Source organism: Phycodurus eques, chromosome 7 (genome assembly GCF_024500275.1).
Source record: "Phycodurus eques isolate BA_2022a chromosome 7, UOR_Pequ_1.1, whole genome shotgun sequence".
NCBI lineage: Eukaryota > Metazoa > Chordata > Actinopteri > Syngnathiformes > Syngnathidae > Phycodurus > Phycodurus eques.
In genome coordinates, this window is record NC_084531.1 from 31,114,705 (window position 1) to 31,371,207 (window position 256,503).

The following is a 256,503-nucleotide window of genomic DNA, read 5'->3' on the forward strand; positions in this document are numbered from 1 at the left end:
AACATACAAAATGGGAAGAAGTCAACCATTTAAGCACCTGTCCTGTGAAACCAGAATAATTATCGACAATGTCCAAGAGTATGCGGTGAGCTGTGGCAGTGTTTCTCAACTATGGGTCCGTGGACCACTAGTGGTCTGTGGTGTAATTGCAAGGGGTCGTGGTATCTTTTTAAAAAGATCCAATGACCTTCATAAAAATGGATTATTTTAATCAAATGTGACCGAGACCTTTATCTACCGAAACTACAGAGGGTAACAGGACTTTTTCTTTCTGGAATTCCATCTGTTTCACGAGAGAACCTCCGCATGCAGGTACATCCGCTTTCATTGTATTTTAATAAGAGCTCTCGCTCCCATACGCATTGTTAAAGTTCCTGCATGATGCTGTGAATACAAACTTCACATGATCTGCATTCTTTTCAACTTCTGAACCCCCCTGGTGTTTCAGTGGGCACGCACCATTCATTTCTTAATAAGAAACCAAATTGGACTGTGAAACATCTGCAGGAACGTGTTGTGGGAAAACCCATTAACTTGCAAGGTTCAGGTTAGCATTTGAGAAGAAGCTGAAGCAGCGTGCCCTGCGTTCGACGAAGCAGACACAGGAAAAGAAAAACAAGCGACACTAAAAATATTTTTTTACAAAAGGCAACGTTTCGATTGACAGCAACTGATTAGGAGCGTCAGCGGCCTCCGCGTCTCCTGCGTGAAGTGGAGCAACTCTCAAACCACGGCGTGAAAGCGACACACGTGCAGCGGCATCTGAGCGCCAGCCACCGATTGTCAGCGGACAAGCACGCCGACTTCTCCACACGAAAACTGTCCGAGTTCAGGGGAGCACAAAATCATGTGCGACTTCAGCGATTTGCCTCCATGCTTCTAACAAACAAGCTTTGCTTGTCCCCAAAGCCGTAAGCCATTATCCAATTGAAGTTTCTGCCGTTTCTATCAAATTGGGCGTCCTCGGGGTCGATCAAAAATTTGCGAGGGGTCCAGGTTCCGAAAGAGGTTGAGAACCACTGCTCTATGGTGCCAAAAGCAGCGCTCAGATCCAATAATGGACGAACGACGGTCGCTCGCAAATACTCACTTCTGTCCTGAGTCTCGCCTCCGCTACTCTTTCCCACAACTTCATTGTGTGGCTCGTCCACTTTTTTCCTCTATAGTTCCCACAACTCTGCACATCGCCCTTGTTCTTAAAAATGGGCACCAGCAGTACACTTTTCCTCCATTCCTCAGGCATCTTCTCACCCGCTAGACTTCTATTGAACAAGCTGGTCCAAAACTCCACCGCCACCTCTCCTAGATGCTTCCATACCTCCCCAGGAATGTCATCAGGACCAACTGCCTTTCCATTTTTCATCCTCTTTAACGCCTTTCTAACTTCCCCCTTTACTAATCATTGCCACTTCCTGGTCCACCACACTTGCCTCTTCTCTCTCATTTTCCTCATTCTCAACTCCTCGAATATTCTTTCCATCTATCTAGAACCCTACTGGATGTGTACACTGTTCTGTACTGGTTTTTGTTGACAGATTTGGTTTTTTAAAGGTCCTGTATTTTGCCACACAAACTTTTTTTTTTTTTTTTTTAAATAGCATTTGGGATGTAATATTCAGGCCTGAGAATTTTCTGGGGATTTCACAGTTTTTCCAATTGCAAAATATCATTGTTGTGCGTAGCGTAAATGGGTTGAGAAAACTTCGGGGGGCTTTGGGTCGATCTGCCGTCGTGGCTCGCGCTAACGGTCCTACGCCTGCGGACGGCTGCTCGCTTAGCGGCGCAAGGTATGCATCTCGCTCGTTTATCAGAAGCCGCTCCGCCTGCTTAGCTAAAGACTCTCAGCCCCCTCCGTGTTATAAATAGCTTCGTTATAATCTCACTTCTGTTCATTTAAAACTACATATGGGGCTCGCATTTCAAGTTTGTATTTACGACTTTAAGACCGACATAATTGTACGACGTTGTCCAAGGCACGTGTTGACAGTAACACTGAAAAATCGTTCTGCAAGTGGCGGCAAAACGTAAACGTCGTCTTCGCTGTGAGACTTTGTTTGATTTATGAAGAATCGCAACCACAGAAATGTGAGGAGAAATCGATAAAGAAGGTGGTTTCAAATGGGCTCGGATGGAGAGAAACGTAACTAAGACGTCGCCAGGATTGCAGAGCATTCTGTCATGACAACTCAAGGGGAACACGCTGGCAAGGTAAGTTTTCAGTTTCAAATTTATGTTGATCTTTAATATTCACTATCTTTTGACTTCAGTAGATGTGATATACTGCATATTTATTGTGTGTCTCTAGAGCTAATGAAAATGAAATCAATATTTTGTTTGATTTTAACAGATTGACATACCCGGTAAAGTGCTCTGTCAGTTGTGTTCTGAGACCTTCAATTAAACTAGCAGAGGTGTCCAGACCCCTCCCGGAAGCCGTCACCTTACGGCGGTGGAGGGGTTTGCGTGTCCCGACGATCCTAGGAGCTAAGTTGTGTGGGGCTTCACGCCCCTGGCGGGGTCACCCGTGGCAAACGGGTCCTAAGCGAGGGACCAGACAAAGCACGGCTCCAAAAACCACTATAAAGGCGCGGCCGAGGCGTAGAGGGGGTCCGGTTTGGTGGCGCCAGTGTTGCGTCTCTGCGCGGTTCTGTCGGCTCCATCGAGCCGTGATCTCCGACTCTCACCGGAGCGGTTCGCGGCCGAGTGCGAAGCGGCCGGGACGAGAATCGGCAACTCCGAGTCCGAGACCGTGGTCCTCGGTCGGAAAAGGGCGACGTGCCCTCTCCGGGTCGGGGATGAGATCCTGCCCCGAGTGGAGGAGTTCGAGTATCTTGTACACGAGCGAGGGAAGAACGGAACGGGAGATCGACAGGCGGATCGGCGCGGCGTCTGCAGCGGTGCGGACTTTGTATCGGTCCGTCGCGGTGAAGAAGGAGCTCGGCCGAAAGGCGAAGCTCTCGATTTACCGGTCCGTCTCCGTTCCTACCCTCACCTGTGGTCACGAGCTGCGGGTCGTGACCCAAAGAACGAGACCCCGGATGCGAGCGGCCGAAATGAGTTTCCTCCGCAGGGCGCTCGGGCTCTCCCTAAGGGAGAGGGCGAGAAGTGGCTGGGGAGAGGCGTCCCCGCTAAAGCTACTGGCCCGACGAGCCCGACCTCGGATAAGCGGTAGAAAATGGATGGATGGAGGTGTCCAGACGATAGAAGAACACTTAGTTGATTCCGTTTTGAAATGCGTATGACAAATTTAGCATTCATCTTCATGTCATTTTTGGATGCAAATCGGCCCCCAAAATTCCACGCCAAAAGGAGGAAGGCACTGCGTGCGCGTAGCAATCGAGATTTTCCTCCTTCCCCGTTCTCAGGCTTGAATATTGTCTCTATGGTGTCTCAGTAAACGTGATTTCTCAAGCTTATCTACGTCACCAGCGAAGGTCCCCGCCCACCTCACCGCTCCCGAGCCGGCGTTGTCGACGTAACAAACGCGTGCTCTCACGACAGGGAGGCAACCGGTCAGGAAAGGGGGCGGTCTTAGCCAAATATGGACAAAGCGGATACACAACAGGGTCAAACAGAAGTAGCTGTCCTTTCCTGGACACGCTTATGACAAAACCAAGGTTTTGCTTGAAATGAAATTGACACTTGCACTTGAATACTACGTCCGTGTTAGAGAGTCAGTCTATGGCGGTCGAAATACCCAAGATAAGGACCCCTTTAAAGTCAAACGTGACCCTCAAGTGTCTTCGCGTAGGCTGCTGCTTGAAATGGAATAATATAACATGTAACGTATCTCATTTCCATTGCGCACGGTGGCATCGAGCGTTTTTCGAATTTGAACAACCCGTCCGACGCGCACTTCCGGGTCATCTCGCTCGGATAGGATAGGAAAAGCAACAACGAGAATCCGAAGGCCCTCGGTGCGTCGTCATTCGGTATATGCGCAACCCGCTTCCGCGTTCGGCAAAACGGGTAAAAGTCCTTCCGCCTCGCTCGGCTGAACGGGGAAGGGGACGTTTCAAAGCGCCCGAGGTAACTTTGAGCGTCTTTTTCGACGAGACGTAACCACGGAGGGTGTTTGGGCTTCATCGATGTTTGCGTCTCATCGTATTTGTATCAATAAATCATATACATCCGAAACATCTTTATTTGCCAGGTCAAAAACGCAAGGAATTTTGTCTCATGGAAACGATTTCACTTTTGTCTGCAGGCCGCAGCCATAAATAAAAGCCGTTTTTCGCAAGTTGGTCTTCAAACAATCATGTTGTCCACCCTCGTTATGCTCATACACGGGAAGTCAGCGATTCCGTCTTCCGGCTTGGTCACGTGACATCCGGCGAATTGCAAGGGAGCGACATCATGATGTCGGAGTGGGAAAGTGCTACATTTACTCAAGTAACATCTTGGATGAATTGGACTCGTCAGAGTCGTTATACTCCAGCATACGTTGACTCGAGTATTTTTATGAAGAAGAAACGGCATTTTTACTCCGCTAGAATAATCTACATGTCGCTCGCCGCTTCCATTTATCAATAATTGCACGTTTAATACTTAAAAGGAGCGCAAATGGAATGTTATTGGCAATCGGTCCCATATGTCAGCAATCGATTATTTTTGCGTGAATTGATTTGTGACGGAGGATTTTGCGCCTTCCGTGTGCCTTCGAAGATTCCACAAAGACCGCGGCCGCTTGTCACCTTGCTAATGCAATCCCGTCAAGTGCTTTTCTTTGCCTTCTTGAAAGAACACGTCGCGCGTTTTGCGGGGCTGGAACGGGTTCGTGCCGTCGGCAATCGTTTCAACGAGGGGCGTCGATCGCAGTCACGAGCGTGGTCATGAAACCAATCGAGCGCACAAGTCAAGCTACGACTTACTTGCATTGTCGATTGATTTTTGAACTTTTATTGGTCCTCTGCGCGCTATTGTACGTTTAGAACTGTCACGATCTGTGTGAGCTTTTTCTTTGTTTTGAATAGAAATTGGTTCTCGTTCTTTTCAACTCGTTAGGTTTTCGTCCCCACCTGTCCTCGTCAGCCGCGTTCCTCGTGTCGACCGATCGGCTCCCTCCAGCCGCTTGTGTCCGATCCAGGCGTGCCTCGTTGTCTTGTCGACTTGTTTGTATTTCCTTTCCCGCTTTGCTTTCAGCCATGTTTCCGGTCTACCGTCTTTCATGTTTTGTGACTGTTTTGTTTCTTTGTCACTTTGAATCTTGATTTTGGACTTTGTTCGTTTTGTATTTCGATTTTCCAGGTGCCTTGGTTTCCTTTTTTGTTTTGTTTTTTTAGAATATAAATCTCGACATACATATGCAGGGGCTGAAATACGTATTTAACAGATCACCCTTTTTCTCACTCAATATATTTCCAAAGTTTCTACTGACATGTAATCTTCACCAGATGTCGGGAACAACCCAATCCAGACGTCCAAAGGAAAGAACAAATAAGATCATAAATGAAGTTATGTGTCCTAATGTGAAATGACACGGGGGAGAAGTATTAAACGCGCCAACTGGTATTCCACCGTGCCGCCTTCCATACATACAAAGAAAGTAAAACAAATGAGCTCAGAAATTAAGTTAGGCGAAATGACACCGGGAAAAAGTATTGAACACGCCAATTGGTATTTATTGAATACTTTGTACAAAAGCCTTTGTTTGCAATGGCAGCTTCAAGACACCTCCTCTATGGAGAAACTAGTCGCACGCATTGCTCTGGGGTGATTTTGGCCCATTCCTAAACACCAGCGGTCTTCAAATCTTGACGTTTCCGTGGGCTTCTTTTATGGACCTTGAGTTTCAGTTCTTCCCATAGATTTCCGATTGGATTCGAGTCAGGTGATCGGCTGGGTCATTCTAACGGCTTTATTTTTTTTTCTTTGAAACCAATTGAGTTTCCTTGGCAGTATGTTTTGGATCATTATCCTGCTGTCATGCCCATCCTCGTTTCAGTTTCATCATCCTCGTAGATGGCAGCAGTTTTTTGTCGAGAATGTCTCTGCACCTTTGTTCCTTCGTCCTTCCTTCAATAACGTGAAGTTTACCAGTACCATTTGCTGAAAAGCAGCCCCACACCATCATGTTCCCACCTCCGAACTTCACTGTCGGTATGATGTTTTTAGGGTGATGTGCAAAGTCATTTCTCCTCCAAACGTGGTGCGCATTATGGCATCCAAACAGTTCAATTTTGCTCTTATCCGACCAGACTATATTCTCCCAGTATTTAACTGGCTTGTCCAAAGGTTGTTCAGCAAACTTTTAACATGCTTTTTTTTAAAATTTTCAGCAATGGGTTCTTGTGTCGTGAAGCCGTGGAAGCGGACCCCCTCGCTGTTTTCCTTGTGACAACAGTACCTGCTAATTCCAGGTCTTTTTGAAGCTTTTCACAGGTGCTCCTTGGCTCTTGGACAACTCTTCTGATTATTCTTCGCCCTCCTCTGTCAGAAATCTTGCGAGGAGCACCTGATGGAGGCAAATTCATGCTGGTCCAATTGACTTTCCACTTGCGTATTATGGCCATTCAGAAGCTTAGATATGCTCCTGTAACCATTGCCATCGTTATGTTTTGCAACAATTAGTTGGCCGTGGTCTTGAGACCGCTCTCTGCTCTTAGCCATCGTGAGATGTGTCTCGACTCCCTACCTTGCCTATGAGACCTTTTTGTAGTCCACCAATTGGGACCGAACCAGCTGATATTCTTTTGCACTGACAAGGGGCTGGATTGCTGTTTGATTGTTGATAGATTTCAGGTGCTTTCCATGCCTTTTTGCACCACCCTTCAAGTGTTCAATACTTTTTCCCTGTCATTTCACATTTTGAAACACAACTTAACTTCTGAGCTTATTTGTTCTACTTTCTCTGCTGTATGGCTTGCTTGGGTTGTTCCCAACATCTGGTGACATTTTCAGGGTAATAGCACCTTTGGATGTATAGTGAGAAAAATGGTGACGGAAGTTATGTTCAAATGACGCCCCCCGGCTGTAATGGGGAGGAGTCAAGTGACTGCCGATGCCGTCAGGTTGTCATGGTTTCAGCCTTCCTCGGGCGCCTCACTCGGCCGCTAGAGACGAGCCGATTTGAACGTGCCGGTCTTTGCCGAACGATCGCCGAACCCGATTGAGGACTTGCCGACCGAAGGAGACGCGAGGAGGGATGGACGTGAGGAAGGAGACGTAGAAGGAGATAAGGTGGCGTAGGAAGGAGTGCAGGGGACACGGAAGGACACAAAGCGCGCAAGGAGTCAAGGAGGCGTAGAAGGATTTACAGAAGGAGACACTGAAGGAAGGAAAGATGGAGAGAGTGTGAGTCTTGCGGTAAGCATCTTGAATGTTTTGTCACGTGAGGATTTTGCATTTTAATCTTTGCGTAAGAAGACAGGAAAGGAGAGAGGAAGTGGATTCGTCCTGCATGACGACAAGTCTCAGCCTTAAATAAATCAAGTGAACGTGACCTAACTCGAAGCACGTTCCCGTTTCCTCTCGTCCCTCTCGTTCGGAAGCATGACATCATGCTCCCCTGAGAGATGCTGCTGTTGCTAGGTTACGGCTGGCTGGCTGGCTGACTTCCTGTTCCATTTTGGGAGAGATGCTGAGAGGCGGCGGCGGTGTGGGGGAGGGGACGCGGTGATGTCGCCACGGTCAGGGTACGAACGTGATGACGAACGCTGTGGAATTCGTAAATGGCGAGGAGGTGCAGGGGAGAAGAATTGGATTTCATCCACAAAACGATTGTATTGCATTCGCCTTATTTAGCGCTTTTCGCAGGGGGCCGTCTGACGGATGCGTGGCTGCCATTCTGCGCCCGCAGCCCCTCCGACCGCGATCGTTCGTGGGCAAATGTGGGTTAAACCGTGACGACGGGTGGGGATACAAACCAGCGATCCTCCGGTTTCAGGGCGTACTCTTACACCCATTTCAATGAATGGAAAACAGTTTTGTTTTGTTTTTTTGCCACCATTTTTGCTTGAATTCAGTGGACATTGTGCTGCTCCTTTTGGTGTGTGCCTTGGCCACCTGGGGGCAGTATAACACAGACACAAGGTTATACTGTACTCGGCGACGGTCACGACTTCTCAGTAATTCGCAGTGAGATTAGTCATTCTTCACAGATGAATAGAATATATGTGCTTGAGTATTGTTCTGTTCTCAGGGCGTTGACTGGTTTGCAAATGGACTGTTCTGGTTCTCTTAGGTCTGCTGCACACTGCGCAATGTGATCGAACCCGATCGGACCAGTTCATCGTAAAAAAAAAAAAAAAAGGACAGTTGGCAACTGGCCTCCTGTAACGTTTCGGGTCAGCGTGGTGAAAGCAAAAACTCGCATCCACACCGACGCTGCTGATCTGAAGAAGGCTCGTCGTCGATTCACAATAAACACGGAAAGCCCGGTGGCACGAGGGCCACTCGGTCACGCGTGAACCGCCGAAACTTCGCCTGGCTTTACGCATGAGTCGAATCGTCCCGAAAAAAGAGGAGCGATAGCCAAACGTCCGCCTCCGAACGAGGCCGTCGTCGACTGGCGGGAAGCGCGGGCGGCGACGTCGCTCGTGAGCCACGCGCACAAATGCTGTCGAATGCTTTTGCCGCATTGAGCAACGGACCGTATTGGCGTTTAACGCTACATATACAGCGGGTCGTACTTTATCACGTTTTAAACCATACAAAGCGGGTTGGATATTTGAAAAGAGGCTCGCTGGATCCCCTTCAAGATGTACGCAGGTGTTTTGTACTGCGTGCGTACATTTTTGCCACAAGCTTCACTTTTTCATCCACAGGCACATTAGAAATTGTGACTATAGTTAAGTATTGATGTAAAACAGTATTTGATGCTCGATATCGCGCGCTGTTCTGTCTCGCTCGCTTAAAAGCCGGAAATCTGTTTTTAGCGTGAGCGGTAGCTGATGCGCGTTTCGATTGGCTGTAATCGGCGATTCCAATTTTGAATGGGGGCAACACCACGAAAACCGCCGCCGGAGGGCGCACGCGACGCGAGACTCGACGCGAGACGCGACGCGACAGCTCCGTAAGGTGCGGCCGCCTTCAGAAAACGTTTGGCCTCTGGTCCGAGCGAGCGGGCGGGCGTCATCAGTTCGTGCCACGAGCCTTAGTTGGACAAAACCGGGGCCGGTTTTGTCAGGTCGTGGTGTGCGAACTCAACTACTGATGCAACCTCGAACGGTATCACGGTTTGGGAAAGCAAAACGACAGTCGTTAAGATGCCCGGCAACAGACGTCGCTGCCGTCCCGTCAAGACGAGCCGCTGGGCGGAAACTGCCTCGTTCGAGCTGGGATTTGCAGTTTTTGCAAAAAACCTGACCTGACATTCAAATATTATTTAAATGATGTTTTGAAAAATCAGCCCTCTCTGGCCCCATGTAATGTTTCTCATCTAATTTGAATTATTATTTTCAAACTGACTCGAGGAGTGCGGGGAGAACTAGCCAATCAGCGGGTGTTGAGACAGGAGGCGTGCCAAAGAGATGTCAATCGTTTGTTCACGCTCTTATGCCCCGTCGAGGGGCTGTCCAAGCCGTCACGTGAAGTGGAGGTCCCCGACTCCCTCAAGTCACGTACAATCATTTGGAAATATAAGAGGGGAGATCAACTTACCCGACGACTCTGTGAGAATGGTGATGTGATGTACGCGGTGGTTTTACAAGCTACGGCCACGCAGCCTTCTGCCGATAGCACAGCGCCCACCATTATAGTTCGTTTACCCTTGATTTGAAGTCGACAGCGGCCCGATTCCTTCTTTTTAACTTATAACCGGAGTTAAGTGATCCGGCCAGGAAACTACAGCAGTGGTCTTTCGCGCGAGGCTCGTGAGCACGAGGTGCTTGCGACTCGCGTGGTATGTTTTGAATTAGACTAAATGTACTCTAGTTTAGAGATGTTCCTGTAAAAAGTAGACATTTGAATCACACCGACTCAGACTAGCGCCGTCTTGTCGCATGAACCGCCGAAGCCGGCTCGCTCGGATGGGGGGCCGAACGTCTTCTAAGACAAAAACAGAACAATTCGATGCCCTGAGAATGAAATGACCTGGATGAATGAGAAGTTTCGCAGGCACTCAAAGGGACCGGAACCCTCGGTCTTCTAACCCTTATCCGTTCGGTCGTTGTGAACTTATTTGGATTCTAATTCCGTTTCCCGACAATGTTCCTCTGTGCTCAGGTCCTCCAGGAATGATGGCATCTCAAGAGGAGGGTTCAACCTTGCGCCGGTTCTTCCAATACGTGGAGGACCGCTGCCTTCAGGCGTACGACGACCTCGTCATCCAGAACGCCTCGGACATTTCCCGAGAGAGCGACCGCGTCCGGAACAATGCCAACTGGACCTACTTGCAGGAAAAAAAGCAGAAGAAGAAACGTCAAGGAGAGGCAATAAAAAGGTGAGCCGCACAGCGTACGTGCCGCTGAAGTCTCTTTCGTCGATCAGCCATCCGTCTGCCCGACGTAGTCCCTCAGGGCTCAGGGCTCGGTCCTCCTGTGATTGTTTGGTTGCTATGTTTTAGTTGTTTTCCGCTTCTGCATTACCGTCAGTCAGGTTTGCAAGTGCCGGCGAGATGGGAGTTAGTTGCCAGAATATTGTCGACTTTTATTTCGAACAACATGAACAGGCATTTATCTTCTGCCTTATGCAACTGGCACCCCAGCCTCTAAATAAAGACCTCTTCGTCTTCAGTCCCACAGCAAAGCGAAACACCGAGAGAGGAGGAGACGGGAACAAGGTGACCTGTTTTGTCCTCACACTGGAGCAGAATTCGTACGACGTTACAATTAGCATAATAAAATACATCCATTTTCGAAGTGCCCGTCCAATCGGTCACTTTTTGCCTGTCGTGAATAGCGACTAAATGAGGAGGTATGTGCGCTGAAGACTTTGAATCACGCACTCCGAACGAGACGTGCTGGAGAATCTCCGCGTTGAAACATTTCACAAGATGAAGCGCGTATTGATGACGGACATGGCCGACTGGCACGCAGTTCGTGCGATTGGTCGTAGCGGGAGACGGTGTTGGAAAAAGGCTTTGTCGCACTTCTAAAATGTACGGATGATGAATGATACCGTCGTGTCAATTGACGAATAAGCTGACCTTGCTCCTGTCCCTTTCGCTCCGCGACATTTTGTGATCACTTTGCTGTGAGACGAAACGGGATGTCTGTATTTGGCTCGTGGGTTGCCAGTTGCGCAACGCCGAAGATACCGCAACTGCGTGTTCACATTTCTAGATATGAGCTCGCTTGAGGAGGAAGCGTTAGGAACCTGTTAGCAGCCGCCAATCAGGTTGTATTCCGATGAAATTGTTCTCAGCGTCGCTCGTCTTTTCATCGCGTCGCCATTTTTCCCGTGACAGACTCCGAGGGCGCCGTCGCGGTCGGCACTCGAGGCTTTCGATCGGTCGTCCGAGCGCTTTCACGATGCATTTCTCTAGGACCGACGACGAGGCGGCCGGCGCGACGGACGTGGCGTATTGCGGAAAACATTTCCGGATGGGCTTCGTGACCGTGCCGCCGCCGCAGGACCGCCTGCCCGCTCCCGGCCAGGCCTTCGGCGTCCGCTCTCAGTCCCTCACCTCGGTGGGCGCCGACGCCGCCGACGAGCGAAAACAACCGCCGCCCAAACCCAAGAGGGATCCCAACACCAAACTCAGCGGCAGCTCGGAGGCGCTTCATACGCAAACTCAGGAGCAAGATGAAGGTGAGCGCCGTTACGCCACCGTTTACGTCGTCGCCGTGTTCGCCTCAGGACAACGAGCATCGCAGACGAGCCGCAACAAACAGCTCGACGGTTGTAGCGCTGCGTGCTCGCCTCTCACTTCTGATCTCCGCCCCGGCGATGTTTCAAACCTCTCCCGGCAATCGTAGGTGCCCGTGTTCCCAGGCGGGCAGCCAAAAAACCCCCCCCCCTCTCTCTCTCTCTCTCTCTCTCTCTCTCCCTCTCCCTCTCCCTCCTCTTCTTCTACCTTATAACCCAACGGGTTAGGGGGAGACGGCCACCCCGCGCCGAGTCTCGGGTCTGCTCCGGGTTTCTTCCCAAGTCGGACTTTGTCGCCTCGTGCTTGCTCGTACGGGCTTGAGTTGCTCTTGTAATCAAGCGCGCTTTTAGACCTGCTCCGTGTAGAAAACGCCCTGAGAGAACTTCTCTTGTGATATGGCACTACATCAATTGAAATTGAAATGATTCAATGTTTCAAAAGGCAAATCACCCTGTAAAAGTGATTCAATTGCCGTTTCTGACCCGCCTGACCGCGCCCACCTCGGCATTGCTGTTTTAGAACCGCTGAGACGTTTGTGTGCTTGCAGTTCACTTCCGCGCGTTCGGCGAGGACTCGAAGAAGGCGCCTCCGCCCAAACCCAAACGCAACCCAAACACGCAGCTCAGCTCGTCCTTTGACGAATCCCACGTGTGTAACCACGGCAACCACCAGACGGACACGCCGTCTTCGCAAAGTCGCTTTTGGGCTTCCCGAGACGATTCCGAGTCCGTTTACATCGAAATGGCGGGAAACGTCCCCGCCAAGAGTCCGGACGATCAGAACGAGTCGGTGTACGAGGAAATGAAATACTCGGACTCCTGCTTGTCTCTGTGCCACATCCCTCAACCTTTTCCCAACCTGCTGACGCACCGGCCGCCGTTGCTCGTCTTCCCGCCGTTCCCCCCTCAGCGGTCCCCCAATTCGGACGAGTCTCCGCTGACCCCCGTCGACGTCGCTCAGCTGTCTATGCTGGGGAAGAAGGCGGGGCTCGCGGAACACTCCAGAAGCTCCGCAAGGAGCACAGACGAAGAAGAGTGGCCGTCCGCGTCCACCGTCACGTCTTCGGGTCGCTCGTCTGCGCCGCCTCTTCCGTCCGGCCCGTACGCGTCGTCTAGCTCCGCCCGCAACGGGAACGCGTACCCGCGCAGCCGATCGGCGTGCCCCTCCCCCGTGAGCGCGGGCCACTCCCGGACGCCTTTGAGCCCGAAGAGACCGCCCCCCTACGACGCCTTGATGGCCGGCCGGCCCCCGGAGGGCGCGGGGACGAAGTACGGCGACTCGGCCGCGTCGCTGGACGACCTCACGGCGCCGCAAACGTCCGCCGACAAAGACTGGAGGAGCAGGCACAGCGCTGAAGGTACAACACAGTCGGATGAGTACCACCGCACCTCCTGAGTACCGTGCGACTCGCCCATAATTAGACGGATAGATTTGCCGACGCGACGAGGTCGTTCTTTATCGCACGAAAAAGAATTGTTTACTATTTGCCTGTTGTAAAGTGAGATGAACTGAGTTCGCTCCCTCCATACGTCGCTCCTATTTGCTCGAAAGTCAAAGCAGAAAACAAAATGACTGCTCGTGTGTAGATTTGAGTGTTAATGATGAGTCGTCGTTTGGTTCATCCGTCTTGTCTGACAAATGTTTATCCGTAGGCCCTCGCTACCCGTTGCACGAGCTCATCTTCAATCCGCTCGCTGGGGGCGCAGGGCCGAAGGCAGCGTTCACGTTTCCGTGCCGCCGGCCGACGTCCGTCAAAACGTCTGGCTGATTGACGGGGAGTCGCGAGAGTCGGAGACGATCGGGTAGAGATGCAAAACGGAGGGAAAGAAATCCACCCATTCGGTGAAGTGGCTTCACCTATCGAGAGGAAAAAGCTCCGAGCCGATCGGTCCGTCGCCGCAATTAGTCAGCGGTGCAAAGACTTTTCCGGGAGCCGCTTCCGCAACGGCTCGGCGAATGGCGCATTCACGCAAATTCGCACTCTTGAAAAGACCTCAAAAAATAGCAGCCCCCACGAGTGCTTACGCTTATTTTTTAGAAGACAGACTTTGTAGACTTCAGTAAACAGCAGCCCATGAAGAAGAATATAACAGACCGTTACGCTTTAGTTCCCCTTGATAATGGAGAGGATCATAAAGCATCAACGCCACGCTTCTAGCATGTACGCAGTCATGAAGCCATATTCCATAAACGACGGATTTTTGGATGATTCCTGATCCTGCTTTGCAGTCCGGAACCTCGGTTGACCGACACTTCAGTTTGGGAACGGAATATTTTGGAGCTCACCAACAGTCTTCAAGTGTAATGAATACTTTAGATGGAAAGTAGCTTGACATAACTGGGATTGCGAATTGCGAATCAACGACTTGTGTTTGTTTTTGTTTGGTTTTGTTTTTCGGGGACAGAATTAAAGTGTTTGCGACAACTCGGTCGCTCGTCATCAACGTCGGGGGTGCCTTCGATGCCTTCAGCGCCGCGAGACCATCCCGCCCTCAGCCAGGTAACACGAACCAATGGGGAAAAAAAAATCTCCATTTTTCACAGCTCCTGTTCATTATCTCGTACTCTTTATCGACAAGAAGACAATGGACTGTTCGCCGTTAGCCCTAGCGGCTAGCCAAGGAAAGAAACGTCACGTCAGTTCAATTTCTATAGCGCCAGTTCCCAACAGAACGCATCTTTTATCTGTCGGAACCCAATTGCATATTAAAATAAAGAAATAAATGATTATTATTGTCTCCATCCACACCAATCTTAAAGTCATCCACTATATTTTCTTTCTTGCCACACTAGTTACTGAACGTAAATTCGATGGAAGAGAATGGCTTTTATTGTCACGGTACACTTACGATTACATACCCCAATTCCGACGTCGTGAAAATGAAAACCGAATGCAACGATTTGCAAATCCTTTTGGGAGGACGACCCGGGACACGCCGGAGAGACTACGTCCTTTTGTTTGAAGCCACCCACGTTTCAAGTGCAACGGACATGATTGAATGACCTTCGAGCGAATAACATTTCATATTTGGAGGCAACACCTTTACTTGGAATAAGTACATCGAGCCTGGGACACATTGACTTCACTGCAGCCTCTTTCAGTTTGTGTTTGTTGACCCAAAACACAATGTCAACACAACAAAAAAGAACTTCATCAGGGGGGGGAAAGTGGAAGGTCTTCGAGTGGCCGGGTCAGTGAACCCAATAGAGCATGCATTTTACCTCCTGAAGAGGAGACTGAAGGGAGAAACCCACAGAAACAAACAAGCACTGAAAGAGGCTGCAGTCAAGGCCTGGAAAAGTGAGGAATGCGACATTCTGGTGAAGTCAGTGGGTCACACGCAAGTAAGGGTTATGCCAACAAATAATGAATGTTGTTCATTTAATAATGTCTGTTCCAATACTTTTGCTCACTTGAAAAGTGGGCGGCTTCAAACAAAAGCTGCTCCGTCGTTCGTCGTTTAACACATCGAGATGTCAATACCAGGAAAGAAAAGCTGCAATTCCGAACTTTTGTCCCATAGCCATCTTTTGATCTGAAACCCAAATGTCTTCAGTATACAACAAAAACAAAGCCCTTCCGGTACTTTTGGAGGGGATCGTATGTAAAACATACAAAAATAAAATAAGATGTAAAATATGCACAGTGCAAGAAAAGGAAAAACAGAATTGCAGGTATAAGTTGTAGTATTGCATAGTATGTACATGGATGATTGCACAATGTTCCAGTCACTTTCTATATTACACAGTAGGTGGATAAAGCCAAGGTCAGGGGTCAGACTGCGGAGTCAGTGTGGGCTCTGAAAAGCTCCGAGAATTGACTTAAAAACTCAACGTAAAGACCTGGAGGGCGGTAGACCGGAACAACTCGTGGATGCTTTTACACCCTACGAGCTGGAAGTGAGGACCTTAGAACCGACGGCTTTGGAATGATTGAAAAGGAGGTTTTGCTTTTGCATGTGCCAATAAAGCGAAGTTGACTTACGCCGTCTGCCAAATGTGCGGCGTTCGAGTGACCGGTGACCTTTGCTCCGCCCCTTAGATGCCGTGGCTGTGCGGAGACGCCACCATGATGGAGACGATCGAGAAGAAAAGAGTTTTGTGTCGCCAAATCAAAAGCCGCCAGCGAGCTGAAAAGAATCTCGGCAAACGGGACAACCTGCCCGTCGTGCCCAACTGGAGGAGGAAACAACCGCCGCCGTATTCCGCTGCGCCCGCGGCGGCCCTCTTGTGGGACACTCCCATCTAAGGAGCACCGCGCTCGCCGCGATGTCTTCTGTCTTGCCGACTTGTCTCGTGGCCGGGCCGCGCAAAATGGGACCTCAATCAAGTGCTCGCCGAGCACCCATTCTGAGCAGCAGGGGGCGCCGCGAAGCTGCTGCCCGTTGCTTCAGATATGATTGCGGAGCACGTGCAGTGAACCGCCGCCCTTTGCGGGGATCGGGCCCGAGCCCTGCCCCGAATAATCGAAATTGGCAAATGATTGACCCCTCCAAAAGAGCTTTGTAATGGAGTACAGATGCCACAAGGTGGCAGCAAAGCACTTCAAGGGGAACTAAAGCCCCCAAAACTAATGAAGCGGGAATACATTGTGTGCGCCAGCACTAGTCGAAACATGGCACTCGGTTTAATATTGTGTTGGTGAAATAACAATTAAACATAATAATTCATCAAGGTAAGTGAGGCGCCATGTTGGACTGTTCCTTCTCCACATTCTGAACCGATTGAAAGTGTTGCAAATGGCTTGAGAACGACTCGTGAACGCTCTGGAGTCTGAGAAGCCGTGTCAAACGGCGCCTCTTCCCGAAATGGATCGCGCAGCCGCCACCGAGGTGCGTGCGTGCGTGCACATTCGTATCCGACGTTTCGTGTCTCGCTTCGCTCGCGGCTCGAAGACGTTTGAAAAAGAGTTTGGCGAGATGATGTCACCGAAGTCAGGGTCGCGCGAGCGCAGAGCGACGTGGACGACTACCGCCAGCGTCGTATTCATTATACCTTTTTTTATATAACGCCAACGTGTGTGCGTTTTAGCAATTGAACCCGATTTTGGGGTTGTGCCGCAAAGCTATATGCTAGCAAGAAAAGGTAGAGCACCAACTTGAACGATGCCAGATGGCATTTTGGAGGCGCGAGGATTCTGCCCGATAGCGATGACGTGAATAACTTTGTATGCGTTTCTTCGTAAATAAAGCTGCAAAATAAGCTGGAAGTGGCCAATACTTCACGCAAATTTGCTTTCTCTTGAGAGGAAGTGAGTCGATGCGAAGTAGCTTCAAGTCAACAGCAGCTGATGAGGGAGATATACATATTTTGACATCTTTGGTTTAGTTCCCCTTTAAAATGGGGAGGATCATAAAGCATCAACACTATGCTTCTAGCGTGTACACAATCATGAACCCACGGTACATAAACGACTGCGTTCAGCAGTAAAATGGCACGAAAAACAAACCACCGTCACGTGATTCTCGTCAATGGTCGTAGTTAGCGTGCTAGCCTGAACAATAGGCTAGCACGAACTGGCGGGACGAACACGCGGTGTATTATTATCTCATCGAACTCACCGTTGTGCATTTACGCACAAGAGTAAATGACGGGGAACAGTCGACAAAGTCGACGACACGGCAAAGAAGCCAAAAGTAACTTTCACTTTGTGCACGAGGAGCGCCAACAAAACGGGACGTTTCCCATGCGGATGCAACACACATTGTTGCTTTGGCCAGAACCCCAAATCAGCAAATAAGAGGATGTGTCCCCCACCCCAAAAATAAAGATATATATATATATATATATATATATATATACAATAATCCATTTGTATAGCTGGAAATCCGATTTTCTTACGCAGATGGTCAGGAAACGCCGACGGCGATGGAGAGAAATCCAAGCGTGTTTGCTTAGCATTGCTAACAGCAAGTGTTTGCTAACGTAGGTCAACAAAGTTCACTTGAGTGTAAGGCTGCACCTAACGATGATCTGAATAATCGATTAAACGCTCGATTATTTTTGGATTAATTTAATAAAGACTTAATTTGATTGAAGAACAGGACATTCTTTCAAAGTTACCGTGCAGAAAATTGATTCCGATTCCGTTCCTGGTTGCGTCTGTAACAGCCGTCACAAAATATTGAGCAGTTTTCCCAAGTAAAAGCAGATGTTTGCAAATGTCTTATTTAGAAAAAACACCGACAACGGCAAAGATGATCACCCTGCTTTCTTGGAGGTTGACAGAAATCGGAGAAGATTTACTGTTCAGAGACTGAAATCCCGAGATTTGGACAATTTGACATGCAACGAGGTCTCCGTATGATTAACGTGATCGACGATTAGCTGTCGATGAATCGATTAATAATTGCGCCTCTGCTTCAGTGTTCGTCTTATTTGTATTTCGAGTTATTGCGATTGATTGTCTTTGTTTACATACGCTGCAACTTTAGGCTGCAACCGTTACAGCCCGTCGTAGGATCGAATCTGAATTGGAAATGGACAAGGGCACAAACACGCCGACATGCGCCGTTCACACTTGCGCGCAAAAGCTTTTTGGCGTCCCGAAAGCACCACGCGTGCGTGCACGTGAGCATCAGCGGCGCATCGGTGGTTCGCTCGGGAAACCATCAGCAAGTCCACGGAATGAAAACACTCCGTATGTGTTGCAAACACCTCGTGTGCGAAATTTCACGGTGTGTTCTTTGAAATCTCATTTGGGTTGCTTAGCGTTCATCACGAATAAAGTGTCGGACTAATAGCTAAAAGTGCTTCGTGATGGTCTTTCGACGTGCGAGATGACGCCTCTTGACTGAATGCAAGTTCGGGGAAACGAGGACGAAGAAAGCAGAGCGGCGGATCCGCGTTTTCCTTTTTGTACGACGTCACGGCGCACTTTTACGGGAGTTCAGAACAAGAAAGAAAAGAAAAAGCCGCTCGCTGACAAGTTCAAGCTGAGCCGTCGCCACGTGCGGATCTCTCAAAACAAACATTTCATTTTGACTTGGACTGTATCTCATTTGATCGTGGTATCTATGTTTGTCTTAGGAAATGCTAAAAAAAAAAAAATGTTGATTCCTTTATCACTAAGATTTGAAAAGTATAAAGAAACGTTGGCGTGAAAATCTTTGATTGACGGGAACCGAATCTTTAACAGCCTATCACGGCCTTGCTGGGAAAAAACAAAAGTCGTATGCCGGGGCGTCATTCGGAGGCCGGCGTAACGTGACGTATTACGTTATCGTGGCGTGACGGTCTGCACAATTGTCAAAGTGAATCTGCAAGTATTTTGGATCATTTTTCATTCCGGATACACGCAAGTGGTTGAAAATGCTATCAATAGTGTCGTCCGCAACAATTGGATAGGAAAGCGCCGCCGGACAGATGGGGGCGCGTTTCGGAGAGCGCGGTATGGCGCTCGTTGGCGCACTTGCTACAATTTGGACCCGCGTCAGTGACGCCCAAGAGGATTTCCTGGGTAAGGTAACCGCTCGACTTGTCCTGATGTGCTTGAATTGGAATTTTGATGAAAGTGCACCGTAACTAACATATTTGAAAAAATCTAATATCTGTTAAGTCGACTTCTAAAACAGGTTGGCGCAAAATTTCTGCCCGGAACCACGTTTGCGCCACCGTCCGGACATTTGTTGCAGACGCACGTAATGTTGGGCCACTGATAAAACTTTGCCAAAAACGACAGAGGAGCATCTGTAAGTGATTTGTAAGTCACTGTTAGATGTGCAATCTACATAAAACATAATGCATGAGAGAGCTGAGTGGTGCTTAGTGTTTTGTTTTGTTTTGTTTTTCTAAGCAAAAATGCTAATCCCGATTGCTAACTCTTTAGCATCCGCTGATTTTGTCTCAAGTTCTGTCCGCTGAATTGAGACCGTAAACTCAGTACCAATAAATGCAGTTTAAGGATCGATGGATGGGGGGGGGGGGGGGCGATTACTCTTACTCAATGGAATCGTCGATAGACTAATTGATCGTAAAAAGATTGGCTGTCGATGCTAACCTTTAGCTTGTCAACGGCATTCTCCAGTATATGTTAGCATTAAGCTAGCGGCGACTGTTCTTGAGGCAACATCGTTTGGTCGTTTGAAATACACGGGGTGTGATTGTATTTGTTTTGCTTAACACTTACACGGAATCAGAATCCGAATCATCTTTGGCCAGGATTAATCAACAGCAGAGTGGCGAGACGGACTGCAGTGAGGGCACGACTAATGTGTAAGTGGCCCGACAGGGATGTGACTACAATCTCAAGGTCAAATTACCAGCATGTAACAATGGGATTGTAAGTTAGCTGGTTACGACGTTAATCAACAAGAGGGAAGAAGCCGTCGGAATGTCTGCTCGTTCTAGTTTGCGTTGATCGGTAGCGCCTACCTGAGGGACGGAGCCGGAAGAGCCGGTGACCGGGGTGCGGAGGGTCCGAGAGGATTTGGCACGCTCTTGTCTTAGTTCTGGCAGCGTGCGAGTCCTCAACGCTGCGTCGCTGACTACCGACAAGCTTGTCGGCAGTTTTGATTGTCCGTCGCAGTCGGAGTTTGATGGAGGAACGCGGTTCCGATTCGATGACCGCTGCGTAGAACCGCCTCAGCAGCTCCCGTGGCAGGCCGTGCTTCCTCAGAAGCCGCGGGAAGTACGAGTGCAGGGGGTCCAGCGGGGGACCCGTGACGCTCTTTAGGTGGTCCAGCACGAGGCGTTCAAAGGCCTCCATCCGAATCTTTATTTGCCAAGTACGTCCAAAAAACACACAAGGAACTTGTCTCCGGTCATCGGAGCCGCTCTCGTAGGACAACAGACGGTCAATTGACAGAGAACACTTCGGAGACGTAAAGACATTTTCTTTTTGACAATTGTGCAAACCCGTGACCACAGATGTCAGGGCGACAGGCCAGTAGTCATTCGGACCCGAGATTGCAGGTTTCTTGGGGACTGGGATGATACTTCGCGCAGTTCCAGAGCTCTAGTGAAGATCTGAGTGAAGACATGGTCGCGAGCTGGTCCGCGCAGACTTTGAGCCAGGATGGGGGACTCAAGGTCTGGGGCGTGAACGTGTCCTTTTCAAATCTGCAGTAGAAGGTCTTCAAGCCGTCAGCTAGTCCTTTATTGTTCTCCGCTTGGCGGGACGGTCACCTGTAGTTGGCCAGCGACAGACGGACTTCGAGTCCGTCAGCGGTAAACCGAATTTCTCTCTGCCCGTCAGCTGATTTGTCGCGTGATTGCGCGGGGGCTCGAACCCCACTTTGACAGGCGGCCTCTTTAGCCTGGCGAAGTTGCTGAAGTTTGGCGGCGAACCGCAGCTTGTTGTTATCGAACGGGCGACACGTCTTTGTTGGTACACGCACCTCGCGACGGAAACTGCTATAGGATGCGACGGTGTCCGTATATTGGCCCGGGCTGCCAGTTGAGGTTTCGAAGACACTCCAAGAGTCATTGAGTGGTGAATGTGTCCTGGAGTGTGGAATTGACATTTTGTTTTCATACTGGCCGTTTGTTGTGATACTAGAGTGGCTTCAACTCCCGGGGACCTTGACCCATAAAACCGATTCCGATTTCCTGAACTTTACTTTTGATCACCACTCTTTGACCTTTAATTCCTGCGTTTGAAACCAGATATGTCTACTTCCTACTCCTTACCTTGTCAAAATATTTTGATGTGAGGCTAAAAACTGCAAACGTTCCCTTGAAATCTCCTGGTTGCCTGGACGGGTGTCGTTGCAACATTCAACCGAAAGAGGGCGCCGTTGTAGCACAAGCAGATTCGAGGGTGTGTCCCCAAAAGTAGACAAGCTGCATGGGCAAGGATGTGCAGTTGTGCTCAAAACTATTGGCACCCCTGAGGTGCACGACGGTATAAACAGACACATTATGCTTTTTTTCTTGACCCTCCGACATGTAAACAGATTCAACTTGACCTGTTTTAGGTCCGTCAAGATGGCCAAAATTAGCTCAATTTGCCAAATGCCAGAATAGTGAGAGAAGGAGACAAATCTATATATAATACAGTCATGCTCAAAAATATTGGCACCGCAGGGGCGCAAAAGCTCCGACAGTTTGGCCGTTTCCACCTCCACAGACATAGTGTGACTCTCTCACACGGGCGTTGTATAAAAGCGGCGGCACCTCCGAATCCGAGACCGTGGTCCTCGGTCGGAAAAGGGCGGCGTGGCCAAAATGCTGCCCCGAGCGGAGGAGTTGGTTCACGAGCGAGATCGACAGGCGGATCGGCGCGGCGTCTGCAGCGATGCGGACTTTGTATCGGTCCGTCGCGGTGAAGAAGGAGCTCGGCCGAAAGGCGGAGCTCTCGATTTCCCGGTCCGTCTCCGTTCCTCCCCTCACCCGTGGTCACGGGCTGCGGTTTCCTCCGCGGAAGCTCGGTGATCCGGGAGGGGCTCAGAGTAGAGCCGCCGCTCCTCCGCATCGAGAGGAGCCGGATGAGGCGGCCGGGGCGTCTGCTTCGGACGCCTCCCCGGCGAGGCGTTCCGGGCGCGTCCCGCCGGGACGAGACCCCGGGGACGCCTCGGAGGAGCTGGAGGAAAGCGGCTGGGGAGAGTCCCCGCTGAGGCCGCTGCCCCCGCGACCCGACCTCGGATAGTCCATTCATATGTTGTCATATTTTTCACATTTGTGTGGGTGTGTCTGCTGCACGATGAAAGGAGCACGTCTATTCTACCAAACCGACGACTTCGGAAGAACTCGAGGGGCGAATACGAGAAGTCGGGTCTTCCGTCGCACAAGAGTTCCTCGTGAAATCAGTCGACGCGGTTCCCGGCGGCTTGAGAAACCTGTGGCCATATCGAATTTTACATCAAACTCATGTTCATTTCTTGTCCGAATTAAAGTTCTTCAAAATAGGGAGTTACTTTTCCTTCACCCGCTATATGATTGATTGATACAAATATGCTGAAAGATCAATTTGAACACGAATGAAGCCAAAACACGGCGGCTCTGCGGAGACGTCGCCGTACACGGTCGATGTTTAGCTGTCTGCTGCAATTGCGGGAGCCGCAAGGAAGAGCGTTCGGCGTTCTTATCAAGGCGCGTCAAGATGTTGATCGAGATTGGAGTGCTGGTTCCGATTCTGCTCTCGGTTTTGGTCAGAATGGTGATTCTGGTTGGTTTTCTCAAACGTGACAGTGACGAATCTGCGTGACCGATGAGGACCAGGAGGTTCTTTGTCAATGCGTGTGCGTGGTAGGCGGTGGCGGGTAGAGTGCTCATCGTCGTGATCAGAGGGTCCTGAGACCCCGGGGGGGGGGGGGGGGGGTGACCGTAAATAGACGCTTGTCACGATTCACCCGCTTTTCTCTTTTTCACCCCGATTCACATTCACATTCATTTTGGCGCGCGTTATTCAAAAGCAGACTATTCACCGAAGATGACATTTGGACAAAATGCTGCAAAATGCTGATTTTGTTGATGCCTCGATTGGAATGTCCCTCGAGTGTCTAAGATGCAAACATTTGTAAAATTGGGATGTAGCGTGTTGGTCGTGAAAATCTCCAAAACAGTCTTCATCTTTTTGAGTGCGCGCCTGTCGTAGGGGTTGAACTAATTAGTCGACGAATCGACTCACATGGTCTTTGCCGTTGCGCGATGACGCTTTTAGCTTGCGCTCGGGTGTTTTGGACGCGCTGAAATCAGCTGGTTCGCGTAGCAAACCGGTGGCCTCGAGTGCGTGGCCATATTGAACTCCAAATGAGACCGATCAGTAGCGCTGGGGGATATGTCGAGAAGCTCGATATGGAAAACGGCGGTCATCGATTTCGATTTTTTTTTCTCGTGGCCCCGTGACAGCTGTTGTTGCGTGGCGACAACATGGAGGATAGGCTCGATGTTGCCACGAAAACTCGCATATCCGTGTGAAATCGCCTGAAGTTGAAGCACAAAAATAAATATGAATGTGGAAATGATTTTGAAAAGTTGTATCTTGTCGTTCAATCAAAAGCCATCATATAAGCCAAACGTCGTGACAGTCGGGTTGACTTTAAAAGTCGCAACTGCCCTTCGTTGCTCAGTCAGGCCCAAGAATATTCATCGTAATGATATTCCTCATTTTGTACAGATTGCCTAAGTTGGTTTACCTTCCTTTCACGTTATACAAATAAATACCCCAAATGATTTTAAAAATAATAAGAATAATTTATTTCTTGATAAGTGTGCAGATTGTCAGTCGTTCAAGTGTGTTTTGATTTTTTCTTCCCTAAACCCGCGCCGTTCCGCCGCACGGCCTTGCGCAACGGCGGGCCTGTGCGCCTTTTGTGCCGGAACGGTTCTGCTGCGCAACGGGGGACTTTGGAATACTCCCGCTGCTTATTTTTCGATCCTTTAATTATTCCCATGTTTATTGCTTATGCGGCCGAAACAGAAAAGGCTTTTCGGGGACGGACAGAGGGACAGAGCGGGATGCGAACCACGGCAGAACAACACTTCGACAGTCTGTAGATATTTCAGCACAAGTCACGTGATAGCAGCCAAATCGTGTTCTTATTTATGGATGGTGGGGGTGGGGGGGGGGGGGGCGGGGGGCAACCGGGGGGGACATGCAACCACTCACCGCGAGGACAGGAAAGGGCACGACAGGATGCGGGAAATGAGCAAAAGGGAGCTCGACTGACGAGGGGCGCCGAGGGATTCGGAGCACCTGGAACAACCTGGGAGTCGATATCGCAATATAACCTGGCTCCTTATTAAAGGTCCCAGCATGCGTCGTTAAAGCCGAGAGTGTGCCTATTGAACTTATTATTGAATGAACACCATCTACGCATATATATATATATATATATATATATGCGTGTTAGTCAGCCGCTGTACGGAGTTGCTGAGCTGGCACATCGAGGGGGGGCCCAGGTGAAAGGAATTTGTTGTCCTTTTTTCTTGTTTTCCAAAAATGTCAATTGTGCTATGAGGCCAACTGTACTGCATTGTTTGATTATTTGCCTACATGTGTTGCGCCACCATTTGTGTTCCAATATGCCTTGCTTAAAGGGTGATAGCGCTGCAACTGTCCAGGCTAATTGTTAGCTTGTCTATGGCGTTTTGTATCATTTGTTAGCATGAAGCGAAATGGACTTTTTGAGTTGCAAGCTTTTGTTTTGCTCTGCGGATTTTGCCCGCTTTGTGTGTCCTCTCTGTGAAAAGCGCCGCTTACCGACGCACACACAAATGCAGCTAACCACATCCACCAGTGCTGTTGTACTCTGCTCGCGCCAACTGATGGCAGCTGCGTTCGTTAACCCGTCGCCGCTCGCACGTTGCCACACACTAACCGCACGCGCGCGCGCGCGCACACACACACGCGTACAGTGAGCAGTTATATGTCGTTAACTGCTGAGATGATTAAGGTGAGGACATCGATGCCGTTAAAGCCGCTCACTTATCAACGCACACACACACGCGTGCACACACACACGCACACACACACACACGCGTACAGAGTCATGATGACAATGAGGTGTGTATTGCAGAATAATCCATAATTCCCCAAATAATAATGTGGGGATTATGTTGAAAGAAGGAATGTCTTCTTAACAGCCGGAAACGCACGCTTGAATATTGCATCATCATACAAGCAGCTGTGTGTGTGTGTGTGTGTGTGTGTGTGTCTTTTCGTCATGATGTACTTTTGTGCGTGTGCTTGATCATGAATTTGTGCGTGTCACCAGATTCCAGAAAACAGAAAAGCGTTTGGCGGGAAAATTGTCGCTGGGGAGGTTGGTTCTTTTGTCAAAACCTAATCCAGTGCAGGCCCGTTTGGCCGACCTCGCGACCTCGCGCCCTCGCGCCCTCGCGCCCTCGCGCGCGCGCAGTTCGGCCTGTGTCGTCGTGGGGGAAGTGGGCCCGCCTGCTGGCGCTCTTCCGGGGGAGGAGTGACGTGAGGAGGGGAAGTGTGCGTGAAGCTCACAACGACACGCACACACATGCGCAATATTAGACAGAAGCGCTAAAGATAGTCCTCAGCGCGCACTTCATTAACTACAGTGCCTAATGTAGTATATAATATTAGCGTGTATAGATTTAGGGGCATTTTAATCCGATCGAATCAATATCGGTGAAGACACGGCCCGAGCCGAAGCGCCGGGGTGAGGCAGCCGTTTTGCATTCACGCAAAATGACGAGGAGGGTCGCTTTTTGGCGGATTTTTGCTATTGGCGGTCGAACTCGGTCGGCGTCTACTGCAGCAATCAATACAAAATCAATATACGGTCAGTACTTGACCGGCGTTTGTGGATCGCGGGGTTACGTTCTGCCCACCTACTGTAGTAGTGGTTAATAGTTTAGTTGAGTCGTACAAAGACGAGTCCTAATAGGAGTGGTGGTAGTAGACAATAAAAGCCGGGACTAGTAGTTGTAGTAGTGGATGAAACGAGGAGTACAAATCATCGTAATAGTCGTAGCAATACAAACAGCAGTAGTATTTAAGGTGATGCTAGTACTAGTTCTGTACTATAAATTGTGCTATTATTATTAGCAGTGCACTAGTATTTGTAGAAGTCTCGTAGTGTTTCATATGAAGTTGTGGTTAGTACAGTTGTAAGTAGTACAAGTAGTAGAAGTTGTGGTACTGTCACACAAATAGTAGTCAGATTGTTGTTTGTCGTCGTAATAGTAGTTCAGCAGTACTTGTGGTGTCGCAGTATTTGTATAATGTGTAGTAGTGTTGGTAAACTATGCGGTTGTCATGAGGTGCGCGACAGAAGAAGAATCACATCAACACAGTGTGGAGTTCCTCAGGGCTCCTTCGTAGGACCTCACAGTTCACACCAGCACGTACAATGCTGCACGCACGCGCGCGCACTGTGTACGAGCGATAACGAGTGTCAGTTGCGTTTTGCTGTTTTGGATCCACGTTGCCTTCAAATGTTGCCGTCGTTTCTGGCAGCGAGCGGGAAGGAGCCGTCAGACGGGTCGTCGGTGTGACTCCATCACACGCGCGGTGTTTGCCGACTGGGAAAGCGCTGAGATCGGCCCGTTCCTCCCTGGCTAAACAGCGACTGCAAAATGCCGCGGTATCGCGAATCGTCCGCGATCGAAAATTTGCGAGGCGACGCGCGATACAGCGGCGTCAGGAGAGGAGCTTCCTCACGTCCGCGTCGAATCGGACGCCGATCCGAACGGCGGGAAGCCGCCCGAGACCTGACGTGAAAGTCACAAGAAAACACATTGAAACGAGAAGAAAAGCCCTTGTGTGAGTCAATCCAATGAAGAAGAAGGAATTCAAAACGGACTTTTCGCAGATTTCACTTGATGTGAACAAAAACAACAACACGTTTTCGCTTGGGAGACGGGAGAAGATTTGCTGTTGAGGGGCTGAAATTTGGAGGATCTGGACAGGATAAACGAGGTCTCGAAACGATGAATTCAGCATCAAAATATGAATTTCATCATCAACGAGTTGTCAGTCGTCGCACCGCCAATTGATTTCGTCCAAGAGTTGAAGTTGGAAAGGACCGGGTCGGCCCAAAATCCAAAATCCACCCTTGGGAATTTTACCGGTTGGGCGCGGAGCCCGCCCCCGGGGGTGCCGGGTGGGCGGGGGCTCGCGTTTCATGTCCCACCCGCCAACTATTTAAGCAGATGGTGGAGGAACTCCGCTCCCGGAGACGCGCCGCCCCACGCGGGACCCCGCGCCATCGAAGAGAAGGAACCCCGACCGTCCGGCGTGGACCCCAAACATGCCCTCCGACTTCCTCGCGGCCTTCTCGGAAGTGGACCCGGACTTGTGCGAGGTGAGCGGCGGCGGCAAATCCTTTTCTCCTTTTTCGCCCGGCGGCCGACTTTGAAACGTCGCAAATGTTTCCGAGGACCGTCGTCGTGGAACGGAGCGGCGGCGCGTTGCTGGAACGATTCAAACGTTGAGGAGTTGGTGAGGAAGAAAGTCGGAATCGAGTTGTGTTTCCTTCAAGAAGAAAAAAGTCTTACAAGAAGAAAGTCGTCAGATAACGAACAATGAATTGATTATCAAATTAATCGGCAACTATTTTGATAATCAATTCATCATTTGTCAACTTTGTGCATTTTCTGCACTGTCAATTTCAAATCATGTCCTGTTTGGGAATGAAGGGATGGAAATGCGATTGATCAAAAAATAATCAACATATCAGTCAGTTATTAAAGGTATTGTTAATTGCAGCCCGAAAGGTAACAGATTCATACTTTGGATAAAAATACATTTGTAATGTGAGGAGAATCAAGTTGTGTATTTGCAACATTTTGGGGGGGTATTAATATTGACAAGAAGAAAAACGTATTTTGTTGGAGGGGAAAGGTTTTACGTAAAGTTGTCATTTTATGATATTGATGACACTCTGAATTGCCCGTAGGTGTGACTGGGAGTGCGAAGGCTTGTTTGTTTGTATGTGCCCTGCGACTGGCCGGCGACCCCGCCTCCTGCCCGAAGATAGCCGGGATGGGCTCCGGCACGCCCGCGACCCGCCTGATGAATGAATGAATGAATGAAAGTCTCGACTCGAACATCCAAACAGTTTTCCAATGAATTTGATCATCGATGAGTCGTTGATGAATGTATTGATCCTGTTGCGCGTCCCAATCAGTTGCTATCAGCAGCGTACGAGAGGCCTCACGCCGTCTCGTTCTTCTTTGGTTTTTCAGAACTTCGTCGGTCCGGGCCCGTCGGAGGCGTCGGCCGGCGGCGGCGGCCTCCGGCGCCACCGCTCCCTTTGCCCCGTCGCCCCGCCCGACTCCAAGTTCGACGACATCTGGCCGCGATGGCGGCGGGAGGGTCGGCTTCCGCGCTCGCTGCTCAGCCGCATCCCCTTTAGGACGGACCGCTCGCTCAGCGTCCCCGCGGACGACGAGGCGCCGCCGTCCGCCCGGCCGCGGCCCCCGCCGGGACCGCACGTCGCCGAGCCGGCGCCCCCCTCGCCCCGGATCTCGGCGCGCTACAAGACGGAACTGTGCCGCACCTTCGAGGAAAGCGGCGCCTGCAAGTACGGCGCCAAGTGCCAGTTTGCGCACGGGGCGGACGAGCTGCGAGGTCTGAGCCGCCACCCCAAGTACAAGACGGAGCCGTGCCGCACCTTCCACACCGGTCGGCTTCTGCCCGTACGGCGCCCGCTGCCACTTTGTCCACAACGCCGAGGAGCTGCTCGAGGCGAGGGCCGGGCCGCCGCCGCCGCCGCCGCCGCCGCCTCTGCGCCACAGCCTCAGCTTCGCGGGTTTCTCGTCCGTAGACGATGCGCGGCCTTCGCCCAGGCGGGCGCCGCCGCTCTTGGCCCGGGCGTCCTCGGCCTCACCTTCGGGGGGGAGCCCGGAGCTCCTCTCGCCCCCCTTCCCGAAGCCGGGGCTTCTCCGCCCTCTCCCCTACGCCTTCTCCGCCGCCACCGAGCTGGCCGGAGAAAAGGACTTCGCCAACGACGCCGACTTCGTTCTCCGTTTCTTCGCCGCCGACGACCGAGCGGACGCCGGGCGCCGCGCTCCGCCCCCCCCCGAGACGCCGGCCGCCCTCCTCGGGCCCCCCGGCCTCCGGCGCTGCTCCTCGACCGACTCGCTCTCCGAGGAGGGCTACGCCTCGTCCTGCTCCCTGAGCTCCGGCTGCGGCGGCGCCGAGTCCCCGGGTTGCGAGGGGCGCCGCCTGCCCATCTTCAGCCGCCTGTCCGTCACCGACGAGTAGACCCGGCCGGAACCTGTCAAAGCGCACGGTCGCAACAGCTGTAGCGCTGCTCGCCCTCTTGCTCTCTTGCTCTCTTGCTCTCGTCCTCGTGTCTGCTGCCGTATACCGGGCTCTCGCCCCCTGCTGGAGCTTCTGCAGAACTTCCTGCCGTCAGCTTTAAGAAAGACGGGACAGGCTCACTCGAGTGCTGCTAACTAGCATGAGTGGACCCGCACTCGTGCAAAAAAAAAAAAAGGCTCTTTTTATATCAAGTGTGTTCGGAATGCGAAGAAAAGCTTGAATTTTCTTCGGTTGAAGAATTTTGCTGCTTCCTAACTGCTAACAGGTTAGCACGCTAACTTTGTGATTGGCAGGTCAACGTTGAAATAAAACCATTTTTGTTTTCTTTACCAGGAAGCCATCTGTCTTACATTCTACTTAAATTAAAAGGCTTATTTATTTCTTTGTGTCCCTTCAAAGTAAAGGCTATATTATTTTGTGGTTTGATGATGATGAGCTCGTGTAATTTAAGCGCAGTTGTTTACACATTTTTGAGTTCTTTATTTTGATATATTGCTGTTCATGTTACTTTAAAAATAAAAGTTCTTAAGAAAAAAACACGTGACTCACTTTTGTGTTTTATTTTGGAAAGTGTTGAGAATTAATAAAGACTGTCAAGGACTGTCATTGATAAATGATTAAAAGTCACTTTTTAAAACACTATATTATTATATAACACTTGAACTGTTTTCCCTTTTGTGTTTTATTTTGGAGGATACCAAGAATACAAAAAAAGACTCCACATTTATTGAAACATTAAATGTCACTTTTACTTTGCAAAATCAATATTACAAAATTACAACTTTGAAAACTCAGTTACCCAACCCTCAAAATGCAACCCCAATTCCAATGAAGTTGGGACGTTGTGTTAATCATAAATCAAAACAAAATACAATGATTTGCAAATCATCTTCAACCTATATTTTGTTGCATACATTACAAAGACAAGATATTTCATGTTCAAACTGATCAACTGGATTGTTTTTACCAAATAATCATGAACTTCGAATTTGATGGCTGCAACACGTTGGGACGGGTGGCAAAAAAGAGTGAGAAAGTTGACGAATGCTCATCCAACACGTGTTTGGAACATCGCGCAGGCGAACAGGCGGGTGCCGTGATTGGCTAGAAAAGGAGATGGCTGGGCCGGGCTCAGGCCCGCCCGCGACTCGCGTGAGGAGAAGCGCTACGGGTGGACGTTATCCATCAGTTGTGCCGACTGGTTAGAGCGTCTGCCTCACAGTTCTGAGGACCGGGGTTCAATCCCGTGGAGTTTGCACGTTCTCCCCGTGCCTGCGTGGGTTTTCTCCGGGCACTCCGCTTTCCTCCCACATCCCAAAAACATGCATGCTAGGTTGATTGACAACTCAAAATTGCCCGTAGGTGCGAATTGTTGTTTGTTTGTATGTGCCCTGCGATTGGCTGGCGACCAGTTCAGGGCGTACCCCGCCTCCTGCCCGATGACGGCTGGGATAGGCTCCGGCACGCCCGCGGCCCGCGTGAGGAGAAGCGGCTCGGAAAATGGATGGATGGATATTGATGAATACATTTTTAAAAAAGGCCACTTTTTTCACCCCGTGCAAACGAGCAGGTGCTTGATCACCACCTGGGGTCAATGCGCGCACGTTCCTGCTTGAAAGGCTCGACTCCACTCTGTCAGTAGGAATATCGTCGTATTTGCATCGACTGCTAGCCACGAGGGCACATGCGGTGTTTGGGACAAAAAAAATCAACACCCAAAAAAAGTCTTTTTGTGGATTCATACTTTTGAAAAATGTTTTTTCGTCCCTCGCGGGTGGGTCTGGCTCGTATTTGCCACTCGCTTGTTTTTTTTGCTTTGTTTTGAAATGGGATTTTAACTCAATGGAGGCTATTTTAAAATGCTGCTGAGTGGCGATACAATATTATTATAAACGATCTTAAATAAAGCACGTATTTAATATGATTACTGGCAAGTCATCGTTTTAAATTTGAAGTCACATTTTCTTGCGTGTTCGTCTTTCTTTCCCACGAGGACTGACGAATAACAACTCCAAGCACCAGGCGTCTCGTGCGTGTGACGTCGCCGGAAGTGGTCACATTTGGTATAAATGCATTTCCGCATCGAACGGGCGCCCTTTCCTGTCTACGGCCTGTAAGAAGATGGCGGTGCAGATTTCAAAGAAGCGGAAAGTAGGTGTCGTTTCATCGCTCAGCGGGAGCTTCGGGCGCCCAAATGGGGGTGCGAGAAGACGGGCTCGAACGCGTGCGTGTCCGCTGTTCCATTTCGGCGCGTTGTCGGCGTCCGCTCGGCCGGGATGGTCGGGGATGCTGCCGGCGTTGCGCTGCAGGCGAGCGGCGAGCGAACATGGCGGCGCCGTGGTGCTAACGTGACGAGAGGGACACTTGACCTGTTCGACGCCTTTGCGTTGCTTCGAGACGCTCGTGTCGTTGACGTAGTTCGCATTAGCTTGCGACAATGCTAATTCCCGACGTACTACGCGTACAGGCCAAAACAAGACCAAATGAAGACGCCCTTTGTCTGCCGGGGCGAGTTTCAGGGGTTCAGTTCCCACGTTTTAAGAAAGAGCAACACGTCACACGGGCTCAAACAGAATAAAGTAAGTAAGTCAAAACTTCCTCTTAAATGAATCGCTCCAAAATAAGTCGTGTGAATGCTGGAGGGCCTTCAGTCAAATGATTCTGCCTCCATTATTTTAGTTTAGTTTTTACTCTTCCGGCAATTCACCAGTTCTGCTCCTTCCACGTATCTTCATTTCAATTCATTCTAAATTCACGATACTCGCCTCATTCATAAAGTATACACGGCGAACAAACATAGCAGCGGTAACGGGACGCAAATCGCATCGATCCGTCATCGCCGGCAGGTAAGAGAGGCTGAAATCAGACAATTTCAAGTTCAACGCCAACTAGTAATGGATCACTTCAATCCGTTCCACAGCGGTCTCAAGCATTCCCGCGCAATTTCTGTACTAATGCGAATTTCCAGCATAGGCGAAACCTCTCGTGCTTGAAAAAGCGAAGCAAATACCGTCGCAGAACACGTATCATACCGTAAAGGATTGAAAACTGATGAAGACGCGACTCCTCGAAACGGTCTTTCGGCTTCATCCCGTCGGCTCCCAGCTCCGTCGAAGCGGTGGTCGCATTTTACGGTTTGGCTCGATCCAGAGGGAAAAACACGACCCGACGCTGGAATCTTTTGAGTTCTGCGGCGTTCGGAGGGATTCGTTTCGGTAGAAGCGAAGTCGCGGGCGTCGCCGTTCGCGCTCACCGCTGTTTGTTGTCGTCGCCAGTTCGTCTCGGACGGAATCTTCAAGGCCGAGCTGAACGAGTTTCTGACTCGCGAGCTGGCCGAGGACGGCTACTCGGGCGTGGAGGTGCGCGTCACCCCGACCAGGACCGAGATCATCATCCTCGCCACCAGGTGAGCGCTCGGAAGGACTCGCGACGGAAAGCCGTCGTCGTTTGGCGCCGATACGACCCAACTGCCGCGCGGCTCCAAGTTTGTTTGCATTTGCGTTACCGCATCTCGTAAGAGAGAGAAATTTCCCGGTCGACCGAGCCGCTAACTGGAAAACTCGACTATTCGCTGCTCCTGTGCGAAGGCAAAGCAATAAGAGGAAGTACGAAACAAAACCAAGATTTGTCCCTCGGTGAAGAAACGATGACGAGTCGGATGGCGACTTTGTTTGCTGCGCGCACGGCGGCCGCTTCAGATCGCGTTCTGCGATTCTGCTTCGGCTTCCTGCGCCGACGCAAAAGTCGTTTTCCCGCTGAAGACGCTGAGGCATTTGTCTGAGAGGGACAATGGCTACTTCACCGAAACCCAGCAAAGCTATTCAGTTCGGTCTTGATATTCAAGCTCGGGTTGCACGATATTGGAAAAAAATGCGTTTTTCTTTTACCTGCGAGATATATTGCGACGTGAAATAATACAGGATAAGTGTTGGGAAAGTTGATTTTCTACGCAAACTAGTTCAAAGTTCAGTTCACCGTTCCAAAAATGAACTAGTTCAGTTCAGCTAATGAGCTAATCTAACTCGTTGATAGTTTTGTTTTTCAATATGCTGCCGATATGCCATTACCCTCCAAATACTGACATTTCATTTCCCCAATGTTGCCGCCCAGTCGGTCCACAGTCGTCGCCAGCTGCAGCTTTGAAAAGGAGGAAAAAACTTTTTTAATTCTTATTATTAAATGAGGAATCAAAACTAAAACAGGACTTTGGTCCTTAATGTGCAAACAAAAACACGCAACACAGTATGAGAGGAACGATTGGGAAAGGACATTGATAACTTTGCATTCCTCACAGCTCTGGCGGATTATATTAAAATATATCTATTGTTGTATTACAAAACCATAAATTCCATATCACTGTGCTCGTACAGTGTTTTAACAAAAGCATTCTGATACAAATAATTTTCCTAGTCAACAATTTTCTTTCCAAAAGAACACATTTACCGCAGTTTACGCAGTGTCCCCGAACGCACTTCGCACACTCACGCAGCATTCCGAAGAGCGAAATAGGAAAGGCAGCAGGTGTACATTCTATTGGTCACTTTTAATATTACACTCCATTGACCAACATCGAAGCTGACCCAGCGATGTGACTATTGCGCACACGTACATCGTGAAGACGATGCCCGAACAAAAAAGCGTGCAGCTCTAATTCAAGCTGTTTTTCTATGTCACAATTGTTAAAGCCTCCCTCTAGCGCAGAAGCTGGCGTATGCAACTTCTCTTGAATGGTGCGGCGTAACCGTTTCGACTTTTTGATTAGCTCCAGAAGGTCGACCTTCTCCTTCTGCGTCGCGACCTTCTTCGGTGCTCAGAAGGAGCAGCGCTGTGCAGAAACGCCGGAAAAATACATTTGTCAGCTAATCTTGGATGTTGTACTGCAAAATTCACCAGTAGGCAAATGGTGGGCGCGGGTTGACGGTTTGCGGGAAGTCGTACACTTTGTGAAAAAAGTAAGAGAGACACTTTCTGAAATCAATGTGTATACTTCTGCTTTAAATGCTTTTAATTCTTGAAAAAGTTTCCTGAAAATGTCTCAACCTGGAAGTATTTTTTTGCAGTGTATTTGTGAAAAGTATTGGTTGAAAAAGCGTAACGTTTATTATCCTGCATGAACACAAGCTTGTACGGGCTTCTTCATTGCCGTTAAACAAAGAGCACAAAACCTTTTTTGCTGCAAAAGTTTGTCGTCCAACTGACCGCATGCGCCGACGCACGTTTCGTCTCCAGGACCCAAAATGTTCTGGGAGAGAAAGGCCGCCGCATCCGAGAGCTGACGGCCGTGGTCCAGAAGAGGTTCGGCTTCCCTGAGGGCAGCGTGGAGGTCAGTCAGACACCGAGGTCGCGCGCGCGCGAGCGAGCGAAGTCCCTTCGGTGATGACACGATGACGAGACCGACGAGACGGGTGCGAGTCAGAAGTGTTTCCGGTCGAGATCCGCGTTCTGCGCTTCTCTTCCGGCGCCGCTGACCGGCCCGTCTTTGCTCTTGATGACCTTGAGGCATTTGTCTGAGGGGGATCTCGCGCGCGCGCTAGCATGCGAATGTGTGTTGCGGAGGGCTAATGTTGCATTTGTTTTTCAGTTGTACGCTGAAAAGGTGGCCACCCGCGGCCTGTGCGCCATCGCGCAGGCGGAATCTCTGCGCTACAAGCTGCTGGGAGGTTTGGCCGTGCGAAGGTGAGCCACACGACGACGACACCACGCTAACTTAATGGACGCATTAACACAGTTCATTAGTGTCTTATACTGCCCCCCTGTGGCCGAGGCGCGCACATCAGAATGAGCAGCACAATCGAAGAAACTTTTTAATTCCAGGAAAGGTTTTAATGAAGAAAGTATTGTAGATTTTTTTTTTTCCTTAAAGAGCACAGAATTCGAAAAAATTTTTGGGAGGCAGCAATTTCCTTTTAATAAGGAAATACGATTTGAGATAGGAGCGTGGACGCAGATCAAATTCAACTCTTATCTCGCGGCGCCACAGCACAACATCCGCTGTTCAAAAAAATTTTTTTCGCTTGCTTCACATTGTCAGGATACCCGTGGACATTCATCCAAAATGGAGTGCGTTATTTTTTTCCTCTCTAAATTCCCAAATGAGCCCATTGAAAAGATACTTTTTTAAAATTATTATTATGGGGGGGGGGGAAAACCTTTAAATCCACGAAGTATGGTGTCATATATAAATGTTAGCATTTTATGGTGGGTCCTCAATATATGTGCAACATTTCCGAGCGGTCACAAAAACGAGTAGACATGAAAGGTTTCCTGCCGATCGACTGGCGTTTGACGGAACGCGCGCATACTTCCAGGGCGTGCTACGGCGTGCTGAGGTTCATCATGGAGAGCGGCGCCAAGGGCTGCGAGGTGGTGGTGTCGGGCAAGCTGAGGGGGCAGCGAGCCAAGTCCATGAAGTTCGTGGACGGCCTGATGATCCACAGCGGCGACCCCGTCAACTACTACGTGGACACGGCCGTCCGCCACGTTCTGCTCAGGCAGGGTGAGTACGCTTTTGCCCATGCGACGGCGTCAAACGGTACAATAAAGTGGGCTCGCCACCCATCGGAGGGGCCATAGGGCTCGGGTGCAGTGCGAGCCGGGCGGTGGCCGAAGGCAGAAACCTTGGCGATCCGATCCCCGGCTCTAAGGACGTGGAATGTCGCCTCTGGCTGGCAAGGAGCCCGAGCCGGTGTGTGAGGTCGAGAAGTTCCGACGAGATATAGTCGGACTCGCCTCCACGCACGGCTCGGGCCCTGGTACCGGTCCTCTCGAGAGGGGTTGAACTCTCGTCCACTCTGGAGTCGCCCACGGTGAGAGGCGCCGAGCAGGTGCGGGTATACTTATTGCCCCCCGGCTCGGCGCCCGTACGTTGGGGTTCACCCCGGTGGACGAGAGGGTAGCCTCCCTACGCCTTCGGAGGGGGGGGACAGGTCCTGACTGTTGTTTGTGCCTATGCACCAAACAGCAGTTCAGAGGACCCACCCTTTTTGGAGTCCTTGGAGGGGGTGCTGGAGAGCGCTCCCGCTGGGGACGCCATCGTTCTGCTGGGGGGCTTCAGTGCTCACGTGGGCAATGACAGTGAGATTGGGAGGAACACCCCCCCCCCCAATGCCCCCGATCAGAACCAGAGCGGTGTTCTGTTATTGGACTTCTGTGCTCACCACGGATTGTCCATAACGAATGTTCAAGCATAAGGGTTCCCACATGTGCACTTTGCACCATGATACCTGAGATCGCAGTTCGATGATCGACTGTCCGGTCGTGTCATCGGACTTGCGGCCGCATGTGTTGGACACTCGGGGGAAGAGAGGGGCGGAGCTGTCAACCGATCACCACCTGGTGGTGAGTTGGCTCCGATGGTGGGGGAAGATGCCGGTCCGCTCAAACGTATTGTGAGGGTCTGCTGCAAATGTCTGGCAGAATCCCCTGCCAGAAGGAGTTTCAACTCCCACCTACGGCAGAACTCAGAATCTCAGATTCAGGAGGAGCAGTGTGGTTTTCGTCCTGGCCGTGAAACAGTGGACCGGCTCTACACCCTCGGCGGGGTCCTCCAGGGTGCATGGGAGTTCGCCCAACCAGTCTACATGTATTTTGTGGACTCTGAGAAGGCGTTCGACCGTGTCCCCCGGGGAGTCCTGTGGAGGGTGCTTTGGGACTATCCGATACCGAACCCCCTGATATGGGCTGTTCGGTCCCATGTACGACCGATGCCAGAGTTTGGTCCGCAGTCTGAAGCGGCTGGGATGAGAATCGGCACCTCCGAATCTGAGACCGTGGTCCTCAGTCGGAAAAGGGTGGCGTGCCCGCTCCGGGATGAGATCCTGCCCCAAGTGAAGGAGTTAAAGCATATTGGGGTCTTGTTCACAAGTGAGGGAAGAATGGAAAGAGAGATCGACAGGCGGATCGGTGCGGCCTCTGCAGTGATGCGGACTTTGTATCGGTCCGTTGTGGTGCAGAAGGAGCTAAGCCGAAAGGCGAAGCTCTCGATCTACGTTCCTACCCTCACTTATGGTCACGAGCTGTGGCCTCCCTGGTGAGGTGTTCCGGGCACGTCCCACCGGGGAGAGACCCCAGGGAAACCCAGGACACGCGAGAGAGACGGTCTCCCAGCTGGCCTGGGAACGCCTCGGGATCCCCCCGGAAGACCTGGAGGAAGTGGCTGGGGAGAGGGAAGTCTGGGCGTCCCCGCTAAAGCTACTGCCCCCGCGACCCGACCTCTGATAAGCGCTAGAAAATGGGTGGATGGATGGATGGACATGCAGTAGTTGCTCCATTTTAATTCATGTTCATTCATGTCTAAGAAAATCCAGCATTTATTTTGCGGTCTGCTATTGTCATTGTCTCAGTGCAGAATGGCTGTCTCATCACAGATCCGTCTGGTTTATTGCAACATCATCATGTGGCATTAACAGTAAAGACAGCTGGAGTGACATTTGTAAAAGAAGCAAAAGCAAACAAAAAAACCTCTTTTGTTCGTTTTCGGGGAAAAGAGAAGAAAAATCCGATGGATCCAGAAATGTCATTTTAGTCTTTTTAAAAGACTAAACATTTTTTCGAATCTGCAAACTTCACATAACGGTAAAGACATTTTGGCATTCAGTTGGAAATTATTTTATCATAATTTGTTTGACCTTTTGGATAACTGCCAATAATTCCAATATTCATATCAGTCCAACTAATTTCCAAAAGTAAATTCAATGGGCCGTGTCTTTACCGTTATTGATCAAATGAGCCATAATATGGATACCGTGATTTGTCGGGGAATGTCGCGCAATGTAGAGCTGACGTGCGCCAAAGATGAGCTCGAGGCGGTCGGATGCCGACGAATGAATGTCTGCTCCCTCTAGTGGCCTCATGCGGGATTGCTGCCCGAGAGCGCTTCACTTGATTCAACTTACTTGAGGAGCAGAGTTCCGTTGGGTTTTTGAGGGTTTCCGTTTGCGAAGGAACGTGTCCGCCGTGAAGGTTGAAGTTGTTGTGCGTGTGCGCCAGGTGTGCTGGGCATCAAAGTGAAGATCATGCTGCCGTGGGACCCGAGCGGCAAGATCGGCCCCAAGAAGCCTCTGCCTGACCACGTGAGCATCGTGGAGCCCAAAGAGGAGCAGCTGCCCACCACGCCCATCTCCGAGCAAAAGGGGGCCAAGCTCGACGTGCCCGTCATGCCCCAGGGCGGCGCCCCCGTGCCTACCGCCTAACGCGGGTAAGCGGGTCGCATCGCGTGACGCGCACGGCGACCGTCTGTTTTCAAATCGAGTCGTCGGATAAAACGCGTTTAGCGTTCGTGGATTGCAAACTGACCGTTGTTGCATCGCAATTGTTTTTTGGGGCAACTGAATCGTATTAAGTCGCAATAACGGGCATTGTTTGTTGCTTTTCTCTTGCAGGTTTTCGTGGGACAGTCGGACGGCCATGTTTTGTGTACAAAAACAATAAAATCTACAAAAGATGCTTTTATTTGTCTGCTAGGGAAAATTATGATTCCAAAAACTTGATCCGGGGGAGCGCGTGTGGCACGCAAAGCAATCGCAGCCCAACCACAGTTCAGTTGTTTCACTTTATAGTTTTACATTACGTTTGTTTGTCAACTTGTTTTGGAGCCGTTGTATTTAATGTACATTTGAATTGAATGTAGCTTATTTCTTTCCAAGTGTGGTGTTAAGTTGGACTGCATAATTTTGGAGTGGCTTGCAATAGGCGCAAATACTTTTTGGGAATTCAACCTCTTGTTTTTGTGAACACCTGGGCCTAGTACATGACTGTTAAGTCAAGGCACAGCGCATTTGACAAAAAAATGTCACGAAAAATAAAGTAGGCGGCTCTGGAAAAAAATGACAGCAAAAAAAACGTTTTGGGTACTGTGATCCATTTTTCATTTTCTGCAACTGAAGGCTCTTAATGATGTGAAATTTGGGAATTATGCTATCGTTAGACCCAAACATATTTTATTGTAAAAAATAAATAAAAATTTCCAGAGCTGAAAAAATAAACTTGTCCCAGTTTACTGACGAATGTATTTCCTCAGTCAAATGAGGACTCGCGTTGGCAAAAACGAGCAACTTGCTCTGCTGTGTGAAATGCGTCCGCAGATGATAAACAAGGAGAGCTCATTCGTACCGGCAGTCACGAAATCATTTTCAACGCGATTAAGTGAGACGCAAAAGCAATCTCCCACGTGTGGCGGCACCGCCGCTGGATTGCACTGGAGTATTTTTAAATTGCTCAGGATGCTTGTACTCGCTCTGGAATGTTTGACAAGCTTTGAAATTGGAGCCAAAAGGAACGTTTTAAAAACAAAAAAATGTCCCTTCTCCTGTCTGAGCGAGATGACCCGGAAGTACTTGGAAGATACGTCCGCTTGAATGAGCCATTTGCATCCCTTTTGCAAAGTCGGCCGACTTCCTCCCCTGGATGCCAAATGTCCCCATCGCTTCATCCGCCCGATTTCCTTCACCAACATGTCCGTTACAATCTGCACCAATCGTGACTCTCTGTCTGGGATGCTCAGAACTACTGCCAGAATTTCCTGCCTGTGGGGCATAGCTGCTAATTACATTACACACGACACCCTCCATTTCAAGTGTCGGCCTCATCACTCCGTCTGGTACGCTTTTCACCTCCGAGACATTCTCGTCGTGGAAAATAATTTCGCACCTATTTCGCACCTCTGAGCCGCTTCTCCTAACACGGGTCGCGGGCGTGCCGGAGCCTATCCCAGGAGGCGGCGTACGCCCTGTGAACTGGTTGCCGGCCAATCGCGGGGCGCACGCGACCGACCGACCGACCATTGGCACTCGCGTTCACACCTACGGGCAATTTGGTCTTCAATTAACGTGGGGTGCGGGAGGAAAGCCTCGCGGGCACGGAGACGACTTGCAAACTCCACACAGGCGGGGCCGGGGATTGAACCCCGCTCCTCGGAACTGCGAGGCAGACGCTCTAACGCTCTAACCGGCGTCTGCACCATGGTCAAATAATATGCACCCCGCCCCTAAACTTGTCGCCTTATTGCCTTTCCACCTGCTCTCCTGGACACACAATATGTCAACCTTTCTCCTCCTCCTCATGCCGACCAACTCCCGAGCTTTTCCTGTCCGAGTCCCCACATTCACTTGCAGGCTCTCCGCTTTCCACCTTTTATGTCTCTGACCCACAGCGGCTGAAATTCCACCGCCGCCCTGCAGGATAACGGCGCCGGCGGCGGACGTCGTTAGCCCGGCCGCGACCGATCTCGTACAGAATTCCTCGGGTGGACGCCCATGTTTGTTTGGCAAAGTTGGAAGCCAAATGGCCACGCTGACGCAACGGTCTGCATTTATCCGGGCTTGGGACCGGCCTCCAGTTTGCGCTGGCCGTGCCACCCGTAGGGCCGGCTGCCTTGGTGGCCTCTCGAATTGAATTGGGCTTGTCGTGGGGCGTGCCACGTAGCTATTAGCTAATAAGCTAATTCGACACTTGGCGCTCTCCCCGTGCCTGCGTGGCTTTTCTTCGGGCGCTCCGCTTTCCTCCCACAATCCAAAAAACATGCGTAATAGGTGGATTGAAGACTCTAAACTGCCCGTAGGTGTGAATGTGAGCGCTAATGTTTTTTTTTTTGGTTTGTTTGTCGTGGCGACCAGTTGAGGGCGTACCCCGCCTCTCGCCCGAAGGTAGCTGGGTTGCGCTCCGGCACGCCCGCGACCCGCCTGAGGAGAAGCGCGACACAAAATGGATGGTTGTAAAATAGTTTATTTTACTTTTCACCAACAAATCAATTATCCGATTATTTAATGAGGAATTTGTTCGGAAAATCAATGAAACAAAGAAGTACATTTGATCAACCGATTTTACGGCCAAAACGTCCAAATGAATGCAAGAAATATTGAAGGACCCTCGATGATCACAATGATCATCATTTGAAGAAAAAAGTCTTCCTCAGTCCAGCTCTTTTCGCCTACAAATAATCGAACGTCTTTCCTCGTCGATCGTTCCCGGTGATTTTGTATTGTATGTTTTTTACGGAAATAATACGTCACGTGACTTCGCTTGCCGTAAACGGCGGCGCATCCGTGTTAAGCCACGCCCCCTCGCCTCACCCTGCCGGACTTCGTCGAGAGAAAGACAAGAAAACATGAGCCAAGCCGGCTACAAAACCGTCGAGGAACATTCTGGACGAACGTCGCCAGTAAGGACTTGCGAACATTGCGACTTCTTCCCGCTCGGTCTCCAAAAGAGGCGGAGTCAGTCAGCTGTTGCAAATGACGCGAAACTTTTTCTCGCCACTTTTGCGCCCGCGAAACAAACAAAAGCAACAAGTCGACGTCCAACTTGATTGCAGGCGGAAAAGACGGAAAAGTCAAAAGCGTTTGGAATTACTCAACTCACCTCAACTTTCAAGCGCTCCCACCAGGGGCGTAGCACCGCGTTCTGGGACGTCGAGGAGTCCGATATCTGTATATGAAATCGGTTGCATATACTTTTCAGATCGACTGAAATACTCCGCAAGAGTCACACAAAGATTCAGTAGATCAACTGATAATTGACACGATTGCGAAATATACTGAAATCCTATCGAGAGGCGCGATTGGCCTTTCTTTGGTCCTGTTCGGCCGTCAGGGCGAGCAGAAAGGAGGATCTCGATCCTTTGTATGCCGCGACAGTTTTGGGATTTCTTCGTATTCTGACGGATATCGATGGACTCAAACAGAACAACGTTTTTAAAGGGCGGTGACGGAAAACACAAAAAGGGAGACGCCGAAAAGGTAACTCGATCATATCGGAAAAGAAGTCGACGAAAGACAAAGCGGTAGCTGTAAATAAGACGAGGAAAGTCAAGCGTTACACAGCGAGCACGATGACGCGTTGGATTTGGGCGTCGTATGGGTCAGCGTTGCGACACCCTGTGAGGGAAGGACGGGACCGCGCAGGACGGGGGTCGTGAACCCGGCTGGACGACCGAAGCGTAGCGGGAGTGGCTACGCAAATTAGGACCGGCGTGTAAATCGGGGCATACCCGAGAAATGGTCGGTGGAATTGGTCGCGACGAGCGAGTGGCCCCGCGCCCGCCCGATAAGTCCCGGGGGCGTGCGCGGGTCCGTCGGCACCGCTTCGCAGGCGCAAAAACCCTCGCGAGTGTCCCGTAATTGCTGCGCCTGCACCGCTCGACGGCGAGGCGGGCCGGGCGCCGCTGCCCCCGCTCTCACTTTCGCACAAATAGTCCCCAAACGTTGCCCAAATAGTCTTCTGTTCTGTTCTGTTCGCGATGCGTTCGAGAGCCGCTCAGAAAAACGTGCTATGACTTGATGTCTTTTAAGCGCTGTAAAAGTGCGGAGGACAGAGGGGCCGGACGAAATGGAAAAAAAGTTCAACGTTCATCGTGCGGTTCCCCCGCCTCTGCCGGGCGACTTCGCGGCTCGGGCGGGCAATGACGGCGAGCGACCCGGCGACCCGATGAATTGAAATGCCATTCGATCGTTCCAGCCCCCCAAAAATCACCGCCGTTTCATCTCGAAAACCAGCTCCGTATTGTATCCAAATCCTAAAAGGATGGAAGGAAACGAAGAGGTCAAAGGTCACACGAACAATCTGCGTGCGTTACACCCATCGCGGTTGCTTTCTCCCGTTTGTTGACATCAGAAGAAGTGACGCGTGTCAATGTAGTCCAACAATACGGATGACAAAAAGTGGAAGCGGGGACACTGGCGGCGGTGGTCTCGCTTCCCCTCGCCACACGTCCGGATGTCGTTCTTTTTCTTCCTCTCGTTTCAGCGCCTGGGTGTGGTCCACTTGAACGTGGGCGGCGAAAGGTTCTGCACCAGCGTCGGCACGCTCACGAAGTTCCCCGAGTCCAAGCTGGCCGAGTGGTTCAGCGGACCCCCGAAACTCCCCAAGGACTCGCAGGGACATTACTTCCTGGACCGCGACGGCGAACACTTTGGGGCCGTCCTGGAGTTCCTCAGGTCCGAGCGAGTGCCCGTCTGCAATATTCCGCAGGTACCCCGATCGTCACGTGTCGCACGGCGCTTCGCTTTTTCCGCACTTTCTGACGTCGTAGCCCTTTCCCGGGGCGGGGACGGATGCCGGCTGAATCGGGGCGAGCGGCGTGGCGCGCCCTGAACCGGTCGCCGGCCAACGCCGACACAAACAGATAAACAACCGTCGGCTCAAACATTCACTCCGAAAAACGATTAGCGGTCAAACCCGATCGGACTGGACTCTCGCAAAAAACAAAAACAAAAAGGTCGGTGAGGCGACCCCGCACGTCGCGCGATCGGAAATGCGCGGAGGCCTTTGATGCCGCACGTGCAGCGGGTTGTACTCCGTCACATTGATTCGACCGGAAAGGCCGACGGAGGGCTGCCGCTTCGCATCCCCGCCCGGGCGCATGTTGCCGTTCTTTTCCCGGGGAGAGGCGCTTGTCGTCGCCGGCTCTGCTCCGCGTGACACGAAAATCGATACGTTCGCTCATTTAAAAAACAAAACACAAAATCACGTTCGGGGGCATTAGCTGTCACTCAAAAGCCCGCCTAGCCGAGAGGTTTGTGGCAACAAGTCACTTTGGAACGTGAGCGCAAAGTCGGGGAGCGCGCACGCCGACATCGTCGTCGCAAGCCCAAAATATTTTCGTTGAATTAGATAGTATCTCTGGATTTGCTTGCAATTCAAGAAGTTTTCGTTTCATAGTGTTGTCTTTTGTTTTCGATGTAAAAAGTTTTGTGCGATTCAATCCGATTCCATAGAGGAGCCGTAGGCGCAGAATGGCAGGCGCGCTTCCGTCGGAACGAAAGCATGACATTGAAATTGGCCTCGGCCTCGGAAGCGCTGTGCATTTCAAAGAGGGATTCATAGGAAAGTTCGGCAAGTTGCTTCGGAGCGTGGGCGAGAAGAAAAGAGGCTCGCTCTCGCCCGTCGGTTCCAACGTACCCTGCGCCGTAGCGTGCGTACGAGCGTCACTTCTTCACATGCAAAATGATTCGCATGGTTACGATGTGTTGTAAAAGAATATTTGACGCTTTATCCCCCGTATTTATACGCCGTCCGTTCGTCTCTCGCTCATTGAAAACGCGGAAATGGATTTTTAGCTGTAATCTGCGACTTTGTGAGGCTGCGCGTCGGCCGACCGATCGGCCGCCCTTGAAAACGGGTGCCGACGCCGCGAGACAGTCGAGTCGGGCCGCGTCGCTCGGCGCGCGGCAGCCTTAAGACGCGGGTTTCCGGAATGCGGGCGGAAGCCAGAGTACGCGCGGAGATGACGGGAAGGCCGGAGCCCGGATTCCGACCCCCGACCTCTGAACCGTGAGGCGGATGCGTCGAGCGCTCGGCCGTAGCATTGTCTCAAAAAGCGAAGCGCCGCCAATACTTGGCGGGTGCATTTTGCGAGCGTGAAGGTGGCACGCGTGTGACGTACGGCAGGTTCACAAGGAGTCGGTGCGCTACAACATCACGGCGCTGACCAAGCGTTTGGAGGAGAGTCCCGAGCTGTTTGGCGAGATGGTGGGCAGGCAGCAGTTCCTGGCCAGGGTTCCGCACTACAAGGAGAACATCGAGGTCGGTTGGCAGGTCACCGCGCCTTTCGCGCTCTTCAAAATCATCACATCTCTTCGTTCCTTTTCCAGGAAACGGATCCCTCGCTCGCTGCTGCAGAAAATAGATCCCTTCTTTCTGACTCTAGGAAGTGCTTCCCTTCTTCCGATGACTTCATCCCTTTTCCAGGGAACGGATCACTTCCTTCTACCTCCGGGAAACAGACCCTTCTTTTTTCCCTCCCAGGAAACAGATCACCTCCTTCTTAATCATGGAGAGAGATCAGTTCCTCCTTCCTTTCCAGGTTTTGCAAGTCGCAAGTAAGTCTCAAGTCTTTGCCCTCGAGTCCCGAGCAGTCTTGCCACCGTTGCCTTGAAAAGGTAACTTAGTGACTTTGCAGGTTACTGGAGTTTCAAAGTAACCCGGTGACTTCGCTGACTACTTGATTTCGTAGTAGTTCCCAAGTTAGGAAAAAGTCACTTTTTAGTTCCTTTCGGCAGCTGCCAAGTGGCAGGAATATCACTTAACCGTACCCAAAAAAAAAAAAGCATTAGCTTAAGCGTACCCATGACTTGGTAACGTACGGCGCACAAGTTACAGAATGATGTCATCGACATGACGCAAGAACTGAAATATTAGTGCGGTCGAAGGCACATTAAATCAGCATCTTCGTGCACACTCGACGTTCCGAAACGTAAACGAGCGCACCGCTCTCGGTACGCTGCCGATTGTGGTCCGTGAAAGCGACTGTGCGTGTGCGTAAACGTGAAGGTCAGTGACGCACACACGCACGCGCGTGACTCGAGTCTGCACGTCTTCTTCCTCTGGGAAGCCGATCCGTTCCTCCCTTCTTCCAGAAAAGACATCACTCCTGTTTTGGGAATTCCATCCGGAAACAAGCTTGTCTTTTGTGGCTTTTATATTGACGAGAGAGAGAGAGAGTCAAGGCCGCTCACAACGGCTCGGCGTCTCTGCCTATCTCCACGTCTGGGAAAGCGATGCCTAATTAGGCTGAAAATGGGTTAGCGGAATGAGGGAAAAAAAGAGAACTTTGTGAATCATCACCGGGACAGGATGACGGTAAGAACGAAGAAACGATGTAGCAAAATCAAAGTCCTCAAATCATCACACGCAAAACTATGAGATAATAGAAGACTACATTTTGTCAGAACACTGGCTCCTTCTCCAGGAAACGGATGACCTCATTTCTTGCGTCACTTCCTTCCTCTTCCAGAAAAGAGATCGGTTCCTTCTTCCCTCACTGGAAAGCAGGTCCTCGTCTTCCTTTTCCAGGCTAAACGGATCACTTGGTTCTTCCTCCAGGAAAAAGACCACTTTCTTGTTCTTCCCCGACGAGAGAGAATGGTCGCTTCTTCGTCCGGGAAACCGATCCCTTCTTTTGTTCCAACAGGAAAGCAGATGCGTTCCTCCCGGGGGAGGTGGGGGGGGGGGGTTGTGTGTTTGAAAGTCTTCAAAACGGCTGAGTTAGTTTTTGTCGTCGCGGTCTAGGTTCTGATCCGCATCGCCCGCGCTGAGGCGGTGGCTTCCCGGCGCTCTACCATCGTGATCTGCGTTCTGCGGACGGAGGAGGACTTGGGTTGCTACGACGGCGCCATGAGCAGCCTGCGGGCCGACAAGGACTCGGTGGTGACGTTCGGACCGTGGAACGCGGGGCCCACGGCCGCCGACTTGCTGGACTGCGTGCAGAAGGACATCCGGAGTCGGGGCTACACGGTCCACGTGCGACCTCACGTTGTGGAGAAGAACTTCCTGGCGCGGAGCTACGACTTTTTCCACACGCTCACCTTCACCTGGTGGTGACGACGAACATCACGGCCGCATTCATTCCGCAAATTGTGACACGTCGCCCGACTTGACTCTTCTGTTGATCTATGACGAATGTAAAAGCGTTTGGATCGACAGATGCTTTGGGAACAAGTAGAAAGCAGACAATAAAACACGTCCTGAGCGCTTTTTTGGTTGTCCCCGTTTCAGTGCATTCGTGTCACGCGGCCCTTCGGAACGCACTCTTTTCTTTACAAAATGTGAAAATGGACTGACTCTCCGGTCATTGCGCGGATGCAATCCGGACCCAAGTGAAAACCTGGGATTCGAAAGAGACCACATACGTTTTTTGAAAATAGCTTTACACCACTCACACGCTTGAAGATTTTAACTTATCAAAATATCCCGAAACATGTGAAAACACCTTTGAAAGTGTTCCTTTGGGCCGATTGTCGTTTTTGTTCACAGACAAGAAGTGGATCACGTAACATCACTGTGAGGAAATGACAAGAAGACCGGCTCGCATAGTTCTCAAAATAAGGCCTCGAGGTTGTTTGTTTTGACGTTTCGGGCCATGAAAGTCCGCCATCTTCGTGCAAAACGCCGGGCACGTGCACGGATGTTTTCAGGGCCAGGTGCTCAGGCCCAAAAAAAGTTCCAATAAAAAAAGCCAATAACCGAGACGGGCGTCTGCGCCAGAGCGCGTCCAATGGGAGCACATTCGCTCGGCGCGGGGGCGGGGGCGCATTTGACCGTTTGCACACGCGGCGCCGCGTTCTGAAGAGACCGACTTGGCGAGGCGCCGAATGCCCGTTTGAAATCAGTCGGCTCACCGATGATCCGCACGTGATTCGCTGCTCGGACGGGAAGTGAGGTGATCGCAAACTATACATTTCCCGTAGGTGCGAATGGTCGTTTGTTTCTATGTGCCTTGCGATTGGCTGGCGACCGGTTCAGGGTGTGCCCCGCCTCTCGCCCGCAGTCAGCTGGGAATGGCGACAGCACGCCCGCGACCCGCGTGAGGGGAAGCGCCACGGAAAATGGATGGACGGATCGACGTCTGCTCAGTTTTACATGAAATGTTATTTTGAGCCCCTCCCGGAAGCCGTCACTTTACGGCGGTGGAGGGCTTTGCGTGTCCCGACGATCCTAGGAGCTAAGTTGTGTGGGGCTTCACGCCCCTGGCGGGGTCACCCGTGGCAAACCGGTCCTAAGCGAGGGACCAGACAAAGCACGGCTCCAAAAACCACTATAAAGGCGTGGCCGAGGCGGAGAGGGGGTCCGGTTTGGTGGCCTCAGTGTTGCGTCTCTGCTTTTTGCAGACGACGCGGTTCCGTCGGCTCCGTCGAGCCGCGACCTCCGACTCTCACCGGAGCGGTTCGCGGCCGGGATGAGAATCGGCACCTCCGAATCCGAGACCGTGGTCCTCGGTCGGAAAAGGGCGGCGTGCCCTCTCCGGGTCGGGGATGAGATCCCGTCCCGAGTGGAGGAGTTCGAGCATCTCGGGGTCTCGTTCACGAGCGAGGGGAGAACGGAACGGGAGATCGACAGGCGGATCGGCGCGGCGTCTGCGGCGATGCGGACTTCGTATCGGTCCGTCGTGGTGAAGAAGGAGCTCGGCCGAAAGGCGAAGCTCTCGATTTACCTACCGGTGGATCTCCGTTCCTCCCCTCACCGGTGGTCACGAGCTGCGGGAAAGAACGACATCCCGGATACGAGCGGCCCAAATGAGTTTCCTCCGCAGGGCGTCCGGGAGGGGCTCAGAGTAGAGCCGCTGCTCCTCCGCGTCGAGAGGACTCAGGTGAGGTGGCCGGGGCACCTGATTCCGACGCCTTCCCGGCGAGGCGTTCCGGGCACGTCCCACCGGGAGGAGACCCCGGGGACGACCCGGGACACGCCGGAGAGACTATGTCTTTCGCCTGGCCCGTGAACGCCGAAGAGATGGATGAAGTGGCTGGGGAGAGGGAAGTCTGGGTGGGCGTCCCTGCTAAAGCTACCCGACCTCGGATAAGCGGTAGAAAACGGATGGATGGTTGGGTTATTTGGAGGTTGCCGATCTTGTAGTAGCACAGAGCGGTGAAAATAATGTGTCACAGTCGTAGCTATTTGCAAGTTGAAATAATATTTCCCAACCGCTTTGCGACAGCTGCACTCACTGTCCATTTCGTCTCAGCACAACGATCGTTTCCACCCAAACGTGCCGACTTCTCTCACTCTGGCCTCGGAAATGTCGTTGGCGGTGTACAGAAAATGTTGTCCATTTGTGGAATGTGCCACATTTGAACATGTTTTTGTGTTTGTGTGCGTGAGTTTGTGGCGTGTGTTTGTGATTGTGTCTTCGTGTTGTTTTGCTATGTGTGTGTGGCAAGTGTGTTTGATTTGTCTGTGTTGATTGTGTGTGTGCGTGTGTGTTTTTCTGTGTGGTTCGTTTTATCTTTGTGTGTAGGTCTCTTCGTGGACGTGATTTTGTGTGTTTGGTTTGTCTGTGTTGTGCGTGTTCACGTTGGCTTTTATTTTCTCTCCAATCGCGTTTCGGTTTTCTTGCCGTAGCTACGGCAAGCGCGACGGGACATGAGGCGTATGGCCCGAGCTAAGCTAAGCTAATCGCTAATCGTGTTTTTGCCGTAATGGCGGCGCACCTGAAAAAGCGAGTTTACGAGGAATTCTCCAGAGTTGTACAGGTGGGAATCACTTGCAGTCGCGATCACTTATCGGCGGAACGTTTGCGAGGTAATAATTGACAGCCGCGGTTTCGAACGAGCTCAATGAGCTACCGGCTAATTGGCGCAGCTAACTAACGCGCGCTGGCGCATCCACAAAGACAAAGAAGAGGAAAGAAAAGTGGTTTGAATGCAAGTTGATGGTCACGCGTACGTTAATGTGCAAAACCCCCGAGGCGGCAATGAGATGCGTTCGGAGAGAGGCTGACAAAAACAACAGCCACACAAAGACAACTTGTTTTGTATTTGGTTGCTTTTCTTAGCGTCCCAGCAAATACTGCAGTGTGTATGTTATAACATTGCAGCCTTTTTTCGCCGTTGCAACTGAAGCACAACAATAGCCACACGATATTCCCAAGAAGCGGATTTTCATTCGTTTATTGTGTATACTGTGTGCCGTCTTTTTCGCCAACGTGTTGCAGGCGTCACATTCAAAAGTTCATCAGTTTGAACATTCAGCGTCTTTCTCTGCATCCGTTTATGTTGTGTATTCAACGGAATACAAGTAGAAAGGCACTTGCGTGTCATTGGGTTCTGTTTGAGCTGTTACACCACGTCCCAACTTCATTGGAATCGGGGTTTGTATTTAGGGTTAGGCTTAATGCTCATTTCCATAATCGATTTATTTTTACCATTAATCGCGGAATCGGATTAAAAAAACATTCTGTTAATTTCCATCCCGTTGTTGGAAAACAGGACATTATTTCAAATGGACAGTGCAAAATGCACAAACATAAGTTTGCTATCATGTCAGAAAATCGGCAAAAATGTTGATCATCGTTTTCCAAAGTAGAAGTCGATGTCTTATTTGGATTCAACATAAACATAATCGGTCCGCTGGCACGGAGGACAACAGAAATCCGAAACATTCCGACGATTTGGACAATTTTAAGGAGGGGTTGACCGAAATGGATGCTGATTCCGATATTTGGCAGAGTAAAATTCCAATAACCGATGAGGTGGCCGATAAAAACAAACTGAAATTGTTGTTTGTTTTGAAATGATTGACATTTTGCGTCAACCTGTTATTCGGTTGGTCCCTAGTTTTAAGTTCAACAATAGATCTAAACGATTCATCAATTATCAAAATAGTTGTGGATTGATTTAATCAATTGTTGAATCAGTAATTGTTACACCTCGAATTGTATCTTATTGTGCCAATGTATTGTAGTTTGTGTATATGTTTTTATCAAGTATAATATTATACAGTGCTATTTATGGCTTTAGAAAACACCTTACAAGCATTTTTGGTGGCTCGCTGTCGCGCGCGCGCAGGTTCCTCCCGAAGAAGTTCCGTCCAAGAAGCTTCGTCTGTGTAAGCCCAGCAAGTCGGCGGCTCTCCACGTGGATCTGTGCAAGGCCGCCAACGCCACTGACGCTTTGCAGTACCTGCTGCAGTTCGCGCGCAAGCCCGTGGAGGCCGAGAGCGTCGAGGGCGTCGTCAGGATCCTCCTGGAGCACTACTACAAGGTTCCGCCGCCGTTTCCCAGCTCGTACAAACCCAGCGTAAAAAAACGTGAAAGCCGTCAGCGGGTCTCTTAACTCCACAACAAGTGGTGACAGCAAATATCGTAATGTGGCGTTGTACTGGATTGCAAGGATCACACGGCAAAGGCTGCGTTCAAAAGCCTGCGTGTGTTCCCGCAGGAGGCGGACAGCTGCGTGCGGCTGAAGATCGCGTCCCTGCTGGGCGTCCTCTCCACCACGCCGGGCTTCAGTCCCGACTGCATCGTGGAGGACGTCGTGACCGCCGTGGCCAACGAGAGTGAGACGTGCTCCCGGCCGGCTGCGCCTTCTCTTTCGTCTTCTCCTCACAAATCATCGACTGCTTTCCGCCGCAACGCCTGCGTGTGTGATGGTGTGATTGTGTGTTTGCGTGTTAGAGTCCCATCAGGTTCTGGCGCAGCTTCTGGACAGCCTCCTGACGGCGGGCACTCAGCTTCCGCAGAGCCCGGCCGTGGCGGCGCGCCTGGCGGACGTGGCGCGCCGGCATCTGTCGGATGCGTCCTTCGGCGTGAGGAACAAATGTCTGCGGCTGCTCGGACGTCTGGGCGCCGCGGACTCGCCGCCCGGCAAAGACGCCGACGTTCTCGGGACGTCCGCCGGTGGGTTTCTGCCGCCAAAGACAATTCAACATCGTATCTCCAACAACTTTGACTTGAGCGCCGCTAGCTTAATGCTAACAATGAACGGAAACCACCATTGACGGCCTAAAAAAACCCTTTAAGTAAGGCATATTTGAACACCAACGGTGGAGCAACGGGGGCACACAGAAAGTATAACAGGACTCACAGTCATATATTTTTTATCCCCCGCAACAAACGCCTAATATTGCAGCTTTTTGAGTCTCTGAGGATATTAGTGGCTCTTCTTTGCCTGTCCGTGTGACTGTATGATACTGCCCCCTGGTGGCCAAGGCGGGCACACCAGAAGGAGCAACACAATGAAATGAATTGAAGCATTAAATCAGGGCTTTACCAACATGGGGCACGCGGTAGCCCCTGAGGACCACGTGAGTAGCTCGTGGGCCTGTTCTAAAATGTAATATCTCACCAGTGATGGGACATTGTAATTTCCTAGGAATGTTCTGGGAGGGATTCTGTGAAAATTAAGTCATTGTACTTGAAAACACACTTTTTTGGGTCTGTTCAGGAGCCGCGAGAGACGTGCCGAGCGTCATCAGCGACTACTTTGGAGATCAGGACCCCCGAGTGCGCACGGCAGCCCTCAAAGCCATGGTAGCGCCTGAGTGGGAGATTACCCACAACGCATTGCAGGCATGACCCTTCTCGTGTGTGCGTGTGTGTGTGTGTGTGTGTGTGTGTGCGCTCCAGCTGCAGCTGCATGAGAGAGGAATAAAGATTCAGCAGATGATTTACGAGCAGGTAAGTAGAGCGAGTACTTCCTCGTGTGCTCTTTTCACCTGTGCGCCTACAAACGTTCTGAAAAGCTCCGCGTGAAACGATGACTTGTGACTTGTGATGTGTGCGCGCGCGCAGGCGTGCAGGCTGCTGGCGGACGACTACGAGCAGGTTCGCTCTGCTGCCGTGCAAATGGTTTGGGTGCTGAGCGACTTGTACCCGGAGAGGTCAGCGCGCCCGTCGCGTCGCCGCACGCCGCCTCGTTCATTCGTTCATCGCGTGTTCGTCGTAGCTGTGCACTCGTCCATAGTGATCATCAGTCCATACATTTATTTGTCAGTTCATCTATGAATCCATTCGTGCATTCATACGTTCATTTATCCGCATCATGAATACATTCATCATCCATTCTGAAATAAACGTATTCATACATTGACACAGCAATTCGTCCATCCTTTCTTTCATTCGTTCATTACTAATCCATTCATCCACGCATTCGTCAACACATGAATTCACCCATTCATCCCCTGAGACGTTTTTTTTTTTTTTTATAAATACACATGAACGTCACAATGGAATGATGATTCTGTTTTAAGTATGAAATCCAAGGATTCTTAGTTTTCGACTGTTGTCGTGCGCGCTCGCTCCTCAGCATCGTGCCCATCCCGTCGTCCAACGAGGAGATCCGCCTGGCGGACGACGCCTTCGGGAAGATCAGCCACATGGTGAGCGACGGCTCGTGGATGGTGCGCGCGCAGGCCGCCAAAACGCTGGTGAGGCACGACGCCGACTCGCGCGCCACGCCCGTCGGCGCCTTTCTGCCGTCCGCTTGACATGCGGCCGTTTGCGTTGCGTGCCAGGGTTCCATGTCGCAGGTCAGTCCGCACTTCCTGGAGCAGACGCTGGACAAGAAGCTGATGTCCGATCTGCGGGTGAGCGCCAGCGGCTCCGCCGGCCGTCGTCGTCCTCCTCGTCTTCCTCCCTCCCGTCTCGTGTGTTTTTAGAGGAAGCGCACGGCCCACGAGCGCGCCAAGGAGCTCTTTGCTTCGGGCGAGTTCTCGTCAGGCAGGAAGTGGGCCGACGACGCCCCCAAGGAGAAGGTGGACACCAACACGGTCAACCTGATCGCCTCGGGAGCCTGCGGGGCCTTCGTGCACGGCCTGGAGGACGAGATGTTCGGTACGTGGCGTCGCACAAAACGCAAAATCCTACCTCCTCAGTTGAGCCAGTGAAAAAAACATCTTCCTGTTCTTCTTTGATAGAAACAAGTCAAAACGCTCTTAGAAATTGTCAGCAAGACAAAAAAAGGTACAAGATCTTATCGAGTCAATTCGTACGAGTTCCACAAGCAGATTTTCCACTTAAAACAAGATATTTTGTCCCTCTAATAAGTGGAACTGGACCTAAGACAAATCGAAGAAAAGATTCTTAAAATAAGCTGTTGTCTCTTACAAAAGGTCTTTGCAGTGTGGTTCGCGTTGGGGTGAAACTTCACCATGACCCTCAAATGCACTATGACCTTTACAGCTTAACTGACACTTGTGGACCTCCAAGATAGTTCCTAAAATGTCCACTGAAAATCCCTTTTGGGCGATTCGGGAGTCGGCAATGAGTGAACGATCGCGAACGCTGAAAATTCCTTTGGAAGGAGTCGGGAATGAGTGAATGATTGCAAAATCATTCATCATTCCTTACTCCTGAATCGCTAGTGAAACAAGTTGACCATGTGTCAACTTGTGAAGAATGATTCCAGTCGGCTTTCTTGGAGGACGACACAAATTGAGCAAAATTTGCTGTTGAGAGGCTGAAATCAGAGGATTTGGACTAAATCAATAATTAACGATCATAATAGTTGTGGATTAATTTGATAATCCATTAGTTGTTGAGTCATCAATTAATTGTTGTGCCTTTTTTGGGGGGGATAATCAATTGGTGAGAGTTGGAGATCACGGTTTGACGAAGCCAACAGGACCGCATCATCTGCAAAAAGCAGAGATGCAATAGTGAGGCCACCAAACCGGACCCCCTCTTCGCCTCGGCTGCGCCTTGAAATTCTGGCCATAAACGTTACGAACAGAATCGGTGACAAAGGGCAGCCTTGGCGGACTCCGACCCTCACCGGAAACGAGTCCGACTTACTGCCGGCATTGCGGACCAAACTCTGGCACCGGTCGTACAAGGACTGAACAGCCCGCATTAGGGGATTCGGTACCCCGTACTCCCGAAGCACCCCCCACATGACTCCCCGAGGGACACGGTCGAACGCCTTCTCCAAGTCCACAAATCACACGTAGACTGGTTGGGCGAACTCCCACGCACCCTCGAGTATCCCGCCGAGGGTGTAGAGCTGGTCTACTGTTCCACGGCCAGGACCAAAACCACACCGCTCCTCCTGAATCTGAGGTTCGACTTCCCGACGGACCCTCCTCTCCGGCACCCCTGAATAGACCTTACCAGGGAGGCTGAGGAGTGTGATGCCCGTGTAGTTGGAACACGCCCTCCGGTCCCCCTTCTTAAAAAGGGGGACCACCACCCCAGTCTGCCAATCCAGAGGCACTGTCCCCGATGTCCACGCGATGTTGCAGAGGCGTGTCAACCGGGACAGCCCCACAACATCCAGAGGTTTTAGGAAGCCCGGGCGAATCTCCTCCACCCCTGGGGCCTTGTCACCGAGGAGCTTTTGAACCACCTCGGTCACCTCGACCCCAGAGATAGGAGAGCCCGCCTCAGAGAACCCAGACTCTGCTCCCTCACGGGAAGGCACGTCGGTGGAATTGAGGAGGTTTTCGAAGTATTCTCCCCACCGGCTCACAACGTCCCGAGTCTAAGTCAGCGGCACCCCATCCCCACTATACACAGTGTCGATGGTGCACTGCTTCCCCCTCCTGAGACGCCGGACGGTGGACCAGAATTTCCTCGAAGCCGTCCGGAAGTCTTTCTCCGTGGCCTCACCGAACTCCTCCCATACCCGGGTTTTTGCTTCAGCGACCACCAAAGTTGCATTCCGCTTGGCCAGCCGGTACCCATTGGCTGCCTCAGGAGTCACACAGGCCAAAAAGGCCCGATAGGACTCCTTCTTCAGCTTGACGGAATCCCTCAACGGGTTCGGGGATTGCCGCCCCGACAGGCACCGACCACCTTACGGCCACGGCTCCGGTCGGCCGCCCCGGGAATGGAGGCGCGGAACATGTTCCACTTGGACTCGATGTTGCCCGCTTGCCCCGGAACGTTACCAGCAGACCCTCACAATACGTTTGGGCCCGCCATGTCGGACCGGCATCTTCCCCCACCATCGGAGCCGACTCACCACCAGGTGGTGATCGGTTGACAGCTCCGCCCCTCTCTTCCCCCGAGTGTTCAATACATGCGGCCGCAAATCCGATGACACGACCGCAAAGTCGATCATCCAACTGCCACCTAGGGTGTCCCGGGGTCAAGTGCACGTGTGGACACCCTTATGCTTGAACATGGTGTTTGTTATGGACAATCCGTGATGAACACAGAAGTCCAATAACAGAACACCGCTTGGGTTCTGAATGGGGGGCCCGTTCCTCCCAATCACGCCCTTCCAGGTTTCACTGTCATTTCCCACGTGAGCGTTGAAGTCCCCCAGCAGAACGATGGCGTCTCCAGCGGGAGCGCTCTCCATGCACCCCCTCCAAGGACTCCAAAAAGGGTGGGTCCTCTGAACTGCTGTTTGGTGCATAGGTACAAACAATAGTCAGGACCCGTCCCCCCACCCGAAGGCGGAGGGAGGCTGCCCTCTCGTCCACCGGCGTGAACCCCGACATACAGGCGCCGAGCCGGGGGGCAATAAGTATACCCGCACCTGCCCGTGGGTGACTCCAGAGCGGAAGAGAGTCCAAACCCTCTCGAGAGGACCGGTACCAGAGCCCGAGGTGTGCGTGGAGGCGAGTCCGATTATATCTAGTCGGAACTTCTCGACCTCACACACCGGCTCGGGCTCCTTCCCTGCCAGAGAGGTGACATTCCACGTCCCTCGAGCCAGCTTCTGTAGCCGGGGATCGGATCGCCAAGGTCCCCGCCTTCGGCCGCCGCCCGGCTCGCACTGCACGCGACCCCTATGGCCCCTCCCACAGGTGGTGAGCCCATGGGAAGGGGGACCCACGTTAAAAAATTCAAAAATGTGAGTTGACATTAAACTACAAAAGTTCCCGTTTGCGTGAAAATAAATTGTTAAAAACTGTCAACCGTACCCGAATTGTGTATTTCTAATTCTGACTGAATCGACATCGAAGCATTTAAATCAACTTGAAAAACAACCTAAAGAATTATGACCGAATCGAATGATGCGGTTCTGAACGATACGCGGCAGCTCGAGCAAGTTGTGCAAAAAGTACTGCAATGTTCAACAGTTGGCCGTTCAAAAGTTGACGGAAGCTCCAATGAAGTTGACCTGTGAAGGTTTTAGTGCATTTGAAGCTTCATCCTGAAATGTCAGCCCAAAAGAGCCCTGACGTTTTGGGATTCGCGTACGAGCCGCTTCGACGAGTTTTGACGCCGGTGTCTGTGCCGCAGAGGTGCGCATCGCGGCGGTGGAGGCGCTGTGCCGGCTGGCCCGTTCGTCGCCCGGCTTCGCCGAGAAGTGTCTGGACTTCCTGGTGGACATGTTCAACGACGAGATCGAGGAGGTGCGGCTGCAGTCCATCCACGTGCTCCGAGAGATCTCCACGCACATCACGCTCAGGGAGGACCAGCTGGATACCGTGCTCGCCGTACTCGAGGTTTGGCAATCAAAAATCGAAACGTGACAAAGGGACTGACTACACTTTCCAAATTCTGATTTCAGACAATTTTGCTGTGCTGACTCCAAATATCGCATTGGTTTTGCCCCATCGGGTCAACATTTTGAACTATGGCCACATGTTTCTTTTTTTATGTTTTTGTAGACCTGCACAGGCATTTTCACTTTCGAGGTTCAAATAAACGGAGGCTCATGCGCTGAATTTTCAACAATAATGACAAAACATTCCATTTAACAGTGTCTACTATTCAATTTGCAATAAGACCAATTTGTAACATTTGATAAAGTGTGTTAGAAAATCTCAGATGAGACGTTAACAAAAATCAACTGATAAAGTCACAAAAATGTAATCGATTAAAAAAAATCTGATTTTTAAAACATTTTTTATTATTATATAGATATATTTTTTCAAGATCAACTTGGCATAAAAACCCGACCTGAACATGAGAAGCCGTCGTCACTTTCCCATTAGGCCACAGGTGTCCAACTCAAGGCCCGGGGGACAGATCCGGCCCGCCACATCACATTATGTGGCCCGCGAAAGCAAATCACGTGTGTCAACTTCCATGATTCTTGCTCAAATCTGTTCCAAATGTTTGTGTAATATTCATATGTAATAAACGGTAATGAACTATCGTAAGCATGTTTTGCCTCCAAACCCCTTTTACAGTTACTTGAACAATAGTTGAACAAACCATTATCCTTGACTTCTGATTTCAAAACTAGTCATCCATCAATTTGCTGTCGATGTGTAATAATATGAAGAGGCGATTTAAACATTGATATGGTTTTACAATCATAATGGCCCTCTGAGGAAAACCGTATCTACAATGTGGCCCGCGACAAAAAGGAGTTTGACACCCCTGTATTAGGCCATGCAAAATTGTCCTAAATCAGTTGGAAAAAACAACAACTTACAAGTAATAATAATATTTTGTTGTTGTTGTTGTTGTTGTTGGAACACAGTCTTTTTTTGTCTGTGTTGACGGAATAAAATGGAAAAAAATGCCAGATTTTTCATATTTAAATTTTAGGCTGAGACCAAAAAAATAAATAAATAAATACAATACACTGAACTGAATTTAGTTAAAAGGAACTAAACGCAAGATGTCAAAACTGTGTTCTCTTATCAGCTGCTGTTGACTTCAGTCTATGAAGTATTTATTTGAAAGAAATCATTTAAAATGTCGCATCTTCTCACGTTGGCCACCATTGTTTGGTCTTTTCACTCTTGCAAATTTGCACAAATGTGACATGGGAGGGGGGGGGGGGTGTCACACAGCGCACCACTAGGTACAAGGACCGCCACAGCACAACACCACCCCAGAATCGGGTTCACTTGCTCATTTAATGTCGATTTCTTACGCGGCGATAACTGGTTTGTGGCAGTTTAGCGTTCATAGCGACGCGGCTTTTTCGATCCTTGGATGGCGGCTCTCCGATCGTGGCGAAGCAGAATCGTTCATCCACGAATAGGGAACGTGAGCGATACAATAGTAGTAGTCATAGCAACAGACATGGAAAAATTGAGTTAGGAGAAGTCCATTTTGAGTCATATAGTTTTTGGTGCTCGATTAATAAGCAAAAAACAAGTGTCGTGTCGTGTGACTGTTCAGGACTCGTCTCGCGACATCCGAGAAGCTTTGCACGAGCTGCTGTGCTGCACCAACGTGTCCACTAAGGAGTGCATCCAGCTGGCGCTGCTGGAGCTGCTCAAGAACCTCAACAAGTATCCCGCCGACCGCAACTCTGTGTGGAAGTGAGATCGGCACGCACGCACGCACGCACGCACCTTGCGCGACATCTCATGACGTCATGTTAACCACACCCGCACAACCATATAATTGACGCGGGGAGATTTTATCCTTCTCCAAAAGTCCAAAAGAAATAAGTACCATTAGTACCCTCCTCAAAACCAAAAACTAAGTTTGGGTTTAAGCAGTCGTTTGGCAATAGGTGAACAATTCTTGAAAAAGGCTTCAAGCTGTTGAATGCCACTCCCAGCTGAAGTTTCCTCTAAAACTAAATATAAAACAGAATTGCAACTTGTGTATTTAGAACAACCAACCAATGTTGTCTTAAGAACAACATTATTAGCATAATGGAAAACACCATTGACATGTTAACTGCTAGCATCAATTGTGATGGTTTAGTACCCTTTAAGCAGCGGATATCCGAACACATGCAGACCGATAAAACAGCAATACTCACGGGCGTATTTTCTTTATCCTCTACGAAAAAAATACAAATATTACAGCATCTTACTGAGTCGCTTGCAGTACTTGTGAAACCATTCTTCTTCGTTTGTGTCAGCATGACTGTATTATATTCTACTTCCCCGGGTGGCCAAGGCGGGCACACCAGAAGGAGCAACACGCTGAATTGGAAGAGCAGCATGGGATCATGATGCGCAAATGTTTTCATTCTTTGCATTCTCATTCATTATTTTATCACTCTGTTTTTACAAAGCTCAATATCATATAGTGTTAGTTTTCCTTATTCATTTTTTTTATATCATTCCAATGAAGAGAGATGATTTGCGATACGAGTGTTTTGAGTAACAAGCGTGGTCAAGGAACAAATTCAACTGTTGTGTCATGGCACCCACCGCTGTACTTGTGTTTCAAAGAAGGCTTTGGAAGGAGGACACCACCGTAAAACTGACACACAAAACAAGAGAGACTTTAGCATTTATATATTGAAACCCTCAAGCGCCAATCTCCCCGCCTGGCCCTCTCCGGTTTGTCTCCTTGGATGCCTCCGTCCCAGTACACTGCGGTGTCCCTCAAGGCTCCGTGCTTGGACCCCCTCTTCACTGTCTACATGTTCCACTTGGGCAAATTATCCGCCACCACGGCCTCAATTTCCACTGCTATGCTGACGACACTTGGCTGTACCTCTCCTCCAAACCGGAGTCCTGTTCAGGCTACCCAGCCAAGCCCTGGACAGGCTCCAGTATATCCAAAACTCAGCTGCCTCACTCGCACCAAGCCCCAGTCGCACATCGCCTCCACACTCATCCATCTCCACTGGCTCCCTGTCAAGTCCCGCATCACCTACAAAATCCTGCTCCTCCTCTATAAATCCCTCCATGCGCTTGCCTCCCAGGACCTGTCGGACCCCCTCCACCCATACACCCTGAGGTCTTCCAACTCCGGCCTCCTCTCCATCCCTCGCAGCCGTCCGCGAACCTTCGGGGCCAGTGCCTTCAGCGTGGCAGCCCCCGCCCTCTAGAACGAGCTCCCCTCTGAGATCCGCAACGCCCCATCACTGGACCTTTTCAAACAAAAACTCCAAACTGAAAACCTATTCACAAAGCTCTGATGTTTCGTGTTTTTGTCCGGCCTTGGGCTCCATGAAAGGCGCTACTATTATTATTATTATTATAATTATTAGGATTACCAAAAACCGTTGTCTCACGGAAGTCGGCGAGCTTAATGCTCACGTATCATGCAAATCGCCCTAGATGGGCCGACGGAAATTAGCATGGATGTTGTAATTGTGGCGGCACGGTGGCCGACTGGTTAGAGCGTCAGCCTCACAGTTCTGAGGACCCGGGTTCAATCCCCGCCCCCGCCTGTGTGGAGTTTGCATGTTCTCCCCGTGCCTGCGTTCAGGGCGTACCCCGCCTCCCGCCCGAAGATAGCTGGGATAGGCTCCGGCACGCCCGCGACCCGCGTGAGGAGAAGCGGCTCAGAAAATGGATGGATGGATGTTGTAATTGTAAACCATGAAACGAAAATGACTTTTACACATGGAGCAGCAACACATACAAACAGAACATAGGACAATACTCTCAGGCATATATTCTACGCCGTACTCTCTTGTTCTTGCTGTTAATTACGCTGCGTGTCATCCAGTATAGGTCAGTGCTGCTCGGCATGTTGTGGCGCAATGTGGTACTACGCTGAAGGCATGCAACTATTGCAAAACTACATTTAAAAGAAAAACAAAAAAATAATAATCATCACTTAAAAATCAGCGATGTAACTGCGGCTCTCTGTGCGATCAGACGGGTGATTTCTGTTTGTTTGTTTTCTGCGGAGGTGTCTGAAGTTTTTGGGTTCGCGCCACCCGATGCTGGTGTTGCCGTTGGTTCCGGAACTCCTCAGCACGCACCCTTACTTTGACACCCCGGAACCCGACATGGACGACCCGGCCTGTATCCTCATCGTCGTCGTCGTCGTCGTCGTCATCCTTGTTGTCAGCTCGGTGTTGTTGTTCCTGAGCGCGATGCCAGACATCGCGGTTCTGGTGTTGGTGTTCAACGCGGCCAAGTCGTGTCCCACCATGCCGGCGCTCTTCTCGGACCACACCTTCAGACACTACGCCTACCTCAGGGACAGCCTGTCATACCTGGTACCGCCTCTACGGGTCAGGACGTACACACGCGCGCACACACACACACACACACACATACACACACACACAGGTGGTCTGCCATGATTACATTGATCTGACTTAAGGTTTGGCGACCTGCTGAAAGTGAGGGTCAGGCTGATTTTAGGGCCCAATACTCCAAAGCTGGTCGTGGTGGTTTTTGACCTTTTTTATTCAATTTTATTTTATTATCTCAGCTGCCGGGCAGGAAGCAGGTCCACGGTCTGGACTCTGCTGACTGTCAAGGCGTGGAGGCGGCTCAGCTCTTCCTGCAGCAAAGTCTGGACCGGGTAAGCACCATCCAGAACCTGGAAGCACCTGGAGCTCAGGACCTGCTCATCTTCATCATACGGTACACACACACAATTAAAGAATCAACGTGCCGTTTGGCCGCCATCTTTGTGAATTTTCTCAAAAACATGAAATCCTTAATAGTAAAAAAAATGAGCGATTCTGCTGCTCTTCTGACCAGTAATGTTCCGTTTGCGCTATTTAAGTGGAACGTTTGGGGCAAGCGACGCCGTTTGAGACGTCACGTCCTCCCTGGGGATTTCAGCCCGTACCGGCTTATTGGTGGATATTTTTAACTGCGACTTGTCAGCCAATCGGAGGAGGACTTTCCCGAGTAGCAGATGAAATGAAACGGTCGAGGTCCATTTCTACAGTTTAACTCTCATTTGAAGGTCATTCGGGGCCAGATTTCCGAAAGAAATTTCCTCGAATTTTTCTGGTTGCTTTTCAAAATGCTACTCGGGTTGTAGCGGCCTTTTTTACGTTGCTCATTGAAAGTGATCCGGCTGAAGGTGCTTTGCTTTTATTCAGGTGTTCTGACTCGTTTACGCTGATTAAATTGAATGATAAAGGATGAGGCTTACTGATGTTCATTGTTCCTGCGAAGTTTTATTCTCTTCTAAAGTGGTGCGTCTTCAGGTGGTCTGTCATGATGATGAAGGTGTTCGTGTGCGGATAGTCAAACTGAACGCGCGTGTGTTTCAGTGACTTACAGAGACTGGGCCAGCTGCAGACGGAACTTGCCGGAGCCGCCGACTTCTGTGCCACGTACCTGCGCTGCCAGCTTCTCCTCATCAAGGTCACAGCAGTCACGCGCCGCTTCTCACAAATGCGCGGCGGCCTGGTGCGGCGCGTGTGCGCGAGGGCTCACGCCGCCCCGATGAACTTGAGTGTCGTGCGCCCTTTCCCTCAGGCTCTGCAGGAGAAGCTGTGGAACGTGGCGGTGCCCCTCTGCCTCGAGCAGAACGTCACGGCCACGGCGGCCGCTCAGCAGGTCGCTAGCGCGCTGGCAAAACTACTGGACATTTTCCAGCCCTTTGCGACACGCCTCTCACACCCACGTGTGCGTGTCCTAGGTTCTGGAGGAGAGCTACAAGCTGGAGTTCATGTACAGCGGTCTCGAGAGCAGACAGGTGGCCGTCATCCATCACGTGCGGCTGCAGGCCAAAGCGCTGCAGCTGGTTCTGAGCGCTCGCACCACACACGGGTCAGTCGGACCGTCGTCCCCGGTCGCTCGCTCGGTCTGTCGGACGGGGTCCGTCGGTCGGTCGGTGGGTGGGTAATAATCGGTCAGGAGCATGCTTGTGAATGTTGTCGTTCCCGCGGGGCATCGAAAGGATGGCAACTGGACTGTTCTGACGTTCGGGCTTCATCAGTTCGTGCGACGAGACTTAGTTAGGACTCGCTAGCCTGATTTGGTGTGGAAAAACTCAAGCGTCTATTTTCCGAGTTGCTCCATCACTTAATAGAGGAGGTGCTTACGGCATCGCCCATCTCTTACTTCCCATGCCGTCCTTTGGTCCTTTCCTAAGAGCCTCCAACAAACAGCACGGCCTCCTTGACCGCTTTACAAGTGAGCGGAATATCAACGAGGCAGTTTCCGCGCCACGACCCTCGCGGACGGACAAGGGCCTCTCGGCCAGGCGGCTTGAGGGCTCTCCCGCCATTTTTGCATTCCAACCACACGGGATTTGGGGCGCGCCTCTAACTTGGAGCATAAATATTTGTGTTTTCCACACAAAGACCTTCTAACGTGTCCTAAGTAAGCCTCGTCGTGTGAACCGACGAAGCCCGCTCGCTCGCATGAGAGGCCGAACAGTCCATTCGCCATCCAGTCAATGCCCTGAGAATCAGTCAGTAGGTCGCTCGCTCATTGGGTCCGTCGGTTAATCTTTCGGTCAATGAGCCGGTCGGTTTGTCGTTCAGTCATCCGGTCAGTCCGCCGACCAGTCTCACCGTCACTTTGTCTTTGTCGTCTGCAGGCAGGATCCTCTCGTCGGCGCCTGTGAAAAGTTCCTGCAGGAGCTCGACTCTTTCCACAGGTGTGTTCTACCACCACCCACCTACCTGCCTCATCATCTTCATTATCGTCGGTCACTCGGATTGATCGCTGTAGAAGCGATCGCTTGCATTAATCCAGGAGCGTCAAACTGCTTTTCGTCGCGGTTTCCCTCAATCGTATCGACACTCGGGCCACACGGAGCCGGCTTTTTGGGAGACCGAAAACGAGATCTCAAAACGCCGCCCTCGCGTTTCCGTGTGGACGGCGCAGAAGTGTCTTTCCCGAGACGATGACGCTGTAGTCGCAGTTCTCGCGTGTTAATCGTTGTCGAAGTGATGACCGTTATTGACGGGCCCGTGGCCGTGCGACTCCGCAGGCTGTTCGCGGCCGAGCTCCCGCACCTCCAGGACGGTTTTGTGGACAAGCTGGCGGAGGCCACGCCGCGCCTGGCGCCCCGCAAGCCCTCCGAGCTGGTCAACATCCTCCAGACGTCGCTGAGGCACAGCGCCCTGCTGCCGCTCACGCTTCCGCCTCAGGTGCCGCAGCAACCCGCGAGTCGGCGCTCAGAAGAAGACGTGCAGTACACACTCCAAACACGCTTCTTATCAATCTCGCCTCGTCCCTTGAGCTTTATTCCAGTGAAAACATCTTGCCGTACTTATTTGCAATTTCGACTTTTTTTCTACATTTTCAGCAAAACAAAAAGATCGTATTTTAAGAATCTGAAATCAAGTCCGGCGGCACGGTGAGACCGGTTAGCACATCCGCCTCACAGTCCTCAGGACCGGGGTTCAAATCCCGGCCCCGCCTGTGTGGAGTTTGCACGTTGTCCCCGTGCCTGCGTGGCTTTTCTCCGGGCAACCTCGCTTTCCTCCCACGTCCCAAAAACATGCGTGCTGGGTTGACTGAAGACTCTAAATTGCCCGTAGGTGCGAATGTGAGTGCGAACGGTTGTTTGTTTCTATGTGCCCTGCGATGGGCTGGCGACCGGTTCAGGGTGTACCCCGCCTCTCGCCCGAAGATAGCTGGGATAGGCGCCAGCATGCCAGCACGCCCGCGACCCGCGTGAGGAGAAGCGGAACGGAAGATGAATGCGTGAATAAATCGAGTCCATTCATTTTAATACAAGTATTGCTTAGTGCCAAGGAGTTATGTTGAAGTGAATAGGAGTCATTTTCAGCAAAAAAGAAAAAGAAGCTCCAAATGCACAAATGGCAACCCACAAATTGCCATCTTCATAAATATGACTGAGAAGCGAGTCGCTTATGGGTTCCAACATATTTGCCGCTCCGCAGATCCACCGCGCCACGGCCAACATCATCGAGCCCACGGGCGAGTCGGACAACCCGCTCAAGTTCACGTCCGGCCTGGTGGTGGCGCTGGACGTCGACGCCACACTGGAGCACGTCCGGGACCCGCACAGCTCGGTCAAAGTGGAGGTAAAAAAAAAACAAACCGCACACTTTTTAGGGGGGTTGATTGAAGCTTTATTTTGCAGGTAAGGCGATCGAGAAGCCATTTTCATTTGCAATGCCGACCTGGCGGCGCACGGCACAGCACAGCAAAGCAAAGCAAATACATATTTACATAATATAACATTCATGATACTAGCGGTGCAACAATGAATTGAATTGCGAACAAAAAATAAAGTGGCAAAAATGGGCATATTCTAAAACATGTAGCACCACCGGTCCGAATGTTTAGAACACGCCAATTTTCTCCTGTGTATCTTTTCAAAGTCATTTTTGCTGATTTGGACAATATGAAGTTAGACAAGGTCTCTAAACAATTCAATTCTCAAAACCGTTATTGATTGATTGATTATTGAATTTATTGATTAGTCGTCGATGCTCCACGATAGAAACCGGATGAGCGAACGGAGTCTCGATAACACCAACGGCGGCCGCGGGCCCACCCGCGTTCGAGCACGTCACCGTGTTGCGCCTCCTTGTGCCTCCGTCTTCAGGTCGTCTATCCCGACGGCCAGAGTCACGTGATCCATCCCAAACCCGGAGACTTCCGCAACCCGGGACCGCGGCGGCACCGGCTCATCACGCAGGTCTACTTGTCGCACGGCGCTTGGACAGGTGAGACTCTGACTGCGGCATGCGTTTTAAACGGATGACGTAGTCACTAAGATTTCTGTATCCGCTTAAAACGTTTGCCTCCGTGAGTCGCATTTAAATCAGTTGGTCTATAAAAAATGGGTCTATCGGAGACGTCCCCATCAAAAAAACAAAACAAATCTGCTATCTGCTATGCACCGAATCCCCAATAAATGAACCGCGAACTAGCGAGGGATGACTGTACTCGACTCATCTTGCAGCCCAACCTCTCGCCACAGGGAGAGTTGAGTCCTGTGACTTGACTCCAGTCAGACATTTTTGGACTTGCTTGAGTAAAACAAGACTTAAGGCTTCAAAACTTCAAACCGCATTTAAGACTTATGCAACTCGACCTGTGTCTCTGTAGAAAGTTTGCGCACATGTGACTTCTCGCTCGCCGTCTCTCCTCTCAGAGCCTTGTCAGGTGGAGGTGCGCCTCCTGCTGGCCTACAGCTCCTCGTCGTCCTCGTCGCCCGACGACTCCAAGCTGGCGTGGAGCGACAGCCTGGATGACCTCCCGCCACCAGAGGGCGCCGTGGAGGGAACCATCGCCTTTAGCAAGCCCGTCAAAGTCTTCATCATGCCCAAGCCTTCCAGACGCTAATGCTAATGCTAACGACACCAAAGGACCCTCGGGCTGGAATCATCATATGTGACTTGATTCATTACAAAAAGCAGCTTTGCGGCGTTTTATTGCCACTCCCAAACTAAACATAAAACAAAGACAATTTCACCTTATGGATTGAAAACAACCGACCCCCAATGCTTAAGAACAGCCCGCTAGCTAAGTGCTAACATAGACTGAAAAATCCCATTGACATGCTAACGGTCAGCGCTGATAGCAACGGATATTTGAACATGAACGGTGGAGCAACACGTAACACACATGACAATAATCATAGCTTAAAGTTGCCCCCCGCATATTTGTGGATTCAACTATTGCCTCACCCCCATTTTGGGAAGAAATTTTTCCCACGATCACCCGCTTATTTGACTTCTTTGCATCATTTTTTTGGTGTAAATGTTTTGTTTTTATATGGCTATTATATGAGTTTCAATTATTTGTGGGTTTGCACTGTTCGCCGTTGGGCCTGGTCCCCATCTCTAGTTTATTTGATGTTTTTTTTTTTTGGGGGGGGGGGGGGATAACCCCTGTTTTTTTTTTATTACCTATTGGCACTGTATTCCCACTCATTCAATAACTTTGGGGGGGGGGGGTAAAAAAAAAAAAGTTTTTCCAATGGAATTATAATGGTTGTCAATTATTCGTGACTTTTCACTGTTTGCTGTCGGGCTTGGTCCGCATCCCCTCGCAAATAGCAAATTTCTGCGAGAACTGTTCAATATTACAGCAGCTTACTGAGTAGTAGTAGAAGTCGATTCTGGGTTGTTTGCTGGCCAAGGTGGGCACACCAGAAGGAGCAGCACAATGAATTGGATTGCGGCATGAAATTATGATGCACAAACTGTTTAATTCTTTCCCTTCTATTTAATTGAGTTATTACTATGTTTTTATGAAGTTCAATATAATAGAAGGCTGTTTTTCCTTATCACAAAGCGAAACTTTGTTTTTGGGGGGAGGCTAGAACAGATTAATGGCATTTTCATTCATTTCAACGGGGAAAGAAGAAAAGTTTCAATTTATTTATAAAACACATTCACAGGTACATCTCAATAATTGAGAATACATGAATTGTAATTTATTGAGATATATAAATAAATAAATATATTGTGCAACAGAAGCCCGCAGATGACCGGTTCTATTTGAAATCGGGTCGGCACGCCGGCGCGCGGGTCACGAGCGGCTTCGGGAGCCAATCGTCAAGTGAACGAGACCTCGGCGCTGTGGCCTACAAACAGGTGCTCGTTCTCGCGCGTGAGTATTGCTTTCAAATGGAGCTAGATGCACGACAAGTCATCGTTGTACTCATCTATCTGCCTCTTCCTCCAGGACTAAATTAGCGTCGCGCCACGGGGAGCCGCTTCTCCCACGAGGGAGAACGCTACCTTACGATACACACAGGTGTCAATCTCAAGTCCCGGGGGCCGCATCCGGCCCGCCGCCTCATTTCACGTGGCACGCAGAAGAAAATCATGCATGTCAACTTCCATTTTTGTGCTAAAATCTGTGTGAGAATTTCAGTGTCAGGTAATAATGTTGACATATTGCAATTCTTTTTTTTGAATGGTCGAACCCCTTTTTACAGTCATCTGAATAGTTCAACAAATGACCTTCAACAATCCTGATGTGGCAAATTTGACACCCCTTCGAGGTTGTAGGCTGCCTGAAGTTCGAATTAACAACACAAGCTTGCCGGGCCGTGTCGCCGGACGGCGGCAAAGAGGCCTTCCCCTCGCAAGTGATGACCCCTGGCCAAATTGGTCATTTGGCGGACGATACGCTGGGGAAAGGGTGGGAGCGCCTTCGGCCTCGACGTGCTCGGAGGTGGAGAATGGAAAACGACGACAACAGATGCAAGCTCTATGCGGACTAATCGTCCATGCGCAGCACGTGACGGAGCCCCCCTCCTCCGTGACCTTAACGGGTGCTGATGGGCGATTTGTCACAGGTCACCGTGGGGAAGTCCATAACGGCGTGTCATGGCCGGGGCGTTGGGGGGCAGCGGCGTCCCACGTAGTCCCCCCGGGGTTACTGCATGTGCGGCCGCTGCGACAGCGTTTTGGGAGGCACAAAGACCCGATGGGACTCGAGCTGCTCCGCTGACCGGATTGAGTTTTTGGAGGGGTTACCCGCAGGGCCGCGTCCACGCCTCGGCCAATCGCCGGCAGGTCGACTCCCGCGCCCGCAACCTCCTGCGCTCCGGGGAAGAACGAGTTCACGAGGCGAGCCCGTTTGCCGACTCGATCGAGCGCCCGCCCACCTGGGTCCGAACCTTACAGTCTTTGTAGGGCGCGGAGACCCCCTTGACCGTCACGTGGCCCCGAGACAGCGAGGCGTGGTCATGTGACTGCCACAAAAAACTAAATAGGGCTGAGCCGCAGCTCACATTTGCTTTGTCACAAAAATCACATTTGGGATTAGCAGCACTACTCGCCCCTTTTTCCAGACACGAGCCATCGATCGGACGATTTATTGTATTTACTGATTTTTTGGCCTTGACTTGAAAATGCAAAGTTAAGATACAAGTGCCGTTTGGTGGCAATGAACTCCGTTCTTCAAAAAAAGAAGCTTCTAGCTGTTCCATTGCCACTCCCCGCTGAAGTTTACTCTCAAACCAAACATAAAACAAAGCGAATTGAAAACTGACGAGCCACTTCGGCTTCATGCTAACATCTCATGGGAAAAGCCATTGACATGCTAACGGTTAGCATTGACGGTTGCGGTTTTAGAAGTCATTTGTATTTGAGCACAAATGGTGGAGCGACACATGTAGACATAATATAACAGCCTTAATGGGGAACATCAAATTCAAATATATTCAATTCAATTATTCAATTATTATAAGTTACGATACAGACAGTAGCCTAAAAAGATTTGGGATAATCCTCTATTCGCATGCCCTGACGCACATAAGCATCATACCAGCAGCAAGTATGAGCAGCTAAAACACTTTTCAAGCCGTGGCGTCAAAATGCACAAAACAAGAGCGTTCAATTTACGAGATGGAACTCAACTGAAAAAGCGACACACGTGACAGTGGCGGCGGGCGCACATGAAGGGCTCCGCAGAGGGACATGCATTAAACACTGCAAACTAGGCCTGGCCGATAAATCGATAGCGATACGTGTCGTGATAGATGCGTCGTCGATCTCAAGAAAGATGTTGGACAAGAAGAAGCCCAGCTCATCGACGTGCCTCCGTGGCGGCCACGATGGGTGGGTCGACGTTCCCGTAAAAAGCAACGCCGTCGTTTTTCACGAGGATTACCGTTTTGTCAGCGCCAAAGCGTATGCTACCAATACAAGACAAGCTTTCAAATTGTTGTGGTTTTTTCGAGCGATATCTTTCCTCAGTGTTTATTTGCATCGATTATAGTTACAAATATATTTTTATATTTACAGTTTTTCCCCCTTTTGTCAAACCGCAAATTAACGCGCTCCTTAGAAAATGACAATGTTGAAGATTCGACAATTTAGCATGTGTTGCGTCGGGGGGTGAGGCCACCGCTGGGAAACACATACCTCGGGTCAAACGTTCCCGCTGTCCCGCTACGCAAAAAAACAAAAAAAAGTGGAAAAAGTTGTCCTCTACTGGCAGCCATGTTGTTAGTGGAAGCCGTGCACATCAGCCGGGATGCTTTCAACTACGGAACCTGCTGAAACATGGTTATCAAAAACAACAACAACAACTGGTCATTCAAATGGAACAAATAATAAAATGGATTTGAGGTGCAACAATGAATCAATTAACAACTAATCGATTATCAAATTAACTGACAACTCTTTTGATCGTTTAGAGCCCTTGTTTAACTAGAAATTGTCCAAATGCTCGGAATTGCAGCCACTCAACAGTAAATATTCGCTCCATGAAAGCGCACGGAATATCTTTGTTTGTTCGAAATAAGACAAACAGGAAGTTAAATAAGTAAAAGCTCAAACGGGAAGTTATACCCCAAAAACTCAAACAGGAAGTTAAATAAATAAAAGCGCAAACAGGAAGTTAAATAAATAAAAACTCAAACGGGAAGGGAGTCTCAAAGCCGAGTGCAACGTCCGAGGTGCTTCCGAAGTCACTTTTCACCAAACAGAAAACTCAGAGACACGCACTATACTTCATTCTATACTTGGTTTGGAAACGGATCAACAAACTACTTATGTATTTTTTTCTGCTCACAAGTGTAACGGAACAGCAACTCGTACGGCACGGTCGCGTCTTGATGGCGTCAGTCACAGCAACGCGGTGTTTTAATTGAAGTAGATTAAAAAATCATGGAGCATTTAAAATGATTTTTCATAGAATTGACACGGAAACGAATGAAGTCCATTTGTATTCTCCTTTTCTCCTTTGTATCCTGATATTGTTGTTAATAACTAGCATAATTATTGCCTCAACGACTAAATGACTGCCTTTGTGATTTTGTGTGTCAAATCAGAGGCCACAATTCCGTGAGCATTGTAAAACAATTGCAAACTAACGACACGATCACACAATTAACGTTCGAATTGAATTTTCAGTATCGACTTGTTTTTTGTTTTCTTAGTTTGAAAGCGAAAGTGGGCGTTGATTGGCCGACAGTGGCGCACAGGAAAACCAAACCGAAGGAACGCAGCCGGAAGACGAAGGAAGTTGGGAGGCTGGAGCAACTTCACGTTTGCCGTCTGAGAGCGAGAGCCGGCCGCCATGAAGGACTCGGGGCGGGGAGGAACCCGGACGGAGAGCGAGCTGTGGAAGGCGCACGTCGTCCGGCAACTGCGGCGCCGAGACCGGGAGCAGCACCACAGCTTCCGAGACCTCGTCTGCGCCTGTAAGACGACACCCGACTCGACTCCCTTTTCCACTCTTAAACTAACTCCGACAGTAGCGGTAGTAAGTCTTCCCTAAATGGGATTTAAAACACAAAATATCTCTCGAACAGTACACGTGGAAACGACCACAGCTTACTCCTTTTAGCTAACAAACAAGGCAAAACGCCACAGACAGGCTAACTAATAGCATTGTTGAAACACAAATAGTGTAGCAACACATGCAGACAGACAATCACAGTACTTGCAGGCATATACAGTATTCTTTATCCGCTGCCGCTTGTAGACACGCATACTCGAGGGGCAGGCGCAAATGTTAAGGGCCATGTCAAAGCATGTTTTTATTTAATTTTATGATTCCTCCATCCATCCATTTTCTGAGCCGCTTCTCCTCACGAGGGTCGCGGGCGTGCCGCTGCCTATCCCGGCTGTCATCGGGCAGGAGGCGGGGTACACCCTGAACCGGTTGCCAGCCAATCGCAAGGCACGTACAAACCAACAAACAACCATTTGCACTCACATTCACACCTACGGGCAACTGAGAGTCTCCAACGAATGGATGTTTTTGGGATGAGGGAGGAAACTGGAGTGCCCGGAGAAAACCCACGCAGGCACGGGGAGAACACAGCAAACTCCACACAGGCGGGGACGGGGATTGAACCCGGGTCCTCAGAACTGCGAGGCTGACGCTCTAACCGGTCGGCCGCCGTGCCGCAATTTTATGATTCATCCTTATGTATTACGACGCTAAATTAGTGGTTACTGCATGGCATCTTGCACTACTCAATTAACACACACTGGTATGGCGAGTAATGGCTGTCCGTTAACAGGGCGAAGTAACTTGTGCGTCGCCACGCACTCGTCAGTAACGCGCACAGCTGAACGAACGTCCGATCCCGTACACTTCTACCGACTGCATCGCAAGCTTCGCTCCTCGAGCCGCTGCGCCGTTGCAACTGAGGCCGTCAATCGATTCACTAAAAAAAACAACAAGAACTTTTGAATTTTGATTAACCGCGATTAATCACAGGTGCCAGATATATCCCACACATTGTGGCACATTTTGCTTGCAGATGGAATTTGAAACTTGATGAAAAGAGAATTTAGTGCTGCACTGTATGCAATTGGCCGTTTAGTTTTTTCCAAAAGTGCCTTCAGATGCAAAGTTTGCCGCCGAGCGCACAAGTCGGAAACGCGTGGCTCCTCTTTGCGCCGGCGTGAGCGTCGAACTCATCGCTGACCTTTATAGCGACCTGCGCCGCATTTCGGATATCCGCCCGCGGTTTACGTAAAGGAACATAAATGCTCAAAATGAATTGTGTGAATGATCTGAGTTGATATATGATTATTGCCGTCATTTTTTTTGTGATTAGTCGTGAGTTAACGCTTAAACGCGCACAAATCAGGTGAAGCGGGCAGCTCAAATGACAATAACACCGAGATGAGCACCAAACTAAAACGTTGATGTGGTTTAACCCGCTCTATGGCACCCCTGAAAATACTCGCAATTTCAAAATGTGTGACTTTTCTCCTTGAGCTTTCCCCACAAATACAATTCTGTTTCTTCGCAAGGTTCAGACCACTTCCGGCGACGGAGTGACGCTAAACTTGACGATCGCCACACTGCGCAAATCGCGCGAATTAGATTCCTCGAACCGCATTATAATCCGCAATTAATAAATGTTTAAGGCACTTAAAAACACATTTTCTTCGACAATAAATGCCCGTGTGGCCCTTGCTACAGTGTCGCTGTCGACAGCAGATCAAGCAGACGGAACACGGCGACGCGGCGGAGACGGAGTCGGGCGAGCTGGCGCCGATTTGACGGCGTTTTTTTTTTTTTTTTTTTTTTTGCGGGAGCCGCGCCCCTGCCGGCGCGGAAGCCAAGTCGTGACCGCCTCCGTGCGCGGACGGTGGAACCTCGCGCAGCCGCGGTTCGGCATTCGCTCATTCACCTTTCGCGGAACCCCCTGCTTATTTGCGGGATTTTGTGATTGGGCAGTTACCGCGTTAGGAATCGTTCCCTGCTGACGAAATCACGACGATGGGATTTTCAGTCGACGTCGTAGGAACTATCTAGGTCCGCTGTATTCAAAAAAATAATCATTTGGGAGGAGCGAGTGAATGATGTCGCTGGCTTGGGATTCACTCACTCATTCCCGACTCCCAAATGACTCCAAAGGGACTTTCGGTGGACATTTTAGGGACTAACTGGATCTGCTGTACCAAAATCCCTTTCTTGTGGTCCGGGAGTCGGGATTGAGCGAATGATTCCGAACACGATCATTCACTCATCTCCGACTCCTGAAGCACTACAGTGGGATTTTCAGTCGCCATTTTAAGAACTATCCAGGCTGGCTGTACAAAAGTAGCTTTGAGTTTGTCAAAATTGGGATCCGCCTGCGCGAGGCTCCGATTCCAATCAAATATGCGACGCTCGGAGCACGCGAAGAATCTGCCGCACGTGCGTCATCGCGTCCGACGGGTTGTGCGAGTCTGCGGCAAAACAATTGCGCGCTCAACAGCGGCACGCCTTTTGTCTCCTTTCAGACTCTCGCCTGCTGGACCAAAGCGCCGAGACCGACTCGATCCTCCGAAGCGCAAGACGCGGCGACTCCGGCTGGCCGTCGTGCGTGTGGCTGAAGGCGACCACCGGAGAGGTGAAAGCACAAGACCGTCATTCCCCAAGTTTTTGCTAGGGAACCTAGCCCGCGTTTTTTTGCCAAACCCCGAGCTTATTCGTTTTGATTTACCCGATCCCTGCTGATTCACTTTTGTTTTAACCGCAACCCCCTCTTATTTGTGTTTAGGTTTTTTTCGAAAGAATAATACTTTTCGTGGCAATTGCATTCAGTCGTTCATTCATTTTCCGTACGGCTTATCCTCATGCGGGTCGCGGGCGTGCCGGAGCCTATCCGCTATCTTCGGGCGAGAGGCGGGTACACTCTGAACAGCTCGCCAGCCAATCGCAGGGCGGATAGAAACAAACACGCAGGCACGGGGAGAACACGCAAACTCCACACAGGCGAGGCCGGATTTGAACCCGCAACCTCACAACTGTGAGGCAGACATGCTAACCGGTCGTCCAGTGTGCCGCCATGGCAATTACAATGATCATCAATTATTCATAGATTTTTGCTATTCGCGGTGGCGCTTGGTTTTCGCAGGAACTAACGCTTGTTCTCGTTATTCTTTTTTATCAAATGCAACACCTATTCACGTTCCAAAAAAAACCCCTTATGGCAATAATAATGAGCGTCAATTATTCACTGATTTTCGCTATTCGTGGTCGGGCCCACTCCCTAACCTGTTTTCGTGGAAACCCTCGCTTCGTTGCGTTTTCCTGAATACAAATTTCACACTTGCATTTGTGCGTGTATTTATTAGCCTACGTGTGATGTCACAACAGTTTGTGCTGGCGTGTTATTTAGGCGAGTGTGCTAGCTAATACGAGCGAATAGCAGGGGCCCACTGTATACGCTAATAAAATAATATGAAAGATTACATCAGTAACGGCAGAAAAAAAAAGAAGAAAAGAAGAAAAGATCAACTACCCCCCCCCAAACGAAAGGAAAAATAACCATAACACTTGACCAATACAATACCCAGTCGGTTGACGGCCTGCTAAAAGTATTGGCCACGCCCCACGAGGCGGCGCTGTTGATCTTAGCACCTGCAACCGTAGACGTTTGGAGAAGGCTGAAATTGTGTGCCCAACTAGTCCACACTGGAACAAAATGACAACTTCCCTCCTTTTGTTGCAGTTAGCTTATCAAGTGGTCGAGAGGCAGCAGGAGATGAAAATCAAAGACAACATTTTGGAGGCTCAACGGGACAGGTGACGCACACGCGCACATTTCGCTCAGTGTAATGCCAGTAAGTAAGGTTTTATCGATATAGCACTTTTTAAAACCACATTCACTGCCAGCCCTCCCAGTTAACATGGATATTTGACTTCTAAAGCCGTCAATGGCAGTGAATGAGTTTTTAATAAAAGAGTGATTTCAAAAAATAATACAGTCATGTAATCTTTATTGCAGACACAGGGCCATATAAAACAAGAGCGTACAAGTCCAGTATAAAGAGATACAATACAATAGAACAGGGGTGGCCAACTAGTCAGAGACTAAGAGCCACTTTTTTTTCTGTGTTACTGCAAAGAGCCACATCATACACATGGGTACACATGAACATCATCTTTTAATCATGTATGCACGCATACACAGACCTCTGCTCAGCCAGATCTAATAAAAATAACCACACCAGCATGATAATATCAGTCATTTTCAACAGTTAACATTGTGTGCACTGTCTCACACACACACACAAACTCTCAGTTCAAGCAAGTCCACAAACAATAATAGAATCATTTTCAATAACATCTTTCTCTTACTATGCTGCTTAATGAGACTTCTGGCATTCCTTATCTTGAACAATCCTCTTCAAATCTGCCTTGTAGTCTGTTGTTGCCACTCTAAGCAATTCTTGCATTTTTGACGCATGTCATGTGACAGCTCCAGAAGAGCCGCATGAGGCTCGCGAGCCGCGGGTTGGCCACCCCTGCCATAGAAGATGAAATAACATGTAGCATTCAAACGTGTCCATATTCAAATGTATACAAATGATCGCACCGATGCCGTCTAAGCTTGGAGTTAAATTGGTAGCAACTTTTGATTGGACTGACTCGACTTGTGGCGTCGACGCAGAAAACGACGCAGCCTAGTGGAGATAAACAATCGACTGACCCGTTTGACTGGCAGCCGTGGCCCAATGGTTAAGATCGTCGCCTGCCACCGTGGAGGACCGAGGTTCAAGACCCCGGCTGGACCGTCCGCCAACATGGCAGCCTCAGGACATCTTGCGGGCGCCGCACGTGCAACTTGCAAGGAATCGCAAAGTCCATCCTGAACACGGAACGCTTGGCAAAATCAGAGCGCGTATCGAAAACGTTTGGAATCAGCCAGTTAGCCCGGGAAATGTGTCTTACAGTGTTGACCGCAGGCGTCTTCGTCCAGGAAATGACGTGACCTCCGTCTTCCCGTTCCTCAAGCGCATCAGGACGACAAGTCAAATGTTGCAATGTTGGGACTTGACCATCCCCACTGCTTCTAACTGGCATTGTGTGACATTTCTTGAATGTCACCATCTATATGCCACACTGGGCGCACACCGTCCGCATCACGGAAACACACGTAAAGTACGTTCGTGCTCAAGACGCGCAAAAGGCAGCCCAAGGCCTCCCCCGACGAAGCACCTGCGTGGGGCCCTGCCACCACTAGGGGGCCCACGAGAGCAGTTAACGCTCAACAGAGGCTGGCCAAGTATTTACTGGATTTCTTTTATTTTGAGGAAGGACGGTGTAACATCCAAAAGTTTAATATTTGGATTGCTGTAGTGGAGATTTAGTTTTTACTTGACTCAGATATGGGTTCAATTTCATATTGATTGATTTCTGTAACCTTTTTGTCATCTTTGTTTCAAGCACCTGAGTTGACTTGCACCATAGCATGATTGAAGTATTTGCTTGACATTCGATTGTTTACGTCGGTGCGTCTCCAACGTTCACACGCCTGATAAAATACGTCACTCTTCAAGTGCCACGTTCAACTGCAGCACAGTCATGTAGTCGGCCGAAGTGTTCATCAAAAATGAGGCAGAGGTTTAATTCTTCAAAAGCATATCCATTATATATAATATAAAACCTATAATTGGAAGCCACTGTAACATTGTGCAGTTTGAATATTCGCACTGTGCTCACATACAAAATAAAATGAAACAAATTTTACTCGTATCTCTTGCGCATAAGTTAACTTCAAGTCCTACTTAAATGTTTAAAAACAAACAGTTCTTCAAGATGAAATGCAAATATTTGACTTGAATGAAATCTTCAATACAACTGAACTTGATGTAAAAAATGTACTGTCTTGGGTTGGAAAACGTTTCAACTGTACGCATATCTACACCGGTTTACTTTGAATTCATATTCATAGTCTGTACATTTGAAGTTATTTTGATTGATTTCAGCAATTGTATTTGTCGTTGCACTTTATTGTTCTTGCACTGCCAAATTATTTTTGCACATTGCTGTTGCAGCTTTTTTTTAACTAAAAATAACTGGACACGTTGACAGTGTTGCAGTAAATGCAGAGTAAGTATTCTGGTACCTGATGGTATTTACTATGCCACCCTTGTGCTTTACCACTCTGGGAGTGTCATTTATAAAAAAAAAAAAAAAAAAAAGTCTTTTTACTACACTTTATTATCTGTTCAGCCACGAACGATCAATAATGGACATGCGTGGTGGATTTTCAATCTTTGTGATTTTGCCCCCAGGCTGCTACAGGAAGAGCGCCGCGCGGCGGCCGCGCGGGACGTCCGCCTGCAGCTGCGACTTCGGGCGGAGCGGCTCGGAGGGGAGAACGGGCTGTTGAAGAGCGACTACGACGCCCTGCTGGAGCGTCGGAGGCGAGCCGAGCGCCGTCTCTGCGAGGAGGACGGGATCGCCCTCAAACGGCAGGCGGCCACCCGGCTCAACCTGTGCAACGACAGACGTTGCAGGTGCGCCCGGCGGACACCTGGGGGGGTGGGGGGGGCGGGCAGTCGGGGGCACCGATGTCATCAATCCTAACGTGAAGAATGTGTGGCGGGCCTGCCGCTCTGTACGGAAGGTGGCAAAGAAAACGTCTCTGATCAACTGCCGCCGTTATTGTTATCATAGATTCATGTAATTGATTGTTATTATTTTTATAGAACTTGAATGAACGGACCACTGCGCTTTTTTTCAATCAGAGTTCAAGACGTCAACCTGCAGAAAGATTTGCAGACCGCTACCACTTCGAAGGTCAACGTTGACATCGATCGATTGTAAGGCTTTCCCTGCTATTGACAAAGTCACCAGCCCCCGCGCACGCCCCTATGTTGGAAAAAGCATTTTCATCATTCATGTTATTTATCAGGACTTAAACCAATGACTGAATTGTTTTTAGTTATATTGGCAACCTTTTTATTGGATTATTTACAATAAATCAAGTAACAAATGATCATTGAGTTGACAATGTCGACCTGGGGGCAGTGTAGGCTCGACTGTCTTGCCCAAGGACACTTGGACAGCGGACGGACGGAGCCGGGCTTCATGCTGGGCTTTGAGCCCCTCTGCCACGTGCTGTACTTGGAGAGCATGCCTACGTTGTTGTCATTGTGGAAGTCAAATCACAGGAAGCCTTCGTTTGTTTTGCAGCTCATTCAGCCTTCCAAACGGGAGATGTTTATCATTAAAGAAAAGGTTTGCAGAAAAAAGTCAAGGGCGCCTGTTGAGGTGAGACAGACCTAACCCGCCTGAAGGCCTTTTCACACACCGTACTTGGCAGAGGGCAGCGCGCCGTCTACCAACCCGTTCGCGCCACGGCGATACACCGCATCACGTGGCCGAGTTGCCCGTTTGCCGTCGCGGCGCTGTGACGTCAGACGGCGCGTCCGGTAGCGGAGAGTTTGGCGCAGGCTTTTTTTAAGCAACCACTTCCAAGTACGGGCAAGCTTGCGCCTGGGCGCCGTCGTCCCTGCGCGCTGTCCCACGGCGAATACCATTCATTCATTCATTCATTCATTTTCTTCCGCTTACCTGAGGTCGGGTCGCGGGGGCAGTAGCTTTAGCAGGGAAGCCCAGACTTCACTCTCTCCGGCTCTTCCGGGGGGATCCCGAGGCATTCCCAGGCCAGCCGAGAGACGTAGGAGGCCTCACCGGGGAGGCGTCCGAATCAGGTGCCCCAGCCGCCTCATCTGGCTCCTCTCAATGCGGAGGAGCAGCGGCTCTACTCTGAGATCCTCCCGGATGACAGAGCTTCTCACCGGATCTCTAAGGGAGAGCCCGGACACCCTGCGGAGGAAACTCATCTCGGCCGCTGGTATCCGGGATCTCGTTCTTTGGGTCACGACCCGCAGCTCGTGACCACCGGTGAGGGGAGGAACGGAGATCGACCGGTAAATCGAGAGCTTCGCCTTTCGGCCGAGCTCCTTCTTCACCACGACGGACCGATACGAAGTCCGCATCGCCGCAGACGCCGCGCCGATCCGCTTGTCGATCTCCCGTTCCGTTCTTCCCTCGCTCGTGAACGAGACCCCGAGATACTTGAACTCCTCCACTCGGGGCAGGATCTCATCCCCGACCCGAAGAGGACACGCCACCCTTTTCCGACTGAGGACCACGGTCTCAGATTCGGAGGTGCCGATTCTCATCCCAACCGCTTCACACTCGGCTGCGAACCGCTCCGGTGAGAGTTGGAGGTCGCGGCTTGATGAAGCCAGCAGAACCGCATCATCTGCAAAAAGCAGAGATGCAATACTGAGGCCACCGAACCGGACCCCCTCTACGCCTCGGCTGCGCCTAGACATTCTGTCCATAAAAGTTACGAACACAATCGGTGACAAGGAGCAGCCTCGGCGGAGTCCGACCCTCACCGGAAACGAGTCCGACTTACTGCCGGCAATGCGGACCAAACTCTGACTCCGGTCGTACGGGGACCGAACAGCCCGTATCAGGGGGTTCGGTACCCCGTACTCCCGAAGAAACCCCCCACAGGACTCCCCGAGGGACACGGTCGAACGCCTTCTCCAAGTCCACAAAACACATGTAGACTGGTTGGACGAACTCCCAGGCACCCTCGAGGACCCTGCCGAGGTTGTAGAACTGGTCCGCTGTTCCACGGCCAGGGCGAAAACCACACTGCTCCTCCTGAATCTGAGGTTCGACTTCCCGACGGACCCTCCTCTCCGGCACCTCTGAATAGACCTTACCGGAGAAGCTGAGGAGTGTGAAGGAGCAGCCTTGGGGAGAGAGCTGAGGAGTGTGTAGTTGGACCACACCATCCGGTCCCCCTTCTTAAAAAGGGGGACCACCTCCCCAGTCTGCCAATCCAGAGGCACTGTCCACGCAATGTTGCAGAAGCATGCCAACCAGGACAACCCTACAACTTCCAGAGCCTTTAGGAACTCCGGGCGAATCTCCTCCACCCCCGGGGCCATGCCACCGAGGAGCTTTTTAACCACCTCGGTGACCTCGACCCCAGAGATAGGAGAGCCCGCCTCAGAGAACCCAGACTCTGCTCCCTCACGGGAAGGCGTGTCGGTGGAATTGAGGAGGTCTTCGAAGTATTCTCCCCACCGACTCGCAACGTCCCGAGTCGAGGTCAGCGGCGCCCCATCCCCACTATACACAGTGTTAGTGGTGCACTGCTCTCCTCTCCTGAGACGCCGGATGGTGGACCAGAATTTCCTTGAAGCCGTCCGGGAGTCTTTCTCCATGGCCTCACCGAACTCCTCCCATACCCGGGTTTTTGCCTCAGCGACCACCAAAGCTGCATTCTGCTTGGCTAGCCGGTACCCATCAGCTGCCTCAGGAGTCCCACAGGCCAAAAAGGCCCAATAGGACTCCTCCTTCAGCTTGATGGTATGCCGCCACGACAGGCACCGACCAGCTTACGGCCACAGCTCCGGTCAGCAATGGAGGCGCGGAACACGGTCCGCTCGGACTCGATGTCCCCCGCCTCCTCGGGAACATGAGCAAAGGTCTGTCGGAGGTGGGAGTTGAAACACCTTTTGACAGGGGATTCTGCCAGACGGTCCCCAGCAGACCCTCACGATACATTTGGGCCCGCCACGTCGGACCCGTATCTTCCCCCACCGTCGGAGCCGACGCACCACCAGGTGGTGATCGGTTGACAGCTCCGCCCCTCTCTTCACCGAGTGTCCGAGACATGCGGCCGCAAGTCCGATGACACGACCGCAAAGTCGATCATCGAACTGCGACCTAGGGTGTCCTGGTGCCAAGTGCACGTGTGGACATCCTTATGCTTGAACATGGTGTTCGTTATGGACAATCCGCGATGAACACAGAAGTCCAATAACAGAACACCGCTGGGGTTCTGATAGGGGGGGGCCGTTCCTCCTAATCACGCCCTTCCAGGTCTCACTGTCATGGAGCTCGGCCGGGCACAGCCCGAAAGGGTAACGTGGGTCCCCCTTCCCATGGGCTCACCTGTGGGAGGGGCCATAGGGGTCGGGTGCACTGTGAGCTGGGCGGTGGCCGGAGGGAGGGACCTTGGCGATCCGATCCCCGCCTACAGAAGCTGGCTCTAGGGACGTGAAATGTCACCTCTCTGGCAGAGAAGGAGCCCGAGCCGGTGTGTGAGGTCGAGAGGTTCCGACTAGATGTAGTCGGACTCGCCTCCACACTCATCTTGGGCTCTGGTACCAGTCCTCTTGAGAGGGGTTGGACTCTCTTCCACTCTGGAGTTGCCCACGGTGAGAGGCGCCAAGCAGGTGCGGTTACACTTATTGCTCCACGGCTCAGCACCTGTGCGTTGGGGTTCACCCCGGTGGACGAGAGGGTGGGGGGACGGGTCCTGACTGTTGTTTGTGCCTAGGCACCAAAAAGCAGTTCAGAGTACCCACCCTTTTTGGAGTCCTTGGAAGGGGTGCTGGAGAGCGCTCCCGGCGGGGATTCCATCGTTCTGCTGGGGGACTTCATTGCTCATGTGGGCAATGACACTGAGACCTGCTGTCGTCCCTGCGCGCTGTCCCACGATGAACACCAAAAAAACAATTTCTGTGTGAAAAGTCCTGAACCTTAACCTAACACTAACCCCAACCTTTCTTCTAAGTCACCGTGAGATCACAATGAGACTTTTTTTTTTTCTATTTTCCTTCTCAGGTCAGCCCCAGCTTCAGAAAGTTCTCCGAGGATCCTGGCGTTCATCAGAGAACTCTTTGAGTAAGTCCTAACTTTGTTTTGGAAGGTCTGGTCTGGTTCCAGACAGTCACAGATGGGTACCTCTGTGACGGTGATGTCACACAAAACCACTATGCATCAGGTCCATGCATATGCTCTGAGGATTAGGTCTCCAGACCAGGTCTGTGGACCCGGTATGATGCTCGGGTGTCTGGAGCAGGTCTGAACGTTAACCCTACGGAGCAATTCCAAGTCCAGACTGAGGTTTAGGCTTACGAAACCAGTCTGTGGACTTGCTTTGAGGGTTAAGTCTATGGACCGTGTCTGCTGAACCAGACTGCGGGTTCCATTCAGATTCGGAATACTGTTGTGGAAAAAGGTACTCGTTCTGAAATAAATATCTGAAATTGTCATTTGAAAAATGCGACCCTCGCAGGGGGATGCCGATTAGTATCGGACTCTGGCTATTTCCGAACCCCTCCAATAGAAGGACGCAACTAACTGTGTAGCGTCAAGCGTTTCATCCCGGTTAGCTCGTGAGTCTTGTCGCAAGGCTGGCTGTTGTCAACAGGAGGAAGCAGGGCCGATCTGTGCGCGCTTCAGAAGAGGAGGAGCTCGCGCGTCCTGTCAGAGTCCCGATGTCAGCTCGAGTTCCGAGCCGAGCGCTGCACATCCTGGTAAGACCTTGTGCGTGCTGTATCTCTAAAAAGAATCCATATTTGTTTTTGTCGCTGCTTTTTTTCCCCCTTCTTCTCTATCCTGGTTAAAATGAACCATTTAAAAAAAAAAAAAAAAACATCCCAGCGTTCTGTACTTCCGGTTGGGGTCATTTACAGATTTTTATAAGATTACTAGTTGCGGCCGACAAATTGAAATACTACTGTAATTTCTCGTGTGTAATGCACGTTTTTTTCCACCCCAAAAATCTTACAAAGTCCAGAAATGTGTATTATACATAAGTATAGTAAAAGTTAGAAAATTATATCAGAAATGAGGGTATATGAGTAGATATGTTTTAGAACAGCCATAAATCCGTTTTTAAAACTAAACACTAGGTTAGGAAGAAGGGTTTTCCTGATTCTTGGAGTCCATTTTGGGGGTGCGCACCATACCCATGTGCACATCATACACAAGAATTTACATTAAACGTGTTTAATATTTACGACAAAAAGGCCGATTCCCTCCGATTCACAACTCTGTGAATTGTACCGTGGAATGGAATGTCGCCAATCAAGAAGCAACCTGACGGAGCAACTTCCTAGTTTTTCTCACCTTTCCAACCGCGGCCGGCGACGAGGCGCTTTGAGCGGTCGCGGCGGCCAGCCCTTTGCTCGCCGTTCTCGGAGCGGATTGGCTGTCGGGACGCGATTTGTGGCTCGCGATTGAAGCGTCCCAAACCCGAGCGAAGAAACGAATTTTCGCCTGGCACGGATTCGCGCCTATTCACACGAACTGCATTGACTTGATATGTAATCTCATCGCGTGAATAATTAAATTAGCGTCCGTATTATTGTTGTTTGGTATTATCTTTATATACATAAACGTTTGTCCGTGCCCTGCGATTGGCTGGCGACCGGTTCGGGGTGTATCCCGCCTCCCGCCCGAAGATAGCTGGGATAGGCTCCGGCACGCCCGCGACCCGAGTGAGGATAAGCGCTAAAGAAAATGGATGGCTGGAACTTTTGTCCAAAGACACCACCCATAAAAAAATTAACAATAAAATGAATATAATTCGGAATTTAGACCATCAAGCCGTCAACCAGCGGTCACGCTCGATAGCATAGCATACACAGGAAGTCCGCTATCTCCTTTTCCGTGTTTGGTCACGTGATGTTCCGCGTACAGCGCTATTTATATGAAAGGCCGCTATTTTTATCGTACGGTCAGAATGTGATAGCGGCCCACGCCGAGAAGCGAGTGACGCAATGCAGACAAAAGGAACATAAAACATCCCGTTTGGTTCGACAGGAGGCTCACGAGCAAGGCGTCAACGCGGCGGCGTTCTGCTCCAGCTCCGCCCGCCTGGCCAGCGCGGGAACTGACAGGGTGGTCAAAGTGTGGGAGGTCCAAGCAGGTGCGCTGCGCTTCTATTCATCGTTGAAAACTTTTCTCTTTTCATAAAGTTTGTAAACAATAGGCAGTGGCAGGGAGCTCGACTTGTGGGTGGCTACCGGAACTAAAAAAAACTCAAAAGGAAGGCGTTTTTTTTTTTTTTAAACTTCCTGCAAAAAAAAACAATCGAAATGAATCCAGCTGGACCTGTGGGTGGAGGAGTGGATGTACTCAATAGTTGAACGATCGCAACTGCTAATTCATGCTAACAAATATTGCTGTCAAATAATGCTAACTTCGGGTCCGATCGATATGTTTTTTTTGTGTGTTTTTTTTAAAATTTGTTTTATGCTGATTCCGATATTTGGCAGAGTAAAACTCCAATGACCAATTAATACACTGATTCATTTAAAAATAGAAGGCTCCAGCACGCCCGCGACCCTCGTGAGGATAAGCGGTACAGAAAATGGATGGATGAAATGCAGTAGCTAACAGTAGCTTTAGCACATAATGCTATCAAATGCTAACGCTTATGTTTGACAAATTTGTATTGCTGATGCGTTCAGGCGCCCTCAGACACCAGACCACCCTGGACGGGAGCACGGAAGGTCTGACCTGCGTCCAGTTTGACCCCACGGTGAGTAGCGCCTGTGACCTGTGTCCTGTTTGACCCCTGCACGGTGAGGAGCGCCCGTGACCTTTGACCTGCGCTCATTCGAGCGGCCGCTTGCGATTGTTCAGGGTCACAGAATTCTGGCGGGCTCGTACGACAAATCTGCTCTGCTGTGGCGTTTGGACCGACCCGTTGCCAAGGTAACACCCGCAATGTCGTTCGTCGTCCCTGTGTGAACAAGTCGTGCGTGTGCGTTTGCGTGTACACTACATCGCCATCATCAAGTAATGGCACGAAGGTTGTTGACACAAGGCGTTTCCCGGATCCGTCGGAAAAGCAAGATCTACTGTATTCCTAAAGTACATAAAAGCCCCAATTTGACTCGAAGTGGAGTAACTAAACTTGAAAACGTGGTACTCGGAAATGAGACGATCATCGATCTGGAGACCCGGCTATTTATAACACGAGAGCACTTCAATGGCTGTAAGATTCGACAGCAGAGTAGCCCTTGAAAACAGCATAACATTTGTCTCATCTGTACAGGAGGTCCTCGAGTTACGCCGTTTTGGGCCAGCACCATCGCGTTTCTGCTTAGCTAGTGCGTAGTGCTCGTCTGTGTTTGTGCGCCGGGGGTATCTTTGCCTTTTTCGCTCTCCTTCTTTTCACACTCTCAGCAGTAATGGTAAGTGCAGCATCTTATTTTTTCATTTGAGTTTCTTTAGACGAAGTATTAACCTTTCCTGCTACTGTCACCTGACCTTCTCCAGTGCCGAGGTCGTCCTCCTCGGGGTTAACTCATTTCTCCCGTTGCACGGCAACAATAAAGGCACGAAGCGCCGATGTGCTGCTTGAATGGCTTTATTAACTCCTCTGCACATTCGACGCTAATCGGTACTCTTCCCCGGTCGCCGTCACTACACCTGCCACTGTACACACTCGCACCTGTGCGCATCCTTCCTCCTTCGCAGTCCCGTCCCGTCTCACTCACGCATCGACGCGCACGCCCACACACGCTGATTGTGACGTGCACGTGGGACAATACCCGTAACGGAAGTATTTCGCCGTAAATTTCGACTTTAACGGTGAAATCCGACTTCGGCAGAAATTCGGGTAACGTCGCCAGCGTAGGAACGGAACTCGTTCGTAAATCGAGGACTTTCAGCCTTCGCAGACGGGTCTGAGCAACATTAAAGGCCGACTGTAAGAGTGAAAAGCTTGCACAACAGATGACGCAAAAACATTGTCTGCTTAAAAATGACAAAAGGTGTCTGACAAGTTATTGCAAAGATCATTTATATAAATAGAAAATAAAATGGGCCCTAACATCGACCCTTGCGGTACCCCCTTTAAAACCCCCCCCCCCCCCAGAAATGTTGATGAGGAGCCTGCCATTTGGACACGCTGTCATCTACCCAATAAATCATTTCTGAACCAAGAAAATGCATGCTGGGAAAATTTTGCGCTGCTGCGAAACCGTGCTGTTTTTTCCTGAAGCCGGATTGGTACCTTGATAAGGTATTATTATCTTATTATATTAACTATTTTTGTCAAGAAAATCCTTTAGTTGATTGCTGACAGGTCTTTCGAAGGACTTTGCTAAAATTGCACAGCTTCGAAATCGGGCTGTAATTGCTGATAACTGGGGATCGCCTCCTTTTAGCAGAGGAAGAACGAAGGCAGAATTAAAAATGCTTGGAACCGGTGCGCGTTTGTGTTTGTGTGTCGTGTTGTCGTGTGTCAGCTGACCCTGACGGGCCACACCAGGAAGGTGACGGCCGCTCGATTCAGTCGCCATCAAGTCGTCACAGGAAGCGCCGACGGGACCATCAGGATGTGGGACCTCCAGAGAGCCGCCTGTACGTCACCTCGACGACGAGTCGTCGAAACCCGTCGGAAAGCAGTCGTAGCTGAATCCGCTGACGCCGGCTTGTTGTTCAGGTGTTCGGTTAGCGGAAGTGTCGTCCCACTGCAGTGACGTCGTCTGCTCGGACAATATCGCCATCAGCGGACATTTTGACCGCAAGATCCGATTGTGGGACACCAGGTAACCTGCGGCCCCGATCTGACCGGACCGGACTCTTTAACTCATTGACAGATTTTGCAAGACCCACAGAATATGGGTTAGAAATAAAAGGCACCCAAATAGACTAATTGTAGCAAAACAAAGAATGGACTCATCTTTCAGCAGCAAAACCAAAGTCGGAGTCTGCCTTTTTCTCTTCTTTCGTCATCAGCAGTGAAACACGGCTTGCTTTCACTGAAAACGCGACTTTCTGAGCAAAAAGTGGAGACGGGGAGCTTCTGTTAAAGAAACGTGTCAAGCGCGCGCGACAGGAAAGTATTTGTTGCTTCAGGGACATCTCGAACATCTCGACACTGGTTTCATTCTATAAAACTGCAAAAACAGCAGTTTTAGCAAGAAAACCCCCAAAATCCAAACTCAGAATACGAGGGTCCCAACTCGTGATGATTTTATGCTTTGACTCGCAAGTGCCGACTCGAGTGGCGAGCGCTGTATTTGGCGTGTAGAATGAAATCCATTCCTCCATCCATTTTCCGTACCGCTTCAACTCCGGCGGGTCGCGGGCGTGCTGGCGCTTATCCCGCCTGTCTTGGAGCGAGAGGCGGGGTACACCCAGGACTGCGGCGCATATAGAACGAAATATACTCCCGAAAGTGGCTTCGGGCCGTCGATGGCCACTCCCGGCTGAAGTCTACGAAACTGAAAACAAAGACAATTACGCTTTGTGTATTTTAAAACAACCACATAGCTTTGCTTCACGAGACCCGTTTAGCTTAATGTTAACGCAAAGTGCGAAACAACGTTGACATGCTAACGGTTAGCGCGGATAGTTGCGCTTTTAGAAGCGACGGACATTTTAACGCAAATGGTGGAGCAACATATAGACATCATATAAAAATACTCACGGGTATATATTCTTTATCCTCTGCGAAGAATTACATTGCAGCATCTTACTGAGGCGCGGCACGGTGGTCGACCGGTTAGAGCGTCAGCCTCACAGTTCTGAGGACCCGGGTTTAAATCCCCGGCCCCGCCTGTGTGGACTTAGCCCGTTCTCCCCGTGCCGGTGTGGCTTTTCTCCGGGCACTCCGCTTTCCTCCCACATCCCAAAAACATGCATGAGTTGAAGACTCTAAATTGCCCGTAGGCGTGACTGTGAGTGCGAATGGTTGTTTGTTGGTTTGTATGTGCCCTGCGATTGGCTGGCGACCGGTTGAGGGCGTACCCGCCTCCTGCCCGACGACAGCCGGGATAGGCTCCGGCACGCCCGCGACCCGCGTGAGGAGAAGCGGCTCAGAAAATGGATGGATGGATCTTACTGAGTCTATTTTTTGTTTTTTCTGCATTACCGTACATTAGTATACCGCCTCCCGGTGGCCGAGGCGGGAACACCAGAAGGAGCAGCACACTGAATTGGATTGCAGCATGAAATCATGATGAATAACTGGTCAATGTTTTTTGGGGGGACAAATTAAACTTGTATTTGTTTTTTTTTTCCTTATGTTTTATGAGTCAAGTTTTGCTAAAGACCTTTACAAGCCATTCAGAAAGACTTCTATTATAATATTTGCACCTCACCCGCAACTGCTGCTGGATTTCTTTTTCGGGAAGCGAGTGGAATCAAAACCTTTTGGGGTATGCGTCACAATAGCTGAAGTTTTTGTTAAGCCACTTCCAGTATTTGATTCATACGATCATGAGTCAAATAACTTGTTTTTTGGTCCCTTAACTCCTCTAACAATAAAGATATGCATTACAGATGACGCAACATTTGACCGGTTTGTAAGACTTTGTCCTTTAATATTCAACTTTCCAACAGAGAGAAAATTTGGCCCAAAAATTGACAGTTTGTTTGAAAGTCATTTTCTTTATCTTATGTTTGTGTCGAGAGAGAAAAAAAAAATCGCCCGATTTGAAGATGGCTTCCGTCGGCCGATTCACTTTTGTACCCCGGCACCGATTGCTTCCAATAAACCTCGTGAAAAGGTCTATTGTAATTGCGTGTTTATCAGTTGTCACCCGCATCTAATCCGGCGGCGGACGGCAGCGTCCGTTAACGGCGTCTCGTCCCCTTCAGGCTGTCCGGCTGCGTCCACCGCCTGTCCGCTCACGACAAAGTGACGTCGTTGGACCTCAGCGCCGACGGCCGGCGCCTGCTCAGCTGTTGCCGTGACGACGGCCTCCGGCTGCTCGACGTCCGCAGGTGGAGCGATCACGGCGCCCCCTTCAGGTGAATTCCGGTCCGTCTCTGATTACGATCAATCGCGCTATTGGTGGTAAAAAAAAGGTAAAAGCCAGATGGCGGCGAAGCGCTTAAAATGAAGACGGGTATCCCGTTTGGATTGATTGGGGGCGGGGGGGGGGGGGGGTCACTGTACTCTGTTGCGGGGGCCGACATTTTGACTTCTTTTCGATCTCACGAGAGCGCAAATTCGCGAGAATGTGACGCGTGCCGGCTTTATTTACCAAGAAAACCACACAGCATTTGTATATTCAGGAGGAGGAGTTCAGCAAATACGTGCGGGTTCACTACCGTTTTGTGCGGCAGGGCCGACGGCTTCAAGTGCGCCAGCGACAGCGCCAAAGCGGCCATCAGGTGAGCTTTTACCACCGGGCGCTCAACTCGCCGACGTGCTCGGCGACCTCTGAGCTGCTTTTTGCGCTTTCCCGCCGCCGGCTGCCATCTCCTCAGCCCCGACGCTCGCTTCGTGGCGGCCGGCTCGGCAGACGGCGCCGTCTACGTTTGGAACGCCTCCACTGGAAACCTGGAGACGCGCCTGGCTGACAAGCACAGGTAACGTCTAGCTAACGTGAAGCGTGGCTAACTTGTAGCTAAAGTAAAGCTAACGTGACTAAAGTTGGCTTACGTGTAGCTCACCTGTGGCTAAAGTGAAAATGTGGCCGGCGTGCGCTAAAGTGGGTCGAACGTGACGAAAGAAGAGCTAACGTGTAGAAAGGCAACGTGACGAAAGGGTCATTCATGTGCGGCTAAAGCGAAAGCTAGCTTAGCCAACGTGTAGCTAACCCCCCGGGTTAGGCCTGGTACACACACACACACACACACAACAAATCAAGTTGATTTATATTGCATTTTCCGTGCATTAAAATGCAACACAAAGTGCTTTACAGAAGTAAACAAACAAAACGGCAAGAAATATGCTGTACGAGACCACCCCTCCCACTGCCGCGTATAAACGCGTAACACACCCACGCACCGCATATTGCTTAATCGTGTGGAGATACGGCAAGGCGCTGAAGGAAGACAACCGGGAAGACCGGGACGGACCTCCCTGTGGAAACCGCAGGCTGAAATTCCCGCGGGCGCACCGGCGTGGACGCAAAGCTTAAGAAGACTAAAAGACAGCAGGACAGGATACGAAAGTGAAGGGCAATAAGAAATGCGATCAAAATAAGGAATAGATACACGCATAATAAGTAGGCAAGAAATGAATACGTCTAAATAAAGTCAAGTCAGACACGCGGGCTGTTTTTGTGCCCCGATTTGTCCCCGTAAGAGGGTCCGAAACGGGGCGGGGCCGACGATCATAAATATTCAACGTGTTCAATATTTACGACAAAAAAATCTTCACGTGTTTGAAGAAAGCCGCCGTCTTCCGACTCGCGATTCCGTCAATTGTGACGTGGAACGGAACGTGGCCGACCAAGAAGCGAGCTGACTGAGGAGCGAGGAAGCGGACGGGAATAAACACAAACATGTCCTCCCCGATGTGCTATTGTGGATAAAAGCGGGTATTTTCCGAAGCGGCGACGTCGGCGTTGTACGACGCTCGGGAAACAGGGTCGCAGCAAACCCGCTCGTGTTTCTTCTTTTGGTTAGTTGGCGCCACATTTCTACTTCAGAGGACTTTTTTTTCCTCGATCGGCAGCGGAACCCAATCTTTCCGCGTGGAGACGATTGGCGCGCACGCAGCAAGCAAAACTGTTATATTCCAGATTCGTTTTTTTTTGTTTTTTTAAATGATCATCTTCATGTGTGGGGACTGTAGCAGATAAACAATCTTTCCAGGTTTGAAAAATCCTTCTACGGTGTGTGTGCCAGGCCTAAAGCAGGTGAACAGATTGAAGTTTATTCGGCGCTCAGGGTAAGACCGGTTCCTTCTACTGGTGCGAAGCGCTCGCTGCTGGTTTGGGTCCGTAACGAGCGAGCGAGGATGAAATCTGGAAATGTCGGTCTTTGGAACGCTCGTGTTAACGTCACGCGCTCGCTCTTCCTTTGATTCTCCAGCGCGTCCGTCGGCGCCGTCTGCTGGTCGTCGTCCGGCGAGTACGCGGCGAGTGTGGACAAACGGGGGCGGGCCGTCCTCTGGGGTGACATCTGAAGGCGCGGCGCCGTTTGGAAAACTTTTGTTTTGTTTTAAAGATGAAGAGATCTTTGATTTGGAGGCCACAAGCTGAATTTGAGACAGTCCACTTGACCGTGGAGCCGAGCCGCCTCCGATTCTGATACGAGATGATCCCGAGTCAAGAAGTCTTCTCAACTTTGCCGCATGTCTTTCAGCTTTTTAAGATACAAAATGTTTTCTCTTTTTATGTGACATTATTTATATGTTCGTACGTTGTCATGCGCTCCTCACTTTCGGGGACCTTTTTAATGACTTTTAAGATTTGTTGTGTCATGTGAAGAAGAATAAAAGGAGAGAAAAAGCCTCACCTCTTGCTCCTTGGTGTTTTGAAGGAGGAGGACGTCTGCGATGTTTACTTTGGAGAAGTCCTGTAAATGCCGTCCTTCGCTCTATCTAAGTTGCACATCATTTCACACTTAATAAAAGAAGCTAAAGTGCAACGTGCCCGTTGCGAAGTCAAACTGGCTTCAGTTCGGCAACTGCACGCCGATGGTAAAGTAAAGCTCATTGAATGTAGCCTAGCACCGCCAGTCACGAGCAGTCGTCATGCGTCGCGGGTGGTCTGGAGAGAGGGAAGATGGAAACAGCCGCCGGTGCTCTTTAAATCGAACAAACCGTCGCGAAATACAGTCAACGGGCACGTTCTTCGCTGACGCCGCCGCTCGACACGCACACGTCACGGTGGCTAACGCTAAAGCTAGCTAATTCTGCAGTCTCGCTCGCACACGCGACCTCACAGATACGACAGTGAAGGACGTGAGAACGGTGACCCCGAGTGGACATGGAAGAGCTGCACCTGACGTGCGTATGCAGTATTATTGGTATTCCGCACAGAGCTTGAAAATATTCATAAATAATCCAATAACTATGTGCTCGTTACTCCGCGGATTTCGTCTGTGGGCACGCGATGACCGTCACGCAATTTTGCAAAGCGCTCAATAAAAGCAGCTGATTTCTTTGCGTTCGTTGTTGTTCAGTTGCGCTGTTTTGTGGACGATGGTTTGAATGTAAAAAACATTTTGGATGACTTCACTTTGCCCTTTAAATGCTCCCTGTGATGAAGGGGCGGGGGGGGCTTTGAGTGGCCTCTCCTCTCATCATGTGACCACAGAGAACACTTCCTCCCCTCGGTTTCCACGGCGACGGGATCCTCCTCCTCTTCCTCCTCCTCATCTTCATCTCCATCGGTGTGTCCGCTTGCTGGCGTCAGGATGGCAGATAAAGGAACCAGGTAGCTTTTTGTGCGTGCGTGCGTGTCTGTCACATTATGTGACATCTGATTGGGTGGAAATCCTCCGAGCTTGTTTTTTTTCCCCCTCGTGAACTCGATAGTGTAATGACAGGAAGTAGAACAATTCCAGCTTGAATATTTTGTCCGTGCGGGTGTTGACATCCTGTCAAATGTTTCGTACGCGTGTGAGAGACATGGCAGCGTAGAAGCCGGTTACCGTGACAACACAGTCAGAACCACCCACGATCTCTGGAGCGTAAAAGTCATCGGCGCGACGGTAGTCGTCGAAAGTAGTCGTAGGCCTGAGGGAGGAAGAGGAGGAGCTAGCCTGTGACGTCACAGCAGAAACAGGAAGTGGCTGATGATTGGAAGGAGTGAAAATGTTCTGGAAAGAAATGGAGAGAAGACCACAAGTGGAAAAAAAGTCCGAAGAACAGAGGCGCCTCGAGATACGAGCAGCCGTTGGGCCGACGCCTTGCTTTGACTTGCGAGAGGTCAACGGAGGGCGCTCGGGTGCCGCCGCACCGCCGACCACGTGACGTTTCTTGAAGACTTCATAACTATTACAAAACTCTAGCTGTCGGCGGCCATTTTTTCCACCGTTCCGTGCGTGACATCGGTGAAAATGAGTGCGTGACCCGCTTTAAGTTTCACGTTTTCATCATCAGCTTTGTCCGTGGAATGCAAAAGACAATAAAGGCTTAAGGTTTGCAAAACCATCCGATCGGGGTGTGTTTGTGACGGGGAATTTGAAGTGATTATTCAAGTAGCTGCCCACTCGGACGGGTTCAGGAATAAATGGCCGCAATTTCTTTGGTGAGAAATTGCTAAATGGTGCCGCGTTGGGGTGGACTCGGCGACTTTCACACACGCCTTGGGGTTCGGGGCCGGCGCCAGCTGCGCAAAAACCCAATGTACAGTAAAAAGCGCATGTCGTGTTTTACAGCAGTACTTAACGACAGTATATTTATAATCCTCAATCTAACCGAGGTCACTGTTGGCAAAATAGGTACGACAGATGAACACCGCGAGCGTACAGAATCCGAATCGGAATCCTCTTTATTTGCCAAGTATGTCCAAAAAACACACCAGGAATTTGGCTCCGGTCGTCGGAGCCGCTCGAGTACGACAACAGACGGTCAAGTGACACAGAGAAAAACTTTGGGGGCAGAAAGACATTGACAAGAAGAAAAAAACAGTCACTGAGCAATAAAGGGTTGCTCGTTATCTGGTAATGCCGGTACATTTTTATTTTTGTTTTTTTTGACAATTGTGCAAAAGATGCAGAGTCCTCTCGCACTTCGAGCAGTTCGAATGACTAATCTCGCAATAGTCCGGTGCAGTGAGCGTTGCGCAAAGGGCGGCGAGACTTCAAGGAGCGGATGCGGTTGAAAGTGACGAGTTGCGCGATCATCTGGGAATCGATTCAAAATGTCCTCTTCTGGTTTTGACCGAACCCGCGTGACGCGTCGCCTCGTCTGACCTGCGAGTCGTGGGCCAACAATCCAACGCTGCGACGCCGTCCGCCGGCCACCGGTCGTGATGAGCGCTTGGCCCGACCACCCGGATGTCGCCATCGCCGACGGCCAATCGGCGCCAAGCTGTTTTCCATGTTTACGTTGGGGAAGATGAGCAATCCAATCAGAATAAAGCTCATTTACATGTCGCATATGAATGAGAAATCCCGCCACCTCAACTGGCACTCGTAAAAAGACCAACTGCAATAGTTTGAAAAAGGACATCCTGGGTATTTGCAACCCAAAATAGGCTTGTAAACCCGATAAAAGGACATCAAAGATGATCCACAATAATTGTAAAAATGTGATGCCACGGGACCTTCAATATATGTTTCGTCAAATATATGCATGTCTATTTTCCGATAAGCAGGATAAATAGTAGCGTAGATGCACGTCGGTAACGATGAGCGACGCGGTCGCGTTTTGTGACGCGCTTCCGCTCCGGGTTGCAAAACTCTTCGTTTATAATTGGACACAAATAAGACAAATAAGAACGAGCTCGAGCGAGGAACGAGGAATCTCCGTTGCCCGCCTGTGTGTCGCTATTCTACTGCCCCCTGGTGGCCAAGGCACGCGCATCACAAGGAGCAGCGTAAAGACCATGGAATTGAAGCAAAAGGTCTGACAAAATCATTTGATTCTACTTAAGTGTTGCCGTTTCTGCAAGTTTTTCCTCTATTGGGAATTTGTGGCATTTCTGTTCATTTCAGTGGGGGAAGAAAAGAAAAAAAATGCTGTTTTGGTCAAGCTTTTGAAAAATCTCTTTTTCATTCTTTACAGATCAGTCGAAAGCTTTTCCCTTGTATAATTTCAGTCCTAATCGTCAATGTTTGTTTAATTTTCAGAGTATTTAAAAAAGCAAGTCCCAATGGGAAGGTGAGTCGCGGGGGGGGGGTTCACTTACTTTCTCACACTCGATCGGCCGACCGCTCTGCCGGCGGTGAACGCTGTGATCCCTTCAGCTCGCCGTCTATCTGGGCAAGAGAGACTTCGCGGACCGCGCGGACCGAGCGGAGCCCGTGGGTGAGGGCAGCTTTGAACAATGCGACTTTTGCGGCTCGTGCCGCGAAGCCGCATCCGCTTTGATGCTTTTCCCCCATCAGATGGCGTCGTCCTGATTGATCCGGAGTACTTGAAGGAGAGAAAAGGTGGGCGTGGCAACCGGACGTCGGGAATGTTCGAAGCGACGGCCGATTTCCAAACGTGAACCTCGTTTTTGCAGCGTTCGTGACGCTCAACTGCGCGTTCCGATACGGACGGGAAGATTTGGACGTGCTGGGCTTGACGTTCCGTAAAGATCTGTTCGTGGCCCACGCGCAGGTGTTCCCTCCTCTTGGCGAGGAAAAGAACCACTTGACTCGTTTGCAGGAACGTCTGACGAAGAAGCTGGGAGAACACGCCTACCCGTTCACCTTCCAGGTACGCGCTTCTCACGCCGTGCGGCTCGTTTCTACATCGTTCGATCGAGAATGGCCCACTCGATTTCCTTTAGAAAGGAAATCAATGCTAGCGGTTGTTATCAGGTCATCAAGGGGAAAACGGGATTCCAAAGTCACGTTTTTCAAAGTTTTCAGGCCGAACTTTGTTGTTTTCCGATGACGTTTTGGGACGTGCCGGATCTTTTTCTCCTCTCGCATCTCAGTGTCCAAAAAGTGTTTGTTTTGGCTTCCTTTCACAAATCCCACTCCGGCTGTCGCTACCATTAATGCCACGCGACGAGGCGACGAGGCAGCCATTTTGCATTCCCACGACAGACAGCCAAGTCAATGATTTCCAAAATACGAATGAATGAATGCGTATGAATTTGTGCCAGTGCGGAAACTATTGCATGTCTTTACCGTTATTACCCTTGTAACATTTGAACAATAACGGTAAAGACGCTTCTAAAATGTCATCTGTCTAACCTTGTCACATTTCTGTGGGGCCAATTATTTATGACTCGTGCACTCACTGTAGTTGTCTCGCCATGCTGCACTATTTGCATATACTGGCCACTCATGCCAGAGTAGCATCTGCTCCATTTGCACACTGATTGAGGAGTATCTGTAACATTTGCACAACCAACATTGTCCCAGATGATCGCACTACTTGTCACTTTGAACCGCATACACTCCTTGAAGTCTCAGCGCCCTTTGCACAATGGTCATTGCACCGGACTATTGCAATATGAGTCGTTCGAACTGCTCTAAGTGCTAGAGGACTCTGCATCTTTTTATACAATTGTTTTTTGTCAATGTCTTGATGTCCCCAAAGTGTTCTGTAAATTGACCGTCTGTTGTACTCGAGCGGCTCCAACTACCGGAGACAAATTCCTTCTGTGTTTTGGACATACTTGGCAAATAAAGAGGATTCTGATTCTGATTCTGATTGTAACGGCTCGATTGAGCAGTCGGGATCCTTTCTGCACTCGTAGCCGTAGGGCAACACGTCATTTGTGCGCCTCGCACCGTCTTTATGAAGCTTTTTGTGTCTTTACCGTGACGCGCTTTTGTCTTTGGCGTGACGAGAAGAAGTGTACTTGGGTGGTTTGCTCCGTCAATCCAATGTTCGCCTAACATTGGAAATCATCGAGAACTTTGAAAACAGGACATTGAGCGTGGCTCTTTCAGCACGGGAGACATTTAACAGCAAGGCGGCACAGATGACATTTTAGAAGCGTCTTTACCGTTATTGTTCAAGTGACATCTTTCGTGTCAAATGACGCGACGAGAAGGGTCCCGTTCACGCGTCTTGCGGACATTCCGGCCACATTTGCAATTGTCGTCGTTAGGCTTTTTCCGAATTTTCCCAATGTTTCGAGATGTTTGCCGAACGTTATTTGTGCGGTGTGAGGAGGTCGGAGGTCGGAGGTCGTGCGTTCGTTGGCAGCGCACCAATACATTCGAGTCAGGTCGAATGAAGTGGAATCTTCTCGTTTGTTGTTGAAGACCTTTGACCTTTGAGTCCAAAAGCCTTCTTCAGTTGCACATTTCCCTCTCTTTATGTTCTGTGGGTGCGTCGCCGCCGCCGCTGCTGCTCGGTGTGGCGACGCTGAAAAAAGTACTTTTGGGAAAAAAATAAAAAAGCTGTCACTCGTTTCATGAATTGATTTTTGCATTCAAATTGTCGATTGATTTTAGTTTGCGATGGAAATGGTTTTGGTTTATTTTCAGCTTGGGAGCGAACTGAAAGTTTTTCCTTGACTTGAATTTGATTTACGTGCACCTTGCGGGCTTGGACGGAAGTAGCGATGAACCCATTTTGCACTTTGCTAACGTTGCGCTTAGTTTAAGGTCATTCATGCCTTGAAAGGTGCATCTTAATATTGGGCTCTCGGAGGCCAAGCAGACGCTAGCCGACCGACCGCTATTTGTCTCCGATAAACCAGGAAGACGCCACAAAGGGTTGTTAAATAGCGACGGAAAGCGCGCGTGCCTCGTGTGCGGCTCGTACGAGCGCTGAACCTCGCTGCTGCACTTCCAAACAAAACTAAGTCGGTAAGCACTTACGTTTTGGCTAACACCGCTAACGTCGGTTCCGAGATTCAAACACGGTTTACGTGAAATAAGAACTTTCAGGATACAATCAATGAATCATTTTGGTTGAATCAAAGCTCAAATATTGACTTCAAATGTAGGCAGCGTTGATTTTTCTCAGTTGGGCAAAACAGCGGCCAGGGCACGGGCGATGCCTCAAACTTTGTTCGTCTCAGACCTCTTTGGAACCTTCCGTCCTGGACGTCTGCGTCGCTCTCCTGAAAGGAACGTCTTTTCTTCTCGCGATGCGGCCGATCCCGACGGAGCAGCCCGCCGGCTGCTTATTCCCGCCGACGTAAAGGTCATCGCGCTCCTCGCTGCACTGCAACGACGTTGCAGAGTTCGGGTGTCAGGATTTGGAGAAGCCTTTTGAATTCGAGGCGAAACGTCTTCACCGACAGGAAGAATCGAGTTGGCTTCGTTCAACCCATTTGCCGATTACAATGACCCGGACGGCTGACGATCCGCACGGACGTATTCGAGCAAGACGATCTTGATGAATCACAGATTCGCGTGTCCGATGTTCGCACGTGCGATTTCGGTGCAAATGTGTGTTTGTGAATGAGGCCCGTTGCGTGTCTTATTTGCGTGTTTCTTGTCTTTCCAGATCCCGCTGAACCTGCCGTGTTCCGTCACGCTGCAGCCGGGTCCCGAGGACACCGGAAAGGTGGCCGCTGCTAACGCAGCTTATGCTACAAATCGTGTGTGCGCGTATATAATATAGTCGGCGCGGCGGGCGACTGGTGAGCACACCCGCCTCACGGTTGCGGGTTCAAAACCGGCCCCGCCTGCGTGGCGTTTGCATGTTCTGCCCGTGCCTGCGTGGCTTTTCTGCGGGTACTTTGGTTTCCTCCCACATCTAAAAAAAAAAAAAACGGTCGAGGGCGTACCCCGCCTCCTGCCCGATGATAGCCGGGACGGGCTCCGGCACGCCCGCGACCCGCGTCAGGAGAAGCGCGGCACAAAATGGATGGATGGTGAGGTGAATTGGCAAATTGTGAATCCCAAATATGCAGCGGATTGCTGCACGCGTAATCGCGGTATGGACTCGCTTATTCGAGAATTGTTTGGGCTAAAAAAAACAAATAATAATAATAATGCTAATTTTCGCTGTTCATCGGTCCGAACACAAGACGTCCGAACCTTCGGCGCTGGTATGTTTCCTGCCGACTGCCGAGATGCCGTCGTTTTGCAGAAGTCTCTCGTTTGTGGCGGCGGCCGAGGCTTTCGAGCGCAACGGTCTCGCTCGAATACTCGTTTCCTTGGCCCGCTTCCAAGGAAACGAGAAGGTGTCCCGTAGTCGGGACCGTTCGGAAGGTTTTCATCCTTTCCCGGCGGCTCCTAAAAAGTCCAAATGATGTCTTCAGGCCTGCGGCGTGGACTTTGAAGTCAAAGTGTTTTGTGCGGACAACGCCGAAGAAAAGATCCACAAAAGGTAAAAGGCTTCCGCAACACGCATTAGGAATACAAGCGCATTAGTAGCCCAAACGGTTCCCGAAGCCCGCGATCAATAAGCTTTCTGTCTAATTGAAAGTCATCCGCGGCGCAGGAACTCCGTTCGTCTGGCGATCCGGAAGATTCGGTTCGCTCCCGAGAAACCCGGGCCTCAGCCCACCGCCGAGACCACCAGACACTTCCTGATGTCGGACAAACCTCTGCACCTGGAGGCGTCTCTGGACAAGCAGGTGAGCTCCCGAGGCCGGCGTGCGTGCCCGCCCAGAAGGAAAGACGTTGGCGCGCCTGTCGCCTCTTTCAGATTTACTACCACGGCGAGCCCATCAGCGTCAACGTTCACGTCACCAACGACACCAACAAGACGGTGAAGAAGATGAAGGTGTCAGGTACGAGGCCGCGGCGAGGGCGCCGCTTCTTCTTCGGCCTCGCTAACCCGTTGCGCCGTCTTCCGCAGTGCGACAATACGCCGACATCTGCCTGTTCAACACGGCGCAGTACAAGTGTCCGGTGGCCAGCCAAGAGTCCGAGTGAGTCGACCCCGAGCCCCGCCCTCCCACGGGGGACAAAACTTGTCATCGTCCCACTTCGAGCGCCCGTAAAGACAAAGAAACAGAATAGCGCGACTATTTGTCGTCGAGGGGAAGCTCGTCCGCCGAGGCGCCCTCGGGCCACTCGGGATTGTGACGTGCCTCAAGTATACGCAGCGGACTGCGGCGCTGTGCCGTGGCAGCGGCTCGACTCGCTTCGCAACAAGTTTGAATTGTTGACATTTTTTGCAGATTTATGAAAAAAGACAAACCGAACTATCACACAGCCAGAAGTATTCAGACCCTTTGCTCGGTATTTAGTCGACGCACCCACCCATGAGTCTTTTTGGGATTGATGCAACATCTGGATTTGGGGATCCTCTGCCGTTCCTCCTCGCAGATCCTCTCCAGTTCTGTCAGGTTGGACGGTGAACGTTGGTGGGCAGACATTTGCAGGTCTCTCCAGAGATCCTCGATTGGGTTTAAATCAGGGCTCTGGGTGGGTCATTCAAAAACAGTCGCGGAGTTGTTCTGAAGCCACTCCTTCGGTATTGCAGCTGCGCGCTTAGGGTCGTTGTCTTTTTTGAAGGTGAACCTTCGGCCCAGTCTGAGGTTCTGAGCGCTCTGGAGCAGGTTTTCGTCCAGGATATCCCCGTACTTGGCCGCGTTCATCTTTCCTTCGATTGCAACCGGTCTCCCTGTCCCTGCGGCTGAAAAACACCCCCACGGCGTGATGCTGCCACCGCCGTGCTTCACTGTTGGGACCGTATCGGACAGCTGATGAGCGGTGCCCGGTTTTCTCCACACGTGCCGCTTAAAATTATGGCCAAAAAGTTTTGTCTTGGTCTCATCAGACCAGAGAATCTTATTTCTCACCATCTTGGAGTCCTTCCGGTGTTTTTGAGCAAACCCCATGCGGGCTTTCATGCGTCTCGCACCGACGAGAGGCTTCCGTCGGGCCACTCTGCCATAGAGCCCCGACGGGCGGTGGGCTGCGGCGATGGCTGACTTTCTAGAACTTTCTCCCATCTCCCGACCGCATCTCCGGAGTTCGGCCGCAGTGATCTTTGGGTTTTTCTTGACCTCTCTCACCGAGGCTCTTCTCCCCCGATCGCTCCGTTTGGCCGGACGGCCGGCTCTAGGAAGGGTTCTGGTCGTCCCAAACGTCTTCCGTTTAAGGATTACGGAGGCCACTGTGTTCTTAGGTGTTCTTAGGAACACAGTGGCCTCCTTTGTAACCTTGGCCAGCTCTGTGCCTTGCCACAATTCTGTCTCTGAGCTCTTCAGGCAGTTCCTTTGACATCCTGATCCTCAATCCCTCTGACATGCACTGTGAGCTGTAAGGTCTTATATAGACAGGGGTGTGGCTTTCCTCATCAAGTCCAATCAGTATAAGCAAACACAGCTGGAGTCCAATGAAGGTGGAGAACCATCTCAAGGATGATCAGAAGGAATGGACAGCACCAGAGTTCAATCTATGAGTGGCACAGCAAAGGGTCTGAATACTTATGGCTGTGTGATATTTCAGTTTTTCTTTAATAAATCAGCAAAACAATTTCAACAATTATGTTTTTTTTCTGTCAATATGGGCTGCTGTGTGTACATTCATGAGGGGGAAATGACTTCAATGATCCTAACAAATGGCTGCAATATAACAAAGAGTGAAAAATTTAAGGGGGCCTGAAAACCTTCTGCACCCACTGTATATACTGTATTTGTATTTCTTAAGAAACAGCCATTTTGAATGCAAAGTTTTTACAATTGTAGTTGTAACTATGCGAAAAACAAAGCAGGGAGTTGAGGCGCCACTCGCTCTTTTCTGCTGCTCGCCACACAGTGTAGAAAGAAAGTACAGTCGTAGATTAGGAATTGCTTTGCCCAAATGTTTCTCAATGCGCCATTTCACTCAAGAAGGAGATCGGGCCGCAGTTCGGAGACGGCGGAGCCGGAAGAGCGTCTTGACGACGACTCGTTTGTCTCCTCAGTGACGTCGTCGCTTCCGGTTCGACGTTCTGCAAAGTTTTCACGCTGACGCCGTTTCTGTCCAACAATCGAGAGAAGCGAGGCCTGGCGCTCGACGGGAAGTTGAAGCACGAAGACACAAACTTGGCCTCCAGCACGCAGTGAGTCGCCAGGACGACGCCGACGTCGACGGTCGCGCCGACGGTGACGACGGATGTCGTCGTTGTGTTCAGGTTGCGCGAGGGCGCCGACAAGGAGATGTCGGGCATCGTGGTGTCGTACAAAGTGAAAGTCAAGCTGCTGGTGTCTCGAGGCGGGTCGGTCACGTTGTTGTTGTTTTTTTTTTTTTTTTGTCTTCGGGATTACGCGGCCACTCGCCGATGTGTGCTGATCATTTTGTTTGTCGTCCGCAGGCTCCTGGGAGACTTGGCCCCCAGGTAAGCTTCGACCCTTGACCTACGACACGATCACGTGATGCCAATACACCTATTGACCGCGACCTGCCGCCAATCATAATAACGCATTCGACTTCTACGGAGCTTCCGTAGGCGCTCAAAGACAATCGAACGCACCCCTCGGTCGCAGCCGGCGGCGGGAAGCGACCCGGGTCGCCCGGCTGCCCTTCTGCGCCTACGGCCCCTCCCGTTCACTCGTAGGTCGCGGTTAAAGCGTCTCGCGACGACGACGTGTGCCCGCAGTAGCCAAAATCCGCGCGTCGTCGTAATCGGCGCTCGATGCCCGAAAGCACCTGAGGAGGAGGCGAGAGACGTTTGCGGAGCTACTGAATTTGCATGTCCGTGTCCTTTTTGTTGTTGCTAGCTTCTTTTACAAATGTCACGTGATGTTGTTGCAATACACCAGAGGGATCTGTGAAGAGGCAGCCATTTTGCATTCACACAGTAGCAGAATGCTGTTATTTATTTCTGAGATGAAGGAATGTATTGATTTGGGAAAACTATTGCATGTTTTTACCGTTATTCCGATCGTATCGAGACAATAGCGTAACGGCTCGAATGAGTCGTCGGGATCCTTTACGCACTAGTATCCGCAGAGTTTGAAGGGCGACGCGTGTCAGTATTATAAAAGGAATTCAATTTCATCGGCTCCGTCGATCACGATTGCCTTGACGAGGAATGCCGACGAGGCTTTTTCAGCTCGGAAGACGTTTGCTCAGAAAAGCCATTGCGGCATCCGAAAATGGCTAAATTACAATTGTTTTCTTTTCCAAGTGTCTTTATCTTTACCGTTAATCAAATGAAAATAAAAAATGACCCGTAAACGTGAATGACAGACTTCAACGGAGGCGAGCATCTGCGCGGCCAGAAAAGCGCCCGTGAGAAAACGGTTTGGTTGGCCCGAAGTCGTCGAATTGCGCTTTTGCCGTTTGGAGGCCGGGAAATTGTAAGCAGGTGAAATTGTAACGGCGACGTAGACTGCAACCTCGCGAGGGCTGTGAGCAAACTTCCCTTTGACTTTTCAGTCGACGAAACAGGACGTCGGATGAAATCCGCGCACGGTGGCGCCAATGCAGGTTTTCCCCCCAAAATCTCGGAACAGGCGAGTTTGTTCACCGTATGAGTCGTCGATTTGTTTCCTAGTGACGTGTCGCTGGAACTTCCCTTCACGCTGATGCACCCCAAGCCTTCGGAAGAGTCGCTCCGCGGCCGGGAACGTAAGCGCTGCCTTTAGCTTGAGCCGCGTTAGCGCGTCCCGCTCACGGACGCTCGTGTCCGATCTGTTTTGTGTTGCAGCTGCTGAGGAAGCGCAGAGCGACGCCAACCTGATCCAGTTTGACGCTAAGTAAACACTGCGTGCGTGCGTGCGTGCGTGTTGGTGCATCTCCCACGCGGATGCGTGGACCTGAACGCGTCTGACGTGACGTGATCGACGCGACGTTGTGTAGAGTGGAGCTTCGCGTGTTTGCCCTTTGCCACACGCGCATTCACCTTTTTTTGGGGGGGGGGGGGGGGGGGGTCATGAAAAATGCTTATTAGCAGAGGGAAAAATCAATTCAGATATTTTCAAGGCGTCAATTATTTGTAGGTACTACAACTTTTTTATTTTTTATTTCTCCTCTTCTGTTTTTGTGGTCGTGCCCGTCTCCAGGATGCGCGCGCCCAAGGCAGTGGTTTTATTTGATACAGATTTCATTATGTTTTACTTGAAGTGGTGTTGTTCAGCAATATCTGAATTGGAGTTATTTTCCTTTCATTTGACATTCATACTCAGATTTAAAAAAATAAATCAGAAGTGACTCACTCGTTACTTATCAGGACTTGAGTACTTTGTTACGCTGACTACTTTTGACTTTTACTCGAGTCATATGATTGGAAAGTAACAGTAGTCTTACTCGAGTACAACATTTGGCTCCTCTGGCACCTCCGGGCGAGCCGTATTTGATGGTCTCATTTTGCGCTATTGTTATATTTAATGTTGCTCAATTTAAGGTAATAAGGTGCTCGAAAAGACACGTTGATCACGTAAGCGTAATGTCGTTCTGTTTAAAAATAGGATCTTTTCAAAGGGGCGCCACGGTGAACGACCGGCTAGAGCGTCTGCCTCCCAGTTCTGAGGACCGGGGTTCGATCCCCGGCCTCGCCTGCGTGGCTTTTCTCCGGGCACTGCGCTTTCCTCCCCCATCCCAAAAACATGCATTCATTGGAGACTCTAAATTGCCCGTCGGTGCGAATGTGAGTGCCGACATTTATAAATGATTGCATGCAAATTGTTGTCCTTAAAAGTTAGCAAAACTGCATAAAAATGTTGGAGAAAAAAAGTGTACACGCCGCAACCGGAAAGTCCCCGGTTCGTCTCGCCGGCCGAGCGCGTCGTCGTCGTCGTCGTGTCCCCGGTCGGGGGGGCCGTAGGCGCAGAATGGCAGCCACGCTTCAGTCAGACTGCCCCCTGCTGGGCGGTTGTAGCTACGCAAGTAGCTTACCACCAACTGGTTTGACTGAGGAGTGACTTGACTAATGCGTGAAATTGTAAAGCGTCTTTGATTGCCTCGAAAAGCAGAGCCGTTGAAAGCGTTATTATTATTATTATTATAATTATTATAATAGAGTCAGGTGGGCTGACCTGGCTTGATGAAAACCCGTTTACTCAGTGAGCTTCCTGAGAAGGGAATATCGGCTCATTGTTTCCATTGTTCACACGCTTCCCAGAAATGCCGCCGGCCTCGTGTAAACGGGCACCGTGTTGGTAAAGAGCGCGTCGCCTCCAGACCATTCGTCGTGTCGCCCGTTTGCCCGCAAGAAACGAAAGCTTGCTCGCCGGCGCATAGTTGGCAGGGAATCGGTTGAAGCCGCATGAACGGTCTCAGGCGCTAGGAAGGTGCGGTTTTATGCCGTCGCTAACCTTTGGACTTTTTCTTTGACTTTTCTGCCCCGCAGCGACGACGACATCATCTTTGAAGACTTCGCCCGTCAGCGGCTGATCGGCGCAAAAGACGACGAGGACGAAGAGGCGGCGGAGGTTTACGACAGGTAGACCGGGGGCGAACGGGGGCGCCGCCCGCAGGTCCCGGAAACGCTCCAGCGCCCTCTCGCTCTCGTCGGCCTTCGGTCGACGTCCGCTAGCGTGCGTCTGCCTCGTCGGCTCCAAGGTTCACGAGTGGCGTAATGCGCGTTTATACGTCCGATTTGACTTGGAACATCTGCGTGCGAGCCGTTTCGCACGCGAGACGTATTCGGTCGCTTTCCGACAGGCCGTAACAGTTCGACGACGAGTCTGCGAGTTCTTAAAAGGCACATTTCGCAGATGCCGCATGAATAAAGAACATCAACCGTATCTTACCCCTATTATTTATGATGATGATTCGCCCCCCTTTTTTCGACACGAAACTACTTCCACATTTCTCAACAGATTCAAATTGTTCCAGCTTCAACATATTCCAAAAATGAACGTGAGTGAATGCATTCATTTTCTAATTGCCAACATTTCCCGCAATTCCACGTTTTTCACCCAAACCGATGGGACATTCGACAAAACGCTTTCACATTGTTCCCGTTTGAATTTCAAAATGTTCCGCTCATCCGGTTCGTCTTGACCGCCGAAATTTGACCTTTCCGAAAATTTCAGATTTCCCCCCCGCATAATTCTCATATTCGACATTATTCCCTCCACCGACATTTCTTGACCGATTCAAACAATTCCAACTTCAAACTATTCGTCTCATTCCAGTTCCCCAAAGTTTCCAAATCAAAACCCCAAATTCAAATCACAACTCTTTTGGGTGCACGTCTTCTTTTTGTGATTGTGTAACAAACAGTATACAAATTGATCAATAGTATGCATGTATCAAATGATCAGTAGTATCCATGTATTGTGTATGATTGACAAGTGACAAATACTATACTGTCCAAATAAAGTACAGCTGATGTGAACAATTGTCCGTTGTTTCTAGCATGAACACATCCTTAGTTTTTGGTTTTTTTTTCATGGCCATTATAATGAATGTACATTATTTGCAGATTTTCAGGGGTTCACTGTATAACCTCCCAAAAAGTATTTTGTTCGTCAAAATGTATTTCTGTATTAAAACGACTTTTGTTCTAAAATTTTATAAATATCATTTTAAATAAACATGTTTTATTGTAGAACCCCATTTTAGTAACATTCTAAAATTGTTCGAGAATGTTGTTCGCAACCCTGCCAATTTCAATAATTAAAAAAATGAATGAATGAATGAATGCAGCTGGATGTTTGGTCTGAGGGGCCGGGTCGTAGGCGCAGAATGGCAGCCGCTCTTCCGTCAGACTGCCCCCCGCAGGGCAGCTGTGGCTACACGAGTAGCTTACCACCAACAGGTGTGACTGTGGAGTCAATGAATAGAGCATGCAATTGTAAAGAAGCTTTGAGTGCCTAGAAAAGCGCTATAGAAGTCGAATGCATTATTATTATTCCGGTAATATGCCATGCTAGAGCAAATTTCATGACAATATCATTGTAAAACATGCAGACGCGACAGTAAAGTTCATCAAGACCAAAAGCCAGAAGGAATTGTCGAAGAAAGTGTCAAATGCGTAAAAGTCCCAAAACAAAGTCAGTGCCTTGGATTTGACCGCATTCGCATAATCTAGCAAATCCGATTCAACGTACACGAGCTGCGTGACGGCCTCGCGACGACGCTGGACTAGGCCGGAAGTGGACTGCGGGCCACATTTTGCGCACGATGAATGTTGGACTGCGCCGAGCGATTGCGCCCGCTTGCTGCCTTTGTCGCGTTTGCGCATGCGCGCAGCAAATGCTGCGCATGCGTAGTCGCGTTTTTCCGCCCCAAGGCAAATTTTCCAGATCGCAGCGGAGCAAGGAGGAGGGCCGACGACGTCGCCATTTTGTCGGTAAAACATTTCATTTCCATTCGTCTTCGTACTTTCCTTTACGTACTCACACTTGCTACATGTTGACACACACTCAGACGACACAATGACTCGGCGGCTAGCACGTTCGCATACAGCTAGCAACGCGGTCGTCCTCGTCCCCGAGAGGGCGCGCGCATGGCTGCACGGTGGGTCAGACTCGTCTCCGCCGTGACGCTTCGACGTTCATGCCGTTAAATATTGGCGTCTCCATGGCAATGTCGGCGTGGGGGGAAAAGAAAGCTTCTTGATGTTCGGCAGTTTGCGGCCGCTAGCCGACAAAAGCTCGGCAAGGCCGCTGATGATTGGTCGAGGCGGAGCACGTGACCGGTCGTTGCTAATTCACTAACAATAATGAGTTAAAAGAATAACACACCCGCGAGGGGAAAAATAAAGCATAATTCATGACTTAAATTTGTCTCTGAATGTAATACATTGCATACAATGCAGCCTCACTGCCAGGGATTTTGGACCCTGAGAAGAAAACCTACTGCCCTCAGCCCCGCACGATCAGAGCAAACTTTGTGTGAGATATATATATATATATATATATATATTTTAATGAATTTTAATTAATGATGGCGAGATGAAGCTTCATGACGCATTGTAAGACTTCAGCCATTGGTTGGCGTCATGCTTCATTTCTGGATGCTTCATTCCACACGAAACCACCTGCTGGCCATGTTCATAATCACAGGCAGCTGGATCTTGACCACATACAGTATGTGCTGCGTTGCATTTTAGCGTCTTTGCGTCTTTTTGCTCTTGTGAATGACGATGTACTACAAAACAATGTTAGACCAAGTCATTTACCAACATAAAGTGTAATATATATATATTTTTAATGTATTCTGTGTGCTTAAAATGTTCATCATCACTGACTGGTATGGCAGGTTGTATCATGTTTTTCTGTCACTTTTGGAAAAGGGCATGGGCTTAAGAGGGCAGAGGATTTTGAAAGTGCTTATTTAGAAATAACACTTTATCATCGTTTTGGTGTTAAGTGATTCGTTCAAGAGCAAGATTTTCAAATTGGGGTACAGTAATTTCTCCTCTCCCGGCGAGGTTTTATTTTACATTGCTTTCTGCGAACACAATAAATACATTTCCCCATGAATAAAATAAGAAACGGTGGAAATGCGGTTTTTGATAAACAACGGTAATTGATAAGCCCCAATGATATTTCCCTATGCCGTGCGGTCTTGCTTGGGGTTCGAACTCAGGCGACCACCGTACCCCAGGTTGAGAGTTGAGCGCAGCAACCGCCGGGCTATTAGCGGCCAGAAGCCAATTTCCAAGGATTCCGAGGAGCGACGAACGCTATCTCTGCTGTCCGAGCTATGTCCAAACTGCCGTCAACGCTCGCCAAACTCTATTAGCCTATACAGAGTGCACAGTCTTCATCCGAACTGAGCTGACTGCAACTCTATATAAAAAACACACACACATTTTGAATGGAGCCTGCATGAGGGCTTTACATTGCTGTCGAACCTCGCGGCAAACCCTGAAGCGCTTCCCGAATCGGTCACGTGGTACACCCGGGCGGCGAGACTTCGGACGTCGTCGCTTCCGGGTCCGCCCCTAAATGAAGCAAGCCTCGATAAGCGCTTTGTGGACACGCCCCCTCCGTTACTCCTCACACGCCTCGAAGACTCGGCACGTCTCCTAGCATCACTAATTTGAATGTTATTTTTGACGAGAGGTGGCTAAAAATATCGGTTCATGGATGCTTTGCAAACTGCAATATTTCCCCCCTCAATTCAGCAAATCCTCTGGATCGGTTTACCTCCTGGCCAGCGGGGGGGCGCTTTGCGTGCGATTCGCGTCGTACGGACGGAAACCGCACGCAACCGAGCAAACTGAAGTGAGCGGCGCCGTGAAGCGAGCGAACGTCTACTCTGATGTTTGGGCTCATTTTGTATTGCCCTGTGAATGCGCAACACACAAATGGACAAAAGACACTCGAACCTCGATACGTAACACCAACACCAAAACACCTCAGCATTATTTTCCCATTAATAAAAAAAATTGGAGACTTTCCCTTTCAAAAAATGACTTTTTGACATTTTTTTCATTTATGCTAATTAGGGCATTTAAATTTTTAGTGATACGTTAAGAAATAATTAGTGATTAATTGTTCGGGCTGTCACTATCAAATCTTTTTAGAATTGATTAGCCTATAAACTCTTCTATCCACGTAACATCCCCCCCCCCCCCCACACACAGACAAAAATTTTATCTTTTAATTTTTCACTACAAACATGCATTTTCTTATGAGTATATAAATTTCTATTGTTAAAAACTTCATATGTTACTATTAATACTGATACTAATATACCGCATGTCTTTTTTGTCTTTTTTTTTTTTTTTTTTTACCCGATCCCCCGCATATTCCATTTTTTTTTAATTTTTTACCCGGTAATCGGTAAGTAGGTGAACCTCACTAGTAAAATGGGAGGTATACTGTATGTGTTTGGCTTTTTGAATAGAGTTTTGGATAATATTGAAACTTACGGAAATGCAGCCGTATGTGCCGACCACGAGCGCTTGATTGGGCAGAGCTGTTAAGGTCGGCGCGCTTTTTGTGCCGCAGTCGCCTCGGACCGGGAAGATCCGCCGAAAAGCGAATCGGGCGGGCCGGCGCACGTCGGAGGAGGAGCGGCGGCGGGTTACGGGGCGGAGACGAGCGGGCGAGCCATGGCGAGCTCCTGGCAGGACGAGGACGAGGACTTCAAGGTGGGCGGAGCCAGGGGGCTCGGCTCCAGGCCCAGATTCTCCTTCTCGGAGATCAAGATGCTGCTGCAGGAGGTCAGGAGGAACAGATACATCCTCCTCAGTGAGTCCGCACACACCCAGCAACGATCGGCATTCATTCTGACTTTGAAGATGTGCAACGACTAATCGATTCATCGTTACAAAGTGAAAGAGCAAATATTATTAGGAGAATGATATCTAGCATATTTGTCCAATTCAACCAGCATGCGAACACGTTCCCGCGTAAACATCATCGACAAATGACCGCCCGTTGTCCTTTTGTCGCCCTTCAGGGAAATTTAATCACGGCGTGTCGGCAGAAGCCAAGAAACAAAAGTGGGCCGAGATCACGGATCAGATCAACGGCCTGGGAGAGAACCGCAGAGAGGTGAAGGGCGCGTCCGGGATGATGTCGTCGTACACCCGGGATGTCATTTCCGCGGCCGAGCTTGATTGGCCGTCTGCCTGAAAGTGAAAGTGAAAAGGTGGCCAGCGAGAAAGGGCAACACTTGATTTTGTCACTGAAAATTACCCTCGGCGGTGCCGTCAAGCTGAAGAAAGAGTCCTACTTTGTGTCCATCTGTCTTGTCATGTCTCGCTCTACTTTAATTAAAGATATGTTCCCGTCACCATTTAGGAATTTGTCGCCTGCCCGAAAATCGAGCAATATTCCATAACTTCAACTCGCTACGTGGCCATTGATGACCTCCACACCCGTTTTGTGTCCCAGGTACGTCAGATCATGAAGAAGTGGGCGGACCTCAAATGTGACGGGAAGCGCCGACTGGCTCTCCTGCGAGCTCCCAACGGCTCGGCGGGGAGGAGAAAGAGGAAGTCTCTGGACTCTGTGGAGAAGATGGTCCACGGGATCCTGCTGATGAGTCCCACAGGAGGTGAGACCCCGATCCCGAACTTGAACTTGAAACGCTCAGGAACCCGCAGGAACGTTTCTCCTCGAAGGGTCACGGCCGAGTCTCCAAAGAGTAGGACGGCGTCAAAATGATCGTACGCACTCGAACGTACGGAAGACGAGTCTGACGCAAAAGGTCGTCTATTCACGTTGGTGCGAGTGCATACGTTTGAACGTTTCCTCAAAAACGGCCGTCGTCGTCGACATTGTGGCCGAAAAAGTCGGCCTCGCCGCTCTTTCGCAGCTTGGGCATTGTGCGCGCATCGAGGGTTGGGCGTCGAGAGTGGAGAACCCGTTGGAACCGAATCGTTCAAATTTAAACATGACACGGTCAGCCAACCCCGAAGTAGAAAGCGGCGAAAACCAACAAAGAACGCGCACGGACACTCGCTTGTGACCAACGCCGGCGGCGGCCAACAAAGGTCTTACCTTAATTTTGTTTAAATGAATGACCGGTCGCCACAGCGCAACACTTGGAATAAGATGATATTGTGCACAGGGGGCTTTCACGATGTGTAGCGTCCGACGCCAACATTGAAGCCGCTAACGAGGTCAACGCTGGCTCGCACTCCTGCACTGATTGCTTTTTAGCGTTTGTTTTAGTCTTCAAATCGATGTAAGAGCTGCTGACACACACAAAAATCAAATATAAATGACTTTACCGTGCTGGAAAGAAAGTAGAAGCAGTCACATTACAAGCTAAAACTTCACCAAAGGTTAAACGAGCAACTTGACATGACAATGAATTGGGCCAACCTAACCTAACCCTCGCGCCTCATCGGTGGGGAGGGAAAGGAATCAACGTTTTACAGAGCGTTTGGTTCTATCCATTCCTCTTTTTCTTGCGTCTCGTTTGACTTTCCATTTTACTGCGACGTGTCAAGTTATTTTTCGTGACAAAGGGTGCGTACCCTTCAAAATAAAAGGAAGTCAAGTTAAAACCTGCACACATAAACCATTTGACGTGATCAAAAATAAATGTTAAAAATGCTATTTTTAACTTTTAGCTGAAGGCATTCATTGAAGAATATGAAGTCAATTGGGTACCGAGCCCCGGGGCGAAAGGTTCGGCTATATGAACCTTATTTTACACCTTTGCCCCTCCGATCTTGCTTCTAACTTGCGATAAAATGAAGATATTCGCCGAGAAGCATTTTGACAACGGGAGGCGTGCCATCTGGCGGCTCGCGCCTGCCGCGGGCGAGCCGCCGTTCATCGCAACCCGTACTTCAAAACAAACATGGCTCGCGGGTGTCGGCTCACGGTCGTGTGTAACGTCTTGCGTAGTTCGTTAATGGCTATTATTTTACAAATATATACTTGACATTAAGTCAAAATATTCCTTTTTGAATTCCAGTTGACGGCAGACCGACGGCGTATTTGGTTTGCTGCTGAAGTTTGGTCTTAATTTCATCGATAAGTTCATTGAAGTACAACATTGATGAAAAGTGACAAATGGGGGAAACGTGGAAACACACGCGTGCCTGTTGTTTTGCTATTTTTGGCGCATCTTCAAATCATTTCAAAGAAATGATCTGTTTTGTCAGCCACTGCTTGTTGCAGACAAACTTCGTATTCTTAGTCAGTTTGCAAATACAACTTGGGTCTTCGTACAAAGCTGCAGCACGTCAATGTCTTCATTGACGGTCACGCGGTTGCGATCAAATGACGTGCTGGCCGAGTCGTAGGCGACGTTAACGGCGCCGGGCGGAATGCGTCGGGAAACGACGGCAAGCGCGCCGTCCGTCGGCGTCCCGCCCTCAAAACGCCGCCCGCTCTTCCCGCAGACGTTGTCAGCGACGTGGACGGCGAAGACGAGGACTCCAAGTCGTGCGCTCCGGGAAGCGACGACGCCAGCCGCTGCTACTCGTACCTGGACGCCAACAACGGCTCGCTGTCCCTTCCCGGAGGACTTTCCCTGGACTTCTCTCCGCTGTCGTCGCCCGACAAGGAGCTGAGCGGTAAGCGCCGCTCCGCGCCGCGCGTTTGGGGTATGACGAGCGTGTCCCTGATGGAGCGTCTGCATTTTTCTCTTTGCTCTTGCAGGAGACGCCTTCCGCTCATCGGACGACGACGCCGGTAAGAGTTTTTGGTCCTTCCGTGCCGCCGATATTTTGCCGAGGCCGCCCGAACGAGTCGACGTGAGAAAAAAGCGCAAGCCACCCGAGGCGTTCGACGGCGCCCTTTGCAGCTGTGAAGTTTTTTGACAAAAGGGATGTTTGTCCTTTCACATCTGCAAAGAGAAAAAGCTTTTATTACTGTTATTTGTGGAACTAACTTGCAAGTTAAAAAAGAAAACTCGTTGAATAATATAATGGTCGTTTGCTTTTTCCAGAAGCAAAAGGGTGAGGGGAAGCACTCAAAATGGAAAATCAGGGAATAAGAAGTTTGATTTCCAGCTCCAAGTACGCAAATGTACATACAGAAATTCAGTTTACTGTTGCGTGCGTCAGTAGATGCAGCCTCACAATGACATCCGATTGGCACGCTTTGTTTGAAATAATTTCTTTTTTTTATTTATTTATTTGGTTGCTTTTTCTAGAAGCGAAAGTTTCAGTTGAAATGGAAAATACCGTATTTTCATGACCATAAGGCGCACCGTATTATTGGGCACAGGCATGGTAAAACATTCGCTAGCTTAAAACATACGTTAGCATGCATGCTAGCGTATGTTTTTAAAAAGGCAGCGGGAGCAAAAGTGAGTTCGGTTGTACTTTATTGAAGCCTTTGACAATGTACTCGCGTTATTTTTTGATCAATCCTCATCCACAAATCCATCAAAGTCCTCATGTTCTGTGTCCGAAATGAACAGCTGGGCAAGTTCTCCATCAAACATGCCGGGTTCCCTCTCGTCATTGTCTGAGTCAGTCTCGTTGCCGGGGGGCTTTTCCGCAACGATGCCGGCTTTCGCGAAAGCTCCGACAACAGTGAAAGCAGACACGTTAGCCCAAGCTTCCACAATCCATTCACATATAGTGGCGGAACTCGCCCGGCGTTAGTTGCACTCGGTCTGTCACGGCGGCTGTGAGAGGGGCGCGCACGGAGTCACAGATGAACAGGGACGGTGACGTGTGGAAAAAAACATCCGGTCTCTTTACGTACACCTCGCTCAGCCACTTTCTCATGTTCTCCTCGTCCATCCGGCCCTTTTGATTGGCCTTAACGATGACTTCGGCCGGAAACTTTTCTTTAGGCAGCATCTTCCTCTTAAAAATCTCCATTGGTGGCAGTTTCTGTCCATTACCATGGCAACCAAGCACAACAGTAAAAGCCGACTTCTCGTGCCCCGTTCTGCGTATCGCTACCGTGGTGGTCCCCTTCTTCTCTACAGTGTGGATGTCGAAAGTGAGCGGCGCCTCGTCCACGTCGGTGATGTGGTTGGTTGTGTTTGTCGGCAATCTTTTTAACTGCAGTAGGAATGGAAGATGGCCAGCTTTTCCTTGTAATGCACCGGAAGTTGCCGCGCCACGGTAGTCCTTGCCCGGATGGATAGATGGCGCCGTTTGATAAAACGAAAGCACCAAGACGGCCCTCCTTGAACATGTTCGATTTTCATTTCTTCTGCAAGCGTTATTGCCCTCAGTCGAATGGTGACTGCGGAGACGCTTCTCCCGGCTGTTCTTTGCTCATTAATCCGTTGCTCGAGTTGCTCTTCCAACTCGGGCCACCTCGCCTTGTTTCCGCGGAATCTCTGCTTCGTCTCCTTGACTTGGCGAAGCTCGTTTTCCCGCTTCCTCCACTTGCGAACCGTGGATTCGTTGATCTTGAATTCTCTCGCGGCTGCTCGATTCCCATGTTCCTCCGCGTAACTGATAGCTTGCAGTTCAAACTGTGCTTCGTAAGCGTGTCTCTTCGTAGGTGCCATTTTCGGGGTCCTTAGCCGAACCGATGCACATACTGGAACTATGTACCTACTGGGGGCGTGCCTTTAGCGTCACGTGCACCCTTCCCCTTTAACGTCCGCATGATGTCCTCAGCCACATCCGCCTTCCCTATATAAGCAGCGTGTCGGCAGGAAATGCTCCCAGTCAGTCAAGCGGAGCGCTCATCGACGTCACACAAAAACATTTACGCGTTTTGGAACTCGGTCCACACATAAGGCGCGCCGCATTATAAGGTGCCCCGTCCATTTTGGAGAAAATCTAAGACTTTTAAGTGCGCCTTATGGTCATGAAAATACGGTCTGTGAATCGGGTGGGGGGTGATTTCATATTCGGGCCACAGCCGTCACCTCAGTGTCGCCTTCTTTTCCAGAACCTTCCATGGACTGTGACGACAACTCCACCTTCTCCGTCCAGTCGTCCTTCGCTCCGCCCAAGCTGGTCCACACGTACTCCCGACACAACCGCAACGCCGTCAGCACCGCCTCAAAAGAGGGCGACGCCGACTCGTCCCCCGCTTCGCCGCCGCCGCACTCGAGCGCCGCCTTCCCCGCCGTCTCTTCCTCGTCCTCCCCCTCGCTTCTTCCTCCCGCCGACGACGACTCCTCCCGGCCGGCGGCCTCCTCGCGCTCGTCCGACCGGCGCCCGCGCGCCGAGCGCTCGCCGGGACCGGACGCCGGCGCCGCGCGGCCCGATGCCGGCGCCGCGCGGCCCGACCCGCTCCCGTCCGGCACCGCCGGCCGTCCGGCGCCGGCCGGCTTGGCGCAGCTGGCGTGTCACAGCGTGCGGCAGCAGCGCGCCAGTCGGCAGCTGCTGGCGTCGGTGTCGCGCTCGTTGGAGGCGCTGGCGCAGTCGCTGCGGGCGCTGGTGGAGAGCCAGCAGGAGTTTGTCAAGCAGTCGCTGACGTTGCAGCGGGAGACGCTCGGCGTGCTCAAGACCTTCTCGGGCGCCGCGCTCGCCGTGCTGAGAGACGCCAAGACGCAAGGCCCCGCGCTGCGGCCCGACAAGATGGGCGACATGAGCGCGTGACGGCCTACGCTCGCAAACATTTGGAAGATCCCTTTGAGCAGACATTTTCAAGTAGGGCTGCATTTTTTTCCCCAATTTGTTTTTTTTTTTTTCTTCTTTTTTCTCCTTTCGCTCATAGAAAAAGCAAAAGTCAAATAAATTATTCCAAACAAGTTTATTTTTCTCTTTTATTTCACCTGAACAAACAAGCTTTGAAACATTTTTCCAGCATTTTTTTTTTTTTTTTTACTTTTCAGATAACATGAAATGTTTTTCCTCTTGGGATAAATGTCCCTTTTGTCAAAAAAATCCTTAAGTTCACATTTGACTTCACACGATTAAAAATAAGCTGTCACACTGCCTGGCAAAAATTTCCAATGTGGTCTGGTGTCACGAAAGAGATCTGACAGCCAAAGCACGCGGCCCGCGTCAAGAAGCCGTCACGGCGGCGCTCCGGAGGATCCCACGAGAATCCTTCCAGGAGTGCTGAAGGCGTGCCGGTCAACTCGGTTCCCCTCACTGCCCAATAAGCGGCAGTTTGGCAGATGGTGAATAATTTTCAAAAAAGAAAGACGCTCCGAGCTGTTTCATGCCACTCGCCGTTGGAGTTTACTCCAAAACTAAATAGAAGACAAAGAGAATTATACCTTCTGTATTTAAAGCAGCCAAACTGCCTGATGAAACACCTTGCTATCTTAATTCTAATTAGCGTCCATGTTGAGCAACGCATTGAACACAAACTGCAGAAGCAGCGTGTGGACCAGACAATATAACAACTAATATCAGAATCAGAATCATCTTTATTTCGCCAACTACTCGTCACTTTAAACCGCATCCACTCCTTGAAGTCTCGGCGCCCTTTGCACAATGGTCATTGCACCGGACTTCTGCAATATTAGTCATTCGAACTGCTCGAAGTGCTCGAGGACTCTGCATCTTTTTGCACAATTGTTTTTTTGTCAATGTCTTTATGTCCCCAAAGTGTTCTGTAAATTGACTGTCTGTTGTACTAGAGCGGCTCCAACGACCGGAGACAAATTCCTTGTGTGTTTTGGACACACTTGGCAAATAAAGATGATTCTGATTCTGAAAAACATACAAGGAATTTGTATCCGGTAGTTTGAGCCGCTCAAGTACGACAGCAGACACTCACTCGACAGAGAATTCTTTGGAGACATGAAGACATTGAGAAAAACGGTCACTGAGCAATAAAAGGTTGCTAGTAATCTGGTAATGCCGCTACAATGTTTTTTTTTTTGACAATTGTGCAAGAAGATGCAGAGTTCTCTAGCAATGAGAGCAGTTTTAATGACTTAATAGAACAATAGTCCAGTGCAATGACCATTGTGCAAAGGGCTCCGAGACTTCAAGAAATGTATGCAGATTAAAGTGACTAGTAGTGCGTTAATCTGGGACAATGTTGATGGTGCAAATGGTGCAGATGCTACTCAGGCACGACTCAGTGCCGTGCTGATGAGCTCAGAGAGGAGTTAACTGTTATTCTGCATCCCACTGCAATATGATTGGCTGCTGCAAAGAAGCAATGCCTAGAACCCGAGTGGGATTCATAACACCCAATGAACAGTGTCGAGCAGCATTTTTGTCTCGGGCCGCATTGCACTTACGATTTCCCTCAGGGCGGTTAGAACAGTCAAACCATATACATGTTTCATCATCAAATCATATTACCATTATACGAAAAATTGAGGGATAACTAGTTTTGAAATCAGAAGACAAGGATAATAGTTTGTTTAAGTTACTGTCGAAGAAGGGTTTGGTCACAGAAAAATGCAATATCTCAACATTATTGTTCATTATTATGACAATTTGGAATTTGGGTCGGGATTTCTGCAAAAATCACGGAAGTTGACGAGCATGATTTGCTTTCGCGGGCCACATAAAATGACGTGGCGGGCCGCCTCTGGCCCCGGGTCCTCAAAGAACGAATGAGTTCATAAAGTGATTCGGTTCAGTTCGTTCACTAAAAAAATTTTTGTTCTTCTGAACGAGACGTTCGTGAACGTAACAATACTAATTGTTCCAATTGATTGCGACGACGATTAGCCAAAAAGCAGAGCTAGCAGCCGTCATGTTGCTGTGGAAGTTTGCGCTTTTGTTTGATAAAGTTGTTAAGAGGAGTTTGTCTGTTACGAAGCTGCTTGCTGGCTTAAGAAAGAAAAACGTGTTTCAAGAGAGAATCCATTTGTAGCTCCTGCAGGATTTTCAGTTAGCGGATCATGTGACGTCAGCAACTTTCTTTTTCAATTTCCATTGTGACCACAATGGCGTCTAATTGATAGTAATTGATATTGAGCGCCAGTGAAGTTGAGTTCAAGTGTAGAAACATCCAGCGATCCTCTTGCGCTTATTCGAGGTCGGGTCACGAAGCCCGGACTTGGTCCACGGGGGTCGCGACACCTTCCCGGCCAGCCGTGTCGCGGCTGCGGTATTAGGTTTCCGCGCGGTTTCCGAGCAGAGCGCGCCCTGCTCCTTTGCGATTGGCTCCAGCGCACGGGCCGCTGCGCTATGATTGGCTGCTGCTTCAAGGCGGGAAAAGAAACTTTGAGTTGGTGCTAGCAAAAGGTTCCTGGGGCGGCCCGTGTGCTTTGTGTTTCCATCGCAGCAGGAACTACCGCATCAGGGTTGGCCGATGTTGCTCATCGCCTACCGGATCTAAAAAATGCTGCTATTTCCAGCATTCAATGTCTTAATCGTATATTTTGGATACGTTTAAAACGGAACCCTTTATTTATCTCGGTGGGGCGATTGAGACGTGATTCTCATTTGCAATGCTGACCCGGCTGCAGACGGTCTTTGAGCTGCGGAGTTATAATATATACTGGTACGTTTCAGGCCGAGGAAGACGCACACGCCCGCTCGGTCCCGCCGAGGAACTTCGCCACGAGGCCTCGGCCGCAGCTCGGCTCGTCTTGACTTTTCAATGTATTTGAATGGTCTTATTTCGAGCCACTGCGAATGGCTCAGTAAACGCCGACAGAGGTCTGTCAACCAATCAGCACAGCGTTCCTGGTAGCTCGAGGAAGACCCCAGCCAGTACCCGCCAGCAGGAACCAAATAATCCAGGGGGAAACTTCCCGGTAGTTTTTTGGGGGTGGGGAGTGGGGGCTACTCTGGTAGCAGGAACTCAAACGTTTCTGGCCCGCTTGGTGGAAAAGCCACTCAGGGTAGCCAGGCAAGTTCCTGCAAAGGGTCCCGCTAACCCGAGTCCTGACCTTCAACTCGATTGAACTCAGGGGTCGCATTCATCTCAAGGGTGTATTCCTCATTTAATAAGTTAGAAATAACAACAACTATTTCCAAATTGTTCCATTGTTTTCGTGCAAATAATTACAAGCAGTGTTGGGGACTACTTGATTTCATTACAAAGTGTATGGCATTGTAATCCATTACGTGACTGGCACAAAATGTCTCATTCAGTTACAGTTGCTTTTGGAAATGTCCATGATTACAATTTGAAAATAGCTGCCGTCCTCGCACCTATATTCGACGCTTGTGATTGGCTCTCTGTGGTCACGTGTCATTCTGCTCGTATATAATGCCATTTTTCCGAATTGTGGTGAAATCTTCCAGTTTCTGAGATTTTGAAAAGGTTCAACTAATTGAACACGGAAAAGAACGTTGACTTTGGAACACTTTCAGCTTTATAATTTTTGACTTTTTTAATGGAACGTTCACTTATCTGGTTGTCATATGAAGCAATGTTGTCTAAATTGTGCACATTTGTAATTACGTCAACATACTATCATCGTTTCTATATGCTGCACACATATACTGCAACAAACACGTGATGCATTGACATTTCATCATGTTTTATCAGTTTATTATTTGTGTAAAGAACAGATATGTGGTTCATTCCAAAATAATGGTCTACGTTTGGTAGTTGAATGATTTGGAAAATACTCACGTGTTGATGATGATGATGATTATTGCAAAGCAGTAATCCTTACAGACCACTGGATGGCGGTAATGCATAAATAGTTTGCAAACCGTGGTTAAACGCAGCAAAAAAAGATGTAAAAAGGGGACGGGGATGAGGATGAGGACCGTGATGAAGGTGGTCGCCTGACGTCATTTCGCTGCGACGGCCCGAAAGCAAGCGCGCCTCTGCAGCCAAAATGGAGGCGAGGCGCAGCGAGCGAAGTGAACAACGTGATGTCGGTGGAGTGAAACAACGGAACACTTTGACGGGCTGAACAACGACAAACAAGTCCCCGGACGACGCAGGTAGGCTTCCGTCCGGTTGCTGACGTCCGAAGAGAGTACCGGAGGCCGCGTTGATGTTTGCGGCTACTTTAGCATGCATGCTAACATGTTGAGTCACGACTCTTTGGGCAAGCTTTGCCGCTCGATGGACAAAAGACAACCGAGTCGGCGGCGTCTTCGCCAAATCTCTCGTGTCCGTCCGCTCTCCGACGCGAGTGTGCCCCTTTTTATTTGGTGTCGTTTGTTTATTTTTGAATGGGAAACGCGTCGGCGTCAGGGTTTTTCGGCGCTTGCAACACGTGACGGAGAATCCGGAAGAATTTGGCCAAATCGGAATAGAAACAAAACAGATCAAGTTTGGACGCGGTTTGCAGCTGCCGCCGTTCTCCGAGACGGACGGACGGCCGGCCGGCCCAGGGGAATTCTCTGTTGCCGTTCGGCCGCGATGAAAACAACACGAGGCAACTTTGTCAGGCCAGGGCGTGGAACGGATGAACGGACGCTGCGGGACTGTTGCGCCTCTCATCGCTTCCAACGACGAGGCCGAGCGAGGACCGCGATTCGTCGTCCGCACCGAAAACGAGCACAACGCTGCGGTTGCCGTCCGCTCGGCGCCCTCGGAAGGAAATGACAACATCCACAGGCAAGGCCGGCGTTTTAGCTGGTGATCTAGTTCACCTTTATTGATCCAGGTAAAGCAATCGACGACAAATTGTCATTTGCGATCAGCCGAGTCCGAGAAAACGAGATCAAAGGTCATGCAAATACGTAGACCGTCCAATAGAATGACATAAGGCGTGGTATGACGTCAGCGCACGATGAATAAAAGCTTCGTACCAGGCTGAAATGTACGCTGTGCATGCGGCGGTCATGGACAGCGGGGGTGTCGAACTCATTTTTGTAGTTATGGAGGGCCGTTATGACTGTGAACCCATCGAAAACGTAATGACATGTACGCAACAAATTGATGGTGAACTAGTTTTAAAATCAGAAGCCAATAAAAAAAAAAAATTCAACTATTACATTTAGTTCAAAAAGGTGATTGGTAACATAAAATGCTTGCAATATCTCAACATTATACAAGACACCAGTTTTGGTATTTTCACAAGAAATGTGAAGTCGACGCACGTGATTTGCTTTCGCGGGCCACATAAACTGATGCTGCGGGCCGGATCTGGCCCCCGGGCCACCGGTTTGACACCGGCGATGTACAGTATCCCTGGCTGACTTTTGAAGCGAGGTGCGTTTTATTAGTTGGTTCAGAAGACGGACCGAAAGCGGCGACGGCGAGGAGCGGGCAGGCCTGCGGTCGGAAGCTTCCTGCTTTATTTCTATGGCGCTTTACCATCAGCTGGAGCTGTACAGAAAATAATAATAATAAGAAGAATAACTATCACTCAATCCAATAGTCTTGAAAAGTACCCATATTCACATTGGCAGCGAGCGGGCTTTTCTTCCCTCTTGTCGGTCGATGAGCGTGCGGCACGCGGACGTCGCCGTCACGGCGTGCGCGACGTCCCTTGAGTCGGAAAGGAAACCGGCGACCGCGAGCGTTTTCTAACAGCCGATAGTTGCGAGGATCACTTCCGTTTGTTCGTCGCTTCCTCGCGGCGTGGAATGAAAACACCGCTTGCGAGCTGATATTCTACTCTCAGCCATGCGGATGAATAATGCGACGGCGCAAAGCGTTCTCCTTTTTTGCCGAGCTTTTCCCCCACCGATGCCGGCGCGAATGAAGACGGGCGATCATAGCGCTCGCGTTTGTGCTTCCAGGCGGCCATGGCGCATCGACGGGGGGGCGCCTGCGCGTGGAAGAGACACATCTGCGAGCAGCTGAAGCTCCGAGACCGCCTGCATCGGCACGCCTTCGAGGAGATCGTCCAGCGGTGTGAGTGTCGCCGGACGGAGGGAACTTCGCCGCCGGGGCGACATTGAAGAAGATGACGATTGCCTCGCGATCGCTGAACAGCCGCTTTATCGAGAGATCGTCAAAACATTTTCCGGCGGTCGTGCCCCTCCCGCGTCTCTCTCTCTCTCTCCCTCCCTTTCTCTCTCCCTCCCTCCATCTCTCCCTCCCTCTCTCTCTCTCCTTCCCTCCTTCTACACAATAGATAGAAGGATCATGAGATGGCAGCCTAATCAATTCCTTACATTCAACTTGGTCGCTACATAGGCACAGGAAGCACGTCTTTAGGAATTGGATCTAGTCATATTGTACATCTGTGACCCGGAAATCCATCCGTACCATTCTATGCTTGCGTTGCGCCGGTAATCAAAAGTGGCCAATTGTGGAACTCACAGACGACGTCAATGGCGGTTTAAGTGACAAGTGGCAACTATTTTTGGAGACATTGTTCAGTCCTGACATTCAGTTTGATCCGTTATATCGGGCGGGTTTTATCGAGGTTCCGCTGTACGTATCTGCAATCACAACAACGTGGCTCGGTGAATAAACTCACTCGCATTTCGCTAGCGGCTCCTTCCCTCGCGTAGATGACGTGAGCGCGTTGTGGCCCTTGAGCTTCGCAATGAAATAAGCGGTTCCCAGAGGCAGAGAAAATTCCTCCATCTTTTTTTGTACTCTGAAAAACTCGAATACTCGTTTCGTAGTACAGAAAGGATTGTTCAATGAAGTCACGAAACCTTTTTTGCACGCGCGTTTCAGACAATCGTCTGCTGGAGAAGTCGGACCTGCGGGCCGTTCTGTCGGAGCGCTACCAGGCGGACAAGTACGAAGTCGCGCGAGGACACGAAGCCACGTGAGCGCGACGGTCAAACGAGCCTTCGCACGTGCGTCCGTCTCGCTGACTCTGTGTTTGGCTCGCAGGGCGGACGGCGGACGCGGCGACGCGCCGGCGCTGCAGCAGGAGATGGCCGACATGAGGATCCGCCACCAGGAGGAGCTGACGGAGCTGCACAAGAAACGAGGAGAGGTGCGTGCGCGTCTTTGCGGACATCGCGGTGACTGCGAACGCAAACGTCAGCCCGCTTGTTATTCGAGGGGACTCTGCGGCCGATCGAAAGTGCCACATCCTATCACAATGACCTGATTTTAGTTGGTCATCCTAAAATCGTTTTCACAACGCAGTTTGCTGACAAATACTTGCGCTATGTGCCTAATACTGTGAATTCCCACTGTGCAACCAGAGTTCTGGAGGCCAAAAATGACGTTTCAGAATCAGAATCCTCTTTATTTGCCAAGTATGTCTAAAAAAAAAACATACAAGGAATTTGCCTCCGGTCGTCGGAGCCGCTCGAGTACGACAACAGACGGTCAATTGACAGAGAAAAACTTTGGAGACATGAAGACATTGACAAAAAAAAAGTCACTGAGCAGTAAAGGGTTGCTAGTAATCTGGTATTGCCGGTACAAATTTTATTTGTAATTTTTTTTGGAAAATTGTGCAAAATGATGCAGAGTCCTCCAGCACTTCGAGCAGTCGGAATGACTCGTATTGCAATAGTCCGCTGCAGTGACCATTGTGCAAAGGGCGGCGAGACTTCAAGGAGTGGATGCGGTTTAAAGTGACGAGTAGCGCGATGATCTGGGACAATGTCGATTGTGCAAATGTTGCAGAGACTCCTCAGTCAGTGTGGCTACTCTGGCACGAGTGGGCAGTGTTGGTCAACACCAGATATGCAAATAGTGCAGCGTGGCGAGACGACCACAGTGAGTGCACGAGTCATGTATAATTGGCCCCGCAGAAATGGGACAACGAACTCAAGACAAAAAAAAAAAAAAAAAGGTACCGACATAGTAACTATTACAATCACCACACAGGCGTATATTCTTTCTGCACTGTGAAGAACGACCTCATATTAAGCTTAGTTGTGTTGTGACGGTCTGTGCCCTGTATCGCCGGTATGTCTGTTTTCTACTGCCCCCAGGTGGCTAAGGCGTGCTCACCAGAAACATGATGTTCATTTGATTTGAAGCAAAACGGTTTCATTCTTTACGTTCTGTTCCATTACTATGTTTTTATAAAGTAAAATATTATACAGCGCTATTTGTCTTGTTAAAAACACTGACTTATTTATAGCATTTCATTTCTACGGGGAAAAATGATTTGCGATATGTTGCTAACCGTCGGGCAGAAAGCGCTTATGTCCAAATTTGTTCAATTTAATGTTTTTCGCAAATTTGTATAGATGATATGTAAAAGCAAAGCGTGGAGAGTCTGGGCGAAATGCGAACGAATGAGTCAAATATCCGCACCCTCTCCTTTATTGTCGCCCGTTTCCTGACGAGAACGCCGGGGGTCGCAGTTGTCCCTCGCGTCGCGCAGGCGTCGTCCTTGACCGACTCCGTTTCGCCCCGCAGCTGGCCCAGACTGTGATCGAGCTCAACAACCAGATCCAGCAGAAGGACAAGGAGATCCAGAGCAACGAGGCCAAGTCGGTAGTAGCGGAAGTCGTCGGCGCGCGGGCCGGCCCGCTCGCGCCCGCTGACCGCTCGTCTCGTCTTTCAGGCTGCTGGAGTACCAGCAGCAGATGGCCGACCTGGAGGGAGACTGTCGAGATCTCAACAACTGCCTGCAGGTACCGGGACCGGGACGCTTGTCGCGCTACTAGCGAGGATCCTCAATCAAAACCCATCCTCAATTTTTCCGGCGCCGTGTAAACAACATTGACTCGAGCCGCCAATTTTAGGACTTGGACTTGCTCGGCTGAATCTGACGAAAGACTTTGCTTGACTTTGACTTGAAGTCATTTCAATGTAGTGCTCCTTTTGTTCTTCAAAATCCTCTCTATTGGATTTGGACTCTTAAGTACCACCGGTATGTTAAACATTCACATGAAATTTGATTCACATAAAACGGGATTACCTGTTGTGTGTTTGTAACAACCAACCAACTTTGCCTCGGGATGCCCTGTTAACTTAAAGGGTCCACAAGTTGGCTACCGTGTATATGGCAGAGATGAAAGTGCACGCACTCGCCTCATGTGGCTCATGCCGCTTGCCTTCCTTTCTGCCACGAAGCAACAAAACAAGCCTACTCAAATGCTTATAACCTCACTATAGTATTTTCACTCGTTATTGTCTAAAATAAACACCCGGGCTTTACATTATATTACGTCTCATGGCTTGCGCAAAACGAGCAACTCGGTGGCAGTTTAAAACAAATCTGTTGTCAACACTTTGAATTGGTTAATGTTGCATAAAAATAACACAAAGTGGGGCTAGACCAATGGTATCGATTTGCGAAGCAACCGAGAACATGTACTAGAATAATGAAATGTGTTCGTCGTGCAGGACTTGGAGCGAGCCAACCAGACTCTGAAGGACGAGTATGACGCCCTGCAGATTACCTTCAGCGCCCTGGAGGAGAAACTGAGGAAGACCACGGAGGACAACCAGGAGCTGGTCTCGCGTTGGATGGCCGAGAAGGCTCAGGAAGCCAATCGGCTCAACGCCGAGAACGAGAAGGACAGCAGGTGGGTGGAGGAGACGCCCGCCGGACGGGCGGACGGACCGAACGGCGCGGGCGTGACTCCCGTGCGCTCCTCTCGCCTCCTTCCAGACGCAGACAGGCTAAACTGCAGAAGGAGCTAGCGGACGCCGCCAAAGAACCGCTTCCCGTCGACCCGTCGGTGAACTCGCGACTAGTCCGGCGGGTGCACACGGCGCACGCGCTGACTCTTTGTTCTCCTCAGGGACGACGACATCGAAGTTCTGGCCGAGGATTCCGGGAAGGGAGGCGGCGAGACGGCGAGCGAGCGAGCGCTCGGCAGAACGGCCAGGTAACCTTTGATGGCGCTTCGCAATTTGCTCCCTCCGTGCTTGCTCCGAGATGCTGAAAAAGGAAGGAAGGAAGGAAGGAAGACGCCTTAAAAAAGGCACCAAAAAACCATGGGGGAGTTTCAGGAGGGGTCAAACATGGCTTGCAGGACAAAACCTTGCCCGCTGCGGGGTACAAGCCGACCCGCGGGATGAATTCGAAGGTGTCGTTTGGGAAATTATTATGCTCGTGTAGAAAATGGAGTGGGAATAATTCTTAACTCTTCATAAGTTGATTCCATTTTTGGCTTTCAAATACCTTTTTAAAATACAACCACAACACACAAATCTGAAGTTGTTTCGTTAAAGCATTTAAAAACAATGTCATTAAATCGAAAGATTTTCCGAATGTACTTGTTTTGCAGTCAAACAAAAGGAAAAAGTTATTGATGGTTATATGAAGGTTGCTATGTTTACAATGTTTTAAATTGCTTTTCAGTGAATAACGGAGGGTCGGTTCATCCACAAATCTGCAAATTCACAAATGTCAACCGGCAGAACTGCGGGGAATTCGTGTTTAGCGCGATCTCCATCGAATTTATTATTAGTGGTACTGTCAAAAGTGATTTGTTTTTCAGTAAGAAAATCTCCCAGCCGCCCCCTGGTGGTCTGCTGGACTCCATCTCCAACATCTTCGGGTGCGTCGACACGTTTGCGTGTTTTTGTGCGGCGGAACGATCGCATCTCTTGAGAGTCGTTGTCCTCCGCAGACGGCGAGGCGCCAACTCCTTCGGGACTTCTCCGGAAAACAGCCAGGCTCCGTCGGGGGCCTGCGTGGAGGTTCGGGTCCCGTCCACAGCGCTGCACGTTTTTGTAAGTACAATAGATGAAAGTCCACAACATAGAGACACCATGTCAAAAATATAGATTATTCTTATTTTTTTAATGTAATTGTATTCGTTTTTAGTTTATTTTATCGCTATACCTGTGTGTGTCCCTCTTGTGTGTTACACACACACACACGAGAGGGAGAGAGGCACAGGGCGCCATTGGCCCCTGGACCGCCTCTGGAGGCGATTCTGACAGCCTGCAAAGAAATTCAAGCAAAAAGTCCGAAACGTCACAAGTTGAATGGATGCAAGAATTGTGAAGATGCTAGCAAAATATCGCAAAATGTAACTTGACCAGTGAGAGGTTTTTGATTAAAATAGCTTTTGACTTGAGTCAATAGGACGTCCTAATGCTGCAAATTCAACAAATGACTAAAATAATATTATTATTATTATTATTATGAATAAAAGTCCTTGAGCTTGATTCCTGAGTATGATGCATGCGAAGCACCAAGGGAAATTAGCGTTTGTGCGCGTGCGTCAGTCATGCGCCTTGCTGGTTTTTGCGCAGGAAGCGCACGACGGCGAGGTGAACGCGGTGCGGTTCAGCCCCGGCTCGCGTCTCTTGGCCACGGGAGGGATGGACCGCAGGGTGAAGCTATGGGAGCTGGTCTCAGGTGGGTTCTGCCGACGCTTTGTCGCGCGAGTGACGAGCGGGTCGATGATGAGCAGTAAAAGGTCTGATTACCCGCAATCCCCTCCCGCCGCGCTCACGGCAGCCCGCGCCGCGCCGCCGGCTCTTCCGAGTCCCGACGTGTCGGCGCGCTCGCCGCGCTGCGCACACGAACGGGAAGCGACACGGTATCGGGAGTGTGCGTGCAGATCTCGTCAGCTCCTCGTGCTCGCTTCCAACAGCAACAAAACATTTGAGTGGAGCGTCAGGCGCGGGAGGGGCGGGGCTACTGATCTCAAGTTTTCAACCTGAGACCTTCATTCAATATGCACTACACTGGTACCTTGACTTAAGAGCAGTGTTGGGGAATAACTAATCACATGTAACTATGCAATTGTAATCCATGACATTACTGTGAGAAAATGTCATTAAATTATACTTATTTTCCAATGTACCTGAAATGGAAATTGTAACTTGTTTGTTTTTCACGTCACTTCCTTCTAAAGGCGATGCTTGTGATTGGCTCTCTCTGGTCATGTGCCATTCTGAATGCGGTTTCCTCATACGAACTGGTGGTGCAATCTGTTAGTTTGTCTGAGGAAAAGGTCCGACTCGTATTTACACTTTTGAACACAAAAGAACATTGATTTTGGAACAGTTGCATCGATATCATTTTGGAATATTTTATGGAACATTCACTAATCCGGGTTGTTTTATGAAGCAAAATGTAGCACATTTGTCATTCGGTCAACACGCGATCATGTTTTCCACATGCTGCACGCATATAATGCAACAGACACGTTTTCTATTGTGGATTGTCTCAGCGTGTCACCTGCGTTTGAAGTGGACCGGAACACATGGAATGACAATCTTGTAACTTGGGATAAACTTTTCAAACTTTGTAAATATTTATTTACAAAAAACAGAGCACCTGCAGAAAACCCACAGGAAGGCCCGATTTGAACCCGGGACCTCAACTGTGAGGCGGTTGTTCTGCGCCGCCTTCACCGCGACTTGTTTTACTCAGTTACTCGACGGAACGGAAGTCGATTGGAGACATCCCGCTTTCGGTGGAGCGGCTCGTTAATGCTACGATAAATAACGAGTGACTCACGCGACGCTCATATCTCAAGGTGCGACCGTACGAGTCAACGAACAAATTCAACTCATAAGTCAAGGCACCACTGTACTTTTGAATAAAAGCCGTCGGCCGTTGAAAGCAGTTAATTGACGACCGTGTGTGTGTGCGCCCGCAGGTCGCTGTGAGCCGAAAGGAGCTTTGACCGGCAGCAACGCCGGCATCACCAGCATCGAGTTCGACAGCGCTGTAAGGCTCTGACACTTTTTTTTTGCCCATCAAAAAGCCTTTCAGCTTTTATTCCGTGTCCTTGATATTCATGTACTAGTATGCTCGTTCTTAGTGGAGCAACTTCGGCATACTCGTTGGACAGCCACGTATTACTAGTGAGGCAAAACTGCACAAGTTGCCGACTGCATGCTACATGTACAACATTATAAAATTCTGCTAGTTAGCATCTAGCGCTTCACTAGTAGTACGAGTAAGGGGTCGACGTGAACTAGTGCACGCTTTTGCCTCACTGGAGTTGTCCTAGTGTGCAGAAATGGCATATAGCAGTGGAAAAAATGTTTCTGGGTCATTCCACAATTGGGGAACATTTTCTTTACCCCCATGAAATGAAAAATAAAACAATCTCAAAATAGGGAAACATGCGCTTGTTGTGTAAACAAATGATAGTTGACTCGGGAGATTCCAAAATATTCAAAGCGGAACTCAACCCAAGATGTCAAAACTGATATTTTAAAAGTGATTATCTTCTTTACCGGCTAGCTACAGTATTCTTATATCAAGGATTTATGCTAAAAAAAAAAAAAAAAAAAAGATTGAAAATGTTGCATCTATTTGCTTACATGCGTTGCTCGGGTGCCCACATAACGGCCGGCGCAGGCACAGCATCCGTCGCCCTCTGCAATTTGTCAGCCACGCAGTTCAGTGGGGCGCCCTCTTCTGGCGCTTCCACGTCACTTGTGCTTATTCTGTTGAGTTGTCATTCCACCAATGCATTGTTCATCAGAGTACCATGTTTTGGGGTTTAATACCCCCTTAAAATACAAAATAGACCTCTAGCACCCCCTGAAATGTTTTTTTTTTTTTTTTGTTCACCTCTGGTCTCTCCTGCTTGATGATTTTTGGTATGATTTTGTTGCTGCGTCTGGAAATTGTGGAACCTTTAGTTTTATCACAGACACATTTGAAGTAGTGGTTATGACGCTCTGAAGTTGTTTTTCAAGAAAACACGCACAATAATATGCACATTTTGAACACGGGACTTGGACTTTATTGTCATTCAGGCGTGCGCACGTGTATACAAAACACAATTTCCTTGCATTTGGCTCAGTGTAGCGCTTAGAATATACATTTAAAAAATGTAACACATCAAATAAAAATGCATGGGTATGTAGTCTATGTAAAAAATTAAAAAACAAACTGCAGTCATGTACAGCATAATGTGCAGAATACAACTAGTGCAATTTAGTGAGAGTCACAAGTTGTAATGTCCTTCTTTGCAATTTAGCAGTCTGAGCCACAAAGTTATAAGTTCAATTACAATTATACTCCAATAATAGTTTAAAAAAACAGTTAAATGCAAATGTATTCTACTAAATACAACTGAACTGTACTTAAAAAAATGACACGACTGTACTGTACAAGCTGTATGCAGAGCTACAAGCTTCATTCTAATATTGATTGTTTGTTTTTCATGTATTACATGTTGTAAATTTGATTTGTATTGAAATCAGTGACGTCTTTTGCATCCCGCAAGAACGAACCCGCGTAGAATCCCCGATTTACTAGTTGTGACCAAAGCATACTCGTACATGATGGACCTTAAACTGGATGTCAAGTATGTGGAATAACTAACTGCATTTCATCTGAATCGGTGTTTGTGTGCGTGCGCGTGCAGGGTTCGTACCTGTTGGCCGCCTCCAACGACTTTGCCAGCCGCATCTGGACTTTGGACGACTACAGACTGAGGGTCAGTCGCTGATGAACACAAACGAGACTCGTTAGCATCTAGTGTGAAAGCGATGATGTTTAGACCGGCCATTTGAGAGTTGATACTTTTTATCACGAAGGCGCTCCTTGCGACAAATCATCTCTTTTTAGAGGGGGTCCAACACACACACACACACAAAAAAACAACAACAAACTGAACATATGAAACGACACGACGCATTCATACAACTACATCTCCTATGTATACATATTATATCATACATATGCCCGTTCCAAACAACAGCAAGCAAAAAATCTTAAGAAAATACAGACAACGGACTTCTTAGATTTTTAAATGATTGTTTATGGACAATGCACACACTCCAGAGTTTCATGATTTGAGTTCTTCACCACCGTAAAAGACCATTTTCCATTTTTCCATAGCGCTTGTCCTCTTTACAGTCTGACTGGTTGCCAGGAAATACAAATAGGCATCCACAATGGCATTAAAGTAATATTTTTCAAAAAAAAAAAAAAAAAAAGAGCGTCAGCTTCACAAAAACCAAAACCCAAAAAACTGCAAATAGGCAACTTCGCATTCGCAAATTGCAACTACGTACTTTTGTATTAGGCAGACCTTTGGCACTGTTCTGTGACATTTTTCGGGACTTGCAGAGAGTACAGAAATGGGGAGTTTTATTTTTTTCCGTGAAAAACGGAGGCTAGGTGTCCCCGCCCCCCACCACCGCAAAAAATAATCAGCAAATAGGCCAGGAAAGGCTGCAATGTAAAAATAGTTTGGAGAATGTTGTCGGAAGCGTCCGGTGTCGGCGAGGGTCCGCGATGAGAAGTAAAAGGTCTGAACTGGGACGAGCCCCCCCCGAGGCCCGAGCCCCGCGGCTGCCGTGGTGGCTCTCGCCAGCGCCCTCAGTCGTGTCGGAGTGCCGCCTCGCCGGTGCAGGATCCGCCGGCACCCCGGATGTGACGTCACGGGCGACCCGCAAGAGAGGGCGCCGAGGGGTGCCGGGCCGGGGGGGTCCCAGCCCGAGTCGTGATCTCGCTCTTCGGCTGAGACCGAAGCAGCTGGCGTGCCGAACGGGTTTGGACACGGGATGTTGCCAAAGGCCAAATTAGATGCCGTTGGTGTGGCCTGCTGTAATTATGGTGATGACGCAACTCAAATTGACTGCTCGCACCTTTGTGTTGTTTTTCTTTCTTTTATAATTTGCGCTGACTTCTCAGTGCAAACGTGAGAAAGGGGCGCTGTATGGTAGATGGTGAAGTCAACTGACTTCACAATAAGCGGGACTTTGGCAGACAATTGTTCAAAAAAGAGGCTTCTCGCTGTTTATCGCTATTCAGCATTGAAGTTTACTGAGCAGCATATCAGTCTGTCTTTTACTGCCCCCCGGTGGCCAGGGTGTGCCCAACAGGAGGAGCCGCGCATTTGCCATCAAATTGTGCGGCAAAAAGTTTCATTCTAGTTAATCGTGTCAGTGTCATAAAGCAGACGATTACGGAGTGCTCGGTTTCCTCCTTTTCTGACACACGACGTTTCTCGGGAGTGGGGGGTGGAACACATTCATGGCATTTCCATTCGTTGCCACTGGAAAAGATGATGCTCGCCGTTTGTAAAAATTCCGAGTTGTCCTCGACGGTGTTCGGCGCTCGCCTTTTCCGCAGCACACGCTGACCGGACACAGCGGGAAGGTCCTCTCGGCGCGCTTCCTGCTGGACAACGCTCGCATCGTCTCGGGAAGCTACGACCGAACCCTCAAACTGTGGGACCTCCGCAGCAAAGTCTGTACGTCGCCGCCCGCCTGGAGGCCCCGCGGAACTCCGACCCACCGCCGACCGCGCCTTTTTCTTTGTGGCAGGCATGAAGACGGTGTTCACGGGCTCCAGCTGCAACGACATCGTGTGCACCGAGCAGTGCGTGATGAGCGGACACTTCGACAAGAAAGTCCGCTTCTGGGACATCAGGTCAGTGAGCTGCGTCCGCGTGGGGAAACTTACTTTTTGTTTTGCGGCGTCCCCGCTGACGTGCCCAGCTTACGCGAGGGCTGTCCAAACCTTTGCCGCTGAGGGCCACATATGGAAAAATGGCAGGAAGTGTGTGTGTGTGTGTGTGTGTGTGTTTCACCTTGCAAAATATAAAACCGAGTCAATATGCTGTCGGTCAACAAATACACAATAGTTAAACACATTTTAAGGACAAAAACAGTCCATCTTAGTTTGGTCATAACCGTGACGCAAAATAAATAAAATAGTACTAGTGTCATTTCTAAATTGCATGATACGTTGTAACGTAACAAAACTGCAACGAGGAGCTGAGAAAACGATGGCTTCAATTTATTTTGGGAGAAATGCCGAAGCGTTTGGGAAGCGGAATTGTGTTGCGTTCAGGCCCATTTCCTTGTCAATGACTTCTTCAACATAAGCTTTCGCACGCGCTAAGAATACTTTTCCGGCGTTTAAGCTTACGAAAACAGTATATAAAGCATCCTATAATTGGGTTTGCGACGGTATTCAACTGTATGTGGAGTTTCTAACGTACCTGCGGATGAAATGGCGGCTTGCCGTCATCGTCGCCGAGATGTACGCGAGGATGGGCGTGGCGTGGCGTGGCGTGGCGTGGCGCTGGAGGCTCACACTATTTTCGCACTCTTTATTTCATTTTTGTATTCTGTCTCTTTTTCTTACACCTACGTCCTCTCTCTGTATCAACCCGCTTCTTCCTTTCCTTTCTTTTTATGGTTTGATGAAAGTGATAAAGTACTAGTCAGTAAAATGAAGATGCCCGAGTTGGGCATACGGGGATCACCCAGAAAAGCTGGCCGGGGAGAGGCAAGTCCGAGCTTCCCCGCTCAAGAGGATGGACGGGGACACAAGACGCTTGTTTTTGTTTCAGGGCTGAGAGCAACGTGCGGGAGCTGGAGCTTTTGGGCCGGGTGACGTCTTTGGACCTGAACCACGACCGCACCGAGCTGCTCGCCTGCTCCAGAGACGACCTGCTCAAGATCGTCGACCTGCGCGCAAACGCCGTCAGACAGACCCTCAGGTCCGTGTTCGATGCCCGCGCAAAGTGTGACGTGACGCGCCGACGGCTCTCGATAAGAAGCGCCTTGACGTGCCGCGACTCGACTCGACGTAACGAGACTGCGTGTTCGGCGACGCGACGCAAGGCTCACTCTTGTCTTGTCACCTTCAGCGCTCAAGGCTTCAAGTGCGGCGCCGACTGGACCCGAGTGACCTTCAGGTGGGTTGGCTCTGAAAGGATGTAAATAAATAATACATAAAGAAATGGTGACAAATTGCAAGCTGTCATGGATGTTCGCTTCTACGGTGGACCCCCACATCACATCGTTCCGCACCCACGGATTCACCTATTGGCAATTAATATTTTCTTTTACATTTTTTTGTGTTGGGGGGGCAAAAACCTCAAAAACGCTTAGAAGCATTATATCCTCGCTTATTCAAGAAGTTTTGCAGTTAAAACCTGTTTTTTTCTAACGCACTCCTGCTGACGTCAATCACCCGCTGAGTTTCTCTTTTTGCGGTCGGGCCGGGTCCGTATCCCCGGCGAATAGCGCGGGTCCTCTATAAATGTTCAAACCCCATAGAGGGTTTTTCCGTCGACGTGCGGTACTCAAGGTCACGGCTTTCGGCCGCGTCGCTCGTTGCTCGGCGGCCAGAAAGACGCGCAGAGACGTCCGATCCGAACGCGCGCTTTAGCACAGGCTAACTTGTATGGGAACAAATAGTAGGAAGATGTTTTGTTTTCTTTTTAGTCCCGATGGAAACTATGTGGCCGGCGGCTCGGCTGACGGAGCGCTGTACATCTGGAACGTTCTGACGGGGAAGGTGGACAGAACGCTGGACCGGAATCACAAGTAAGACGTCACAGTTGAGGCCCCGCCCATTGCGACGTCTCCTGACTCGAGTGTGCGAAGTGTGCTCGTGCTACGATCGCTTGTAACTTTCAATTGCAATGTATTTGCAATTCATCTTTAAGAACTGTTCTTGGTTTTTAAGCATTTATTTTGGCACAGATAAGACATGTTATTGATGAAGTCCATGTTTTACATGTTCCTAAATTGTAGGGCAGAGTTAAAGGCCCTGTAATGTAAATTCAGAGATTTGTTTCTAAACATGTTATACAGTTGTAACCGTGTGTTTACATGCACTTTTTTTTTTTTTTTTTTTTTTTTTTCTTCCCCCCCCCTCACTATCCGACATGAAATCAGACGAAAGTGTTCCCGTTTTAAGTCAGTTAGGATTCCGAAAATGACACAAGCGGTTCGCAGTAAGAGGAAAACCTCTTTTGTTTTCGACGATCACTGCGGCCTACTACCCTACTGTATTTGTCCGTCAGTCAAGATGGCGGCCCTCGTGTCGCCCGGCGGTATTTGTGGCCGCGCTGCCCGCCGTGTGAGGTTTGCCAACTGGTTGTCGTCTCCCGCAGCTCGGCCATCAACGCCGTGTCGTGGTCGCCGTCGGGCGCGTACGTGAGCAGTGTGGAGAAGGGCAGCAAGGCCATCCTGTGGTCCGACGTGTGACGGGAGGACCGGACCGGACGGGACGCCGCGCCGCGTCTCGCCTTCACATGGGTGCCACGCGCGCACTTTTTTATAAATAACTGTCGGCAGCGTGCCCGAATGCGACGGGCTCGGCCGTGACCTCGGCGTACAGAACGGAACTCTCCGTGTGTTTCCTGCGACTTGCCGTCAATGTTCACTTGTCGACACGCTCTTGACTTCGTACACACGCAAAGCCAATAAAGACGTCCGAGCTCGGCTCCGCTCGCTTCCTCGGCTTCAGCGAGAAGGAAGAAAGTTCAAGTGTGGAGATGTGTGTGCGGGTTTCATAAGCAGCTTAATGCGTTTGTATAAATCCAGCTGGCTCGGGCGGTTCATCACTCTTCATCATCATCATCATCATCATCATCAGGTGTGTCATTCAGCTCCGTTGTAATTCGATCACTCTCTTGTAAGGATTTTATTTAATGAAATGGACCTTGTTTTTTGTTGCGCGGATGTTTTTTCGTGCGTTCATAATAAAAGTCATCCCTGCGTGAGACTTTTTATTTATTTATTCCCCCCCCCCCCCAAAAAAGAGTGTCTTGCAGGTGCGCTCGGCATGAGTCCCAAACGGGTCGTGTTCAAGAAAGTCTCCCGAGACAAGTCGGTAAGTTGTTGTCATGGCAACGAGTTGACTCCTGCGTGCGTTTCCGCGGTCCGCTCCGCGGCTTACGCGCACTATGACTCGCGCGCGACTCGCATGAACTACTTGACAGGTGGCCGCCATCTTTGTGGAGTTTCCCCCCCAAAACACAATGCGCACTTAAAACGCCGCGAAAATCCTCCGGGACAAACCAAGCGACAGCTGGCGTGCGTTCTTGGCAAGAAGGTCCCACGTGCGCTTTTTCTCGATACTTTTCGGAGCAAGCGATGCCGTTTGAAAGTCGCGCTCATTTGGATCCGGGAACCTTGGAAATGTCGGCCCGTCAAGCGTATTGGTGGATATTTGTAACGGAAACGTGCAGTCCGATCAGAGAAGGGCTTCCCAAGTAGGAAATGAATTCGAAGGCTCCGAAGCAAGTTTTTTGGGAAGGGCTTTCTGGATGAGATTTTCTGAAGGCGCCGTCACACAAAACGGTCCCCGTTGTCTTAAGTTCTTGCTGTGTCGGTCGGAGTGCAAATTCCCAGCAGACTTTGAACAGGGTGTCAAGTCTTGTCCCGTTACTAGGAGATGCGCGCACCCGTGTACGTTCCCTCTGCCACGTGACCTCCATGTTAGCATGTCGCCGTAGGTGACCGTCTACCTGCCCAGCAGAGACTTCGTGGACCACTGCGACCACGTGGATCCAGTGGGTGAGTGCTGCTCTCTCTCTCGCCTTTCCGAAAGGAGCGCTGCTGCGGCTCGAGCTCTGAGCAGGACGAGGAGAGTCATGGGATCTGCAGATTCCGATCAGATCGTGGAGCACAGAGTCCAAAGCGAAGACGGCGACGGAGCGTGTGGGCGTTACGCTGCACACAAATGGAATAAGTCAGCCCCGAGTGTCAACGCTATCGAGGCCCGCTGAAAAACTCTTCTCATTCAGCATTGCTAAGTTTGTAGTCCTTTTAGTTTTCTGTACTTGTTGCGCTTTGTCTGTAAATGCTTTTGATGATGTGAAGCAAGCGCATCGAAATGCATTCGCAGACGACAAATGGCCGACACGAAGCTCCTCGGCTCCCTGAAACGGTTTGCTGGCAGCAGGAGTTGAGCAACTCTGTGTTCATGTGTCACGACCCGTAACACGTCGTAATCGACGTGTCGTGTCGTGTCGTTTGTTGTCTTTCAGACGGCGTGATTGTCGTCGACCCTTCGCAGCTGAGAGCAAAACGAGGTCAGTGGCGGAAGGAGACGCCGACCGTGCGGCAAATGTCCAAAAAGAAACAACTGTGGTTGTTCTGAGTCAACCGGGGCACGGTAACCCGCAGAGGTTGAATCGATGCAACTGGACTCTTCGTGTTTGTTGAATTAGTTTGTTTTGTTGTCGAACACTGAAAAAAATGACTGGCGGTTATGCAATCTGGCTAATGAGAGTCTTTATCCTCTACAACAAATATTGCAGCATCTTACGGTGGTAGTCGAAGTTTATTCATTTTGTTCATGTCTGTACGAATGCATTATACTGCCTCCTGGTGCTTATCTGCGATTGGCTGACGACCGGTTCAGGGTGTACCGGCGCCGGCGCGCCCGCGACCCGCGTGAGCATAAGCGGTACGGAAAATGAATGAAGTTTTGCTTATTTAAAAACAATGTTGTTTTTTTTTTGGGCGGGGGGTTGTGGTGCGCAAAATTGCCGTTCGTCTACTGGAAGGTGTGTTGCCCCAAATTGTCGTCCGTTTTGTCGTTTCAGTCTACGTGATGTTGTCGTGCACCTTCCAATACGGCCGTCAAGATGTGGATGTGATGGGCGTGGCCTTCAGGCGCGACCTGTTCGTGGTGACCCGTCAGGTTTTCCCGGAGCTACAGGACAAGGAGCAGCTGACGCACAGCAAAATTCAGGAAAAGTTGCTGAGAAAACTGGACCGCAACGCCTTCCCTTTCTTCCTGGAGGTCAGCCTTGAGCTTGAGCGCCCCCTACGGGAGGGACATGAAGTCATCTGTGCTGCGATTGGATTTTTTTGCAGTTTCCAGACAACCTGCCCAACTCGGTCACGCTGCAGCCTGGACCGTCAGACGTTGGAAAGGTCGCCGCCTACGCTCCAAATCGAGTTGAAGCTCGTGCTAACGTGCTAACGTCCGTACTTGTACGTTTGGGTGCAGAAATGTGCCGTGGAGTTCGAGGTGAAAGTTTTCTGTGCAGACTGTCGAGGCGACAAAATGGACAAAGAGTGAGTGTCTTTGTGTTTTATTTTTTTGTCTGACTTCTTTGTGGCTTGGCTTCCTTTTATCTGACTCGTCTGTGTCTTTGCAGGAGTTCGGTTCGTCTTAGCGTTCGGAAGATCCAGTACAGTCCACGGGACGTTGAGGCGTCACCGGTCGCAGACGCCACGTTTGACTTCCTGATGTCGGACAAACCTCTTCACGTCAAACTGAGTCTGCCCAAAGAGGTCAACCGGACAACTGCCCCCCCCCCGGCCCTTTTTATCAGCGGAAAACCCCGCCTACTCAGGATTTTCTATTTTTTGGCTGACAAAATACTGTCTCCAGTATGTACAGGAGAGGAAATAATAATTTGATCCCTCACTGATTTTGTAAGACATGAACCGTCTATAATTTTAACAGGGAGCGACAGAATACCCAAAAGAATATCTCGAAAATCACACAAAACAAAAGATTCCAATTATTTGGCAATTCATTGGGGGGGGGGAACCTGAAAACCTGATAAGGGCTCGCAGTTTTCCATGGCATCGCGCCGGCAGATGATGCGACTGTCTTTTCTCGACCCGACGATCCATTCCGGTCGGGTTTGGCCACGTTGCTCGGTGTGGGGTGGGCCGAATGATTCTTTAAAAACTCCTTACGTGTGTACCGTGGATAGATGTAGTCTCGGACAAGAATAGTGTTAGACACGGTCGGGGCCGTCCATGTAAATCATTGACAGCATGCCTGCGGACTCGTTTTTTTTCTCGCTCAGTCTGAGCGCCGATCCCGCTAAAATCCCGATTTCCCCGTTTGTCTGCAGACGTTCTACCACGGCGAGCCGGTCCAGGCCGACGTGGAGATCACAAACGGGTCCAACAGGAACGTGAAGGACATCAGCTTGTCAGGTAGAACGCGTGCGCCGCCGCTTTGTCGCTCGCGGGTTCGCCACCTTCCGTTGTCTCCGCAGTGGCGCAGGTGACCAACGTCATCCTCTACTCCAACGACAAGTACGTCAAGTCCGTGGCCAAAGAGGAAACGTGGTGAGAGACCAAAAACACGACAGACTGACTTCTTAGACGGTCCCGCCCAGACACCTTAAGTGGTACCTTGACTCTCCGGTTGAATTTGTTCCCCTCGCCAAGCTCGTCATTTCATTTACTCATTCATGAAATGAATGAATGAATGAAATAAACTAAAATGAAATGTCATTAATCCATGAGCCCCCCCTCGAAAAAACATAATTTCTTTTGAATTTTGTTTTTAATCAAGAAAATAGCGCCATTCTAATAAAAGAGAATTTTATTAGAATAGAGCTCCATCCATCCATCTTCCTCTGCTTATCCGAGGTCGGGTCGCGTGCGGGGGGAGGGAGGGGGGCAGCCTCAGCAGGGAAGCCCAGGCTTCCCTCTCCCCAGCCACTTCCTTCAGCTCTTCCGAGGGGATCCTGAGGCGTTCCCAGGCCAGCTGGGAGACAAAGTCTCTCCAGCGTGTCCTGGGCCGTCCCCAACCCGATCTCTAAGGGAGAGCTGCTCCTTCACCACAACGGACCGATACAAAGTCCGCATCACTGCAGACGCCGCACCGATCCGCTTGTCGCTCTCCCGTTCCATTCTTCCCTCGCTCGTCAACGAGACCCCAAGATACTTGAACTCCTCCACTTGGGGCAGGATCTCATCCCTGACCCGGAGAGGGCACGCCACCCTTTTCCGACTGAAGACCACGGTCTCAGATTTGGAGGTGCCGATTCTCATCCCAGCCGCTTCACACTCTGCCTATGAACCGCTCCAGTGAGAATTGGAGATCACTGCTTGATGAAGCCAACAGAACCACATCATCTGCAAAAAGCAGAGATGCAATACTGAGGCCACCAAACCGGACCCCCTCTACGCTTCGGCTGTGCCTAGAAATTCTGTCCAGAAAAAGTTATGAACACAATCGGTGACAAATGGCAGCCTTGGCGGAGCCCAATCCTCACTGGAAACGAGTCCGACTTACTGCCGGGTATGGGGACCAAACTCTGGCATCGGTCCGATAATCCCAAAGCACCCCCCACAGGACTCCCCGGTGGACACGTTCAAACGCCTTCTCCATGTCCACAAAACACATGTACACTGGTTGGGCGAACTCCCACGTGGACTCCGGCGAGGGTGTAGAGCCGGTCCACTGTTCCACGGCCAGGACGAAAACCACACTGCTCCTCCTGAATCTGAGATTTGACTTCCTGACGGACCCTCCTCTCCGGCACCCCTGAATAGACCTTACCGGGGAGGCTGAGGAGTGTGATCCCCCTGTAGGTGATCCCCCTGTAGGGGGACCACACCCTCCAGTCCCCCTTCTTAAAAAGGGGGACCACCACCCCAGTCTGCCAATCCAGAGGCACTGTCCCCGATGTCCACGCGATGTCGCAGAGGCGAGTCAACCAGGACAGCCCCACAACTTCCAGAGCCTCGAGGAACTCCGGGCGAATCTCATCCACCCCCGGGGCCTTGCCACCGAGGAGCTTTTTAACCACCTCGGTGACCTCGACCCCAGAGATAGGAGAGCCCGCCTCAGAGAACCCACACTCTGCTTCCTCATGGGAAGGCGTGCCGGTGGAATTGAGGAGGTCTTCGAAGTATTCTTCCCACCGACTCACAACGTCCCGAGTCGAGCTTAGCGGTGCCCCTTTCCCACTATACACAGTGTTGACGGTGCACTGCTTCCCCCTTCCGAGACGGTGGACCAGAATTTCCTCGAAGCCGTTCGGAAATCGTTCTCCATGGCTTCACCAATCTCCTCCCACGTCTGGGTTTTTGCTTCAGCGACCACCAAAGTTGCATTCCGCTTGGCCAGCCGGTACCCATCCGCTGCCTCAGGAGTCCCACGGGCCAAAAAGGCCCGATAGAACTCCTTCAGCTTGACGGCATCCCTCACAGCTGGTGTCCACCAACGGGTTCGGGGCTTGCCGGCACGACCACCTTACGGCCAAAGCTCCGGTCAGCTGCCTCAGCAATGGAGGAGCGGAACATGGTCCACTCGGACTCAATGTCCCCCGCCTTCCCCAAGACGGTCTGTCGGAGGAGAGATTTGAAACTCCTTCTGACGGGGGATTCTGCCAGACGTTCCCAGCAGACCCTCACAATACGTTTGGGCCGGTATCTTCCCCCACCCTCGGAGCCAACTCACCACCGGGTGGTGATCGGTTGACAGCTCCGCGCCTCTCTTGACCCGAGTGTCCAAGACATGCGGCCGCAAGTCCGATGACACGACCACAAAGTCGATCGTCAAACTGCGACCTAGGGTGTCCTGGTGCCAAGTGCACGTGTGGACACCCTTATGTCCTTATGACGTGGTGTTCATTACGGACAATCCGTGGTGAGCACAGAAGTCCAATAACAGGACACCACTCTGGTTCTGATCGAGGGGGGCCGTTCCTCGCAATCACCGTGTTCACCGTGGGACAGCGGCAGGTCTCACTGTCATTGCCCACGTGAGCATTGAAGTCCCCCAGCAGAACGATGGAGTCCCCAGCGGGAGCGCTCTCCAGCACCCCCTCCAAGGACTCCAAAAAGGGTGGGTCCTCTGAACTGCTGTTTGGTGCCTAGGCACAAACCACACTCGGGACCCGTCCCCCCACCCGAATGCGGAGGCAGGCTACCCTCTCGTCCACCGGGGTGAACCCCGACGTACGGGCGCCGAGCCGGGGAGCAATAAGTATACCCGCGCCTGCTCGGCGCCTCTCACCGTGGGCGACTCCAGAGTTGAAGAGAATCCAACCCCTCTCGAGAGGACCCGGTACCAGGGCCCGAGCCGTGCGTGGAGGTGAGTGCGACTATGTCTAGTCGGAACTTCTCGACCTCGCACACCGGCTCGAGCTCCTTCCCTGCCACAGAGGTGACATTCCACGTCCCTAGAGCCAGCTTCTGTAGCCGGGGATCAGATCGCCAAGGTCCCTCCCTTCGGCCACCGCCCAGCACGCACTGCACCCGACCCCTTTGGCCCCTCCCACAGGAAGGGGGACCCACGTTACCCTTTCGGGCTGTGCCCGGCCGGTCTCCATGGGTGCAGGCCCAGCCACCGGGCGCTCTCCTTCGAGCCCCGCCTCCAGGCCTGGCTCAAGAGGGGGGCCCCGGTGACCCCCATCTGGGCAAGGGAAAACGATTATAAGAATTTTTCTCGTCATAGGGGTCTTTGTAAAGAGCTCAACTGTTTTTTTAGTGTAATTTTGAGGTGCAACAATTAATCGACAACTAATTGATTATCAAATTCATAAACTATTTTGATAATCGTTTCAAGAGGTAAGTGTCAGTATCGGTACCAGCATAAATAAAAGTACCAGTAAAATAATTGTTCATTTCAATGTTAGAGGTGCAACAATTAATCGACAACTATTTTGATCATCGATTAATCGTTTTGCGCCATTGTTGAACTTAAAATTTTCCAAATTGGCAGAATTTCAGCCTCTCAACAGTGAATATTCTCCAATTTATGTCGTGCTCCATGAAAGCAGAGTGATTATTTTGGGTGTTTTGTCAAAATAAAACATCAGATTTTAATTTGGAAAACACTACATTGTTGTAAGGTGCGCGCGCGCGTGTGTGTATCGTGTGGTCAGTGACGGCGCGGCGTCGGGTTCGAGCTTGGCAAAGTCGTACGCCTTGTACCCGCGTCTGGAGCACAACAAGGAACGTCGAGGACTGGCTCTGGACGGGAGCCTCAAGCACCGAGACACCAACCTGGCCTCTTCCAGCATGTGAGAACGTCGTTCACATTAGCCTGTGAATCTTGTCATTCTGGCAGGACGGCAGCTGTTCCGTTTGTCTTCGACGACGTTTCGGGAGCGGGCTTCGTCAGCTCGCGCGACGAGGCCTGTTTCGGGCACACTTGTGCTCGCTTAATGCTAACTCAAAATGGCAATCGCGTGCTAGCGATTAGCAGCAATAGTAGCCTTAAAGCAGCGGCTATTTGAACACAACAACACGTGTGGACGGATTATACCACAATTGTCACCGGCATATTTTTTTAATCCTCAGCGAAGAAACGACTCATCTTATCGTAACTGAAAGTAGTTGTGACTTCCTCATTTGGGTCTGGATGTTATAGAAGCTGAATGAGTGGAGTACAAGTCAAGTGTGCGTATCTCTGCGTTCCGTGTGGTTCACCTTTTCATTGGCAAAATGAATGAAATCAAATCCACTTGAAGTTTGCCGCGTGCGCAGGGTGAAGCGGGAGGTGTTGAAGGAGCTCCAAGGCATGTTGGTGTCTTACAAGCTGCTGCTCAAGATGACGGCTGCAGGGTAACTTTCATTTTGCTCGCTTCCTTTCCTCCTTCCACCGCACAACCCTTTTTCCTTTCTTTGCCGCACGCAGACCTCTGGGATCCAGGTACGCACGCACGCGCGCGCACAATTGAACAATTATATCTGTGTGTGGACGTGCACGTTTTCTCCACTGCAGCGAGGTGTGTGTGGAGCTTCCTTTCAGATTGATGCATCCTAAACCCGAAGCGGGTACGTGCTGTCATCTCCCATCACCATGACAACCACTGACATTGCGTGCGTGTTAATCTGATTACATATTGCGCTGTCGGCGTGAGGTCATATAGGTCAGTGATGTGATTAAGGCGTCTTTGTCCTGTAAGAAATGCTGACTCATCACTAAATCACCTTTGAAAGTCTTTGAGAAATATTTGACAATCGAATCCAAATAAATATGATTTTTCCAAAATGATCGCGCCGACTGAAGCGATATGTCTCGTCGTCGTCGTCGTCGTCTCGAATTGCGCCGGTTCTTATTGGACGAGAGCAGGCCGACGTGTTCCGAGTCCAATGCGGCGGTTTATTTTTCTGGGGCCAGACCGGTATGGATTTGTTTTAGGCCGATTCTGATATTTGGCAGGACAAAATTCCAAACACTGATGAATCTAAAAAATATACAATGATATACAAGAGTAAAGATGTTTTGTCCATTTGTATATGTCTAAGTTTACAACAGGGGAAAAAAAAAAAAAAAAAAAAAAAAAAATGGATTTACTTTTTTTTGTCATTACTTCATCTTGTTTTAACGTGTAAAATTAAAATGTAAAAAAATACATTTTGCAATCGTAATTTAACCCACAAGTGCTCATGTACGAAATAAATTGACAAAGACGCAAACGAATGACATTTTCCCTTAAATTATTGTTTGTTTTAAGTTTTATAAATGTCAAATGTTATTTTATCAGCAAAACATTATTTTTTTTTTCAATTTTAGTTTGAACCTCGGAAGGCCGTTAAGATTGTGAAAATCATTTAAATGCATCATCACCTCATTTGTATTCCACAGACACAATGAATTAATTGCCCCTGCATTATGTTACCATATATGTTTAACAAGACCTCTGCTATTAAATGCGGAAGGTCACGTGAGTCTTGTTCAAAAAAGACATTGCAGACGTTTAAAATTCCTTGGAGGTTTTGTGAAGGCGTTCGAGCGGGGAGGAAGCGCGTCGACCCGTTTTGCCCAATGCGGAAGGAGTTGCTTGCGCGTGTGCTGGGCTGACTTTGAAATGTGAAGTCACGGAAAATAGGGACAACGTCATGTAAATGCGATCGTTCAATTGATGCTCAAAGGGGGTTCGGTGGGGAAAAGATGCGAGTCATGTCTGTAAAAATGACACGTTTTCTGCCAAATTGAAAAGAAGAAACTCATTTAGCAAGAAACGCACTTGATGCTTTAATGGGCCACAAGAAATGATGCGGTGGGCCAGATCTGGTCCCGGGGCAACAAGTTTGACACCAGCTCTAAAATGTTCCGTCTTTTCTTTTGTTTTTGCTTTCGTCCAAAGAAACACAGTGAGTTGCGTTCATTTCACTTCTTCTCTCGTACATTTCCCACAAGTAGGATTTATTTCTCTTCATGCCATCGCCGTCTCGATTGTTGTTTTCAGCGAGTCTGACGACATCACCTTCGAGGATTTCAAACGTTCTTTCCTTCGCGGCGTCATCGGGGACGGGGACGACGACGACGACGACCAGGACGACGTCTGAACTCCGCAGAGAACGACCTTTACGACCACCGCGCGACCGTAGGCTACAGTTAACAATAGCGCGACATAATAGTGAAAAGACGGCAAAAAGGTAATTGCCTGTCGTCACGGGGAACAGAAAACCGGGTCCAAATAAAGTAAACCGATCTGCAAAGGCTGAAATGCTATTACGTAGAAGTTCACACACTGTGTTTGAATATTTCCCTCCCAGTAAAAGAAAAATGCTGACATGATTTTATTGGAGTTTTTATTTGGTTTTTCCAAGCCGACGAAATCGACATGGTCACCCAGAAGCTGCTAAATGCGCGCTGGCCAGCGTCCAATCGAGAGCATTCGAGAGCGCTCGTCGTTACCGTGGCGACGTCAAGTTTTACGTTGACGGTTTTCGTGGCATTTTCCAACGCGAAGGTTATCGATCGATCCCTCCGATTCCGTCAAGCGTTTAAACGTTGGCATTTTCCCGCGAAGGAAATTTGAGAAAAGTGATTGTTGGATTTATCTCACCAAACATTATAATGAATAAACACAAAAGGAATGAAGACGTTGGTCATTTTACTCATGAGGAGGGCGCATGGGAGATTGTTCAGGTTACAGCCTCTCAACACGCTCTAAACAATCTCCCCCGTCGCTCCTACATTTATTTGAAAATAGGAGAGTTCTACAAGACATAATATTCTAAGCATTAAGACACAACACAAAACATAGGACCAGACGACACCTGTCCCGTCCCCGACCACATCCGATCACGTCCTTGGTCAAGGCGCCCTTCCATCAAATGTTGCTGAGTCATCTTCTTGAAGGCGAGACATCTTTCTATCTAAATATTGTCCATAATTCTAATGCAGGCTACTAATGCAAAATACTAATGCAAGCTAAGCAAATAAATGATAACTACTAAGATATATCTAACAGTGATGTTGCCGTCCCGCTTCTTCGGCCTCCAAATGATTCCAACTTTCTTTCGACGCCAGCGACGTACAGCGTGGGGACCGACCGGTCCAACGATAAAATGATCGTCCGCGAGATGACGGAAGGCACAAGAAGCTTGTTGCCAAGTTGTGCCGTCGCGGAGGAATTGATGGCCCGAAGTAAGACGCAGACGGACGGCGGCAGGTGCCCATCCGATTTTTGGATTTGATTTATTGTATTACTTTTGTAGATGGCAGCATTTTTGGGAACCCCCTCCAGTTCTTGGAATCTTTTGAGGGAACATTGACTGAGGAAACGTGTTTCTGCTCAGTTGCACGTCGGGGCGGAGTGACCTTTCCGGGTTAGGGTTGACCTCGGTTCCTTGCCCGCGTGTCGCCCCCTAACCCGACTCGTCTTTCACGGCTCCTCTCGGTCCTAATGTGAGAACGACTAGACCGCCTTTGTGTTCAATTAAACACGCCCCCATTTTACACTGTCCGTTTGGGAGCAAACGGAGACGTGGTCGTTATTATTAGTTCGGTATTCCTACTTTTCCAGGCGTTTTTGATGACGCGGCGCGCCGTGAAAGTTTTCGCATATAAAACGGCTGCCTTGGCTTGGGAAACGCGATTTGGTGACAGACCTTGACTGTACAAGTCCGCTTGTTCTTTCTTGACAAACATTTGCTAGATCAAAAGCCGCTAGCCTCGTTCAGCGGCAAGGTTTGTTTTTTTATACGTTCGCACATTGCAAAATTACTAAACAGATCAAATTCAAGAGAAACCCTGACAGAAAAGTGATTTCGTCGCCTTCATTCGCCCAGGGCGCTCGCTCCCTCGGAGACACCGCGATCTCTTTTCAAACAAAGTTTCACCAATCAAACAGACGACAATTCAAAAAGTAGCATCAACGAAAAGAGAAAACACGTTTTGCTGGCGTGGGGCAGAATCCTCGCATCGCTTTTCGAGAAAGCAAAAAATAAACGCATGGTCAAAGACCGAGAGCCGTTTTCCACTCTTGTAATTGGCCACACAAATGTCAAAACTTGACCAGTTTTGGACATAAGAGCTTTCCGTCTGACGCCAGAGATGTAAAATCACAAAATGATTTCTGAAAAAGCAGCAGCTTCACCTTCACTTTGTGTGCGTCTGGAAGTTTCACCGGGAACCAAAAGGTTCTACGGTTTGACCCGCAGACAGCCGGTGTCGAGATTTTGGCAGCCGTGTGATGCGGTCCAGTTTCCCGCTACCAGGGAAAGGGTTTTTGTTATTCGATTGGAGACGCTCGTAGCTGTGTCGGACTGGATTCAATTGTGCCGAACCCGGTCTCGGGTAGGATCAGATCTGGTAGCGGGCTTCTAAGGAAAGCCAGGTCGCAGGTGTCCGGATAAAGCAGGGAACCCAAGAAAGAACCGGCCCCCTGCGCTGCGGGTAACATTCCGTTGGTCAGGTCGTCCTTGACCCGGTCCCCCCGGTGTAGGACGACAGAATGAGAGGTGGTCTCCAACACGTCTGGGTCTGCGGTCTTGACAATCGGAATGGAATTCCGAAAGAGTCTGACTTTGAGCACGCGCCGGTGTACGGTCAAGCGGTAGCTGAAGACGTAGGTACCGTCGATGGGCGCCGTGCGCATGCCGGACGCGGGGTGGTCGCTGCCCTGGACCGCGGCGGAGGGTAACTGGACGCCAGCTGGGCGGCAAAGGCGGACTGGACCCGGAAAGACCCCCTTATCGCCTCGAACACCTCTCCCCCCCCTTGGTCCCCGGTTGCACTCTTGTCCTTCGGCACCGACGCTGCCGGGGAGGCCGGGGCGACCCCCTTAAGACCCCGCTGTTCCCGGTAGACCTCTCGGTCCCCGGGGCGCCTCGGACGCCGTCGCAGAGTTCCGGACAGACGCCGACGTCTGTCCGGACAGGTCTCTGTCTGAAGGTCTCCCGGCTCACCAGGGAGACCTTCAAAACCTCGCTCCCCTCCCTCACCTGCGCGATCCTGAAAGCCGGTCAGGAACTGCAAGACGGGATTAAAGTGAAAATTGTCCCCCCACCGCCGCAGCCTCTAACCTTTGAGTCCGGCAAAACCCCGAGGTCCCTGCCGGCCTTTAGTTCTCTCGTCTGCTTTCTGTCCTGCACGTCCGACATGGCGACAAAGTCAGGGGGCAAAAGGTACTCGAGTACAGTTACAAATACATGTACTTGAGTCAAAAAGAAAAGACTCAAATGTACTGAAGAACAAAAGTAAAAATGAATTTTTACTATGTAATATGGCCCTTTTTTGTTTTTCTAAACCGCCGTTTCAGGCTTTCAGAGCATGTTCCATCGCTTTGCCTACTGACTTGCAAAAGACGTACAAAAATACATTGAAATGTTTGTCTTGTTTTCAACTCTAAAGCTGATGATACACATATTGAACTACACGAAATGTCTATTGCTCCATCTCTCATACCTGAAAATTCAACTTCAGTACAGTAAATAAGTACTTGGTTAAAGTGACTCCCGGTTCCCTTTTTGACACCTAAAAAAAAAAAAAAAAAAAATGTACTCAAGTCCACTAACTGAGTTACCTTTGATTCCTGGTCCGCCGACAAAACCCGGATTACCCGGACTACCTGCCGACCTGGGATCAGCACTTTACGTCGACTGATTGATAAATATTTGACGCCGGTAGGGCGGAGGGCGACGGTCTCCGCGGTCCCAGTTGGCTCCGTGGGATCCCCCCGCGGTCGGTGCAGTGACAAAACCAGGGCATGCGCTACAGGGTGGGGTGGGTCCCGCTGGGTCCCGCCCGGGTCAGCGTCCACTTCGCCGCCCGTGGGAAACGGCGCGTTCCCAGAAAAGTAGAAAAGTACGTCCGGGGCCATCGGGCGAGTCCGGGGGAGGGAGAAGAGCGCCTCCCAGTCGTCTGGAGAGATTGGGTCAGGGATGGGCGCTGTCATCGCCGTGACGACGGGGAGGAACAGCAACAGGAAGTGACCGCAAGCGGTTACCATGACCTGCAGACATTTGTGTATTGATAGCATACTGTGTGGGGACAAAACGGTAACCCTCGTGAAAATCAGTTGAGGAAGAAGCTAGTTACGAATTGCTTTCAGTGTCCATGCATTGACTTTTATGGGAACATCGACCTCTCCAACATGGCCGCCATATGGGCACGTACGTTAGCTGAGATGCAATCTTGCGCTAGCCTAGCTCCACGGTCTTACTGATGGCCTCCCCCGGTTGCCAAAGTCGATAGCGATCGTTTCATTGGCCGTTGAGGTGCCTTGAATGCCGCTCCTCGTGATTGGCTGTGTGGCAAGGGGCGGGTTTATTTTCGTCGATTATTGGTGGATAGATTGGCCAAGTAGGCGCGTCTACGTTTGAAAAGTAAGCCGCAGTGACGTTTACGGTGAAGCTAATGGAGCTAAGCTAAACCGCGCTGCATTCGAGGCGAGTAGAACCCAAAGTCAACAGTTGGCAGTTTTTTTTATGTCAAACTTCGGCGACATGGCGGAGCGCCCGGACTGCGGCGGTTCCCTCCACGCTGCCAAGAGGAGGTCAGCAGCGGGCAGCGAGAGCCGTCACAAGAGCTCCGGAAGCCGCCGGGTACGTGATACTGGGCTGGCTTAGCTTTAGCTCCGTGCTAACACTGCTGCTTGTAACAGCGCTAGCTGTCAGTCAATTATTCAAACCGTGATTTAAGCAGAAAATGAAACCCATTGAGACCGAGGTCTCTTTTTCATGGAGGCGGAGCACCGGTCACGTCATTACAATAAGCTTACAAGTGTACGTAAAAGAACACAGTACAATTGCAATCAGAACATGAACTGTCTGTCTGTCTGTCTGTCTGTGTGTGTGTGTAGAACGCAGAGCAATAAATAAAGGCTGACCAAATAAACATAATGCAATAGTTAATCGATTCATTGCTGTAAATCTCTAAATATGTAAATCACCTCTAAATATAACAATACCCACACAACAAACAAAGTGCAGTAAATAAACACAAGTTGAACACAAGACAATTGAATGTCCCCTAATTTAGAAACAACAAAATGATTACACAGCTAAACAATAAAAATAGGTGAGACAGAAATGGATAGCGAGGGGGCACTGGCAGGTTGTTCCGTAGTTCAGGCTTTCGAGGACGGGGCCTGACCTGGCGAGTGACGTGGGAGTCGCCCAGTGAGCGTGTAAGCTTGGCTGGCCGACCCTTTTGGATCACTGAATCGGGGTGCAGAAGAACAGCAATTTTGGGAATGAACGGCTGTGGCGCAAAGGCACGACACGGACGCGACTGAAGGCGAGATGGCGGTTGTTGTGTTTTCAGGTCAAACTGGAGAAAGTTCTGGGCATCAGCACGGCCAGCGGCAGCGCTTTGGCGTCCGACCCCAACTCCGGGCTCGTCGCCTATCCTGCGGGGTAAGAGCCCCACCCCGACAACGACCTGGCCCGGCCTCACCTGATGGTGTGCTTGTGCGTGCGTTAGGTGTGTGGTCGTGTTGCTCCACCCGCAGATCAACAAACAAAGCCACATCATCAACATGTCCAGGTGCTTCCTCCCTTCCCGTTTTGGCCGCTGGTCGGCCCGTTCAACAGGTGCTGGTGATCGAAACTTTTCCACTTTTGTTTTCACATAACCACCTTCAGGATGTTCCTTTTTTTTCTTCCAGAAAACCTTTCAGCGCTTTGGCCTTCTCCTGTGATGGCAAACATCTGGTCACCGGGGAGGTAGCGACTGCCGTGCTAATGTTAGCAGCAGCCAATTGCCGTGATTAGCTTACCAAAGCGGCGTTATAACTAGGGCCCGACCGATATGGATGAATTTTTTGGGCCGATGACAATATCGATGTTTGGCAGGGGGGGAAAAAAAGATAAATGATAAGTCGTCCGATTTATTAAATGGTTTATGATTAATGCAATAACTTTTTTTGTGGTTGCTAAACGCTTCCAGCAACAATTTGAACATTATTTTCTCGACTCCCGTTACTTTCTTTGCCATGAAGTCAAGTCTTCTACGAACCCAAATAAAAAACAGATGCATTTGACAGAGTTGCATTTTAAATGAAGTATATGATGTACATACTCGAGCGCTAATGTTACTCTATACATGTTACAACACACACAGTTTGTTGCCGTTAACTTTTTTACAAGCTTTAATATGTATTTCACGCAGGGTTATTTTTAACCAGTAAGCCTATATAAATGTCAAACCCATGAACTTGAATTAAAATGTTATGTGTTTTCTTTTCACTGGGGTCGGTTACGTTTTCACACGTAAACCCAGAACAGACTTGCTTAAATTGCATATGCTACTGTTAGTTGGATATTTGGATTTGAGTTGGTTGACTGACATTTTTAGGTGTGGTTTAACTTGTTGTGTCAGAAAAGGCATCCGGCTTAAGACTTTGCCAAACAAATATGAGCGTTCATCCAAACGATTCCATACCGCATCGGTTGTGGCCCGGGTTAACAACGTCCGGCACCGTTAACCTACAGGGTGCCGGTGGAATTTCAGCGAGAGCGGATCAAAGTCGAAGGAGAAGAGGAAAACGCAGAGCCGAGAACTGAATGTTGGGACTATGACAGGAACATCTCGAAGTTGGTTGACATGATGATGAGAAGAAAGCTTGACATATTGTGTGTCCAGGAGACCAGGTGGAAAGGCAGTAAGGCTCGAAGTTTAGGGGCAGGGTTCAAATTACTTTACCATGGTGGAGATGGGAAGAGAAATGGAGTCGGGGTTATTTTAAAGGAAGAGTTCGATAAGAATGTCATGTAGGTGAAAAGAGTATCAGATTGTGTGATGAGGCTGAAACTTGAAATGGAGGTTATGTATAATGGGATTTGTCGACTCGACACCGATTTTATCGGCATCGGCCGATAATTAGCATTTTATGCTGATCGCCTTTCATGTCATCATCATCCGATCAATTGACCTCATTGATCGGCTCCGCGAAAGACATTGACTCTGCGTCGCCATCGTGCACAGTACATTTGAATCCAAAAACTAGTTTATTTTTAGCCTTGTCGCGTGTCTTTTGACGTAGTACTGTAAATATCTGATGGCCAATGAAGTTATTTATAAAAAAAACGTCGGCGGTGTGGGACAGACAACACGTAATGCCCGAATCAGACTACAAGACGAATTTGCTCTTTCGCCATTGCATTGTCAGACTACTGCAATCAAATCTTGCATTCCGATACCACCGCATCCTGTTTTTTACGATCATTGGGCTTTATCTTGTCAACTCAATTGCGACCGGGTACACTCGTTACCGTGGCGCTAACTGTTTTATAAGGGCAAAATGGGGAAAAACGCGGGACAGGAGAGGACGTTCGTTTAAGGCTTGCTGAGATGAACAAGGATACATTATTTATTGTAAATATAATTTTTGTACATACAGTAAATGAACAAGTCATTTAAATAGACACATTGCTCCATCTTGTGATCGGTTATCATTTTTTTAAACTCATCGATCGGTGATCGGCCCCAAAAATCCTGATCGTGTAAATCTTCGAGATTAGTGGATAAGCCCCACAGGTAGGATGTGACCTAGAGGTGAAGGAGAAATTCTGGAAGTAGTTCTGAGCATCCCGGACAGGGAGAGAGTTGTGATTGGTGCAGATTGTAATGGACATGTTGGTGAAGGAAATAGGGGTGATGAAGAAGTGATGGGTAAGTACGGCGTCCAGGAAAGGAACAGATGGTGGTAGACTTTGCAAAAAGGATGCAAATGGCTGCAGTTAACCCTTTTTTCCAAAAGAGGGAGGAACATAGGGTGACCTACAAGAGAAGAGGTGGATTACATCTTGTGCAGACGATGTCATCTGAAGGAGGTTACTGACTGTAAGGGGAGAGTGTGACTCCAGAGCAAAGAAGACAACTCTGGTGGTGGGGAGGAAGATTAAGAAGAAAAAGGCAGAGCAGAGAACCATGTGCTGGAAGCTGAGAAAGGAAGAGTGTTGTGCGGCTTTTTGGGAAGAGGTGAGACAGGAGGAGCTTCCAGAAGACTGGACCACGACAGCCAAGATGATCAGCGAGACGGGCAGGAGAGTACTTGGTGTATCTTCTGGTAGGAAAGGGGGGGAGGAGACTTGGTGGGGGAATCCTCAAAGTACAGGAAATCATACACAAAAAGAGGGAAGCTAAGAAGAAGTGGAACTGAGAGGACTGCGGAGAGGAGAAAGGAATCCATGGAGATGACATGTTGGGTGAAGGTTGAGGTGGCGAAGTCCAAATGAGGCATATGATGCCATGTAAGCCAGGTTGGACACTAAAGAAGGAGAAAAAGATCTTTACAGGTTGGCCAGAACATGGATAGAGATGGGATGAGTTAAGCATAGAGATGGAAATATGTTGATTGGTGCCAGTAGTGTGCTGGTTAGATGGAAAAATACTTTGAGGAGTTGATGAATGAAGAAAATGAGAAAGAAGGAAGAGTAGACGAGGCAAGTGTGGTGGACCAGGAAGTAGCAATGATTAGTAAGGGGGAAGTTAGAAAGCCACTCAAGAGGATGAAAAAAAATTGGAAAGGTCCTGATGGCATTCCTGTGGAGGTATGGAAGCATATTCGGTAAGTGTTGGTTTAACTTTAACCCCAACCCCAAAAGTCCAGACCAGCCGCCAGATCGCCACCACCACAAATAGATTCCGGTCCTGTGGCAAACGCTAAATATCGTCATCGCACATCTCTCCTAAATGCCTTTCTAAATTCAACCGACCGAGAACCGCCGTGCTAACGCGTCATTCTGTGATGTGCGTGCGTGTGCGTGTGTGTGTGTGTGTGTCAGCGTGGTCACCTGCCGTGCGTGCGGGTGTGGCAGGTGGACGATGGCGTGGAGGCGGCCGATGTCCAGAATCACAAGTGCGGCGTTTCCTGCGTGGCGTTCTCCACGGGTGGCGCCTACGTGGTCTCCGTGGGAGACCAGTACGACATGAACGTGTGCGTGTGGGACTGGCGGGTGAGCGCGCACGTGCGCACGCGCAACACGGCAGGTTGCGGATGACTAATTTGCGGTTGTTTGTGAGTGAGCAGAAGGGCTCCATCCTGGCCTCCAACAAAGTGTCCAGCAGCGTGTCGGCCATTTCCTTTTCCGAGGACGGCAGCTACTTTGTTACGGCCGGCAAAAGACATGTCCGGTTTTGGTACCTGGACGCCTCCAAGGAGCGGCGGGTATCGATTTTCATTTTCATTTCCATTTCATGTATTGCACTCCTTGTAGGCAGCACGGCGGATGAGTTTCTCGTCCTTCCGAGGGTCGGGGTTCGAGTCTTAATTGCGGCCGCATCCCAAAAACGTTAGCGTGTCAGCTTCGCTGAAGACCGTCTGAACTGGCGCTACGGGGTCCGACGTCAACGGACGCTGGCCCGATCGGGCCGGTAGAGATTTTATAAATGCCTACGACGGAACCAACACGTTCTTGCTTTTACCCCAAATATCTTGAGTTTCATTCACTTAAAACCATCAAAGCAAAGCAAATGTATTTATACAGCGCATTTCATTCACGAGGTAACTCAATGTGCTTGACATGATTATAAACATTTAAAATAAAGAGGGGTGGGTAAAATAAATAAAAAATACAATTAAAACAGCATCCAGTGCAAGAAATATTTCAAAGTGGAAATGCTCTAAAAAGCAAGGGGGAAAACTTTAACCTGGACTTCAAAACATGTACACTTGGGGCTGACGTCACTTGTGTTGGCAACTTATTCCATTTGTGTGCAGCATAATAGCTAAATGCCGCTTCACCATGTTTGCGTTGGACTCTGTGCTCCACTATTTGACCCGAGTCTGTGGATCTCAGAGCCCTACTGGGTTTATATCCCATTAGCAATTTGTGGTTGCCATGTCAAACGTGAAATCGTCAATTGATTTGATATTGCCTGACAAAAACACAAGCAAAACAATTGGCTACACAGAAGTGGTATTTTCTTCAAGGCTTAAATCATCCAGTATCAAGTCGCGAAATATGTTAATCAGAGAAACTTAACGTATTATATCATAAATGGGTTGTTTTTTTCATCTTAATTTTGATTTGATTCCACTCGACCAATGGACATCCGGTTTTGGGTCTCTGCGTTGCATATTGCGATGTGTCAGATGAAGCCGTATTTTGTCAGCCATCCCTGGCGAACGCAGTTTGTCGCTTTGCGCAGGGCACCGGCACGGCGCCTCTGATGGGTCGCTCGGGGTTGCTGGGCGACCACCGGCAGGCCGTCTTCTGCGGGGTGGCGTGCGGTCGTGGCCCCGCGGCGGCCGCCACCTACGCCGTCACGCGGTCCGCCCTCCTGTGTCGCTTCGACGCCGCTCGGCAGCTGGAAGCCTGGGTGCGCCTCAAGGTCGGTGCGCCCGCCCGCGTCGTGCCGTACGTATGCGCGTGCCTGACTTGCGTGCCGCGCGGCCGGCGTTCGCTCACCGCGCGTTGTGGTTTTGCAGGCGTCGTGCGCGTGTAGCGTGGAGGTGACGGAGGACTTTGTGTTTTGCGGTTGTTCGGACGGTTTGGTGCGGGTTTTCTCGCCGTCGGACCTGCGTTACATCACCACCCTGCCCTACCCGCACCGCCTGGGGGTGGAGCTTATGCTGCCCAGGTACACACACACACACACACACACACACACACACACACACACGCACACTAGAAATGACAATCTGTTTTTTGTTCATGTCTGGGCTTTTTGTGTTTTTTGTCTGTTTTGTTGTACGTTTTATTTATTTGTTCGTGATTCTGTTTTTTTGTGTTTTGTCTCTGTTTGTATTTTAGCTCACTCAGTTTTTTTTTTTTCTCTGCTTGTGTTTTTGTGTGTGTGTGCGCACGGAAACTTTATGGTTGTGTGTTCTCTGTGTATTTCAGCTGTTTTGTTTGTCTGGCTGTGTTTGTGTGTGTATTATGTTTTTGCTTATTTTTTTTATGGTTTGTGTGCGCGTTTCAGCCCGTCGGGTTCCAGGCCGAGCCGTTATCCCGATGCGGTGGCTCTGACCTTTAACCCCAGAGCACGACATCTGACCTGCGTGTACGCCGACCGCAGCGTTTACGTTTGGGACGTCGGCCAGCTCAGGAACGCCAACCAGATCCACACAGCCCTCTACCACAGCGCCCCTGTGTGGAACATACAGGTACTCGCTATACAGTAATCCCTCGCTATATCGCCGCTCACTTTCTGCGGGTTCAGCGCATGGCGGATTTTTTGTTTTGGATCAGTGTGGCAGAGCTGCCGAATGTTACAGAACATCGGTATTTTCTTACGGAAATTGAACACTGACTTGTCACAGTCGGAACATCGATTGTTCCGGATATTGGGTAGAAAATAATACGGCGTCCGGCCGGCCAAGCTGATGAAAGGAGAGGGGGGGGGGTTTGGGGGTACGCTGTTACGGGCCCCCCGCTCCGGCTTCCAAGCCGCGGAGGCGAAAGTTCTCTCTCCATCGGGTGTCGACGCATCGTAAATCACTAATCATCGCCTCCACGATAGCGAATAAGCTACTCTTCCCTCCTTCCATCCTTACTTTGGGAAACAGGGAAAGCCGTAATTAGAGGCAAAATCATTTCGTACGGTTCCAACAAGAAAAAATATTAGAAAGTGAATGGAGCAACTTACAGAAGAATATGCAATCAACCCGACAGACCTACTTAGGAGCCAACTTTATGCTTTACAACAACTTGATTGCAATTTTCAAAAAAGAACAGATTTCTTACTATAACACTAATTTTGAGCTCAAGAATAAACCAGGAAAATTTCTCGCAAACCAACTTTAATGTAACAAAGAGAAAAACAAAAACATGAATTCCAACCATACAAGATTCTAATGGCAAACTTACTCAATCACCACAGGATGTTAATGATGTATTCTACAACTACTTCATTAGCTTATATTCATCCCACAGCAAGCCGTATAAAAACGACATTGAAACTCAATTAACTTGAGGAAGTAAAGAGTTTTTAGAAGCCCCGTCAACCGTCGCTGAATTGCACGAGGCCGCAAACGGGTGGAGCTTCAGGCCACGATGGAGTTTTATAACCATTTCTGGTCTCCGCTACAACCACTATTTTCAGAACGGTGACAGAGATAAAAGATAAAGGCTAAATTAGAAGCCATACGAACACAGCCGCAATAAAACTACTCCTGAAACCGCGGAAAGACCCCACTCGCTCGTCCGGCGAATTGCCGACCGCTCTCGCTAATTCATACGGACTTCAAAATCATATCTAAGGCTTTAGCTAACTGACAAAAAAAAACGTCTGCCTCCATCATATATTGTGAGCGAGCAGGTTTTATGAAAGGACGGAGTTTCACCCGCAATGTCAGGCGATTTATCCTCCTAATATGTGTGTCTCAGCGTAATAACCTCAAAACAATTGTCTTGTCACTCGATGCGGAAAAAGCTTTTGACAAAGTTAAGCGGTCTTTTCTTTTTGCAGTACTTGACAAATTGGACTTCGGTGATTCACGCGTTCACCGGATCGCCGAGTTATACAACTCACCCAGCGTAACTGTCACCACAAATGGGGTCACTTGACCAAGAGGGACGAGACAAGGACGCCCACTCTCGCCCCTGCTCGTCGCACTATTTATCCAACCGTCGGCAATAGCGATACAGCAGAACACTACTATGAAAGGTGTCTGCGCTGCCGCATCGGAACACAAAATCAATCTTTACGCGGATGATAGCCTTCTGTATTTACAAGAACCCAAATCGTCGTTTCAAACCGTTTTCAACCTCATTAATCAGAATCAGAATCATCTTTATTTGCCAAGTATGTCCAAAACACACAAGGAATTTGTCTCCGGTCGTCGGAGCCGCTCGAGTACGACAACAGACGGTCGATTGACAGAGAACGCTTTGGAGACATGAAGACATTGACAAAAAAAATAAAAATTCACTGAGCAGTAAAGGGTTGCTAGTTATCTGGTAATGCTGGTACATTTTATTTTAGTTTATTTTTATTTTATTTTATTTGTTTTTATTTTAATTAATGAATTAATTAATGTATTTATTTATTTTTGACAATTGCTGCAAAAAGATGCAGAGTCCTCTAGCACTTCGAGCAGTTCGAATGACTAATCTCGCAATAGTCCGGTGCAAGTGACCTATTTGCGCAAAGGGCGGCGAGACTTCAAGGAGTGGATGCGGTTTCAAGTGACGATCAGCGCGATCTTCTGGGACAATGTCGATTGTGCAAATGTTGCAGATACTCCTCAGTCAGTGTGCAAATGGAGCAGCGTGGCGAGACGACCACAGTGAGTGCACGAGTAATACATAAACTGGCCCCGTAGAAATGGGACAACGAACTCAAGTCAAAAAATTGCCAGCATGTTGTAATGGAATTGTAGGTTAGGTGTTTAAGAAGTTGATGGCAAGAGGGAAGAAGCTGTTGGAATGTCTGCTAGTTCTAGTTTGCATTGATCAGTAGCGCCTACCTGAGGGAAGGAGCCGGAAGAGCCGGTGACCGGGATGCGGAGGGTCCGAGAGGATTTGGCACGCTCTTGTCTTAGTTCTGGCAGCGTGCAAGTCCTCAAGGGCGGGTAGGGGGGTACCGACAATCCTTTCAGCAGTTTTGATTGTCCGTTGCAGTCGGAGTTTGTCCTTTTTTGTAGCGGCGCCGAACCAGACTGTGATGGAGGAACACAGGACCGATTCGATGACCGCTCAGCGGCTCCGGCGGCAGGCCGTGCTTCCTCAGAAGCCGCAGGAAGTACATCCTCCGCTGGGCCTTTTTGAGGACGGAGTCGATGTCGGTCGCCCACTTCAGGTCCTGAGAGATTGTAGATTCCCAGGAACTCGAAGGTCTCGACGGTCGACACGAGGCAGCTGGACAACGTGAGGGGCAGCCGTGGCGAAGGACGCCTCCCGAAGTCCACGATCATCTCTACGGTCTCGAGCGTGTTCGGCTCCGGGTCGCGTCGGCCGCACCGCGGCTCCGGCCGCTCCGCTTCCTGTCGATATGCGGACTCGTCGCCGTCCTCGATGAGGCCGATGACAGCGGTGTCATCTGCAAACTTCAGGAGTTTGACAGCCGGGCGCGTTGAGGTGCAGTCGTTCGTGTAGAGAGAGAAGAGCAGCGGAGAGAGGACACGACCTCGGGGCGCCCCGGTGCTGATGCTGGGTGCGGATGAGGTGGCCTCCCCCGGCCTGACCTGCTGTGTCCTGCCCGTCAGAAAGCTGAAAATCCACTGGCAGATGGCAGGCGAGACGCTGAGCTGGAGAAGCTTGGAGGAGAGGAGTTCAGGGATGATGGTGTTGAACGCTGATCTGAAGTCCACGAACAGGATCCTCGCGTAGGTCCCTGCACTGTCGAGATGTTCTCTGATGAAGTGCAGTCCCATGTTGACTGTATCATCCGCAGACTTGTTCGCTCGGTAGGCAAACTGCAGGGAGTCCGGCAGGGGATCTGTGACACTCTTGAGGTGGTCCAGCACGAGACGTTCGAAGGACTTCATGACCACAGAGTGTATGCGGTTTAAAGTGACGAGTAGCGCGATCATCTGGGACAATGTCGATTGTGCAAATTTTGCAGATACTCCTCAGTCAGCGTGCAAATGGAGCAGATGCTACTCTGGCACGAGTGGCCAGTATTGGTCAACAACAGATATGCAAATAGTGGGAGGGGCCATAGGGGTCGGGTGCAGTGCGCGCTGGGCGGTGACCGAAGGCAGGGACCTTGGCGATCCGATCCCTGGCTACAGAAGCTGGCTCTCGGCATGTGGAACGTCACCTCTCTGGGAGGGAAGGATCCCGAGCTAGTGTGTGAGGTCGAGCAAGTTCCGACTAGATCTCGTCGGGCTCGCCTCCACACTCATCTTGGGCTCTGGTACCAGTCCTCTCTCGGGGGGGTCGGACCCTCTTCCACTATGGAGTTGCCCACGGTGAGAGGTGTGGGTATACGTACATATATCGGCGCCTGTACATCGGGGTTCGCCCCGGTGGACGAGAGGGTCGCCTGCATCCGCCAACTTGACCGTTTGTGCCTATGCACCAAACAGCAGTTCAGAGTCCCCACCCTTTTTGGAGTCCTTGGGGGGTTGGAAGGGCGTGATTGGGAGGAACGGCCCCCCGATCAGAACCCGAGCGGTGTTCCGTTATTGGATTTCTGTGCTCATCGCGGACCGTCCATAACGAACACCGCGTTCGAGCATAAGGGTGTCCACACGTGCACTTGACCCCGGGACAAGGTCAAGTTGTAGGTCGCAGTTGAAAGATCGACTTTGCGGCCGTGTCATCGGACTTGCGGTCGCGTGTCTCGGACACTCGGCTGAAGAGGGGGCCGGAGCTGTCGACGGATCACCACCCGGTGGTGAGTTGGCGCCGATGGTGGGGGAAGATACATTTTGACATTGCATTGCATATACGAAACTTGAAAATGTATACAAGTACCGTGAATAATTTTCCTCTGTTTTCTAGTCTTAGTCTAGTGTGGGGATTTCCTGGAACGTAACCCCGTGATAAACGAGGGGTTCCTGTATTACTGCACGACTACATGACTGTCTTGCAAGTACTGCGGCGTGCGTGCGCGGTGACGTTTTAATGAAGCGCGTTTGCTTCCAGGTGTGTCCAGAGCAGTCCGATGCGTCTCGGGCCCGTCTGCCGCCGTCTTCGTTCCTCACGTGTTCGTCAGACAACACCATCAGGCTGTGGCACGCCGACTCCGCCGCGCCGTACAACAACCTCTATAGCGCCGTAGCGCGCGCGCAGGCAGGCGGGCACTTTGATTATCCTTCCTATGGTTACAGGTTTGACGTTTGTTGTTCTCGCAGGACCCGCTGAGGATTTTACACGTGGGGGACAACGCTCCGGCAGACCGGGAGGATAAGTCGGAGGCCTCTGACGACAGGTCCGCCGTCAGAGTGCTGCGCCTCGGTCCCGACGGGCGACGGCTGGCCACCGGAGACCTCTGCGGAATCCTGCGGTGAGGTCGTGCGACAAATGTATGACGTCGCAATTCATCAAAAAGGGGTTCGAGCTGTTTATTGCCGCTCCTGGCTGAAGTTCAGCGTCAGATTAACCAGAAAACCGACAATTACACCTTGCATATTTAAAACAACCCAACAAGTTTGTCTTAAGAAGGGCCGCTAGCTCAATGCTCACTTTAATGGACAATGCCATTGACATGCTAACACTTAGCATCCCTATTTTACAACCTTTGAAGCAATGAATATTTGAAGACAAACAGTGAAGCAACACATTTAGAAAGATGAATTGTAACCATATTCACAGGCATATATTCTTTGTTCGCTACAAAAAAAAGGACTGATACTGCAATATTTGACTGAGTCGCTCACAGTCGTAGTCGAAATTCTTTTTCGTTTGCCTGCATGACTGGATTATTCTGCCACGGTGGCACAACACAACGCATTGAATTGGATGGCAGCATTCAATCCCGACGCACAAACTGTTTGATTCTTTCCGTGTTTCCGAGTGCGACAACTTCAAAGGGATCCGCAGCGGGCCTTTTCGGGACTATCGCGGTCTGCAGCGCAAGCATCCTCATCTTGAGATCGGGCGGAGGGAGCAAGTGGGTGCTTCTTACCACAGCCTGAGATGATATTTTCTCCCTCTCCACGTGCAGTATCTTTGATTTGGAGTTTCTGGACGAGCTGGTGAAGATTGAGGCGCATGACTCTGAGGTTTTGGCCCTGGAGTTCTCGCCGTCCTCTGCAGGTAAGACCCGAGACCAGGTACCACTGTACTGAGTATCGTCCCGACAAATGGTGTCATTAATGGTGCTCGGTCTCGCCCCCCCTAAAACTGCAATCGCCGTTCGTATTGACCGTAACCAATGATTAGCAAATCACAATTAATGTGTTACTCCTTGTACTATTCCGAAATAATAGTCCAACAAATGAAAACTATTGAACCGGTAAGAGAGAGTACGCTGGCATATTTTGGCTGCTGTGTCTCCGTACAGAAGAGTTTATGTTTTGACTTTAAAAGGTCTCACTTAAACCAGGATCCCTCGCACGACCTTGGCCACAGGTCAGATCCCAGCCGGATCGGTTTTGCGCTCGTCGTCGGGGCCGTGAATCCCGGTGGACCGGACCGAGCTGCCCCCTTTCCGGCTAGCCTGCTGCTACTTAGCCCACTGGCTAGCTACCTACCTCCCGAGCGGGACCGACTTTCTTACATCCGGCGACGGCTCCCTTTCCGCTTCCGCGGTAACCGTGCAGCTCGTCGGAGAGCTCGGCTAAGCGTAAGCCTCCGTAAGCGGAGAGCTTGTTCGTTTGTGTTTTTTAAACAAACTTGGTGGAAGCTGCGACGCGTAGATGCGGGCGGACCAAGTCGAAATGGCGGCGGCCGTGGGCAGCGTGGCAGCGCTTGTCGGAATAAAGTAAGTATTTCAGTCTTTGAATTCCGCTTGATTTTTTTTTCACCGGCATTCGCAAGTCAATCCAAATCCCCACCCATTCGTCGGGAGGACGAGTCACTAAATGTCCGGTGGACGAGCGAACCCCCCCCCCCCAGCTCTCGTCCGTCTGCGTGTCGACACCGTGCGCTTGCGTTTTCAGGCGTGAAGCTACTCGCCAGTGCCGGCAGGGACCGACTCGTTCGAATCTTCAACCTGGACCGCGACTTCCGTCTGGAGCAGACCATCGCCGACCACTCCGCGCCCGTCGTCGCCGTCAAGTTCGCAGGTCTCGGCCGGCGCTTTGGACGGGAGCGAAACGGGCGCGAGGTCAACATCTGCCGCCCTCTTTGCAGGCGACGGCGCGCACATCCGCCTGGTAAGCTGCGGGGCCGACAAGAGCGTCTACTTCTACTCTTACGTGCGCGAACCTCATCGAACGGTAAACGCCGACACCGAGCTTCGACACCGGGGGGCGCCCGAAACGTGCGGTGAGCGTGCGCTGTGTGTTCAGGCGGAGGGGGGCGTGTCCTTCCGCAGGACGCAGCAAGCGGTGGAAAAGACGGCGCTGCACGACATGGACGCGGACTCGTCCAGGACGCACGTGGCCGTCGCCTGTCAGGACAGAAACGTCCGGTGAGGAGCGCGTGTCGCTTTGCACTTTATTGTGTGGGGGCTGCAGCTAGACTTTGTTATTTCAGCAAATCGTCAAACAAAAGTGTTTTGCATTCAAGTTTATTGCAAAATCTTTTTTTTGCCCATGACCGTTAGAAACGGGCTCTTGTTGTTTATTCGTTATTGTTGGGGCTGCAACTAAAAATGGTCTTCGTAATTGATTAATCTGGCCATTGCTAATTTTATTTGTATTTTTTTCGATTCAGCAATGAATCAGAGCGAACACTTTTTATCATTTCCATCCCTTTATTAAAAACCAGCGCGTTATTTCAAATTGGCAGTGCAGAAACCGATTGTGATTCACTGACTGGTTCGCTCAGTAACAGGCCAAAATGTTGCTCATTATTTTTGTAACGTAAAAGATCTTTGCAAGTGTCTTATTTTGAAAAAAACAACACAAAGATCATCAGTCTTCTTTTTCACTATTTCAAATCTAATTATTTACTGTTGAGAGGCTGAATTTCAATGATTTGGACAATTTTAAGTTCAACTCTTTAAATGAACTTCATTTGAGACTCGATCGTTGCGCCTCTCGTTCATTTAAACAAAAGCAAGTCAACCTAGCAGGAGAGGGAGCGACGTTTCACCCTGCAACCTTTTTTGAAAGTGAGAAGTGACTTGAATTAACGCGAGGTTGAAATGCACTTCAAAGGCTGCTTCGAGTTCGAATACTTTTCCCGCAAATTGGTTCGAAGGCTTTGTAACATCTGTCCGAAAATGTGCAAAAATATTGTTTTCCAAAATGACAGATGATTGCAAATGTCTTATTTTGAAGGGAAAAAAATACAAAGGGAATCGGTCTGCTTTCACAGCGGACGACCGAAATCGGAGACTATTTACTGTTGAGAGGCTGAAATGGGGTGATTTGGGGGATTTGAAGTCCAATGAGGTCCGAGCGATGAATTGATTACCGGAATATTTTTGGATGGATTTGTTGTCGAGGAAGGGTTGCACCTCTAATTGTGCGCGTCTCCGTTCAGGGTGTACAGCGTGGAGACGGGAAAGCTGAAGAAATGTTTGAAGGACCCCACAAGCAAAGGAGGAGCTTTGCTGAAGGTCGAAACGGTCGACTGCACGGTGAACTCGGTTCATCGCGCGTTCCGCGGCCGAGAGGCGAAAATCTGTCAAATCAGTGAGACCGTATCATTTGAGAAAATGGTTTTACCCCACCCCCCGCATGCTTAAAGCACTCAAAGCTAAGACACGTTTGAAAGTATTGCTTAGCAGCCTGTTCTCACAGTTCTCTAACCCCGAGGGATAATTTTTGTAGTTTTTATTCTTTCTGTCACTCCCAGTTGAAGTTTACTCCAAAACCGAAACCAAACCAAATGTTCACCCAAACATTTCATTTTGTCTAAGCCCACTAGTGGTTCTCAGTCTTCTGGTATCCAAAAGAATCACTGAATGAATGAATGAATGTATGTGCGTCGTGCTGTATGGGCTTCAACTTAAAACAAGACAAAATCCAGCACAGTCCATTTCGGTTGTATTTAACTTTGAAGTACACTGCCGTTGCGTTCATCATTTTGAAATTTTATATTTTATATTCTGAGTATTTACAGTGCTGTGAAAAAACTATTGGCTCCGTTCTTAAAGTCTTTTCTTTTTGCATACTTTCCGCGCTGTAATGTTATAGATCATCAAACGAATCGAATATATTTTCATTGATTAAGGGGGGGAGGGAAAAACTGTTGAAAGTGTCCTGGCCCCCTCACCCCAGCAACCGGTTGGGCCGTCCTCAGCAGCGACAACTGTTTTCTCGTCTTTGACGTCTCCGTGGAGATATTTTCGCCCACTCTTCCTTGCGAGATTCTTTGAATTCAGCAAAAAGTGAGTTACTTTTTTCACGGCAATGTATTTAAGTAGCGTTTAAACTTATGTGCAATCATTTTCATTGACTGATTATATTAGTACAAGTGCAGTGTTAATATTGAAAATGTGCGTATTGTTACAGTGGCTAACAAAAATATTTAAAAAAAAATAAATAAAACCTGCCTTGTTCTTGTTGAACACTTGGGCCTACTACGCAACTGCATGTTATTTGGTTATGAATTCTTTGGGGTGGTAAGCTTGAGAACTGGTTTTACCAAAGTCTGCTAGCGTAATGCTAACAACATGCCATAGATGGGCTAACTGAAATGAGGATGGCTGTTCCGATGATTGTCACCCTTGAAAGCTTCGCATGCAAGCAGAGCATCCAGCCGCACCCGCAGGTGTGTTTTCTCTCGGCGACGTCGGCACGACGGCAATCGCCGGAGATCGGTTCGGCGCCCGTCGATTACGGCAGGGCTCGTTTCAAAATCCGCACCGAAGGCGGCGCGAATGCCGAACGGCGCTAGATCGGGGTTCACCGTCATCATTTCTCGCCGCCCGTCGACGGCTTTTACTCGGACGCGACGGGCTGACGTCGTCGTCTCGTTCCCGCCGCAGGTCCACGTGGATCCGACCGGCTCCTTCGTGGCCACCTGCTGCTCCGACAAGAACATCAGCATCTTGGACTACCGGTCCGGCGAGCGCGTCGCCGCCCTGTTTGGGCATTCAGGTGACTATCGATGGGCGCGCGCGGTTCCGTTCGTACTAGGTTCGGCATTGCAGAACCTAGTACGAACGGACCTAAACTGTAACAAACAAACGGGGGCAAAAAAAAAAACCAGATCGGGGTACGCAACTAAGACACAGACTATATAATATACCATCAACACGCATCATAGATAAAATGATCAAAACATACATTGTTGATTGATTTTGTCGTTGATGAATTCGGTCCTAGATCAGCGGTCGATTTCTAGTTCAATAACGAGTCACTTGAGCTGATTTCGATTTGGGATTGCCCGCCAATTGAAAAGGTGCAGAAGAACTGACGCCGCGATTCTGGTTGTGCGCTCAGAGCCGGTGACGTGCTTGCGGTTCAGCGCCGACTGCGCGCACCTGATCAGCGCGTCGGGAGACGGGTAAGCCCCCTCGCCGCCCGGACGCCGACTCCGCGCCGGGCTCACCTTTTTGTGCGCTTTGTGCGTAGTTGTGTGTTTGTGTGGCGGCTGGACTCCCGCATGACCGCCGCCATGATGATGAAGAAAGGGGCCCCGATGAAGAGCGTCGTCGCCGGCGTCGGGTGAGCGGCGCGCCGCCTCGCTCGCACGCGGCGTTCTCCCATGGCTCACTCTGCGCGGCCGCTCGTTTCAGGCGGGAAACCTTCGTCGTCGGGCCGTCCCGTGGGGACGAGGAGCGCCGAACGCCGTCCAGACCGGACCCCGAAGGTGGCGATGTCGTCGGCGACGTCATAGTCCCTCCACGAGTGAATGTCTGGTGGTCTCTGAGTCTTGTTTTGTCCTTCCAGGTGCTCCCCAAATACGCACTAATGGGAAGATGCCCACGTGGTTCCGGAAATTGGTCAGTTCGCTGTGTGTGCGTGTGCGCGCGTGCGGTTGAACAACTCTAGATTTTTGTTGTAGGGTGCAACAAATTGACAAAGTCATTGATTATCAAACTATTTTGATGATCGATTTGTTTTCCGCCGTTGCTTCCCGTTGTCCAAATCCTCGGAATTTCAGCCTCAACAGCAAATCTTCTCCCATTTCTTTGTCAGTCCTCCATGAAAGCAGACTGATTCTTTGTCTTTGTTTTGTTCTTGTATACGACATTTGCAAACATCCGCTTCGACGACAATGATCAGTTTTGTCGAGAACCGATCCGGAATCGATTTGTTTATACGTTGTCTGCAGTCAATTTGAAGCAATGTCCGGTTTTTCAATAAAGCGAAGGAAATGATTTTGTTTTTAAACCAATTCATTGAAAACTAATCAACGCATGAATCTAAAAGAATTTGTCGGTGACCGTTAATGAGCGACCTGACAAGATTTCCTCACGAAGTCTGATTGGAATTTGTACTTTTTTGAGTTGGGCAACTGTTTTTATGCTATTGTCAATAGAAACTGTGGTCCAAAAACACAGAGTTAGCGTAAAATGAGTTGAAATGGATAATTTCTCAAGGCGTCGACTCGAGCCTTTTGTTTCATCTGCTACTCGGGGGAGCCCTTCCCCGATTGGCTTACAAATGCTGAAATTTGGAAGGGCTTCTCCGAGCGGGCCTTCACCCAAAACTCGCTCGTGTACGTTAGCCGTCAATTGTTTTTGGGAAATGTATTTGTTACGGAGGATTTCAGAGGTGCCTGAAGTGCTCATTCTGGTTTTTTTTTTTTTTCTCTTCCCCCTTGAAATTCCACAAAGACGGCGGCCACTTGTCAAGTTGTTACTATCGTGTTGAAAGCCAAGTGGAATTCGGTGAATCGATGACGTCGTGGCTATTTTTTCAACACGGTCTCCGAAGGTTTTTTGCGCCACGGAGCGGTTTCCCGTAATGGCCTATTTGGACGGGAAAGCCGTAGAAACAAAGAAAAGTCAAAGATCTTTGCAAATGTCAACTCGCTAGTGTGTACTTTGTGTTTAGTGTCCACGGCGGTGTGCGTTCAGCAGGGCGAGGCGGCGGTCTCCTCGTACGTCCCGTCGGACGCGGAACCCGTTCCGGTGCGGAATCGTTGGCTGGAAAAGAGTCCCCTCGTCATCCTGGACTACTCTCCGAGTTCTACCGAAGACGAGGACGGGGACGGGGACGGGGCGGACGAAGACGAAGACGAGGACTTTCAGCCGCAGAGTCTGGAAAGCCGGCTGAGGGACGAGGAAGACGCTGTGCCGAAGGTGAGCTCGGCGGGCCGGAGGATCACGGGCGGCGTCGTCTCCGGGTGCCGGTGTCGCGCGGCGGGAGTCGGGAGCCGGACCGGCTCCCCCCTTCGTCCCGACGGCGCGACCTGCGACCTTCGACGTGACGACCCGTCTGCCGTCCTTCGCGGCGAAAGCGGCGCGACCTCCGCCCTTCGCAGGTCAGTCGGTAATGCGAGCGGCGGCGGCGGCTAAGGTCCGCCGGGGGCCCTTTTTGCCCCTGCCCGAAAAATATACATCATTACGCAACTGCCCGTATTAAAAAGTACGCCGACTATTGCACGTGTCTTCTAAGATGAGCCTGCGGTCTGACCGTGGCTTTGATGGCAGATGGCGGGGTCCCAAACGGGTCGGGCCGACAAGCTTGAAGACCCGGGAAAGTCTTTTTCATCGTGTGTTGCTCAATACATGAAATATTTGTGAAGATGCGTGCAGAAAACGCGCAAAGACTGAGAACAATTTAGTCGAGATGCGGCGTTCAACAGCTTTTCGCCGTCTCGGTTGTCTAGACTTTTGGGAGCGGCGCTAAAACGCAGGCGCGCCGATGTCACCGGGAGTCGGTCCTGCGCCCCGTTTTAGCGGTGGCCGTTTGGCACAATTTTGACTAACTTGGGCCATTTTCTACTCGTGCAGTTGGCGATCGAGCTTTGCCGACAACCCGAAAAAGAGCATATTTCCTCAAGTGTTTGTTTGGGAGGATAAAGAAGAGGGCGCTGATGTAGTGCGCCCTCTGGCGCAGCGCGCAGCGCGTAGCGAGACGGCGTCGGGCCCCGTCCGTCTCTCGCGAGCGCTCGGCGGACCCGCCCGCACAGCCCTGCAGCTGTAGCTTGCTTGATTTGAGAGCCGTGTTTTCTTTACTTGCCATTGGAATTATTCTTTTTTTTTCATTTTTTCATCCGACTTGTTAACAACACGTGCGTGCGGTGTGTCAAATTGACAAGACCTTTTGTTTCCTTTCCTGGGCTTTTAAATACTAAACGTTCAATATTTGCGTGCGGGGAAGCCCGACGTCTCCCGAGTCGAGATGTAACCGTCTCACGAGCTCACGGTTCGGTTTTATCACGGTATTAATCTCCCGGTACGATAATTATTGCGATATCGCGGGAAGGTCCGGGCGCCGCGCGGAGTTCTTCTCGACAGGCTTTAGTCATTTCTGTGCGTTTGACGCCGGGTTTTTGTTTTCAATTGTTGCACTGACCCGTCCAATAGTTCCATTGCCTCCAAAACGTTATTTTGGCTGCAGCAATAATAAGAAATTGTCTGTTCCTACTTTAACGGTATTTATGGCCCCGTTTTTGGAAATTGGATACTGCCTACAAACAGTGATTCCTTTGTCCAAAAATTGAAGTCAAGTCGGGCGGCGCACGGCAGCTGTGACCCGTCGGGCTCGGGGAGGAGAGGCGCGTTCGAAGTGCCGATAAGCGATTCACGTTAGTTCGCCGGCCGATTAGCCCTTATGTGACCCGGTTCCGCCCGCCATTTAGTAAGCATCGCTTATGCGTTCGATGCCGCATTTTGGTCACGCGGGCCACCCAGCCAGCCAGCCTATTTTTGTGACGTCGTCACAGGGGTCGCGCAGTCAGTCGGACGCTCGCGCACCGGAAGTGAGCACTCGGCGGCGTGCCTACGAACACCCGAAACGAAATTTCAAGCACAACGGCTCATTATTTCATAAGACCTCGACAATATCGAGGCACTTTTAATACCGCCATATTGTAGCAATGAAGAAGCGGGCGGAAATCAAAACAAAGGCGTCCTCGCCGATGTCGCGGCGTGTGCGAACGCCGAGTCGTCTTTTCCGAAGCAAGTCTAGATTGACGCCGTCGCCGTTCCGTTCTCCAACAAGTGTTTATTATGTGCCGCCTTTATTTCTTAGTTTAGGATTTGGATGTCAAAATATCGCCTTCAAAGCAGATGCTCCCATCTTCTCCCATCTTCTCCCATCTTCTCCCATCCTTTCCCATCTCGTGTTACTGGGTAGCTGCCGTGTTTCTTCTTCGTTTTTGCTGGATCACATGGAAACACGAGAGTGACACTGTGAAGCCCTCTAGTGTATTTTTAGCACTCCGGCATTTCTCTTACTACTGAAGACTAGTTTTAGACGCGCACGTCCGCCTCGCAGTCGCGAGGTTGCGGGTTCAAATCTCGGCCCCGCCTGTGTGGCGTTTGCATGTTCTCCCCGTCCGTGCCTGCGTGAGTTTTCTCCCAAAACACGCACGGTAGGTGAACTGAAAACTCTAAATTGGTTGTTTGTTTGTATGCGCCCTGCGATCGGCTGGCGACCAGTTCAGGGTGTACCCGCCTCTCGCCCCAAAGTTAGCCGGGACGGGCTCCAGCACGCCCGCGGAAGCGGTCCGGAAGATGGAGATTTTTGGTCAGGCGAGAGTTCGGTCTTGGCGAACTAGATTCGAGATGTCCGGTGGAAGAGAATCTTTGTGTTCTGCGTTGAACACCACACGCAGTACAATCAAAAGTGTTAAATGCCACGTTTGCAAATATGTGCACACCTCTTCGTGTGTGGGGAGTCTCTAACAGATCAAAACAATTTGATGATGATTTGAAAAGCTTTCGTGTGTGTGTGATGACGTCGTCCCGCTCAAGGTCCGTGTGTGTGTGTTGGTTTGTTTGTTTGTTTGTTTGTTTTTTTCAGTAAGTTTGTCCAGTCGGCATGTGAGCCTCAAACCGGTTCTTCTTTGGACCCGCCAGAGAGCGGAGCCGGGTCGGACCGATCGGTCGGGCTCGGCGGAAAGCTTCGATGACAGCGGTTAGTGTCACGTGGCTTGTGAAATGGGTGTTAGCCGTTTTGTAGTTTGGTTGCAATGTGTTGTGAGTAAAGATGATCCTTGATGTCACCCACAATGCATTTTGAAGACGAGTGAACAAACCCGCGGTCGCTCGTCCAAATGTGTCGTGACTTCGCCCTTTGCGTTCTACGGAAGCGTATTGCTGCCATACCAGAAAACCCCCAAAAGTTAACGTGATACGTGAGATGTCACGTTAAAACCTGATCAATTTCACCTTCTGCCAGGGCAGGTCCAGTATGACGACATGACGTGATAAATGTCACTTCCGCATGCGGCAAACTAAAAGGAAGCAATTCCTTCCGGGTGAGGTCACTGGCGTGTCGTCTTTGTGCGTCAGAAATCAAAGTTACGTATTCTCAAATTCTTAAGATTTTTGCCTCGTTTCCCCACTTTGTTTCAACTAATCAATGTAAAATATCAGCCAAATATAACCCAAGTGAACTTCAATGTTGTTTTTAAATGATAAGGAAATCCAACTATTCAGAGTTACCTGGCCCTGTGTGAAAGAGAAACCGAAGAACCGGTCGGGCCGTCCTCAGCAGCAACAACGGAACTCAAGCGTTTTCTCCAACTGACAAAAGGAGTCTTTCGCATCTCTTCCTTGCACCATTGTTTGAAGTTGGCCAAAATGGAGGCTTTTCGAGCAGCGGCGGCCTTTTGAAGGTCATGCCGCTGCATTTCAATTGGGTCCACGTCTGGACTTTGACTAGGTCACCGCAAAACCTTCATTTTGTTTTATTAAGCCATTCAGAAGTCGACTCGCTGGCGTGTTTTGGATCGCGGTCGTACGCTTCGGCTCGAGGTCGCAAACCGATGACCGAAAGGTTCTCCTTCAGGATTTTCGGTTAAAGAGCAGAATTCATGGTTCCGTCGATCACAGCGAGTGGTCCAGGTCCTGAAGGAGTCAAGCAGCCCGCCGCCACCTACCACTCCCATGTTTGACTGTTTCTGAAATGCTCTGCTGCATTTATGCCAGATGTAACGACACACGCACCTTCCGGTCGGTCCATATAATATTCCCCAAAAGTCTTGGGAATCATTCTGGTTTTTTTGTTCCGTGATGTCATGAGAATTCGCCGAATCAGAAGACTGCACAAACGCGCTCAGAGTACCTCGAAGGTAGAACGGCGGAAGCCCATTTATGTTGGGATGTTTTTATTTCAATAAAGTCAGCTCTTTTTGTTTTGTTCCCCCCTTAACGCGTTGCCGACGTATCGGATCGGGACACTCAAAATCCCGCGACTCGGACTCAAAGAAAACGCCGTCATTTTCAGCGCTTGTACTGAAATGAATGTTTTGTCTTGCCAGTGCGACTGAGCTTGTGGCCACGCCCCCTACGTTGATGTCAACGCCGTGTTCCGGGAGAGGCGGCGGGCGGCGTTGACCGAGCCGTGCTTCCGCCATCGTCACGGACGCTGTGAAGACGTTTGGCTTTTTCACGTGGTCCTCTGCACCTGAATTTGCTTTTAGTTACAATTTCTTCAATAAAGGTTGTCCGATGTTCTGGTCTGAGTCCTGTTCAGCCTCCCGACGCACATTCGAGTTCCCGCGCAAGTATGGAGTTGGATTTCATAAATGTCCAAGTATGGAAAACGATCGTATCGAAAAACGTACATCCTTCCGAGAACATGAGAAGAGTTTCAAGAATGAAGTAACTGTAATCGGATTACTCTCCTGGATATAGTAACGCGCTACGTTGCTCGTGACTCAAAATGACAACCATTTTGGGAAAACTGAGTAACTCCGAGAATAACGCGTTACCGGTATCACCGATATCCGTCATACCTGTAGTTATTTCAATATAGATTCATATGTATAATTAACAGGGTTAGGGTTTCAATAATGAAGTAACTCATCCGATTACTTTCCCGGAGATGATAACGTGTTCTAAAATGGCGACCATTTTGGAGTAATGTCTTACTTAGCGCTTACTTAATGCGTTAGTTGTTTCAAAACAAGGTTAGGGTTTCAAAATAGCATTTCAAAAAAGGCATAGGGTTTAAAAAGGCTTATGGTTTCCAAGTAGGGTTTTAAAACAGGGTTAGTTTTTTAAAGTGGGCTTGAGGTTTGAAATTAGGGTTTCAACTTTGTGTAAAATGTTTGACATGGAGATGTCAGCTGTGAGTCACATGCAGGTAAAGCACAAACGTCGCCTTGAGGTCCGGCTTGGCGCTTCGATTGCACGAGCGCTCTCCTTACCGAGCTACAATCGTATGGAAACGATTAGGCCACGTAATTGAATATACCGCGCGCGTATATTGCGTCAAATGTCACACATCGTTGGAAGTTTTTACCGAAACGTCTGGAAATTTAAGTTCTGGAATTTTTAAATGTCAAATATGGAGGAACCTTGAGCATGTGTCCTCGCCTGCGTCCTTGCACGTCTCCGCGAACGTTGTTGTCATGTTCCTGAAACTGGACCATTTGTTGTTGATTTGTATTTCACGATTGATGGTCGACGTAAAGCAGGTAAAGATGGGAAAGAAAGAAAGACAAACGGGAAAAATGGTCAACAATGAAATCAAGTCAGTCAACAAGATGATGAAGCTAACAAAAGTCAAGATAGACAGGAGATAATGAAGGTAAAGTCAATCGAGAATGTGAAGGAGTCATGCAGCGTGCGCGGAGGGGGCGTGGCCTCCGGCCCGCCCTCCTTTTCGATAAGAAGTCACGTCTCGTCGTCGCACCGACAACAAACCTGTTCAGCTTTGACAGCGTTTTCACGCGTTCTGAACTTGATTTCGTGTCAATGTGAAGACGGCTTTTTTTTTTTTTTTTGCAAAAGATTTTGGTTGTTTTGAATGTTTTCAGTATTTGAGGGAACACAAAAATGTTTGCTTCGTCGTTCCGCTGTCAAGCGAAACGCGCTTTTGATCGCAACGCAAACGACGGTAACTCGCTTTGGCGCTTTTCCCACTTTCGCGGGTTTGGACCGCACACAAACGCAAACTTGGCCGAGTTTGGAACTTTTCCCAGTCAGCTGGCGTTGTTTGCATTTGCCTCCCGTGGAACGTTTTTTGAGTGGTTTTCAACGGGTTTCGACTGCGAAGACAAGTTCGGCCCTCTCCTAATTGGCAGAAAGCCATTTTTCTCCTCCTCCCGCGATCGAGATTAAGGTCTCGTGCCGTGCAGTGTGGCCATCTTGCACGTGATACGTAAATTCGCATCACTTGACAGAGGCTGCCCTTCCATTACTTGGTCAGTATTCAAGCAATTCTAATCAAATTCAAATGTGCTTTATGACAGACCGACGCAGAAAGGGTCGACGACGACGACAAGTTTGCCACACGGAGGCGGAAGAACCTTGACATTTGGTGGGGGAGCGACACCGACAAGAGGAGGGGCAGGAAGACGGCAAGTCGAAAAGAGCGGTGACTTTATTTGCTTTTCTTGTCTGCGGCGAGCGCGTCGTGAAGCGAGGACACGCACTTCTCAAACCGGTCCATGGCCAGGGTTCCGTTCTCGTCGAAGAAAGCGGCCACGGACGAGGTCAGCTGGCTCTCTCGCCACGTCTTCAGCCGGCCGTCCCCGAAAGACACGCGCAGCGTGTACCGGTCGTCGAACCTGCCGGCGGTGGCGAGCGATCAGAGCGCGCGCGGGTCGCGTGCGCACGTACGGCCGCTTACCGCTTGAGCGAAGACGAGAGCTGCCACGCGTGATCCGGGTCCATCCCGGCCGGGTCCTTCTGGAGGGCCACCAGGAAGATGTTCTTCTCCTTGTACGACGTGTAGAGCGTCAGAACGCCCATCATGATGAAGTACGTGAAGCCCGCCGTCAAGGAGCAAATCCCAATCGTATGACTTCCTTCACTTTGCGCTGGGACTCGACTCGACCCGACCCGCCTGCGAGAGTCGGGAGTCGCTTGAAAGCTTTTGCTTCAGACGAGACCTGAACCGTTAACGCATTCGCGACAATATCCCCGTATGATCAAAATGCGTTTTCGATTTGAGCGGTCATCGGCACGTCATCATTAGGGTTCCCGCCCGCGTTTCCGGGCAGGACACGCCCTGCTCCAATATCACTCGCTCCGCTGCACTGCGATTGGCTGCCGTATCACGGTAGAAAACGCAAAAGAGCAAAAAGAGAAATGTCATTTGACTTAAGTGTGTGTGGTGGCGTTTTGGTTGGCCTTGGAATTGTCCAAATGTTTGGAATTTCAGCCTTTCTGTCGCCCTCCCTAAAAGCAGACCAACTCTCTCTCTTTTCAAACTAAAACATCTGCTTTTACTTTGGAAAACAATCCAACTTTTGATCGATTTTACGACCGACGTTACGGAGCAAACCGGTACGTGAATCGGAATCAATTTATATGGAGAAAATAGCAGTCGGTCTAATCGGCGATGAAAAAAAAAAGGCTTATTTGCAACTGTAGTATGAATAACGTGCAATTGTGCTGTAGTTGAACCCGAAGCAGCCTGAGAACTGAACTCGGAACTCGTAGCTCTTCGCTTGCATGAATCGGTAGCCGAGAAGTCGCTGTGACTTGGTCTCGCTCGCAGTTTGGATGAATGACACGTGCTCGATCAATAAAGTCCGATTGACTGATCGAAAAAGGTTGACGTTGATAGAAAGTACTGGATGGACGCTTACGCAAAACTGCTCCTAGGTTTTGTTTTGATACAGCCCATTACAGATGCACACTCGGGTCTTCTCACAGTCACGTCACACCGAGCGGCGCAGATACTACACTCGCGCGAAATATCGACTGAGGCTACGTCGGGAAGTTCACTCCGCACCGACGTATCCCGACCGACGCATTCGGTTGTGAATTCATAGGAAGCGCTCCGTCTCGGCGGACCCAAATCTCGGGGCGCGGGGGGACACGACATTTCTGCGGAGATTCTCAGCCACGCAGGTCACGTCAGGTCACGTCACGGTCAGCTGCCAAGTTGGAATGAAGGCAAATGGAGTCTTCTTGTTTGTTGAAGACATTTCACCTTGTACCCTAAAGGCTTCTTCAGTTCTGAAAAAGAAACGAACTGAAGAACTGACACTTTTTCCCTCGGGTCACCGGGGCCCCCCCTCTGGAGCCGGGCCCGGCCGGAGGTGGGGCTCGAAGGCGAGCGCCCGGCGCCCGCCGGGCACGGCACGAAAGGGTAACGCGGGCGGTGAGCCCGCGGGAAGGGGCCACGGGGGTCGCGTGCAGCGCGAGCCGGGCGGCGGCCGAAGGCGGGGACCTTGGCGATCCGATCCCGGCTACAGAAGCTGGGCCTGGGGACGTGGAATGTCACCTCTCTTGGCGGAGAAGAGAGGTGACTAACCCTAACCCGCCTTGAAGCGACTGTCTAATATGTTCGATATTTTCCTCCTCACGAGGTAACTCGCTGCTCAAAACGCGTTCTCCGCTATTTGCAGAGAAATCGGTCGCTACGCGGCCGCACGTCGCCTCGTCCGATTTCCCCGGCGAAATGCGGCGCGGCATTTCACGGGCGCCGCTCGCGAGAGTGTCCAATGTTACACGAGAGCATATAAGCATCTTCAAATCTTTGTCGGAATTTTCCCCGCAGGTTTGGAAGTGCGGCGTTACCGGATGGAGCCCGGTTTGCCCATCTATCGCGCCACCTCTCGACCGTCTCGCTAAGTTCAGCGCGGCGCGCACGTGGCCGTATTGTTTCATGAAAGAAGTTCGACGTGCCGAAGTCACAGGCGTGCTGGCGGGATTGTTGGAACCCGCACCTCCGTTTGGGGATTTCTGTTTACAGCGCAGACGATCGGCACCTATTTCACAGCATTTCAAAATGGAAGCAGATGAAGCGTCTTTCTTATTCGTTCGCGCCGCATTCGCCTCTATGTTAGCAGAAACCCAACCCGAAAGGGAAAAACTCTCTCGTCGTCCACATTCGCCGCTCGCTTGTCGAAGAACACCCGAGGAGAGGACCTCGAAAAACTCAACCGCTCCTTCGCAATCTCGAGGAAGTGGCGGAATTTGCGACGGTCGCCAAGGATATGAGACCACGCAGCAGGCCAGGACGGGTCTCGACTCGGGGAAGGGGCGCAGGTAGTCCCAGACCAGGGCCACCGCGGCGAAGACGCACGACACCGTGCAGATGAAGAGGCGGCCGTCCACCAGGCCGAAGTTCTCCACGTAGCCGTACTTCTCCAGCAGCACCTGCGCACGCGTCGTCATTTCAGTGCCGCGACCTTTCGCCGTTCTCCCCCACGCGTCAGACAAACGCAAACGTGTCATCGCCAAAGCTTTTCGCGGTTCCGTCGCGCGCCGCTGCGGCGTTACAAAATGTGCGCCATCGCAGCAGACATTCCTCGAAAACTCCTTGCTCTACTTTCCCACTGGATAGTTGTGTTTTCTTCTTTTGAGCTCGTATTCAATACAAAATGTGTTTTAGAAATAAACGAACGAAGAGAGATTGGCCGAGAATTTCAAGTCAATTTCCGGAAAAATCCTACATTGTGCAGACGACACAGCATTTGATGACTCGATTCCATTTTAGCCACACATTGTCAACGTCGCTCAAGTCGAAGTCGAAGCGACCTTCGACCGGCGTCGGCGGCCCCACCTGCTTGGCGGCGTCGTCCAGCGAGTTCTTGACCGCGGCGCCGTCCCACTTGTCGATCTTCACCGGCTTCTCGTCGATTCTCCACTGAAACACATCGCCGTCGCGTCACCGCGATCGTACGAAATATCGTTCCGGCTCTTGCATCCTTCATTCAAACGGTTCCTTTTGTATTCTTTGTGCAAGCGGACGGAGACGTTCACGGCTCGGCGCTCCCGTTGCTTTTACCGCGCCGACGACAAATCAACATCTTGAATCGATCGCAGCCGAGTCTCGGCATTTCGCGGAAGGTCGTCCGTGCCGCCCGGCGGCGACGACGGCGCGTTTCTACGAAAAGCATAACTTCATGTCTTGTCTTTGATCATCTGTCTCCTGGATGTAATGCAATTGTTCATTCGTCCATGTACATTTGTGAATTACAAACCGCTTTTTCCCCCCAATATTTACAGGGACTTTGAAAGAAACTTGCAATTGATGAATGCCTGGCAAAATAACAAAAGACTGAGCGCTCGTCGAAAATGCAATTCGAATTTTATTGAGGCTGCACGATATTTGGTTTGGGCGTCGTCGTCGCCGCAATGTTCACGTGCGCAAAAGTCCCGTCGCAGGGTCCGCTGTAACGTACGCTAATCGAGGTCCTATTCAACGCGAGCGGCACACCCGCTTCGTTTCCGATGTGGCTCTTCGGAACGAAACGACCGCAGGCAGCCAAGCGGCCGAGCGAGGCGCGTCCACGGACAATGCGCAAACGGGAGCGAATGTGTTCTTTTGGAAGAAAACACAGAATTGTACAAATGGATGACGATGAAAACTATCATTTCAGAATCAGAATGCTTGAGTTAAAACACTGTACTGCGAGAAGGAATTCATTTTGTTGTGTAATATAAGAATAGATTATAGTCTGTGAAGACAGTCAGCCAAAGTTATCAATGTCCTCTCACCATCGTTCCTGTCATACTGTGTTGCGTCTTTTTCTTTGCACATTAAGGACAAAAGTCCTGTTTTTGTTTTAATTCCTCATTAACCCTCTGATGCATGAATTATGAAAGCCTTGGTCAAGCTTTTTTTCCTGAAGTATTTGTAATTCTTCTCAGGGCATGAAAAAAAAATGTCATAAAGTTACAGACATGTCCAATCCTGTGGATTGCGGGACCAAAGAACTAGAGGGTCACCACTCGAGCAACAAGTTTTTCCTCATGTTATTGCGATTGTGGTGTGAAAGTTGCGGCTGGCAACTCGTGTAGACTGAACGGGTGGCAACAACGGGGGGAAACGAGATGCCAGTATTTGCAGGGGAATAGCGTGTCAGCAACATATTTTAATTCAAAATTTTGAATTATGAACACAACACTAATCCTGTATTCTTTCACATCGCAATGTATATCACAGGTTTATTTTTTCCCCAATAACACGCAGCGCTTCCATGTATAAAATGTAACCTTTTATCCACGTTCTTTGTTTTTCTTAAGCCTCGGTGTCATGTGCCCCGAGCAATTTTGTAATTCGTTGATTATTATTAACAATAATAAAACTTCAACACGACCATCCAATCGTCATGATAACAGCCGCCGGGTATCAACAGCTAATTGGTGCATGCAGGAAAAGCAAGTTTGTTGTTGTTGTTCTTCATTCATCGTTAGCATGTTAGCTTAGCTGTGCACCTGCATGCACTTCCTCGCCGCCTCTGAACTCTTCACAAACTGTGTTAATTTCGGGATCCACAAGACAACACGAGTGTGAATTTTACTTTCCCAGCGGCTGGGAAAGACAAAAGACATTCGGGACAAACGATGAAACCGCAATCTTACTTTCTCTAAGAGGCCGCTCTTGCCGCTGCGCGTAGCCGCCATTTTGTCTTGAATACGATACTTGCTGAGCCGGCAGCTCCTGATTGGTCGGGGGACAACAATCATCATCATTATTCCACGACGCGGCAGGACACGCCCCGCTGCAACATGACGTCGCAGGAAGGCCAGCCCACGTAAGCTGTAACGAGATGACCATTACAAACATGTATCACAGTTGCACGAAATAAAAACAAAGTTTGTTATGGTTAGGTTTCGGGCTAGAGTTGGGGCTAAAGCGGTTTAGGGTGGGTTAAGGTTAGGAATAGGATGGGAAACGCCGCCACACTTAAGTCACATGCAGTGCTTCTTTTCTCCTCTGGAAGCAGCTGGGCGTGTTATAACGGGATGCAGCAGCCAATCATAGTGCACGGCGCGTGTCCTGGAGCCAGTAATATCAGAGCAGGGCGTGTCCTGCCTGGAAACTATGTGGGAATCCTAGAAACGCCTCCAGGACGCTTTTTGATGAAGCCCACGCAAAAAAAAAGAAGCAGCTCACACGACAGCGCAGTTTGACCTCCGTGCTCACGGGGGACGCTAAACTAGGGTGGTCAAAGTCGGCAGTTTGTGGCAGCCATGTGTGTGGACGGCAAGAAAGCCAAAAGACCACGGATGCTTCTACATTGCGCTGTATTCGGTCGCGTACAATTAGACGAAAAATAGGGAAATGGGAGTCATTTTCTAATTTTTTTGCTTGTTTTCAAATGTTGCGTATTGATAGCATACGCTCTGGCGTTGATAAAGCAGTGTCTTTCATGAAATGAGAAAGTTACGACTTCATTTCAGGGTCCATGCAGTGCCTTTGATTGGAACGACGACCTCTCCAACATGTCCGCCACGCAGGCACGTCGGTGAGCCTGTCAGCGACAGTGCGCTCTGCGTATCTCGTGTTGATGTCGGCCACACAGTGTCTTTGATCTTATTCAACCTGCAAACATAAGCACATGGCGCTTCTCTTCTCGTGGCATTCTTCTGGTCACAGCGCTGTGGATGGCACGTGTTGTGTCCGCGCGCGAGTGCTGTGCTAGCAGGCGGAGACGGCGGCTCGCTAGGTCACGTGACGGCACGCGACACGAGATGGGACACGAGGAGCGAAGACACAAACGGCCAATCTGCCATCGCCTGTTTGAAGAAACCAAAGCAGTGCACGCAGGAGCGAAACAAACTACTGTATCGATATTTTCGGGATAGTATCGATCCGGTCCAATACTGACTTGGTATCGATATTTTGGATCGATGAGCTCGACCCTCGACATTCCCCTTCGGACGTCGTCTGGGTCGTCGACGCGAATTCCAAACTTTTTGTTCCACTTACTTGGAATGTTGTTTAGACGGGAGAGTTCGATCAACAAAGATGAAACACTGCTGCTTCCGTTTCTTTTTGTTTTTTAATCATTCACGTGGGCGCTCATCCAAAATGTCACAGTTTCATTTGGCACCAAAACACTCTGCTACATGAAGCCAAACAGCTACTTTAAAAAAACATGTGCATTATCATGAGAATCACAAACATAATATCTTTGTAGTAGAAAGTACATTAAAGCTGGCATGTGTGGAGAACAAAAGCCCTTCAGTGGAGGAGATGGTCTCATTGGAGCAACCCCCCAAACACATTTAAATTATACAGTAAATTTACAGTATTTATAGCGAGAATCATGAAAGTTATTCATATGAAAATGAACGAGGAAATACAAAAGCACGGTGTTTGTGTGGGACTGAAATACTGCGCTATTGTCTTGCAGTTGTGTCATCATTGGACCAGTGCGGCCCGTAGTGCCCCGCCCCCGATTGCGTTGCGTTGTTCCTGACGTGTCCGCCATTTTGTCAACATTGTCCCGCTTGGTGATGAAGAGGCAGATTTTCTCGGGTTTTGCTGGCATCCGACGACGTCACGGCGTCAGCTAGCGTTGCTTGTTGATACGGCGCGAGCGTCGCAGGCCACGTCTCCTCCGGCTGTGATTGGCCATCCAGGAGCGCAGGAAGTACTTGGCGGGACGGGGGGCGCTCTCGCGGTCAAACTGTCTCTGCAGCTTGAGGGCGAGCGCCCGGTCCCTCCTCTCCCGGCGGACGGCGTCGCGGACTTGGGGGTCTGCGGCGGCGGAGTCCTGGTGTTTGGTCTTCTTGCTCCGCTTGGAGGCGCCGGCTTCCTCGCGGGGGCTCAACGAGTCCTTTGGCGCCAGCTTGCACGATTGGAAGCCGGACTTGTGGGCGTACGGGGAGAAGGAATGTCTGCGTCCGAACAAGGCCCCGACGCCGTCCCCCAACTCGAAGTCGGGATTCCCACGAAAGGTCAAGTCGCCGCCGTAGCGGACGGCGGGGACGCGGATCTTGAGCGACTGGGCGTCCGCGCCGGGGGCGTCAAAGAGGAGCTTCCTCTTGTTGGAGGGCGTCACCCCGCCGCCGGCGCCGCCTCCCTCCTGTATCTCCTTGACGGGGCTGGTCAGCGTCCCCTTGGTGTCCACCTTGCAGCTCTGTCGGTCCAGCTCGATCTGCCGCCAGCGTTGCAGCACGGCGGGGCTGGCCTCGTAACTGGTGGGCTTGTGCAGGCGCCACGTGAGGTTCCGGGGCGTGGACTTGACCACGGCCGGCTCCAGCAGGCGGCCGTCCGCCAGGCGTTTGGGCGGCGTGCAGGGCGAGCACACGATGGGCTTAAAATGGTTGAGCTCCTCCGAGATGCTGTCGTTGCTCTCCGGGCTGACCGAGCGCTCGGGCGGCGCGGTCGACGGCGCGGACGGCGGCGGCGCCCCGGCGCGCCGAGCCGGCCGCCTCTCGGGGGCGCCGACCGGCGCCGAGGCGGAGCGACTGTTCTCGGACGACAGGAGGATTCCGGCCGCGAAGCTGTGAGCCGCCCCCGCCTGCAACAACAGGAAGTCGCGTCACCAGGGAACAACGGGCGCCGTCACGTGGCGTGACACGTAGACCCGACGTTGCGTCTTTTCTAGTGGTGGAGATTCATGATATCATGTGATATGTTTCATACGTAACCCATGGATTCATTTACAAATGAACTTTTTGAAAAGTCCCTCTTTGAAAAGACAAAATATTGACAGCTTAACTTTTTTGTTGTTGACATTTTTTATTCCCCCCCCCCCCCCCCCCCCCCCCCATTTATTCAATACGAAGTCTTGGCATTACATCGCTATCGTATTATACAGTAATGTAGTGACAGTTTTACTTGCAGAATGACACATGATAAGAAAGATCAGTTTTAGTTAGTCCAGTAGATTTCCAAGTCAACGACAACACGATGCTCCAGCGACATGATTACGTGGTTTCTTGCAGAGATTTCAACTGGATTCGTTTAATAAGTGCAAGAAATGTGCGCAGGCAGTGCGGTAAAATGGCTTCATCGATTCAAGTGGATAAAACTAACTAACTAAATATTTGAGGTAAAGAGCAAAAATCATTCTGATCACAATAAATATTGAATCCATTCACGGTAATAAAGTGTAAACAACAAGGGAAGTACTGGATGTGTGAGTGGGTTGTATGTATGCTTCTTAAGCAAAGCTAAATTGACCCAAAATATAAGTCATATATAATTAAAAATATATATATATATATAGTTTTTAATATAATAATTAAAATAATAAAAAAAATTAAGTCATATATATATGTTATATAATATATCATTTCTGCTTTTTGGACTTGTCCCGTGTGCGGCTGTTGAACTATTTTCTCTCCAGACGCACCACAACGGGCTCGAGCCAGACTTCAGCGACAACAGTCCCGAATCACCCGAGCGCTTCGTTCCGCGACTACACGTGACGATAGCTTAGCAACTTGCGCGCCGTCTCCGTTTTTCACCTGTGAATTCGTCCTCGTCCTCCCCTGCGATCACGACACTCGCCGTAAGAGGAGCTCGTCGGCCGCCGCGGAGGCGAGGAGAGTGACTTCCGGGCGCGGCTCCGCACTGTGTTTAGCCACGCGGCTAGTAGCATGCTAGCTAGCTGGAGTGGCGCGAGATAACGGAGCGCCAAGCATTCCCCGATAGCACCCGAACATGGGCGGGTGTGTCGATTTCATCGTATTTCTTTATGGGATTTGTACCGGCCGACATGTGGAAGGTGCGTGGCAGCCCGACGCGGCGCCACGGGGGGCCCGGGCCGTCGTTAAAATCGGACCCTGACGTCACACGGCACGTCACGTAACAAGATGTCACGTGTGACGGCGCAGCGCTGTGGCCGACGCGACGGGAAGCCACGTCGCGGCGAGTGAGTCGTACCGTGTCCGGCGTGGCGGCGGGTGCGGAGCCGCCCTTGGTTTTCCGTCCCCTGTTGTCGGCGGCCTCCGTGCAGCTGCGACTCCTCTGCGCGCCGCTGAGGAAGACGAGCACAGGTCAGAGGTCACGCCGAGCGCGAGCCGATCGGGCGAGAGAGCGAGCACCTGCTGACGCCCGACGACGTCCGGCTTCTCCTCACGAACGCCGAGACCCTCCTGATGCGCCGGGACACGGGCTCCTCGTTCTCCGAGTCGGACAGGACGCCCTGAAAACCAACAAGCACGTTCGCGACGTCTTTCCCGTCTAAACTGCACGTTCGCGACGTCATTCGTATTTCCAGTACGTGACAGTCAGAAGTACATACCCGTTCAGCAACATTTACAACTGCATTGCCGTTATGCGGCACATTCACCACTTAAGTTCCCGTCCGAGCGTCATTCAAAACCTCATCGCCCGTCTTGGAGACATTCCAATTCATTCCGGCCCGATCACAAGCCGATTTCAGTCGAGGCGGCACATTCACAACTTCATTCTGTCACGCAGCACGTTCACCACTTCATGCCCATCTAGCCAGCAGTGTCGCATCTTCATTCCTGTCCGAGCGGAACACGGCTTCTTTTGAACGCCGTTGACTTTGCGTCCGGTTGAAGCGACCACTTACGCAGTCGTCCCCGCGTTGGAGCGAGCCGCTCTCGTCTTTGCAGAGGCTCCTCCTCCTCGCGTCCTCTCGCTCGTCGCACGCCGACAGCTTGATGGAAAGAAGAACAGCCACGCTTACACACCTGCTCGGATTTGCGACGACGCGGTGAAAAGATGAAGATCACGAAGTACAATTGCCCCTTTTCTCACCTTGTGCTTCACGTTGGGACTTGCTGATGGGCCTTCCGTCGACTTGTGGACCGCGCTTGGACACACGAACACGTCTGATGACACCAGACACGCAAACACCAAAGGCATGAAAAAGGAAAGAATGTTTTTGATTTTAACGTAAATTAAGCAATCTGGAAGAGTGAAGCGTACAATAAGGCAAACAAAATAAGAATAATTCTTCAAGGAGAAAAAAAAAAAAAATAATTTACGCCGCTCGAGCACACGCTGATGTCCACATTGAAGGTTCAAATGAAATTTGCCTCATTTCTTTGCTTTTTTTGTTTTGGCCAGCCCCATCTCCACCTGCACCTCATGCCAGCTTCAAGCTGCGCCACATGAATAGCATCCTCATCTTTAAGCGCTCTCCTTCTGGAAAAGAATTGACTCCAATCATTGTCTGTTTCACTTCGACCAACTTCAAAGGCTATTCCCAAATGCGTCCGCCAGGAAAATATTAATGACAATAGTTTCTGTTTTTATTGGCCAATCATTTGGTTCATTAGTTAGTTCATTCTGTGTTGTGACATAATCCCGAACTTCGCTCTGTCGCTTAATACAGTCAACATTGACATCCGTACACTAATTAAGATAATTGTAGCTGCCTTTCCTAATTAATACAAGCTGTACTAGCGCAGGGGTGTCACACTCATCTTTGTCACGGGGCACATCGTAGTTACGACTTCCCTCGGAGGGCCGCTACGACTGTGAACCCATATAAACGAAAGATTACCTCATATAATTACATACAGTATACGCAACGCATTGATGAATAACCAGTTTGGAAATCAGAAGCCTATAAGAACGTATTTTTCAACTATTACAAATCTTTTCAAAGGGGGATTGGTAACAAAAAAATATCTCAATGTTATTACACCAGAACACAATTAGCAATTTTGATTTGCTTTCGCAGGCCACATAAAATGATGTGGCGGGCCGGAGCTGGCCCACGGGCCACGAGTTTGACACCTGTGTACGAGCAGATCAACTGTGTGTATGCACAGCTGAAACTACTACAAAACATCTGCAATTTACCGCAAGGTGTTTTCTCAAGTAATAAGTGAGCTGAAATATCCGCGTTTGGCCAGACAAATACGACAACGCACGAAAGCTGCGGTTTTTGTTCGTCTCCATGGAAACGGCAGCTGCCCTCGCGGTAACGACCTTCCCAACATGGCCGCCATGTTACGGTTATCTCGTGTTCGTACTTATGCCCGGGAAGCCCAATGGAAGAAGTTGCGTGAGGTCATGTGACTTACTTGTGTGGTGTGATTGGTGAACTAGATTGCAACGTCACGAGCACTTAAATTGGATGGGTGCAAACAGGGGCCAATGCGGAAGTCAACGAAATAGTTGATCAACAAGCAATAATTGATCAATAAAAGTAGCGAGTGACTTTTAGATAATGGTAACGGAGTAAAAGTACCGTTACTTCCCGTCAGGAGAAGCGGCAGAAATGTTTTTTCTGGTCTCGTCAGCTCCTGTGACTTATCCAAACAAAGCAGGTCCCGAGCGCACAGGGGGAACCTCATGCCGATGCGCGCGCATATTAGTCCGCCGCGGAGAAATATACAGAAATGACATCTGTGCGGACGGTGGATGTGTGGACCGGATCTAGCTGCCGGCGTTCGAGGAGCACGAAACAGCCGACGACGACGGCGACCGCCCGCCCCCCAAGAAAAACTCATTGGATCTATACGATTCACGTAAATGGCCTCTTTTGACTTCAAGATGGCGACTTTCACTGAACGGTGACTGATTTGCAAGTACTTGACACACGCATATTTTTGTGTCGTGGACATAGATAGTTCCTTAAAATGTCTCAGTAGCGATTCGGGAGTCGGGAATGAGCGAAGGATCGCCAACACAGAATTGTTCTCGACTTCCGACGGCATTATTATAGAGCAGATCGAGTTAGTTCCTAAAATCTCCACTCAAAATTCCATTGTCGTGATTAGCAGTCGGGAGATACAAGATGGCGCCTACCCGTGCGGTCGCCTCGGTTACGCGCTCTCTTGTATTGTTTTTGTTTTTGTGTTTTTCGTTCGTCTTTGAAGACATTACACGACTCACTGACACAAGGGGAGACTTGCTAAGCATCAAGGAGGCTACTCCGGACTTTCTTTCACCAACTTTCGCAAATCCGCTCAGTTTTTCCCCGAGTTGCTCACCGGAGCGGCGACCGCGGTCTTCGGCGCACGGAGGCGGAGGCGACGCCACAGAGGGAAGCGACCCGGCATCTAGGTGAAACTCCGCAAGAGAGGACACAGATCGGCGTTCCCGTCGATCCACCTCGCGAATGTACGCTCCCTCCCCAACAAAATGGACAAGCTTCATCTTCTGTTAAAGACCGGTAAAGACTTCGGACGTTCCGCCGCCATGTGCTTCGCGGAGACCTGGCTTCGCGACGCCGTACCCGATGGCGCCGTCGTGCTTCCCGGCAGACCGCGACATGGAATCATCGGGGAAAACAAAAGGCGGCAAGAAATGCTTCTATATCAACGGAAAATGGTGTGCGGACGTCACGGAGCTCAGCACACACTGCAGCCCGCATTTGGAGTCGCTGTTTTTGAGCCGTGAGCCGTTCTACTCGCCGCGTGAGTTCGCATCGGAACGCCGCACCGCTAACGCTCGCCGAACAAGTCAACGAAATTGGAAAAAAAAAAAAACACCCGGACTCACCCCTCATTATTCTCGGGGACTTTAACAAAACTAAACGCAACCACGAGCTCCCTAAATACAAGCAGCACATGGACTGTCCCACCAGGGAAAATAACATTTTAGAGCGCTGCTACGCGACGCTAAAAACCGCATACCGTGCCAAACCTCGTGCCGCCCTGGGCTCGTCCGATCACTGCTTCATTCACTTAATACCGACGTACAGGCAAGAAGTTAAATGCGCGAAGCCGACAGTGAAAACCGTGAAAAAGTGGACCGATGAAGCCAAGATGGAACTTCAAAGCCTGTTGAGACTGCACAGACTGGAGCGTCTTTGAAAATCCAGCCGGCAGCCTGGATGAATATACGGACACTGTCACGTCCTAGATCGGTTTCTGTGGAGATGCGTGTGTGTACCAACCAAGTCGTTTCATACGTTCAACGACAACAAGCCGTGGTTCGCTGCCAAACTAGCAACCCTTTACTGCTCAGTGACTGTTTGTTTTTGTTTTTTTGTCAATGTCTTTCTGTCTCTCTGTCACTTGACCGTCTGTTGTCGTCCTCGAGCGGCTCCGACGACCGGAGACAAATTCCTCGTGTGTCTTTTTGGACATACTTGGCAAATAAAGATGATTCTGATTCTGAATCAGCGAATGATTGCGAATGCAGCGACTGTTCGGAATTGTTCACTCAATCGCTGTCTAGCAAGCTGGGGAAGGTCACAAGTCTCCGTCATAAACATTTTTTTTATTTTTTGAAAGGATGTCAGAAAGGATCTAAAAAAGCTTGTCATCTTGCTTATGACTCGAGATATCGCAATAATTTGATGTCATGGGCAGCCGTGACCCGACGGTTAAGATCATCGCCCGCCACCGTGGGGGACCGAGGTTCGAGACCCCGACCGGACCGTCCGCCGACATCCCTCGCGTTGCCCTCGAGCGAGACGCCGATACCCCGAAACGCTCCCCGGGGGCTTGGGCCGCCCCCTGCGCCGGTGTGTTCCACTAACTTCATGTGTGTGCGTTCACTGTGATGGGTTCAATGCAGAGAACAAATTCCGTGTGCATGACAATAAAAGGCGATTCTTCTTCTTCTTCTTCTTCTTTTAGATGGTTGTAAACGCCCTTTCCAAAGGAACAAGTTTCTTTGGAACGGGACCAACTTGAATTTTTGTTTCTTCACGTCGCGTGTATGTATTTGCGGACATAAGTACGTTTGCGCGTATCCGGCGCCGGCCGGCCGTCGGACGCTCTCGCGACGGCACGTTCGGGTAGCGACGAAGCCGCTGTTTTCTGCGGTTCGCCGCGATGGCGGAATCCCACTTAGGCGTGGAACAAACGAACGAGTTTTAACCGTGACTTCAAATCTTCCCTATCGACCAATTACGCGCATGACAAGTCTCGGACAACGTTTCCCAAATTCCTCGTTGACAAACACACGTGACAGGTGAGCAAGACCATGAACCAAATCCAAAATCGACATTTTTCCGTGATTCTGCCAAAAGGCGATGTAAATCGGGTCGTTCCTCGGATTGCGCTCGCTTGTGACATCACGCCAACATTCCAAGACAGCTCCTAAATCCTGACGCTTCCAACGCTAACGTCATGGATTTGACCAAATACGAATCCCTCTTAACTCTGCTATATTTATTTTTTACTGTGCATTTAAAACAATCATGATGTGTTTGTACATTATTGACGCTTAATTAGTTGTTTTTTCCTGTGTTTTGAGAGATTGATTAACGTGATGATTGTATGTTGCCTGTTTCGGTGTTTAGCGAGCTTTCCAATGATAGCAGCCTTTTGAACACTGGATAAAGATTTCCAAAAAGTTATGGGAAGCCAGTGCTGGGGGGCAAAGGGCACAGCCCACAGCCCACAGCCCCCCTCCCCTCCGTCACAGCCAACAAGTCCCGACATGTGTCAACATGTCGGGAATCCCGAGAGTAAAGTTGTGAATGTGTCAAGCAGTGTCGAACGCTTACCTGGGCGACGAGCGCGGGGGTGGTCCTCCTCCTCCGCCGCGTCCCTCCAGCCAGCCGCCCCGCCGCCGCCGCCGCCGCCTCTCCGCTCGGCGGCCTCCCCGCTCCGGCGCCCCCGGGACGAGCGGGAGCGGCCGTCTTCCGCCGACGAGCGCGCGGCGTCGAGCGCGGCCGCGGTTCCGAGTCCCGGAGCGAAGCGGGAACCTCCGGCCGCCGCGTCGGTCGCCTTTCCGGAGCGTCGGCCAGTCCCCGCCGCGGCCGCCATTTTCCCTGCTGTCGGTGAGCTTCTCCTCCAAAACAAACCCCGCCCGCCCTTCCACCGCCACCACATTTCGCTCGCAAAACAAACAAGTCGCCTGTCAAAACTCTTGCTTAGTGCTCTTCTGTTTATTTTTTGATTCAAAATCCCACTGGCACCGCTTTTGTACATCTGCTGTGTTTTAATGACTATATTTTCTGTCTGTTTTGTTTTCTTGTAAATGGAATTTTTCAATAAAGATTGTTTAAAAAAACGCCCCCCCCCCCAACCACAACATGGCGGGACCTTCACAATAAAGTAAGAGTGCATGTACAATTTATAACAAAACTTGATTTAGGCAAGGCCAACGTTACCAGATAGATCTTTTAAGGACAATTCCAGTGATATAAGTATAATTTTAGTGTGAAAAATACTGCTAAAGTTATGAATATTTAAATCCAGTGAAAATGTAAAGACAATTCAAGGTGTTTATTTGCCACAGTCAAACACGCACAACAGTAGCACTGAACACTGAAATTCTATCTTTGCGAGTCTCCCTCCACTTTTTCTTGTCCCATTCGGGGTCGCCCCAGCGCGTCACCCTTTCCCATGTCGGCCTATCTCCCGCATCCTCCTCTCGAGAACCAACGGCCCTCATGTCTTCCCTCACGACATCCATCCACCTTCTCTTTGGTCTTCCTCTCGCGCTCTTGCCTGGCAGCTCCATCCTCGTCATCCTTCTACCAATAGACTCCCTATTTCTCCTCTGGACGTGCCCAAACCATCCAAGTCTGCTCTCTCTCTAACTTTGTCTCCAAAACATGGAACCTCAGCCGTCCCTCTGATGAGCTCATTTCTAATTGTATCCAACCCGGTCACTCCGAGCGCGAACCTCAACATCTTCATTTCCGCCACGTCCGGCTCTGCTTCCTGTCGTCTCTTCAGTGCCACCGTCTCTAATCCGTCCATCGTGGCCGGCCTCACCACTGTCTTCTAAACTTTGCCCTTCATCCTCGCAGAGACTCTTCTGTCACATAACACACCTGACGCCTTCCTCCACCCGTTCCAACCCGCTCGGACCCGTTTCTTCACTTCCTGACCACACTCGCCATTGCTCTGGACTCTTGACCCCAAGTATTTCGAGTCCTCCACCCTCGATATCTCTTTTCCTGTCGCCTCACTCTTCCCCCACCACCCCTCTCATTCATGCACATATATTCTGTTTTACTTCGGCTAATCTTCATTCCTCTGCTTTCCAGTGCATGCCTCCATCTTTCTAACGGTTCCTCCACCTGCTCCCTGCTTTCACTGCAGATCACTATGTCACCTGTGAACATTTCTGGTCTATACAAGCACCGCTATTTTTCACAACGGTGACAGAGATAAAAGCCTAATTAGAAGCCATATGAACATAGCTGCAATAAAACTAGTTCTGAAACCAGGGAAAGACCCCACCCGTCCAGCTAATTACTGACCGCTGTCACTAATGAATACAGACATCAAAAGTATTTGTAAGGCTTTAGCCAACAGACTAGGAAAAAAACTTGTGTGTGGCGGCTGTGGTGGGGAGGGGCTGCCCCCTCTCCTTTGTGGTCTGCCAGCTGGTCGGCCCGCAGGAGTCCAGCCTCTTATTTCACACGCTCAGCAGACTGGACATACTTCGCGCATTGGCCACATTCACATCTCATTCAGGGTCCCCAGGGGGACCGGCACAAGACACGTCGGGTCGCCCCCACCCCCCACCCCCCCCTTCTCTGCCCTGCCGGTCCTGCAGTTTTAACGCACCATCCATCCGTCCGTGGGGGGACGGTAGCGTCGGGCCGGGGAGGACGATCGGTCCGGTGTTCCGGCGCTCCGGCCTGCTCTCTGTCCCGGTGGGAGGGGCGGTGGTGGTAGTGGGGTGCGCCAGGTGGGGGGTCGAGAGGGGTCGGGCGGTGGTCCGGTACACTTTCCCCTCCCTTTGGGACCGGTCCGGGCGCTTCGGTCGGGCCGGGGTTCCGGGACGGGGACGGCGTCCCCCCGGCCGGGTCCCCCGCGGGTCGGGCCCGCCCTTCCTCAATGTGCCGGCTCGGCAGCTCCGTACACCGGTTGACTCACACGCACGCGCTACGGCGTTCATTCACTCGCACTGTAAGTTCCGTGGACACGCTATCGGCTCGGATCGCTTGTGGTGGGACCGCTAACAATAACAACACGGCTTATATTCGGGTATCAACTCACAGGTTCTTGCAGACACTGGAAAAAGCACCACTGCCTCGCTCATTTCCTCCATCGTGTCCCGCCCTTTTCTGTCCTCTCTCGGTTAGTTGTCGCATGTCCTCACCGGGCGTCCACAAATAAGAACACGATTTGACTTTTGTAACGTACTTGTCCTCAGATATCTAGACTGTGGTTCGCACCCTTCTTCCCCTTGTCCACTCTGTCCCCTTAAAGCCTTTTCTGTCCAGCTGCATTTCCAATGAACATCTGGAAAAAGTCCAAAATAAGCAGAGGGAGTGTTTCAAACTCCCCTGCTGCACAGCAAACTGTTCCGGCGCAAAAGGCGTCCAGATCCGCCGTGCGGCTGAACAGGACAAAAAAGAAGAAATTAGCATCGGAAAATAGACGTCATGGCGGCAGGTCGGAGGAGTCGCAAGCGAGGTGCAGATTCACCAATTTCCATCACATTTGGCAGAAGCAGATTTAAGTCTACGATATAGACCTTTTTGAGGGGTTTTATCAACTGTAATTTCGGGAAACGTTGTCCGAGTATTCTAACACGTGTTCATGCTCTATAGAGAAATGTACAAGTTGTGATTAAACCGGGACACGACGTCGTCATGAGCGCTTGAAAGTGAAAAAGGCGAAAGCCGCAAAACAGCAGCGGCTCCGTCGCTACTCAAATCGAGATGGAGCTCGTCGAGCGACCGCTGCCGAAATGAAGGAAAATAATACACGCCGAAAAAAAGCCCCTGAAGCAGGGATCGTCAACCGTTTTGAAACTGAGAGCTGCTTCTGGAACGAGCGACTGATGGATTCTACCGGTTTGAGAAGTATGTGAAAAATACCAAATGGACTCCAATTATTTGGGGGTAAATAAATAATAATAAGCGCTAGCTTGTGTTCACAGATGCAACGCTTCGATCGATAATGATCATGAAACTTTTGGAATATTGTCATTGCCAAACTCGCACTGATGCAAGTGGGATTTCAAAGTAGAATAGCAAGAAACAAAGCTAGTTAAGCTCACAGAATTCTTTAGCTGCAATGGCAACACACAAATCGAAGCGTGTCACCGGTGACGTCATTTGGAGTTTGGAGTTTGGAGTTCGTACTTGCGGGCTCCATGTTGGCGGTGATGGTGAAAAACCGGAAGTGATGCGTCTATTTCCTGACACATTTAGAAACTTTATTACCGCGCAGATGTTGTATTTTAGTTCACAATTCTTCTTGAAAAGCGCACCAGTGTTTCTCGTGTATTTTTAATGCAATCGATTACATTTTGTAAAATTTTATATTTTTATAAGTCATGTAGCCAACATTGACACAGACTAGAAAAAAGAGGTGCCACAAAATAACCCGCTGCGCTGTTTACAAGCGCGTTGCACTCTCCGGCCACGCAGTGGCGCCGGTGCACCTTTCAGCGTCCTCAACAAATCCACGGAAGAAGAAAGCGGAGCAACGAAGAAGAACGGGGAAGATGGCGGCCTGGTGAAGCTGTCCGACAAGTTGCAGGTCGAAACATTCCATTCGACACTCGACGTCTACAATACGATACCGTTAAAAGGATTAAATGTTGCTCGCGTATTGTTACGTCACTAAAGTGGACGGTCGGACGAGACGTCGCGCTTGCTTGTTGGCCAACAGGGGGCACTGTTGTTTTTGCCGTTTCTGTTCTCCAAACGACTCAATCGCACTTAAAGTCGTCAGAAGAAAGAGAATCATGTGCAACCTTGTGAGTTTAGTTCGGAAGAAAAGCCAGAACTTTTTTCCCACAGGACTAATAGAAGTACAACCTTTTTTTCTTTATCGGTAATGCGAAAATAAGGGCTTACATTTTGTCAGAAGGTATGTATAAATACGATTGTTGCTAAGGGAACAGACCAATCTTCGATAAAAACGGCCTGGCTCGGCTCGGCTCGGTGCGCAGTTTGCAGCGCCGAAGCACACCGTGTACGTGGAGATAAAGCCCAGCTTTTTTGGGTCGCCTTCCAGTGGGCTCCTTTCTGGAGCGGGAATTCAAAGCTGTTGTCCGCGTAAGCAGCGCACATCAGCAATGAGGCACTTTCGACTCCACACAAAAAAAGGATCAGAATGATGAAGCATTCGGTATTTCAAGCCAACCCCGATTGAGGAATCGTACTGTATTTGCTATCTGTATGACTTGGCATGTCATCCAAGCGTGCGTTCACGGCAGCACGTCATGCAGCTCACCTTTGGCTTTTGCGTCACCGCTGTTGTTTTCCAGCGATGCGGATTCCGGGGTCCCTTCCGCCGGTGGAGGTGGTCCGCCTGGGCCTGCTGTCTTACCGGCAAGCTCTGCGTGTCCAGCGGGCGTACGTGAATCGCTGCCAGGCGGGCGCGGCCCACGCGCTGCTGCTGTGCCAGCACCCGCCCGTCTACACCACGGGCATCCGGCAGAAGGAGCGGCCCCCCGCCGAGCTGGAGCGCCTGCGTCTGCTGGGGGCCCAGGTCCACCGCGCCGACCGAGGAGGCCTCATCACCTTCCACGGGCCCGGGCAGCTGGTGTGCTACCCGGTCCTGCACCTCGCCTCCTTCAAGAAGGTCCGATCGCTTCCGTCGCAATTCAGCGGACACGATATTGTTATCGTCGTCGTTTTGACCATAATGTAATTTCCATTGTTTAAGCAGGTGAGGGATTCAAACGGACGACCCGCTCTACCGACTGGGCCGCAATAATGATTATTATTATTATCAGTGTTATTGTTACGGCTCAATCCGATGACAGCATTTCAACGCTAAATTGGCGTCAATGCGTAACCGATATATTAGGGTCATTTTCATATTCCGTTAACAACGGTAAAGACTCAGGCGAGGAAGAATGTAGTCGCCGTTCGACTCAATTTGCCAATTCCAATGAAAAACGAGTATCCAATTCAAATGTTCGCATTCGATCGGAAACGAACAAACTCGCCAATCTTATTCTTGGCAGGAACCGGAATCGATGAAGTCATTCGGCCGTGTTCTCCTTTATTTATTGTTGCGTACGCGCAGTTGTACGGTACCCGATGTCATCGGTAACGTCGCCGCTGAGACGAGAATCTCCGCGGAACGAAGCGAATGTTCACGGCAGAAAACTCGGATCGAGTTCCGCGACATTCGTCCAACGCGTCGTGGCAGATGACTGACGAGAGCTGCCGCTAACCAGCAGCTAAGCTAACTGGCTGCTAGTAGACAAGAGGTCGCCAGGCAGCGCGGAGTACGCGTTTTTCGGGCGAGGGATCGTGAGCCGTTTTGAACTGACGAGAAGCGTTTTCGCAACTGCTTTTTTCCGGAGGGAAAATGCGCCGGCCGCTCATTGAAATCTGTCACCTCGTAAAACTGCGACCAGGACTTTCCTAGTGCGCTAATGCCGACATCGGATCCTCGTTTGACGCATTGAAATCTTGTCGTTGTCGTTCAGAGCGTCCGCTGGTACGTGTCGCAGCTGGAGCGGACGGTCGTGGCGGCGTGCCGAAGCTTCCGCGTGGAGGCGTCCACGTCGCCCCACACCGGCGTTTGGGTCGGAGACAACAAGATTTGCGCCATCGGTACGACCGCCACGCTACCCTTGTGCCGTCCCGCTTTTTTTCCAGACCGATACTCGTACGGGTTTTCGCTCAAGCACTCACCGATAACACGAGGACATTTGAAACATTTAACGACGACGAAACCAGTGACAAAAAGTTGAGAAGTCTTCTGACCTCACCAACGGTTGGGTTTCTTAGTTTTGTCTCACTCACACACTTTGTCAATAAGTCTGCGCAGCCAACCGCTTCTTCATTGAGTCATTTTACCGGCGAAAGCAAATCATGTTTCTGTAAGGCCCTACGCACGTGTTGTTGTTTTTTGTGTTGCACGTGATCTGTTACTTGTGAACACAGCCGCGGGCCACTTGGAAGAGGGAACGCATTCTCGTGCAACCAGATGTATTTTCATTTTAGTTGAACTTTATTGAAGCAGGTAAAAGAGCGGTTCAAACAAAACATCTCTTTTGCAATGGTGACCTGGCCAAGAAGGCAGCAAGTTAACGCCAATCACATTCAAGTTTTTTTTTCACCTGCCCTCTCAAAAAGGGACAAAAATAAATCAGTTGAGTTGTACAAATAAATGGTGGAAAAAGTTTGAAAATGATTGATCTTGGTCCAAATTCTCTTCCAACACAAAAAGTTGGCATTTGAACAGGGGTGTGGAGACTTTTGATATCCACTGCAACCTTTTTTTGTAATCAGATTTTTGTAATCTGCATGGTGAGTAAAAACAATATCGTATAAGACCATTTCTTGGAGCTGAATTTGCCTTTATTTTACAAAGATTTTATTTTAAGTGATATTGTTCACTAATATCTGAATTTGCATTCATATTTGATTGAGTTATTTTCATTTCATTTGACATTCATACTCTGATTTAAAAAAAATAAATCAGAAGTTACTCACTAGTTACTCCTCAGTCAGTAATTATTTGGAGGACTACTTTGGACTTTTGACTCGAGTCACATGGTTGGAAAGATATTTGGCGACTCTACGCTGCCTAATCGCTACAAAGGGATTTTGAGATCGTGGCCCTCCCGGATAGTTCTGAAAATCCCTTTTTGTCGTGAGTGAATGTTGGCCAACGCGAGGACGGACGGGATTTCGATTTCATCGCTGACTTCCCGTTTTCCCGCGGCAGGCGTCCGCTGCTCGCGCTACGTGACGTCGCACGGTTTGGCCCTCAACTGCAACACGGATCTGGCCTGGTTCCGCCACATCGTCCCGTGCGGCGTGGAGGGCAAGGGCGTGACGTCGCTGAGCGTCGAGCTACGCCGGGACGTCGGCGTGGACGAGGCCGTCCCGCACGTGCTGCGCGCCTTCGCCGACGTCTTCCGCTGTCGGCTGGCGGACGCGGGCGCCGTCCGCTCGTGAAAGACCTTTCGCGTCGAATTGAGCTATCGTATTGTTTCATTAAAACTTTGAAAAACGCTGCTCCCTTTCTCCGTCCGTCCATTCGAGACCGCACGAATCGAAGGCATTCGTTGTTTTTCCAAGTGCTTCTTCTCCTGATTCACGGTTTTTCACATTTCATCAAGTTGAAGAATAGCAGAAAGCGCCGGTGTCGACAGAAAAACCCAGAGACCGAGATGACTTTGGTCGCCAGTCGTGTTTTTCCGGCGTGCGAGGAAGCTTGAGGCCACTTGAGCAGAGACCAGATTGCAATTTGGAAGCCGCGAGTGTGAGGCAGACATTGGCACGGTCGGACGAACACAAGTTTGTCCAGCAGAGGTCAGCAGGGTGCCCAGGTTCTCTCCGTCTCGGCCGCCGGGGGGCGCTCCCTCCCGGCCCGGGTGGTCTGATGCGGGACCCTCCGGACGAGGAGGACCAGGATGGCGGAGGGACCGGCGGACTGCTTCGCCGCTCGCGTCCCGGACGAGTCGTCGGACAGCGAACCGGAGCAGGAACCGGGCACCCCGCAAAAACTCATCCGGAAAGTGTCCACTTCCGGTCAGATCCGCAGCAAGGTGAGAGCCGCTCGACGAGCAGGAAGAGCACCGAGAGGAAAATGGCTCATTGTCGTCCGCGACGCCAACATTTCGTACAAAGTTGCCTTGCGAGCTGCAAATCGGTCGTGTGTTTCCGTGACGTCGCTATTTAGAACATAAGCGCACGCGCACAAAGCCTCCCCTCTTCTTCACGTCGCACTTGTTACAAAAAGAACAAAGCGACCAAGTGGGGTCAAAATGACGTGAAAAGTGCACTTGAAATTCCGTGGTTTGGGCTGACCTTTAAGATGTCTGCCTCAGCTTCACAAGAGCAAAATCCTACGTGCGGCGACAATTCAACTCATTTGAATGAGCTGCGACCAAAGGTGATTTCCAAGGCTCTAATGCGTTTTCAAAGTGACATTATTTGCCTTCAAGCCCGCCTTTGACAGTGAACGCAGTGCCTTTACCGGAGCAAGCGAATAAAACGGAAATGTCTCGGAGGCCCAAAGGACAGCCTCGTCCTTTCCTGCTCCGTCCACCCGTCCGACGTGAGCTGCGCGCGGGATGACGCGAGGAAGCGCTGTTCGCTGTTAGCATCGCTGCTCGTTAGCCGCATAACGGTGCTAACGGACAGCTGAGTTGAGCCCACGAACTTTTACTTTCGTTATATGTTCAGCTGGCAACATGTTCAACCAAGCACCTTCGGTGACATTTTCTGCTTTTCACTCATGTCTTTGTTCTTCTAGAAGGTCAACTTAATTGACCACTGTGATGCATTCAAAGGCATGTCAAAAGTTTGGAAATTCTAAATGGGCGTTACTGTGGCCAATTCCTCATCTAGGGACTCGGCAACATTGCATACATTAAACATTTTGCTTGGGTGTGTCACATAAAAAGAAAAGCAGAGTTACTATTACCATTTTCAATTTGGGCCGTACATTTCTAAAAGAACATGAAACGTATCCATATTTACAGCACAGAGACAGCGACGTGTACATGAACAAATTCAAATGATAAAAATATAAAATAGCAAAAGCATTGACTTAATGTGACTTGTCAATGACTCGATGATGGAGTCACAAGATGCAAACATAAAACGGCAATAAACAAAATGGTGAGCGTTTGGCACTGTCCATCACACGTTCGACCTGGAAAAGTCACCGCAATCTTGTGCTAAATTGTGTTGTTGCAGTAATCCTCGCATATTCAAGCCTTTTCTCCAACTGGCAACGAGATATTTTTCAAGATGGCGCCTACCCGTGTAGACGCCTCGGTTACGCGCTCTCTACTATTATTTGTTTCTGTGCTTTTCGTTCATCGTTGGAGACATTACACAACTCACTTACACAAGCAGGTCTCCCTGCTAAATAAACACCAAGGAGTCTACCCCGGACTTTCTTTCACCAACCAATTCAGCCAAATCCGCTCAGTTGCCCATGCCCCCCCCCCCCCCGCGCCAGTTACTCACCGGAGCAGTGACTGCGGTCTTTGGCGCATGGAGGCGCCACAGAGGGAAGCGAGCCGGCATCCAAGTGAAGCTCCGCAAGAGAGGACACAGGTTGGCGTTTCCGTCGATCCGCCTCGCGAATCTACGCTCCCTACCCAACAAAATGGACGAGCATCATCTTCTGATAAAGACCGGTAAAGACTTCGGACGTTCCGCCGCCACGTGCTTCACGGAGACCAGGCTTTGCGACGCCGTACCCGATGGCGCCGTCTTGCTTCCCGGCTTCCATCTTCACCGGGCAGACCGTGACATAGAATCATCGGGGAAACCAAAAGGTGGCGGGATATGCTTCTATATCAGTGAAAAATGGTGTACGGACGTCACGGCGCTCGGCACACACCGCAGCCCGCATTTGGAGTCGCTGTTTTTGAACTGTAAGCCGTTCTACTCGCCTCATGAGTTCGCATCATTCATACTCGCCGGTGTTTACATTCCGCCTCAAGCGAACACGAATGCGCAATAACAGTCGCTGAACAAGTATACAAAATTGAAAAAAAAAACACCCGGACGCACCCCTCATTATTATCGGGGACTTTAACAAAGCTAAACTCAAACGCGAACTCCCTAAATACAAGCAGCACCAATGGTTAAGATCATCGCCTGCCACCGTGGGGGACCTAGGTTCACAACCCCGACCGGACCATCCACCAACATCCCCCGGACTCACCGCTGTGGGGTCCTTGAGCGAGACAGTGATACCCCGAAATGCTCCCCGGGCGCATCAGCTGCCCCCGGCTCCAGTGTGTTCAACTAACGTGTTCACTGTGATGGGTTCAATGCAGAGAACACATTTTGTGTGCATGCATGCATGTTCATGACAATAAAAGATGATTCTTGTTTAAATGGAGTCAGGGTTATTTTAAAGTAAGAGTTCGAAAAGAATGTCTTGGAGGTGAAAAGAGTTTCGGATCGAGTGATGAGGCTGAAACTTGAAATTGAGGGTGTTGTGTGCAATGTGATTCGTGGCTATGCCCCACAGGTAGGATGGGACCGAGAGGTGAAAGAGAAATTCTGGAAGGAGCTCGATGAAGTAGTTCTGAGCATCGCAGACAGAGAGAGAATCGTGATTGGTGCAGATTGTAATGGACATGTTGGGGAAGGAAACGGGGGTGATGAAGAAGTGATGCCTAAGTACGGCATCCAGGAAAGGAACTTGGAGGGACAGATGGTGATAGACTTTGCAACAAGGATGCAAATGGCTGGAGTGAACACTTTTTTCCAGAAGAAGCAGGAACATAGGGTGACCTACAAGAGCGGAGGTAGAAGCACGCAGGTGGATTACATCTTGCGCAGACGATGTCATCTGAAGGAGGTTACCGACTGTAAGGTAGTGGTAGGGGAGAGAGTGGCTAGACAGCATAGGATGGTGGTGTGTAAAATGACTCTGGTGGTGGGGAGGAAGATTAGGAAGACAAAGGCAGAGAAGAGAACCATGTGGTGGAATCTGAGACAGGACGAGTGTTGTGCGGCTTTTCGGGAAGAGGTGAGACAGGCTCTCGGTGGACGGAGGAGCTTCCAGAAGACTGGACCGCTGCAGCCGAGGTGATCAGAGAGGTAGGCAGGAGAGTACTTGGTGTATCTTCTGGCAGGAAAGGACAGAAGGAGACTTGGTGGTGGAACCTCACAGTACAGGAAATCATACAAGGAAAAAGGTTCGCTCAGAAGAAGTGGGAGACCGAGAGGACCGAGGAGAGGAGAAAGGAATACATTGAGATGCGACGTGGGGCAAAGGCCAAACGAGGCATATGAGGACATGTATGCCAGGTTGGACACGAAAGAAGGAGAAAAGGATCTATACAGGCTGGCCAGACAGAGGGATAGAGATGGGAAGGATGTGCAGCAGGTTAGGGTGATTAAGGAGAGAGATGGAAATGTGTTGACTGGTGCCAGCAGTGTGCTAGCGAGATGGAAAGAATACTTTGAGGAGTTGATGAATGAGGAAAATGAGAGAGAAGGGAGAGTAGAAGAGGCAAGTGTGGTGGACCAGGAAGTGAGTTAGAAAGACATTAAAGAGGACGAAAAATGGAAAGGCAGTTGGTCCTGATGACATTCCTGTGGAGGTCTGAAGCATCTAGGAGAGGTGGCTGTGGAGTTTTTGACCAGCTTGTTCAATAGAATTCTAGCGGGTGAGAAGATGCCTGAGGAATGGAGGAAAAGTGCGCTGGTGCCCATTTTTAAGAACAAGGATGATGTGGAGAGCTGTGAGAAATATCGAGGAATGAAGTTGATGAGCCACACAATGAAGTTATGGGAAAGAGTCGTGGAGGCTAGACTCAGGACAGAAGTGAGTATTTGCGAGCAACAGTATGGTTTCATGCCTGGAAAGAGGACCACAGATGCATTATTTGCCTTGAGGATGTTGATGGAAAAGTACAGAGAAGGTCAGAAGGAGCTACATTGTGTCTTTGTAGATCTAGAGAAAGCCTATGACAGAGTACCCAGAGAGGAACTGTGGTACTGCATGCGGAAGTCTGGAGTGGCAGAGAAGTATGTGAGAATAATACAGGCCATGTACGAGGGCAGCAGAACAGCGGTGAGGTGTGCTGTAGGTGTGACAGAGGAATTTAAGGTGGAGGTGGGACTGCATCAGGGATCGGCCCTGAGCCCCTTCCTGTTTGCAGTGGTGATGGATAGGCTGACAAATGAGGTTAGACTGGAATCCCCGTGGACCTTTATGTTTGCAGATGACATTGTGATCTGCACTGAAAGCAGGGAGAACATGGAGAAAGATGGAGGCATGCACTGGAAAGCAGAGGAATGAAGATTAGCCGAGGTAAAACAGAATATATGTGCATGAATGAGAGGGGTGGTGGGGGAAGAGTGAGGCTACAGGAAAAGAGATATCGAGGGTGGAGGACTCGAAATACTTCGGGTCAACCGTCCAGAGCAATGGGGAGTGTGGTCAGGAAGTGAAGAAACGGGTCCGAGCGGGTTGGAACGGGTGGAGGAAGGCGTCAGGTGTGTTATGTGACAGAAGAGTCTCTGCGAGGATGAAGGGCAAAGTTTAGAAGACAGTGGTGAGGCCGGCCACGATGGACGGATTAGAGACGGTGGCACTGAAGAGACGACAGGAAGCAGAGCCGGAGGTGGCGGAAATGAAGATGTTGAAGTTCGCTCTCGGAGTGACCGGGTTGGATAAAATTAGAAATGAGCTCATCAGAGGGACAGCTGAGGTTCCACGTTTTGGAGACAAAGTTCGAGAGAGAGCAGACTTGGATGGTTTGGACACGTCCAGAGGACAAATAGGGAGTCTATTGGTAGAAGGATGACGAGGATGGAGCTGCTAGGCAAGAGAGCCTGATGGATGTCGTGAGGGAAGACATGATGGCAGTTGGTTCTCGAGAGGAGGATGCAGGAGATAGACTTGCATGGAAAAGGATGACGCGCTGTGGCGACCCCTAAAGGGACAAGCCCAAAGGAAAAGAAGAAGCCTGGATGAATATACGGACTCCGTCACATCCTATATCAGTTTCTGTGGAGATGTGCGTGTGTACCAACAAAGTCATTTCGCACATTCAACAACAACAAGCCGTGGTTCACTGCCAAACTTAAGCAACTTTGCCAAGCTAAGGAGGACGGATATCAAAACGGGGACAGGGCTCTGTATAATCGCGCTAGAAACCAGCTGACTAAAGAAATTAACATTGCAAAGAGAAACTATGCACCAAAGTTGGAAAAACAGTTTCGCGCTAACGACACTGATCAGTCTGGCATGCATGACAATCACTGACCAATTACAAGCGACGATCCCCCCAAGCTGAGAACAATAGCACACAAGCCAACGACTTAAATACCTTCTACTGCAGATTTGAAAAAGACACTTTCACACCCTACACCCATGTGTCCCCATCCTGCCTCAAAGTCTGCGCGGACCAACTCGCTCCAGTCTTCACACAGATCTTAAATAGATCTCTTGAACTGTGCGAAGTACCATCCTGTTTCAAACCCTCCACCATCATCCCAGTCCTCAAGAAACCTACAATCTCTGGTCTGAATGACTACAGGGCTGTCGCGTTGACATCTGTGGTCATGAAGTCCTTTGAACGCCTCATGCTGGACCACCTCAAGAGCATCACGGGTCCCCTGCTGGACCCCCTGCAGTTTGCCTACCGAGCAAGCAGGTCTGCGGATGATGCAATCAATATGGCACTGCACTTCATCCTAGAACACCTCGACAGTGCAGGGACCTACGCGAGGATCCTGTTCGTGGACTTCAGCTCTGCGTTCAACACCATCATCCCTGAACTCCTTTCCTTCAAGCTTCTCCAGCTCAGCGTCTCGCCTGCCATCTGCCAGTGGATTTCCAGCTTTCTGACGGGCAGGACACAGCAGGTGAGGCCGGGGGACACCACCTCATCTACACGCACCATCAGCACCGGGGCGCCCCAAGGTGGTGTCCTCTCTCCGCTGCTCTTCTCTCTCTACACAAACGACTGTGTAGAGAGACAGTCTCTCAGGACTTGAAGTGGGCGATCAACATCAACTCCGTCCTCAAAAAGGCCCAGCAGAGGATGTACTTCCTGCAGCTTCTGAGAAAGCACGGCCTGCCACAGGAGCTGCTGAGGCGGTTCTACACAGCGGTCATCGAATCGGTCCTGTGTTCTTCCATCACAGTCTGGTTTAGTGCCGCTACAAAAAAGGACAAACTCCGACTGCGGCGGACAATCAAAACTGCTGAAAGGATTGTCGGTACCCCCCTACCCGCCCTTGAGGACTTGCACGCTGCCAGAACTAAGACAAGAGCGTGCCAAATCCTCTCGGACCCTCCGCATCCCGGTCACCGGCTCTTCCGGCTCCTTCCCTCAGGTAGGCGCTACCGATCAATGCAAACTAGAACTAGCACACATTCCAACAGCTTCTTCCCTCTTGCCGTCGACTTCTGAAACAGCTAACCTACAATTCCATTACAACATGCTGGCAATTTCTTTTGTCTTGAGTTCGTTGTCCCATTTCTGTGGGGCCAATCATACATGACTCGTGCACTCACGGCAGTTGTCTCGCCATGCTGCACTATTTGCATCTACTGGCCACTCGTGCCAGAGTCGCATCTGCACCAATTGCACACTGACTGAGGAGTATCTGCAACATTTGCACAATCGACATTGTCCCAGATGATCGCGCTACTCGTCACTTGAAACCGCATCCACTCCTTGAAGTCTCGGCGCCCTTTGCACAATGCTCATTGGCCCGGACTATTGGAATATTAGGCATTCGAACTGCTCTAAGTGCTAGAGGACTCTGCATCATTCTGCACAATTTAAAAAAAAAAATTTCAATAAAATTTGTCCCGGCATTACCAGATTACTAGCAACCCTTTATTGCTCAGTGACTGTTTTTCTCAATGTCTTTATGTCTCAAAAGTATTCTGTCAATTGACTGTGTTGTCGTACTAGAGCGGCTCCAACTACCTGAGACAAATTCCTTGTGTGTTTTTTGGACATACTTTGCAAAATATGGAGGGTTTTCGAGCATGAGCGGCCTTTTTAAGGTCATGCCACTGCATTTCAATCGGGTTCAAGTGTGGACTTCGACTAGGCCGCAGCAAAACCATTTGTTTTAATCAGCCATTCAGAAGTTGACTTGCTGGTGTGTTTTGGGTCGTGATCCTGCTGCAGAACCCAAGTGCGCTTCAGCTTGAGGTCACAAACTGATGGCCGAACATTCTCCTTCAGGATTTTCTGTTAAAAAGCAGAATTCATGGTTCCATCAATCACAGCAAGTTGTCCAGGTCCTGAAGGAGTGAAGGAGCCCAAGACCATCACACTACCGCCACCATGTTTGTCTGTTGCTATGGTGTTCTTTTTCTGAAATGCTCTGCTACATTTACGCCAGATGTAACGAGACACACACCTTCCAAAAAGCTCAACCTTCATCTCGTCAGTCCATAGAATATTCTCCAAAAAGGCTTTGGAATCAGTCAGATGTTTTTTTTTTTTGCACAAGTAAGACGAGCCTTTGTTCTTTTTGGTCAGCAGTGGTTCTGGCCCTGGAACTCTGCCATGGAAGCCATTTTTGCCCAGTCTCTTCCTTATTGTTGTGTCACAAACTTTGCCATTAAGTGAGGCAAGGGAGGCCTGCTGTTCTTTAGAAGTTGTCCTGATTTCCTTGGAGGCCTCCTGGATGAGTCATTGCTGTTCTATTGGAGTCATCTTTGTAAGCCGGCCACTCCTGGGAAGGTTCATCCCCGTTCCGTGTTTTCTCCACGTAAGGATATGGATCGCTGGAATCCGAAAGCTTTCCAAATGGCTTTCGGAACCCTTTCCAGACTATTTGTCGACTTATCTGGAATTTCTTTGGATCGTGTCATTTTTTGTCTGGCTTGATTTCTGTCAGACAGGTTGTGTTGAAAGTGATTTCTTGATGAAACAGATCAAGAGGGAATCAGGCTTGGGTGTGATCAGTGAAAATGAACCAGAAATTGTGATGAGCCACAATTCATTCATGATTTTACTTTTTCCGCACAGGGCTAGGTAACTTTGAATAGTTTTTTTTCCCCCCTTAATAAATGAAATCATTTAAAACAACACTTGTTCACTTGGGTTATATTTGTCTGATATTTGCATTTGTTTGATGAGCTTGAACATTAAAGTGGGGAAACTATGCAAAAATATAAGAATTTGAGAAGGGGGCCAATACTTTTTCACGGCACTGTGTGCGCGCACGTCACAGCGCTCGCAGCTACACTTCCGGTTGACACTTTTTTCGACACCCGATTGGCTGCAGGGCTCGGTGCCCGCGCCCCACGTTGACCCGATAGATGCCGCTTGACCGTTTCTTGTGTTGTTTGTGTCAGACGGTGTTGAAGGAAGGGGACCTGATGAAGCAGACCAGTTCTTTCCAGCGCTGGAAGAGAAGATATTTCAAACTGAGGGGACGAACGCTTTACTACGCGCAGAACGCTAAGGTGAGCGCACCCGTCAACGCGCCGCCGCCCGCCCGCCAGCCCCTTCGTCGTCTTCCGAACCGGCCGCCGCGTTTGTTTGGGTTTTGTCATTTTGGCCACGGTTTCTCGTCCTCCAGTCCATCATCTTCGACGAAGTGGACTTGACGGACGCCAGCGTGGCCGAATCCAGCACCAAGAATGTCAACAACAGCTTCACGGTGAGGCCAGTAAGAGTCGTCTTCACCTTCTAACCGAGCCCTGGGCAAACCCCGGCTCGCGGGCCGCATCCGGCCCGTCCGAAGTCTCCGAGTGGCCCTCGCCGTCTTCAAAACCCAAAAAGTTGGCGGCGCTTTCCTTCGCCGGTGCCCACTACAACTTGTGTCTGCGGCGGTGTCAACTTAGCGATATGTTTGTGATATTTTCCGACCTCTCTAGCGATTAGAGTGGAACCTTGATAAAGCAGACCCCGATCTATCAGATATCAAATAAAACGGAACATAGGGACTGAAGAATGTCTCCAAAAATAGTTTCCATTTGTCCCTTAAAATGTCGTTGACCAAGTGTTCGTTCCAGAATTGGCCACTGTTGTTTACTGGCGCAGAGAACGGGATGGGCGGACTTCCGGGTCACGGATATTCAATACGACTAGGTCCAATTCCAAAAGATGTGCCTACGTGGCGGCCATGTTGAATGCGGGGCATTGATGTGGCGGCCGTGTCGTGACGGTTCTATCCGTGGGCCGTTGTGCGTAGCCCATAGCGGAGAGAGAGAGAGAGCGGCATGGCGGCGGTTGTTAAATCTGAGGAATACAAAACATACAAAAGTCTCCGGAGTCTGGACGTTTCACTTTTGTCATGCATGAAAACACACACGCAGAAAAAAGCCAAGATGGCTTCAGTTAGCTCCTCCTCCCCTCCCGCATGTGACGGTTGTTATGGCGACAGATAGGAAGTAGATTGAGTCATAGCACAGATGTGGGCGGGCGTAGCGGACCGGGACTCGGGCGAGACGTGCGCTGCCCGCCTGCCGACAGAGCGAACGTGAGCGCGCCGAGAGCGGCGGGTCGCGTCGTGGACCCTTTGGGAGCCCGTCCGTGTTTTGGACGGTATTGGACTTGATGTGAACACACTTTGAATTAGGGTAAGCGTAAACTTCTCCCGCAGAAACGCTTTCGTGGCAAGATTTTAACTTACTTTTAAACTTTTTAAACATCCGGTGTGTCAGCGGCAAACCCGTCAAGAGCCAACGCTAACACTTGTGCTTGTGTGCTTGCGTTGAGTCTGTGTGTGTGAGAACAGAGCGGCCTTTGTGGACACAATGTCTCTTTGTCTGCAAATATTGCGCGCACACACACGAGCTACTCCCGCTATAAGAAACACAGTGACTTGTTTTTGTGTGTGTGTAGGTGATCACCCCGTGCAGGCGTCTGATCCTGTGCGCAGACAACCGTAAGGAGATGGAGGAGTGGATCTCGGCTTTGCGGAGCGTTCAAAACCGACAGAACTATGAGGTCACTACGCTGCTTTCGACAAACTCACAAAGTGCCAAAAACTCAAATTCTTCCTTGAAATACTTCACGATTGTTGTTCAAATGTTGTCGAAGTCGACGACAAACATGAGCAAACTGGGGTGGATGAACGAATTCAGATCCGTCGTCAATTATTATCAATGGATTTGTGACACTGTGTGTGTGTGTGTGTGTGCGTTGTAGTCTACCCAGTACAGCATGGACCATTTCAGCGGGATGCACAACTGGTACGCGTGCTCACACGCCCGGCCCACTTACTGCAACGTGTGCAGGGAAGCTTTGTCAGGGGTCACCTCACACGGACTCTCCTGTGAAGGTGAGCAACACACGCTAACCCTAACACGCCAGACAACATGCTAACACACGTGGTAATAAAGATGCCTGACGACATGCTAACGAAGACGCTAATACACACCCGACAAACATGTCGGCTCTCTGTCGTAACACCCGTTCCTCGGTGGTGGGCCCCATGGACGCAAGTCCCTCTCTGGTCACCAGGGGTCAGCACCCTTTTTGAAAGTGAGCGACTTCTTGGCTTCTGATAAAGGCAAAGCGGAAATTCCTCTTTTGTAGAATAATTAAGGAAACCATCTTGTCTTGGTTTTTTAATACAAAGCGCTATTGACATGATATAGACAAAAAGACGGGGGGGGGGGGGGGGCTGGCTGGCTGTCTGTCCTGACCTCTTTGCAAGCCCCCGCACTCGCAACTCGAGAGAATAGTTTCTTCAGTCACATTCAGTCCGTTTCCATAATCCTTGGACGAGGCAAACAATGGCTTGCTGCTTTTAGCGAGGCGAGACACCACAGAGTTAGGGAACAATCAAATAATACATGATAAAGGAAAGGCACTTAACCTTATGAACAAGTTATTTTGCCAACTCATTTGATACACACTTGTGCAACAAGCAATGTTCTCCTTTTAATGTAACATCAATCTTCATCTATGTGAACACACTCATCATGTTAATGATTTGAAAAGTTGAAATAACATTTTTGGTGAACTGAGGAGAATGTTAGGGTGAAACCGAATACTGTAATTTCTCAAAGTACAACACGCACCGTCAGCTAAATTTCCCCTCGACCCAAATATAATACACCCCCAGAATTGCCGGCATACGTGCTCAAAACAAAAGTCGAATCCGCACAGTACGAAGTGCGTCCAAGAGGTCTTTGATGTCCTTTCATCGCAGAAGCAAACAACTCCAAGAAAATTCACGTTTGAACTCTTCATTCCTCAATAATTTAACAAGGTTAGAAATAAGCAATATGCAAGACAATTTTTGAGTTGTTCACATTTTCAAATCATTGCTTCTACAGCAGGAAATCACAATGTCCCATCACCGGTGAGCTATTTTTAAAACAAGTCCGCGGCCCTCGGGGGAGCCCACGTGCACCGTGTCGGTGACCCCAGAACTAGCGCCCCTCTCGTCATCCTGACTACTAACCCAAGCAAGCGGACGTCGAAATCGAAACATTTCTGTTGCCCAGCCCGCCCGTGTGTTGACTGTGCGTGTGTAGTGTGTAAATTCAAGGCTCACAAGCGTTGCGCGGTCCGAGCCACCAACAACTGCAAATGGACCACGCTGGCGTCCATCGGGAAGGACATCGTCGAGGACGAGGACGGGGTGAGCCTCGGGCTAGCAAGCACGCACGCACGCACGCACGCCAACGAGCCATCCAACGAGCCGTGATTGGTTCCTCAGGTGCGGATGCCTCACCAATGGCTGGAGGGCAACCTGCCCGTGTCGGCCAAGTGCAGCGCGTGCGACAAAACGTGCGGCAGCGTCTTACGGCTGCAAGACTGGCGATGTCTCTGGTGTAAAGCCATGGTGAGAACGGCGCCGGGGTCGCGGTGCCGCCGAACCGCTTAACGTGGCGGCCGTGTCCTTTCAGGTGCACTCGGGCTGTCGGGAGCACCTGTCCGTCAAGTGTCCGCTGGGCCAGTGCAAAGTGTCCGTCATCCCGCCCACGGCGCTCAACAGCATCGACTCTGACGGTGAGTGCGCTCGTCACGCGTGCCCCTCGAGATTTTCGTCACTTTTAGGGGAGCGTCAATTGTTCGTGGGGGTCCGCTTTGTGTTGGTCGGTGTGCCATGAGGTGCAACCATTCATCGACAACGACAGCAGATCCCTCATTCGCCTTTCGGCACCCGCAGTATTCGGAGATGCAAAACAAAAGGTTTCCAATTTTTTCTTCACGGGGGGGGGGGGGGGTGAATTTGGGGGTTAAAAAAAAAAAGCACAAATTCAGCGCAACAGCGGGCATCCATTTTTCAGGACTTTTCGTTATTCACAGAAGGCGTCGATCCACTTTTTCCTATTTTCAGCCATATTCTGTGATTTCTGTTGTCTTCCGCAAAAGCAGACTGATTATCTTTGTTGAAATTCAGACATTTGCAAACATCTGCTTTTACTTCCGTAAACAATCAACATTTTTGCCAATTTTCTGACCGATGTTACGGACCAAACCAGGAACTGACTCATAATTAACGTTAGTGTGTTTTCTGCAACGTCAATTTGAAATCCTGTCCTGTTTTTCAATCGAGGGAAAAAAAATAAACGTTTTTTTTTTTTGTCCGATTCCTCAATTAATGGAAAAAACGATTCAAGTAACGATTATCGGTAGCCCTCGGTGCGCCGTGAGATTTTTTTTCTCAAGTAAACGTTTTGCCTTAGCTCAATAAAGATCGGGAAACGCAGATTTTGGCAAGTTGCGGCTCGTGTCAAAGCGGTAGTCGTCTCTGTTCGTAAAGGGTTAGGCCCCTCCCACGTTTCAGCCGCTAGCTCTTTATGATTACGTTCACTTGCCTCCATTGAACTTCCCCGCTCGCCGCGGTGTCCCGCCGGTGTCGTCGCCGCAGGCTTCTGGAAAGCGTCGTGTCCTCCGTCGTGCACCAGCCCTCTGCTGGTCTTCGTCAACTCCAAGAGCGGCGACAACCAGGGTGTCAAGTTCCTGCGGCGCTTCAAGCAGCTGCTGAATCCCGCGCAGGTTTTTGACCTGATGAACGGAGGACCTCACTTGGGGTGAGACGCGCAGCTCGGGCGGCACGGATGCGCCGGCATCCGGCTAACCCCGACGCCCTTGTCTTTCTCGTCAGGCTGCGTCTCTTCCAGAAGTTTGACACCTTCAGGATTCTGGTGTGCGGCGGCGACGGCAGCGTCGGTTGGGTTCTGTCTGAGATCGACGCGCTCACGCTGCACAAACAGGTGACCCGACTTCTCAAGTGTGCGGTTAGCGCCGGCGTCCTTACCGCGGTGTCTTCCTCGCGTCCTAGTGTCAGCTGGGGGTTCTGCCTCTGGGAACCGGCAACGATCTGGCCCGGGTTCTGGGCTGGGGGTCCGCCTGCGACGACGACGCCCAACTACCTCAAATACTGGAGAAACTGGAGCGGGCCAGCACCAAGATGCTCGACAGGTGACTCGACGGAACGCGGCTAGGACCGCGGACCGGGACGAGTTTTGCTGATGTGAGGCGGGTGCTGTTGTTGCTGCAGGTGGAGTATCATGGTGTATGAGAGCAAGTTTCCACGGCAACACTCCACGTCCACCGTGGCCGAGGACTGCACCGATGACTCGGAGGTGACGCGCGACGTCCTCCCTCTGCACGCTAGTCGCACTTTCACACCGTCAAAAGCGGTTTCCGCGAATCCCCGTCGCGGGCCAGAACCGGCCTGTCGGGGGCCGCAATTCTGCCTGTGGGGAGAGAGGACACGTTAACTGCGGTTTTTGGATTTTGCCCACCGGAAGCCGCGCTGACGGCCACTTCGATGACTTTCTGAAACTTGCGGCCGATATCGAAGCGCTTGCGAAGGCTGAACGGAAAAATAAAATACAATAAAAAATCACTGCTACAATTTGCACGTGTGTGTGTGTGTGTGTGCGTGAATCCAGGTGCAGCAGATCCTCACTTACGAAGATTCTGTCGCCGTTCACCTCTCCAAGATTCTGACGTCGGACCAGCACTCTGTGGTCATTTCCTCCGCCAAGTACGCCAACTTCCTGTTTGTTTCCGTTTTGCTCTCCTGGCGGCAGGCGCCGGATCTTGATGTGTGCACGCACGCATGTGGGCGCAGGGTTCTGTGCGAGACGGTCAAGGACTTCGTGGCCCGGGTGGGGAAGGCCTACGAGAAGAACACGGAGCGCTCGGAGGAGTCGGACGTCATGGCCAAGAAGGTACAACAATGAGCCGCTTCCTGCGGGACTGACTTGACTTCCTGTTGACGTCTGTGTGCGTGTGCAGTGTGGTCTCCTGAAGGAAAAGTTGGACCTTCTCCTGTGGACTCTGACTGAGGAGTCCAAGGCGTCCTGTCTAGCGACCTCTCCTCTCCCCCCCGCTTCCGTCGTCGAGGATCCGGAAGAAGGGGGCCCGCCGGCCTTCCCGTTGCCCCTCCGCCGCACGTCCCCCGGCCCCGCCCTCGACTCCGCTCCTCGCTCCCCGCGCTCGCCGCCCTCTGTGGGGGCGGCCGCCTTTAAACCTCGCGAGCAGCTGATGCTTCGCGCGAACAGCCTGAAGAAGGTCATACGGCAGATCATCGAACACACGGAGAAAGGTCCACGCAATCGCCGCACACACTTCACATTCTTGGGCCGTAGGCGAAAAGCTGCGCTATGGTGAAAGCATATCAGATGTTTTTGAAAGTCTTAACAATCTTATTAGAGGCGTCACAACTCATTGATTATCAAATGAATCGTTACCTTCAAATCGTCGGAATTTCCGCCGGTCAACACTAAATATTCTCCCTTTCTGAAACCAGACTGATGATCTGTGTGGTTTTTTTCTTTTCCAAATAAAACATTTGCAAACGTCTGCTATTAATTTGGAAAACAATCATCGACGTTTTCCGCTGATTTTCCAACGGATGTTACGGACCGAGCCGGTAATCCACTCGTAATGAATTGATGGAAAAATAATAGCCGGTTTCATCTATGAGGAAAATATTTGTATGAATGACGTGTAATGGGCGTATATTTCAACCTGAAGCGGTCTCCGAAATGTTTCTGAAACCAGTAGCCCTTCCGTCACGTGAATTAGTCACCGTTGCGTTCAAAAAGGTCACCGAATACAACATCATTCATGTTTATTTGGTTTTGTTTCATCATTAAACAATATCAAATAACAATAATCGGTCAATAAACAGTGATTGGGAAACGATTTTTTCATACACTCATGCAAAACAATTTTAGATCAGATTAATGAATGAAAGATAATGGCTAGCTGCAGCCCTAAATCTGATGAAGGAACCTTTTTAAGTATTCCTTGGCACTCTTTTCCAAATAAGAAAAGTGTGCTTGCTTCAAGCTGTTTTTCGTCACTCTCAGTGGAAGTTAACGACAAAACTCAAATAGAAAACCAAAGACAATTAAACATTGGAGAATGAAGCTCCAAAATGTTCAACCCAAAATATCCTTTGAAAAGGAAAAGGATCATGAGAAAGGGAGTGTGACCTCTCCGCAGCGTTCCATGTCCAGAAGGTGGCGCTGCTGTCGACGGACGGATTTCTTCACGGCGGTCAGCAACGACAAAAGAAGAACGAGCGAGTCATCGAGCGTGTACGCAAACCGCCGACCCGAGTTACGGGAATCGCTGCATTCGGCGGTTAATAACCGAACGCAAACAGACCACCGCCGCGAGGCTCGTCATTAAGAGCGCCAATAAATGCACATTTTGCCATTTGCAAACACTCAGAAATGGCCACAAGCGCGTCAACAACAGTCCGTCAACTGCAAAACGCCACAGACGGCCTAAGACAGGCGAATGGAAATTAGGACTAACGCTCCATATTTTTTCTTCTCCTTCATCTTTTTTTGTTTTGTTTGTTCCCCCCAGCCGTGGACGACCAGAACGCTCAGACCGCGTCCCTGTTCTCTCTGGGTGCGGCGAAGGTGGACGGCGGCCTGGCGGAGGAGGAAGAGGACGAGGATGACAAGATGGCGGCGGATGGCGCCAAAGAGCGCGCGGCTCGCAGAGGTTTGTTTGGTACCGTCGCGTTTCCTCCACTCATAATGCTGACAGCTTTCATAGAAAGAAAACATGCGAAGCCTTCAGAACAAAGAGGTCAGAGCATATTACTCCAATTCCAAAGTCTTTAGAATAGATTTTAAAGTTCTGCTACGATAGCTACTGGTCGATAAATCACGAAACGGTTTAGGTCCTGAATACGCGAACGAAACGCTTCCGATTTCTAAACCCAGCTGGGCTCTGAGATCCGCAGACTCGGCTCGAATGGCCGAAGCAAACACGGCGAAGCGGCATTTAGCGAGCTCTTATGCTGCACGCCGACGGAATAAGTTGCCAACGCGAGTCACGTCAGCCCCAAGCGTGCGTGTTTGGAAGTCCGGGTTCAACAAATAAGAATAATTTCACATGCTTTTTCGAGCATTTCCGCTTTTAAATGATATTTCTTGCACGGTACGCTGTTTTAATTGTATTATTTCCCCCCCTTTGTTTTTAAATGCTTTTAATCGTGTACAGCAAATTGAGTTACTTTGTGTATGAAATGCGCGCTAGAAATAAACGTGCTTTGCTTTAAACCCCCTATGTATTGATTTGTGAGGTGTGCCTAATGAAGCGTCTTTTGGGCAGGCTGGGCTCACTCATCACGATGGAACGCTTTGTATCCCACGGAGCGCATAGTAAACTCGAGGGCTGAAACCATTCATCGAGTACTCCCCGATCCCTCGGTGGAGATTTTTATATCGTGGACCTGGAGAGTTTCTAAACTGTTCACTGAAAATTCCTGTGTCGGGAATGAGTGAATGCTGCATTCGGAATCATCATTTTCCTCTTTTCCTCTTTTCATGTGGTGTGTGCTTGCAGCCAGTAAGACACCGTGCGAGAGGCTGATGAGCAAAGGCGGCCTATCGCTAGGCAGCTCCGTATCACTTCCTGTCCACGCAGGAAGTCGAGACAATATGCCAATGCTCAACACCAAGATCCTCTATCCTGGTGAGATGCTTTGCTCTAGTCTGATGCGTACGGATTTTTTTTCTTGACCTCTTAGCCGTGCGTGTGTGCAGGTTTGCGGGCCGGTGTGTCGTCTTCTCTGTCTCACAGTTCAGTCATCAGTCAACTGCTGCTCAACGCCGAGTCGTTCGCGTCATGCGACCCCGAAAACATGTAAGACGATTTCAAAACTGTACTGAAATTGTGTACAATCACGCCCCCTGCTGTTTGCAACATGACACACCTTGAATTCAAAAAGTCTCATTAAGTTCCTCCGGCCGTAACGGTCATCGCAGTCATATAGTCTTTATCCTCTCCGAGGAGCCGAGCCGAGCCGAGACGTCTGTACTTAGGCCCGGTATACGCGAAGGCAATCGGACCTTCCCGCCCTCGCACGTCAAACGTCTGAGGTGACCCTTACGTCTGATGTGTGTTAAGAGCGGATTCGTCCCGATTTTAGGGTCCAAAAGAGGTCGCGGCGTCTTCAATATTTCGGACCGATACGCTTCACGCGTGCGGGGAACGCCACTTCTCCCGAGTCATAACGCCGAGAACGGTGACGTGAAACAGACTACGGCCAATCCAGAAGCGTCCGAGACTGACAAACGCAGAAACGAACGGAAATGAAAACTAACACGTCTCACCCGATGTCGTTTTTTGTCGAAAAGTGGGTTCCCCTGACGGCAAGTCGTATTTTCCAAAGAGAGTCGCTTTTGGAGAACAGCTCACGGGCTCTCGGCTCCGGCAACCCTCGGGAAAAATCGGCATGTATCCGGGAGCGTTTCTTCTTCGGTTTTTTTTTTTTTAAGATGACATGTGATCACGCGAGACTTCTGGATCAGCGCTGCGACAGAATCTTTTCGTCTGTGTTGAGATTCTCGGAGCGCACCACACATATGACGACCAAAATGGAAAAATGGCATTTCCGTTCATTTCGATGGATTTCAAGGTACCACTGTATGTTTTTAACTGACCACCGATCTGTTTGTTTCTGTGTGTGCTGTGTGTGTAGGGAGTGCTACAGTGAGAAGTGTGTGATGAATAATTACTTCGGCATCGGTCTGGACGCCAAAATTTCCCTGGACTTCAACAACAAGAGAGACGAACATCCTGAGAAGTGCAGGTGAGGTCCAGTCAGACCAAACGAACACAACCTCTGCAGTCGCACGCGTGTGCGTGTTTCTGACTGTGCACGCGTGCGTGCAGGAGTCGCACCAAAAACATGATGTGGTACGGCGTTCTGGGAACCAAAGAGTTGCTGCACAGGACCTACAAGAACCTGGAACAGAGAGTTCTGCTGGAGGTGAGACAAGCCGGGAACGCCAAATCACGACACCTTCACTTCCCGTGTGCGCGCGCGCGTGTGTGTGTGTGCGCAGTGTGACGGGCGGCCAATCCCCCTCCCCAGCCTGCAGGGCATCGCCGTGTTGAACATTCCCAGTTACGCCGGCGGGACAAACTTCTGGGGAGGAACCAAAGAAGACGACGTAAGAACTCGGGCCCGACCGATTCGTCGATGAAGGCCCGTTTCAAATCAGCAAAGATTGGCCCATTTTTGGGTTTCCTTTACAGGCACCATTTATCGCCAAAAGTATTTGCTCACCTGCCTTGACTCACGTACGATTTGAAGTGACATCCCATTCTAACCGTGACCCTAGTGAGGATGGATGGATGGATGGATCCCGTTCTCAATCCACACGTTTGCAGCTTCAACTCTCGTGGGAAGGCTTTCTACAAGGTTTAGGAGTGAGTTTATGGGAATTTGTGCCTATTCTTCCAGGAGCGTATTTGCGAGGTTAGACATTGATGTTGGACGAGAAGGCCTGGCTCACTGTCCACTCCAAATCAACCCAAAGGTGTTCTCTCGGGTGGAGGGCAGGACTTTGTGCATGCCAGTCCAGTTCATATCAGTGTCTTTATGGACCTTGCTTTGTGCACGGGTGCCAGACATGTCGGAACAGGGCGGGGTAATCTCCAAACTGTCGGAGCGTCCAAAATCTCTTGGTATGCTGAAGCATTCGGAGTTCCTATCGCTGGAGCTCAGGGGCGAAGATTGTGGACATTTCCAACTTTGAGGGAACAGTCTGGAGATGCCCCCTTCCTGTTCCAACATGACTGCGCATCAATGCACAAATCGAGGTTCATAAAGACACGGATGAACTTGGACTGGCCTGCCAGAGTCCTGACCTCAACCCTACAGAACAGAGCAGAAACGGAGAGTCAGGCCTTCTCGTCTAACATCAGTGTGTAACCTCACAAATGCACTTCTGGAGAAATGCTCATAACTTCAAAACGCACTCCTAAACCTTGTGGAAATCCTTCCCACAACTGTTCTAACTGCAGAGGGGGTCCGATGTCATATTAAACCCGACGGATGAAGAACGGGATGTCTCTCTCTTCAGTTCCTATCCGAGTCGAGGCGGGTGAGCAAAACGCTATTGCTGTAGCGTAACGAGACCAATTTTGTGACTTAGCACATAGCAATATTCAAATTGTGAATGCAAAATGTTTCATTCTTTTTTAGATGAGACGGAAAACCCATTTCAATCCTTTTCAATGCTGCTTTTTGTATCATTTTGCTCGTCGGTCGACGGCAATATAGTGTATTAACGCGATCAGCCGATCACAAGATGGAGCAATGTGTCCATTTACATGACTTGTTCATTTATTGTATATACTTGTGTACTGTATCCATCCATCCATTTTCTGTACCGCTTCGGGCGTGCTGATCCAGGCCGTCCCACCTCAAAACGCGTTTTAGACAAACGGGAAAACACCAATGACCTCTAGGGGGCGCTCAAGGATTGGCCACTGACATAAGTTTCGGTCAGCTCAACATGACAGAAATAATGGCTGCTAACTTACTGCAATGAAATGACTTTCATAAATACTGCGCATGACATGCTAACTCGAACTTTCTCACTGTCCCGGCTACGTGGACGCGTGTTGTCCAGAGTTTGCGTCCGTTTGGCTTTTTGTGCTTTTCACGCTGCGTCGCTTGAACGCGGCACGCTCCTCCTCGGGTACGTTCTTCGGGTGCTCGATCGAATGTGTTGTGTTGAAGCGTTTCGATGACGTTCCCCGCGACGTACTTCAGTTGGTGCGCAGACGGCAAATAACGTCCGTGTCGTTCGTCCGCGACGCCTGCAAAATAGTCCCACACCGACGACGTGTTTTTGGGGGGGAAAAAAAAAAAAAAAAAAAAAAAAACTTTCTTGGCCGTCTGATAGTTACAGTACTGCGCAACATGACACGTGACAAGGCTAAATATAAACTAGCTTTTGGATTCATACGCAACAGCAACGCAGAGTTAAATGTCTCGTGCGGCGATCGGATCGGCGAATGACGACACGAAAGCCTATCAGCATTAAATGGTCATTATCGTCCGATACCGATCGGATCGGCGTAATGTCTAATTAACACATTACAACGACATCCAAACAAACATCCATTTAAAAAACAAAACAAAAAAAACTCTCTCTCTCTGTTGTAAAGTTCAATAAATCCTAAAGGACAAACAGTCAAATGTTCTCCCTGTAATCCATAGCTTTATTGTTGTAAGTGTTAAGGGACCAAAACTGAAGTTAGGTTAGCCATTCTGTATATTTCCAATGAATCGGCCAATGGGTTTGTTATCGGTATTGTAATCTGAACCCGAAACTCTGTCTCCCAGCTGTCCTTCTCTCACTTTGGACGTGCGCGTCTATTCACAGACCTTCACCGCTCCGTCTTTTGATGACAAAATTCTGGAGGTGGTGGCCGTGTTTGGCAGCATGCAGATGGCTGTGTCCAGAGTCATCAACCTGCAACACCACCGCATTGCACAGGTGCGTGTGTGTTTGCGATGAATAAACGGCCCGTACGCAGACGGTCGGAGGTGACGATGTGATCCGTTACTAAACGCGGAGCCCATTTCTACGTGCTCGCCAAGTCTGAAAGCGCTGCGGTTCTCGGAACAGCGCGGACAATCAAAACAAGGAGGGGATGGTCTCCGAGGTGAAAATGACCCCTCTCGCATGAGCTCATTCTACCATATATTCTTTTAACCACATAGTCCACCCTTTGGGGGTCAACGACCCCGGCTAAGCAACGTTAACTTGACGATTTAACGCACCGATAGCTGGCCAAACGAGACGTGAGCTTCACGTCGCTCGTGCCCTGAATTGACGAGACAAAGTCGTACGCGATACGAAGTCGGAAAGGTTAACAGTAAACAAAGAAGTCAATAATGCCATTGCGAATGTGTGAGCATAGACGCGTATACGTAAACACGACTTCGAATGGGTCATCTCGTTAAAAGACGCTACGCCAGTGCGTCAGCCGTATTAGATGTGGCGGATCTGCCTGTAAAAACTAATGCGAGTCGGACGGAACTCCACGAAGCGGCAACCGACGGAGTTAATGCATCCCGTTCGCACACAAATTGGGAAACGAATAGCTACCGAAAACGTCATTTTTCAATCTGATGGATATTGTTTACTCCCGTTTATGCTAATATTTGTCACCACAGTAACAATGCTAGATACAAACCCCAATTCCGATGAAGTCGTGACGTTGTTTAAAACGTAAATAAAAACAGAATACAATGATTTGCAAATCCTTTTCAACCTATAGTCAATTTGAATACACAGACGAGATCGCTCATGTTCAAACATTTCTCTCATTTTGAATTTGATGCCTGCGACATGTTCCAAAAAGCTGGGACAGGGGCAACGAAAGATGGGGAAAGTTACGGAATGCTCCAAAAACTCCCGTTTGGAACATTCCACAGGTGACGGTCATAATTGGCTATAAAAGGAGCATCGTCGAAAGGCTCAGATGTTCACAAGCAAGGTTCGCCGCTTTGTCAACAACCGCATGAGCAAAGAGTCCCAACAGTTTTAAGAACGACATTTTCTCAACGTACAATGGCAAGGAATTTAGGGATTTCATCATCTACGCTCCATAATGTCATCCAAAGATTCCGAGAATCTGGAGAAATCTCTGCACGTAAGCGGCGAGGCCGAAAGGCAACATTGAACGCCTGTGACCATTGACCCTCAGGCGGGGCTGCATTAAAAACCGGCATGATCGTGTCCAGGATATTGCCTGTACGTGGCCTCAGAAAACCTGTGTCAGTTAACACAGGTCGGTCACGACATCTACAAATGCAAGTTAAAACTCTACCATGCAAAGCCAAAGCTACAAATCAACAACAGCCAGAAACGCCACCGGACGGTTTCTCTGGACCTGCGCTCATCTGAGACGGACTGCAGACACAAAATGGAAACGTGTGCGGTGGTCTGCCTAGTCCACATTTCAAATTGGTTATGGAAATCATGGATGTGGTGTCCTCTGGGTCAAAGAGGAAAAGGACCATCCTGATTGTTATCAGTGTGAAGTTGTAAACTGGCCTGCCACCAGTCCAGACCTGTCTCCCGTTGAAAATGTGCGCAGGCGCATTACGAAGCGCAAAATACCAAAATGGAGACCCCGCCCGGACTGTTGAGCAACTCAAGTTGTAGATCAAGCAAGAATGGGAAAGAATTCCACCTCTAAAGCTTCAACAATTCGCATCCTCACTTCCCAAACGCTTCTTGAGTGTTGTTAATAGGAAAGGTGATGTCACATGGTGGTAAACAGTCCCTTGGCTCACCTTTCACGAGTTGCGGGCAACAAATTCAAAATGAAGGGAATAGTCACTCCACTTGACTTGCTTGAAAGTAGCCACCTGAGACTGAAGGCCATGTCCACAGGGAAATCCACCTGAGCGCAACACGTAATTGTGTCAAGAAATGCTATAATATACATTTTGGGGGGGGCGGCGGAAGTTGTGTAAGTTCTCCCACATCAAAAGATGAGAGAGGCCTGTCATTTTCATCATCTCGGTATACCTCAACCTATGAAAGACAAAATGATGGGAGGGGGATGAATCCAGAAAAGCACAGCTGATTTTTAAAGGATTTATTAGCAAATTATGGTGGAAAATAAGTATTTGGTCAATAACAAAAGTTCATCTCAATACTTTGTTCTATACCCTTTGTTGGCAATGACAAAGGTCAAAGGTTTTGTGTAAGTCTTCCCAAGGTTTTCACACACTGTTGCTGGTATTTTTGGCCCATTCCTCCATGCAGATCTCCTCGAGAGCTGTGATGTTTGAGGGCCGTCGCTGGGCAACACAGACTTTCAACTCCCGCCAAAGACTTTCTATGGGGTTGAGATCTGGAGATTGGCTAGGCCACTCCAGGACCTTGAAATGCTTCTTACGAAGCCACTCCTTCGTTGCCCGGGCGCTGTGTTGGGATCATTGTCATGCTGAAAGACCCAGCCACGTTTCATCTTCAACGCCCTCGCTGGTGGAACGAGGTTTTCATTCAAAATCTCACGATACATGGCCCCATTCATTCTTTCCTTTACACGGATGAGTCGTCCTTTGTCCCTTTGCAGAAAAACAGCCCCAAAGCATGATGTTTCCACCCCCGTGCCTCACAGTAGCTATGGTGTTCTTCGGATGCCACTCGGCATTCTTTCTCCTCCAAACGCGACAAGTTGAGTTTTGACCAAAAAGTTCGAGTTTGGTTTCATCTGGCCATATGACATTCTCCCAATCCTCTTCTGGATCATCCAAATGCTCTCGAGCAAACTTCAGACGGGCCCGGACATGTACTGGCTTAAGCAATGGGGGGACATCTGGCACTGCAGGATTTGAGCTCCTGCATGGCGGCGTCGTGTGTTACTGATGGTAGCCTTTGTTACTTTGGTCCCAGCTCTCTGCAGGTCATTCACTAGGTCCCCCCCGTGTGGTTCTGGGATTTTTGCTCACCGTTCTTATCATTTTCAGCCCACGGGGTGAGATCGAGGACGATTATCAGTGGTCTTGTATGTCTTCCATTTTCTAATAATTGCTCCCACAGTTGATTTCTTCACACCAAGCTGCAGATTCAGTCTTGCCAGCCTGGTGCCGCTCTACAATTTTGTTTCTGGTGTCCTTTGACAGCTCTATGGTCTTGGCCATAGTGGAGTTTGGAGTGTGACTGTTTGAGATTGTGGACGGGTGTCTTTTATACTGACAACGAGTTCAAACGGGTGCCATTAATACAATAATACCTATGATGAAAATGACAGGGCTCTCATCTTTTTAAGTGGGAGAACTTGCACAATTGGTAGGCTGACTAAGTACTTGATTGCCCCACTGTACATGGCAGACCTGTGTGGCGTCGCTATGCTCCCGCAGGAAGTCCCGCCATGTAACCAAACTCACAGGAATGGCTGGTGAATGCAGAGCAAGGAATAAAGGAGGTGCTTGTATGGAAAAGCTGGAAAAGCCATATCATACTCAGGAGGTTCTGCAGCACGTCTAAGCCACCGTCGTTGTTGTTAATTGTTAGCACTGTTGATGCACGTTCACGCGATAACTGGCACAACCGTGTTGTCGTTTCAAGAAAGAGGCGTATGGTGTTGTGCGCGCGGAAACACGAGGACAGCGTTTTGAGATTTATCCACTTTGGTATCAACTTTGGTCTCCCAAAACACAGAACGTGAACGGAATGCAGAAATGGTAAAGAAACATTGCAGATACGCCTCAGGCTTTCTTCCACCTGCTCCACGATTGAACTTCTGGGGACCAGTTTGAGTGCAAGATCAATGTCAGCGAGCTGAACACACCTGACACCACCTTGCCACACTAACGCGTCACATCACACCAGGGAGGGAAAAGGGCCAATCGGGCCCAGTTTGGACATTTCCATTTTGGGGTGCACTCCCCTTTGTTGCCACCGGTTTAGACACTGAGAGGCTTTGCTTAGAGTTAATTTGAGGGACCGGTAAATGTACAATTTTTTTGTTATGTGAGCCGTAGACATTGGAGCAAAGTGTCTTTTCTTGGCCACAAAAATAGTAGCCAAATGTCAGGGGCTGAAGGACTATTGTGTCTCAGTGTCGCACGGTGAAGATCGCCATCCTGGGGGACGAGGGCGTTCCGGTCCAGGTGGACGGCGAGGCCTGGATTCAGCCTCCGGGCTACATCAAGATTCTCCACAAGAACCGCAGCCAGACGCTCACCAGGGACCGCGTGAGTCCCGCGCCGGACCTGGTCCCCCTCCCCCGGGGCCGGAGGTCACCCTATTTTCCGTCTCAGGCCTTCGAGAGCACGTTGAAGTCGTGGGAGGACAAACAAAAGTGCGAATTTCCTCGGGATCCGATCGCTCCGGCGCCGCTCGGCAACCGTCCGGAGATGCTCTCCGAGGAAGAGGCGTCGCTCGTACGGGACTTCGCTCAGGCGGCAGGAGTCCTCATCGGCAGGTGACCGACCGCGCATCCCGCATTGACCTTTCGTCCTTCTGGAAGATTCTATTCTTTTTTTTTTTTTTTTTTCATCATGTAAACGTCCGTCCGTCCGTCCACTCGCAGCATGTCTGTTCACACACATCAACCTCCGTCTGTCAATTCCCATTCGGGCTGCAACTCACTGTTTTTTTTTTTTTAAATAATCGCATAATCTGTTCATTATTTAGCTGGTTAATCGATAAATCGGATAGAAAAAAAAAAAAATATTTCCATCCCAAAAACAGAAAATTATTTCAGATTGACAGTGCGAAAATGCACCAAAAAGTTCAGGTTTTTTCTGAAAATCGGCAAAGATATTGATGATTGTTTTCCAAAGAAAAAGCAGATATTTGCAAATGTCTTATTTTGAAAAACAAAGAGAATCAGTCTCCTTTCATGGAGGACGACAGAAATGGGAGAAGATTTGCTGTTGACAGGCTGAAATTCTGACGATTTGGACAATTTGAAGTAAGACAAGGTCTGAAAACGATAAATCAATTATCAAAATAGTTGCAGATTCATTTCATAATTGTTTGTCGATTAACCGATTAATTGTTGCACCTCTAATTCCATACATCATTTCAAATTCTGTTTGTCCACTTGCACACATTTTTTATACGTCTTGTTAATTCACTCACATGAAATGTGTGCGTCAGTATCTGCCAGCTGGCTCAGAGTCACCGCAATCTGGAACAGGAACTCGCTCACGCCGTCAACGCCAGCTCCAAGTCCATGGACCTGGTCTACGCCCAGTCCGGCAGCATCGGGGTAGGTAAAAGCCACCGCGTCGTCATACTTTGTTTCTCTAGTAGCACGTGTAGCGTCGTACATATACGCGTACTACACGAACACATCGTTTGTCACGGAAAGCCACACAAAGACGACCTCTCTGGTGTATGTGCGTTCAGACGCTGAGCTGCGGCGCCGTGGTGTTGATGGTGAAGGACGTGAAAGCGCTGCTCAGCGAGACGGAACTGCTCCTCGCCGGAAAAATGTCCATGGTAACCGATGCAAAAACTCAGCCGACAAGTCAAACCCTGTCAACACACACACACACACACACACACACACACACAGCGTGGACATTGTGTGAACACGCTTGTAACTCCAAACACACATAGAGCTGCAACAATTAATTGACCATCAAATATATCGAGTATTTTGATAATCAATTAATCGGTTAGAGTCCTTGTTTAAATTAAAATTGTATTGTATGTGTCATTGACTCTCTGTAATTTCTGGCTCACCAGTAAATATTCTCGGATTTCTGTCATCCTCCACAAAAGCAGACCAATTATTTTTGTGTGTTTTCAAAATAAGACATTTGCACACATTTGCTTTTACTTTTTCTGACGCCTGTTACAGACCAAACCAAGAATTAAAGCATCATCCATTTGTTTGTGCATCTTCTGCACTGTCAATTTGAAATAATGTTCTGTTTTTGGGGTGGAATTTTTTTTTTTTTTTTTTTTATACGATTCATCAATTAATCAGAAGAGTAATCGACAGATTCATTGATTATTACAATAATCATTGGCTGCAGCCCTATTTGTACTGCAGGTCATCTTTTTCCCATTTAAATGAATGGCAATTCTATTAATCCGCTCCAGATAAATGTTGTAATGTGTATTTTAATGAGAAAAAAAGAGCACTTCATAATATTGTTATTGGACTCTATGAAAACAAACTAATGATATAATGAAAGAAGTTTTTGTCGCACTGCATCAGTTGTAAGCTTGTCGTCCTGGTGTGCTCGCCTTAGCCACATGGGGGCAGTATAAGGCAGACAGATACACAGTGGACCCATGCAGTTCGAGGGGGCGACGGACCGGGCCGGAGCGTGATGAGAGAAAATCCGTGGAACATTTTAAAAATTATAATTGCATCCCCCAAAAATTCTTTAATAAGCAGGGATAAACCAGCAATAAGTGTTTTTGGGGTTGCTTCAGAATCAGAATCATCTTTATTTGCCAAGTATGTCCAAAAAACACACAAGGAATTTGTCTCCAGTCGTTGGAGCCGCTCGAGTACGACAACAGTCAATTGACAGAGAACACTTTGAGACATAAAGACATTGAGAAAAAAAAACCAGTCACTTAGCAATAAAGGTTTGCTAGTTATCTGGTAATGCCGGTACATTTTTGTTTTTGTTTTGACAATTGTGCAAAAAGATGCAGAGTCCTCTAGCACTTCGAGCAGTTCGAATGACTAATCTCGCAATAGTCCGGTGCAATGACCATTTGTGCAAAGGGCGCCGAGACTTCAAGGAGTGGATGCGGTTTCAAGTGACGAGTAGCGCGATCATCTGGGACAATGTCGATTGTGCAAATGTTGCAGATACTCCTCAGTCGGTGTGCAAATGGAGCAGATGCGACTCTGGCACGAGTGGCCTGTATTGGGCAACACCAGATATGCAAATAGTGCAGCGTGGCGAGACGACCACAGTGAGTGCACGAGTAATACATAATTGGCCCCACAGAAACGGGACAACGAACTCAAGACAAAAGAAATTGCCAGCATGTTGTAATGGAATTGTAGGTTAGGTGTTTAAGAAGTTGATCGCAAGAGGGAAGAAGCTCTTGGAATGTCTGCTAGTTCTAGTTTGCTTTGATCGGTAGCGCCTACCTGAGGGAAGGAGCCGGAAGAGCCGGTGACCGGGATGCGGAGGGTCCGAGAGGATTTGGCACGCTCTTGTCTTAGTTCTGGCAGCGTGCAAGTCCTCAAGGGCGGGTAGGGGGGTACCGACAATCCTTTCAGCAGTTTTGATTGTCCGTTGCAGTCGGAGTTTGTCCTTTTTTGTAGCGGCGCCGAACCAGACTGTGATGGAGGAACACAGGACCGATTCGATGACCGCTCAGCGGCTCCGGCGGCAGGCCGTGCTTCCTCAGAAGCCGCAGGAAGTACATCCTCCGCTGGGCCTTTTTGAGGACGGAGTCGATGTCGGTCGCCCACTTCAGGTCCTGAGAGATTGTAGCTCCCAGGAACTCGAAGGTCTCGACGGTCGACACGAGGCAGCTGGACAACGTGAGGGGCAGCCGTGGCGAAGGACGCCTCCCGAAGTCCACGATCATCTCTACGGTCTCGAGCGTGTTCGGCTCCAGGTCGCGTCGGCCGCTCCGCTTCCTGTCGCTATGCAGACTCGTCACCGTCCTCGATGAGGCCGATGACAGCGGTGTCATCTGCAAACTTCAGGAGTTTGACAGCCGGGTGCGCTGAGGTTCAGTCGTTTGTGTAGAGAGAGAAGAGCAGCGGAGAGAGGACAAAACTTGGGGCGGCCCGGTGCTGATGCTGAGTGCGGATGAGGTGGCCTCCCCCGGCCTCACCTGCTGTGTCCTGCCCGTCAGAAAGCTGGAAATCCACTGGCAGATGGCAGGCGAGACGCTGAGCTGGAGAAGCTTGGAGGAGAGGAGTTCAGGGATGATGATGGTGTTGAACGCTGAGCTTAAGTCCACGAACAGGATCCTCGCGTAGGTCCCTGCACTGTCGAGGTGTTCTTCCCCCCCCCCCCCCCCAAAAGAAAACAAACAAAAAAACTGCCAAAGTGTGAGTATGCGGGGGGTTCGCTGTCGTGTTTATTGAGGCGTTATTGAATCCCACTTGAGCTCGAGGAAGGACAAGCCCAGCTGCAATATGATTGGCTGCTGGATGCAGCAGCCAATCATGAGCCGCATGTCAAGTTTGTATGTCTGCGTAGATTGTCAGTCATCTGCAACACGAGGCAGAAACAGGGCGACTCTCCAAACCAAAAACTTGAACTCGTCTTCGTCCACTTGCCTTCATTCAGGCTTTGCGGATCTCAAGTGTGAACGCAAAATAACATCCAAAAGACGATTCGTATCCTAAAAAACCTGTGAATCTCAAGGTAACACTGTACTGTGTGTGTGTGTGTGTGCGTGTGTGCGTGTTAGGCGTTGGACATGGCCCAACAGGAGCAGTTGAACTGCGCCCTGAGTTGCGTGTGTCAGCATCTGGACGGACTTGTGGAAGTCCCGTGGTTGAACCTCGCCCTCAACCCGGCAGACCAGCAGGTACCGACACGCTCGATGACCTCGTAGACGGTAAAAGGTTGCGAGACCGACGCCCTGCCGCGCTTGTGTCCAGGATGCCCTGTGCGACTCCGCCAAGCCCAGTCGCGGCGCCAAATTCCGATTGGTCCCCAAGTTCAAAAAGGACAAAAACAACAAAGTCAAAGAGACTCACAGCTCTCTGACTCTGCCGGGTGAGCCTCGAAGCCTTCCTTTGGACTTGTCGGACGCGGCGCCGCTACCCGTGCGTCCGCGCCACTTCTTTTTTCTCTGTCTCAGTTCACCAGTGGGGCACCGAGGAGGTCGGGGCCTGGCTGGACTTCCTGTGTCTGTCCGAGTACAAAGACATCTTCAGCCGACACGACGTGCGAGGGAGCGAACTGCTGCACCTGGAGAGGCGAGACCTCAAGGTAGCGCACCGCCACACGGCTCACGTGACACGCTGGTATGCACATAAGGTCTTCAAATCTTCAAAGATTTTTACTCTGACAGAGCCCACACATAAAGAGAACAAATCTGGCATTTAACGGTTTTGCTCGTGTCGTGTCCGGTGCGCTCCCATATTACCAAGACAGAACACCGCGCACGGAAAGATTCAGTTCCAGTGACGATCTCGAAATCTCACAGCATTTCACAAAACCAAACACGACGGAACACTTGCGGCTTTGCGCCGATGTTTCCCGAAGGTTGCCGGAGTGCGAGCCTTGTCCTCAAAAAAAAACCACATGCTTCTTTTCATGGATGGTCGTTTCTCCTTTGGTTGAGTCAGGGCGCTTCTTGATTGGCTACATTCCGTTCGCGTCCGTGTCATAACTCATGGAGAAGTCTGCGTTCCCCACACACATGAAAACCTGTGGTTGTAAATATTGAACACGTTGATTGTTTAAGATGGTCGACCCTAAAATCAGGACGAATCCACATCAGACTGAAAGACAATCTTATAGGATCATCTTAGAAGACTTAAGATTGTCTGGTGTTTGACACGCTTGGTCGGAAAAGCGGCAAAATCGGCACAAAAGCAGGCCGGTGACGCGAGCACGCTGGAAGATATTGACGCGTCACACGACTCTGCTAACGAACGCGAGACGCGGGACCGACCGACCGATGTGGATTTTGTGAGGCCGGTGCCGATGTTTGGCGGAAGAAGGAGAGAAAAAAAAAAACTCCCACTAACCGATTAATTTAAAATATGTATAATGAAGAAAACAACTCCTTTTTGGATGACAGGCAGAACATTTGACTGTTTTACATGACTTTGTCCTTAGTATTTGTTTAACTGATGATTTCTTTCTTTCGACTTCGGCCATAAATGTGTGCAGAATATAAGCAACATCACGAGTGAAGTTACTGGCAAAACATTTCTGCATGATGACCTTTAATGTTAAAGCCCATTTCGTCTGCGCCGTTATTGTCTTTGGCATGAAGTGATGACTGGAAAATAAAAACCAGAGACGCTTTTCTCAGATGTCAGAACATGACATCATCTTTGACAGAGTTGAATTTGAAATATTTGAAGTACAGACGGAGAGATCAACTGAAACAAGAGGCAATCTTTTTCTTACTGGTTTTAAAAGTTTCCCGTCCACATTCACGCAAACGCTGACACTTAACCCAAAACGTTCTCCCGTTATACGCGGTGGATTTAAGATTATGTGTGTGCTGATGGAGAGAAACAGAAGATTTTGCTGTGAAAGCAAAATCACGCTCGGGAGCCTCTAACCGGTAATTTATGTGATAACCGGAACAACCACGTTCGTTGTCTCAGGAAAGATGCGAATTGGATTGAATGGAGTCACAGCTCCATCTAGTGGGCAAACGGCATTTCTGCACGACTCCAACACGGCGGCATTTTGTTTTTCTCTTCAAAGTGTCGAGTCCCGCGGCACATCCGGCGTAGCGATCATCCAAGTTAGCGCGTGACGTACCGGGAAGAACTGTGGCTAGCTAGCATTAGCAATGGAGCCCGAACATTTGACGAGTTAACCAAAAATACGAGAAGAATGCGATGCAAAACCTGCGAGACAGAAAGTGCCTTTTATGGCGAGCCCCAATTTAAATACGATCGATCCCATTAGTCGACTAATTGGTCGACTATCAAAATAATTGTTTGTGGCAGTCCTAGTTTCAACTAAGGTCCGACCAATACGGATTTTTTTAGGCCGATTCCAAGATTAGGCAGAATAAAACTCCGATAACCGATTCATTTAAAAAATATACAATGACGAAAAAAATGTCCTTTTTCGGTCCCTTAACGCTTACAACGAAGATTTTGTTGAATTACGGGTAGAACATTTGACTGTTTCCTTTAGTATTTGTTTAATTTTTTTCTTGGAATGCTTGTTTGAATGTCATTATCTTTGTCTTATGTTGTGATGTCTACAAAAAACAAAAGGGCTCATATCGGCCAATTAATCGGTCGGGCCGTTGTGTGAATGACAAAACTATTTGATGATGATGATTTTGAAAAGGCTTCAAATGGGTCGGGCCCTCCACGTGACGTGACGTGTGCGTGTGCGTGTGGGCAGGACCTGGGTGTGAGCAAGGTGGGCCACATGAAGAGAATCCTTCAGGGCATCCGAGAACTGAGCCGCAACAGCAGCGCCAGCGAGGCCTGAGCTCCGCCTCCGGAGCCTAAACTCCCCCCCACAGGTGATTGTTTGGATTGGAATATGCAAATGAGAGGTCCGTACGTTCTCAACGAGTGTGTTTTTCTTTGTTACCTGCTCGTGACAGCAGCCGTCTCCTGTTGCCTAGCGCCCGGCGCCACCTCCCGCCCGTGATGTCACTTGTGTGCCTTGTCACGTGACCAGTCGGCATCAAGTTCACTGAACACGTGAACTACTTTTTTTTATTATTTATTTATTTACATTCCCATAATCTTAACTCGATCATTATTTATATTTTACCTTTCTAAATGGAGTCTTTTTAGATTCAAAACTTTCATGATCAGAAGTGAATTTTACTAAAAATATATATTTTGGTCAAGATACATTTTGTCTTTGTGTTAAGTCATTTCACACAATTGTGACACCGTCTAATTTTGTATAATTTCTCACCCAATATTTTTATTTTGTGCTTCATGTATTTTCTCAAATATTTATTTTTTGCAAATATGGTTCTAATATTTGTATATTTTTGGGGAGTCTAAGATTTCCGATATTAGTGTATTTATTTATTTATGACCAAGAGCTTGGACGCCCTGAAGAGAAAATTAAAAAAACTTTTCAGCCCCCATGAGAAAACTGCCGACAAATTGACATTTTTATTTGAAAGAGTTGTAGATCTGCATCATCAGAAAGTACTTAGGTATGTTAAGGCAAGTAGAAACAACAAAATAATTCTTACTAAAAGCACACAAAGACTTACTGTGAAGCCCTTGCGTGGAGTATTTTCATTGTCCAGCGTGTCAAGGTCAATCTAAGGTTAACATTTTGGAGGAACTCCATGAAGGCAAGGGTGTAAACGTCAGTGAGCGGTTGCCGTGGGTACGATGTGGCTACAGGTGTTAACAAAAAAAAAAAAAAAAAAAAAAAAAAGCTTTGCTCTCGTCTTCCGGCGGACGTGGTCCCGTTCTTGCCGACCCTCCAAAATAAGAGCGTGACGCGACACACGGTGCGGTACCTGCGTCAGGATCTGAAGACGTGGACGGCTCGGATGACGAACTGGCGGCAGATGGGACACTCGTTCATCCGCTTGCCGCACTTGGTGCACGTGATCATGTGACCGCACTCCAGCAGCACGCAGTCGATGGCCGCGTCCATGCAGATGCGACAAAGGTTCTGATCGGAGCCCGCTGGAGCGCAACCGCCGCTGTCCTCTAGAGGGAGACATAGAGGAACATGTTACATTAGGGAATTTTCAAGCCATATTCATATGGAGCTTTTCTGACAGCGCGCCTTCAGTGTAGTACCACATGTTGCCAAAACATACCTGGCAGCAGTAAGCCCTACCAAAAGACAAACTAGCACAAGTAAGAGCAGGAAGTAGGCAGCACAGGTCCCCAACTAAGCTCGAGGAAGAGTAGCAATGTGACAAGCGGTCACCATCCTTGTCCATTTCCACCGCCGTCCTCACCGTTGGTGGCGGCGTGGTCCCGGTAGAGGCGGGTGACTCTCTCCATCAGCTCCCACTTCTCACAGCAGCCTTTGAAGTTGACAAAGTTCCTCGCCAGAATTTCCTTCAGCTGTCGCACGGTCAGCGCTTCGACGTCGTCCTCGCTCGTCAAGTCCGACAGCGACGCCCTGCGGGCCGCCGCGTCCTCGGCGGGGTCCCAGCCCTGAGTTACGAGAGCGCAGCACACGTGTCAGAGCCGTGACGACGACCGAGGGGAGTACGTACGCTGACGGCCAGCTTTCAAACTATTTTTGCTTTTCGAGCATTTACTTGCGTCAGCTTCCACAGCCATAACAAAAATGAATACTCTCTCTTTTCTAAATAAGAGCAAATCAATAAAAATTACACATCTTCAGAAAAATCAAGCTTGAGTTTCCCCTTTTCTGTTTGGCAACTCAACACAACAGTGAAGTTTCAAACCATTTTACACATTTTAATTGAATAAAATCGTTTTAGAGGTTATGTTTGTTCAAAACCTTTGTTTTGTTTCATAATGGGGTTTCACGTTTGCACTTTTAATAAATGCAGTTAGTATCAAGAAAAATGACTGGAAGGTTCCATTTTAATTTTTTGGGGGGGGGACCCCTAATGTTGTTTTCTTTCATCTGTCATTTTCTGAACTTTCTCTGTCCTTAACGCAACTTCAATGTGGATTCTCCGCCTCTCTCCGACTTTCCTTCTCGAGTTTGCACGCAGTCAAACTATTCACAGTGGGCCAAAACCCGAAATTGGGACAAAGTCGCAGGCCAAACTCAAGATTTCTTGAAAACTGACTGCGATTGTGCATGTTTTCCCTTTCCTCCTGAAATGTAAAGTTAAACCTTATCAAATGAAAACAAACTATAAAGTTTTGCTTCAACACTGAATCAAATTTTATATTACAAACACACGAAAAAAATCACATTTGCAGTATTTGTTTGTTTAAATAAATACAATAAATTATTTTGTAGACTTTGGAGTTACTTTTTAATGGAAATCTTTTTTCAAGGGCCAACAACTAAACAAGAACGTCCTAAAAATCCAACCTTTAAACTAGTAACAGTCCCTGCCTAGTAGTTAAAAAAGTGCACAAAGCAAACACCGATTCAAGGCACGTTACTGTATATTCTTCGGTGACAGCCACATTGGGTCTGCACACAAGACAATCAGGTCTGTCCTTGACTTCAGTGAACACATCACCTGTCTCGAAAGCTCCTCTTTTCCATCTTTTGTTTTTTTGAGAAGGGTAGGTGCAAATTTGCCGAAGGAGACTGCTAGCATGGCTGCTAAAGACCGCAACAGAAAACGAGGGGGCGCTTGCTGGTCTCGACTGATGCGCCAAGACACTAGAGCAGGGCATTCCTTGATTTGTAGTATTAGCGGTGCATGCACTATATACCGGCGGGACAGCTCTAAATAAACATTTGATATGGTCTTGTGGGCCATTACATCGCAGCCCAGATTTGGCCCCCGGGCCTGAGTTTGACATACGTGTATATGTCTAATAAAATAATCCTATAAGATGATCATTAGGTCTGACGTGCGTTAAGAATGGATTTGCCCCAATTTTAAGGTCCGAAACAGTTCCGGGGCCGACAATCTTAATAACGCACGTGTTCAATATTTACGACCGAACCATGCCGACTTCTCCCGAGTCAAGACTCTGTGAATTCTGACGTTGAACGGAATCCGGCCAAACAAAGAAGCGATTTTCCAGAAACTAAACATCAAGCAAAACAAAAAACATGCGTCCTGCCCGATGTCGTATTTTGTGTAAAATTGGGTTCACCAGATGGCAAGAAGTATTTTCCAAAGCAAGTTTTTTGTATGACAATGGGCCCGCCTCTGTGCCCTCAGAAACACAGATCGGCGCATACCCGCAAGTGTCTGCTCCTCTTTGCTGTTGTGAGATCACGTGTGGTCACACGAGATTTCAAGATCGGCAGCAGGACGGAATCTTTGTGTGCGTAGTGTTGTTTGTCGAGATTATTAGAGCACACCACACACACACGACCAAAACTGTGGGTCTTGTCTGTTGAGTGAAGTGGACCCAAGAGAACGTACTGATGGCTGACTATTTCCTGGCTATAGCTTTAGCTGGTGTGGTGTACAGTGCCGGTGTCAGCTGAGGCTACCAGCAGGGGTGCCGAGAACTGTGCTTTTGAGTACTATTTTGTTAACGTGTGTTTAATAAAGCGATTGAAAGAGCACCAGCAGCAGTTTCCATCCTCCATCTATCCTCACCACCTGTTATTACAAATCGTTCCAACAAGCTGTGGTAGGCTATATTCGATTAGCTAACGATGTTTACTTTACCAGACACATGCAATTGAGTATCTGCACTGTACTGTACAATGAAAACAAATCTGCAATGCAAAAAAACCCGCAATAAGGTACCCGCGCTATAGCGGGGGACGACTAACCGATCAAACGGATAAAAGTGATGGATTAGCAAACCGTAACAGCTAGCGTTCCATAACATCCTACCTGGTCGCGCTCCTGGTCGCGCTGCCGGTCGCGCTCCCGGTCCCGCTCCCGGTCCCGATCCCGGTCCGGGTCCCGCTCCCGCTCCCGGTCCGAGGTATTCACATCTGCGGGGACGCTATCAGGAGTCACGGCTCCGAGGGTCCGGTCGGGGAGGTCAACGTCAGGGGGGTCAGCAACGGGGGTCCGGTCAGAGGCGTCGGGGCCGAGGGTCGGCAACGGGGGATCGACTGCGGGGTCGCGGTCGGGGGGTTCGGACGGAGACGGCTGCTGACTCAGGATCAGTTCAACCAGCTCCTCCTGCACAAGAGTGCCCCCGATGGTAACCAAGTACAAATGCTTCTAGGGCTATGAAGAAGAAAAAAAAAAAAACAAAAAAAAAAAAGACTAACTCGGCTAAGTCGACCATAAAAATTTGGCAAAGCAAACATTTCTGCCTCGATGCAATAAAAAAATATTGATAAAAGCATAATTGCGTCGCGTGGAAACAATTGCCCACTGTCTATGTTGCCCACACGGACATTTGTAGCAGACGGACGGACGCACTGTTGGGATAGTGAAAAATTAGACTTTACGCGATCAGGATTTTTGGGGCCGATCAGCGAGTTAAAAAAAAAAAATAATAAAGATAACCGATCCGATCACAAGATGGAACAATGTGTCTATTTAAATGATCTGTTCATCTACTGTATATACTTGTGTACTTAATTGTTCAAAAAATGATATTTACAATAAATAGTGTATCTTTTTCCTCTATTTATGCCAGTGAGGCATAGTGACTGACAAAACAAATGAATGGTCTTCTATTAGATGGCAGGAAGTACATACAGTCATTAATGGATCCACTTTTTATGACATTTTTGTTTGTTGGTTTGCCGTGAGATTTTTCAATTGTAAAATATCTTCCTTGGCTCCATAAAGGTTGGAAATCACTGCTCTAGTCAGATCGTGTATTCTAATCAGTCAGGTCAAACCAACATTACATTAAATAATGGGTGCTAACTAACTGTAATTGAATTACTTTATTTTTAATTAAATGACTTCACCCACACCGAAACTTTAGAGCATGATTCGACAGAACGTCGTTATGTTTACGTCCAACCGTTTGTGCTAGCAGTAGCTTGCTCGGCTACATAACATTTTATTGCCTGCTTGCGAGCCGTATCGTATTAAAAGTACGTGAACATACCTCAAGCAAGCCTTAAACGAACCAACACATTTTCTCCTGATAATACAGTCGGCGCGATCCACTCTTGTTGTCGTCGCCACGGTAACGAGTCTATCCGGTCGCATTTGAGTTGACAAGATAAAGCCCAATAATCGTAAAAAATAGGATGCGGTGGTATCGGAATATAAAATTGTATTGCAGTAGTCTGCAATCGTGAAAGTGCAAAACTCTGATATTACGTGTCGTCTGTGTCAGATGTGTTGTTGTCCGAAAAGTTTTAGTATTTATTTATTTTTTTAAATAACTATTGGTCCTCAGATATTTACAGTACTATGTCAAAGGACACGCGACAAGGCTAAAAATAAACTAGCTTTTGGATTCAAATATACTGTGCACGTTGCCGACGCGGAGGAAATGTGTGTGTGTTGATCGGATCGCCGAATTATGACAAAGCCGATCAGCATAAAATGCTAATTATCGACCGATACCGATCAGGCCGATAAAATCGGTGTAAAGTCTATGAAAAATACTGCCAAAAGTGACACAGGAGCGTTTGTAAGTGATTTGTAAGACACTATTAGATGTGTAATATACATATAACATGATTTATGAGTGCACTGAACTAAATAATTTTTTTTTTTTTTACCTAAAATTGTAAGCTAATCGTGAATGCTAACCATTTAGCAAAGGCTAGTTTTGTTGTCTCAATTTCTGTACAGTTTATACCTGACTCAGTGCCATCCTATGCAGTTTAAGGATAGAAGTCCAGCCCTCATACATTAATAAAACACATTAATAGTTGTAAACAAGAAAGAAAAAACAAATGTGTGCATGTCTTTGGGGGGGGTTGTCAATTACCAGAGTACTCAATGAAATATCTATTAGATAATCGATTCTAAAAAGATGCGAAGTTGACAGCCTTTACTTTACTACGGATGCCCGTTTTTCAGGTATCTGAACTTGAGTACTTTTTCTTCTGACCACTTTTTACTTGTACTTTCTACATTTGAAAACAGATGTGTCAGACAAGTTCAGGCACGTTACACCCCAACAGAATAAGCATACGTTTGCTAGAAAAGAGCCGGTGTCACGGTAGTTCATGAAGCGAATGGCAAACGGCACGTAAAAAAAGCCTCTGACGTTCAACTCGAGCCGTCCAGTGAGTCAGCGTGGCTCATGGTGCATTTCTTAGTTGCATATCTGTAAATAAATAATTTGCCATCAAAGGCCCTTTCTCAGTCTCATTTTTGTTGTTTTGCAAAAAATGTCAAAGGCACTGTTTTGTTTGACATGTTTCTTTTCACAAACAGCTCGTTTTCTCCGCTTTTTGATCAGAAAGCGTTGTTTTGGGTGAATGCAACCGATGTACTACGGCTGATTACAAAAGAACAGAAAAAGCTAGAAACAAACTTTTGTTATTGTGGAAGAGGTTTTGTTTTGTTAGCTTCAGTGCTTAAATTGTGACAATACGATAGTGTGGGTCTTGAAAGATAAGTCAAAATGTTCTCAAAAGGGCTGCAGGCAATATAGGGAGTTTTGTACATTTCATAGTGTGAACTTTATGACTTTGACTTGTCCAAGTTGAGTTTGTGTGCCCGTGTTCACGCGGGCCTCACGTGCCTTCTCGCGACACAGATGCGTGGCGATGTGGTGCAGGTGCAGGTAGTCGCGCAGCTCTTTGACTTTGAGCTTCATCAACTCAGCCCGTTGAAGCAGGTTGCCGTGGAAACGCCGGCAGGTGTGACACAGCCGGGGCCGGGGCTCCGACTGGGCCGAGCAGCGGTTGCAGTAGTTTTCTTTGCAGTCGGCGCACACGTGCTGGTGGATGACACGGTATGGGTTAGCATTAGCATTAGCACAGGTGCCGGTGGACGACACGAGATGGGTTAGCATTAGCACACGTGCTGGCGGACGAGATGGATTAGCATTAGCACACGTGCTGGCAGATGAGACAGATTAGCATTAGCAAAAAGAATAGACTAATACTACTGCTTTAAGTGACTCAGTAAGATGCTGTAATATTCGGGATTTTTGGCAGAGGATAAAGAATATGTACCAGTTAGTAGGGGTGCACGGTATAAATGGTATAATCGGGAGAAGGTAGACATTTGGACGTACAGCTTTCGACTTAACTGATCAATCGCGACGAAGCTTATTGATGAAAATGACTTTGCACGTCTGGTCACAGAGCTCCCAGACAGGAGATTTTCAAAACAGCTGTTGCAAATGTATGTGCCATGTGCGCCGACCGTCCATTGCGCACCTCTGGCCAATCGTGAACTCATGCCGCCCTGGGCGGCTGCCCATATCGCCCATATCAGAAACCCCCACTGGCTGTACCAGCCAGCACAGTAGGAGCTGCCCTAGATACAGTGCCGTGAAAAAGTATTGGCCCCCAGCTTAAATCATTATATTTTTGCATAGTTTCCCCGCTTTAAGATCATCAAATTTAAAAACTTAAAATGGTCATGAAATCTATTAAGGAAAATTTTTTTTTTTTTTAAACTATTCAAACGTACCTGTCCCTGTGTGAAAAAGTAATTACCCCCCTTGTTAAATCATGAATTAATTGTGGCTAATCACAATTTCTGGTTAATTTTCACTGATCACACCCAAGCCTGATTCCATCTAGATCTGTTTCATCAAGAAATCACTTCAACACAACCTGTCTGACAAAAATTAAGCCAGACAAAAGATGTAAAAAAGCTGCAACAAAATGACACGATCCAAAGAAATTCCAGATAAGTCGAGAAATAAAGTAACTGACATCCATCAGTCTGGAAAGGGTTACGAAAGCCAAAGAACAAAGGCTCGTCTTACTTGTGCAAAAAAACATCTGACTGATTCCAAAGCCTTTTTGGAGAATATTCTATGGACTGACGAGATGAAGGTTGAGCTTTTTGGAAGGTGTGTGTCTCGTTACATCTGGCGTAAATGTAGCAGAGCATTTCAGAAAAAGAACACCATAGCAACAGACAAACATGGTGGTGGTAGTGTGATGGTCTTGGGCTACTTCACTCCTTCAGGACCTGGACAACTTGCTGTGACTGATAAAACCATGAATTCTGCTCTTTAATCAAAAATCCCGAAGGAGAATGTTCAGCCATCAGTTTGTGACCTCAAGCTGAAGCGCACTTGGGTTCTGCAGCAGGATCACGATCCAAAACACACCAGCAAGTCAACTTCTGAATGGCTGATTAAAACAAAATGAAGGTCTTACTGTGGCCTAGTCAAAGTCTGATTGAAATGCAGTGGCGTGACCTTCAAAAGGCCGGTCAGGCTCGAAAACCCTCCATTTCGGCTTAATTCAAACAATTTTGCAAGGATGAGTGGGCCAAACTATCGCCACAGAGATGTGAAAGACACATCGTCACTTGGAGAAAACGCTTGATTTCAGTTGTTGCTGCTGAGGATGGCCCAAACAGTTCTTCGATTTTGGGGGCCAGTACTTTTTCCACACAGGGCCAGGTAACTTTGAATAGTTTTCCATTAATAAATGAAATCCGCATTTTTTCCATTTGTCTAATATTTACATTTGTTTGATGACCTTAAAAAAAGTGGGGGACCGATGCAAAAATAAAATAATTTGCGAAAGGGGCCAATACTGTTTCATGGCACTGTAGCTAGCGGCTAACACTGTCCTGTACCTCTCGGTGTGAGGAGGACAAGAAATAATGAAGGTAAGAAAGAAAGATGCATCGTCACCTAGTTTCTATGGCGACTTATCACAGTATACAAGTTGGTTGCCAGCTAACGGCAAACCAAGATATGCAGCCGAGCTTTTTGAACACGGACGTGCATCCCCAACTGCAGCATGCCGCCTGATGTCGCGCAAGGTTTTATTGGCAAAGATTTGCACATGCATAACAATACATTACTCAAGAATTTAATTTAAATGCAACTTGCTTTTAGATATATAGATTTACAGATGGAGTTTCGTCAAGATTGCTTTTGTCATTGCTATTTGTGCCTATTATGTGCAATATTAAAGATGTTTGTCATATGCACAATAAAAACAATGACATTTTGTATTTTCTAGTCTCCCTCCACTCAAAAGATATTAACATAAAAAAAATTATAAGAACAACATGATATCTGATATTGTAACACATAGCAAAACAAAAAAAGTTATTTGTCTTACCATATATAAAGTGTCGAAAGTAAACGCGATTGTTTTCAGTAGGTTCCACTTATTAAGCTTAATTGCTGCGATTCAAAGCTTTCGACGATCTTCAGATTTGTTTGGTACACGGGAAAAGCTCTTTGGATCAATCTTCGCAAATCTCTGAAGAGCCGATAACGCAACACAACACCGCAATTATAATCTGAACGAAAGCAACAAACCATTCAAAAATGCTTCCATGATCATTTTTACACTGAAGCTTATATTGTGATATATAGTTACTATGAAGGGATTCAATTTAGACCCTGATATGAATTTTACGTCATATCGCCCAGCGCTACCTGTGAGTACTTTTATATAATAGGTCTACATTACGCCATCCAAATATCCGTTGCCTCTAAACGTGTGACTATCGATGCTAACCGTGAGCATGTCAGTAGCGTTTTGAATTGTTTGTCAGCATTACGCTAAGCAGACTTTTTCAAAAGGCAAAAGTACTGTATGTTGTTTAAAATACACGAGGTCGAACTGTCTTTTTTCTGTTTAGTTTTCCAGTGAACTTGGAGTGGTGGGGTTTGCATGTTCTCCCCGTGCCTGCGTGGGTTTTCTCCAGGTACTCCCGTTTCCTCCCACATCCCCAAAACACGCATGGTAGGTTAATTGAAGACTCTAAATTGTCCGCAGGTGTGAATGTGAGTGCGAACGGTTGTTTGTTTATATGTGCCGGGCGATTGGCCGGCGACCAGTTCAGGGTGTACGCCGCCTCTCGCCCGAAGATGGCTGGGATAGGCTCCGTCGCGCCCGCGACCCACGTGAGGATAAGCGGAACGGAAGATGAATGTCACTTCAGTTCATGGGAGTCAAGGCAGATGAGCCAATACTTTTGCCAATATAGTGAGTGTATATTATACTCATAGTACAGTATAAGGATGTAGGTTTCATATCTTCACTACGCAAGCGTAGAGACCGCAATAAAACTAAGCGCTGCATCTGAGTGATGCACGTGAGGAGGGCGGCAGCGCGTTACCTCGGTGGTGGGCATGTCCAGGCGCCGGCCGCAAGCTTTACAGGTGTTCTGTTGTCCGGGGGGAGGAGTCGGTTGGCTGCTGAAGGCGGAGTTTGTGTAGGACTGAGGGTGCGGCTGGGCCCCACCTACCTCATCATCCGCAGAGTCCAAACACAGCCAATGACAACATGACGCCCACATTTCTAACGACAACAACAACACGACAGCCACATTTTTGCATTTCTACATTCACGTCTGCATCTTTTCATGTGGCTTATGCAAAGACTGGCAAAAGTCAATCCAGACACAATGTGCATTATTTTTTTATCTTGCAGCATACGAGGTTGCGTCTGAGTGCAGTGACTTATCCCTTCCCTTCTGAAGCTCAAAAACAAACTGGAAACAAATCAAATAATAATAACAGCCACATTTGCGACGCGACCACGTTGCCCGCGGTTGTGAACGGTGACGTACATACTAACCTAACAGCAACTAAAGCTAATCCTGTTCAATATGAACCCAAATTAGTTTTTGTCCGCAACATAAAAGTTAACGTACAGTATATGGGTCACTTTCATACAATTTGAGCAAAAACAGTGAAGACGCGGCCCACCGAATTTCTGAGCATTTGAATTATTGGCAGTTCTTATCCATCAAAAGATCAACATTGTTTCTCAGGGGGAAAAAATAGTCAAAAATTATAACATTTCTTTACCATTTGATGTCCGAAATGAAGTTTCCTGATTTGCAACATGTTTTCTGAAGATGCTCATGACATTTTTGGATAGATCCATTTTCTGTCCTCTTTTGCATGAAAACGAACACAAATGCATCTTAACTGTCAAAAGAGTTCCTTTTTTTGTTTCTTTTACAAATGTCACTCAAGATGTCTTGACCGTTAATGCCACTGGAGAGAGTCTCTTGTTGCAATACACCAGGGGGATGTGCGATGAGGCAGCTGTTTCGTTAGCAGACAGCAGAATAAATGCTGTTATTACTCAGATATGAATATGTATGATTTGGTGAAAGTGTGCAATTATTGCATGTGTTTATCATTATTACGATTCTATAAAGACGAGTGTAATGGGTTAATTGAGTAGTTGGGATTATTTATGCACTTGTACATACAGTCGGGCAAAAGAGTATTTAGTCAGCCACCAACTGCGCAAGTTCTCCCACTTAAAAAGATGAGAGAGACCTTTCATCATGTGTATACCTCATCTATGAGAGACAAAATGGAGGGGGGAAGGAACAAAAACAAAAAAAAAACCAACAAATCATTGTCTGATTTGTAAAGAATTTATTAGCAAATTATGGTGGAAAATAAGTATTTGGTCACCTACAAACAAGCAGGATTTCTGGCTCTCACAGACCTTTAGCCTCTTCTTGAAGAGGCTCCTCTGTCCTCCACTCGTTACCTGTATTAATGGCCCCTGTTGGAACTCGTTAGCAGTATAAAAGACACCTGTCCACAAGCTCAAACAGTCACACTCCAAACTCCACTATGGCCAAGACAAAAGAGCTGTCAAAGGACACCAGAAATAAAATTGTAGACCGGCACCAGGCTGAGAAGACTGAATCCGCAGCTTGGTGTGAAGAAATCAACTGTGGGAGCAATTATTAGAAAATGGAAGACATACAAGACCACTGATAATCTCCCTTGATCTGGGGCTCCACGCAAGATGATCACAAGAACGGTGAGCAAAAATCCCAGACCCGCACGGGGGAACTAGTGAATGACCTGCAGAGAGCTGGGACCAAAGTAACAAAGGCTACCATCAGTAACACACGACGCCGCCATGCAAGGACTCAAATCCTGCAGTGTCAGATGTGTCCTCCTGCTTAAACCAGTACATGTCCAGGCCCGTCTGAAGTTTGCTCGAGAGCATTTGGATGATCCAGAAGAGGATTGGGAGAATGTCATATGGCCAGATGAAACCAAACTCGAACTTTTTGGTCAAAACTCAACTTGTCGCGTTTGAAGGAGAAAGAAAGCCGAGTGGCATCCGAAGAACACCATAGCTACTGTGAGGCACGGGGGTGGAAACATCATGCTTTGGGGCTGTTTTTCTACAAAGGGACCAGGACGACTGATATGTGTAAAGGAAAGAATGAATGGGGCCATGTATCGTGAGATTTTGAATGAAAACCTCGTTCCACCAGCGAGGGCATTATAGATGAAATGTGGCTGGGTCTTTCAGCATGACAATGATCCCAACACAGCGCCCGGGCAACGAAGGAGTGGTTTCGTAAGAAGCATTTCAAGGTCCTGGAGTGGCCTAGCCAATCTCCAGATCTCAACCCCATAGAAAGTCTTTGGCGGGAGTTGAAAGTCTGTGTTGCCCAGCGACGGCCCTCAAACATCACAGCTCTCGAGGAGATCTGCATGGAGGAATGGGCCAAAAATACCAGCAACAGTGTGTGAAAACCTTGGGAAGACTTACACAAAACCTTTGACCTTTGTCATTGCCAACAAAGGGTATAGAACAAAGTATTGAGATGAACTTTTGTTATTGACCAAATACTTATTTTCTACCATAATTTGCTAATAAATCCTTTAAAAATCAGGCAGTGATTTTCTGGGTCCCCCCCCCCTCCTCTCTCATTTTGTCTCTCATAGGTGAGGTATACCGATGATGAAAATGACAGGCCTCTCTCATCTTTTTAAATGGGAGAACTTGCACAATTGGTGGCTGACTAAATACTTTTTTGGCCCACTGCACTTTACATTTCAATTGTGCAACTCACACAATTTTTACGAAGCTGTTTATGTCTTTACCGTTATGCAAGAAGTGCATTTCAGTGGCCACCATTTGATCTGTCAATAAGGTTTGCCTTTATCATGAATGCCGAAAACTTGAAATCATCAATAACTTTTGGAAAATAGGACTTTAAGCGTGTCTCTGTCAGCATGGGAGACATCTACCCATAGAAAACCAAAGAGGCATGCCCCTTGACCCCTTAACGGTGTTTTTGGCAGGCCCCCAGCAGCACGGGTCAAAATCATCCCAAATTCCACGTTATTCCTTTTAAATGGCCTCACTCGGATTAAGGAAAGGTCACAACGCGTGCCACTTGAGAAAATCTCCTTCATAAAAATTGGCAGCCCTTTTGACTTCATACATATTGAAGCAGAGAACTACTGAGTTGTTGATTCTGTGGGTTTATCTTTTGCTATCCCCTTTTCTCCATTCCATTTCTTGATTCATGTCTCTCTTTTCTACTTGTCAATACGTTCAGACCTTTGGTTGTCTTGTCCTGTCTAATTTTCATTCGGTCGGATAAGGTCAATTGTTGGGGCGGGGAGGGGTACTCGCCCTGTCATTTCTAAATGTGTCTTTTAACTATTATTTTGAACCGTGACAAAACGCAACACATCTGAGAGACGATCACTGTTGCAATGTCGCTGACGACACCAAACGGAAGATACATGTTGTTGTCAGCATACAGCGATCAACTTCAAGCACACGTCGTCGTCGTTTTCCCTCATGATGTTTTCGTTTTCAACATATTGTTGGCGTGTACGTGTGAAGCGAAGTTGAATGAGAGTCGAGCGCTTCTTTAATCTGTGACACAGGTGACAAATGATTTTTCCCCCCCAAACTTCCGTTGCACGAAGTCAACTTCAAACTCGTATTCTGCTTCCAAACGTTCATGCTTTGACTCGATCCAACTTGTGTCACGACGTTTGAAGAAGACTTTAGAAATGAGTTGTCAAAGTTCCTCTGGTTAACTTTTCACTTCCGCCACCAGTAGAACTTGACGTCAAAGTTTCAGCTTGAGACGTCAACACGTCTACATTCGAAAAGTCACCTTTGCTCTTCGCTTTCAACACTTTTGTCACACTTGACGACTTTGTACGCCGAGTATGCTAAGCTAATAAAGCTAGCAGCGGGATCGTCAGGAGAGCAGCCCAAAAAGTTGAAAAACGACGACAACGTTTACAGGGACGACAAGGCAACACCAAAAAACCACAGGAGACAAAGAAAGGAAGACAAAAAAAAGTTCTCACCTGTCGACATTTCGGTGACGGCTAGCAGCAGCTAGCAGCCAAAACAGGAACAAGGTGGCCAAGTGACGTCATCAGGTGCTCTTCCAAACGTCATCAGGTCGCGTGCAGGTGCGAAACACACGTAGGCCGATGACGTCATATAAACGCGCAACTGCTTTTACATACAGTAGCGAACTTTACAAATAATCCATTCAAAAAAAATAGTCATAAAAAAAGATGTAATTTTTAATATCGAGCCTTTGACACGAAGGACCGCCTCTGAAAATACTAATACAGCAGCATAGTAGGCCTAAAAACTAGACATCCTTCTACAAAGTGCATTTCATATCATGGTAATCCATTGTAACATTCTAAAGTTTGAATATAGGAAAAATTAAAGAAAAAAAATACTTAAAATATGCTTCCATTAAAATGTATTTCACATAAAAGTTCAAAAGTGTACAGAAATAAATGTTGAACAACCAAAGATTAAATACTAATGTATCCAAATTCAAAGTGAAATACAACTGAACTGAACTGTACTTGGGCATGAATTCTTTCACGTACCACACTTTGGGAATCACTTTTCATGAAATCCCCCCCCAAAAAATACATTTTGTTTTATTATCGAGCAGTTGTTCGCAAACCTTTAACATCAAGTACAACCTCAAAAAATACTACTTAGCTCTCCAAGTACCACCACACTGAGCAACATTCAAATATAGTAGCGTAGTAGGGCTAAGTCTGCATCTAAAAATGAGACAGAGGTTGTGTTTCTAAAAAGTGCATCCCATATTATGATATGCCACTGTAACAAAGCACAGTTTGAATCGTAATGCGCCTAAATATAGTAAAATGGGGATAAAATGCTCAGTGAATTCCAACGTGGAACTGTGATAGGAGGCCACCCGGGAAATTTCCTCGCTCCTAAATATTCCAGTCGACCGTCAGCCGTATTATAAGAACGTGACAACATTTGGGAATGACAGAGACTCGGCCGCGCAAACTGACGAAGCGGGGTCAGCGGACGCTGAAGAGCACGATGCGGAGAGGTCGCAGAGTCAATCGCTAGAGACCTCCAAACTTCACGTGGCCTTCAGATGAGCTCGGGAACATCGCGCAGGGAGCTTCACGGAACGGGTTTCCGCAGCAGAGACGCCGCTTCCGAGCCGTACGTCGCCAAGCGCGATGCAAAGCGCGCCAGGGCAGCGCGGCTGTGTTCTCTGGAGTGACGAATCACGCTTCTCCATCTGGCAATCTGGCGGAGGAGTCTGGGTCGGGCGGTTGCCGGGTGAACGCTACTCGTCTGTATTGTGCAGAGTGTAAAGTTTGCTGAGGGGCGGATTATGCAGGTGTGCGGATGTATTCCAGGAGCTGGGTCTGGCCCCATAGTTCCAGTGAAAGGAACTCTAAATGCTTCAGCATACTAAGCGACTTTGGACAATTCCATGCTCCCAACCTTGTGGGAACACTTTGGAGCTGGGCCCCTACCTCTTCCAACATGACATATGAGCACCAGTGCACAAAGCAAGGTCCACGAAGACACAGATGACAGTCTGGTGTGGATAAACTTGACTGGCCTGCACCGAGTCCTGACCTCGACCCAACAGAACACGTTTGGATGAATAAGAGTGGAGACTGAGAGCCAGGCCTTCTCGTCCGACATCAGTGTGTGACCTCACAAATGCGCTACTGGAAGAAGGGTCAAAAATTCCCATAAACACTCTCTTCTAAACCTTGCGGACACCCTTCCCACAAGAGTTGACGCTGCAAAGGGTGGACCGACATCATATTGAACCCTATGGATTAGGAATGGAATGTCATTTAAATGCACAGGCAGGTGAGCCAATACTTTTGGCAATATAGTGTATGTAGGGGATCTCGATAGTTCCCTGAAATGTCCACTGAAAATCGTTACATAGCGATCGGGGAGTCGGGAATGAGTGAATGATTGTGAACGTTCGATGGGTTCGCAATCATTCACTCATTCCTGACTCGCCAATCGCTACCGATGGATTTTCAGTGGATATTTCAGGGAACTATCCAGGTCCACTGTGGAAAAATCCCTACATCGATTTGTTCAGCAACTATATAAAAATCCCGATATAAAGTATATCCTATAATGAGTGAAGGATTCCAAATACAGTCGCTGCGTTCGGAATCCGTCACTCATTCCCGACTCCCTAAGCACTATTTAAGGGTTTTTCTCGAGTGCTTTAGATAGCTCACTAAAAAGTCCACATACACAAAAACCACCAAAAAAAAAGGCACGTGCACAGACATTTTTGGGGACAGGTGCTCCAGACAAAAAGGCACCATTGCCAAAATTCTTCGCACAAGAAAAACTACTAAATTTACAGGTACTATGCGATCAATTCAAATGTGGTAGATAAGTTCATTTATTTCAGTACACATACATATAGATTCATGAAACACAAATTCCCAATTTCTACATTACAAACCATTTCCATTGTTTGTTGATTACATTTTCTTGTTTCTCAAGATGGTGAATCTTAGTTTTTGTTGTAAACTACAATCATCAAACTTATACATAAAAAAACATTTCACCGTGTCTGTAGTACATTTCGAATTTAATTAGCTATTAAATGTAAGCTTTTGACACTATTCTAATTTGAGATGTACCTGTATTCCACTTGTGTATTCATTTCTGTGAACCCAATCAACACAGTCAATAAACTCATTTAAAAAGGAGGCGAAGGGAAGTGACAGTGGCTATAAAATGTCTAAACACCCCTGTCCAAATGGCAGGGGGCTTGTGTGCAGTTCTCGCAGGAACTTAAATACTCATCTGATATCAATAGGCTATTGATGAATAAAGTTAAACAAACATCCATCCACCCATTTTCTTTAGCGCTTTGTCTCACTAGGGTCGCGGGCTGCTGGAGCCTATCCCAGCTATCTTCGGGCGGGAGGCGGGGTCCACTCTGAACCGGTCGCCAACCACTCGCAGGGCAGATAGAAACAAACAACCATTCACATTCGCACCTATGGGCAATTTAGAGTCCTCAATCAACCTACCACGCATGCTTGTGGGAAGAAACCGGGTAGGCCTGGAGAAAACCCACCCAGGCACGGGGAGAACACGCAAACCCCACACAGGCGGGGCCGGGATTTGAACCCCGCTCCCCAGAACTGTGAGGCGGATGTGCCAACCGGTCGGTCACCGTGCTGGCTAAACAAAACAAAAAAGCGAAGGACACTTTTCTCACCCAGGGAAAAAGAGCTGGTGCTGGAGCACCACTAGGTTTATCTGTGCACGTGCCTGCCGTAAGGTGATTTTCGCGCAGGTCGCTCCCAATTTTTCCAAACTGACGGCACGATCAAGGCCGGATAAGCTACGCTCGCAATTCCGACAGCACGACAAAACGGCCAACTCACGCTGCGGACTTAGGAAACGTGCAAAATCAAAGTGTGTTTTGAGGACCAATCACACTGTTTGATGATTCCGTTTATTGCCATCATTGTCTCCAGAAAAAAAAAAAAACATTTAAAACAGCTGTTTTATTTCTTTTGTACAGTAAGAAAGTGTCTGCGACATCCAGAACACACGAGACAAGAACCCGAACAATGACAGACCCCGACCCGGTCCACAAGAGCACATAGATACGGGACCAGGTCCAAAGCCAGATGTGGACCCGGTCCAGACCGGAGTCCAGACCGGGCCCAAAGCAGAGTCTGGACCGGACCGAGAGGGAAGGAGGGAGCAGGTGTGGACTAGGAGCCGAAAGCGAGAACTTGGGGGCAAAGGAAGTAAAACAAGATGGTGTCGTGTGGTGCTTGCTTGCTTGCTTGCCACAACAATTTGGACTTTGCTCTTTCTTCTGGTGGTCCACACTGACACAACGAAACCTTTTCTGCTTTTCTTTTCTGCTCTTCCGCCGTCCGCTCGGCTGCCGCAAACGCGTCACTGCTGCAATGGAAGACACACGAGCAGATCAACAACAACAACCGGAGCAAAAGACAAAGCAAACATTCGTCGCCGCCGCCAGACTGGCGGAACAAAACGAAACCGCCAGCGTGGACCAACGTCACGTCATAAAATAAAATATATAATATAACAAAAATCTGACAATTTGGACAATATTAAGTTGAACAAGGTCTCTACACAATTAATTGTACATCAAAATAGTTGATTAATTTGATAATCAATTCGTTATCGATTCATTGAATAATTGTAGCACCTCTAACTAACAGATTAATCGATTATTCAAATCATTAGTTGCGGTTCTAATGTTAATCACTTCTCAAGAGCATGACGATTAAAAATGTTGATCATTTCATATTAATGAGCAAATATGCTAATATTTCTTCCTAACGTGACCTGATCACGTCAATCATTTTACATTAACGTGACAACCATGTCAAATAATTCTGAACACGACAGGATCTCATTTCGGACTAACATGTCAATCATTTCTTACGAACACGACATGATGAAACGTCAAACCATTTCACACTGAAATAGGGTTAAATTCATCATTCATTGAATATTAACATGATTAAACATATCCAAATGATATAAAATATGTGGAGAAAACAAAACGGCTGATTGCAGTCGGAGCAGCGTGAATATCGTCATGACAACGAGGTGACAAGCAAACCAGCTCGTGTGACTATTACCATAGCAACGAGGTGACCAGGAAACCAGATAGTGTCTCGTGTCAAGGGGGCGGGGCTTCCGCCAAATGACTTCGGGTCTTAGGAGAGGTGGGTGCGGCCAGCTGTGACATCACAGGGCGCTGAACTGAGGCGTGGAGCCCAGAAAGCCAAACATGCATCCACAACATTCGGACTATTGTCGAGCACTGCAAAAACGCAAAATCTTACCGAGGGAATTCATCTCATGTCTACTGAAAACATTTGACTGTACATATTTTAAGACAGTTTGAAGTATTTTCTACATTTTCAGTAAGATAAAAAGACGTTTTAAGATACAAGATCAGATTTGAAGGATCTTACCAAATCAATTCATACTAGTTCCATTGGCAGATTTTTTCCCACTTATTTTAGGGACAAAATGCCTTGTTTTAAGTGTGTGTGTGTGTGTGTTTGGGGGGGATCTTCGTCTTGCTGAAAATTTTGAAAAAAGTTAAAACTGTCTTGAATTATGTTTCACTGTTTACTAGGTAAATTTTTACATTTTTGCAGTGAGGTTTGCTTTAGAATGAAATCTCACTATGTACATCAAATGCACTACAGCCATTACAGGTCAATTTCAACTTGTGGACCTAGATAGCTCCTAAAATAAAGATGATTCGGATTGTGAAATGTCCAGTGTAAATCCCCTTTTAGTGATTGGGGAGTAGGTTACGGTTAGGGATATGGGGTATGACTCCCCAATCACAGTGTCAGTATTTTACAGAGTGGACCTAGATAGTTCCTAAAATGTCCACTGAAATGATTAAGGACTGTGTTTTCCATCATTCATCATGGGATATATAAATACAGTCCCCTCCAAAAGTGTTGCAACAGCAAGGTCGATTCCTTTGTTTTTGTTGTATACTAAAGACATTTGGGCTCCAGATCAAGATGAATATGAGACAAAAGTTCAGAATTCAAGCTTTCATGTCATGGTATTTACATCTCGATGTGTGAAACAACTCAGGACAGAGCACCTTTTGTTTGAAGCCACCCAAAAGTAGAAAAAGTATTGGAACATGCGACTGATGGGTGTTTCTAGTTGCTCAGGTGTTGCCTTTTAGATTGCTCAAACATTAGATGGTGCTTGGCTTTGGGATTCACCTGTGAAAACTGCATTTGCTGTTAAGAAACATGACGACCTGAGAGAGTCGTCTATGGGAGAAAAGCTAACCATTTTGAAGCTGAGAGAAGAGCGAAAAATCGATCAGAGCGATTGCACAAAGATTGGGCGTAGCCAATAGAACAATTTGAAATGTCCTGAAAAATAAAAACTACCGGTGTGCAGAGCAACCGACATCGAACAGGTCAGCCGAGGCTATCGACAGCAGTTGATGACAGAAACATTGTGAAAGTTGTGAAGAAACGCCCAAAGACAACAGTCAGTGACATCACTGCCAACCTGCACAGGGCAAGGGTGAAAGTATCACAATCCACTGTTCGAAGAAGACTTCGAGACAACTTACCATACCTTACTTGTCATACCACAAGATGCAAACCACTAATCAGCAAAAAGAATCGGAAGGCCAGATTAGATTTTGCAAAGGAGTACAGAGATGAGCCACACAGGTTTTTGTGGACTGATGCGACTAAGATTAACATCTACCAAAGTGATGGAAAGGCCAAAGTGTGGAGAAAGAAAGGATCTGCTTATAATTCAAAATGCATCTGTGAAGCATGGTGGTCATGTCATGTCATGGCTTGGACTTGCATGGCTGCTTCTGGAGCGGGCTCACTAGTCTTTATTGATGATGTAACTCATGATGGTAGTAGCAGAACGATTTTTTGGGCTGGCAATTTACAGAAAAATGCATCCAAACTAATCAGGAGAAGCTTCATCATGCAACAAGACGACCCAAAACACACTGCCAACACAACAAAGGACTTCATAAGGGGGGAAAAGTGGAAGCTCTTAGCCTGGTCAAGTCAAATCACCAGACCTTAACCCAACAGAGCATGTATTTTACCTCCTGAAGAGGAGACTGAAGCGAGAAAGCTCCAGAAACAAACAAGCACTGAAAGAGGCTGCGGTGTCTTTGAGCATGACACCGATACCCCGAAATGCTCCCCGGGCGCTTCAGCTGCCCCCTGCTCCAGTGTGCTCCACTAACATGTGTATGTGGTCACTGTGATGGTTTAAATGCAGAGAACAAATTTCGTGTACATGCATGCATGTTCATGACAATAAAAGGTGATTCTTCTTCTTCTTTAAGTTAATTTAATAATGTATGTTCCAATACTTTTGCTCACTTGAAAAGTGGGTGGCTTCAAACAAAAGGTGCTCTGCCCTTCGTTGTTTCACACATCAAGATGTAAATACCATGAAATAAAAGCTGGAATTCTGAAGTTTGGTCTCAAATTCATCTTTTGATCTGAAACCCAAATGTCTTGAGTATACAACAAAAACAAAGCCCTTCCAATACTTTGGGAGGGGACAGTAGCAAACCTAGTTAGTACCTAAATTGTCCACTAAAAATCCCATTGTGGTGATTAGGGAGTTGGGAATGATGAACGATTGCGAACGCAGTCGTCAACTTTTGAGGATCGATGTATGTTAATCTTTATCCAAATTCTTTATTCCGCTGTTCTAGAACCTACAAAAGTTGTCTACTGAATCAACCCACTCCAACTTGAAAATAGTCCCAGCATTCAGGACATCTTGGGACAGATCTTTTTTTTTTTTTTGTTTGTTTTTTGCATTCACCAAATTCCTACTTTTCCCACAATTGCACAATTTCCACAAAAAGAACAGATATATCCATCCTTATTCAACTAGCTCTAACTTCAAACTGATGCGCTCATTTGGGACATGTTGGGAACTAATCCTCACGTCAGCCCAATTCCCAAATCTTCTCAATAAAATTCCCAAACTAAGAGATATTGTACATATTTACATCCTCCCTCCACATTTCTTGAGCGACTTAAAACCGCTCGACTTCACGTTCCCTATTTCAACAAATGAATTAATTCCAGCATTCACAGGCAATTTCTGGATAAGTTGCGTTCTCTGGTTAATATGATTCATATTGTGGCTCAGAATTAATATCTGCGCTGATTGAAAAGACGAAGAAGAGGTGAGGAAAAGGAGGAGGATGAAGAGGGCGGCGGCGGCCGCTTGCCGTCTGTCAGTACGTACAGCTAACGGCGCGGTTAGCATCAGTCAACCCGACCCCGCAATCGGACCCCCCGCTACCCCCTTCAGTCTTGAGTTTTTTCCCGGGAAATCACCTCCTCTCGCGGCTTGGCGCCCCCAAAGATGGCAGAGTTGGGGTTGGCCACCTGGTTGAGAGGCTCCGACACAGTCCGAGGCTTCAGCTGAAGGCGCGGCCTCTGAGCGCGCTCCTCTGAAAGCAAACAATCACAACAATCAAACAGCCCATCAAATCGATCAATCAACCATCCATCCAATCAATCCATTTGACCTCAATTATTAAAATAATTGATAGTTACAGTCTAACTATCAATTATTTTAATAATTGAGGTATTTCAATTAATCGGTGAATTGGGAATTTCCATCCCGTAATTTTACAACAGGACAGTATTTGAAACAGACAGTGCAGAAAATCTAAAAACAAACACTGAATCAGTTCCCGGTTTGGTCCGGAACATCCGTCAGAAAAATCGGTAAAAATGTTCATCACTCTTTTCCAAAGTGAAAGCTGATGTTTGCAAATGTCTTACTTTGGAAATTAAAAAAAAACAAAAAATAAACAGTCTGCTTTCATGGACAACGACCGAAATCGGAGAGGATTTACAGTTGAAAGGCTGACATTTTGAGGACTCGGATTATCCCAAGTTAAACAATGCCTCCAAACAATTAATCGATTATCAACTTAATTTCTAATTAATTTGATAATCATTTTATTGTTGCTTAATCGATTACTTAGATCAACCACACAAAACAACCAACTAGGTGCAACAGTTAATTGATTAATTAAATGAATCAACAGCTAGTTTGATAGTCGAATCGTTTAGAGACCTTGTTTAAATTGTCTGAATGCTCAGAATTTTAGCCATCAATTTTCGCAGACTTCTGTCATCCTCCATGAAAACAGTTTGTCAAACATCTACTTTAACTCTGAAAATCAATGATTGTTAAGACTTTTGAGTTCATGGGCAAAATCTTAAATGTGAGTTAAAATGGGAACAAGTGGTTTCTTTAAAGGTAAATTTTCACATACACTATTTCCTATTTTAATGGCATCCGTGAAGGTCGGTGACCTTATATGGGCATGTGCAGCTACAGGTTACATATTGCAGCTGATTGTTAGCTGTCATTTTCAGCTGGAGCATCAAGCCCATTGCTATGTAGCTAACTGCTAACTCAGCTTCCTACGCTGTTTGTATCACATATACGTATTTGACGCAGTAACATTTACCATTGTGTGTCAACGTCAGGAGCAACTCTTGATTATTTGCTGCGTATTCTTCAGAATTTGTGGGTCGTGGATGTTCGTTCGCTTTAAAGTGTCTGCCACTGCAAGGATTAATTGTAATTAGTGTAATGTCCGTTATTTTATACACTCTAAAACTAACTGACAACAGTAGTGTGGTGTGTAATGACTTTTGTTACTGTAATGAATTGATACATTTTGGCCTACAACCCCAATTCCAATGAAGTTGGGACGTTGTGTTAAGACAATGATTTGCAAATCGCAAATAATCATGAACTTAGAATTTGATGGCTGCAACACGTTCCAAAAAAGCTGGGACAGGTGGCAAAAAAGAGTGAGAAAGTAGAGGTATGCTCATCAAACACGTGTTTGGAACATCCCGCAGGTGAACAGGCCAATTGGGAACAGGCGGGTGCCATGATTGCTTCCCTGAATTGCTCAGTCATTCACAAGCAAAGATGGGGCGAGGTTCACCTCTTTGTCAACAAGTGCGTGGGAAAATAGTCGAACCGTTTAAGGACAATGTTCCTCAACGTACAATTGCAAGGAATTTAGGGATTTCATCATCAAAATGTTCAGAGAATCTGGAGAAATCACCGCATGTAAGCGGCAAGGCCAAAAACCAACATTGAATGCCCGTGACCTTCGATCCGTCAGGCAGCACTGCATCAAAAGCCGACATCAATGTGTAAATGATATCACCGCATGGGCTCAGGACCACTTCAGAAAACCAATGTCAGTAAATACAGTTCGGCGCTACATCCGTAAGTGCAACTTGAAACTCTACTATGCAAAGCAAAAGCCATTTATCAACAACACCCAGAAACGCGGTCGGCTTCTCTGGGCCCGAGCTCATCTCAGATGGACTGACGCAAAGTGGAAAAGTGTTCTGTGGTCCGACAAGTCCACATATCAAATTGTTTTTGGAAATTGTGGACGTCGTGTCTTCCGGGCCAAAGAAGAGATGAACCAGCCGGACTGTTACGGATGCAGTTCAAAAGCCAGCATCTGTGATGGTATGGGGCTGTGTTAGTGACAATGGCATGGGAAACTTACACATCTGTGAAGGCACCATTAATGCTGAAAGGTACATACAGGTGTTGGAGAAACATACGATGCCATCCAAGCGACGTCTTTTTCATGGACGCCCCTGCTTATTTCACCAAGACAATGCCAAACCGGCAGCCAGGGTTCAATCCCCGGCCCCGCCTGTGTGGAGTTTGCATGTTCTCCCGTGCTTGCGTGGGTTTTCTCCGGGCACTCCGGTTTCCTCCCACATCCCAAACCCAAAAACATGCATGGTAGGTTAATTGACAACTCTAAATTGCCCGTGTGAATGTGAGTGCAAATGGTTGTTTGTTTATATGTGCCCTGGGATTGGCTGGCTACCAGTTCAGGGTGTACCCCGCCTCCTGCCCGATGATAGCTGGGATAGGCTAAAGCACACCCGGAACCCTTGTGAGGAGAATCGGCTCAGAAAATGGATGGATGGATGGACAATGCCAAACCACATTCTGCACGTTACAACAGCATGGCTTCGTCGTAAAAGAGTGCGGGTACTAGACTGGCCTGCCTGCAGTCCAAACCTGTCTCCCATTGAAAATGTGTGGCGCATTATGAAGCGTAAAATACGACAACGGAGACCCCGGACTGTTGAACAGCTGAAGCTGTACATCGCGAAAGAATTCCACCTACAAAGCTTCAACAATTAGTGTCCTCAGTTCCCAAACGTTTATTGAATGTTGTTCAAAGAAAAGGTGATGTAACACAGTGGCAAACATGACCCTGTTTCCAGCTTTTTTGGAACGTGTTGCAGCCATAACATTCCAAGTTCATGGTTATTTGCTAAAAACAATCAAGTTGATCAATTTGAACATGAAATATCTTGTCTTTGTAGCGTATTCAATTAAATAGAGGTCGAACATGATTTGCAAATCATTGTATTCTGTGTTTATTTATGTTTAACACAACATCCCAACTTCATTGGAATTGGGGTTGTATTTTCTGACGGCTGTTACGGACCAAACCAGTGACTGAATCATAATCAAGTTATGGAAAAATTGTAGATTAATCCATTACAAAAATAATGATTATTCGCAGCCATAGGATATATAACGTGTAACTGACATGAAGTTGCACCAGAAGCAGCCTCAGAAGTGGACATCAAACTAGTAGCCATTCGTTTGCATGAATCAGTAGCCAAGAAAATACTGCTTTCAAAAGGTTGCGAGTACAACATCCTGCCATCTCGTGCGATATTGCTTGTTTATTTGGTTTAGTTTAATCGTTTTTAAACAAAACCAAATAAACAATAATCATTAATAGTAATCAGAGAAAAAACGACTTGCACAAACCTTTACGCAAAATATATTTTTATACAAATATTCAATCGTTTGGAACATTCCAATCGATAGACTACTTGACTGTCAAAATATTCGATAGCTACGGCCCAACGGGTTCATCCATCAATCACCAAGTACCATCAGACGGTTCCCTGAAGTCCGTCATTCCTCCGCGAGGCGGTCCGTCTCTGAAGCGTCCCATCCCACCGCCACCGCCGCCGCCGCCGCTGCTGCCACCCCTCCTGTCACCACCACGGCCGCCGCCCCGGCTCCGTCCTCCCGAGTAGTCATCATCCCTGTAGCCTGAAAACAAGACGTCATGGACGTCACTGAGCAAGACTCCTTAATCACGATAATGGGATGTTGTTGATTTTTTTTTAATACAAGAATGAAGAAGAATCACCTTTTCTTGTCATGAACACGCATGCATGCGCACAAAATTTGTTCTCTGCATTTTACCCATCACAGTGAACACACACACTCACACGTTAGTGGAACACACTGGAGCAGGGGGCAGCTGAGGAAAAAGTTATGGCCCCCTTCTCAAATTCTTATTTTTTTCCTCCCCAACTTGAATGTTCATGATCATCAAACAAATGTGAATATCATCCAGCGATAAACCAAGTAAACATAAAACAGAATTTTTAAAATGGTGATTGTATTTATCAAGAGAAAATAACTACCGTATTTTCACGACCATAAAGCGCACTGAAAAAGTGGACTTCCAAAATCTGTAAATGTTGGTGTGTGATTTTGATGAGCGCTCCTCGACTGACTGGGAGCATTCCCTGCCGACACGCTGCTTATATAGAGGAAAGGCGGACGTGACTGAGGACAGCATGCGGACGCTAAAGGGGGAAGGGTGCGCGTGAAGGAGGACGCTAAAGGCACGCCCCCAGTAGGTATATAGCACCAGTATGTGCATTGTGCAAAACAACAGCGGTTTGGCTAAGGACCCCCGAAAAGCCCCCTGGCAACGAGACTGACCCCGACAATAACGAGAGGGAACCCGGCATGCTTGATGGAGAACTTGCCCAGTTGTTCATTTCGGACACAGAACATGAGGACTTTGATGGATTTGTGGATGAGGATTGATCAAAAAATAACGTGAGTACATTGTTAAATACTTCAATAAAGTACAACCGAACTCACTTTTTCTCCCGCTGCCTTTTTAAAGACATACGCTAGCATGCATGCTAACATATGTTTTAGCGTGCATGCATGCTACCGTATGTTTTAAGCTAGCGTATGTTTTACCATGCCTGTGCCCAATAATGCAGTGCGCCTTATGTATGTGTTAAATACAGAAATAGACCCTGTAACTGAGACTGCACCTTTTAATATGGTGCGCCTTATGGTCGTGAAAATACGGTATTCAAAGATACCTGGCCCTGTGTTGAAAAGGTAATGGCCTAAAGAACTGGGTGGGCATTTTCTAGAACTGGAAATGAGTCTTTCACATATCTGTGGAGATATTTTGGTTCACTCTTCCTTGCAGAATTGTTTGAATTCAGCAACACTGGAGGGTTTTCCAGCATGAACGGATGCCACAGCATTTCAATGAGATACAAGTCCAGACTTTGACTAGGCCACTCCAAAACCACCGTGTTTTCTTTAAGCAATTCAGAAGTTGACTTGGTGGAGTGTTTTGGATTGTTGTCCCACTACAAAACCCAAGTGCGCTCCAGCTTGAGGTCACCAACTGATGGCCAAACATTCTCCTTCAGTATTTTCTGGTAAAGAGCAGAATTCATGGTTCCATCAATCACACCAAGTCGTCCAGGTCCTGAAGATGTTAGCAGCCCCAGACCATCAAACAACCATCACGTTTTGACTGTTGGTATGATGCTTGTTTTGAAATGCTGCATTACATTTTTGCCAGATGTAACGAGAGACCCCTTTCAAAAAGTTCCACTTTCGTCTAGTCAGTCCATATAATATTCTCCCAAACGTCCTGGGAATCATTCAGATGTCTTTTTTTGGGAAAAGTAAGCCTTGGTAAGCAGTGATGTTGGTCTTGGAACTCTGCCATGGATGCCATTTTTGTCCTGCAGTCACTTCCCTAGTGTTGAGTCATAAACACTGACCTTAAATAAGGCAAGGGAGGCCTGCACTTCTTTACAATGTGTCCTCCTGGGTGAGTTGTCACTTTTATAGGTTGGCCACTCCTGGGAAGGTTCAACTTTGTTCTACGTTTTCTCCATTCGTGGATAATGGCTCTCACTGTGGTTTGCTGGAGTCCTAAAGCTTTAGAAATTTTGTGAACCTTTCCAGACAGACGTCAATGGTTTTATTTCTAATCTGTTCTTGAATTTCTTTGGATTGTGACATTTTGTTGCAGTTGTTTGACATCTTTTGGCCAACTTCATTTTGCCAGACAGGTTCAACTTAAGTGATTTCTTGATTGAACAGATCTGGAGGTAATCAGGCTTGGGTGGGCTCAGTGAAAATGAACTCAACTTTTGTGACTAGCTACAGTTAAGTCATGATTTAACAAGGGGGGGGCAATTACCTTTTACCCCACACATGGCCAGGCATTTTTGAATAGTTATTTTCCCTTAATAACAACAGTTCCACCATTTAAAAACTGCATTTTGTGTTTACTTGGGTTATCTTTGTCTGACATTTACATTTGTTTGATGATCTTAAAGTCGGGGAACTATGCAAAAAAAAAAAAAAAAAAAAAAAAAAAAAAAAAAAAATTTGAGGAGGACGCAAATACCTTTTCACATCTAAAAAGTCCACTACAAATTCTGTTGTACTGATCAGGGAGGAGGGAATTATTGCCAATACAGCTTGTGTTCACCACCACCACCATCATCATCATCATCATCATGACCAACAATCACATGACATGAATATGCAGATGAGTGAATGTGTTGCTGTTTAATGCTCGTTGTCAGCCATGAGACTTTGTCCTGTCATCTGTCCGCACCTCCACCAGGCTGATCCAAGAAGTCGTCGCGTCCTCCTGGGGGTCCACCTCCTCGTTGACCTCCTCGGCCTGCAGACGACACGCTCATTAACACCCTTGTATCGTGTTAGTCGCCAATTGACAGCCAATCGGATGCTAGGAAAAGCCTGCTGCTGGTGGAGAGTCGGTATTCCCGTGACAACTGAACGCATCCGGCTGCACGACACGCCTGTTACGTGTCACGCGAGTGAGCATGTGATGAACATGATGAATGTGACCACAATCACCTGTGAAACACACACGCACGACTGCGCGCACACACACAGGCAGGTGACTGGCGTACCTCGAGCGTCGTCTTTGGGGAAGCCAAAGCCACTCCCCCCTCGTGGCGCTTGTCTCCGTCCCTCTGCGATGTCCACCCGAAGTAACCTGGTGCCTAAATCCTGCGGGGGTCATAGGTCACAAATATAGTGAGGACACCTCACGTGATCCACATAGACGATCAAAGACAGGCAACGGACTCACGGCGCCGTCGTACGCCAAGGCCTCCTTCAGAGAGTCCAAGTCGTCAAACTCCACATAACAGAAACCTGAATGAGGACACAAAACAGACTGAAAACCCTTTTGCACGATTCGGGAGTCGTGAACGAGTGAAGAATTCCGAACACGGTCGTTCATCATTCATCCTAAAATCATGATTTCCCAAAAATGACAGGTTGTCAAAAGTCTGGTTGGAATTTGCAGAAATGCAGCA

General features: G+C 49.2%; 18 protein-coding genes and 3 non-coding genes across 61 annotated transcripts in view; 16 read left to right on the plus strand and 5 right to left on the minus strand.

The window, feature by feature from the left end:
* Positions 1 to 7,080: 7,080 nt before the first annotated feature.
* Positions 7,081 to 16,716, plus strand: LOC133405172 (neuronal tyrosine-phosphorylated phosphoinositide-3-kinase adapter 2-like). Its single transcript, XM_061681902.1, has 6 exons — positions 7,081 to 7,305; positions 10,165 to 10,381; positions 11,426 to 11,691; positions 12,297 to 13,106; positions 14,155 to 14,249; positions 15,792 to 16,716. The coding sequence occupies exons 2-6, from the start codon at positions 10,176 to 10,178 to the stop codon at positions 15,996 to 15,998; spliced, it is 1,584 nt and encodes a 527-aa protein (XP_061537886.1). The 5' UTR covers positions 7,081 to 7,305; positions 10,165 to 10,175; the 3' UTR covers positions 15,999 to 16,716.
* Positions 16,717 to 27,728: 11,012 nt separating this feature from the next.
* sb:cb81 (mRNA decay activator protein ZFP36L1-like) lies at positions 27,729 to 29,893 on the plus strand. Its single transcript, XM_061681548.1, is given in 2 exon segments — positions 27,729 to 28,792; positions 28,794 to 29,893. Coding segments are annotated over 2 exon segments (1,140 nt in total). The 5' UTR covers positions 27,729 to 28,234; the 3' UTR covers positions 29,376 to 29,893.
* A 1,601-nt stretch (positions 29,894 to 31,494) lies between these two features.
* rps3 (ribosomal protein S3) lies at positions 31,495 to 38,879 on the plus strand. Its single transcript, XM_061681754.1, has 7 exons — positions 31,495 to 31,586; positions 32,711 to 32,841; positions 34,665 to 34,758; positions 35,017 to 35,111; positions 35,744 to 35,931; positions 38,424 to 38,631; positions 38,816 to 38,879. Exons 1-6 carry the CDS (start codon positions 31,557 to 31,559, stop codon positions 38,624 to 38,626), a joined length of 741 nt encoding a protein of 246 aa, XP_061537738.1. The 5' UTR covers positions 31,495 to 31,556; the 3' UTR covers positions 38,627 to 38,631; positions 38,816 to 38,879.
* LOC133405645 (small nucleolar RNA SNORD15) lies at positions 33,066 to 33,221 on the plus strand. Its single transcript, XR_009768988.1, has one exon. It is a non-coding gene; the product is annotated as a small nucleolar RNA SNORD15 (small nucleolar RNA).
* On the plus strand, positions 34,804 to 34,951 carry LOC133405644 (small nucleolar RNA SNORD15). Its single transcript, XR_009768987.1, has one exon. It is a non-coding gene; the product is annotated as a small nucleolar RNA SNORD15 (small nucleolar RNA).
* Positions 38,880 to 41,477: 2,598 nt separating the features above from the next.
* kctd14 (potassium channel tetramerization domain containing 14) lies at positions 41,478 to 46,905 on the plus strand. Of its 3 annotated transcripts, none has more exons than XM_061682332.1 (4): positions 41,478 to 41,592; positions 43,176 to 43,400; positions 44,820 to 44,954; positions 46,440 to 46,905. In XM_061682332.1, exons 1-4 carry the CDS (start codon positions 41,539 to 41,541, stop codon positions 46,749 to 46,751), a joined length of 726 nt encoding a protein of 241 aa, XP_061538316.1. In that variant the 5' UTR covers positions 41,478 to 41,538; the 3' UTR covers positions 46,752 to 46,905. The 3 variants fall into 3 exon arrangements, with proteins under 3 accessions (XP_061538316.1, XP_061538317.1, XP_061538315.1); XM_061682333.1 differs by having other exon boundaries at positions 41,481 to 42,169; positions 45,023 to 46,531; XM_061682331.1 differs by having other exon boundaries at positions 41,483 to 42,169.
* A 2,140-nt stretch (positions 46,906 to 49,045) lies between these two features.
* Positions 49,046 to 66,968, plus strand: ints4 (integrator complex subunit 4). Of its 2 annotated transcripts, XM_061681954.1 has the most exons (23): positions 49,046 to 49,396; positions 50,711 to 50,905; positions 51,083 to 51,200; positions 51,319 to 51,540; positions 52,088 to 52,173; positions 52,270 to 52,320; positions 52,435 to 52,523; positions 52,949 to 53,069; positions 53,157 to 53,228; positions 53,301 to 53,475; positions 56,836 to 57,041; positions 58,678 to 58,820; positions 61,108 to 61,223; positions 61,302 to 61,435; positions 61,639 to 61,793; positions 62,438 to 62,531; positions 62,646 to 62,726; positions 62,809 to 62,939; positions 63,715 to 63,774; positions 64,111 to 64,270; positions 65,030 to 65,173; positions 65,701 to 65,821; positions 66,253 to 66,968. In XM_061681954.1, exons 1-23 carry the CDS (start codon positions 49,343 to 49,345, stop codon positions 66,441 to 66,443), a joined length of 2,919 nt encoding a protein of 972 aa, XP_061537938.1. In that variant the 5' UTR covers positions 49,046 to 49,342; the 3' UTR covers positions 66,444 to 66,968. The 2 variants fall into 2 exon arrangements, with proteins under 2 accessions (XP_061537938.1, XP_061537939.1); XM_061681955.1 differs by lacking the exon at positions 66,253 to 66,968 and having other exon boundaries at positions 65,596 to 65,789.
* Positions 66,969 to 70,435: 3,467 nt separating this feature from the next.
* Positions 70,436 to 91,371, plus strand: LOC133404804 (protein Atg16l2-like). Of its 4 annotated transcripts, none has more exons than XM_061681127.1 (18): positions 70,436 to 70,518; positions 71,002 to 71,265; positions 73,814 to 73,923; positions 75,028 to 75,101; positions 77,597 to 77,821; positions 78,053 to 78,127; positions 78,501 to 78,578; positions 81,969 to 82,028; positions 82,558 to 82,663; positions 83,955 to 84,060; positions 84,605 to 84,675; positions 84,780 to 84,851; positions 86,393 to 86,507; positions 86,590 to 86,695; positions 88,752 to 88,904; positions 89,172 to 89,270; positions 89,367 to 89,468; positions 91,056 to 91,371. In XM_061681127.1, the coding sequence occupies exons 2-18, from the start codon at positions 71,142 to 71,144 to the stop codon at positions 91,057 to 91,059; spliced, it is 1,680 nt and encodes a 559-aa protein (XP_061537111.1). In that variant the 5' UTR covers positions 70,436 to 70,518; positions 71,002 to 71,141; the 3' UTR covers positions 91,060 to 91,371. The 4 variants fall into 4 exon arrangements, with proteins under 4 accessions (XP_061537111.1, XP_061537108.1, XP_061537109.1 ...); XM_061681124.1 differs by having other exon boundaries at positions 70,437 to 70,518; positions 90,921 to 91,369; XM_061681125.1 differs by having other exon boundaries at positions 70,437 to 70,518; positions 89,223 to 89,270; positions 90,921 to 91,368.
* LOC133404806 (uncharacterized) lies at positions 75,279 to 84,152 on the minus strand. Of its 5 annotated transcripts, XR_009768870.1 has the most exons (5): positions 83,964 to 84,152; positions 78,882 to 82,688; positions 76,251 to 76,307; positions 76,009 to 76,142; positions 75,279 to 75,823 (listed from the first exon to the last, which is right to left on the minus strand). XR_009768870.1 is itself a non-coding variant. In XM_061681128.1 (2 exons), the coding sequence occupies exon 2, from the start codon at positions 80,558 to 80,560 to the stop codon at positions 78,998 to 79,000; it is 1,563 nt and encodes a 520-aa protein (XP_061537112.1). In that variant the 5' UTR covers positions 80,561 to 82,688; positions 83,964 to 84,152; the 3' UTR covers positions 77,830 to 78,997. The 5 variants fall into 5 exon arrangements, 1 of the variants encoding a protein (XP_061537112.1); XR_009768873.1 differs by lacking the exon at positions 78,882 to 82,688 and having other exon boundaries at positions 76,009 to 76,167; XR_009768872.1 differs by lacking the exons at positions 78,882 to 82,688; positions 83,964 to 84,152 and having other exon boundaries at positions 76,009 to 76,167; positions 76,251 to 77,512.
* An 840-nt stretch (positions 91,372 to 92,211) lies between the features above and the next one.
* Positions 92,212 to 105,617, plus strand: arrb1 (arrestin, beta 1). Its single transcript, XM_061681705.1, has 16 exons — positions 92,212 to 92,269; positions 94,632 to 94,662; positions 94,749 to 94,809; positions 94,890 to 94,934; positions 95,009 to 95,205; positions 97,909 to 97,968; positions 98,669 to 98,736; positions 98,851 to 98,986; positions 99,058 to 99,142; positions 99,211 to 99,283; positions 101,269 to 101,406; positions 101,479 to 101,562; positions 101,659 to 101,682; positions 102,844 to 102,917; positions 102,997 to 103,045; positions 104,638 to 105,617. Exons 1-16 carry the CDS (start codon positions 92,250 to 92,252, stop codon positions 104,732 to 104,734), a joined length of 1,242 nt encoding a protein of 413 aa, XP_061537689.1. The 5' UTR covers positions 92,212 to 92,249; the 3' UTR covers positions 104,735 to 105,617.
* Positions 105,618 to 106,514: 897 nt separating this feature from the next.
* LOC133405436 (uncharacterized) lies at positions 106,515 to 115,248 on the plus strand. 2 transcript variants are annotated; one of them, XM_061682361.1, is made up of 7 exons: positions 106,515 to 106,587; positions 109,199 to 109,441; positions 109,653 to 109,747; positions 110,090 to 110,252; positions 112,057 to 112,230; positions 112,316 to 112,348; positions 114,524 to 115,248. In XM_061682361.1, exons 2-7 carry the CDS (start codon positions 109,303 to 109,305, stop codon positions 115,177 to 115,179), a joined length of 1,260 nt encoding a protein of 419 aa, XP_061538345.1. In that variant the 5' UTR covers positions 106,515 to 106,587; positions 109,199 to 109,302; the 3' UTR covers positions 115,180 to 115,248. The 2 variants fall into 2 exon arrangements, with proteins under 2 accessions (XP_061538345.1, XP_061538347.1); XM_061682363.1 differs by lacking the exons at positions 106,515 to 106,587; positions 109,199 to 109,441; positions 109,653 to 109,747 and adding an exon at positions 109,754 to 109,844.
* A 3,957-nt stretch (positions 115,249 to 119,205) lies between these two features.
* On the plus strand, positions 119,206 to 134,697 carry atg16l1 (ATG16 autophagy related 16-like 1 (S. cerevisiae)). Of its 4 annotated transcripts, XM_061680841.1 has the most exons (20): positions 119,207 to 119,403; positions 121,156 to 121,270; positions 122,048 to 122,141; positions 122,210 to 122,315; positions 123,704 to 123,777; positions 123,852 to 123,921; positions 124,637 to 124,818; positions 124,905 to 124,970; positions 125,038 to 125,124; positions 125,740 to 125,799; positions 125,872 to 125,974; positions 126,503 to 126,608; positions 127,861 to 127,931; positions 129,589 to 129,660; positions 131,304 to 131,424; positions 131,498 to 131,603; positions 132,532 to 132,681; positions 132,832 to 132,879; positions 133,412 to 133,513; positions 134,086 to 134,697. In XM_061680841.1, exons 2-20 carry the CDS (start codon positions 121,162 to 121,164, stop codon positions 134,177 to 134,179), a joined length of 1,821 nt encoding a protein of 606 aa, XP_061536825.1. In that variant the 5' UTR covers positions 119,207 to 119,403; positions 121,156 to 121,161; the 3' UTR covers positions 134,180 to 134,697. The 4 variants fall into 4 exon arrangements, with proteins under 4 accessions (XP_061536822.1, XP_061536825.1, XP_061536826.1 ...); XM_061680838.1 differs by having other exon boundaries at positions 119,206 to 119,403; positions 125,740 to 125,974; XM_061680842.1 differs by lacking the exon at positions 124,905 to 124,970.
* LOC133405650 (small Cajal body-specific RNA 6) lies at positions 126,648 to 126,920 on the plus strand. Its single transcript, XR_009768992.1, has one exon. It is a non-coding gene; the product is annotated as a small Cajal body-specific RNA 6 (non-coding RNA).
* Positions 134,549 to 144,218, plus strand: LOC133404710 (S-arrestin-like). 5 transcript variants are annotated; one of them, XM_061680843.1, is made up of 16 exons: positions 134,549 to 134,570; positions 134,737 to 134,807; positions 135,433 to 135,493; positions 135,967 to 136,011; positions 136,344 to 136,388; positions 136,528 to 136,727; positions 136,802 to 136,861; positions 136,938 to 137,005; positions 137,089 to 137,224; positions 137,800 to 137,884; positions 137,947 to 138,019; positions 141,574 to 141,711; positions 142,178 to 142,255; positions 142,329 to 142,343; positions 142,416 to 142,468; positions 143,887 to 144,218. In XM_061680843.1, exons 2-16 carry the CDS (start codon positions 134,760 to 134,762, stop codon positions 144,078 to 144,080), a joined length of 1,299 nt encoding a protein of 432 aa, XP_061536827.1. In that variant the 5' UTR covers positions 134,549 to 134,570; positions 134,737 to 134,759; the 3' UTR covers positions 144,081 to 144,218. The 5 variants fall into 5 exon arrangements, with proteins under 5 accessions (XP_061536827.1, XP_061536829.1, XP_061536828.1 ...); XM_061680845.1 differs by lacking the exon at positions 141,574 to 141,711; XM_061680844.1 differs by lacking the exon at positions 136,344 to 136,388.
* A 3,716-nt stretch (positions 144,219 to 147,934) lies between these two features.
* On the plus strand, positions 147,935 to 172,847 carry LOC133404708 (mitogen-activated protein kinase-binding protein 1-like). Of its 10 annotated transcripts, none has more exons than XM_061680829.1 (22): positions 147,935 to 148,474; positions 149,196 to 149,287; positions 149,355 to 149,417; positions 149,539 to 149,596; positions 152,660 to 152,830; positions 152,905 to 153,042; positions 154,026 to 154,208; positions 154,306 to 154,457; positions 154,800 to 154,983; positions 159,413 to 159,559; positions 159,622 to 159,773; positions 160,434 to 160,525; positions 161,371 to 161,496; positions 161,564 to 161,649; positions 161,722 to 161,843; positions 162,863 to 163,014; positions 164,313 to 164,424; positions 164,770 to 164,833; positions 164,902 to 165,139; positions 165,220 to 165,272; positions 166,353 to 166,577; positions 172,649 to 172,847. In XM_061680829.1, the coding sequence occupies exons 1-22, from the start codon at positions 148,358 to 148,360 to the stop codon at positions 172,775 to 172,777; spliced, it is 2,856 nt and encodes a 951-aa protein (XP_061536813.1). In that variant the 5' UTR covers positions 147,935 to 148,357; the 3' UTR covers positions 172,778 to 172,847. The 10 variants fall into 10 exon arrangements, with proteins under 10 accessions (XP_061536813.1, XP_061536817.1, XP_061536811.1 ...); XM_061680833.1 differs by having other exon boundaries at positions 166,330 to 166,577; positions 172,649 to 172,726; XM_061680827.1 differs by lacking the exon at positions 172,649 to 172,847 and adding an exon at positions 170,711 to 170,905 and having other exon boundaries at positions 166,353 to 166,759.
* Positions 172,762 to 178,059, minus strand: spcs2 (signal peptidase complex subunit 2). The gene is made up of 5 exons (XM_061680848.1): positions 177,723 to 178,059; positions 175,918 to 176,001; positions 175,351 to 175,511; positions 173,029 to 173,163; positions 172,762 to 172,966 (listed from the first exon to the last, which is right to left on the minus strand). The coding sequence occupies exons 1-5, from the start codon at positions 177,831 to 177,833 to the stop codon at positions 172,780 to 172,782; spliced, it is 678 nt and encodes a 225-aa protein (XP_061536832.1). The 5' UTR covers positions 177,834 to 178,059; the 3' UTR covers positions 172,762 to 172,779.
* A 1,068-nt stretch (positions 178,060 to 179,127) lies between these two features.
* Positions 179,128 to 187,751, minus strand: rnf169 (ring finger protein 169). The gene is made up of 6 exons (XM_061682260.1): positions 187,490 to 187,751; positions 182,830 to 182,903; positions 182,642 to 182,728; positions 182,145 to 182,245; positions 181,984 to 182,077; positions 179,128 to 180,613 (listed from the first exon to the last, which is right to left on the minus strand). Exons 1-6 carry the CDS (start codon positions 187,749 to 187,751, stop codon positions 179,660 to 179,662), a joined length of 1,572 nt encoding a protein of 523 aa, XP_061538244.1. The 3' UTR covers positions 179,128 to 179,659.
* A 3,584-nt stretch (positions 187,752 to 191,335) lies between these two features.
* Positions 191,336 to 194,886, plus strand: lipt2 (lipoyl(octanoyl) transferase 2). 4 transcript variants are annotated; one of them, XM_061681249.1, is made up of 4 exons: positions 191,336 to 191,438; positions 192,172 to 192,488; positions 193,348 to 193,474; positions 194,595 to 194,886. In XM_061681249.1, the coding sequence occupies exons 2-4, from the start codon at positions 192,174 to 192,176 to the stop codon at positions 194,825 to 194,827; spliced, it is 675 nt and encodes a 224-aa protein (XP_061537233.1). In that variant the 5' UTR covers positions 191,336 to 191,438; positions 192,172 to 192,173; the 3' UTR covers positions 194,828 to 194,886. The 4 variants fall into 4 exon arrangements, with proteins under 4 accessions (XP_061537233.1, XP_061537232.1, XP_061537234.1 ...); XM_061681248.1 differs by having other exon boundaries at positions 191,352 to 191,959; XM_061681250.1 differs by having other exon boundaries at positions 191,352 to 191,771.
* A 325-nt stretch (positions 194,887 to 195,211) lies between these two features.
* On the plus strand, positions 195,212 to 227,565 carry LOC133404843 (diacylglycerol kinase delta-like). 7 transcript variants are annotated; one of them, XM_061681240.1, is made up of 31 exons: positions 195,212 to 195,420; positions 203,685 to 203,795; positions 203,912 to 203,992; positions 205,180 to 205,284; positions 205,486 to 205,618; positions 206,823 to 206,929; positions 207,008 to 207,133; positions 207,198 to 207,300; positions 208,166 to 208,328; positions 208,403 to 208,511; positions 208,580 to 208,719; positions 208,799 to 208,883; positions 209,196 to 209,290; positions 209,378 to 209,477; positions 209,545 to 209,854; positions 211,132 to 211,272; positions 212,122 to 212,250; positions 212,322 to 212,421; positions 213,260 to 213,370; positions 213,454 to 213,550; positions 213,627 to 213,734; positions 215,961 to 216,074; positions 220,163 to 220,297; positions 220,364 to 220,527; positions 221,208 to 221,323; positions 221,460 to 221,552; positions 224,460 to 224,579; positions 224,653 to 224,770; positions 224,856 to 224,986; positions 227,102 to 227,225; positions 227,313 to 227,565. In XM_061681240.1, exons 1-30 carry the CDS (start codon positions 195,286 to 195,288, stop codon positions 227,209 to 227,211), a joined length of 3,690 nt encoding a protein of 1,229 aa, XP_061537224.1. In that variant the 5' UTR covers positions 195,212 to 195,285; the 3' UTR covers positions 227,212 to 227,225; positions 227,313 to 227,565. The 7 variants fall into 7 exon arrangements, with proteins under 7 accessions (XP_061537224.1, XP_061537226.1, XP_061537220.1 ...); XM_061681242.1 differs by having other exon boundaries at positions 221,208 to 221,319; XM_061681236.1 differs by lacking the exons at positions 195,212 to 195,420; positions 203,685 to 203,795 and having other exon boundaries at positions 203,896 to 203,992; positions 227,310 to 227,565.
* rffl (ring finger and FYVE-like domain containing E3 ubiquitin protein ligase) lies at positions 209,577 to 241,537 on the minus strand. 5 transcript variants are annotated; one of them, XM_061681246.1, is made up of 7 exons: positions 241,462 to 241,537; positions 237,471 to 237,652; positions 233,941 to 234,138; positions 231,156 to 231,452; positions 228,651 to 228,852; positions 228,198 to 228,393; positions 209,577 to 209,905 (listed from the first exon to the last, which is right to left on the minus strand). In XM_061681246.1, the coding sequence occupies exons 1-6, from the start codon at positions 241,469 to 241,471 to the stop codon at positions 228,203 to 228,205; spliced, it is 1,080 nt and encodes a 359-aa protein (XP_061537230.1). In that variant the 5' UTR covers positions 241,472 to 241,537; the 3' UTR covers positions 209,577 to 209,905; positions 228,198 to 228,202. The 5 variants fall into 5 exon arrangements, 4 of the variants coding, with proteins under 4 accessions (XP_061537230.1, XP_061537229.1, XP_061537231.1 ...); XM_061681245.1 differs by lacking the exon at positions 209,577 to 209,905 and adding an exon at positions 220,895 to 221,588; XM_061681247.1 differs by lacking the exon at positions 209,577 to 209,905 and having other exon boundaries at positions 227,706 to 228,393; positions 237,471 to 237,595; positions 241,462 to 241,524.
* Positions 241,538 to 244,947: 3,410 nt separating this feature from the next.
* eif4h (eukaryotic translation initiation factor 4h) overlaps positions 244,948 to 256,503 on the minus strand; it is a 20,495-nt gene continuing 8,939 nt past the window's right edge. Inside the window, exons 3-8 of the mRNA XM_061682035.1 lie at positions 256,275 to 256,339; positions 256,093 to 256,192; positions 255,771 to 255,839; positions 252,974 to 253,138; positions 249,328 to 249,443; positions 244,948 to 245,371 (exon numbers count right to left, since the gene is read on the minus strand). Of these exons, the coding sequence (XP_061538019.1) occupies positions 245,366 to 245,371; positions 249,328 to 249,443; positions 252,974 to 253,138; positions 255,771 to 255,839; positions 256,093 to 256,192; positions 256,275 to 256,339 (521 nt within the window). The 3' untranslated portion in view covers positions 244,948 to 245,365. The remainder of the gene's footprint in view (positions 245,372 to 249,327; positions 249,444 to 252,973; positions 253,139 to 255,770; positions 255,840 to 256,092; positions 256,193 to 256,274; positions 256,340 to 256,503) is intronic.

Excerpts from the sequence above, each read along its gene's own strand:
- LOC133405172 (XM_061681902.1), top strand. The coding sequence starts at position 10,176 with ATGATGGCATCTCAAGAGGAGGGTTCAACCTTGCGCCGGTTCTTCCAA. Across the intron at positions 11,692-12,296 it reads AACTCAGGAGCAAGATGAAG|TTCACTTCCGCGCGTTCGGC; the intron begins GTGAGCGCCGTT and ends GTGTGCTTGCAG. Across the intron at positions 14,250-15,791 it reads ACCATCCCGCCCTCAGCCAG|ATGCCGTGGCTGTGCGGAGA; the intron begins GTAACACGAACC and ends TCCGCCCCTTAG.
- rps3 (XM_061681754.1), top strand. The coding sequence starts at position 31,557 with ATGGCGGTGCAGATTTCAAAGAAGCGGAAA. Across the intron at positions 31,587-32,710 it reads AGATTTCAAAGAAGCGGAAA|TTCGTCTCGGACGGAATCTT; the intron begins GTAGGTGTCGTT and ends TGTCGTCGCCAG. Across the intron at positions 34,759-35,016 it reads TCCCTGAGGGCAGCGTGGAG|TTGTACGCTGAAAAGGTGGC; the intron begins GTCAGTCAGACA and ends TTTGTTTTTCAG.
- kctd14 (XM_061682331.1), top strand. The coding sequence starts at position 42,101 with ATGGACTCAAACAGAACAACGTTTTTAAAGGGCGGTGACGGAAAACAC. Across the intron at positions 42,170-43,175 it reads AAAAGGGAGACGCCGAAAAG|CGCCTGGGTGTGGTCCACTT; the intron begins GTAACTCGATCA and ends CTCTCGTTTCAG. Across the intron at positions 44,955-46,439 it reads ACTACAAGGAGAACATCGAG|GTTCTGATCCGCATCGCCCG; the intron begins GTCGGTTGGCAG and ends GTCGCGGTCTAG.
- ints4 (XM_061681954.1), top strand. The coding sequence starts at position 49,343 with ATGGCGGCGCACCTGAAAAAGCGAGTTTACGAGGAATTCTCCAGAGTT. Across the intron at positions 51,541-52,087 it reads CGTTCTCGGGACGTCCGCCG|GAGCCGCGAGAGACGTGCCG; the intron begins GTGGGTTTCTGC and ends GGGTCTGTTCAG. Across the intron at positions 53,070-53,156 it reads CGCAGGCCGCCAAAACGCTG|GGTTCCATGTCGCAGGTCAG; the intron begins GTGAGGCACGAC and ends GTTGCGTGCCAG.
- LOC133404804 (XM_061681124.1), top strand. The coding sequence starts at position 71,142 with ATGAAGGACTCGGGGCGGGGAGGAACCCGGACGGAGAGCGAGCTGTGG. Across the intron at positions 77,822-78,052 it reads TGCAACGACAGACGTTGCAG|AGTTCAAGACGTCAACCTGC; the intron begins GTGCGCCCGGCG and ends TTTTTCAATCAG. Across the intron at positions 84,676-84,779 it reads GCGTCCAGTTTGACCCCACG|GGTCACAGAATTCTGGCGGG; the intron begins GTGAGTAGCGCC and ends GCGATTGTTCAG.
- LOC133404806 (XM_061681128.1), bottom strand. The coding sequence starts at position 80,560 with ATGGAGAAAGACTCCCGGACGGCTTCAAGGAAATTCTGGTCCACCATC.
- arrb1 (XM_061681705.1), top strand. The coding sequence starts at position 92,250 with ATGGCAGATAAAGGAACCAG. Across the intron at positions 94,810-94,889 it reads GGACCGAGCGGAGCCCGTGG|ATGGCGTCGTCCTGATTGAT; the intron begins GTGAGGGCAGCT and ends TTCCCCCATCAG. Across the intron at positions 99,284-101,268 it reads GTGGCCAGCCAAGAGTCCGA|TGACGTCGTCGCTTCCGGTT; the intron begins GTGAGTCGACCC and ends TTGTCTCCTCAG.
- LOC133405436 (XM_061682361.1), top strand. The coding sequence starts at position 109,303 with ATGGCGAGCTCCTGGCAGGACGAGGACGAGGACTTCAAGGTGGGCGGA. Across the intron at positions 109,442-109,652 it reads GAACAGATACATCCTCCTCA|GGAAATTTAATCACGGCGTG; the intron begins GTGAGTCCGCAC and ends GTCGCCCTTCAG. Across the intron at positions 112,231-112,315 it reads GCCCGACAAGGAGCTGAGCG|GAGACGCCTTCCGCTCATCG; the intron begins GTAAGCGCCGCT and ends TTGCTCTTGCAG.
- atg16l1 (XM_061680838.1), top strand. The coding sequence starts at position 121,162 with ATGGCGCATCGACGGGGGGGCGCCTGCGCGTGGAAGAGACACATCTGC. Across the intron at positions 132,682-132,831 it reads GCCGTCAGACAGACCCTCAG|CGCTCAAGGCTTCAAGTGCG; the intron begins GTCCGTGTTCGA and ends TGTCACCTTCAG. Across the intron at positions 132,880-133,411 it reads TGGACCCGAGTGACCTTCAG|TCCCGATGGAAACTATGTGG; the intron begins GTGGGTTGGCTC and ends TTTTCTTTTTAG.
- LOC133404710 (XM_061680843.1), top strand. The coding sequence starts at position 134,760 with ATGAGTCCCAAACGGGTCGTGTTCAAGAAAGTCTCCCGAGACAAGTCG. Across the intron at positions 134,808-135,432 it reads AAGTCTCCCGAGACAAGTCG|GTGACCGTCTACCTGCCCAG; the intron begins GTAAGTTGTTGT and ends ATGTCGCCGTAG. Across the intron at positions 136,012-136,343 it reads GCAGCTGAGAGCAAAACGAG|GGTGTACCGGCGCCGGCGCG; the intron begins GTCAGTGGCGGA and ends CGACCGGTTCAG.
- LOC133404708 (XM_061680827.1), top strand. The coding sequence starts at position 148,358 with ATGTCAAACTTCGGCGACATGGCGGAGCGCCCGGACTGCGGCGGTTCC. Across the intron at positions 159,774-160,433 it reads GACCTCTGCGGAATCCTGCG|TATCTTTGATTTGGAGTTTC; the intron begins GTGAGGTCGTGC and ends CTCCACGTGCAG. Across the intron at positions 165,140-165,219 it reads GTCCAGACCGGACCCCGAAG|GTGCTCCCCAAATACGCACT; the intron begins GTGGCGATGTCG and ends TTGTCCTTCCAG.
- spcs2 (XM_061680848.1), bottom strand. The coding sequence starts at position 177,833 with ATGATGATGATTGTTGTCCCCCGACCAATCAGGAGCTGCCGGCTCAGC. Across the intron at positions 176,002-177,722 it reads AGAGCGGCCTCTTAGAGAAA|TGGAGAATCGACGAGAAGCC; the intron begins GTAAGATTGCGG and ends GATGTGTTTCAG. Across the intron at positions 175,512-175,917 it reads TGGACGACGCCGCCAAGCAG|GTGCTGCTGGAGAAGTACGG; the intron begins GTGGGGCCGCCG and ends ACGCGTGCGCAG.
- rnf169 (XM_061682260.1), bottom strand. The coding sequence starts at position 187,751 with ATGGCGGCCGCGGCGGGGACTGGCCGACGCTCCGGAAAGGCGACCGAC. Across the intron at positions 182,246-182,641 it reads TCCAACGCGGGGACGACTGC|GGCGTCCTGTCCGACTCGGA; the intron begins GTAAGTGGTCGC and ends GTTGGTTTTCAG. Across the intron at positions 182,078-182,144 it reads ACGTCGTCGGGCGTCAGCAG|CGGCGCGCAGAGGAGTCGCA; the intron begins GTGCTCGCTCTC and ends CGTCTTCCTCAG.
- lipt2 (XM_061681249.1), top strand. The coding sequence starts at position 192,174 with ATGCGGATTCCGGGGTCCCTTCCGCCGGTGGAGGTGGTCCGCCTGGGC. Across the intron at positions 192,489-193,347 it reads ACCTCGCCTCCTTCAAGAAG|AGCGTCCGCTGGTACGTGTC; the intron begins GTCCGATCGCTT and ends GTTGTCGTTCAG. Across the intron at positions 193,475-194,594 it reads CAACAAGATTTGCGCCATCG|GCGTCCGCTGCTCGCGCTAC; the intron begins GTACGACCGCCA and ends TTCCCGCGGCAG.
- LOC133404843 (XM_061681240.1), top strand. The coding sequence starts at position 195,286 with ATGGCGGAGGGACCGGCGGACTGCTTCGCCGCTCGCGTCCCGGACGAG. Across the intron at positions 207,134-207,197 it reads GTCTCTGGTGTAAAGCCATG|GTGCACTCGGGCTGTCGGGA; the intron begins GTGAGAACGGCG and ends GTGTCCTTTCAG. Across the intron at positions 212,251-212,321 it reads CACCAAGATCCTCTATCCTG|GTTTGCGGGCCGGTGTGTCG; the intron begins GTGAGATGCTTT and ends GCGTGTGTGCAG.
- rffl (XM_061681246.1), bottom strand. Across the intron at positions 234,139-237,470 it reads TGGACATGCCCACCACCGAG|CACGTGTGCGCCGACTGCAA; the intron begins GTAACGCGCTGC and ends GTCATCCACCAG. Across the intron at positions 228,394-228,650 it reads GGACCACGCCGCCACCAACG|AGGACAGCGGCGGTTGCGCT; the intron begins GTGAGGACGGCG and ends GTCTCCCTCTAG.